This window comes from Canis lupus, chromosome 19 (assembly GCF_048164855.1).
Source record: "Canis lupus baileyi chromosome 19, mCanLup2.hap1, whole genome shotgun sequence".
In the NCBI taxonomy this organism is placed as follows: domain Eukaryota; kingdom Metazoa; phylum Chordata; class Mammalia; order Carnivora; family Canidae; genus Canis; species Canis lupus.
Window position 1 is genome coordinate 53,301,302 of NC_132856.1, and position 254,211 is coordinate 53,555,512.

The 254,211-nt window shown below is 43.8% G+C and overlaps 7 protein-coding genes across 10 annotated transcripts in view; 4 read left to right on the plus strand and 3 right to left on the minus strand.

Annotated features, from left to right (window-relative positions):
- Positions 1-475, minus strand: part of LOC140611471 (olfactory receptor 7G2-like) — a 957-nt gene extending 482 nt beyond the window's left edge. Inside the window, exon 1 of the mRNA XM_072788219.1 lies at positions 1-475. This exon is cut by the window's left edge and continues 482 nt beyond it. Coding sequence (XP_072644320.1) covers positions 1-475 — 475 coding nt within the window.
- A 22,309-nt stretch (positions 476-22,784) lies between these two features.
- Positions 22,785-23,723, minus strand: LOC140611377 (olfactory receptor 7G2-like). Its single transcript, XM_072788157.1, has one exon. The coding sequence runs from the start codon at positions 23,721-23,723 to the stop codon at positions 22,785-22,787; it is 939 nt and encodes a 312-aa protein (XP_072644258.1).
- A 25,124-nt stretch (positions 23,724-48,847) lies between these two features.
- LOC140611378 (olfactory receptor 1M1-like) lies at positions 48,848-49,789 on the plus strand. Its single transcript, XM_072788158.1, has one exon. It carries the CDS (start codon positions 48,848-48,850, stop codon positions 49,787-49,789), a length of 942 nt encoding a protein of 313 aa, XP_072644259.1.
- Positions 49,790-73,181: 23,392 nt separating this feature from the next.
- LOC140611379 (olfactory receptor 1M1) lies at positions 73,182-74,123 on the plus strand. Its single transcript, XM_072788159.1, has one exon. The coding sequence runs from the start codon at positions 73,182-73,184 to the stop codon at positions 74,121-74,123; it is 942 nt and encodes a 313-aa protein (XP_072644260.1).
- Positions 74,124-127,365: 53,242 nt separating this feature from the next.
- Positions 127,366-239,102, plus strand: MUC16 (mucin 16, cell surface associated). Its single transcript, XM_072787396.1, has 67 exons — positions 127,366-127,498; positions 138,303-138,407; positions 139,644-139,754; positions 141,195-158,606; positions 159,541-160,092; positions 161,756-161,869; positions 165,903-168,818; positions 169,919-170,043; positions 170,138-170,205; positions 172,548-172,720; positions 175,223-175,258; positions 175,481-175,546; positions 176,252-176,376; positions 176,472-176,539; positions 177,531-177,703; positions 179,635-179,670; positions 179,914-179,979; positions 184,428-184,552; positions 184,647-184,714; positions 186,909-187,081; positions 187,680-187,715; positions 187,917-187,982; positions 190,970-191,094; positions 191,283-191,350; positions 195,149-195,321; positions 195,648-195,683; positions 195,918-195,989; positions 198,098-198,157; positions 199,349-199,470; positions 199,676-199,743; positions 200,339-200,511; positions 200,623-200,658; positions 200,885-200,941; positions 204,278-204,399; positions 204,752-204,819; positions 206,396-206,568; positions 206,902-206,937; positions 207,175-207,234; positions 208,226-208,350; positions 208,595-208,662; positions 210,753-210,925; positions 211,048-211,083; positions 211,553-211,677; positions 211,871-211,938; positions 212,525-212,697; positions 212,808-212,843; positions 213,874-213,998; positions 214,095-214,162; positions 214,613-214,785; positions 215,052-215,087; positions 218,337-218,461; positions 218,554-218,621; positions 220,522-220,694; positions 221,589-221,624; positions 222,969-223,034; positions 223,938-224,059; positions 224,160-224,227; positions 224,386-224,558; positions 225,491-225,621; positions 225,956-226,023; positions 226,793-226,941; positions 228,021-228,184; positions 228,719-228,786; positions 233,962-234,128; positions 235,566-235,607; positions 235,810-235,889; positions 236,823-239,102. The coding sequence occupies exons 1-67, from the start codon at positions 127,411-127,413 to the stop codon at positions 236,919-236,921; spliced, it is 27,156 nt and encodes a 9,051-aa protein (XP_072643497.1). The 5' UTR covers positions 127,366-127,410; the 3' UTR covers positions 236,922-239,102.
- On the minus strand, positions 238,799-243,036 carry MBD3L1 (methyl-CpG binding domain protein 3 like 1). Of its 3 annotated transcripts, none has more exons than XM_072787399.1 (2): positions 242,904-243,036; positions 238,799-239,724 (listed from the first exon to the last, which is right to left on the minus strand). In XM_072787399.1, the coding sequence occupies exon 2, from the start codon at positions 239,704-239,706 to the stop codon at positions 239,071-239,073; it is 636 nt and encodes a 211-aa protein (XP_072643500.1). In that variant the 5' UTR covers positions 239,707-239,724; positions 242,904-243,036; the 3' UTR covers positions 238,799-239,070. The 3 variants fall into 3 exon arrangements, with proteins under 3 accessions (XP_072643500.1, XP_072643498.1, XP_072643499.1); XM_072787397.1 differs by lacking the exon at positions 242,904-243,036 and adding an exon at positions 240,246-240,378; XM_072787398.1 differs by lacking the exon at positions 242,904-243,036 and adding an exon at positions 240,300-240,351.
- Positions 243,037-251,552: 8,516 nt separating this feature from the next.
- Positions 251,553-254,211, plus strand: part of LOC140610888 (uncharacterized) — a 20,660-nt gene continuing 18,001 nt past the window's right edge. For both annotated transcript variants that reach the window (XM_072787423.1, XM_072787422.1), the window contains exons 1-2: positions 251,553-251,836; positions 253,090-253,196. The gene's annotated coding sequence lies outside the window, so the exon portion shown is untranslated. The remainder of the gene's footprint in view (positions 251,837-253,089; positions 253,197-254,211) is intronic.

Sequence of the window (254,211 nt, forward strand, 5' to 3'; positions counted from 1 at the left end):
GGAGTAGGGCATCTGCAATGCTGATGATCAGGGTGAGTAGAATCAGCAGGCCACAGAGGTGGGGGTTCATGATGACTGTGTACCTCAGTGGATGGCAGATGGCCACATAGCGGTCATAGGCCATTGCTGCAAGGAGAAAGTTTTCTAAGCCTGCAAAAAACAGGACAAAGCAGACCTGGGTGAGGCAGCCTGTGTAACTGATGGATTTGCTCTGTCTTTGGATGTTCACCAGCATCTTGGGGATGGTGGTGGTGCTGAAACAGATGTCAGTGAACGCCAGGTGGGAGAGGAAGAAGTACATGGGTGTTTGAAGGTGGGAGTCAGAGCTGATAGCCAGGATGATGAGCAGGTTTCCTAGCACAGTGACCAGGTATATGGTCAGGAACAGTCCAAAGAGAAGGGGCTGCCATTCTGGATCTTCTGAGAGACCCAGAAGGAAGAATTCTGCTACACCTGTTTGGTTTTCTGGTTCCATGTTCTTGATGAGACTGATGGAAAAAAGCACAGAGGAGAGTACATGTAACAGAGGTACAAGTATCCCTTGTCTTTAGAAAATCCTGATATGAATTGAATATTATTTCTTTTCTTATTAAAAAGAAAATAATATTCAGGTGTAGTTTTTATTTGAATGCCTGGGTGACTCAGTGGTTGAGCATCTGCCTTGGGCTCAGGGCCTGATCCCTGGGTCTTGGGATCGAGTCCCACATCGGGCTCTCTGCAGGAAGCCTGCTTCTTCCTCTGCCTATGTCTCTGCCTCTCTGTGTCTCTCATGAATAAATAAAAAAATCTTTAAAAATAGTTTTTATTTAAATCCCAGTTAGCATAGAGTGTAATATTAGTTTCAGGTATACATTATAGTGATCAAGACTTCCATAGAAGACCCAGTGCTCATCACAGAAATTAATATTATTCATCTTTTCTTTTGCCTTTTACCTGTCTTGGTCTCTCTCCTTTTCTCAACCTCTTTTGTTTTTGTCCTCCTCTTTTTTACATTCCTCAATTACTCCAAGTTTATGTGTTATTTTCTCACACCATGCCACATAATAGGAATAAGATAGGAAAAATATATGTTTTTATTCCTTCAAAATTCTCCAGCTTCCAATTAGCAAGCAGGAAACTCAAGACCAAGCAATATTAAATCAGGGTTTTAGTAATAGCTGAGTAATATTACATTGTATACATATACCACATCTTCTTTGTCCATTCACCTTTCGATGGACACTGAGGCTCCTTCCACAGTTTGGCTATTGTGGACATTGCTGCTAGAAACATCGGGGTGCAGGTGTCCCGGCATTTCACTGCATATGTATATTACTCATCCATTAGAAATGACAAATACCCACCATTTGCTTTGACGTGGATGGAACTGGAGAGTATTATGCTGAGTGAAATAAGTCAATCAGAAAAAGACAAACATTATATGGTCTCATTCATTTGGGGAATATAAAAATTGTGAAAGGGAATAAAGGGAAAGGAAAGAAAATGAGTGAAAACATCAGTGAGGGTGACAAAACAAGAGAGACACCTAACTCTGGGAAATGAACAAGGGGTAGTGGAAGGGGAGGTGGGCGGGGAGTTGGGGTGACTGGGTGATGGGCACTGAGCGGGGCACTTGGCGGGATGAGCACTGGGTGTTATGCTATATGTTGGCAAATTGAAGTCCAATAAAAAATATTTTTAAAAAATCAGGGTTTTAAAGCGGGGTTTCTCAAACTATGCCTTGCATCAGAATTCACTCAAGGCTTTGTTAAAACTCACATTACTGGCTCCCCTACTCTGAATATGAGATTCAGGCTTGGGCATCAGGCTGACAATTTGCCTTTCTAACAAATTCCCAATGTTGCTGCTCACAGTCTGAGTTTTACTTTGAGGACCCCAATTCTAGAGCATAGCAGATTGTGGGCATGGCAAATCTACTTGACTATAGGTTGGAGCAGACCCAGCATAACTATGGGGGAAATGCTGGCCTGCCCATCAACTCTGCAGAGTGAGCTGGCTGGGAGTTCAAACACATGACTCAGTTAAGCCTCTTTATATTCTTTTTTTTCATATTCCTTCTCTCCCTCCCCCTACTCCTTCCTTCCTTCCTTCCTTCCTTCCTTCCTTCCTTCCTTCCTTCCTTCTTGGAAATAATGCTCTGCTTTTATTAACTCATTCTTAGTTACAGAGTAGACTCTATCATCACTCTGTAGCAGTAATTATTGAGAACTCTAGATTTAAACCTCTTCATTTTCAATGGATCATCAAAATCTGCCTATTGAATATCCCATTTCCATTTCAGTGTCTGGTCATTGGATTCTATAACAAAACCCTTGCTATGAGGCACTTGGTTGACCAGTGGTTGAGCATCTGCCTCCTGCTCGGGTTGTGATCCCGGGGTTCCGGAATCAATTCCCACATTGACCTCTCCTTGAAGAGCCTGATTCTCACTCTGCCCGAGTCTCTGCCTCTGTGTGTCTCTCATGAATAAATAAATAAAAATCTTTAAAAAACCCTCTTCCTATAATTGTTGTAATTAATGGTAATAGCGGATATTATAAAATAAATATGATAATTATTTTAAACTGCACACACTACCTCTAACACAACATCTGTTGCCAAGCATGTCCTCAGTTCTTTTCTCATGCTGATTTTATTCGGTCTATGGCAGGATAAGTCAGGTGTTTCTACCATCCTCCTGTTTACCTCTGACTTCACGAAGAGAGAAAGGTCAAGAGGCACCTGGATGGCTCAGTTGGTTAAGTGTCTGCCTTGGGCTCAGGTCATGATCCCGGGATCCTGGGATTGAGCCTGTAATAGATTCCCAGCTCAGTGGGGAGTCTGCTTCTCCCTCTCCCCGTGCTTGTGCTCTCTCCTACTCTCTCTCTCTGTGTATCTCAAATAAATAAATAAGATCTTTTAAAAATTAAAAAAAGAGAGAAAAGTGAAGTTATGGTTACAAAACCTTGACACTCCAGTGAGATGTGGTGCAGAGAATTAAATTCAAGCTTCCAGACTTTGGAGCTGAACTCAGAACATCATGTGATGTGGTCTCTGACGAGTGAAGATTTAGGTGTCCTATAGGGTTGATCAGACTTCAGCACCAACTTTTTGAAGTTTGCCCCTGCATAAGACTGCGAGTGGAAGTCAAGAGCTTCCCTGCCTGAAGTTCTTCTAATTTCCAACCATGTAGGTAGTACGTAAGCAAGTGATAGCTTCAAAACAGGATCCACACTCAGAACTAGAGATCAAGATTATCATATAGTATTTTAGGCTGTTATGGTTATTATTTCAATGAGATTCACTTTTCTTTTAACATTAGGATATTAAAACATTCTCATAAGGTTTACATAACACATCTATATTTTCCACCCCATACTGAAGAATTTGAGGAAGGAGGAATTGCATGAGGTCTTGAAGGAAAGAAAAAAGTTAAAAAGCAAAAATTTGTTAATGTGTTAAAAATCAGAATCCTGGGATAAGAGAGATAAAATCTACGGACACTAATGTCCAGACTGTTTGACAAGAGTGTTGCTACTGTCGTAAGAAGAAGAGGAAGATTGTCAAGTTAGCTTTAAGAAAGAAAAAGGAAATTGAGAAAGGTATATCTGGATACCTTAAATGCCTTGCTAGTTGGGCTTAAATAATTTAATTCATATAAATGGGAGCTTAGTGCCTGTGGAATGTGAAGCACTTGTTATTTAGGATGATGGGGACAATTGGATGAGAAAATGAGACCTTATTTTTAGGAATTACTTACTTATCCCTGATCCCGGGGACCTACACCCTCCACAGCAGTAAATGAAATAAATACATGCACACTCTTTTTTGTTTGACCACTCCTTTTGTTTGACCACCAGTCACATTTTTCATACATTTTTTAAACACTTAATTTTTTTATATATTAGAGAGAGAGAGCGCACTGAGTGAGTAGAGGGAGAGGGGCAAGCAGCCTCCATGCTGAGTGCAGAGCCCAAAGTGGGGCTTGATCTCACCACCCTGAGATCATGACCTGAGCTGAAATCAAGAGTTGGACTTCTAACAAGTGAGATATCCAGGCATCCCTGCCAATCACATTTTTACATGCAAAGGAATAGAAAAAGACTACAAACAAATTCAAATTTTAAACTAACAAGTGTGATAATTATCTTTATTAATAGGCAATAACTTCCAAGAAAATTTTGAACCTTTTTCCTTTCCAAGATAGCTTAATGAGATCAGCCCCTTTCATTTTCCTCTTTTTTATGGTAGATTAAGGAAATAATCCCTTCCTACTCAGCAGTTTAACTGATTTTCTCTTGCTCTTTTTTTTTTTTTTTTTTAATACCGATTCTGTCCCTGTGGTATAATGGACAATTTTAAGGAAAGAAATGTTGAACACCATTCATAGAAATTCAGATCCTCTATGTGTTTCATCAAAGTCTAGGTTAGGCAGCCTTGGCCACTCGTTTCCAAAGGAATCCTTAGTTTATGTGTCAGGAAGAACTCAAGGATACTTCTGTTTTCTTTGTTAGAGTGAGTTCCTGAGAATACTGTTATTGTATCATCCAAATAGGCAAGACATGGCTACGTCCCAGGTGCATCAATGGATCTGCCAAATATTCTCATGAATCAATGTTTTAGAAAAAAGTCTGTAAACGTCTCTTCTGTGAACAGCTCATTAAGATACTAATACTGAGGAGCTGAACGGCCCTAGGTAATATCTGTTTCACCAATGAGAAAATATGAGCCCTTAGCATGGAGTCATGAAAACAAGCAACCAGTAATATCAATTAATATTTAAATTCAGGCACCTATGAGTTTGATTCTGTCTCCAGCACTTTCTTTGTAAAGAAGGACAATTTCTTTTCAATTGTGCAAGAAGCCTCAGTCTCATTTGGATAATGGAAAAAATTATAAAACCTTATGGGAATGTTGCAAGAATGAGTGATGTGTAGATGAAATCACTAAGTGCAATGTTTGATATATGAAACACTCTTAATATTTCCTATTGTGATTTGTTTCTGCCATGGACACAAGTGTACCATCTGGCATGGTTCATTTAAAAAGGGAAGTGTTAGGAGGGGAAAGTGTAGGAAGAGAGGAGAAACAACCATAAACATGGCAACCATAGCATGACAATCATAAATTTCAAGGAAAAACGGATGTGTTGAATCTCTTAGTGGGATAATTGCTTACATAGGGAAACCAAAGTGAACAATCTGAATGAACATAATAGTTAATTCTCATTTCTCATGGACATATGATAAAATGTATAGCATCTAAAACGAATAAATTAGGCTCAGACATATCAACAGATATTAAAAACTCCAAAGAGTGGATCCCTGGGTGGCGCAGCGGTTTAGCGCCTGCCTTTGGCCCAGGGCGCGATCCTGGAGACCTGGGATCGAATCCCACGTCAGGCTCCCAGTGCATGGAGCCTGCTTCTCTCTCTGCCTGTGTCTCTGCCTCTCTCTCTCTCTCACTGTGTGCCTATCATAAATAAAAAAAAAAAAAAACTCCAAAGAGAAAGTAATTTTCCTAACAAGACCAATATTATGATACAGTTTAAATGTTTTAAAATAGCACTGATCTTAAAACTTTAATTTCTTACTATATAGCATTTCACATATACAAAAAGCACAGAGAAAACAAAGTCCTGGGTATCTGCCACTAAGGACCATTAAATTAAAATACATTGACATATTGGCAGTAAATATTTTAAGAATCAAAGTAATACGTATTTATTTTTTCATATCCTTAATAACTTTTTCTTGCCCAAGAGAACTACCGTACTGAACTTGGCATTTATGATTTCCTTATGGTTTTAATCGTTGAATACAAATGCATAACTTTTTGTTTTACATTTTAAACTTGACATATTGTACATTTTACATTTAGTTTTAACAATAATACACTTGATGTCTTGGTACATTTTTCTCTGGTTCATTAACTTTAAATACCTTACTTTATTCCAGTGTCATATTACATCACAATTTATTTGTCCTTTCTTTAACTAAGAGGCATTTTACTGTTGCCTTTTTTTTTTTTACTGTTGCCTTTTATACACACAAACAAACACACACAATGTGCAAACAATTTAAATAACATGCAGAGAATAACCAAACTCAAGACTCTGGTTGCCTCTGGGAATGAAAAGAACATAAAGGGATGCTCTATTAATTCATGTTATTTTGTTACTTTAAAAAACATTTTAATTTTAATTACAGGATAGTTAACATACCCTGTTATATTAGTTTCAAGATGTCCAATATAGTGATTCAATGATTCTGTACATTACTCAGTGCTCATCATGATAAGTGTACTCTTAATCCCCTTCACCTATTTCACCCATGCCCAACCCAACTCCCCTCTGATAGCTATCAGTTTGTTCCATGTTATTTTGTTATTTAAGAAAAGAGTTCTATGTGGAAAACAGTATGGAGGTTCCTCAAAAAGTTAAAAATAGAACTACCACTACCCTACAATCCAGTAATTGCACTACTGGATATTTACCCAAGGAATACAAAAACACAAATTCAAAGGGATACACGCACCCCTATGTTTATAGCAGCATAATCTATTATAGCCAAGATATAGAAGCAGTCCATTGATTGAGGAATGGATAAAGAAGTGGTATATATATATATTATATTATATAATATATAATATTTATATATAAAATATATAATATAAATAATATAAAATAATATAATATATAAAATATTTTATATGTATATAAAATGAAATATTATTCAGGCATCAAAAAGGATGAAATCTTGCCGTTTGCAATGACATGGATGGAGCTAGAGAGAATAATGCTAAGTGAAATAAGTCAGAGAAAGACAGACACCATATGATTTCACTTACATGTGGAATTTAAGAAACAAAACATAAAAGCAAAGGGAAAAAATGAGAGAGAGAGAGAGAGAAATTTAAAAACAGATTCTTAATTACAAAGAACAAACTAATGGTTACCAGAGGAGAGGTGGGTAGGGGATGGGTTAAATAAGTGATGGGCATTAAGGAGTGCACTGATGATGAGCTCCAGGTTTTGAATGGAAGTGTTGAATCACTATTGTACACTTGAAACTAATATAACACTGTATATTAACTGACTGGAATTAAAATAAAAACTTAAAATGAAAAAAAGGAACTCTGATGGCAAAATATCAAGTTTTAGTAATTCTGGAAGCATAGGTACCTGTTTATTTGTTCTATTATTCTATGCTCTTTTGCCTTAAATATTTCATAGATTACTAAAAAGAAACAGATAGCCTCATTCTCCACCTCCTCTGTCTCAGAACACTCATAACCAGGAAACAGTGTCAAAAGCAAAGGTCTCTTCTACAAAGGAGTATCATGAGCCAGGAGTGGAAAGGAAAGGAGAGGCTGGCCACACACCTCTGCCCTTTGCCAAAGAAATTAAAGAAAATGTGAGAGAATTCTTGAATATTCTTCAAAATTGAGCAAAAGTAGATTGCTCTTGAGAGTGGAAAGAGTCCCAGGACTTTAGGATCAGAATAGGAGATTAGCAGAATGAGAGATAGTCAAGCATTTGTGCAAAGGTGCAAGCAAACAGGTGGAGGAGAAGATTGATGAATTCTTACGCAGGCACCTCAAAGGTCACCTAACTCTGTTCATCTGCATGTCCTCACCTCACAGTTACCAGGTGGACCACTAAACAAAGAACTTTATTGCAAAACATAAAGTAGGGGACTTCAGATTACCTGGATGTCAACAGTAAGGAATGACATTCAGTTCTTCCCTAGATGTGAAGAATTCTCTTCCCTAGAATGAGAGCTCTGTTCTCAGTGAGCACAGAAAGGTAGTGGAGCCCTGGGCTCTTAGTGCAGAGATGCTGGACCTTGGGACGAGGCCCAGGTGGGCTGCAAATGACCTGGGTATGGCTGTTGAGTGGAGTGATCACAGGAAGACTATCTGCAGTCTCTTTCTCTTTTGGGGGTTCAATATCCAAAGCTCCTCATTAGCAAACTCTTTTTTTACTCTCATGTGACCACAGGGCAGTGCAAATCCTGGAAGAGCGAGGCTCAGAGATGAGGAACTTTGCTTTGTCTGATTCTCTCACCCTGAGTGATCAAACATATGTGATCTTCTCCCTCCATAGGTCTTGGCTTATATCCATTTCAAGTAACCTACAAACCCAACCACATCTTCCTTCTGTTATTAGATTCCAGACTTTGTTAAACGTATATTTACATTCAAGTCTGTTTTAATTACAATCTCAAGAAGGCTGATAATACATTTGAGCTAAAAAAATATATAGTTTCCTTATATGGATAGATAAATATTACCTGGATTAATACATGTGATAATGTAGGAAACATACACTAAAAACGCAACACTAAAAAAACAAACAAACAAAACAAAACAACAACAACAACAAAAAACCCGCAACACTACGGGGAGATGTTATGTGTGACTCATTGAATGTTGATTCTGTCTATGCATATTATATTTAGCAGTTTCTAATGTTTTCTGTACCAGACATTTGTTCTTTTGATAAAATGTCACTTCCAACTTTTCCCAAACAATAGTAATGGCCTAAATATATTTTTAATCACATTAAGGGCCATGGGTTAAAACTATTGGTCTTGGTTATCAATACTGTTGTAGTAAATTACAAATTATCAGAGTAATAGTCAATCTGTGATACCATATGATTCTGAGGATGTAATCATAAGATTTAAGGCCTGTTTGTTATAATAATTAAAAAAATTTTAATCTTATTTTTGTTTCAAGTTTTCATTTAAATTCTAGTTAGTTAACATACAGTGTAATATGGGTTTTGGGTATAGAATTTAGTGATTGATCACTTACATAGAACACCCAGTGCTTGGGATCCCTGGGTTGCTCAGTGGTTTAGCGCCTGCCTTTGGCCCAGGGCGTGATCCTGGAGTCCTGGGATGGAGTCCCACATCGGGCTCCCTGCATTGAGCCTGCTTCTCCCTCTGCCTGTGTCTCTGCCTCTGTTTCTCTCTCTCTCTCTATCTCTCTGTGTGTGTCTCTCATGAATAAATAAATAAAATAAAAAAAAAAGAACACCCAGTGCTTATCACAACACATGCCCTCCTTAATACTTATCACCCATTTAGCCCATCCCCTGCCCACCTCCCCTCCAGCAACCCTCAGTTTTGTTCTCTATACTTTATAGTCTTTGTGGTTTGCCTTCCTCTCTGTTTTTATCTTATTTTTCCTTCCCTTCCCCTGTGTTCATCTGTTTTGTTTCTTAAATTCCACATATGAGTGAAATGATATGTTATTTGTCTTTCTCTGACTGGCTTATTTCACTTAGCATAATACACTGTAGCTCCATCCATATCATTGCAAATAGCAAAATTTCATTCTTTTTATGGTTGAGTAATATTCTATTGTACATATACACACCTTCTTTATCCATTCATCTGTCGATGGACATTTGGGCTGTTTCCATAATTTGGCTATTGTTGATAATGTTGCTGTAAACATTGGAGTGTACGTGTACCTTCAAATCAGCATTTTTATGCCCTTTAGGTAAGTACCTGGTGGCACAATTGTTGGGCCATAGGGTAGTTTTATTTTTAACTTTCTGAGGAACCTCCATATTGTTTTCCAGAGGGGCTGCAACAGTTTGTATTCCCACAAACAGTGTAAGAGGGTTCCCTTTTCTCTGCATCTTTGCCAACATCTGTTTTTTTCCTGTGTGGTTAATTTTAGCCATTCTGACAGGTGTGAGGTGGTATGTCATCATGGCGGTTTTTTTTTTTTAAGATTTATTTATTTGTGAGACATGCACACACACACACACACACACACACACACAGAGGCAGAGACATAGGCAGAGGAAGAAGTAGGGTCCCCGCAGGGAGCTGGATGCAGGACTCCATCTAGGATCCTGGGATCGTGACCTGAGCTGAAGGCAGCAGCTCAACTGCTGAGCCACTCAGGCGTCTCTCATCATGGTTTTAATTTGTATTTCCCTGATGATGAGATTTCAAGTGTCTGTTAGCCATCTGGATGTCTTTGGAAAAATGCCTATTCATGTCTTGTGCCCATTTCTTAACTGGATTATTTGTGTTTTGGGTGTTTAGATTGATAAGTTCTTTATAGATTTTGGGTATTAGCCCCTTATCTGATATGTCATTTGTGAATATCTTCTCCCATTCTGTAGGCTGCCTTTCAGTTTTGTTGATTGCTTTCTCCACTGTGCAGAAGCTTTTTATCTTGATGAAGTCCCAATAGTTCATGTTCGGTTTTGTTTCCCGTGCCTCTGGAGACATCTCTAGTAAGAAGTTGCTATGGCAAAAGTCAAAGAGGTTGCTGCCTGTGTTTTCCTCTAGAATTTTGATGGATTCCTGTCTCACGTTTAGGTCTTTCATCCATTTTGACTTTATTTTTGTGTATGGTGTAAGAGAGTGGCCCAGTTTCATTCTTCTACATGTTGCTGTCCAGTTTTCCCAGCAGCATTGTTGAAGAGACTTTTTCCCATTGGGTATTCTTTTCTTTTTTAATTTTTTAAATTTTTATTTATTTATGATAGAGAGAAAGAGAGAGAGAGAGGCAGAGACACAGGCAGAGGGAGAAGCAGGCTCCATGCACCGGGAGCCCGATGTGGGATTCGATCCCGGGTCTCCAGGATCGCACCCTGGGCCAAAGGCAGGCGCCAAACCACTGCGCCACCCAGGGATCCCCCATTGGGTATTCTTTCCTGCTTTGTCAAAGATTAGTTGACCATAGAGTTTTGGGTCCATTTCTGGGTTTTTTTATTCTGCTCCATTGATCTATATATCTCTTTTTGTACCAGTATCATATTGTCTTGATGATTACAGCTTTGTACTATAACTTGAAGTTTGAAATTGTGATGCCTTCAGCTTTGCTTTTCTTTTTCAAGATTGTTTGGCTATTCAGGGTTCTGTGGTTCCATACAAATTTTAGGATTGCTTGTTCTAGCTCTGTTAAAAATGCTGTTGGTATTTTATTGGGGATTTCATTAAATGTGTAGATTGCTTTGGGTAGAATAGACATTTTAACAAGATTTTTTCTTCCAATCCATGAACATGAAGTGTTTTTTCATTTCTTTGTGTCCTCTTCAAATTTCTTTCATAAGTGTTGTATAGTTTTCAGAATATAGATCTTTTACCGTTTTAGTTAGGTTTATTCCTAGGTATCTTATTGTTTTTGGTGCAATGGCAAATGGGATCGACTCTTTGATTTCTTTTTCTGCTGCTTTGGTATTAGTGTATGTAAATGCAACAGATTTCTGCATGTGATTTTATATCCTGTGACTTTGCTGAATTCATGTATTAGTTCTAGCAATTTTTTTTGTGGACTCTTTCTGGTTTTTTACCTAGAATGTCATGTCATCTGCAAATAGTGAAAGTTTGACTTCTTCTTTGCTGATTTTGAGCCTTTTATTTCTTTTTGTTGTCTGATTGCTGAGGCTAAGATTTCCAGGACTATGTTAAATAGCAATGGTGACAGTGGATATCCTTGTCTTATTTCTGACCATATGGGAAAGGCTCTTAGTTTTTCCCCATTGAGGTTGGTATTAGCTACACAGCTAATATCCTTCTCCCCTATTTTGTTGAGGGTTTTTATTAAGTAGGTGCTATATTTTATCAAATTCTTTTTCTTTATCCCTTGAGAGGACCATGAGGTTCTTATCTTTTCTTTTATTAATGTGGTGTATCATATTGATTGTTTTATGAATATTGAAGCAAACTTGTAGACCAGGAATAATATCCACTTGATCATATTCAATAATCCTTTTAATGTACTGTTAAATTTGATTTGCTAGTATTTTATAAAAATTTTTGTATCCATGTTTATCACAGATAATGGCCTGTAATTCTCCTTTTTAGTGGGATCTTTGTCCAATTCTCCTTTTAAGTGGGGTGTTAAAGTCCCCCACTATTATTGTATTGTTATCAGTGAGTTTCTTTGCACTTATTATTCATTGATTTATATATATGCTTTCAAGTTTGGGGCATACATATTTTCAATTATTAGATCTTCTTGATGGATAGACTCCTTAATTATGATATAATGCCTTTCTTCATCTCTTGTTACAGTATTTGACTTAAAATCTAGTTTCTTAAAAAAGATTTTATTTATTTATTCATGAGAGACACAGAAAGAGAGGCAGACACAGGCAGGGGGAGGAGAAGCAGGCTCCATGCAAGGAGCCTGATGCAGGACTAGATCCCAGGAATTAGGGATCAGGCCTTGAGCCATAGGCATATGCTCAACCACCAAGCCACCCAGGTGTCCCAAAATCTAGTATGTTTGATATGAGTATGGTACCCCAGCTTTCTTTTGATGTCCATTAACATGATAGATGGTTCTCCATCTCCTCACTTTCAATCTGCAGGTGTCTTTAGGTCTAAAATGAGTCTCTTCAGAACATGAGAGAATCCTAACTCTGGGAAACGAACAAGGGGTGGTGGAAAGAGAGGTAGGCGGGAAGTGGGGGTGACTGGGTGACAGGCACTGAGGGGCGCACTTGATGGGATGAGCACCGGATGTTATGCTAGGTGTTGGCAAATTGAACTCCAACCAAAAAAAAGTCTCAAAAAAAATGAAAAAAATGAGTCTCTTGTAGGCAGTATGTTGATAGATCCTGTTAGATTTTTTGTTTTTTAAAAGATTTTATTTATTTGTGAGAGACAGAGAGAGAGAGGCAGAGACATAGGCAGAGGGAGAATCAGGCTCCATGCAGGAAGCCCAATGTTGGACTTGATCCTAGGACTCTGGGATCACACCCTGAGCCAAAGGTAGAGGCTCAACTGCTGAGCCACCCAGGCATTCCTTGTTGGTTTTTTTTTTTTTAATCCATTCTGATACCCTATGTCTTTTGATTAGAGTATTTAGTCCATTTACATTTAGAGAGATTATTCAAAGATATGAATTTAGTGCTATTGCCTTACCTGTAGAATTGGTGTTTCTGATGATGTTCCCTGGTCCTTTCTAGTCTTTTTTGCTTTTGGTCTTTTTTCCTCCCACTTAAAGAGTCCCCCTTACTATTTCTTGAAGGGCTGGTGTAGTGTTTATGAACTCCTTTAAGTTTTGTTGTGTGGGAAACTCTATCTCTCCTATTCTGAATGACAACCTTGGTAGATAGAGTATTCCTGACTGCATATTTTCCCCATTCAGCATATTGAATATATCCTGTCACTGTCTTTGGCCTCTGAAGTTTCTGTGGCTGTATCTGCTGCAAACCTGATCTGTCTTTCCTTGTTGGTTAAGGACTTTTTTTTCCCTTGCTGCTTTCAGGATCTTTCCTTGTTATGTATTTTGTGAATTTGATTATGATATGCCTTGGTGATGATTGGCTTTTGTTGATTTTAACAAGAGTTCTCTGTGCTTCTTGGATTCTGATATCTGTGTCCTTCCTCAGATAAGGGAAGTTTTTTAGCTATAATTTGTTTGCTTAAGCCTTCTGCCCCTTTTCTTTCTCTTATTTTCTAGGACTCCTATGATACAACGTTATTACATTTTAATATGTTACTGAGTTCCCAAAGTCTACCTTCATGATCCATTACCTTTCTTTCCTTCTTCTTTTCAACTTCATTATTTTCCATAATTTTATCTTCTATATCACTGATTCATTCCTCTGCTTTTTCCATCCTCCTTTTTATGGTCTTCATTTGTCTTTGCATCTCAGTTATAGCATTTTAAATTTTGGCTGGACTAGATTTTAATTCTTTCATCTCTGCAGTAAGGGATTCTCTGGTGTCTTCTTTGCTTTTTTCAAGGCCAACTAGTATCTTTATAATTGTTGTAAATTCTAGTCCAGACATCTTATTTATATCTGTATTGATTAAATCCTTGATCATGAGTTCTTTTTCCTGTTCTTTCTTTTGGGGTGAATGTATCCATCTTGTCCTTTTTTCCAGAAAATAATAATAATAATAATACCCTAGATCTTGGTTGTGTTTTGGTCTACTTCTTAAAAGAAAATTTAATTTTAATAATTTATATAATTTATATATAAATTATATAATTATAATAATGATAATTTTAATAATTTAATAATTTCTTCTTAAAAGAAAATTTAATTGTAATAATTTATATAATTTATATATATTATATAATTATAATAATAATAATTTTAATAATTTAATAATAATAATAATACCCTAGATCTTGGATGTGTTTTGGTCTACTTCTTAAATTCAAAAATTTTTAAAAAGTAATAAAACAAAATAAACAAAAAACAAAAATATATAAATGAAAAATTAAAACAATAATAAAAATAAAGGAATTTAAAAATAAGGGAAAAATGATAGAATAGTAATAAAAATTAAAAATAAAAGTAAAAAGGAAGGCAGATCCTATTTCCTTTTTTTTTTTTTAAAGATTTTATTTATTTATTCATGAAAGACACACACAGAGAGAAAGGCACAGAGACAGGCAGAGGGAGAAACAGGATCCATGCAGGGAGCCTGACGTGGGACTTGATCCCGGGTCTCCAGGATCACACCCTGGGCTGCAGGAAGCACCAATCCGCTGAGCCACCCCGGGCTGCCCAGATCCTATTTCCCATAGAGCTGGAACTTTCCAGCATCTATGGTCAGTAGACTTGGTGCAGTAGACTTGGTACATGTTTGTGCTGGTCTTCTGGGGAGAGGCATGCTGCTCTGATTCTCAGGTGGATAAGCCCTAGTGGAGAAGCACTTCCAGGGCTCAGGGAGGTGGAGTTTAGTGTAAGTGGCTCTGGGCTCCACTAGGGGGAACAGTGTTGCTTCCTGAAGTCTTTCAGCACTGTTGGGCTGGATAAAAATGGCTGTCCCCACTCTCTAGCCCCAGAGCTGAGAGTTCACATCCCCCACTCTTCAGGAAGCCCTCACAGAAAAGCAGTCAATCATCCTTCTTGTATCCCTGGTTCTGTCAGATGCCTGTCTTCACTCTGTCTGTATCCCAGCTGTTTTATCTCAGATGCATGGCTGAGTTTTAAAACTCCAAATTTTAGGGACTCCCATGACGCAGACCCACGATGATCCTCTAAGAGAAGGTCTTGCCACACACTTTTGCTGTTTGCCAGACCATGCCAGGAAAGCAGTTGCATGACTGTACAGCGGTTGAGTTTGTGACAAGGCAGAGCAGAGAGTTGGCACCCAGGCTCGCTCCCCTTGGCTGGAGTTCCTGCTCTTATGCTTGAGAACAGTGAAGCATGTGGGTGCTACCCATTCTTCTTGTGACCCAGGGGTCACATGCTGTCCATGCCTGGGCCTTCTCCACTTGAGTCCCAGGCATAATCCTGGTGGTGGTGGACTTCTAAAATTTCAGATTTTGCACTCCACTGCTTGTAATTCTTTCTGTAAGCAGTGGTCCCTCCCAATGGCAGTACACACGGTTATATCTCCCCCAGATAAACTCTCCCACCTTCCAAAAGATGGTTGCTTTTCTACTTGTAGACATATGATTTTGTCCTCTCAGATTGATTTCTTAGGTGTTCAGAATGAGTTGATAACTATCTAGCTATATTGAAAGAGGAGGTAAGCTTAGGGTTCCCCTGTTCCTTTGCCATCTTAATTCATCCTCCTATGCTCTTTTAACATTCATGTCATATTTCTCAGGCTTAAGAGTATATAAGAAACTTACAAAGTACTTATTTATAAACTCACATTTTGGATGTCTCCCCAGTGAATCAAAGTCAGTAGTTCTCAAAGTCAGCATTTCAAAAATCTGCAGTGTGAACAAGGGCTTCAGGTGATTCATCTCTGCAGGTGTTCTGTGGATGTTGGCACTAGAACACACCAGGGCAGCAAGGAGCTGTTCCCCAGTTGTGGTGATGATGTAATACTTCCTCTCCTCACAACGAATGCTACTCCTTTAGTTTCCTGGGAGACCTCTGTCATTCTCCCCTAATACACGCATCCAGAAAAAAAAAATACTTCTAGGGGCAGCCTGGGTGGCTCTGATTGATTAAGCATCTGACTTTGGCTCAGGTCATGAGCCAAATGATCATGATCCCTGGGTCCTGGGATCAAGCCCTCCATTGGGCTCCTTGTTCAGCAGGGAGTCTGCTTCTCCCTCTCCCTCCACCTCTCCCCCTGCTTGTGCTCTCTTTCTCTCAAATAAATAAAATCTTTAAAAAACTTATGAATATAGGCAACATATGAAAAACTATATTAGTTAAATGTTGTTGAGTCCCACAATATTTGTCAGGCATTGTATTAAGTGTTTGTTTTGGTTATGACAGTTGACTGCCCGACAAGAATTAACTCTAGATGGTCAGTCTAAAAGCTTCCATATTATTTCTCCCGTACAAGTAATTAGATTAAGAAGGAGCATATGATCTTTTTAGTGATGACCATATGATCTTCTTCTTGGTGATGAGATTTTAAGGGGATATCTTCCGGATGATGCCATGGAAAGGTCAATTTTCAAATGGCCCAGGGAAAGAAAGTCAGTTTTCTGTCCCTGGGTATCACAACCAAGTATGACACCTGTGTCTGCTGCTACCACCGGTCCTAGAATGAAGCCACCTTATGGAGAACTAAATGAATCTCTATTCTCTCTTTCATTGAGAATATTAGAGAATATTCATTGAGAATATTAGAGAATATATTAGAGAAAGTATTAGAGAAAACTTTTCCTTTTCTTCTTCTTCTTCTTCTTCTTCTTCTTCTTCTTCTTCTTCTTCTTCTTTCTTCTTCTTCTTCTTCTTCTTCTTCTTCTTCTTCTTCTTCTTCCTCTTCCTCTTCCTCTTCCTCTTCTTCCCCCATTTCCTTCCCCTTCTTCCCCTTCTCTGCCATGAACAATAGCATCTGGCTTGTTTCACTCCTAAGGTTGAACTGGTGAGTTGGGTCAAGTTGAGGAAAGAGGAAAGTAAGAGAATATCCTTACTGTGATTATTGCAAATTTCAGGGATGAGTTTTTGTGCTGAAACTCCCTCTAGGAATCTTGGTCTTGTACAGGGGAAAGGAAGGGAATATTAATATACCAATATTTATTTGACATGGCCATAAAGCAATTAAAATAAATATTTAAACAATTAGATCTTATGAATCAATATAAGCAATGAAAACGAGAGATAAAATTGTTCATATGAAATAACATAAGTATTTACACATAAATTATCACATATACACACAGAGTATGAAAGCATGCTTGAGGAATACCATTACATTAGTGCTGCCTTTGTTAGGGGAACTAAGGGAATCATAAAGAGAGTGCCTTCTGTATTTGTATTATTTTCTTAATTAAAAATTTAGGCATGAGATGATACAATAGAATACCATCATTTGTTAACTCTGGGAATGGGTAAATGGTAGCATATTAAATTTATTATTATAATATCTATGCTGTTCTTATAATTTAAAATATATGATAGTTTTATGAAGATGAAGAAAATAACCTTCTGTCTGTCTGGGTCTATACTTCCTTCTTCTAAGTCTTCATAGCCAGGCTATAAAGATAATACCAAAGTTCTTCTATACAGTGTATGGGGGGTTAAAATGAAGCTGACTAGTATCTCTCCCTTCCATCACCAAAGGATGCAAGTAAATGTCAGAGAATTTTATAATAGTCATCATGTTTGTGAAGAGGAAGATTTTAAGATCAAGAGCAAAGTGGTTCCTGCTATTAGACAGAACAGAAAACTAGCACAATCAGAGCTGCATCAGCATTGTGGAGGTACAAAGTAACGTCAAGATGATGACATTAAGGCAAGAGTCCCATTGAGGTCTTAGTACTGATTGTCTTAGGCATAGGTCCATCTCATGACTATGCAGGGAAGCAGCTCCAGTAAACATCTTCCCTCTGTCCAAAGCATTGTCTAAGGGACTTTCTGTTACCTGGCTGGCATCATTGCAGGATTATACTGACATCATCCCTGGATATTGAATGATTGAGACAGAAGGTCTGTCTCTGAGAAGGGCAGAGGGACTGAGTGAAGCCCCACGTTTCTAGGCAAGTAGGATCATCACTGGGAGGTGGCCCACACTGGGCAGAGCTGTTAAGTTAGGTGGTCATAGACAGATTATTTGCAATTTCTACACCCTTGAGGGTTCAATATCCAAAGCTCCTCATTAGACAAACATTTTATTATTATTTGGATCCCAGGACAGTGTAAATCCCTAAAGACCAAAGCTATAGAAGAGAGGAATTCAGGATGGTTGATCCCTGACCCTCAGAGGCCACACACATGCCACATAGTTCTCCCCACCTGCTCATGCTCACCTCCATTTCACATACCTAACACATGTGGACACACCATCTTTCTCTTTGGATTCCACTCTTCAGGTTTTAGATATAAGCAACAGCATCTCTATCTTAAGCAACAGCATCTCTATCTAATTAGTGATATCAGGAAACCAGATTCTAACTTTAAGTGTGAAAACACAGTTTATATATGTGAGTTTAAAAATATATATTTATAAATACAGCTAAGCTATGTAAAAATGCAAACAACTAGTGAAGTTTTTTCTGAGTCATTTAAGTGTTTCCTGAACATCAATTTTCATTCTGTAGAGTTAATACTGCAGATTTTAATCTGTAATCTCTAAACAGTTCTGACTCTGATCAATATAGACAAGACTTTAGAATTTCATAAACACCATTTCCAATTTTATCACAATGGGTTCAGTGTACATATTTCTTCACATTAATGGGTCATGCATTGAAATTATGACACTTTAAAAAAATAGATTAATGAGAAATTACAATGTCATGGACAAGGCAACAGTGTGCTGGTTCATCCATACTCTCAGTAGAATGAGTGAGATTTCAGCCATAATTTAGCAGGTAAAGATGGTGCTCTGTGTTAATACTTAATCACAAATTTTCATTATTTAATGAATTTATTATATTTACACACTTATCAATTTATTTTTGCCACATGTTAACTCTTTATGTATAACTTTATTTTAAAAGATTTTATTTATTTATTTGAGACAGAGAGTGCACAAGTGGGAGGAGGAGGAGCAGAGGAAGAGGAGAAGCAGACTCCTCACTCAGGGGGAGCCTGATGTGAGGCTCAATCACAGGACCCTGGGATCATGACCTGAGCCAAAGGTAGACGCTTGACTAATGAGCCACCCAGGTGCCCCTATGACTTCATCTTTTAATTAGTGGAATTTTATGGTAGTATTTGAAACCGACATGAGACAAGATGGCATTTGAATGTCATCCTTTCATTTCAACACATTAAATAATAAGTACATATATAAATTCATAGGTGATCTCATAAAACAAGACAAATTTTGCCATGTGCTATAAAAATAACTCACACATAATGGGTGAGGGCACTAAAGCCTAGAGGCTCTATGGAATCACCTCCATAAGGAAGAAGTTAACTCTCTCCAGGTAATGAGCATCCTGGAAGTTAAATGTCCTAGAAGAGATTAGTGCTTGAAGTCAAAGACAAAAATGGAGCTTTAGTTTTTGAGCAATGTGGGTGAACACAAAAGTTATGGACACTGCCTGGCCCCAACCATAAATATGGATTTGGAACAACTGAAGGTTTCAGAAAATGCCCACTATCTCAATCCGAGTTACCTATTCACTTGGAGACTGGGTTTGTGATACTCACAATATAGAAAAAAACAATCCTCAAATTTGTATGGAGTCTCAAAAAACCCCAAAGAGCCAAAGCAGTCCTGAATAAAAGAACAAACTTGGGGGATTCCTGGGTGGCGCAGCGGTTTGGCGCCTGCCTTTGGCCCAGGGCGCGATCCTGGAGACCTGGGATCGAATCCCACATCCGGCTCCCGGTGCGTGGAGCCTGCTTCTCCCTCTGCCTGTGTCTCTGCCTCTCTCTCTCTATCTGTGACTATCATAAATAAATAAAAAAAATTTTTTTAAAATTAAGAACAAAGTTGGAGGTATCACACTTCCTTGCTTTAGACTATGATGCAAAGCTAGAGTAATCAAAATAGTATGATACTGTCATAAAAATAGACACTGGGACCAATGAAACATAATCAAGATGCCAGAAATAAACTTCAGTGTATATGGCCAACTAGTATTTGACAAAGAAACTCCATACTCAATGGGTAAGGACAATCTCTTCAATAATGGTGTCAAGAAAAATGGATAAACACATGCAGTGAAATGCAAGTAGACCTCTACCTTATACTACTTACAAAAATTAACTCAAAATACACTAAAGGGGATCCCTGGGTGGCGCAGCGGTTTGGCGCCTGCCTTTGGCCCAGGGCGCGATCCTGGAGACCCGGGATCGAATCCCACGTCGGGCTCCCGGTGCATGGAGCCTGCTTCTCCCTCTGCCTGTGTCTCTGCCTCTCTCTCTCTCTGTGACTATCATAAATAAATAAAAATAAAAAAAATACACTAAAGGCTTAAACAAAAGACATGAAATCATAAAACTCTTGGATGAAAATTTAGGGAAAAACACTTTGACATTGGTCTTGGCAACAGTTTTTTGGATAGACACCAGAACAAAGACTAAAATCAACAAATGAGACTACATCAAATTAAAGGCTTTGCACTACATCTGAGACTAATTATGTGCCATATGTTGGCTAATTGAATTTAAATAAAAAAAAAGCTTCCACAACGAGTAAAGCATCAACAAATTGAAAATACAACCTACTGAATGTGAGAAAATATTTGCAAATTGTACATGTGATAAGGGGTTAATATCCCAAACATATAAAGAACTCATACAATTCCTTAGCCAAAAACTAAACAACCCAATTAAAGAGTGAACAGAGGAACTGAATGGACATTTTTCCAGAGAAGATATATGGGTAGTTAACAGACACATGAAACAGTGCTTGGCATCACTTATCATCAGGAAAATGCAAATCAAAACCAGAATGTCACCTCGCACTTGTTAGAATGGGTCACATCAAAAAGAGAAAAGATAATGTGTAAGCAAGGGTGTGGAATAAAAGGAACCCTCGCGCACTGTTAGTGGGGATGTAAATTGCTACAACTCCTGTGGAAAACAGTATAGAGGTTCCTTAAAAAATTAAAAATAGAGCTACCATATGATCTAGCAATTCCACTTCTTGATACATAGCTAAAGGAATTAAAATTGTGATCTTATGGAGATATCTGCATTCCCATGTTCATTGCAGCGCTATTCACAATAGCCAAGTTAGGAAAACAACCTAAGTGTCAACAGATGAATGGATAAAGATGTGGTACATATACAACACAGTATTATTCAGCCTTAAAAAAGTGGTAAATCCTGCCTTTTGTGACAACTTGGATGGATCTTGAAGGCATTATACTAAGTAAAATAAGTCAGAGAAAGACAAATACTGTATAATATCACTTATGTGTGGAAAATCTGAAAAAGTTAAATTCACAGAAACAGAGACTAGAATGGTGGCTACCAGGGGCTGGGCAGTGGGGAAAATGGAGAGATTTTGGTCAAAGGGTATAAACTTGCTGTTATAAGATTAAAAAATTTTGAGGATCTAATATAGATCATGATAACTATAGCTAATAGTACTATATTATATACTTAAGTATTGATAAGAGAGTAGAGTCTTAAATATTCTCACCACAAAAGAAATGAAAATTAAGTAATGGGATGGAAGTTTTATCCATGTAATGGTGATAATCATTTCGCAATACATAAATGCATCAAATCAGCACATTGTACGCCTGAATCTTACAGAATGTTATATACAACTATATCTCAATAAATCTGGAAAAAAATGACCAAATACTGAAAATTAAATACTGGCTGCATAAATCCAATTTATGTCACCGTGGTTACATTATCTCTACATTTTTGGGGTCATTTCCACTTCTGTCTCTTATAAGGATACATATGATTATATTTAGAAGCTACCCAGATAATAGGGTGGATAAGCTCACCTTCTACAAAGACTCCAAGTAAGTACAATTCATCCTTCTATCATAAAATATTCTTAAGTTATGGGACTAGAATGTGGACAAATTCTTTTGAGGACCACCATACAACCATTTATAGCTGGGGTTCCAGTTGACTCTTGTAACTTACTCTGTGGAAAATTCTATAATCATCTGACTCAAGGAAGGACAGTCAGAGTTCTGTTTCTGGGAATCATGTTCAAGTATGACATCTCCATCTGGTGCCACTACCTGATGGCCCTGAGGAAAGCCAGCCATAGGCCCATACAATCCATGAAGGACTGAATGAATCTACCTGTTTGTATACATTCCCTGCCTCTAAGTGCTTGTAATGAAAGATAACTCTTTATTGTTAGCAATATTAGAGTTAGGGATTTTTTTCTTATTGTAACTGGAAGTTTCCTCACTGGGAAAGTTCAAATATTGCACAATCATCTCAAACCACTGAGATAACTTAATTATATAAATTTCGTAGGTAATAGAATGAAATAAGTAGATACTAAAATCCTCAGCAGGATAGAGTTTACAGTGAACAAAATTACTAAATAAGTATATAAAAGGTAAACTCCTCTTCTCCATTACAGGTCTAACTCCAGAGTGTTACTGGCATGGCCCTACCCTGAAATCAAGTGGAAGCTAGTCTCTAGCTATTACCACAGTCTTGTTTCAATAATTCCCCTATCCTACATACTTTCTGCAATATTCCTTCTGAGAGTGATCCCCTCCAAAAAAATCACTATAAAAAGAACACTTTCCTCAAGCTCTGCTTCTGTATAGAACCTGAGCAAAGAAACTGAATTTAGAGGATTGAAATCATGTGTCAAACATCATAAGACCAGACAAAAAAAATAAAAGTATGTTTCAACCCCAAGTTAAAATTAACTTGGGCATTCTGTTGCCTGGCTGGTTTAGAGGTATTCAGTGATGGAAAAATTAAGCATTATGGCACAACCAGGATTCCTATCACTTTGCCTCTTTCTAGAAACCCAAGTCCAAAGTAGATGGCATAATCACAGCAAAGAAGGCATCCCACTGATGAGCTTTCTCAAGGCTCCTTTCATGTCCCTATTCCGTAGGCTATAGATAAAGGGGTTCATCATTTGAGGAACCACAACATACATCACTGAAGCCACTGCAGTCTTCTTGGAAGAGTCACTAACTACAGAACTAATGTACACTCCAACAACTGTCCCATAGAACAAGGACACAACTGACAGGTGAGACCCACAGGTGGAAAAAGCTTTGAGCTTTCCCCCTGCTGATGGCATTCTCAAAACAGAGGAAACGATTTGAGTATAAGAGAAAATGATCCCAGAGAGAGGAATACCACCAAATAGGCTAGCCACAAAATAAATCAGTATGTTATTGACGAGGGTGTCAGAACAGGCGAGCTTGATGACCTGAGCAAGTTCACAGAAGAAATGAGGAATTTCCAAGTTCTTGCAGAAGGAGAGTCGTAGCACCATTAGACTGTGGAGCAGGGCAACCACAAAGCTAAAGAACAGTGAGAGCAGAATCAGCAGAACACAGAGTTGGGGGTTCATGATAACAGTGTATCTCAAGGGGTGACAAATGGCCACATAGCGGTCATAAGCCATTGCTGCAAGGAGAAAATTTTCAAAACCACCAAAAGCCAGGACAAATCCAACCTGGGTAAGGCAGCCTGTGTAAGTGATGCTCTGATCCTGTGCTTGGATGTTCACCAGCATCTTTGGGATGGTGGTTGTGCTTAAACAGATGTCAGTAAAAGACAGATTGGAGAGGAAGAAGTACATGGGGGTGTGGAGGTGAGAGTCAGAATTGATGACCAAAATGATGAGCAGATTTCCCAGGATAGTGACCAGGTACATGGACAGAAACAGGCAGAATAGGAAACGCTGCAGTTCTGGATCATCTGTCAATCCCAGAAGAAGAAATTCTGAAACATCTGTGTGATTTCTGGGTTCCATGTTGTTGATGAATCTGAGGGGGAAAAACGAGGTAAAAATAAAATAAAATGAATGGTCCTTGGAGGAGCAACAGCAGCATCACCTGGAAACTATTTAGAAATGCAAATTCTTGGTGCTGCTCCAGATACACTGCTGATAAACTCTGACGTAATGACCAGTAATCTTAAATTTTAACAAACCCTCCAGATAAATCTGATACATGCTGAAGTTTGAGAGCCAGAGCTTAAGTAAAAAGAAATAAAAATTTATGTATATGGTGAAGCAAAGAGAGTATTCAAATCTTTCCCTCTGCTAATTTCTTCCTCCATCATCATCATATCTTACTTTTCTTTTCTCCACTCAAATTTGTGGCTCAGATTTTTATTGATCACCAGTTCTTTTTCACACATTGTGCCAAGTACTGAGACGAGACAAAGAATAAACCATGGCATTTCCTTCAGAAATATTGCTTGTCTCAAACAGAAAGATGAGAATGAAATTATCCAATTTCTGTTGTAGAGCATGGTGCCCAACCCTTGGTGTGCCTCAGAATCAGCTGATGTACTTGTCAAATTACAGATGAGTTGGATCATACTGTTACTCCATTTATCTATTGGGAAATTGAGGTGGGGTGGAGAACATAGTGCCTGGAAAGGACAAGGTGTGAACTCAAGTGGTTTGACTGCTGAGTTGACTTTCTAGACCAATCATTGCTATACAGAATTAGCATTCCTAAACCAACACTCAGATTTCATAACAGTTCCTTTATTTTTTAAAAAAAGATTTTATTTATTTATTCATGAGAGACACGGAGAGAGAGGCAGAGACACAGACAGAGGAAGAAGCAGGCTCCATGCAGGGAGCCTGATGTGGGACTCAAACTCCAGACCCGGGATCATGACCTGAGCTAAAGGCAGACGCTCAACCACTGAGCCACCCAAGCATCCCTATAACAGTTCTTTTAAAATCTTAATGTATTCACCTTGAACAATGCTCCAAATCTTTTCCCTTGTCTACAGTATTTGTCCACCCCTACCCATGAAGTTCTGTGTAGCAGATGCTTGACATCTCCAAGCATATACTCTGTACCTGAGCAAAGATTAGAAAATGTTGTGTATAAACTTGAAGCTCATAAGAATCCCCCAGAGAAACAGTACTCATCAGCATTAGCAATTAATTTTAAGAGAATCTGGGCAAATGTCAATGACATTCTCTATCTTATCCTAAGGAGACATCTTCCTTAGGGGATAGGTAGCAGGAATATCATTAAAAAAAAAAAACCCAGGTAAATAAGAGGAAAAAAAAACATAGTCTTTTAAAAAATAGGTGAAAATAGCAACAATATTTGGTCCTTGGAAGATGGAGAATTATAAGATGGACTTATATGATACTTATAAGATAATCAGGCATCCTTAACAGAAGTACTTCTGTAAAGCAGTGGTCCTCTCCTGCCTAAATGAGACAGAAGTGGCCATGACAGCCTTAATCATTTGGCATATTACTTAGGCTTAAATACTGAATTTAATCCAGACCAGTACTTGATTTGTGAGGGGGGAGGGGTGGAATTACTCACTTATATGAAAAGCCTGGTGTCCTCATTTGTATAATGGGGACTATCATAAAACCTCATGTTTTTTTGCAGTGATGGGAAACGAATAGAGGAAAAGCATCTGGTACAGTACTTAGTACATAGGACCCTCATACTGACATTTCCATGAGTGAGTGTGTGTGTGTGTGTGTGTGTGTGTGTGTGTGTTCCTGCTGTGAAGAACAACACTTTATACATTTCACTCCTCACAAGGAAGCAGTGGGGTGGGGTAAGTTGAGGAAAGTCAGTAGAAAGACAGAATATCCCCAGCAGGATAGCTGCAAATTCCTGGGAAAAAAATTATGAACTGGGAACTTTTATCATGTAGAAAAAGAGTGAAGGATTCATCAATGATATCAATATTCATTTGAGGGGCACCTGAGTAGCTCAGTGGTTGAGCGTATGCGTTGGGCTCAGGCCCTGATCCTGGAGTCCCCGGATTGAGTCCCGTGTCGGGTTCCCTGCATGGAGCTTGCTTCTCCCTCTGCCTGTGTCTCTGTCTCTTTCTCTCTCTCTCTCTCTGTGTGTCTCTCATGAATGTATAAATAAAATCTTTAAAAAATTCATTTGAAATTGACACAGTGGGAGGATGGGGTAAGTAGGTGATGGGCCTTAAGGGGAGCATGTGACATAGTGAACACTGGGTTTTATATGCAACTGATGAATCACTGAACTCTACCTCTAAAAGGAATAACATACTATATGTTAATTAATTGAATTTCAATAAAATAAAGTTTAAAGTTAAAAAAAGAAAAAATGAAATGGACATATGATGGGGGTGCTTGGGTGGCTCAGTGGTTAAATATCTGACTTCTGCTCAGGTCATGATCTCAGAGTCCTAGGATCAAGCTCTGCAACTGGGGCTCCCTGCTCAGTGGGGAGTCTGCTTCTTCCTCTGCCTTTGCCCCCATCCCTCTTATGCTCTTTCTCACACGTGTGCTCTCTCTCTTTCAAACACATAAATAAAAATTAAAAAGAAAATAAATGGGTATATAATGAAAAATATAACAATTAGGATCACCTGGGTGGCTCAGTTGGTGAAGCATCTCCCTTCAGCTCAGGTCATGATCCTAGGGTCCTGGGATGGAGCCCAGTGTCAGGCTCCCTGCTCCTCAGGGAACCTGCTTCTCCCTCTCCCTTTGGTCCTATCCCTGTTTGAGCACAAGTGTGTGCTCTCTCTCTCTCTCTCATGAATAAAATCTTTTTTAAAATATAGCAATTAAAATAAATTACATAATAAAATGTATTTGATAAAAAATTAGTATAAATAATGAAGCCTATACAGGAAATATTTTTGAATTCCATAAAGTATACATTATTAGAAAATTTTAATTATATTTTGAGTCATTAACAAGGCATAATCCATAATAAAATTTACAGGTTTTTATTTTTATTCTGGATTATTCAAACAAAAACAAAAACCCATAGAGATAAATGAAGGGTGATACCCACCAATCAATAGCATAAAATTCACACACATCACCATCTTCATTCTAAATGGTTTTTTAAAAATATTTTTTTAAGTTTTATTTAAGTACCCTCTACACCCCAGGTGAGGCCTGAACTCATGACTCTGAGATCAAGTCTCATGTTCTACTGAGCCAGCTAGGTGTCTCTCATTCTAGTGTTTTTATTGCAATAAATGATCCAAGTATACACATTATGTATTTGAACAATCTTGATTCTTTTCTTTCCCTGGGGGAATCACTACATGAACTTCATACACATTATTCCCTAGAAATTTTTACTAAAATTAGTATTATTGTTAATATAATAACATAAACAACTACATTATTTTCAACTTTGAAAACCTTATATAAACAACTATATAGGGATCCCTGGGTGGCGCAGCGGTTTGGCGTGGGCCTTTGGCCCAGGGCGCGATCCTGGAGACCCGGGATCGAATCCCACGTCGGGCTCCCGGTGCATGGAGCCTGCTTCTCCCTCTGCCTATGTCTCTGCCTCTCTCTCTCTCTCTGTGACTATCATAAATAAAAAATAAATAAACAACTATATAGGATATTTATATTTGAAATTCTTATATGATTTATCTTTTCTTTATTATGATATATTTAGTCCCATTTTATTTATTTATTTATTTTTATTTATTTATTTATTTATTTATTTATTTATTTATTTAAAAATATTTATTCTAGAGAGAAAGAGAGAGAGAAAGGCAGCAACACAGGCAGAGGGAGAAGCAGGTTCCATGCAGGGAGCCTAATATGGGACTTGATCCCGGGACTCCAGGATCACAGCCTGAGCCGAAGGTAGGCACTCAACCACTGAGCCAACCAGGCATCCCTAGTCCCATTTTATTAATTTCAATTACCAGAAAGTAATCCACTGTATTGTTATGTCATGATTTATTCCTCCATTCCCTAACTGATAGGTATTATAGTTAATGCCTTTTATCCTATGTATGTTTATGAAGACATGTGCATTATAAAGCCATGTATAGGGGATACCATCACATTTGAGAGGAAGTTGTCTTAGGAAGGGAAGAACGAAAGCAGAGGATACAAAAATGGTGACTTCTGTATGCATTTTTTTAAGTAGGCCCCACGCTCAGAGTGGAGCCTCACATAGGGCTTGAACTCAGAACCATGAGATCAAGACCTGAGCTGAGATCAAGAGTCAGATGCTCAACCAACTGAGCCACCCAGGCGTCCCTATTTTGTTAATTTATAAAAAAGACCTGAACTTTGTGTTTTTTTAAAAAATATTTAAATTCAATTTGCCAACATACAGTATAACACCCTGTGCTCATCCTATCAAGGGAAGACCTAAACTTTGTATAGTAGAAGTCAACACTTGTTGATTCTGGAGTGAGTTGAAGGATGTCTTTTAATTTATTATTATTATATAAAATCATTTTTAAAAAGATTTTATTTATTTGAGAGAGAGCGAGAGAGCATGGGGAGGAGGGGTAGAGGGACAGGGACAAGCAGACTCCCTATGAGCATGGAACCCGATGCAGCACTTGATCTCAGGGCCTTGGGATCATGACCTGAGCTGAAGGCAGACACTTAACCGTCTGAGCCACCCAGGTACCCCAAAATCATTGTTAATCTTACAGAGAAACAGGTATGCTAAGAAGGCAGTCTTCTAGATCTCTCTGTGCTTCCACTTTCTCCCCAGCATCCTTAAGCAAGCTACAGGGATAATATACTCTTTTGCTCAGTGGCGTATTGAGAACCAGGAATGCAAATAATAGAAAAGCTCACCCAAACCCCTCCCCATGACCACCACAAAAATTCAAGTAAATTCCAGAACATTTTATAACAGTGATCTTGTTTGAGAAGGGGCAGATTTCTGCTCAAGAGAATAACTGGGTTCTGCCATTTTTTAAGAGATATTAGGAGACCAGCTGATTGAAACCAGGGTCAGTATCAGTACAAACCTACTTGGGAACTTGTCAACAGGAGGACAAGCTGGACTGCACGGGACACTCAGTTCTCATCATTTTATGCCTGCACACTCCTCACTGCTTTCCCTGGGTGAATCTGCAGCAAAATACCTGCCTCTCTTACAGAAGCATTAACTACGGGACTTTAAATTACCTGGCTGGCATCAGTGTAGAAAGATATCCCCTGGATATTGAAGACAGAAGGTTTGTCTCAGAAAGGGCAGGGAACACCAAGTGAGACATTGGGCTTGTGGTCAAGAAAGGTCATTCCTGGATGGAGCCCTAGGTGTGCTTCTTCTTGATTGTAAGGGCTGTTTGTTGAATGGGGTTGTCATAGGCTGACTCTACAGTCTCTCTCTCTCTATCCCTGGGGAATCAATATCCAAAGCTCCTCATTAGACACATGTGTTTAGTATCATTCTTATCCCAGACTGTGCAAGTCCTCAAAGACCAACATAATAGAAGAGAGGAATTCATGAGGTCTAATCCCTCACCATGTGTGGCCAGGTGTACACCAGGCAGTCCTCTCCACCTGCTCGTCCTCACTCCCCCTTTCACATACCTTACACATGTAGACACACATCCTTCTGGAATTGGACTCGAGTCTTCAGTTTTTAGATATGGGCAAAGGCATCTCAATCTAATTAGTGATATCAGGAAACCAGATTTTATTTTTATTAAAGATTTATTTATTTATTTATGAGAGAGAGAGAGAGAGAGAGAGAGAGAGAGAGAGGCAGAGACACAGGAGGAGGGAGAAGCAGGCTCCATGCCGGGAGCCTGACGTGGGACTCGATCCTGGGACTCCAGGATCGCGCCCTGGGCCAAAGGCAGGCGCCAAACCGCTGAGCCACCCAGGGATCCCCAGGAAACCAGATTTTAACTTAAGTTGAAAACACAGTTTATGTATGTTGGTGTGAAATATATGTTTATAAATACAGCTAAGCTGTGTAAAGATGCAAACAATCAGTGATGATTTTTTTTTCTGAGAGGCATTGAAGTGCTTCCTGAACATTCTGTAGAGTTCATACTGCAGATTTTAATCTATAATCTGTAATAAATCTGTGATCAATATAGATAAGACTTTAGAATTTCATAAACACCATTTCCAATTTCATCACGATGGGTTCAGTGTACATTTTTCTTTACATTAGTGGGTCATGGGTTGAAATTAATGACACTTCTTTTTTATTTTTTATTTTTTATTTTTTTGACACTTCTTTTTTTTAAAAAAAAAAAAGCATTCTGCTGCTCTTTTTTAAAAGCTTTAATTTAAATTCCAGTTAGTTAACGTACAGTATAATGTTAGTTTCAGATGTACAATATAGTGATTCAACACTTTCATACAAAACCCAGGGCTCATCACAAATGCTCTCCTTAATCACTAGTTTATTTTAATCATTAGTTTATTTTCTATGGTTAAGAGTCTATTTCTTGGTTTGCCTCTCTCTCTTTTTTTCCCCTTTGCTCATTTGTTTTTGTTAAATTCTGTGTATGAGTGCAATCATATGGTATTTGTCTTTCTCTGACTGACTTATTTCAGTTAGCGTGATACTCTCTAGCTCCATCTCTGTCGTTGCAAGATTTCATGCTTTTTTCTTATTTAATAGAGTTATAATAAATTTCAGTGTCACTGGCAAAGCAATAGTATGCTGGTTCATCCATATTCTCAGTAAAATGAATGAAATTTCAGCCCTAATTTAATAGATGAAGATGGTGCTCAATGTTAATAATTATAAACTTCATCAGTAGTGAATGCAACATATCTAAAAGAAAGTGAAGGAAGTATAGAATTCTATAGCCTTTATGCAAAATTAATATTTCAAACATTGAAACATTGCCTGATCAAATTTTGTTGAATTAATGCTATTTGACAGGAAGGATTTGACAAATTCACTGATGTATCTTCTCTTTTACCAATGTACTTCTGCCATTCAAATCCTTCCCCAAATCTGTACAGAATCTGTTGTGAATGTTGCTAATATCACAACCTACAGAGCTTCATGGCCTTCAGGCAATCACCTCTTATCTCAGTAACATTGGTCAGAAATGATGAGAGTTCTTCCCAGAGCATCATGTAGATCCCCAGAGCAGATGTTTAAATTATGAGTCATGCCATTTCAAGTGTCAGAAGTGCTATGGCTAATGTATTGTTTTTCTAAAACTGAGATGAGGGAGGGCCTGGGTGGCTTAGTCAGTTAAGCATCTGACTTTTGCTCAGGTCATGATCTCAGGGTCTGGGATTGAGCTCCACGTTAGATTCGCACTCAGTGGGGAGGCTGCTTATCCCACTCCCTCTGCATCTCTCCCTCTCCCCACTTGTGCTCTCTTGCCCTCTCAAATAAATAAAATCTTAAAAAAATAAAAACTAAATTGAGCTAGAATTTACCTAATGTAAAATTAAATATTAACTATTTTTTTAAATTAAAGTATAGTTGACATACAATGTTACCTTGGTTTTGGGTGTACAGCATAGGGATTTGACAAATCTGTACATTGTACTGTGCTCACCTCAAGTGTAACTATCATCTGTCACCATGCAATGCTAATTTAGTATCATTCTCAAGGCTGTGCCTTTCATCCCCATAACTTATTCATCCCATTACTGGAAACTATACCACCCACTCCCCTTCACCCATTTTGTCTATCTCCTCATTCTCTCCCTTCTGACAACCATCAGTTCTCTGTATTTATGGGTCTGTTTCTGCTTTTTGGTTTATTTATTCATTTGTTTTTTTAGATTCCACATGTAAGTGAAATCACAAAACATTAACCATTTTTAAGTGTTCAATTCAGTGGAATTTATTACATTCATGGTGTTTTGCAACTATGACTATGACTTGTTTTCAAATGTTTTCCATCATCCCAAATAGAAACTCTGTAACCATCAAGTGAGGACTCCTTCTAGCTCCTGGTAATCTCTAACCTACTTTCTGTCTCTGTGAATCATACAATGTATGTCTTTTAGTGTCTGGCTTCTTTCTCTCTCTCTCTCTCTCTCTCTTTGCATTGGATTTATTTAATTAAGGAGACTAGAATTGATCTTTTAATAATCTCGATTCTTTCAATCCATGAACATGGTATAATCTTTACCTTTATTTAGGTCTTATTTAATTTTTCCTAGAACATGTAGTTTTTTCTTTTTAATTTCAGTATAGTTAACATACAGTGTTATTTTAGATTTAGGTGTACAACATAGTGATTCAACATTTTTTAAAGACTTATTTACTTTAGAGAGAGAGAGAGAGAGCGCACAAGCACAAGGGAGATATGAAGCAGACTCCATGCTGAGCTTGGAACATGATGTGGGGCTGTCTTACAACCTTGAGATCGCAACTTGAGCCAAAACCAAGAGGCAGACATTTATCTGGCTGTGCCACCCAGGCACCTGGTGATTCAACAATTTTATGCATTATTCAGTGCTCATCATGGTAAGTGTACTTTTAATCCTTATCACCTATTTCATTCATTGCCACCCCCTCTGGTGTGCTTCAGTTTGTTCTCAACAGTTAAGAGTCTATTTCTTGGTTTATCACTCTCTCTCCTTTATTTATTTATTTTTATTATTATTTTTTAAAAATTTTTAAATTTTTATTTATTTATGATAGTCACAGAGAGAGAGAGGTGCAGAGACACAGGCAGAGGGAGAAGCAGGCTCCATGCACCGGGAGCCCGACGTGGGATTCGATCCCGGGTCTCCAGGATCGCGCCCTGGGCCAAAGGCAGGCGCCAAACCGCAGCACCACCCAGGGATACCCTGCGCCACCCAGGGATCCCACTCTCTCTCCTTTAAAAAAAAAACTTTGTTTCTTAAATTTCACATATGAGTGAAACCATAGGATATTTATATTTCTCTGACTTATTTTGCTTAGCATTATACCCTCTAGCTCTATCCATGTTGTTGCAAATGGCAAGATTTTGTTCTTTTTTATGATTGAATAATATTCCATTATGTATATATATATATATACACGCATATATTATATATATAATATATATACCAACATTGTGTATATATATATATACCACTTCTTCCTTGTCCATTCATCTATCCATGGACACTTGGGCTACTTCAATAATTTGGCTATTGTAAACAATGCTACTATAAATATAAACATAGAGGTGCATGTATCCCTTTGAATTAGTGGTTTTGTATTTTTGGGGTACATATCCAGTAGTGTAATTACTAGGTAGTTCTATTTTTAACTTTCTTTTTATTGGAGTTCAATTTGCCAACATATAGCATAACATCCAGTGCTCATCCCATCAAGTGCCCCTCTCAGTGCCCGTCACCCAGTCACTCCCACTCCCCGCCCACCTCCCTTTCCACCACCCCTTGTTCATTTCCCAGAGTTAGGAGTCTTTCATGTTCTGTCACCCTTTCTGATATTTCCCACTTATTTTTTCTCCTTTCCCCTTTATTCCCTTTCACTAATTTTTATATTCCCCAAATGAATGAGACCATATGTTTGTCCTTTTCCGATTGACTTATTTCACTCAGCATAATACCCTCCAATTCCATCCATGTTGAAGCAAATGGGTATTTGTCGTTTCTAATGGCTGAGGAATATTCCATTGCATACATAGACCACATCTTCTTTATCCATTCATCTTTTGATGGACACCGAGGCTCCTTCCACAGTTTGGCTATTGTGGACTTTGCTGCTATAAACATTGGGGTGCAGGTGTCCTGGCATTTCACTGCATCTGTATCATTGAGGTAAATCCCCAGCAGTGCAATTGCTGGGTCATAGGGCAGATCTATTTTTAACTCTTTGAGGAACCTCCACACATGGCTTATTTCACTTAGCATAATGTTTTCAAGGTCCATCCATGTTATAGCAGATATCAGAACTCAATTCCTTTTATGACTAGTATTTCATTATAGGTATATACACCACTGGACTGTCTTGTGGATTAAAGGGTGCCTAGTAGCATCCTGCCTTCTACTTGGCAGATGCCAGGAGCACTCCCCTCAAATGTGACAACTAAAACTGCTCCAAAACACTGCCAAATATCTTCTGGGGGACAAAATTATCCTGGTTGAAAACCACTATCTTAGCCTCTTTCTGCCTCAATCAACTAGGGAAATATACATTCAGGAATGACATTCAGGGATGCCTGGGTGGCTCAATGGTTGAGTGTCTGCCTTTGGCTCAGGTCGTGATCCCAGGGTCCTTGGATCGAATCCCACATCAGGCTCCCCACAGAGAATCTGCTTCTTCCTTTTTTTTTTTAATTTTTATTTATTTATGATAGTCACAGAGAGAGAGACAGAGAGAGAGAGAGAGAGAGAGAGAGAGAGGCAGAGACACAGGCAGAGGGAGAAGCAGGCTCCATGCACCGGGAGCCCGACATGGGTTTCGATCCCGGGTCTCCAGGATCGCGCCCTGGGCCAAAGGCAGGCGCCAAACCGCTGCGCCACCCAGGGATCCCTGCTTCTTCCTTTGCCTATGTCTCTGCCTCTCTCTCTCTGTCTCTGTCTCTCATGAATAAATAAATAAAATCTTTAAAAAAGGAATGACATTTATATTTAAACAATGGAAAAACCATTATTAAGGCCTAGCTGACAATTTCAAGATGGTACTCCACTGAGGTCATGATGTCTACCCAAGGCTGATACTCAGGTAAACTCCTATTCCAGGTATAGAATTCTTACCAAATGGGGCTTTCAGGGACAGAGGTTCTTCCTTCTTGTAAATGGACAATAGTCACTCACTTACTGATCATATCCTAGAGTTCAATGTCAGAAGGTATCCACCCTTACTTATCTCATTCCACATGCCTTAGATGTACCTGTAGTCACATACTGCAGCGGAGCAGGTTTTGTCCCAGCAGAGAGCAGATAAACTCCTTCTGTGTGTGTGTACACAATTCTCCACAGTATAGTCTGATTAAATTGTGTGTCTAATGGAATATCATTTTCTTTTAAGGAAAAGAAAAAAAAATATGTAGTCATTTAATAAAAAAATACATTTATTATATAAATTTATATATTTTTATATAATATATAGTCAGTTAATAAAGTATATATTTATTATATAAATTTATAATATTATATATTATATTATGTATACTATATAAAATATAATATATTATATAAAATATATAAATTTATATAATAAATATATTTTTTCTTAACTGACTACATGTGTGTGTGTGTGTATATATATATATATATATATATAATGAGGTCAGATTAGACAGATTGAGGCCTTAGGCAAGAAGTATCAAATCGACTTTCCCTTTCTGAATGCCAATAAGAAACACTAAGGCGGTCAACCACAGCAAATTTCCACAAAACAAAAACTTTGTTTTTTTGAATCTCATAAGAGGCAGGGTTCCCATCCTGCTCATGCTTTTTTCACTTTTTATTTTGAAATATTTTTAGACTCACATAAATGTTGCAAAAATAGCACCAAGATCTTGGTGTACACTTCCTAGAGCTCCCTTTGATGGTGGTGTAATCTTTCATAATTTTAGTTAATTTCCCAAACTAGGAAACAGACCCGAGAGCAATACTATTAACTAAAACTATATGCCTTACTGGGATTTAACCAGAGTTCCTTTTTGGGAACACAGAAAAGACAGACTTCATGCATTCACACTGAAATCAGATGGAAGCCTTTGTCTGATCAAAGTCTCAGTTCAGTAAAAGAGGACATAGCCATTCTTGAAATTATGAATAATTTATCTATTTCCAGTCTCAACGTGTGCCAGCTTGTATTCATTAAAGAAAAACACTCCAGGACACCCCTTTGTACATTAATCCACATGCATGCATGCATGTCTTTTCTTTCTCAGTTCCCAAATACTGCAGCTCTCAGACTTGCTGTGCTTTTGAACCTCTTGTGGTGCTTTTGAAATTCCAATGTAAAAAAAAAAAAAAAAAAAAAAAAGAAATTCCAATGTATAAGACTCATACTAGACCAATTAAATGAAAATCTCTGGAGGCCAGGTTTTCAAAATTCTTCAATGATCCCAAACTGCAGCCAAAGTTAAGAATCACGGCTTTCAGAGATTCTGCAATAAAAAAAAGACTCAAATTGACAGGATCCCAAGCTAACAATACGCTGCAGTGGGAGACAGACTCCCCACTGAATTTCACATCAAGGCTAATTTTAATTTGTGCTGTTCAGGCTGAAGCGGCCTCTTCTCTCCTGCCCTCCAGGCTGTCTTGAACAGCTGTCAAATAAAGAGGTAAAGGATCTATACCCTAAAAACTACAGAACACTTCTGAAAGAAATTGAGGAAGACACAAAGAGATGGAAAAATATTCCATGCTCATGGATTCGAAGAATTAATATTGTGAAAATGTCAATGTTACCCAGGGCAATTTATAAACTTAATGCAGTCCCTATCAAAATACCATGGACAAAAAAATTAAAAAAACAAAAACAAAAACAAAATACCATGGACTTTCTTCAGAGAGTTGGAACAAATCATCTTAAAATTTGTGTGGAATGAGAAAAGACCCCGAATAGCCAGGGGAATAATAAAAAAAGAAAACCAGAGCTGGGGGCATCACAATGCCAGATTTCAGGTTGTACTGCAAAGCTGCGGTCATCAAGACAGTGTGGTACTGGCACAAAAACAGACATAGATCAATGGAACAGAATAGATAACCCAGAAGTGGACCCTCAACTTTATGGTCAACTAATATTCAACAAAGCAGGAAAGACTATCCACAGGAAAAAATACAGTCTCTTCAATAAATGGTGCTGGGAAAATTGGACAGCCACTTGGAGAAGAATGAAACTAGACCACCTCTCTTACACCATACACAAAGATAAACTCAAAATGGATGAAAGATCTAAATGTGAAACAAGATTCCATCAAAATCCTAGAGGAGAACACAGGCAACACTCTTTTTGAGCTTGGCCACAGCAACTTCTTGCAAGATACATCCATAAAGGCAAGAGAAACAAAAGCAAAAATGAATTATTGGGACTTCATCAAGATAAGAAGCTTCTGCACAGCAAAAGAAACAGTCCACAAAACCAAAAAACAAACTACAGAATGGGAGAAGATATTTGCAAATGACCTATCAGATAAAGGGCTAGTTTCCAAGATCTATAAAGAACTTCTTAAACTCAACAGCAAAGAAACAAACAATCCAATCATGAAATGGGCAAAAGACATGAACAGAAATTATCACAGAGGAAGACATAGACATGGCCAACAAGCACATGAGAAAATGCTCCACATCACTTGCCATCAGGGAAATACAAATCAAAACCACAATGAGATCCCACCTCACACCAGTGAGAATGGGGAAAATTAACAAGGCAGGAAACAACAAATGTTGGAGAGGATGTGGAGAAAGGGGAAGCCTCTTGTACTGTTGGTGGGAATGTGAACCGGTGCAGCCACTCTGGAAAACAGTGTGGAGGTTCCTCTAAGAGTTAAAAATAGATCTGCCCTACGACCTAGCAATTGCACTGCTGGAGATTTACCCCAAAGATACAGATACAGTGAAACGCCTGGACACCTGCACCCCGATGTTTCTAGCAGCAATGTCCACAATAGCCAAACTGTGGAAGGAGCCTCGGTGTCCATCGAAAGATGAATGGATAAAGAAGATGTGGTTTATGTACAAAATGGAATATTACTCAGCCAATAGAAACGACAAATACCCACTATTTGCTTCAACGTGGAGGGACCTGGAGGGTATTATGCTGAGTGAAATAAGTCAATTCGAAAAGGACAAACATTATATGGTCTCATTCATTTGGGGAATATAAAAATTAGTGAAAGGGAATAAAGGGAAAGGCAAGAAAATGAGTGGGAAATATCAGTGAAGGTGACAAAACATGAGAGATACCTAACTCTGGGAAATGAACAAGGGGTAATGGAAGGGGAAGTGGGCGGGGGGTTGGGGTGACCGGGTGTTGGGCACTGAGGGGGGCACTTGATGGGATGAGCACTGGGTGTTATGCTATATGTTGGCAAATTGAACTCCAATAAAAAAAATTAAAAAAAAAAAAAAAAGAGGCTAGAGAAAGATGACAACCAGGGGGCACTTGTGAGCTAATGTCAGGAAAAAAATTCCATGTTCACCTCATTTTAAAGAAAACAAATGGCACACACACAAAAAAATTCTCTAAATGGAAACACACACCAGTTTCTACATGGAAAGACTCAATATCATAAAGTTTCAGTTCTTTCCAAATAATTCTAGAAGTTGATGTAATTGTGAAATTATACCAACTCAGGTTAGAAGATAACTAAAAAGCCTAAAATTTACTTGCAAGAGTAAAAAGATAGGAATTCCAAGAATATTTTAGGGAAGCTGAATAATAGATATGCTTAAGCAACTGTCAAAATAAAGTAAAAAGAATTTTTAAAAAATGATGTGGTACTGATCTCAGGAATATGTAGACCAAATGAGTTAAATAGAAAACCTAGAATATACTTCAAAATTGTACCTGAAAGAATCAAGTGATTTTCTATAGGCTTAGATTGTACACTTGAAAATGAAATCAAAGCCCTTGTTCGAAATGAAGGGCTGCTATGTTGAGTTTTGTTTCCTTTGTGCATTTATTTTCTCTAGAGAAATAGACATATGAATAAATTATCATCATCACCATCATAAGTGTTATTGTTATCCCAGCTAACCTGTATTTAGTGCTTCATAGTTGTGTCAGAAATACTTATAAGCACATTGTATGTATTGTATCATTTAATGGACATAATAACTTTATGAGGTGATACAATTATTTGCCGCAATTTACAGATAAAGATACCGGGATTTAAAAAGTAGCGGTAAATCCCCATAGAAAGTGATGGTGAGGCCAGGATGCTAACACAGGTAATCTGGTATCAGAGCACAGGTTCTTAATAATTGAACACCTGGGTTGCTCAGTGGTGAGCATCTGCCTTTGGCTCAGGTTGGGATCCCAGGGTCCTGGGACTGATCCCTGCATCAGGCTCCCTACAGGGAGCCTGCTTCTCCCTCTGCCTATGTCTCTGCCTCTCTCTCTCTCTCTCTCTCTGTATCACTCATGAATAAAAAAATAAAATCTTAAAAAAAAAAAAGAATTGAACCATAACTTCACATGTACACATATGCTTATATTTTTAACTATTCTTAAGCAGTAGGCCAAAGTCATGACATAGATGCCCTAAAACAGCAATGCCAATTTTCTTTTGGAAGTGATCATTTGATTTTCCTTATACCTAAATGTTTTAAAAAATTATGTAGTAAACATTACTTTTATAGCCACATAAAAGTACTTTTTTTAAAAAAGGATTTTATTTATTTATTCATGAGAGACACACACAGAGAGAGAGAGGCAGGATCCCAACCCATTTCAGCACTGTACTGGCCCCTCTGACCTGAATCTCCAGGTGGGCTCCCACAGACTCAGCTTCCAAGCTTGCCCCAGCACCAGGCTAGCCCCAAGCTCCCAACTGACCCCAGCATCTGGCTGAACCTTGTGGCCTTAGGCTCCAAGTGAGTTCCCATGAATTCAAACTGGTCTTTCCCACTACCAGGCTGGCCCCAGGGCCCCCAGCCTCCAGGTCAGCTACCACAGACCCAAGCACCAAACCCACTTCAGTGGTCTCTGGTGCCTGTTTGACCCCCATGAACCCAGGATCCAGGCCCAGTCATATAGACACAAGCCCTAGGCCCAACCCAGTGAAGCCAGGTTGGTCCCTGTGTATACAAGCACCAGATCTGCCCACCTGGCAACCCAGGTACCAGACTGCCTGCTCAAGAACTCCAGCAATAAGCATGTAAAAAAAGCCAGTTTTATTGGCCAAAAATGGTGGAATGTTGGCAATTTCATATGACTCAGTCTAGTACTATGTTCTCTACTTTTGTCTATGGTTGGGTGATTTCCATAATTAAAGGGTTTTAAAAACTGGCACTTAATGTAGCAGTTGGTTCCATGGATGTTTATTGAGTGGACCCATGACCTGATAATCTGGCAGTGACCTCATAAAACTGAATTCCTAAAAATGCAAAAGTAGAGCCTCCCACTAATGCCACCCTAGGACCGATACTCGGAGCAAGGATCTGGCTGCAGACCCATTCAGCCCGCCTCTCTGTGTGTATGCCCATCAGGTGAGATTCTATTTGCTCCATTAGCAGAAGTGGAAGGAAGCTATGGTGTCTTTCCAGAGAGTTGCCCTCTTGAGGGTAAGTGGGGCTGGAAGCAGCCTTTGTTTCTCGGTGTGACCTCACTGGGTGAATGTAGGGAGATGTTTCTTGGTTCTTGAGCTGATGAGGAACACTAGCTTCAAAGAAGAGTGAGGACTACCTCAAGGAGAAGCCCTTGACCTTGGGGAGACAGAGTTAGGAGGCTAGGAGAGTTTGTTCTCTAAGGAGAGGGCACAGAGCACATTGGGAAACCTACAATTTGCACCAAGTTGCCTCCTAAAGACCTCAAATAGTCAATAGAGGCTTCCTACTGCTATGTCTCAGCCCCCGTAGGAAACAACTATTCAGGGAATAGAAGTGAAATTGGACAATTTGTCTAACAAGGAGCCTTGGGAATTGACTTCTTATTGGCCCAGAAATTGTAAATATTCCCTCTGTTCTTACAATTCATCCCCAGCCTAGCTTTTCTTCTTTGGGCAAGGTGGATACCTACCTGTGCCTCTATGAGGGATCCTTGGTCTCAAAGACATAGCTTCATCATTCTTGTCATGTCCTAGAAGCAGAGCCAGCATCTTTATTGGCCATCACCAGGGAGGAAACTGAGCCAAGTTTGCTTCAGTGATGTCAAGAAGAGGAAAGGTAGCCCAGTAAATGGGCTTGAGGGACAAGGAGAGCGAGCAAGAGAGAACCTCGATGAATGTTGGTAAAGTGAGTAGGTGGCAGCCTTTGTATTGCCAAAAACACTGGGAGATTTTGCTTGGCTGAGCTCAGCACCATTTCCCAGCTCAGAATCGAAGGACCACACCTATCCACCTAGCTCAAACTAGTGCAGCTAGAATGCCACCAATCACTTTCTAAAGCCAATGATTTAGGACGCAGTTCTTAGTATCTGGACCTGCTTTTTCAAGCCCCCTTGAGCACCTCAAAACACAAAGGCATTCCCTCCAAGACACATGTATTATTCCAACCATTGAATCCCCGAAGCCCTTGGATTTCATGATCTTTTCAGGCTGAGAGGCCCTACAAACAAGTCCAGGGATTCATCTAGGATAGGATTTGGGTTTACTTGAGTAGAGCCTAACCAAGAAGAAGGGAAAACATGAGTCTCCCAGTTTGTAAGACTTAAAGCGTTTCCAAGAGCTTTGAAGGACATAGGATGACAGAGTAAGTGAGGGATAGCTTAGGTGTGCAGAAGAATATGAGATGAGGACATTGATTCAGTTAGTAATTTAACTTAAAAGGTATTTGCTAGTTCCTTTTGGTGTTAAAAATATCAGTCTTTTAGCCAAATTATGATACCACTCATGGTAGGATGTTGGCAGTGCTATAGAGGGGCGTAATCTCTGATCTGATGTCAAAACAGAGTAAGGGATGTTTGGGTGACTCAGTCCATTGGGCATCTGCCTTTGGCTCAGTTCGTGATCCTGAGGTCCTGGGATCGACTCCTGCATCAGGCTCCCTGCTCGGTGTGGAGTCTGTTTCTCCCTCTGCCTGCAACCCCCTGCTTGTGCTCTCTCTCTGACAACAAAACAAAACAAAACAAAACCACAGAGTAAGGAAACACCTTTGACAGGGGGCTCTGTAGGGGTAAAATTTGGTGGATGATAGCAAGTGGGCCAGGGAACTCCAGGAAAAGAGAATGCAGAAGGACAGCATGGCTCAGTGGAAAGGCTGTGAGCTTTGGACTCAGGAAGAACAAAGTTCACCTCTAAGAGCTGTGGGAGCTACACATCCTTTCTCCTCTTTGGGTTTCAATGATCACGTCTGTAAAAAGGGATCATGACCCGTTCCTCATGGTTTGTTGCTGTGACAATATATCATGCATATAAAGTATCTATTGTGGTGCTTGGTACATATTAGGAATTTATTAAATAACTTGAAATGTGAAGGAGCATGGAGACAGAAATAGGAAGGAAGGATGATATTTTAGAGATTGGCATGTCGTCCCACAAAGCTGGTGAAAAAACATCATTTTAGGAGGGCAGTAGTAAAGTGAGAAGTATGGATTTGCATGGGTGTCTGCAGAAGAAGTAGACACTTCTTCCAACTTTATGGACTGACTTCTGTAAGAGAACAATTTCATTTGTGTGTTGGGGCAGGCTGGAGCATGCTGTGACCCTGGGTCTAGTGGTGTGGGGTGCAAGTGCAGGGGCTTGTGGTGGTTTGGACAGGGAGGGGTGATGACTGCTGGGACCCACAGCACTGACAACTATGTGGTGGTCCTTGGTGAGGTGTCTGCAGTGGCTGCAAGGATTCTTGGGGTCCTTGGCACTGCCTCCAGATCCTTCGGTTAAGGACCACAGCAGACAGGAGTGGTGGCTGGAGCCAGTGATGTGCACACATTTGGCTGTGGGGACAAGTGCAGTAGGTACCTATGTAATGGTAGGGACTGGTTGCAGACACACATGTAGTGGTGGGGGCCAGAGAAGGCAGCAAGAGCTGGGGCCAGCTATGGATTCATTGGCGGCTATGGGGGCCCTGGCTGTTGGTGTGTTTTCCCATGGCTGCATAATTTCCCTACTGGTATTTGCACTGCATAGAGGCTTATGATGAGTGTCAGGCTTACAGGTACACAGCTGGGGGTGGCTAGTCCCAAGGATGCACATGGTTGTGAGAGCGGGGTGGGGGTGGGGGTCTAGTCTGGTGTCTTGCACTGGTGCAGCTGCAGAGGCCTGAGTTGACTGCAGGTGGGGTTCCTGGGCTCTTGCCAGGGCAGGGAGGGACTCAGGCAGCTGGCTTCCATGAATGGGAATCACTGTGGGCCAAAAGCTGATGAGATCTGCAGGTGGTCCTGACAGCTGTGCTCACCACTGATTCCTTCTTCAGTGGTAAAATCTGGGGAGTTTATCTGTAAAGCAGATCACTGGGAACTGTAGTCACTTATGCTGTGTGGCTGCTTTTCTTCCTTGTTTTTGCTGTGTCGATATATGTCAGCTTTGTAGGGTTTGGGTGGGGTAAATCTGAAGCAAGTCCTTTGCGTAGTGCCCCAGAAGACTGGAGAAGCTGGCTGCTTACCTGACTTTCATTCCTGGTAAGGGGATCGATCTTTCTTGCTTTCTTCCTTTCTTTCCTTCCTTCCTTCCTTTCCTTCCTTCCTTCCTTCCTTCCTTCCTTCCTTCCTTCCTTCCTTTCTTTCTTTCTTTCTTTCTTTCTTTCTTTCTTTCTTTCTTTCTTTCTTTCTTTCTCTTTCTTTCTTCCTTTCTTTCTTCTTTTCTTTCTTCCTTCCTTCCTTCCTTCCTTCCTTCCTTCCTTCCTTCCTTCCTTTCTTTCTTTCTTTCTTTCTTTCTTTCTTTCTTTCTTTCTTTCTTTCTTTCTTTCTTTCTTTCTTTCTTTCTTTCTTTCTTTCTTTCTTTCTTTCTTTCTTTCTTTCTTTCTTTCTTTCTTTCTTCCCTTCCCTTCCCTTCCCTTCCCTTCCCTTCCCTTCCCTTCCCTTCCCTTCCCTTCCCTTCCCTTCCCTTCCCTTTCCTTCCCTTCCCTTTCCTTTCTCTTCTTAAGATTTTATTTATTTGAGAGAGAGAGAGAGAACTTAAGAGAAAGAGAGCATGAGTGGGGAGAGGGAAGGAGGGAGAGGGAGAAGCAGTCTCCTTGATGAGCAGGGAGCCCAATGTGGGGCTCCATCCCAGTACTCCAGGATCATGACCTGAATGAAGGCAGATGCTTAACTGACTGTGCAACACAGGTCCTCCAGGCGGGATGTGTGTATGTGTGTGTGTCTTTCTAGCTGGGAGGGTCCTTATTTTTTTTTATATTTTTTAATTGGAGTTCTATTTGCCAACATGTAGTGTAACACCCAGTGCTCATCCCATCAAGTGCCCCCCTCAGTGCCCGTCACCCAGTCACCCCAACCCCCCACCCACTTCCCTTTCCATTACCCTCTGTTTGTTTCCCAGAGTTAGGTGTCTCTCATGTGCTGTCACCTTCACTGATATTTCCCACCAACTTTCTCTCCTTTCCCCTATAATCCCTTTCACTATTTTTTATATTCCCCAAATGAATGAGACCATATAATGTTTGTCCTTTTCCGATTGACTTATATCACTCAGCATAATACCCTCCAGTTCCATCCATGTCGAAGCAAATGGTGGGTATTCATTGTTTCTAATGAGTAATTCCATTGTATCCATAGACCACATCTTCTTTATCCATTCATCTTCCGATGAACACCGAGGCTCCTTCCACAGTTTGGCTATTGTGGACATTGCTGCTATAAACATCGGGTGCAGGTGTCCCAGCGTTTCACTGCATCTGTATCTTTGGGGTAAATCCCCAGCAGTGCAATTGCTGGGTCATAGGGCAGATCTATTTTTAACTCTTTGAGGAACCTCCACAGTTTTCCAGAGTGGTTTCACCAGCTCACATTCCCACCAACAGTACAAGAGGCTTCCCCTTTCTCCACATCCTCTCCAACATTTGTTGTTTCCTGTATTGTTCATTTTCCCCATTCTCACTGGTGTGAGGTGGCATCTCATTGTGGTTTTGATTTGTATTTCCCTGATGGCAAGTGATGCGGAGCATTTTCTCATGTGCTTGTTGGTCATGTGTAAGTCTTCTTTGGTGAAATTTCTGTTCATGTCTTTTGCCCATTTCATGATTAGATTGTTTGTTTCTTTGCTGTTGAGTTTAAGAAGTTCTTTATAGATCTTGGATACTAGCCCTTTATCTGACAGGTCATTTGCAAATATCTTCTCCCATTCTGTAGGTTGTCTTTTAGTTTTGTTGACTGTTTCTTTTGCTGTTCAGAAGCTTTTTATCTTGATGAAGTCCCAATAATTCATTTTTGCTTTTGTATCCTTTGCCTTCGTAGAAATTCCTGTGGCCAATTTCAAAAAGGGTGTTGCCTGTGTTCTCCTCTTGGATTTTGATGGATTCCTGTCTCGCATTTAGATCTTTCATCCATTTTGAGTCTATCTTTGTGTACGGTGCTTCTTGATGGTGACTTGGGGAATAGGATAGTATGAGCAAAAAGAAGCTTTCTTCTTTTCTGGTGTGATTAATCTCTGGTTTTGTATTCTACTGTGTTGCTAAAACTCTTTGAGTGTATTCTAGAGCTCTCCCAGAGCTTGTTTTTGTTCACAGATAGCTGTATAATTTTTGATCTTTGCAGGGGGGTGATAAGGCTGGGTCTTCTGTGTTGCCATTTGGGGCTCTTGCACTTCCTGGCTGATTTAATCAACCTTGGGCAATGTAAAAATACCTTTTAGCTGTAATGGCCATAATCATGACTATAAAAGCTTTCACTGAGATCTATGAGTCTTTCTAGCAAATTAATGAATCTCAGGGGGCTTGGGGACTCCTTGAAACTTGCAATTGATGTCAGACATAGGAATGACCTTATGGACTGTGTTCTCTTTAATTTCATAGTGTCCCAACTCCTTGCAGGTCCTGTCAGAGCAGTATTCACTAGGATGATGCTAATTCACTGAAAAACACTCATCCTTCCACTTTGACTCTTGAATGGCCACAGGGTCTGTGTATGGAACTGCAGTTGTGCTATGCTCAGTTATTACAGGTAAAAGTTATCAATAGGGTTTTTTTAAAGATTTTATTTATTTATTCATGAAAAACACAGAGGCAGAGACAAAGACAGAGGGAGAAGCAGGCTCCCCAGAGGGAGCCTGATGTGGGACTCCATCTGGACCAGGATCACGCCCTGAGCCAAAGGCAGATGCTCAGCTGCTGAGCCACCCAGGCATCCCTATCAATAGAATTTTTAAATGATGGGATCTAAAAATCCTGAGGATTGGCTCACTGAATGCATTAGGAAATGGAAGCCAACAGGAAATAAGCTTAGCTTCCATGCAATCACTTAGTTACTGTTATCTGTAATAGCTAAAGTGTAGTTGAAGGACAATATTGGGAAAGATCCTGACTCTGGTCCAAGTTTGGATATGGGACAGAGGGAAATCCATAAACACAGCTGACAAATCAGATGGATTTGCTGACCAAAGCTCCAAATGGGTCTTGATAGAACACTTACTCTGCACTAGGCTTTTCACACTCAATGGCAGATAAAAATGCTCAAGACACTATGGAAGAACTGAATCAGGAGATACTATATCGCGATGGACCAAGGAACACACTTTCATCCTCAGAGTAATAGTTTGGTAGAGAATTGGAGTGAACATTTGAAACAGTGTTGTCTAAAACAGGCAGAGATATAGCAGCATGATGTGTTGGCTTATACACCATCACAAGCATGCTATCACGCTCAACATGAGGAGGCCCAGGAATAGATAGATTCTTCTATTTATCTGGGGGATCTGGGTAGGTAAGTTTTGGGGAGGATAGTGTTATGACTGCAATTCTTCCTTACATCATCTCAAGTTTATTTTTTCTCCCTGATACAATAATCCCAGGACTGGTGCTACTCTGTGGATGCTGGGTGCAAAGATAATCCCTAATCAAGGAATGGCAACTATACCTTTAAATCTTTATGTCTTTATCTAAATCCCTAAATCTCCATCTTTATTGGAGACTGACAATTTAGATTTTGCCTTCACCCCATCTAGCAAAATTGGGGCTAGAAGTGAATGCAGCTCTATCACCTAGTAGACCAGATAGCCGCCAGTTCTATACCTATATAACTTTATTCCATGTAGGTGGGAACAGACTGAAGGGGAAGCACTTGGTTAAATATTTCTGACCACCATCTGGGCCTGCAGAGGAACACAACAAAGATGTGCAAGGTTGGGTGAAAAAAAATGATAAATGGGGAAAAGGGAGAATAGTAACTGAGGGTAAAGGCCTACATAGATTAGGCAGTTAGGGAAATCCAACATTATACTGTTGCCTTGACACAGGCTCTGAGCAAAAGATGATATTGTTTCTTAGCTCAATTATACCGGATGCTGAGGTCACCTCTGCTTTTGGAACTTGACCAAGTCAGATGGAAGGCTGTAACTCTGAGTGGCATTGCTTTAGATGACATTTTGATCATATGATAGGATAATGGACTGGATTCACTGTTAATGACTGACTGGAACCCTGGTAATATTCCCTGTGTCTCTGACTTGTATATTTCAGTTTGCATCTATTACCATACTGAAATATAGTATAACACTGGCATTGTTGGTAAGATTCTAAAATTGATACTGACAGTTTAATGTATTGGGAAATTGAGTTAAAGCCTCCTTGTTATGTAATAGTAATGGAAAATGACTGGTCTGAGGAAGCTGATTTTAGCTAATTGTCAATGATTTTCTGTGCTAAATGATTCACAAGTCTATCATAATGTATAAATACAGGTAGATCAAGTGACAAAAATATGAAAAGGGTTGTAATGACTTTATAGGGTAAATCGGTTGTTTCTTTAAATTTATCCCTATCTACACTGACAGTGACAAGTGTTAGGCATATAATCATGTTGCTATAAGAGAGCCTTAGCCAAGGATGGTGGATGTTTGCCTGTGTGATAAAGAATTTATCCCTGCTCAAAACACTTCTGGGAGGTAATTTCTAAGCTCCTGGAATTTCATACCTGATAAGAGTGTCTTGGTTTGTCTGGAGGTCTTAAGTCACACTAGATGTAATTTGGGGTGGTGATTGACTGTACCAGATAGTCTTAGGGAGGAAATGGCCACAAAAGGTAGTAATAATGTGGTTTCCAGAGGGGATTTGGGTCCTCCTCCAGGAGGACTAGAGCTTGGAGACTGATATGAGCGATGTGGACAGTCATTTGTACTTACATGATTGAGTCTCAGTGAAAATTCTGAACACCGAGGTTAAGGAGAGCTTCCTTAATTGGCAGTATTTTGTGTATAATGAAAGTGATGCTGTCTCGACTCTGAGGATAGCGGACAATAGAGGTTCTATATTTGGGATTTTACTGGGTTCCGCCCTATGTGCTTCTTCTATTGGTTGATTTTAATCTGTACCCTTTAGCTGTAACAAACCATTTTTAATTGAAATATAGTTGACATACAACGTTATGTTAGTTTCAGATGCAACGTATAGTGATTCAACAATTCTATACATTATGCAGTGCTTACCACAATAAGTGTAGCTACTATCTGTCACCATACAAAGTTATTAGAATATGATTGATCACTGTAATAAACTTTAACCATGAGCATAATAGCTCTAACCATAGGTATAGCAGTTGTATGTCTTTTTAGTGAATTCTGAAATTATGAATTTTAGGGGAACCCTTAACCATGGAATTAGTGTCAAAGTGGGGATGGTCTTGTGGACTGTGTTCCTTCTGACTTTGTAGTGGGCAAACTGTCACACTCTGATTCATAGCATTTGGTGATTTCCATAGTGTGAGTATGATCATAATGATCAATTTTAAGCTACCAACATTTTAACAGAATTTATTAAAGTTTAAGTTTCTACTCTTGTGAAACAATATGAGTCAACTTCAAAACACCTTTCCTGTTCCAGGTAGTATAATGAAAATCTCTTTATTCCTGGTGTGCCCATTGTACCAAATTAGAAGCTACATACTCTATGTTCATTATTTGAGTGATTTCACAAAGTCTTTTATCATATGTGTTTGACATAGAAGGTACAAAATACTCAATATTCCTATTCTCCTGAAAATCAATGCAAGAATCTTATAATAATTTCATTCTAATTACCTTAATATATTCTGTTATTGTTGCCTATTATTTTAACTCACCTTCATTACACACTTTTTAGAATTATTTCTTCACAGACTCAGTGTTTTATTTAAATGTTTCCTACATATATACCAATTTCTTAGTAAACCATTGCTTCTCAGACATCACTTCCTCTGTCTTGATTCAATTTATTTTAACCTGGAGCATATTCTTCTGTAATTCTTTCAGCAAAGATCCATGCATGATGTACTCTCCCAATCTTTATCTGAAATGGGAATATTCAGGTCAAGTTTCTTTGAATTGAGTCTTCAAACCTGTGTTGCTGCAATGTACCAATTGTTCAAGGTCCAAAAATATGGAAGCTAGTGTTGTAAATAGCACAGATAAGAAATTGGTTATAAGCTCATCTAAACTTACAGAATCATCTTCATAGTGTTCAGCTAACTTTCCCCTTTCAATACTTCCGGAGGAATCATACCCATGGAATCAAGGAATCAATCCAGCGCATCCGAATTTATCCTCCTAGGACTTTCAGAAAATCCAGAGCAGGAGACTCTTCTTTTTGCTTTGTTCCTCTGCATGTATGTGGTCATGGCTATGGGAAACCTTTCAATCATCCTGGCCATCAGCTCAGACTCCCACCTTCATACTCCCATGTACTTCTTCCTGGCCAATCTCTCCTTGGTTGATTTTGGTCTGGCTACCAACACAGTCCCCAAGATGCTGGTGAACATCCAAATGAAAAGCAAGTCAATCTCCTATCCCTGCTGCCTGACCCAGATGTACTTTTTCCATTTCTTTGGCATTGTTGATAGTGTCTTAATTGCTGTGATGGCTTATGACCGGTTTGTGGCTATATGTCACCCCTTACACTACACCACCATCATGAGCCCACACCTCTGTGGCCTGCTGGCCGGTAGCCCATGGGTGTTTTCCTATTTTATTTCCCTCACTCATATCCTCTTGATGGTGCGCTTGGTTTTCTGTGGGAACAACAAGATTCCTCACTACTTCTGTGACCTCACTCCTCTTCTCAGGCTTTCTTGCACTGATACATCTGTGAACAAGATCTTTGTGCTCATTGTGGCTGGGATGGTGATAGCCACACCATTCATCTGCATCCTGGCCTCCTATGCTCGCATCATTGTGGCCATCATGAAGGTCCCTTCTGCAGGGGGCAGGAAGAAAGCCTTTTCCACCTGCAGCTCCCATCTGTCTGTGGTTGCTCTCCTTTATGGGACCACCATTGGGGTCTATTTGTGTCCTTCCTCTGTGCGCACAGCTGTGAAGGAGAAAGCCTCTGCTGTGATGTACACTGCGGTCACCCCCATGCTGAACCCCTTTATCTATAGCCTGAGGAACAGAGATCTTAAGGGGGCCCTGAGGAAGCTTTTTAGTAAAAAGATAATTTCATCTTCCTGACCACAAGGATATCTGGAAACTTCCAGGAAGTAGGATCTCAACATCTAGGGTCTCGGACAAAAGAAAGGAATTGGACGGTTTGGGAGAGTAGCCACTTGGAATTTTAAATTGTAGAAGTTTAAAAGGAAATCTCAAGATGGTCCTGTTACTATTTTCTCAATTACTGAGACCAGTAGGAGTCCTTTTGGGTATGTCTATTGCTATCTTCCCAGAAGGATCAGTCTAGCCCTACCAGATTGGATCTCTCCTGGTTCAAAATCCATTTAGCTCTCAACAAATACTTATGGAGTTCATATTCTGGGCTTGCTATAAGTGCTGGCCATGGAGTGGTGAGCAGGAGACACAAGGTCCCTATTGTGTGGATTTTGTAGTTGAATATAGGAGAAGATACTGAACACTAATTATAATGGGATGAAATATGCACATGAGGGCAAGGATAGATAGAACAAGAACACCAGACAGAATCTGGAAGGGGGAATCAGGGAAGGTTTCCTAGGAGAGATGATCCTAAACTTCAAAGGATAAGATGATATTTTTCAGGCAAAAATGAGGAGATATAGTATCAGAAAAATAAAAAACAACAATATGTGAAAAGTTCAGAGAGCAAGAGAAAGAGAGAGAAGGATGCGTTTGTGAAGTAAAAAATCCAGCTATGGTGAATGACTTGGGGAATGCCAGGTCAAGGACTTTGAGACCAATTCAAGAGTTTGGCTTTTTAAATGAGAACCAGGTAGTTCATTGACTTCCAAGAACAAAGTCAGGGAGCACGAGGTAAGTCATGACCACCCCCCTCATCTTCACTCCTATTCTATCTTCTGGGGGAGAGGGCGGCATGTGCTAGATAAAAATTGTATAAACACAAGGGAAAAAAATTCAGATTGTGTATTAAGGAAATGAAGAACCACCTGATGGTATAAGTCTTGATAGCCAAAGGGGAAAATACCAATCAATTGAATCATGAATGTCAAAGGCAGAAGGAAGCTGAGGCATATCTCAATCACCATATATGCCTGTGGAATGCGTATGAGTAGTAATACTGTTTACAACAGAAATGAGAGCTCTTCATTATGAGCTTATTTTGTGCCACACACCATTCTTTGTTAGTTATTCTAAAGCCCCTATGATAGCAATGAATTTCATTTATTTAATTGCATAGTAGTTCTAATACTCATATGGAGATTTACAACTGAAGTAAAATGAGTGGTGACTTAGCAGGGCCAGAAATTTTCAAATGGTGCTAAGGAGCTGACATCATCTTAAGCAGGATGACTTTGAATAATGACACATCTAATTTGCCTTTGGTAATTCCTTCCGTGATAATTAAAATAGAATTTCTCAGTTGAACAAACAGATATCCAGGCCTGGTCCTAGTATAACAACTATTAGTGAAACTACAGGTAGAAAAATATGAAAAAATCCAGTTCGTGGGGGAATATCCTAATAGATAAAATATAAAATTTAATAATTTTGGACTCTGCCCTCTGCAGGTGGCAGGAAGAAAGCCTTTTCCACTTGCAGCTCCCAGCTGTCTGTGGTTGTTCTCCTTAAAGGGACCACTACTGGGTTCTATTTGTGTCCTTTTCTGTCCAGCAGCTGTGAAAGAGAAAGCCTTGCCGTGGAGTACCCATGCATCTGGTCATGACCTTTTTCACATAACCAAAAAGACAGGTGAAGATTGATTCACAGCCCCCTCCCTTCCTAAGTTCCCTCCATTCTCTTGACACGTGCATGGAAGTAGTTACAGTGTTGGCTGGAAGGGAGCTGGAATTTGCAGACTCAGAGGATCATTACAACCTGGCACTCAGAATATTTATGACTACTTCTCTCTCTGATATAGAAAGATATGGCTTGAGCTAAAGCACTGATCTGACCACCTCCTCCTCTGTGGAATGAGAGATTCCAGTGGCCAATAAAAATTGCTCACAATTTTTGTCAGCTAAACTATCTTCATCTTGTTTTAAGAAATGAAAACCACAACCCCAGGAGAGACTTGTTCTGTTAGTCCTTGTAATATCAAATTCCATCACTTGTTGGCTTTGGCATATCCATTTATTCCATCTCCATACCTTATCTATTCATTCAACAAATATTTACCAAGTGCCTACTCCATGATAATTATTTTGCTCAGCACTGGGGATAGAGCATTTAACAAGCAGGCATAAAACCTTCCCTGTGTCCACAAAGAGGCAGTGAGAGGAAATTTTGGGGATGTCCTGTTTCTAATCATAGCACAATTATTTTTAGGGATCATAAATTCTCAAATGGTGCTATTTCCTTTAATAACCACGAATCTAAGGCAGCCCTGGTGGCCCAGCGGTTTAGTGCCACCTTCAGCCTGGGGGTGATCCTGGAGACCTGGGATCGAGTCCCAATGTCAGGCTCCCTGCATGGATCCTGCTTCTCTCTCTGCCTGTGTTTCTGCCTCTGTCTCTCTCTCTATGTCTCTCATGAATAAATAAATAAAATCTTAAAAAAAAATAACCATGAATCTATACATGGGATAAAATTCTAAGCACTATGCATCAAAACCAAAACAAACACATTATTGATTGATATTAATTTTAAAAATAAAATTGAATAATACAAAACAAAACAACCATTACTAGTCCAGTATGGAAAATAACAATTTAAAAAAGTTACTTGGGCAGCTGGGTGGCTCAGCAGTTTAGCGCCGCCTTCAGCTCAGGGCTTGATTCTGGAGACCTGGGACCAAGTCCCACGAGTCTCGTGTCGGGCTCCCTGCATGGAGCCTGCTTCTCCCTCTCCCTGTGTCTCTGCCTCTCTCTGTGTGTGTCTCTCATGAATAATTAAATAAAAATCTTTAAAAAAAAAAATTAAAAAGTTACTTAATTAGTTAATTAATCAAATACTAATGGTAAGAACACCAAAGGTATAATGCCAGATGCATAATTAAGAACAAGTTTGCATTTGAATAAATTTTAAGGAGTTGTCCATGTCTTTTTCATAAAGATTATTTCCCTTCTCAATCTTGGAATAAATTATGCAAGCTTTATGAACCCAACATATAGTTCAACTTAAAACAATGCTTAAAAGATTTATCTCACAGTTTCTGTGGATCAAGTGTTTGAGTATGACTTAGCTGAGTGCCTCTGCATTAAAGTTCTCTCATAGACTGCAATCAGAACGTCATGAGCAGAATAGCATTCTTATAAAAGAGACCCCAGAGAGCTCCCTTGTCCCTTCTGTTATGTGAGGACTCAGTGAAAAGTTTGCCATCCATACAGAGAAATGGGAACACTCTTGCACTCTTGGTGGGAATGCAAACTGGTGCAGCTACTCTGGAGAACAGTATGCAGGTTCCTTAAAAAGCTAAAAATAGAACTACCCTATGATCCAGCAATTGCACTACTTGGTATTTACCCAAAGGATACAAAAATACAGATTTAAAGGGTTACATCCACCCTAATGTTTATAGCAGCACTCTCAACAATAGCCAAACTATAGAGAGACTCCAAATGTCCATCGACTGATGAATGGAGAAAGAAGATGTAGTGTATATATACACAATGGAATATTACCCAGCCATCAAAATGAATGAAATCTCTCCATTTGCAGTGACATGGATGGAACTAACGTGTATTATGCTAAGTGACATAAGTCAATCGAAGATAGACAAATACAATATGATTTCACTCATATGTGGAATTTAAGAAACAAAACAGATGAACATATGGGAATGGGAAAAAAAAGGAGAGAGGGGAAACAAATCTTATCTAGGAGACTCTTGACAGTGGAGAACAAACTGAGTGTTGATGGAGGGAGTTGGGTGGGGGATGAGCTAGAGGGTTGATGGATATTAAAGAGGGCACTTGTGATGAGCACTGGGTTTTGTATGTAAGTGATGAATCACTGAGCTCTACCTCAAAAACCAAAATTACACTGTATATTAACTAGGTAAAATTTAAGTAAAAAAGAAAAATGTAATAAAAACATAAAAATAAAAGTTTGCCATCTATAAATGAGGAAATAGACCCTCACCCTACACCAAATCTTCTGACACCTTGATTTTGGATATTCTAGTCATCTGATCTGTAAAAATAAGTTTATGTCATTTATAAGTCACCCAGTCTTTGTTATAGCAGCCTGAACAGACTAAGACAATTGCTAAAGAGGGAAATTTATAGCTATAAATACTTACAATAAAAAAGATCTGAAATCTAACTAACAATCTAACTTTACAATTTAAGTAATTAGACAAAGAGGGTCAAAATAAACCCAAAACTAGTGGAAGGAAGGAAAATAAGAATATTAGAGGAGAGATAAATAAAATAAAGAATAGAAAATCAATAGAATTAATAAAACCAAAAGTTGGGTCTTTGAAAACATCGACAAAATGAACAAATCATTAGCTAGACTAAGAAAAAAGAGAGAAAACTCAACTAGAATCATAATGTTAATAATCATAAATGTAAAAGGGAACATTAGTTTTATTTTACAGAAATAAAAAGGATTGTACATTTTACAGAAATAAAAAGGATTGTACAGAGTGCTATGAGGAATTACATGTCAGCAAATAAAAGTAACCTAGGCAAAACGGGCAATTTCCTAGAAAAACACAACCTACAAAGGCTAATCATGAACAGAAAAATCTGAATAGATTTATAACTAGTAAGGAGATTGAATTAGTAATGCATAATCATCCAAGAACGAAAAGCTTGGGACCAGATGGCTTCAGCGGTCCAAACCTTTAAAGAAGAATTAGTGCCAATCCTACTTAAACTCTTCCAGAAAGAAGAGAGAGCACTTCCAGCATTGCCCTGGTATTGAAATCAGACAAAGACACTATAAGAAAAGAAAATTACAGGGATCCCTGGGTGGCGCAGCGGTTTGGCGCCTGCCTTTGGCCCGGGGCACGATCCTGGAGACCCGGGATCGAATCCCACGTCGGGCTCCCGGTGCATGGAGCCTGCTTCTCCCTCTGCCTGTGTCTCTGCCTCTCTCTCTCTCTCTGTGACTATCATAAATAAATAAAAATTAAAAAAAAATTAAAAAAAAAAGAAAAGAAAATTACAGACCAATATCCCTTATGAATATTAATGTAAAAATCCTCAACAAAATACTAGCACACCCCAACATAGTAATAGGATTGTACAACATGACCAAATGAGATTTATTCTTGGAATGCAAGGATGTTCCAACACAGGAAAAATTAATGTATATAGCACATCAACATAATGAAGGGGGAAAACACATAATTATTTCAACTGTTGAAGAGAAATCATGTGAAAAAATTTAATACCATTTTATGATTAAAAAATCCAAGAAACTAAGAATGGAAGGAAACTACCTCAACACAATAAAGGCCACAAAGAAGAAGTCAAACTCTCCCTCTTCACCGATGACATGATACTCTACATAGAAAACCCAAAAGCCTCCACCCCAAGATTGCTAGAACTCATACAGCAATTTGGCAGTGTGGCAGGATACAAAATCAATGCCCAGAAGTCAGTGGCATTTCTATACACTAACAATGAGACTGAAGAAAGAGAAATTAAGGAGTCAATCCCATTTACAATTGCACCCAAAAGCATAAGATACCTAGGAATAAACCTAACCAAAGAGGTAAAGGATCTATACCCTAAAAACTATAGAACACTTCTGAAAGAAATTGAGGAAGACACAAAGAGATGGAAAAATATTCCATGTTCATGGATTGGCAGAATTAATATTGTGAAAATGTCGATGTTACCCAGGGCAATTTACACGTTTAATGCAATCCCTATCAAAATACCATGGACTTTCTTCAGAGAGTTAGAACAAATTATTTTAAGATTTGTGTGGAATCAGAAAAGACCCCGAATAGCCAGGGGAATTTTAAAAAAGAAAACCATATCTGGGGGCATCACAATGCCAGATTTCAGGTTGTACTACAAAGCTGTGGTCATCAAGACATTGTGGTACTGGCACAAAAACAGACACATAGATCAATGTAACAGAATAGAGAACCCAGAAGTGGACCCTGAACTTTATGGTCAACTAATATTCGATAAAGGAGGAAAGACTATCCACTGGAAGAAAGACAGCCTCTTCAATAAATGGTGCTGGGAAAATTGGACATCCACATGCAGAAGAATGAAACTAGACCACTCTCTTTCACCATGCACAAAGATAAACTCAAAATGGGTGAAAGATCTAAATGTGAGACAAGATTCCATCAAAATCCTAGAGGAGAACACAGGCAACACCCTTTTTGAATTCGGCCACAGTAACTTCTTGCAAGATACATCCATGAAGGCAAAAGAAACAAAAGCAAAAATGAACTACTGGGACTTCACCAAGATAAGAAGCTTTTGCACAGCAAAAGAAACAGTCAACAAAACTAAAAGACAACCTACAGAATGGGAGAAGATATTTGCAAACGACCTATCAGATAAAGGGCTAGTTTCCAAGATCTATAAAGAACTTCTTAAACTCAAGAGCAAAGAAACAAACAATCCAATCATGAAATGGACAAAAGACATGAGAAATCTCACAGAGGAAGACATACACATGGCAAACACGCACATGAGAAAATGCTCCGCATCACTTGCCATTAGGGAAATACAAATCAAAACCACAATGAGATACCACCTCACACCAGTGAGAATGGGGAAAATTAACAAGGCAGGAAACCACAAATGTTGGAGAGGATGCGGAGAAAAGGGAACCTTCCTACACTGTTGGTGGGAATGTGACCTGGTGCAGCCACTCTGGAAAACTGTTTGGAGGTTCCTGTAAGAGTTAAAAATAGACCTGCCCTGACCCAGCAACTGCACTGTTGGGCATTTACCCCAAAGATACAGATGCAATGAAACGCCGGGACACCTGCACCCCGATGTTTCTAGCAGCAATGTCCGCAATAGCCAAACTGTGGAAGTAGCCTCGGTGTCCATCGAAAGATGAATGGATAAAGAAGATGTGGTTTATGTATACAATGGAATATTCCTCAACCATTAGAAACGACAAATACCCACCATTTGCTTCAACGTGGATGAAACTGGAGGGTATTATGCTGAGTGAAGTAAGTCAATCGGAGAAGGACAAACAGTGTATGTTCTCATTCATTTGGGGAATATCAATAATAGTGAAAGGGAATATAAGGGAAGGGAGAAGAAATGTATGGGAAATATCAGAAAGGGAGACAGAATATAAAGACTCCTAACTTGGGAAACGAACTAGGGGTGGTGGAAGGGGAGGAGGGTGGGGGGTGGGAGTGACTGGGTGACGGGCACTGAGGGGGACACTTGATGGGATGAGCACTGGGTGTTATTCTGTATGTTGGCAAATTGAACACCAATAAAAAATAAATTTATTATAAAAAATAAAAAATCATAACAAAACAAAACAAAAAACACAATAAAGGCCATACACGAAAAACACATAGGTAACACCACACTCGATGGTGAAAGACTAAAACTTTTCCTCTAAGATCGGGAATAAAACAAGAATGTCTGATCTTACTACTTCTTTTCAACATGATACTGGAAGTCCTAGCCAGGGCAATTAGGCAGGAAAAAATAAATAAAAGACATCCAAAACGGAAAGCAAAAAAGTAAAATGATCTCTGTTCACAGACGGCATGATCTTATATGTAGAAAGCCCCAAAGTTGCACAAAAAATTTAGAACTAATAAATTTAGCAAAGCTATACAAAGTTGTCCAAAGAATATAAAATCAGCACACATGGGGATCTCTGGGTGGTTCAGCGGTTTAGTGCCACCTTCAGCCCAGGACCTGATCCTGGAGACCCAGGATCGAGTCCAGCGTCGGGCTCCCTGCATGGAGCCTGCTTCTCCCTCTGCTTGTGTCTCTGCTCCTCTCTCTCTCTCTCTCTCTCTCTCTGTGCGTGTGTCTCTCATGAATGAAATAAAATCTTTTAAAAAATAAAATCAGTACACAAAAATCAGTTGTGTTTCTATACACTAACAATGAGCCATCTGCAAAGGAAATCAAGAAAATAATTCCATTTACAATAGCATCAAAAAAGGATTTAAAAAAGATAAAATATAATTCTTAGGGATAAACTGAAGGAAAAAAAAGGTTTGTATACTGAAAACTACAAAATATTGCTGAAAGAAGTTAAAGAAGACACAGATTAACAAGAAAGGCTTCTGTGTTCATGGTTTGGGAGACTTAATATTGTTAAGATGTCAGTACTACCTAAAGCAAGTGGCAAATTCATTATGCCATGAAATCCCCATGCAAATTTCAACAACATTTTATGCAGAAATATAAAAATCTACCATAAAGTTCATATGGATTTCAAAGACTCTAAATAGTCAAATTACTCTTAAAAATAGGAACAGACTTAGAGGTCTCACTCTTCTTTCTTTTTTTTTTTTTAATTTTTTTCTTTATTTATTTATGATAGTCACAGAGAGAGAGAGAGAGAGAGAGAGGCAGAGACACAGGCAGAGGGAGAAGCAGGCTCCATGCACCGGGAGCCTGACGTGGGACTCGATCCCGGGTCTCCAGGATCCTGCCCTGGGCCAAAGGCAGGCGCCAAACCGCTGCGCCACCCAGGAATCCCAGAGGTCTCACTCTTCTTGATCCCAAAACTTACTACGAAGCTACAGTAATTAAAATAGTATGGTGCTAGCATAAATACAGACATAGAAACTAATGTTATAATAGTGGGCCCAGAAAAAAAACCGTGGCATATATGGTCAAATGATTTTTGACAAGGGTGGTAGACAATTCAGTGGGGGGAAAGACTGTCTTTTTAACAAATGCTGTCGGGAAACTGGATATTCACATGCAAAAGAATGGTCCCAAATGTTGAGCACCTACCTTCTATCATATACAAAAATTAAGTTAAAATGGATCAAAGACTTAAACCTATAACTATAGAATAGTTTGGAAGAAAACAAAGAGAGGAAACTTTATGACATTGGATTTTGTAATGATTTCTTAAAATGACACCAAAAGCACAGGCAACAAGAGAAAATGTAGATAAAACATACTTCACCAAAATTAAAAGCTTTTGCACATAACAGGACACAATCAGCAGAAAAGGCAACTCATGGAATGGGAAAGAAATATTTGCAAACCATATATCTAATAAGGGATTAATATCTAGAATATATAAAGAACTCCTACATGCCAACAACAACAGGACTAAAACAACCCGATTAAAAATGGGGAAAGGATTTAAATAGACATTTCTCTAAAGAGGACATACAAATGGCTAATAAGCACATAAAAAGGATTCAACATCACTAATTATTAGGGAAATGCAAATCAACCTCAATGAGATATCACTTCACACTTACTAGGATGACTACTATAAAAACAAACAAAACAAGCAAATAGAAAAAACAAGCTTTGACAAGCATATGGATAAATTGGAACCTTTGCTGGTAGAAATATAAAATGGTGTAGATGCTATGGAAATAGTATGGCAGTTCCTCAAAAACTTAAACATAGAATTATCATCTGATCCAGCATTCCACTTTTGGGTATATGCCCCCCCAAATTGAAAGCAAGGACCCAGACAGATGCTTGTATATCCATGTTCATAGCTGCGTTATTCGCCATAGCTACATGTGGGGAAGAACTCCAAGTGCCCATTGCTGCTACAACATAGATAAACCTTGAAGACATTATGCTAAGTGAAATAAGTCATACACAAAAATACAAATACTGTGTGATTCCACGTATATGAAGTGCAAAGATGAGTCAGATTCATAGAGACATAAAGTGGGTAGTTACCAATGGCTGGAGGGGGAGAGGATAGGGAATTAGCATTTAATAGAGACAGGATTTCAGTTTGGGAAGATGAAAGTATCATGGGGATGGTTGCACAAGTGTGAATGTACTTAATGCCACTGAGTTGTACAGTTAAAAATGGTGAAAATGGTGGGGGGAAGGGGAAGGAGAGAAAATCTTTCCTTTTGAGCAGTGAGAATACAAGTGGTACAAAAAAAATTATTTAAAAAAAAAACTAAAAAAACCCGAACAGGTGGTTTTACTTTCTCTTTTAGGTTTTCTGTATTTTCCAGTTTTCCTTCAATTAATATTTATTGCTTTGGTAAAAAGAAGAAGCATGAATCCTTTTAAAAATTACATTTTAAAAGATGTTAAAGGAAAATCACAAAGGCTATTTTGAAAATTGACTTTTAGTAGCCATGTCTAACAGGAATAGCATCAGACAAAAAAGAACAGGTGAGGCTAAACCATATTTTAGAGGCAGTTTCTTTTAAAAATATGTATTTTTACATTTATTTTAGAGAGCAAGCAAGAGTGAGTTGGGGTGGGGGGGAGATAGAGGGAGAAAGAATCTCAAGATGCCTCCTCTCTGACCAGGGAGTCCAGCTGGGAGCTCTATCTCATGACCCTGAGATCATGACGTAAGCTGAAACCAAGAGTCAGGTTTCATGAATCTTGATTAGATTTCATGCCATGAAATCCCCATGCAAATTTCAACAACATTTTATGCATAAATAGAAAAATCTACCATAAAGTTCATATGGATTTCAAAGACTCTAAATAGCCAAATTACTCTTGAAAAATAGGAACATTAAGATGCTTAATCGACTGAGCCACCCAGGTGCCCCTAGAAGCAATTTCTAAATGAACTTTAATGGGTTGAATACTGTCCTCCCTTCCAACTCATGTCTGTCCAGAACCTCAGACTGTGACCCTCTGAAGATTTAGAGTTTTTGCAGGTGAAATGAAGGTAAGGATTTTAAAATGAAATGATCTTAAGGTGGGCACTAAATCCAATGACTGGCATCCTTATATAAGGAGAAAGAGATGGTTTTGAGGTACACAGATGCAGAGAAGAAGGTCGTGTGAACATGAGAGCAGATTTTGAATTTCTACAGTCCCATGCCAAAAAATGCCAAAGGTCTTCTGCTGCCAAGAAAAGCTAGGAGAGAAGCAGAAAATCAATTATTTCTCAGTCTCCAGAGGGTACTAAGCCTGCCCAAACCTTGATTTTGGAATTCTGGCCTCTAAAAGTATAAGAGAATAAATTTTTGTTGTTTAAAAAAATTTTTTTTAAATACAGGGATTCGAATAATGATTGAAAAAAAAAAACACATTCATTGTCACCTATGGGAAATGTTAGGGAGACAAGAAATTATTTTGAAAACCAATAAATAAATGGAAATAATATAAAGATTCAAACATTTTTGCTGACTTTCTTCTAGAAATAGTACCTCAAACTTACCAGAGACTTAAAGAGGGGAAGTTTATTTTTGTAGGAGTATTCTACCTCCTAAAAGACAGTCTGAAAGAATACTTTCATTTGCAATCTTTCGTGAAATGATGTATCCAGGCAATGAATCTAAATGACTGCAGATTTCACAAAAAGAGAAACAATGAAAAAATATGTGCTTTCTCCAATATTACACTGTTTGTGGGAAATGTAAACTCGTACAGCCATTATGAAAAACAGCACAAAGCTTCAAGAAATACAAAATAAACCTACTGTGTAATCCAGCAATTTCATTTCTTTTGGGTATATATCCAAAGGAAATGAGATCAACTTTGAGGAAATATGTGTGCTCCCATGTTCATGGCAGCATTATTCACAATAGCCAAGGTATGGAAACCATATCATATGACTCCGTCTAGTACTATGTTCTCTACTTTTGTCTATGGTTGGGTGATTTCCATAATTAAAGGGTTTTAAAAACTGGCACTTAATGTAGCAGTTGGTTCCATGGATGTTTATTGAGTGGACCCTGACCCGATAATCTGGCAGTGACCTCATAAAACTGAATTCCTAAAAAATACAAAAGTAGAGCCTCCCTCTAATGCTACCCTAGGACCAATACCCGGAGCAAGGATCTGGCTGCAGACCCATTCAGCCCACCTCTCTGTGTGTGTGTGCCCATCAGGTGAGATCCTATTTGCTCTATTAGCAGAAGTGGAAGGAAGCTATGGTGTCTTTCCAGAGAGTTGCCCTCTTGAGGGTAAGTGGGGCTGGAAGCAGCCTTTGTTTCTTGGTGTGACCTCACTGGGTGAATGTAGGGAGATGTTTCTTGGTTCTTGAGCTGATGAGGAGCACTAGCTTCAAAGAAGAGTGAGCACTTCCTCTTGGAGAAGCCCTTGACCTTGGGGGAGGCAGAGTTAGGAGGCTAGGAGAGTTTGTTTTTTTCTGAGGAGAGGGCGCAGAGCCTGTTGGGAAACCAACAACTTACACCAAGTTTATAGATTCATTAAAAAAAGATTATGCTATAAATCATGGGCTTTAGAAAGGGCTTGCTAGAATCACAGCTGGATAACATTGAGTGGTTGCATGTTATCCAGAGGCAGTTATGCTAAGAGGATCTGCCTTTGGTTCAGGTCATGATCTTGGGGTCCTGGGATTGAGCCTCATGTGGGGCTCCCTGCTCAGTGGGGAGTCTACTTCTCCCTCTCTCTCTGCCCCCCGCACTTGTGCTCTGACTCTCTCTCTCTTTAGGCTTTCCTTATGTTCTTTCCTGGTTTTATGAATTCATATCTTACATTTAAGTCTTTAATGCATTTTGTTATTTTTTGTGAGTGGTATAAGAAGTCCATTTTCATCTTTTTCAATGAAAAATATTCAGATCCCCCCACAGTGGTTGAATGTTCCTCACCACACACCAAGTTGCCTTCTAAAGACCTCAAATAGTCAATAGAGTCTTCCTACTGCTATGTCTCAGCCCCTGTAGGAAACAACTATTCGGGGAATAGAAGTGAAATTGGACAATTTGTCTAACAAGGAGCCTTGGGAATTGACTTCTTATTGGCTCAGAAATTGTAAATATTCCCTCTGTTCTTACAATTTATCCCTACCCTAGCTTTTCTTCTTTGGGCCAGGTGGATACCTACCTGTGCCTCTATGAGGCAGCCTCAATCTCCAAGATGTAACTTCATCATCTTGTCCTGTCCTAGAAGCAGAGCCAGCATCTTTATTGGCCATCACCAGGGAGGAAACTGAGCCAAGTTTGACTCATGCCTCAGTGATGTCAAGAAGAGGAAAGATAGTCCAGTAACTGGACTCAGAGAATAAGAGAAGAGAGTGAGAGCGAGCAGGAGAGCAAGAGTGAGTGGGAGCAAGAATGAGAATTTGAGAGCAATTGGAGAGAATGCAGGCAAGAGAAAAAGAGGATAGATCCTGTGTTCTCAGAGAACTGGGTGATTCTGCTGGGCTCAAGTTAGCATCTAGGTCTCACGCCTGAATCCTGTGGCCACTCATGCAACCACTCAATGTTATTCAGCTGTGATTCTAGCAAGCCCTTTCTAAAGCCCATGATTTGTAGCATAATTTTTTTAATGAATCTATAAATTTTGTTTAAAAAATAACTCAGAAACATATATATACTCCAGTGATATATGAGTACTATATTAAATTTTACGTTTTGATCACCAGAGAAATTATCTTCATGAATAGATACACTTTATAAAGCTGAGGTTTTTGTAATTCTAAAGGTAAGTGTAATTTCCTCATTAAGCATCTAATTATTTCAAATATTAAAGGCCTTTAAAGCTAAGATCTGCTAGAAATTTTATGATTAAAAATAAGTCACCAGTGAAGAGAGATAGCTTCTAACAAATATTTGGTGTTTGTTGTTAAACTAATACTTAATTTTGATTTGTTTACAGATTTAAGTTTATTAGTTTGAGGTCAATTTTATTGAAAATTATTTATCATTTTGAAGTCTTAAAAATATCAGTTTGTCAATTTAAATTTCTGGCTTTCTGGTTAAGTATACTTCATATATAAAAGGTATCAAATTACCCAAAAAATACTTTGGAGCTGTTGTTACATGGACAAATAATGTGTCCTTTTAAAGGATTGTTTGTCTTCATTTTGACTTACATTATCTGATCAAATATTAATTTTTGAAAATTATCAAATTAGGTATTGGATTAAGAAAAGATTCCATCCCAAAATGTGAATCATGAGTCTTCACAGACAGTGATTCAAAATAATCATTTCACTTATTTTAATATCCAGGTTTAATTATAAAAATGTTTTCTAAATGTGATTAATGTTCTTCCTGTTATTGGAGATTATGGTATGTGTATTAACATATTACATTTTTTTTCAAAATTTAGGTTAAACCAGTAATTCAAGAAAGGTATTAAACTGCTATTAAAAACTAAATCAAAACTTAACTTTTGTATGAACATTTTTCATGTTGTTTGGGCTAATTAAAAAAAATTAGTCATTGAAACTCTTGAAGTTTTATTCATAGCTAGATGATAACTATGTTTCTTTAGACAAACAATACTTTGAACTGGAGACATTAAATATAAAGAGTCTTCTTTTTGCAAGAAGCATGTAACACAATCTTTGTATTTGGACCTGCTTTTCCAAGCACACTTGAGTATCTTAAAGAAGAAAGTGTTTCCGCCAGACTTTATTAGCGTAAGTCTGAGTTATTTCCATCACTGAGTCTCTGACGTCATTGGAAATTCCTGATCTTTCCTTGCTAAGAAACCGTGGACACCAAGCTCTAGGGTTCCATGTGAGATAGGGATTGTGCTTCTTTGAGTAGAGCCTCATCAAGATGATTGGAAGTATGTGAGTCTCCCAGTTCCAGAGACATAAACTTCTCCCAAGAGTTGTGGAAAAACAGGAAGTGACAGAGGAAGTGAGTAGGAATTTAGTGGAGAATGATCAGGGGGCCAAGGAACTCCAGGAAGAGAGAATGCAGAAGGGTGGTATGGCTCAGTGGAAGGGCTGTGAGTTTTGGATTCAGGCAGACATACGGTGGAAGCTCACCATGTAATAACTATGGGAACTACACGTCCTTTCTCCATTTTGGGCCTTGCTCATCTCATTTGTAAAAGGGGGATCATAATCCCTTCCTTGCAGTTTGTTGTTAGGATGACATGCCATATATGTAATAAGTCTATTATAGTGCTTGGCACATACCAGGAATTCATTAATATGAAATGTGAGGGAGCATGGAGGCAGGAAATGACAGGGAAGGATGGGTAGTGAGGGGGATTGGCATATTGCACCCCACCAAATCAGATGTAAGACATAATTTTAGTAGGGCAATGGGAAAAAAAAGTAAGGCATATGGATTTGCAATAGAATCAGAAGATTTTTTTCATGTGAAGGTAAACATTTGGATTTTATTCAGTGGACAATAGTGATTCATGGTCTCTGGCATAGATGGCAGACTTTCTAAGAATCACTGCCTGATTCAGCTGTTCTTTCTGAGAACTCTTATAATTCTCAGGATAATTTTCTATTACGTCCATTTCCCCATAATTTGATAAATGCCTCTTGAGTCTGTTTCCTTTATTAAACTGTGAATTTATCAGTTCGCTCCAGATTCTTGAAATTATAGAGTTAAGAGTATAGGCTCTAGATTCAGATGACTTGATTTAGTTCTGCCACCTGCTGTCTGTGAAGCACCATTTGATTTTATTAATCTCCTTGTGTCTCCATTTCCTTGTATGTGAAACAGAACCAAGCTCAGTGGGTTGTTGTGGGTAGCAAATTGGCAAAGAACTTAGAGCAGTATCTTGTGTTATAGGAGGCACTCAATATAAAAGAGAATCGTTATTTATTCATGCACATATTTAAAGATTGTGTTTATGCCTTCTATACCTGAATAAGGTGCTGGCCATAAAAATGAGCAAAGATATAGAATCCCTGCTCTCAAGTGTCTGGAGGACAGGGTCTGTGTCACTTCATGTCTATGTCCCCACCACTCGGCTCAAATCCTGGTATATGGCAACCGTCGTTAATTGTTTATGGAATAAATGGGTGGATGATTGGGAAAGTGAATGAAAGTGACACAGTTACAGGTATGCTTCATAAGGATTAATCTGGCAGTGATTTCAGGATGGTTTGGAGGAAGGAGAATGGATGCATAAAAACTAAATATTTCATATTCATTTTTTATAAATAAAAATCGATATACTTACTCCAGATTCACCTGAAAAAAAAAAAAGACTAATAAGAACTAGGATGTGGCAAGCCAGAAGTAATGGGAGCCTTGATTTTCTCTCAAGTAATGGCAGGAGGAGGTAGATGGAAAAGGAGTAGAAGAATAGAATGTTCAACTTCTGGAAGATGTAGCAACTCACTAATGGATTGGCTTTGGCAGTGGAAGAAATGTTTCAGTTGTAGTTATCTAGAGGGATAGTGATTTCATTCACAGAAATAGAGGCTCTAGAAGAAATTAGACTTTATTTTGTATACAATGAAGTTGCCATGCAAGACAAAAAAAAGAGAAGGATATCACTGCTTATTATAACCATTTTATTACATGTCAGACACTGTAGATAATTATATATATGTATCATTTGATCCTCAAGAAAACCCTATCCATTGTATACTATTATCATCATTCCCTTTTGAAGAAAGTGAGGTTTTAGTGGTTAGGCAATCTACTCAAGGTAACTTAGCTAGTATGTGGTGAGCTTATGAATCATATCCAAATGTTTCTTTTTTCAAAGTCCTTCTCTAACATCTGAGGTGATGCTGCCTCATGTTGGCTGAGGCCATGCTGTGATGCTGAGCACTATATAGGTCACTTTCCACATGCTGCCTTGCTTCAGCTTCTAAGAAAACTCAATGGTGGGTATTATTTCTCCCAGTATAAAAATGCAGAAAATGAAGTTTAGAGGGGTCAATAGTCATTAGATTAGTAAGCTCGGGTTTTAATTCTGGTCTATCTGGATCCAATTATCATTCCACATTGTATTCATAAAAATTTTCCAGGTGGAAATATTGGGTTTGCAGGCAGTAATTCAGGTCTAGGTGTTGGAAGTCTGGAATTTTAAGTCTGAGAATCCCCTCTGAAAACTAGCAGACCTCTACAGAGAAAGCTTTTAAAGGTGGATTTTAATATGGAGTTTAGGATATTTCATGAACACCTTGAAATGGTGTGCAAAGTAATGTCAAGGCGTATATTTTCTGGGGGTTGGGGTGAAGAGGGCAGGCCTATAGTTTAGCAGAATTTCCAAAAGATCGTAGGACCAAAATTGTTAAGTAAAAGAGAGCCAAAGTGAGAATATTTAAGATCTATTCTCTCAGCACTTTTCAAGTATACAATAGAGTATTAGTAACTCTTTGCTCATTAGATCCCCAAATCTTACCCATCTTAGAACTGCAAGCTATACCCTTTCACCAGCATCTCATTTCCTTAAGCCCCCGGAACCACCATTCTACTGTATATTTCTGAGTTTGACTTTTTAAAAAATTCCATATATAAGTGAGGTCAAATAATATTTGTCTTCCTCTGCCTGGAATATTTCACTTAGCATAACTTCCTCTGGGTTCATCCATGTTGTCACAAATGACAAGATTTCCTTCTGTCTCATGACTGAATTTTACATATATCCCACAGCTTCTCTATCCATTTCCCCATTGATGAACACTTAGCTTGTTTCCATACCTTGGCTATTGTGAATAATGCTGTAATGAACGTGGGAGAGCAGATATCCATTTGAGATGCTGACTTGGTTTCCTTCAAATACATACCCAGAAGAGGGATTGCTGGATCATATGGTAGTTCTAGTCTTACATTTTGAGGAACCCCCACACTTTCCACAGTGGCTGTACCAGTTTATACTTCTACAAAGACTGCACAAAGATTCCCTTTTCTCCATATCATCACCAACAGTTGTTATATATTGTCTTTATGGTAAAAGACATCTAAAAGTTGTGAGATGATATCTTATTGTGATTTTTATTTGTGTTTCCTTGATGATGAACACCTTTTCATGTACCTTGTGGCCTTTCATATCTCTTCTTTAGAGAAATGTCTATTCAGGTACTTTGCCCATTTTTAATCAAATTATTTGCATTTTTGTTATTGGGTGGTATAAGTTCCTTATATATTTTGGATATAACCCCCATCAGATATCCCCCATCATCAATGGCTTGCAAATATTTTCTCCCATTCTGTAGGTTGCCTTTTGTCTTTGTCAATTGTTTCTTTTGCTGTGCAGAAATCTTTCAGTTTCCTGTAGTCCCAGTGGAGTTTCTTTTTGTTTTTCTTCCCTCTGCTTTTGGTGTCATATAAAAATAAAAAATCATTGCCAAAACTGATGTCAAGAGGCTTTCCCTATGTTCTTTCCTCGTTTTATGAATTCATATCTTTAATTCAAGTCTTTAATGCATTTTGAGCTATTTTTTGTGAGTGGTATAAGAAGTCCACTTTCATCCTTTTCAATGTAAATATTCAGTTCCCCCAACACATTTATTAAAGAGACTAGCCTTTCTCCATTGTGTGTTCTAGGCACCCTTGTAAAAGATTAGTTTACTGTTTATGCATGGTTTTATTTCTTGGCTTTCTATTCTGTTCCACGGATCTATGTGTTTTTATGCTGGTACCACACTGTTTGATTTCTAGAGCTCTGTAACATAGTTAAAATCAGGAAATGTGATGCCTTCAGCTTTGTTCTTTCTCAAGATTGCTTTGGCTTTTGGGGATCTTTTATGGTTCCATGCAAATTTTAAGATTGTGCCCTCTATTTCTGCAAAAAATGTCATTGGAATTTTGACAGTGATTGCATTGATCTGTAGATCACTTTGAATAGAACACACATTTTTCATCATATTAATTATTCTAATTGGTATAACACAGGATATCTTTCCACTTATTTGTGTCTTCTTCAATTTCCTTCATCAATGTTTTAGTTTTTTGTATATAGACACTTTACCTTTTTGGTTTAATTTATTCCTAAGTGTTTTATTGTTTTGGATGCTATTATACATGGAATTGTTTTGTTTGTTTCTTCTTCAGATAGTTCATTGTTAGTGTATAGAAACGCAACTGATTTTTGTGTATTGATTTCATATTCTGTAATTTTACTGAGTCATTTATTTGTTTCAACAGGTGTGTGTGTGTGTGTAGTTTTTAGGAATTGCTATATATAAGATTAAGTGTGTATATTTTTTTTCTGATTTCATTGCATCATCTTTCTGTGATTTGTTTGTTTATTTGTATTTAAGTAGGCTCCACACCCAGTGTGGAGCCCAATGTGGGGCTTGAATTCATGACCCTAAGATCAAGATCTGAGCTGAGATATAGAGTCAGACACTTAACCAACTAAGCCACTCAGGTGTCCTCTTTCTGTATTTTCTTATAGCTTGTTGAGCTTCCTTAAAACATCTATCTTAAATTCTTTATCAGACATATCATAGACCTATATTTCTTACGGGTCAGTTACTAGAAAATTATTGTGTTACTAGAATAACACATTATTGTGTTATTGTTACTAGAAAATTATTATTATTGTCGTCTGGTTGTGTCATATTTTGTTGATTTTTTAAAAAAAATATTGTATTTATCTATTTGAGAAAGAGAGAGCACAAGTGGGGGGCAGAGAGAGAGGGAGAAGCAGACCCCACTGAGCAGGGAGCCCCACATGAGGCTCAATCCCAGGACCCCAAGATCATGACCTGAGCCAAAGGCAGATGCTTAACTGACTGAGCCACCCAGGCACCCTGTTCTGTGGATTTTTAATGTTCCCTGAAATTGTGCATTGATGTTTTCACATTGAAGAAGCAGTTACTCCTCTAGTCTTTACTGACTTGCTTTGGGAGAAAAATCTCTGTTAGCCCTTCTGGGGATTCTTAGGCTTTTCAATGGATTCTTAGACCACTTCAATGAATACACTTATTCTACACTTCTTGTTCCTTATGGGGAAGGGGCGTTTGTAGGATTATATACTTTCTCTTGATCCTGCAAAACCAGGCTAGAGACTGACAGCCTCCAGTCTGCTTTCCCTAGTGTGGTGCTCTGAAATGCTCAAGTTTATGTGTTTTTTCTCAATTCCTCAGTGTTAGACTGGTTTTCTACATTTGCTCACCAGCACTCTGCAAATGCCCACACTTGCCACCTTTCGGGGCATGCACAGGGAACCAGCTAGCCATGGCTTGGTGGTGTTCGTGGGTGAGGCACACAGAGCTCTGGGAGTGCCTACAGGAGAGCTAGGGGGGTCTACTGGTGAAAAGTAGTGCCAGCAGAGTGTAAGCAGGCTTACACAGATTCTGATGGAATCTGTGAAATAGCAGGATCTGCATCCCGTTGTTGCATTGTGAGCCTTGCCTGCCATTCGCCCACAGTCACCTAGCTCACCTCAGTGTTCTGCATGGGGTGAGAAAGAAGTGGGTCTCTTTGGCAGCATCTTGCACAGCTGGGGCAGTCAAACACTCACACACTCAGTTTGCCCTGTGGAGAAAATCAAGGACTGAGGGTGTCTCCTTGGCACTGCACTCTGCTGTCTTGGGCAGGCATGACCATGGCTACAGTGAAGCTCTTCCTCTTATCCTCTTCAAAGTGTCAAATCTCAGATTGTTCTTGCTCTAGCTCTGTGCTGGATCTTCTCTGTTGGACCCCGGGCTCCGACACACATACTCTGGTCAATGGGTAATTGGCAAACTAGATGTTCTTTGCAGGGAAGATGGAAAAGTGCTCTGGTATCTCCTTGACATTGCCCAGTAAGTGATCATTAAAGGGAAACAGGATTGTGAGCTGAGCAAGTGTGATCATGTAATCTAATTGTGTAAGTCTTCTCCTAGGACCTTCTACAGTTTTAAAATTTTACACTTTCTTTTTCTAAATTATGCATTTAAGAATATGAATTTACTTCTATGTGCTGGTTTACCCTCATCTCCTTTGGATTAGATATATTTTTTGTTTTGGGGGTACTTTTTTTTTTTTTAGTATAGTTGACACAATGTCACATTGGTTTCAGGTGTACAATACAGGGATTCAACTTCTTTAGACATTATGTTATGTTCACCACAAGCGTGGCCACCATGCATTGCTATTACATCATTGACAATGTTCTCTAGGATTTGCCTTTTATTCCCATGGCTCGTTCATTCCTTAATTGGAAGCCTGTATCTCCCACTCCCCTTCACCCATTTTGCCCATTTCCCCTACCCACTCCCTCTGGCAACTATCAGTTTGTCTTCTGTATTTATAAGTCTGATTCTGCTTTTTGTTTGTTCCTTTGGTTTTTTTTTTTTTTTTAGATTCCACACATGAGTGAAATTGTATGGCCTTTGTCTTTCCCTGTCTAATTTCACTTAGCATTTTACCCTCTAGGTCCACCGATGTTGTTGCAAATGGCAAGATCTCATCCTTTTAAAAGGCTGTGTAATATTACATTGTGTATATCTATATCTATACATGGAGATATACACACACACACACACACACATACACACACTGATAGGTTTTTTAAAAAAACTATAAATATTCCTGATTTCGATGATCATGTCTGCTTTGATGCATACATCATTTTTATTTATTTTATTTTTATTCATTTGTGTTTTTTTGGGGGGGGTCATTTGTTTTTAAAAGATTTTATTTATTTACCTATTTGACAGAGAAAGAGAGAGAGAGAAAAAGAGAGAGAGAGAGAGTACAAGCAAGGGGGATCAGCAGACAGAGGAAGAGGGAGAAGTAGGCTTCCTGCAGAGTGGGGAGGTGCATGGGGCTTGATCCCAGGGTCCTGGGCCAAAGGCAGATGCTTAACTGACTGAACCACCAGATGCCCCCATGCATTATTTTTAAAAGTGCTTTTAATAGTTCCAAACATGTAGGAAGAGGCTGATTATCTTTTATTATTGATTTCTAATTCGATTACATTATGATCAGAAAATATGCTCTGTTTGATATGTATTCCTTAGTATTAACATTTGTTTTATGGCCTAATTTTTGCAGATATGTGTTCTTGAAAAGAAACGTGGATTCTCTGATAATTTCACATAATGCTCAAATCAAGCTGGTTCATTGTGTTACTTAGATTTTCTATACCCTTGCTGAAATTTTGCCCTGTTTGCTCCTGGTCTCTCAGCTACTGAAAAAAGATATGATAAAATCTCCTAATATGATGTGGTTTATGATTTTTTTCTTACAATTCTGTTAGCTTTTTTCTTTATACATTTTTATAAGCCTGTGCCATTAAATGCATATTAGTACCTGTTTTTTGTTTTTTTTTTTCTTTTTCTGGTGAGTTTTCCTTTAATTATGATAATGACTTTTCTTATGCCTTTTAATGCCTCAACAAGCTCTCTGGCTTCCTGCTTGCTTCAGCAGGCACATATACTAAATACTTTAGCACATATACTAAAATAAGCTGTTCATCTTCATTTTGGTTAGTATTTCTTTTTTTTTTTTTCGTGGTTAGTATTTTTTTTTAAGATTTTATTTATTTGTTCATGAGACACAGAGAGAGAGAGAGAGAGAGAGAGAAAGAAAGAGAAAGAGAGGTCTAGACACAGGCAGAGGGAGAAGCAGGCTCCATGCAGGGAGCCCGAAGTGGGACTCAATCCTGGGTCTCCAGGATCATGCCCTGGGCTGAAGGCGGCGCTAAACCGCTGAGCCACCTGGGCTGCCCTTGTGGTTAGTATTTCTTGATATACCTTTATTATTTCCTTATGGTGAAACTTCTCTATATCATTACCATTTAGGTGTATCTCTTGCACACATGAGATAATAGAATTTTGTTCCTTTGCCAATCTGAGAATATCTGTTTTTAAAGATTAAAGTCATTTAAACATTTGGTGTAATTAGCCATATATTTTGTGATTTTATTTCGTTTCTTTATATTTCTTTTCTTGACTTAAAGTGGTGTGACCAAAATCTCTTTAGTTTTGTTACATCTCTACTATAATTTACAAGCTATAAATTCTATATTCATTATTTTAGTGGCTATACCTAAACTTAAGTCATGTCCAAAATACTCAATATTTCTATTCTCCTGCAACTCAATCCAAGGACCTTTCAACCCTTATTCTAATTCCTCTTCTTATAGTATGATAACTGTTCCCTAGTATCTTTTTTTTTTTAAAGATTTTATTTATTTATTCATGATAGTCACAGAGAGAGAGAGAGAGGCTCAGAGACACAGGCAGAGGGAGAAGCAGGCTCCGTGCACCGGGAGCCCGACGTGGGATTCGATCCCCGGTCCCCAGGATCGCGCCCTGGGCCAAAGGCAGGCGCCAAACCGCTGCGCCACCCAGGGATCCCTGTTCCCTAGTATCTTAATCCATCTTGTTTATATGCACCTTCTTCTCCTTCTCCTGCTCCTTCTTCCTTCTATTATTATTATTTTAAATCTCAACATTTTATTTTTTTCTACATAGAAACAAGTTACTTGACAGTTCATTGCTTCCTGGATATTACTTATTTTTAACTCGATTTGTTTTATCCTGAAGTAAATCCCTTAGTTTTTTCAGTAAGTTTTCATACATGGTAAACTCAATATTTTTCTGAAATGGGAATATTCATGGAGAGTCCTACTACCAAACCTTGACATATGAGTTGCTGTAAACACGTCATGAATAGTTCAAGATGTAATCCATATATAAACAGGTGTTACACTTAGTCTGGTTGGGAAATTGGTTGTAATCTCATCTGATCTTCCAGAATCATCTTGCAACATTCATGTAATGTCACCCTTTCAATACTTCCAGAGGAATATTACCCATGGAACCAAGGAACCAAACTAGTGCATCCGAATTCATCCTCCTGGGGCTTTCAGAAAATCCAGAGCAGGAGACCCTCCTCTTTGCTCTGTTTCTCTGCATGTATGTGGTCACAGTAGTGGGGAATCTGCTCATCATCCTGGCCATCAGCTCAGACTCCTACCTCCACACTCCCATGTACTTCTTCCTGGCCAATCTCTCCTTGGTTGATTTCTGTCTGGCCACCGATACAGTCCCCAAGATGCTAGTGAACATCCAAATCAGGAGCAAGTCAATCTCCTACGCCTGTTGCCTGACCCAGATGTACTTTTTCCATTTCTTTGGCATTATGGACAGTGTCTTAATTGCTGTGATGGCTTATGACCGGTTTGTGGCTATATGTCATCCCTTACACTATACTACCATCATGAGCCCACGCCTCTGTGGCCTGCTGGCTGGTGGTCCATGGGTATTTTCCTGCTTCATTTCCCTCACTCATATCCTCTTGATGGCCCGTCTGGTTTTCTGTGGGAGCAATGAGTTGCCCCACTACTTCTGTGACCTCACTCCTCTTCTCAGGCTTTCTTGCACTGATACATCTGTGAACAAGATCTTTGTGCTCATTGTGGCTGGGATGGTGATAGCCACACCATTCATCTGCATCCTGGCCTCCTATGCTCACATCATTGTGGCCATCATGAAGGTCCCTTCTGCAGGCGGCAGGAAGAAAGCCTTTTCCACCTGCAGCTCCCATCTGTCTGTGGTTGCTCTCTTCTATGGGACCACCATTGGGGTCTATTTGTGTCCTTCCTCTGTGCGCACAGCTGTGAAGGAGAAAGCCTCTGCTGTGATGTACACTGCGGTCACCCCCATGCTGAACCCCTTTATCTATAGCCTGAGGAACAGAGATCTTAAGGGGGCCCTGAGGAAGCTTGTCAACAGAAAAATCACTTCATCTTCCTGACCATAAGGACATCTGGAAACCTCCAGGAAGTAGGATCTCGACATCCAGGGTCTTGGGCAAAAGAAAGGAATTGGACGGTTTGGGAGAGTAGCCACTTGGAATTTTAAATTGTAGAAGTTTAAAAGGAAATCTCAAGATGGTCCTGTTACTATTTTCTCAATTACTGAGACCAGTAGGAGTTCTTTTGGGTATGTTTAATGCTATCTTCCTAGAAGGATCAGTCTAGCCCTACCAGATTGGATCTTTCCTGGTTCAAAATCCATTTAGCTCTCAACAAATACTTATGGAGTTCATATTCTGGGCTTGCTGTAAGTGCTGGCCATGGAGTGGTGAGTAGGAGACACAAGGTCCCTATTGTGTGGATTTTGTAGTTGAATATAGGAGAAGATACTGAACACTAATTATAATGGGATGAAATATGCACACGAGGGCAAGTATAGATAGAACAGGAACACCAGACAGAATCTGGAAGGGGGAATCAGGGAAGGTTTCCTATGAGAGATGATCCTAAACCTCAAAGGAAAGATGATGTTTTTCAGGCAAAAATAAGAAGAAAGAGTATCAGAAAAAGAAAAAACAAACAATAATATGTGAAAAGCTCAGAGGGCAAGAGAAAGAGAGAGAAGGATGCATTTGTGAAGTGAATGACCTGGGGAATGCCAGGTCAAGAAGGACTTTGGGACCAACTCAAGAGTTTAGCTTTTTCTTGAGAACCAGGCAGTTCATTGACTTCCAGGGACCGAAGTCAGGGAGCACATAGGTGAGTCATGGGCCTCCCCACTCCTATTCTGTCTTCTTGGGAAGCAGGATGGCCATGTGCTAGATGAAAATTGTACAAAACAAGTGGAAGAAAGAGACTGAGACCATGCACTGAGGAAATGAGGAGCCATTTGGTGGTATAAGTCTTCATAGCCAAAGAGAAAAATACCAATCAACTGAATCATGAATGTCAAAGGCAGAAGGAAGCTGAGGCATGTCTCAATCACCATATATGCCTGTGAAATGCATGAGTAGCAGTACTGCTTATAACAAAAATGAGACCTATTAGTTGCAGGGTTTACTTGTATCTCCTTGCCATGTTCTTTTGCAGTGTCTCATTTCCTCATTCTATAGCCCCTATGAAAGGAACGCATCTCATTTATGTTTGTTGTGAAATAATTCTAATCTTTATATGGAGATTCACAACCCAGATAGACTAGCAGTGAGTTTGGACTCTACTTCCGGGCTGAATGGCAGTGAGTGGGGCCCGAATTTTTCAAATGGTGCTAAGGAGCTGACATCATCTTAAGCAAAATGGCTTTTAATAATTGTGCATCTATTTTGCTTATGTTACTTTCCTTCCAAGAGAATTAAGTTAGACTTTCTTAGTTGAACAAACAGACCTGGCCCCATGGTAGGCTGGAAAGATGATGCTTTCTGAAGATATTCAGGCGAATAAAACCCAGACTGAAGAATATTGGAGTTTGCTGTAGGGAACCCACCATCCCACTCAGGGCTTTTTTTGAATAATCAAAAACCAGCTGATCGTTAAAACACAGCTCTCTCTCCTAGTAGGTCCCCTCTGTCTCCTGCCATATGCATGCGAGTAGTCACAGTGATGGTTGGGAGAAGGGATGCAATGGGGGACACCTGGTGCCAATAAAAATCTCTTAAGATTCTGTCAGCCAAACTGTTTCTGTCTTGTTTTGTGTTAAAAAGTTAAGGCCTGGGGATCCCAGGGTGGCTCAGCAGTTTAGCCCCTGCCTTTGGCCCAGGGCATGATCCTGGAGACCCGGGATTGAGTCCCGCGTCGAGCTCCCTGCATGGAGCCTGCTTCTCCCTCTGCCTGTGTCTCTGCCTATTTCTCTGTGTCTCTCACGGATAAATAAATAATAATAAAAATCTTTAAAAGAAAGTTAAGGCCTCACCTCTAGAAGATATTTGTCCCAGTAGCCCTTACAATATCAACTTCCAACATTTGCTGGCATCACTATATGTTTAATTAATTCACTCAACAAATATTTACCAAGAGTCCTTTATGACAGCTATTATTTTTAAGCACTGAAATAGAACAGTAAGCAAGAGAGAAAGAGAGAGAGAAAGCCCTTTCCTATGACAACAAGGTTTAGTACCAAGGAGTTTTTTGGGGGAGTGCAACTGTTCTGTGTCCTGATATCAGAGCAAGACTTTGAAGGTACTAAAAATTTTTAATGGTGCTCTACCTCCCCAGATCCCACAAATCTATACATGGGATAAAAATCCAAGGACTGTATGCCAGAAAAAAGAGTTAATTTTACTGATAATATTTTTTTCAGAAATAAAATTGAACACTAGATAAGACAGCAACCCTTCCCATTTCAGCAGGGAAAACAATAAACGTAGAAGCAATATGTCAGATAATTACCAATGGCAAGAAGGACTTCTAAGATATAATGGAGAATATATAACAGAGACAGATGGGGCGTATTTTAATCCCCACATTTCTGAGGAGCAACTGGTCTCTGTTAAGATGACTTCTGAGTTGAGACCTGAATCAGGCAGAAAGTATTCCAGTGAAGGAGGTAGGAACAGAGCGTCAGAAGCAGGGAACTGGACTTGCAAACTCAGGAGTAAGAAGTCGATATTTAAGTGCTAAGGAGCTGTCCCTGTTTTAAAATATATTTATTTGTATTTCCCTGATGGCCAGTGATGCGGAGCATTTTCTCATGTGCCTGTTGGCCATGTCTATGTCTTCCTCTGTGAGATTTCTTTTCATGTCTTTTGCCCATTTCATGATTGGATTGTTTGTTTCTTTGCTGTTGAGTTTAATGAGCTCTTTATAGATCTTGGATACTAGCCCTTTATCTGATACGTCATTTGCAAATATCTTCTCCCATTCTGTAGGTTGTCTTTTAGTTTTGTTGACTGTTTCTTTTGCTGTGCAGAAGCTTCTTATCTTGATGAAGTCCCAATAATTCATTTTTGCTTTTGTTTCTCTTGCCTTCATAGATGTATCTTGCAAGAAGTTGCTGTGGCCAGTTCATAAAGGACAAATATTAAATGGTCTCATTCATTTGGGGAATATAAAAATTAGTGAAAGGGAATAAAGGGAAAGGAGAGAAAATGAGTGAAAATATCAGTGAGGGTGACAAACCATAAGAGACCCCTAACTCTGGGAGATGAACAAGGGGTAGTGGAAGGGGAGGTGGGCGGGGGGTTGGGGTGACAGGGTGATGGGCACTGAGGGGGCTGCTTGGCGGGGTGAGCACTGGGTGTTATGCTATATGTTGGCAAATTGAACTCCAATAAAAAATAAAAATAAAATAAAATAAAAAAATATATATATATTTAGATTCATATAAATAAATTAGATTTGCAGGAACAAAATCCTGCAAGCATTATAAACCCAGCACATAACTTGGCTTAAAACAACCGATGGTTATTATTGCATGGTTTCTGTGGGTCAGGGAACTGGGAGTGGCTTAGCTCCGTGACTTGGCTCAGAGTGTCTGACAGGGCGGCAGTCACAGTGTCAGCGGGGACTGTGGTCAGGGCCTGTCTTGACTGGGGCAGGGGATCTGGTTCCGCCCTCACTCTCAGCAGATCTCATCTCTTCACTGATCAAAGACAGCAGTTCTTGGACATAGGGGTCTCTCCATAGTGGGGCAGAAGAGAGAGAGGGACAGAGACAGAGACAGAGACAGAGACAGAGACCGAGAGAGAAGGGGGGGGTGCTGGCTGTTGCCTTGGGCTGGACACTCTGAACTCATGCAGTTCCAGCTTATGACACACGGGAGCAGCAGAGTCACCTAGCCCGGTTGCCTCGTCTTTTCACCTGCTCCAGGAATAGCACTTCACAGTGAGCCTCTGTGTACCAGGCACAGACCTGCTTATCCTGGTTCCTGACTCCACTCCCACCTCAGCCCCATCACCACAGGGGAGCTCCAAACCTGTAGCTTCCTGAGGGCATCCCCAGTCGGGGCAGTGGTCCTAAGTGTTCCAAATTCCCCATCCATCCCACCCCTGGAACTCCCTGAATCTGTGCTTTCTCTTCCCACCCCAGGACTGGGGTTGTCTGGGGTCCAAATGGGGAAGGTCCACAAGGCCCTTATTCTTTCTGAGGTGGGGAGAGAGAGACAGTGGCAGGGTTGGGGGAGGGAGAGAGTAGGGAAGGTAGTGCCTTCACGATTAAAAATAAAACAGCAGCATCTGTGTATGGAGTGTCAAGTCCAGAGGTGGCGTTGGGACAGGTGGGATGTAGTGTCCACTTCGTGTGAGGGGCGAGACATAGGCAGGATTTGGAGAATCCAAGGGGAAGGTGGAGAGACAATATTGACAGTAACTGGATGGTTAGGACACTCAGCATTCCCTTCGCAGATATTCATTGGGTTCCTGTGATGTTCCTGACAAGTCTCGGGCCTGGGGAGATAATGGATTCATTGACGGACTGTCAATTTCTGCCCTTTAGGAGCTAACATTCAAGAGTCAGAGTCCATGAATATAATTAATGAGTACATCAAGGAAGATGTGATGTCACTTTTTTTTTTTTTTGAAGAACAGTATATGGATAAGGGTAGAGGGCTATGTTATAATTTTCTTTTTCAAAGCTTTATTGAGACATACTTCATACAGCATACATTCACCCATTTAAACTATACAGTTTTATTTATTTTTTTAAATAATAAATTTATTTTTTATTGGTGTTCAATTTGCCAACATACAGAATAACACCCAGTTCTCATCCCGTCAAGTGCCCCCCTCAGTGCCCGCCATCCAGTTTTAAAAATATATACAACTTAGTGGCTTTTGGTATGTTCACAGAGCTGTGCAACAATCACCATGATCACGTTTAAAACATTTTCATTACCCCAAAAAGAAAATCCATACTTGATGGCAGTCCTCATACCCATTTCACTCCTACTCTGTAGTCCCCAGCCCTAAATAACTGCTATTTTCTTTTTCTTTCTTTCTTTCTTTCTTTCTTTCTTTCTTTCTTTCTTTCTTTCTTTCTTTCTTTCTTTCTTTCTCTTTCTTTCTTTCTTCTTTCTTTCTTTCTTTCTTTTTCTTTCTTTCTTTCTTTCTTTCTCTTTCTTTCTTTCTTTCTTTCTTCTTTCTTTCTTTCTTTTTCTTTCTTTCTTTCTTTCTTTCTTTCTTTCTTTCTTTCTTTCTCTTTCTTCTTTCTTTCTCTTTCTTTCTTTCTTTCTTTCTTTCTTTCTTTCTTTCTTTCTTTCTTCTTTCTTTCTTTCTTTCTTTCTTTCTTTCTTTCTTTCTTTCTTTCTTTCTTTCTCTTTCTTTCTTTCTTTCTTTCTTTCTTTCTTTCTTTCTTTCTTTCAAGATTTTACTTATTTATTCATGAGAGACACAGGCAGAGGGAGAAGCAGGATCCCTGAGGGGAGCCCAATGGGATCCCATGACCCCAGGATCAGGACCTGAGCCAAACCCAGCTCAACCACTGAGCTACCCAGGTGGCCAGGATTGTAGGATTTTAATTATTATTTTTTTTATTTAGGGATAATTGACTTACAGCATTCTGTTAGTTTCAGGTGCAGTACATGAAATATTTGCATATATTGCAAAATGATCACCACAATAAATCTAGTTAACATCTGTCTCTATGATGAGGGGACAAAGGACTAGCTGAGGACAAAGCACAAGTCCAGGACAGCCCATTGACAAGTCCTTGAAACAGGCAGAGGGACATTCCTCTAGGGACTCAACTGCCTCAATGTTAGTACTTGCTAAGGGCAAAAGCCAATCTTAGCCTGACCCCCGGGATCCTGTAAGTCTACTTTAACGTATAAAGATTCCTTTAGAAGTGTCCTTTATCTCCAAACCACCTGAGATACATGTTAGCAATCATCCCCCAAGCACATGGCCCACTGATCTGAAGGGTCTCATGACTCAGGTTTTATTAGACGATAATAAGTGACCTTTTCCCAACAATAGCTGGCCCCCTCAAGGTCCTGGAAACCTTGCTTCCAAAATTCCTCAGAGAGTAACCCTCTTCCCGAACCCCTCCCAACTGCCGGGTATGTAATCAGCCACCCCTCACAGGCCCGGGGCAGCAGCTCTTCCTGCCCATGGGTCTTGTCCCCATGCTTTAATAAAACCACCATTTCGCACCAAAGATGTCTCAAGACATCTTTCTTGGTCGTCAGCTCTGGATCTCATCCCACCAAACCTCACCTGTATTCCAAAACTTCATCAACCATGCATAGTTGATGCACTTTTTTCTTGTCATAAGAACTTTTAAGATATGCTCTCTTAGCAACTCTTAGCAATACACAATTGTGTCATCAAGAGTCACCACCCTGCACACAGGATTGTAGTTTTAAACTAAGTAGTTAGGGAAGGCCTCACTGAGAAGGCAACATTTGATCAGTCATTGAACAAGGGGTGGTAGAAAGGGAGGTGGGCGGGGGGTGGGGGTGACTGGGTGACAGGCACTGAGGGGGGCACTTGATGGGATGAGCACTGGCTGTTATGCTATATGTTGGCAAATTGAACTCCAATAAAAAATAAATTAATTAATTAAAAAAAAAAAGAAAAGGCGAAGGAGGGAACCATTTGGACGGCGCAGGGACAGCCAGCTCATGGGCCCTGCAGTGAAAGCAGACTGGTGTGTTCAAGGAATTACTGCAAATAGAGATTGGACCAATTTAAATGATGAACAGCTTTCTTATCGTCAGGCTGTTGGAGCTGTTCCCAGAGATGACAAAGAGCTTGCAGGAAGCGTGTAGAGCTTGGTGGTGTGGGGGGTGGCGGGGGAGGCCTGCAGAACAATGAGAGCAGAGGAGATGAGTCATGGCAATGGGAGTGTGAGTGGAGGTGTTACCTGGGTCAGCGAGGTGTTGGTTACCCTGGGGTCAGAGCCAGCTAGGTGGGGGCGGTTTCACCAGTGAAAGCAGGCGGACCCGGGTTTTAGAAAGTGAATCTGGTATTGCGGTGGCCTGGAGCTCCCTGCGGGGAGTGGAATAAGCCCCTGCTCCTCACCCTCCCCAAAGCCTGAGCTGTAAAGGCCTGCTTCCCTCTGGATGCCAAGCCCCCACTCCAGCAGAATGTGGAATGCCGTCTCAGGTGTCATTAGCACCTGATTTGTTGAAGGAGTTGAAGGAGATCCAATTTGCCCCAGGGACTGGGGCGGGGGGGGGGGGGGGGCGGCTGATGTCTTTGAGGGAGGGGTCCCACAGCCTGTCCTGCTTATTTCTGTTCCCAGTGCCCCACAAACCTAAGAAACAATCACTTCACTGTGGACAGGCTTTCTCTCTTTGCTTTGGGGTCAGGGAAGGGGCTGAGGCTTCTTCAAAGTCTGAGTGTGAATAGGTTGGAGCTTTCAAGAGAGAGTCAGGTTTCAGCAAACCTAAGGAATGTCCTCCAGCAAGTACTCAAAAGGTGGAGAAAAGGGAAGAAGCTTTTCCTTTAGAACAGAATGGGGTTCCCTAGGACACAATGTGCGGGGCGGGGGATGGGTGCCTGCTGAGCCGACTAGCCATAAGATGTGCAGCCCCCTCCCCGGGCTTTGAGGGGGAAGGGGAGTGGGAGGTCCTCCTGAGAAGGAAGAAGTCTTAAAGCAGTGGCCCATACCCTGGGGGGTGGGGGGGTCTCCATTGAGAATCAGACTGTGGCGGGGAGCCTCCTCACTGGAGAAATGCACATCCGTAGACACTCATGACATTTCAGTGGCTCAGAGCCGACTCCAGGGTTCACTGCCTAGACTAAAGTCCCAGAACTGCTGGGTGACCTTGGGCAAAGTCATTATCTCTCTATGCTCGTTTTCTCTCTGTAAAATGGGAGAAGTAGTGGTGATAAGCCTTCCTGCCTCATTGGCGTATTGGGTGATTAGATACAATAAGGCATGTGGAGGGTTCAAGGTAGCAAGGGTAAGTGCTCAGCTTTCATTAGTATTACTAATGAACCCCATCTATTGGTTTTCTAGAGGTATGTGGAGCTGCTTATGTCCTTATGGACAAGAGGAAAATGCACAAGTTTGGGGAAGGCAATTCAGAAAACCTGTGTTTTGTATTCCCCCCCCAGCGCCCCCCCCCCCCCCCCCCCCGCCCGCCTTATTCGGCCTCAAGGCTGATTTCCACAGAGATCAATGGCAAATCCAACAGGTGCTGCTTTCACTGCTTGGAAGCAGGAAGTTAGGGACCCCAGGTGGCTGAGCCTTAAAGGCAGCAAGGAGGGTGTGATCTGTGGGCTTTGGGGATGAGAGTGGGGGGTAATGAGAGAAGGGGGAGTTGTTTTGGGACCCCCTTCGTTGACAGCCTTGGGAGGCCCAAAGCCTCCAGCAAACACCATGTGGTTAATGAATTTTCCCCTCCTGTAGGAATAAAATCAGCAAGATTAATTGGTGATGTCTGTCTGGGCCTGAGCAAATGAAGAGTGTGGAGTGGAGGCGGGCATCTGCCTTCCCCATTGTGGGCCTCATTCATTCCTTTATGGAATACCCATGAGGCCCCAGAGAACGTGCCAGAGATGAAGGAGGCCCTGGTTGGAGCCGGGCCCATGCAGGGGACCCTTGTGCGGTAGGGGCTCTCAGCCCAGCCTGAATGTGGGGGGTGGAGGACACAGAGAAGGCTTTCTGGAAGATTGTCCCCTGACCTGAGTTACCCAGGTGAAAATGGGGAGGGGTGGGTGTGCAGAAAGAGCATTCCAGGCAAAGGTGCATGCGGGGTGGCCAGAAATGGCAACTGCGTGTCTCGGAAGTTGGTAAAAATGACAACAGGGTCGACAAGGCAGGTGACTTAGACATTTCTAAATACATTGATTTGCTTAAAGCATGTGAGGAACATGGCTGTTTGTTGGTTTTCCTCTCTCCAAAGCGTGAACTTCACGAGGACAGGGATGTGGTCTGTCTTGTTTCCTACTAAACATCAACATGTTGGGCTAGACCTAGGCTGGGCGTGCTGGTAAGTTTAGCAACTCGTTTTTGGGGGGTTGGGGTCGGAGTCAGGGATCCTGATTAGTAGTGTTTGCCAGTTTGGGTGGTTTAAACATTTCCATCCCTGGCTGATTTCCAGTGACCACTGTGATAGCCCTGAACATGGGCTTGGGAACATGCAGCATCACAGATTCCTCACCGTAAAGGAACAGTAGACAACGTCAGGGTCATATATTGGCAAAGAGTAGGAAGTGATGAGTTTTGAGTATTACTTTTGTTTTTAATATATTTAATCATAAGCTTATATAGTTTATTTTTTAATGATGCTCGTGTTTAAAAAGTCACTCCCGAAACTGCCCACAACTTGCGGATCACTCTTGTGAGCTGGGACAAGCTGTCTCCAGAACACCAGTGACCTAGCTTATACAAGGTGTTTGGTAAATATTTGTTGAGTGCGCGAATTGATTTACCAAAGCAGCACATGCTTGCTGCAGGGCATCCAGACAATAGTGAGGGGTGTTTGGGAAGAAGTGAAAGCCTTCCCTTTATACTTTGTACTGGGGTGACCATGCCACCCGGTTGTGGGTCTTTCTGGACATTTGCTATACATACACATACAGGTCAGGGGAAGATGTTTACTTTTTTTTTTTTTTAAGATTTTATTTATTCATGCCAGACATAGAGAGGCAGAGGGAAAGGCAAGCTCCATGTAGGATGCCTGATGTGGGACTCGATCCTGGGACTCCGGGACCATGCCCTGAGCCAAAGGCAGAGGCTCAACCACTGAGCCACCCAGGCATCCCTGCTTTGTTTTGTTTCAATCGGTCTTTTCAAACATGTGCTTCTCTTCTCCCTCCTTTGTTTTTTTTTTTTAAAGATTTTATTTATTTATTTGAGGAAATAAATAGGAAAGGAAAAGAGAGAATCTGAAGCAGACTCTGTGCTGAGTGCAGAGCCTAATGCAGGGCTTGATCCCATGACCGTGAGATCATGACCTGAGCTGAAACCAAGAGTCCTATATTTAACTGACTGAGCCACCCAGGTGCCCCTCCTCTCCCTCTTCTAAATTCTACTTTTATTATTTTTATGTTTAAATTTTTATTTTTTTATTCAACTGTGCATGCTGGGAATTATTCCTGTTGGCCCACTACGATCTACCTCTCTTCAAATTGGCTGCTTCCAGAGACTTCCACTGGATGGATCAGAGCTCTGTTGTCTAGCTGCCTATGGCCACTAGGCTGCAGAATGGAATTTATAATTATGTTCAGTTTTAACTTAAATTTGAGAACTGAGACTCAATTCAATGATTGGAAAACCTCTAAATACGTTTGGAAACAACTTGGGTATAAGAATCTACTTTTTTAAACTGTGAACTTCATGAAGTATTACTCTACAGATTGAGTAATTCTGATGAACATTTGGCATATGAATTGAGATGTACATGTAAAACACACACTGAATTTTGAAGAAGTTAGCATGAAAAAAGAATGTAAAATAGCTCAGTAATTTGATGATTATATGCTGAAACAATATTTTTCACCATGTTGAGTTCAATAAAATACACTACTAAACTTAATTTTAGGGATCCTTGGGTGGCGCAGCGGTTTGGCGCCTGCCTTTGGCCCAGGGCGCGATCCTGGAGACCCGGGATCGAGTCCCACGTCGGGCTCCCGGTGCATGGAGCCTGCTTCTCCCTCTGCCTGTGTCTCTGCCTCTCTCTGTCTCTCTCTCTCTGTGTGACTATCATAAATAAAAAAACAAAACAAAACAAAAAAAACTTAATTTTATCTGTTTCTTTTTACTTTTCAAGATGTGGCCACTATACCCATGAGATGCCAGTTACACTGCTCCTCCAAGTGTGACAACCAGAAATGTCTCCAGACACTGCCAGATGTTTCCATGCATTACTAAAAATTGTACACGCATACACACACCTCGGCTAAGGAGGGCACCTCATCTCATTGAGCTCTTGACTTCTGTGGTAGGAATGATCTTTACCTTGCAGATAGGAAACTGAGGCTCAGAGAGGTCAAGTGACTTGCCCAAGGTCACACAGCAGGTTTGAAATCCAGGCCTTCCTGCCCTAGTCCACAGCCCTTGGCGCTGCATCCCACTATGCTTTCACTAGAGCAGTTCTCCCGAGTAAGTGTCAGACACCAAGTTCTCTGGTGAACTGGCCCAAGGCAGGGGGCCACATGCCTAGGATCCCTGAGCATCAGTTTCCTTATGTGAAAAATGAGCTTGCAGTAAGCCCGGCCTTTCCTTGGTGTGATGAGAATCAAATTGTATTCTTAGGAATAAGGGCAGGAAGGGCAGGGTTTAGGATTTCTCATTTACTCCTGCTTGTATTTATTAAAACACACGCACAGAATAGGCCTGCTATGTCCCAGGAAGTCCTAACTGTCTTCTGTGGCTTCCCTATGAGGCAGTATCTTTATTATCCTTATAGGCCGGTGATGAGACAGAGGCTCAGAGAGGTTGAATGACTCACCCAAGGTCATACAGGTAGCAAGGAGCCAAGTCAAGATTTGAACTCGGGCACCAGGTCTAGAACCTATACTCTTAACCACTGGGCTTACTTGGGGGGGCCTACGTGTGTGGCAAATATATCAGAATCTGGGGACACAGACCCAAACCTGGGGAATCCATTCTCTTTTCGCCTGACGCTGGGGTACTGGTTCTGTTGGACTCAGACGCAGACCCTTTACATCATGAGATGCCTGCTGAGTAGTGTCAGGCCCTCTCCCCCTCCTCCAGGGCATTTCCCTGGTCACATGGGAGGAGACAATGGAGCCAAAGCTTAAAGACAATGGGGCAGCTCAGTTACTAATGCCACTTCTGGGCAGGGTTCCTGCATTCTGCAGGGTGAAAGAGAGCTACAGCTTCCTGGTGGACTCGAGGGAGCTGGAGGATCCAGCAGCCAAAACTCCTGCTCAGATCTTCTAGGCTCTGGGTCTGGTCTGGTTTGGCTAAAAAACTTACCCATGTTAAGGGACACTGTCCGCCCCTGCCCCTGGGGGCTACATTTGAAAAGAGGAATCTGGTAGGCAATTTGTAACTCAAAGGAATCATGTGCCACCTCTAAGTGGCCCTCCTTGATTGCCCTACTCAACTCCATTTTTACTGAATATTTTCATCCATCCATCCATCCATCCATCCATCCATCCATCCACCCATGTATTCACTAAGCAAGCATATTCTATATTGCTAGGTGCTGAGATGAGCAATATGATGAGCTCCATCTCTTAGATTTTGCTCCCACACCACCATTTCTACGTGTATCTCACTCTTACTCTATGTTTTGCAGCCACACTGGCCTCAGGCACATTCCCACCACAGGGCCTTTGCACTTGCACTTGCAATGCTTTCCCCCAGGCATGGCATGCGTTTTGCATCTTTGTCATCTGTATGTATCACATCCTCAGCTGCCATCCCTGACCACCCTGTCTTAAGTGTCCCCTCTGTAGCCTGAGTACTTTGTTTAATCACTGTCTCTTCCCCATGTTACTCTCTTCTTTATTGTCATTGATATCTCAAATGATCTTTCTGATATTTATTTGCTTTCTTGGGATCTGCCTCTCTATGAAGGAGGGATGTCTGTCTGTCATGTTGATTGACTGCTGTGTCCTTTGTATCTAGAACAATACCTACCACATAGTTGGCACTCAATAAATGTAACTCAATAAATGTGTTGCCTGGATGGATGGATGGATGGATGGATGGATGGGTGGATGGGTGGATAGAGCTCACAGGTTTGAAACAAAGCAGCTGTGAGAACACATGAGTGCAGAAGGTGAGCTCAGCTGGCCAGAGAGGGAAGTGACAGCCGGGTACTGACACAAGGGACAGGATGAGAAGCTTCCTGAGTAGGTCAAGAGGTTATCAAAGGATCTTATAGGACAAGCTGCTGTTGGCTAAATAGGTGGAGGGAACAGCATGCCAGACATAAGGAATAGAAAGATCAGCAGATTGGGCTTAGGGGGGAGGCAAGAGGTTCAGACGTGCAGGAACATAATGTACATGGGGAGGGACAGAGAGACCTGGGGGACGACCCAATCAGGTGGAGGCCAGAGGTATGGGCCGTGAAAGAATTCACCTAAGGCAGAACAACGGAGATAGTTTATTGAACACACCCCTTTGCCCCCCTCGTCCAGCTCCTTCCAAGACCCCTCTGCCTCACTCACTTAGCTTCTGCCCCCACCACTGTGACTCAACTCTCCTGACTTAGCAGACCCTCACTGGCCACTTTACCACCAATATTTCTTTTCTTTTTTTTTTTTTTGGAAGATTGTATTTTATTTATTCATGAGAGACACAGAGACAGAGAGAGGCAGAGACACAGGCAGAAGGAGAAGGAGGCTCCCTGCAGGGAGCCTGATGCGGGACTCGAACCCAGGACCCTGGGATCATGACCTGAGCCGAAGGCAGATGCTCAACCACTGAGCCACCCAGGTGTCCCATCGCCAAAATTCCTTTTGCAAACCTTCCTTAATAAGACCACGAGGGGCTTTTTCTAGAATCCCAACTGTACCTTGTTACTGCTCTGTTTAAAGCTCCTCGGCACCTGGCCAGAGACTTTGGAACAAAGTATAAGTCTTCTGCGTGACGTACTGGCTCTTCCCTATCAGACTCCAGGTGGGGATTCTGCAGAGCCCAGCTGTCAAGGGCCCTTGATGGGCCCTGCCCATCACTGGCTGCGCGAGCCGGGGCAAGCTCCCTGGGCCTCAGGTTGCCTCCTCCGAAAAATGGGGATAACTGGCTAATCCAGTGGGGTCCTGGGACCAGCAAGATCAACATCACCCAGGAGCCTGTCAGAAATGCAGATTCTGAAACCCAAGGAATCAAGATCCCCAGGTGACCCATGTCCATAACATTTGAGATGTGCAAACAACACGTTCTGGTGAGGAAGGCTTTGCTTTGAGCCTGGCGCGCAGCCGACACTCAATAAATAATGATTAGCCAATGATGGGGGACCCATCCCATTTGTGAGCACGTATTTCCGAACAATTAAGCTCAGCGTTCAGGAGATCCTCCCTGCTGCTGATTCTAGTGGTTATGAATTACTCCACAGGTGTTAGAGCTTCACAGCAGCCCTAGGAGGTGGCTTCTGCTATTATCCCCTTTTATTGGTGAGGGGGCTGAGATAACAGTGGGGCCCCACACCCTTCTGCTCTGTCCCCGCAGCAAAAGATGGCAAAGGACCATGATGAAGTGCGAGTCCTCTGATGCCAACCAGCCTGCTCTCAAATCAGCTGTGTGACTGGCAAGTTCACTCAACCTCTCTGTTCTTAAAACAGGTCTTGGGTTACGCAGGTTTGGGAAATGCTGGGTTTTAATGGGTTAGTTCACTCATTCTTTAGGCCTGGAAGGCACAGCACGTGGGACCCCAGGATACCTTCAGTGGCTCACAAAACTGGTTGCATCTTTTAAGATCAGAAGGGGGAAAGAAAGACTTCACTGTGGATTATATTTACCCTTATACCAAAGCAGTTGAAAGATATGGTTTTAAAAATTGTTCCTGGACGGTGGTGGGAAGGTGGGCTCAAGTGCTGGGTGTGGGAGATACGCCAGGGAACGCTGCCTGCTGACACCCACAGCTAAGCCTGTCAGCTCCCCTGGCCCATGGGTCCCTGTTTTCCTGCGGACCAGACAGGCTGAACCACAGGAGCCAATCGGGGCCTGGGAACAGAAGAAGGGGCCCTTCCCGGCCCCACCCAGCCTCAGAGGGATTAGGCTGCTGGGGCACATTTGATACTCAGCAGATCGCAGCCACCTGCCCGCTGGGCCCCGGGGAGGGGCTCCTGGTCATGTCCGTGGGCTCGGCTCGGGGGCTGCAGCAAGGGTAAGAAGCGGCCCCCACACTTTCCTGATGCCTTGAATGGCTGGCCCATGGCGGGGCCCCCCCGGAGGCCAGCATTGGCTCCTGGTGCTGCTGGCGCTCAGATACCTGCTGCCCACAGGTAAGGGCCTCTCCTGGTCCTAGTCCTCTGGGAAGGAGGGGACATGGGGCACGAGTGCCCTGCCCTGGGCTCATTCTCAGATGGCCTTCAGTGTCAATGGCACTGGTCTCCCTTTCCTGCCTGGTCTCCACCCAACCACTGCATCTTTGATGTTTCCAAACACCTCACCAGACGACCACCCGCCCTCCCTTTCTCCCCCTTACTCTCCTACTCTGCACCTCTCATTACATTCCACCATTATTTATTTACTTGTTTGTCTATCTCCTTCTCCAGCCTGTGAGCCCCATGAGGGCAGTGATGCTGTTTTGTTCACTGATGTGTCTCTAGTGCCTGGGATGGTGCCTGGTGCATCGTAGGCCCTCCATAAATATTTATCTTGTAAACTGAGGGCAGTCTGGCTGGAGATGGGAAGCACGGTGGCCCAAGGCTCAAGTTTGGGAGCTGAACCCACCTTCCCCATTCACTGGCTGGGATTCTGGAAGCCGCTTGGCTTAGCCTTTCTGGGTTTCAGTTTTCCCATCTGTAAAATGATGTGCCAGTGATAACAGCAGTTTATAGGGCATGTGGGGAGGCCTCAGTGGGGTCATGGAGATAATGCCCAGCATGGTGAAAGGCCAGTGAGCAGTGGCATTACAGTCACGAAGGGGGAAGGGCATATGTGGGTGGGGTGGGGGCATGAACGGGTCCCTCTCTGTGTGGGACCCAGATAAGACTGCATTTTCCACGAGGGCTTGAGGGGAAATGACATGTAGGATTTGGGACCACACAGGGGGCTTAGAGATAACTGCTTCTCTGATGACCCCATTTCCCTGAGGAGAAAACTGAGGTTTAGAAGGATCAGAATTTGCTCAGGACCACACAGCAGGAGGGGTGGGGCCAGGTCACTCAGTCGCTCAGTAGGCATTTGCCTGCTGAGCCCCTGCCATGCACCTCTGCAGGCTCTGAGGACACGGCAGGCCCGTGATGCTCGCAGGGAGGGCAGGTGCAAAAGCAGAAGCATGGTGGGAGAGACAAGAGGTTTAGAAGTTGTAGGAGTTTCCTGGAGGTGCCGTAGCAAAGTCTGATGGCTCGAATAATAGAAATTTATTGTCTCACGGTCCTGGTGGCCAGAAGTCTGAGATCACAGTGTTGACGGGCTGGTTCCTTCTTAGGGGCTCAGAGAAAGAACCTGTTCGAGGGCCCTCTCCTTGCTTCTGGTGGTTTGCTGGCAATCCTCAGCATTCCCTGCCTTCTGGAAGTCCCACCTCTGCCTTCTGCTTTAACACACAGTGTTCTGTGTGTACCTGTATCCAGATTTCTCCTTTTTCATAAGGACGCAGTCATATTGGATTAGAGGCCCACCCTGCTCCATGGTGATGTCATCATAATTTAATTAGTTGCATCTCCATCTGAACATAGCAACCCTATTCTCAAATAAGATCACATTCAGGGCAGGTGGGTGGCTCAGCTGGTTGAGCATCTGACTCGTGATTTTGGCTCAGGTCATGATCCCAGGGTCAGGCCCTTCATCAGGCTCCATGCTGGGTGTAGAGTTTCCTTAAGATTCTCTCTCTCCTTCTGCCCCTACCCCACACCCCCCAAAAAAGAAAAATTTCAAATAAGGTCATATTCTGAAAGGAACTAGGAGTTAGGACTTCAACATATGAATTTGGAGGGGAGACAATTCAAGTCATGACCAAGAGTTTGGGTGAGTAAAGGCCACTGAAGTATGCTAGGGTATGGGTGGGTGGGAATCTTCCCCAAGAAGGTGGGGTTTCTGGTGAGTTCTAGAAGAAGGCTTGGCTGACAGAGAGGCTCTTTCACTGTCTTGGCCTGAGGCAGAGGCTGAAACCAGCCCCAGAGGGTGAGGTTTCAGTCAAAGGATATCTGAGCAAGAGTGGACTCTGTCCAGACCCCCACCTCCAGGACCCACATTTGCAGAGAGAGAGAAGTGAGAGAGAGAAAGACCCTTCACTCCCACGGTTCTCACAGTTGAAGGTATAGAAGCCCCTACTGTGCTTATGAAAACAGTTTCTGGGATAGTAGGTCTGAGTGAGATGACATGGCTCACAAAGAATTAGTCCTCTAATCATATCCATTCAGATGACTACTATAAAAATAAATACATAAATTAAAAAAACAAACCCAGATGACAAGTGTTCATGAGGAGAAACTGTGCACTGCTGGTGAGAACGTAAAATAACGTGGCCATGATGGAAAGATGAGATGAATGGAGGTATATAAGATGTACACGTATAGAATGGAATATTATTCAGCCTTTAAACGGTGGGGAATAAAAAAAAATAAAATAAAAAAATAAAAGGTGGGGAATATTTTGCAATACATCCTGAAATTTGGGGATTGTGATACCTCTAGCTTTGTTCTTTATCAAGATTGCTTGGCTATTCGGGGTCTTTTGTGGTTCTATACAAATTTTAAAATTGTCCTAGTGCACAAATGCTGTTGATATTTTTATAGGGATTGCATTAAGTCTACATTGTGTTGGGTAGTATGGAAATTTTAGCAATATTTTTTCTCCCAATCCCAATCTTTCCATCTGTGTCATCTTCAGTTTCTTTCATCAATGTTTTTATAGTTTTTGGAGTACAGGTATTTCACCTTCTTGGTTGAGTTTATTCCAAGGTATTTTATTCTTTTGAGACAAAAATAAATGAAATTATTTTCTTAATTGCTCTGCTGTTACTTCATTATTAGTGTATAGAAATGCAACAGATTTCTGTATGTTGGTTTTGCATCCTGCAACTTTGTTGAAATCATTTACCAGTTCTAGTGTTTTTTTTTTTGGTGGAATCTTTAGAGATTTCTATGTATAGTGTCACATCATCTGCAAATAGTGAGAGTTTTACTTCTTCCTTACCGATTTGGATGCCTTTTATTTCTTTTTCTTATCTGATTGCTGTGGCTAGGACTTCCAGTAGTATGTTGACTAAAAGCGGTGAAAATGGACATTCTTGTCTTGCTCCTGATCTTAGAGGAAAAGCTCTCAGACTTTCACCATTGAATATGAAGTTAGCAGTGGGCTTTTCATTTATGGCCTCCATGACATTGAGGTATGTTTCCTCTACACCTACTTTGTTGAAGATTTTTATCATGAATGGATATTGTACTTTGTCAAATGCTTTTTCTGCATCTATTAAGATGATCGTGTGGTTTTTTTTTAATCTTTTCTCTTGTTACTGTGATGTATCATATTGATTGATTTGCACATCTCAAACCACCCTTGCATCCCTGGAATAAATCTCATTTGATCATGGTGAATAATTTTTTTCATGTTGGATTCAATTTGCTATTTTGTTGAGTATTTTTGCATCTATGTTGATCAGAGACGTTGGTCTATAGTTGTCTTTTTTTGTAGTGTCTTTATCTGGTTTTGGTGTCAGGGTAATGCTGGTCTTGTAAAAGAAATTTGGAAGCTTCCTTTCCTCCTCTATTTTTTGGGAATAGTTTGAAAAAATAAATATTAACTCTTCTTTAAATGTTTAGTATAATTCACCTGTGAAGCATTGGGCCCTGGACTTTTGGGAGTTTTTTGATTACTGATTCAATTTCTTTTTTTTTTTTTCTAAGATTTTATTTGCTTATACATGAGAGACACAGAGAAAGAAAGGGGCAGAGACACAGACAGTGGGAGAAGTAGGCTTCCTGCTAGGAGCCTGATGTGGGACTCAATCCCAGATCCCAGGATCACACCCTGAGTGAAAGGCAGACTCTCAACCCCTGAGCCACCCAGGCATCCCTTTTTTTCCTTTTTTTAAAATTTTACTTATTTATTCATGAGAGAGACACAGAGAGAGGCAGAGAAATAGGCAGAGGGAGAAGCAAGTTCCCTGTGGGGAGCCCAATGTGGGATTGTGCCCTGAGCTGAAGGCAGATGCTCAACCACTGAGCCACCCAGACATCCGATTACTGATTCAATTTCATTGCAAGTAATTGGTCTGTTCACATTTTCTATTTCTTCTTGATTCAGTTTTGGAGGGTTATATGTTTCTAGGAATTTATCCATTTCCTCCAGGTGGTCCAATTTACTGGCATATAATTTTTTCATAGTATTCTCTTACAACCGTTTGTATTTCTGTGGTGTCACTTGTTATTTCTCCCTGTTCATTTCTGATTTTATTTATTTGAGTCCTCTCTCTGTGTGTTTTTTTTTTAACTTAAAAAATTTTTGCACTGGGTGTTATGCTAAATGTTGGCAAATTTAACTCCAATAAAAAAAAAATATTGCCAGTGGCATACAAAAAAATTTTTTTTATGAGTCTGGCTAAAGATTTATCAATTTTGTTGATCTTTTCAAAGAACCAGCTCCTGGTTTCATGGATCTATTCTATTGGGTTTTTTTTTTAGGGTTCCATTTCATTTATTTCTGCTCTAATATTTATTATTCCCTTCCTTTTACTGGCTTTGGGTTCTGTTTGTTCTTTTTCCAGCTCCTGAAGGAGCTGGATACTACAATGCTACAAAACTATAATACTACAAAGTTGTAGTAATCAAAACAGTCTGGTCCTGGCACAAAAATAGATCAATGGAACAGAACAGAGAATCCAGAAATAAACCTATACTATTATGGTTAACTAATCTATGACAAAGGAGGCAAGAATGTGCAATGGGAAAAATCTCTTTAACAAATAGTGCTGGGAAAACTGGACAGCTACATACAAAAAATGAAACCTTGCTGTTTGCAACAACATGGATGGATCTAGAGAGTATTACGCTAAGTGAAATAAGTCAGAGAAAGACAAATACCATATGATTTCACTCGTGTGTGGAATTTAAGAAACAAACGAACAAAGAGAAAAACAAAAAAGCAGACTCTTAACTACAAAGAACAAAGTGGTGGTTACCAGAGGGAAGGTGGGTGGGGGGATGGGTGGAATAGGTGAAGAGATTAAGAGTACACATAGTGATGATCTCTGAGGAATGAACACAATTGTTGAATCACTATATTGTTCAATGAAACTAATGTAATGCTGTATGTTTTTTATTTATTTAATTTATTTATTTTTAAAGATTTTATTTATTTATTTATGAGAGGCACAGAGAGAGAGGCAGAGACACAGACAGAGAAGTAGGCTCCTCGCAGGGATCCCAATGGTGGGTATCACGCCCTGAGCTGAAGGCAGATGCTCAACCAAAGCCACCCAGGCATCCCTATAATGCTGTACATTAATTACACTTGAATTTTTAAAAAAAGGAAGGAAATACATGTGCTGCAACATGGATTGACCTCAAGGACACTGTGCTCAGTGAGAAAAGACAGACACAACAGGACAGATACTGCAGGAATGCAATTCTATGAGGACCCTACAGGGGTGACATTCATAGAGATAGGAAATAGATGGTAGGAGCCAGGGGCTGGGGCAAGGGTATGGGGAGTCAGTGTTTAATGGAGACAGAGTCTCAGTTTGGGTTGACCAAAAAATTCTAGAGATGGGGATGTTGTTATGGTTCACAACAATATGAATGTGTTTAATGCCATTATACTGGACGCTTAAAAATGGTTAGAGAAGCAAATTTTATGTTATGTGTATTTTACTGGAATTTAAAAAAACAAACAGGAATTAGTCCAGTGTCTGCCATATTGATCAGAACTAAATGTTAGCTTTTGTTGAGAATGTGGACATCATTCCACTGTTATTAATATCAGGGTTTAAAATAGTGCTGATCCAGTAAGATGAGCAATCCTAAAACAATGGTGGTGTTATTATTAACTAAAATTATTTGCTTTGTGGTGGGATTTGCACTAAGCTCTTGGCCATTAGTCTTGCCAAACACTCTCTGAAATAGGCACTGTCACACATAACCCTAATTTACCAAAGGGGAAACACAGACACGGAGAAATTGAATGCCTTGTCCAGGGCCACACAGCATTTGAATGCAGAATTGTTGACAGAGCCTACTGTGCTGCTATGAAAGTATAATAACAAACTGGGCCATCCCTTGTAGATTAGAAAAAAAGAGGAAGTGACATGAAGATGTTGGGGAACTATAATAAAAAAAAACATTAAATCATAAGCATTAAACCAGAATGTGATGGGTGTGGAACCCAATGTGGGGTTTGAATTTATCACCCTGAGATCAAGACCTGAGCCGAGATCAATAGTCAAAAACCAACTGAGCCACCCAGTCGCCATAGGAATGCCATCTTTTTACATAGGCAATGGGATGTAACCCATTAAACACCTGTTTTCAAGATAAACAATGATTAATCCTCAAGATAGAGGACTTGACAGCACCATTTGTCACACATAGGTCACCTGAGATTCACCCTGCTCACTGGGGTGACCATCCATATTAGCTAATTGGCTCTATCCACAGGAAAACCAGACGTCTCCCATCTTTATGATAGGAGGTGGTTGTGCAATTTGGAGCAAGGTACCCACTGACATTAGTCTCCTACCCTCCCACAGAAACTGAGAGGGAGATTAAAACCTCTTAGTTTTAATTTTTATTTCTCCTTACACAGATAAGTCCAGGAAATAAAGTCAAAAGAACATAAATAAGGAAACAGAGAGATGAGGGTTAGGGGTGCTTTGCCTTGCTGTTGTCATTCAGGGGACTCCAAAGATTTCACAGGAATTAGGTCTTAGAGGAGCAAGAGTGATAAGGGCCAAGGATGAAGGCAATTGGAGCATGAAAGGGGACCCAGGATGACTATAAAATGACCTCCTACTCTCATGTGAAGCTCCCAGGTTCCTGTTCTCTGGATAAAATGCTAACCCCTCATGTGCCCTACAGCTGGCACATTCTGCTCTCCTACCTCTCAGCTCCTTCCTCCAACTACATTGGCCTCTGCTGTTTCTGGAGAGATTTGGGCCACAGGGCCTTTGCACTTGCTATTCATTTGGCCTGAGTGTTCTCTCTATAGCTCTCCCCAAGGCTGGTGTGAACTCTCAGAAAAAAATAATACAGGAAATATCCTATTTTAGAATCTTCAGAGAATTCAAATGTCTGAAATTACCTTGTTAATGATTCTGCGTCCTGCCTTAGACTGTATGTTCCACAAAGGCGGTGAGATGCAGGGTAGTGAAGAGCACTGGTCTGGGGCCAGGTAGCCCAAGTTCAAATCCCAGCTCAGCTGTGTGACTTAAGGACTCTCTGAGGCTGCATAAAATGGGGGGAAAACAAAGAGTTTCAATAAGGAATTGATAAACAACTCCTAGAAACTATAGGTGACACAGAATAGGGACTCTACGAGTGTTTACAATTTTTGTTGTTATGACAGTAATAATAACTTACAGGAATTTCCCCTTATCCATGCTCTGCATCCCCAGGTCGCAGCTCCCTGTGTGCAATGGCATGGGGGGGGGGGGGGAGTAGATCCCTCTTCTGACCCCACGGTGGCCAGAAAGTCAGTGGTAGCCTACCTCACTCCCCACACTGAGCCTCAGCACCTAGGTGTTTCATCATCTCGCATCAGCACAGGAAGGCTGAGTATAGCAGATATTTTGAGAAAGAGCACATTCACATAACTTTTATTTTTTTAAATTTGTTTTGAAAGATCTTAAAAATTTATTTGTCAGAGAGAGAGCAAACACAAGCACGGGGAGTGGCAGAGGGAGAGGTAGGCTCCCCATTGAGCAAAGAGCCCAATGTGAGGGGCTCCATTCCTGGACCTCAGGATCATGACTGGAGCTGAAGGCAGACGCTTAACTGACTGAGCCACTCAGGTGTCCCTATGTAACTTTTATTACAGTATATTATAATTTCTCTGCCTTATTAATGTTGGTGTTAATCCCTTACTGTGCCTAATTTAGAGATTAAACTTTATCATAGGTAGGCAGGTACAGGAAAACACACAGCACATAAAGGGTTCAGTACCACCTGTGGTTTGGGTGTCAGGCATCCACTAGGGGTTTTATTTTATTTTTTATTTTTTATTTTTTTATTTTTATTTTTTTCACTAGGGGTTTTAGAACCCGATGGATCCCCTCCCCCAACTAGCAGATAACAAAGGACCACTGTCATCTTTAGCTTCTCGCATAGATTTTAGCATATGTTAAATGCTCAGTACATTTTTATTGGATGGGTGGACAGATGGGTGGCAGGTTTCTGAGCTGAGAAGGGCAGCACCAAGCCCTTTCTGTGCCCTGGTTGCTCTGCACCATGGCTTCTATCAGAGAGCCCGGCTGGGAGAGGGGACAGGGGGACTGTTGTGGTCAGGGCTTCTCAGGACCCCCTACCCCCCCAGCCTCTGATCATTCCACTTCAGAGCTCACAGGTCAGATCAAACAAAAATGGACAGATACATGGTCATACGGAGCGAGGTCTGGTCTCTCTTTGAAGAGTTGGAATCTTGAAAACCAAGTTTCAGTTAGAAGGAGCCTCTTCTGACTCAGTGCTCAGCTCCAGGGGAGAGCACAGCCCTTGGCTCCAAACCAGAATATAACCCTCCAAAGCTTCTGTTTGCTCCAGCCCTTTTAATTCTCTTTAATCTTAGAAGGAAGAAAAGGCTCCCTGCAGTGCAAATGGTTGGGGGGGGGGGTGATGGATGGGGGGTGATGGATGGGAGCCTTCATTCCTGTCAACATACTTTTATTGTTTTTCTCCCACAGCCGCTTTTGCGGTCTTGCAGGAAATTATGTGGAGGTTTCCTCCGGCTTATAAACCCTGTAAACCTCGTGACCAATCCTGTTTGGTTAGGATTAGGACTGCTCAGTTTGAGCCTTTGCAGGATCTGCCAAGTCATTTATATACTTCAGGCCTCCGGGCGCTTCAGGGCTGAAAAGTCAGTGAAAATGAAGAGACAAAGGATGGCCATCCAGAGGGGCTTGTAGTCTTCCCCTTTAGGGTGACAGATGTGAGACGTGAGGAATGTAAAAGGGGAGAAAGAGAGACAGAGGCACAAGGGGATAGAGAGAGAGAGAAAGAGAGAGAGAGAAAGGGAAGGGGGTGGAGAGAGAAATATTTTAATGTGCAGCCAGGATTGAAAACCATTGATGCAAATCAGGTTTTTGAATAATGACCTAGGGCTTGACTTTGTGGAAATCAAGATTATTCTTCTGCATTTGTAATACAAAAAGCACTTTGCTGGGGCACCTTGGGTGGCTCAGTTGGTGAAGTGTCTGCCTTTGGTTCAGGTCATCTCAGGGTCTGGGGATGGAGTTCAATATGAGGCTCCCTGTTCGAGGGGGGCCTGCCTCTCCCTCTCCTCTCTGCTTGTGCTCTCTCTCTCTCTCTCTCTCTCTCTCTCTCAAATAAATAAATAAAATCTTAAAAAAACATGCTTTGCTTATGGCTAGGTCAGCTCAATCATGGACATTATATACCCAGAGGGTGGAGAGTGGGGTTTAAAGGAAGGGCCCTAGAGCCCTGCTTCCCAATAGAACAGCCTCTAGTCACATGTGGCTATTTAAATTTAAATGAATAAAAATTAGATAAAAATTAAAGTTAAGGGACGCCTGGGTGGCTCAGTGGTTGAGCATCTGCCTTTAGCTCAGGTCGTGATCCCAGGGTCCTGGGATTGAGTCCCACATCGGGCACTCTGTGGGGAGCCTGCTTCTCCCTCTGCCTGTGTCTCCCCCTCTCTCTGTGTGTCTCTCATGAATAAATAAATAATTTTTTTTAAGAATTAAATTAAATTTTAAAAAGTTAAGTCCCTCAGCCACAGTAGACATGTTTCTAGCCCCGGGTAGTGGTGCAGGATGGCTGGCTACCATGTTGGATGGTACAAAACTTGTCCATTGCTACAGAAACATGCAGGGGTCCATCAGGCAGCAATGCTTTAGGGGGAGACCACCAGGCTTCAAAACCTAGGTCTGACGCTTCCAGATTGCGTGACCTTGGCAAGTCACTCTGCCTCTCCTCACCTCGGTTTGCTCATCTGTAAAATGGGTTTATTTAACAACGACACTGACATGCAAGGGTTGGTGTGAGAATTCTGTGACTTAATATCTTAGAAATTTTGGAAGAGTGCTGGGTACATGGTAAATGCTTATAAACATGGTAACAGCATTTCATATTTATATTATCAATATTAGCATATGTTTATATAACAAAATTTATTGTATGTTTAAAAATTAGATTATATAGTCATAATAAATATATAGGAAATGTAATATATTAGTTAATATATAAGTATTATGTATAACTGTAATATGTAATATAAAGTAATAACATTGACATCTACTATTAATGTTAATGTTATTTTATAGTTATATAATTATTATATATCATTTAAAATATATATTGGAGCACGGCTGAGCATTTGCCATTGGCTCAGGTTGTAATACTGGGGTCCTGGGTTTGAGTCCCGTATTGGGCTCCCCGTGGGGAGCCTGCTTCTCCGTCTGCTTGTGTCTCTGCCTCTTTCTCTGTGTCTCTCATGAATAAATATATAAAATCTTTTATATATATATATTACATATAATAACCTATAATATAGTATAATATAAATGAACATCTATTGTTAACATTATTAATCTTTTACTGTAATAATTATATTACATGTTATTATCTATAATACTATTTCTTATAAGTATATAATTATATGTGTAATAATCTATTATATAATTATATATAATATATAATATAATAACATTAATTAACAGCTACTATTAACATTAATATTGTTATTTATTTTACTCTATTAATAATACTTATTAGTATACCTCCCTGATCCAGATGAGCCTCTCATCCCCTCTTAATCCTCAGTCATTATTTAAAAGGTACACATTTTCCACTCTGCTATATATGGAGAAACTGAAACTCAGAGGGGTTTTGCCATTTGCTAAAGATCAGTAGCATTCAGGAGGTGAAACTGGGATCCAGTTTAAAGTTATTAGATTCTGATGCTCATGCCTGTCCACTCTATCATAAGCTCGCTTCAGGTGGAAGCACAAAGGTCCTGGGGTAGATATCACCAGGTGTATGATGTGTAGGCCAATTTTGATGGGACACAGAGTATATGGAAGGGAGAGGTGCAGAGGGGAATAAAGTTAGAAGGGTGGGTGGGGTCTTTAGGGAACAAGGGAGCACACTAAAAAGTATCTGATCTGAGATATCCTGCCCTTTAGCTTATGGCAGTGAGGACAGCAGCCCACATCTACTGAGCACAGACTATATGGGGGGACCATTGCCCATGGTCCTTCTCTTGGACTCCTTACAGGAACCTTTGGAGGAAGGTTTTGTTACTGTCATTCCCACTTTAGAGATGAGGAAACAGGCTCAGAGAAGCCCACACGACTGGCCAGTGGTGGAAGCAGATTGCAGCTCAATGCCTTCTTCCTGGCCTCACTGTGGCAAGGCTGTGCCAGGGAGCTGCTCAATCTGTCAGCTCAGGAAGACAGGCGTGGGGCAGAACTTACAGTGGGTGGCAAATTCTGGTGCCGGCGGTACAGTTTCCTCTAGAAGCATTTGCACAACACGGATGTTGAGGTGCCTTTGGCCTCTAAGAGCTTCCAGAGGTATGTGGCATCCCCAGAGTCAGACCTTGGCCCTATGTGCACTGGTCCCTCCCCCAGAGGGAGGGCCCCTCCTGTTCCTCCCCTGCCTCCCTCCTCCTCCTCTTCCTCATTCTCTTCCTGGACATTACCAGGAGAAGCCCTCAGGGGGTTCTTTGAGGATCAAAGGTGTTACTATATCTGGCAGAGGTTAACAAGACCTACCCTCATTTTGGTTCTTTAGGTAATGAAGAGGCTGTGACATAAAACTTTTTTTTTTCTTAAGGATTTTATTTATTTGACACACAAAGAGAGAGAAGAAGAGAGAGAGCATGAGCAGGGAGAGTGGCAGGCAGAGGGAGAGGGAGAAGCAGACTCCCTGTTGAGCCAAGGAGCCAAGGTGGGACTCGATCCCAGGATCCTGGGATTGAGCCCCACATCAGGCTCCTTGTTCAGTGGGGAGTCTGCCTCTCCCTCTCCCTCTGCCCACCCCCTCACCCCCCTACACTTGCTCTCTCTCTCTCAAATAAATAAATGAAATATTTTTTTAAAAAAGGATAATGTCCATATTTACTTTTTAAATTCTGGTTCAGGATCCAGTTAAGAATCACGCACTACATTCAGTTGTCAATGTATTCAATGTCAATGTATTTTCTATAATGTCAATGTCAGTGTATTTTCCTATAATCTGGAATAGCACTCAGCCTTTGTCTTTCATGACATTGACATTTTTGAGAGATCATGACACTGGATTTGTAGAACCCACCTCAATGTGGGTTTGTCTGATGTTTCCTCATCATGAGATTCAGTGTATGTAAATTGGTGGGCACCGTGGAAGTGACGCTGGGTCTTCCTCAGTGCATCCTAACAGGAAGCACGTGCTGTTGGTTTATTCCTTTCCTGGTGATGATGACTTGGATTGCCTCGTTAGGGTGACATCAGTCAAGTTTCTCCACTGGCAATGTACTATTTTCCTCTTTGTAATTAAGACATGACTTATGGGAAGACTCTCTGAGACTATGTCCTCTATCTCATTAAAACTTTACCTGCTGGTTTTAGCACCTGTGTTAATCAAAGTTCTCCAGAAAAACAGAATCCACATTATCTATCTATCTATCTATCTATCTATCTATCTATCTATCATCTATCTAATCTATTGAAAGGGAGAGAAATTAGTTTTAAGTAATTTGCTTATGTGATTATTGAAGCTGACAAACCCCAAGATCTGTAGGGTAAACTGGCAAGCTGGAGACCTAGAAGAATCTGTGGTGTGGGTTCCAATGTGAGTCTGAAGGCATGGGAACCAGGAGAGCCAACGGTGAAATTCCAGTATGAAAGCCAGCAGGCTTGAGATCCAGGAAGAACCCGTGTTTTGTTTGAGGCTGAAGGCTGGAATGTCCCAGTCCAAAGGTAGTCAGGCTGGAGGAATAGTCTCTTAGTTGGGGGAGGGTCAGCATTTTTGTTCTACTCAGGCCTTCAACTGATTGGATGAGGCCCACCCATATTAGGGAGAGTAATCCGCTTTACTCAGTCCACCATTTCAAGTGTTCATCTCAGCCAAAACACCCTCACAGGAAAGCACATGGGATAATGTTTGACCAAACGCCTGTGCTCCCTGCTGCCCAATCGAATTGACATATCCACCCAACCATCCAGTGATGATTTCTGCTGAATTCATTATTCCCATGATGGTCACAAAATGTTGATTTCCTAGCTCTGTTGTTCTTTCCACATTTATTCATTGGCATTCTGCTGTAAGGGAAGCTTATATATTTACTTATATACTCATTACCAGCAGAGTATGGTTGGTTCATGGACATAGTTTATCTTGATGCCCAAATTCTCCCTGCCTTGGCCAGTAGGGGAATCTCTTTCAGTCTGGCTCCTTTGTCCTATCATCATATCCTCGTTCATCTCTGAGTATCTTCCTTACTTTCTGGTATAAGATATTCTAGGTTCTTTTTATATTTTCCAAGACGGGAATCTTTGTTTTCTCCAGTGATGTTTAAAAAGGGACCCAGCACACAGTAGCCATTTAATTTGTATTTGTTGAATCAAATAGGGCTTAAGAGGTATCACTCCTTTCTTGTCTGTCTACACCCTTGGTTTTATGTATATTTGTTTCCTTGCTAGGATCTAAATGTATCCATGGGTAACTAAGGGTGTGTATGGGTGTATCTGTAAATTGGCATGTGTTAATATCTACACTTCTGTATGTTTTTGTCGTTAAATCTGCAGACAGGTCAGTTGGTAGGTGGTGCTACTATCTACCTGTGGGACTTTCTTTTTTTTTTTTTTTTTTTTGGGACTTTCAATATATGGGCATCTCTTCCTGGTGCTGCATATTTGGGGATATATGTTCAGGGAGCTGTATATAGGATCTGTTGGAAAAGTGTTTTGATTAAGGGCACTGAACATCTGCACATACATTGGAGAGTAAGAAAGTGTTTACTTTTTTATTTTATTTTATTTTTATTTTTTTATAATAAATTTATTTTTTATTGGTGTTCAATTTGCCAACATACAGAATAACACCCAGTGCTCATCCCGTCAAGTGCCCCCCTCAGTGCCCGTCACCCATTCATCCCCACCCCCCGCCCTCCTTCCCTTCCACCACCCCTAGTTCGTTTCCCAGAGTTAGGAGTCTTTATGTTCTTTTTTATTTTTAAAATGGAGATCTTTCTTCCGATCCATGAGTCTGGAATGTATTGCCTTTCCTTTGTGTTGTCTTTAATTTCTTTCATCATTGTTTAATAGTTTTCTGAGTACAGGTCTTTCATCTCATTGGTTAAGTTTTTCCTAGGTATCTGATTATTCGGAGTGCAATTATAAATTGGATTGTTTTCTTAATTTTTCTTTCTGTTGCTTCATTATTAGTGTTTAGAAATGCAACAGGTTTCTTCACATTGATTTTGTATCCTATGGCTTTACAGTTTGGTTTCTTTGAATATAAGAACACAAGGTCCATACATTTGGTGGTTGTTTCTCTTGGGTCTTTTATTGTGTAACAGATGTGGGGTGACTTGTGGTCTGTGGGGTAGGTTAAATAATTGCAGAAGAGTCCTGCAGGTCTGTTCCTGGTTGTGTATTTTCTTGGAAATGATGCATTGTAGAGACAGGTAACAGTGGCAGTATGCTTCTAAGTGGGTGGGCAGGGCAGTTAGTTGCTGGTTTGTGTGAAGGTCCTGTTGAGATATGATCTGAGTCCCCAGGTCCCTGATGGAGCATTCCGGCGAGGGGTGAGGACTGGAGAGTGGCTGCACCTGGGTGTGTTGTGCAGGTTTGGAGTGGATAAATCTGGGTGTGGATATCTCTAACCACAGGTCAGTTTGGTTTTAGTGACAGGCGATTGTAGCTCTAAATAAAGGTCTCTAGAGGCAAAGAGAGTTGACATTCCTCTTTCATCTTTTTTTGCTGAGAGACTGACCTCTGTAGTAGCGGGAAAGGTCTCAAGTTCTGGTAATTCTGACCAGCTGAGGACCTTTCTGCTGGGAACAGGTGTCCCAGGAAGCTGGGTGCTGGCCTCAACTCTGTCCCTAGGGCCACCCACACTCAAAGAGAGAGAGAGAAAGTTTCGTTTAAACCTAATCATCCAGAAACACAATTATGTTTTGTTCCACACCTCACTATTTCTTCCACCTGATGCTCACAAATATTTCCTTCTTGGTGTGTTATGAGGCTCCATATGAAGATGATCAAGATCCGCCCTGGATGAGAATCTATAGGGGAGAGACAGACAAGTCCAAACATGTTGTTCAACCTTAGGCTTTCTCTGTCCAGTGCAGATAGTCTTTGGTATCTTGGTGCAAGGGCTCCCTCCTTGAGGTGGAAGCTACGTGGGGGCTGGACTCTCATCCTTGGATATTTCCCTTCCCACAGACTTGGCAAATGATGTATCTGGGATGTTGGGGCCAGGACAGTGGCTAAGTGCCCTAGCTTTGAAGCAATATGTTCTGGATTCAAATCCAACTCAGCTACTCACTAGCTGTGTTACACTGGGCATGTTACATAACCTCACTGTGTCTTAATTTGCTTTTCTGTAAAATGAGAATAATTATAGTATAATACTGCCCAATAGAAATATATTGTGAGTCACACACATAATTTTAATTTTCTTTTCTAATAATGATATATATATATTTTGATATATTTTTTAAAGTAGAAATAAACAGATGCTATGATCTGAATATCTGTGTCTCCACTACCCCAGCTACTAAATTTGTGTGTTGAAATCTAATGTCCCATATGATAGTATTAGAAAGTGGTAGGGCCTTTGGGAGGTGCTTAGGTCATGCTGACCAAGGCTTCATGAATATTAATCCCCTATAAGAGTGATTTCAGGGATCCCTGGGTGGCGCAGCGGTTTGGCGCCTGCCTTTGGCCCAGGGCGCGATCCTGGAGACCCGGGATCGAATCCCACATCGGGCTCCCGGTGCATGGAGCCTGCTTCTCCCTCTGCCTGTGTCTCTGCCTCTCTCTCTCTCTCTATGTGACTATCATAAATAAATAAAATTTAAAAAAAAAAAAAAAAAAAAGAGTGATTTCAGAGAGGGGATCCCCGGGTGGCTCGGCGGTTTGGCACCTGCCTTTGGCTCAGGGCGAGGTCCTGGAGTCCTGGAGTCCTGGCATCGAGTCCTGCCTTGGACTCCCAGCATGGAGCCTGCTTCTTCCTCCTCCTGTGTCTCTGCCTCTTTCTCTCTCTCCCTCTCTGTGTCTATCATAAATAAAAATGAATGAATAAATCTTTAAAAAAAAAAAAGAGTGATTTCAGAGAGATCCTGCCACATGAGGATATGAGAAATCTGTGAGCTGGAAGAGGACTTTAATCTGACCATGCCAGCACCCTGATCTCAGACTTCCAGCTACCAGAACTGGAAGAAAATAAGTTCTCCTATGGTACTCTGTGATAGCAGCCCAAACAAACTAAGATAGAAGTGAACTTTACCAATAAGTTTTATTTAACCAAATTTATCCAAAATATTATAATTTCAAACTCATACTCAAAATAAAAAACAACTATTAATGAGGCACTTTGTATTCTTTTTTCTTTGCCAAGTCTTCAAAGCCAGGTGCATATTTTACACTCACAGCACATCTTGATTTGGACTAGGCCACTTTTGTTGGGAATACTTGATCTTACAGTTGAAGGTGTAGATTCATATACCCAAGTTGTCCCAAACAAACTTAACAGTTTTCTTTTTTTTTTTTTAAGATTTTATTTATTTATTTATTAGAGAGAGAAAGAGAACACAAGCAGGGGGAACAGCAGAGGGAGAGGGAGAAGCAGACTCCCTACTAAGCCTAGAGCCTGACATGGGGCTAGATCCCAAGACCCTGAGATCATGACCTGAACTGAAGGCAGATGCTTAACCAACTGAGCCACCCAGGTGTCCCCGAACTTGATAGTTTTTTTTTTAATTTTTTTATTTATTTATGATAGTCACAGAGAGAGAGAGAGAGGCAGAGACACAGGCAGAGGGAGAAGCAGGCTCCATGCACCGGGGAGCCTGACGTGGGATTCGATCCCGGGTCTCCAGGATCGCGCCCTGGGCCAAAGGCAGGCGCTAAACTGCTGCGCCACCCAGGGATCCCTTGATAGTTTTTTAATAACTGGACTGAGAATCAATTTTAAAATTTAAATGAATTAAAACCAAATAAAATAAGAAATTCAGTTTTTGTGTTGCACTGGGCACATTTCCAGTGGCCACACAGGGCAGCTGGCTGCCATATTGGATAGCATCTGGTACCTAATATATGGAATTGCTTTTAATATTAAACAAGTTAGTACCTTTAAAGCATTTAACTGTAATGCTGGTGAGTGCTACATTAAGTGTCTGTTGCAGAGCAGAGATATGCAACTAATATTTATTGAGTACCTACTTTGTCCCCAAATATAGTATGAGATGTTGGGCTCAGATAGGGAGTGAGACCCAACCTGATTCTCATGCAGCTGACATAGATTCTGGTGGTTACAATCAGAACATTACAAAGTCTGTGCATGGTTAGGCATTGCCACGAGACCCACAGAGAAGAAATCAGTACTAAGGAGGTATTTCTAATAGGTGGATCAGGAAGGGCATACCAAAGCCTCCTCATCCACGGGCTGAATCTGAATGATACACAGGCAAGAAGAATGTTCCAGACAGAGGGAGCAGCCTGAGCAGAGCCCTGTGGTGGGAGGCAGGACACTGCATGACTCCCTGAGAAATGGCCAGTGTATCTGAACCAGAGAATGCCAGAGGAGAGGGGCATGATGTGGAACTGGTCAACCTTTGCAGGGCCTTGGAAGCTGGAGGATAGCCTTTGGTCTAGGTTTGCAGAGTCACAGGTTTGAAACCTAGTTACAGCTCTGTGACCTTGGGCAAGTTATTGAACCCCTGTGAGCCTCAGAAGGAAGGACCTGGCATGTCAGAGGTGCTCAAGAGTGCTGGTTTTGAGCACCTAGTCAGGATGGCCCATCTTCCTTAGGTGTTTTTGTGGGGCCTCTTGGGGGTCTTTTGATGAGCTTCAAGACCGTCTCTTCTCAATGTGTTCCTCTCTTGCTCCCCATGACTTCTCCAACTTTGAAGGCAAGGCTCAGACAGGTAGACTTGACCAAGCCCCATAGCTCTTGGGCTGCAGACTTCCTGTGTGAGAGAACTCAGGTCAATGGGTTCCAACGGGGCATCTTTCATCTCTTTGCAGTGTGAACTCCTGTATCCTCAATTCCATTCACCTGTGTGACTACAGCCTGTCACAGCACCTAGATGGAAATCCTACCCCCACCCCACCCCAGGTTCTCATGCTCTACCTGTCCAGGCTCTGCCAATTGCTACCAGCAGACCTCACTTTTCCTGCTTCTCCAGGGTTATTACAGGGGTGAAAGGGGTTGCTTAAATGGATGGTGGATGTGGAGGTCAGGACAGTAAGCACTTGATACCAACCTTTATGTCTGAGGAGTCACTGACTGCTAACCTCTCTTTTCTGCCTTATTGTCTCCTAGTACACAGTGCCTGAAAAACAGCAGGTGCTCACTAAAGGCTTACAGATGGATTAAAGACATAGATGAACAGATTCAAGCCTGGTACATTGGTAGGCTCTGGAGATACAAAGTTTACATAGAGCTAAAGGTATGAGGGGGAACACAGGGCTCTGACAAGCAATCGTAATAAACAGCAGTGGTTGTTATGATAGGGATGGGCAATGTTTGCAGATGAGGCTAGTGGAGAAGATGGGGTGGCCTCCGGGTCTTTGGGACTAATCAGTGGGTGTTGGAATCATTAAGAGGAAGGAAGAACACTACTGGGATACTGGGTAACAACCAAGCTAGATTACAAAGTGGTAACCTAGCTCAGTTGCAGCCATGTAGTTAGGACTTGAGATCAGTGAGATACCCCATAAGGGGCATCTGGGTCCAGAACGATCTGGACCTCAGGAAAAAGAAAGTGGTGGGCGGGCTTTAGAGGTTTGGTTACGCAGAGTGTATGACAGATAATTTAAGCCATGCCATGACCAGGGAGAGTGTTTGGTGTAACATGATCAGAAGGACAAGATTAAACTTTTTGCATTTTTTGCACTGGCTCGCAAGAGACAGTTGTGAAATTTTTAGGATCTTTGTGTGTAAGTTGATAAACAGCTGTTATTAAAGATGATATCACTTTGTAGTTAAGTTACATTAAAAACGAAAGTCATAAATACTCAACACGTTCTAAGTATTTTAAGACATTTTAACTCCTCTGCAATTGCAGGAGTCAGGAGGCTCACAACCCACCAATGAGGGGCTTTTCCACTTCCTGTGAATGGTCAGCATTATAGTTCAGAGGAGGAAGAAAAAGTTTTCTGTCTCAAACACACAGGCTCATTTGGACTATTTTTTTCTCATCGGTAGAATAGAGATCTCCTTAAAATGTATAACACTAAAAGTATCTCCCTCATTCATTCAGCAAATCAGTACCGAGTACCAAAACTACACCATCCAAAAGCCATTGACTGCTGCTACCTTTTGATATTGAGGCCAGGGTTACAGCCCAAATTTGACTGATTTTAAGCCCAGACCTGATTCTCTGCACAGCCTTTCTGGCAACAGCTGTCAGGAGGGAAAAGGCAAGGGGATCCCTGGGTGGCTCAGCTGTTTGCCACCTGTCTTTGGCCCAGGGTGTGATCCTGGAGTCCCAGGATCGAGTCCCATGTCGGGCTCCTTGCATGGGGCCTGCCTTCTGCCTCTCCCCCCGCCTCTCTCTGTGTCTCTCATGAGTAAATGAATAAAATCTTAAAAAAAAAAAGAAAGGAGGGAAAAGGCAGATGTACTTTTCTTCCACACAAGGGACAGCTCTGAAGAACTCAGGAACTGGAGGGCGTTCGTGTGACGTGTGCTGCAGCCTGGGGCTCACTAGCCAGAGGAGTAGGGCCTGAGCAGGTGCCAGGTTGTTCAGGACTCGGAGTTTCCTGGTCTCAGCTTGCTCTGCAGACAGTACCCACCCGGGAGCCTCCCCTTGACCCCGGGACACTTGAGACCTTCTGCTCTTCCTTTCTTCAGCTTGACTGAGATAGAATTGCCATAGGACATCGTGTAATTTTAAGGTATACAACGTGCTGATTTGGGACTCGTAGATATTGCAAAACGACGACCACCTCCATCACCACACATGATTGCCATTTCTCTTTTGTGGTGAGAACACTTAAGATCTACTCTAAAAAAAAAAAAAAAAAAAGATCCAATTTTAAAAGGGGCAAAGACACTGAATAGACATTTTTCCAAAAAAGACAACTGGCTAAGGCACACAAAAAGTTGCTGGACCTCACTAATCATCAGGGAAGTGCAAATCATGACCACAATGCGAGATCCCTTCACACCCTAGAGGTGAGTGTTGGGAGGATGCGTGCCAGCCTTAGGGGACGTTGTCTGAACCATTCCTTTCACTGTCTCGAGAACCTGGAGTGGGGACATTGTCTCGTTCCAGGAACTGTACTTTCAAAGTTTAATTTTTAAAAAGCCTCCCACTCCACATCAGGTTTCACAGCTTCTCAGTGTCCACTGAATCCATTAACGTCCCAGGTGTGTGCGTGTGTGTGAGTCACTCATGGTGGGGATGGGGGTGGGACAAGCCCTGGGGACACTTTGTCCTGGAACAAGTCCTTTCTTTCTGGGCTTTCACACCTGTACTTCCCCCTAGGTTGACGCCAGCACTTAGCAAGGTGTGTGGCTAACGTGTCCAGGAAATACCTCTCCTCTGGTTGCAGGGAAGTGAGTCTCGCTGCCTCTGAGAGGTGGGCACCACATCCATTGCTCACATATCCATGTGTCACCTGCCTGGAGTGTGTCCTGTTTCCCAGGGTATGCCAGGCTGACCTGCAGCTCTGAGGCTTTCCCGGGAATGCGAACACACAACAAACACCCCCCCACGCTAGCTCCCTGTGTGACCCTGGATCACGTCCCTGAGCTTAAGTTTTCTTCTCTGTAAGGCGTCTCTGGGTCACACCCACCTACCTCACTGGGGGTTTGTGATAATTATTATAATTAAATAAGAATTACCTCTACCCAGCTTCTGCTATGCAGCAGGTGCCATGCCAGAAGGCTTCTTAAAGCTATGTTGGCATTTTGTAACTGATATTTTAGGATTCCTATTTTATGCTGCTGCTTCCTCTTTTTCTTCCTCTTTTTCTTCTTCTTCTTCTTCTTCTTCTTCTTCTCCTTCTTCTTCTTCTTCTTCTCCTTCTTCTTCTTCTTCTTCTCCTTCTTCCTCCTTCTTCCTTCTTCTTCCTTCTCCTTCTTCTTCTCCTTCTTCTCCTTCTCTTCCTCCTCCTCCTCCTCCTTTCTTCTTCTTCTTCTTCTTCTTCTACTTCTACTTCTACTTCTTTTAACTAAGCTGAAATAGCTTCAACAAATTCTCAATCTTTGGGTCCTTAGTGAGCCTAAGTGTGTATTCTGAAGAAATTATTGAAGGACAGGAGAGAGAGAAAGAGAAAAGCAGGAAAATATTGGCTCCATCTTGGAGTAGCCCTTAGGACAATGGAACATATAAGCTGATTACATTTCTCCCTTTACATTGGCTCGGAGACAAACATACGCTCAACCTGGACTTAATATAAAGCACTTCATAGCATGGAAAATGGCCACCACCTATTTATGGACACTGCTTCATTTTCCCCCTTCCCTCTGATGTCCTCACTTAAGTTTTAGCCTGTTGTATGTAGCTTTATTTCCTTTTTATTTTGCATGAGGAGGTGTATGTATGTTAATGAAAAAAAAAAAAAAGCCTGGAAGATACACTGCAGTTCATCCACATTTACAGGTTAGGGTCTTTTAGGCTAAAGGATTTAAGATGGTCAGTAATGTTCCTAAAAATTTAGGAAGTGGGTTTGGATGGATGTCTTGGCATCCCCTCCCCATACCCAGAGAATTAATAGATCTCATCAGATTAGCAAATGAATCCATGACCCCCCCACCCCCCGCAAATATTATGTACCTCTGTTCTGGATAATACAAATGTAACTCCTGGGTCAAGCCAGAGTGTCAGAAAGTAGCTTGCGTACTTCATTGGTGGGGCTCACTGTCAGCAAGCTTTATTTATTTATTTTTAAAAAGATTTTATTTATTCATGAGAGACACACAGAGAGAGGCAGAGACACAGGCAGAGGGAGAAGTGGGCTCCCTGTGGGGAGCCTGATGTGGGACTCGATCCCAGGACCCGGAGATCACGACCTGAGCCGAAGGCAGATGCTCAATCACTGAGCCACCCGGGTATCCCTGTTAGTAAGCCTTAAACCATGGGTCTGACCTGAAATGATCCTGACTCCCAGGGGACCGTTGAGACATTTCTGGTTGTGGCATCTGGAGAGAGGAGGGTACTGTGGCATCTAGGGGAAAGAGGCTCAGCATCCTACAGTGCACACAATGCCACCCTCCTATTCCAGGATCAGAGATGGTAAGTCCTCATCGTTTGAATCTTCCAAGGAGAGACATTTTGTTGGGCATAGGAGTGTTTTATTGTTTTCGGTTCTGTCCTTGTTGGTTTACCAGATGTGGAGTTTGTGTGCCTGATGCTGAGGGTCAAGGATCACTGCAGCCAAACCGGTCCAGGCTTTGCGCAGTTCAGAGACAAACAGTGAAGGGAGATATCAAACACATCACAGTGAAATTGTGATGATCCAGAGGAGAGGAGGAGGCCTTGGGGTTCAGGCAAGGGGGACCTAACCTGGTAAGGGGGTCTGGGTTTTTCCATTAGGAACTGAAATTGAGAGGAGTTCACCAGCAAGGGGGGTGTGGGAAAGTTGCTGGGGGAGGGAGGAGGGTGCACACTGGTGTTTTTTCTCCTTCCTCTAATTCTCCTCTCTTTCTCTCTCTCCTTTCTTCTGTTTTCTTCCACTCTTCCCATTTCTCTTTTCCCTCCCTCTCCACTTTCTCAACATATTTTCTTTCCCTCTTCTCCTTCCTTCTCCTCATCCTTCTTCAATTATTTTGAAATACATTACCGTTTGTTTCTTGAGTGCTTCAGGTCATGAGTAAAGGCCCCGTGGCCCTGTTTTTGTAAAGACCTCAAGCTAAGAATGGTTTCTACATATTTAGAGGTCTGGGGTAGGGGCACCTGGGTGGCTCAGTGGTTGAGTGCCTGCCTCTGGCTCTGGGCATGATCACGGGGTCCTGGGATCGAGTCCCACTTCTGGCTCCCTGCATGGAACCTGCTTCTCCCTCTGCCTGTGTCTCTGCCTCTCACTCTGTGTCCCTCATGAATAAATAAATAAAATCTTAAAAAAATAATAAATGGCTGAGGGTAAAACTTATGAACCTCAAACCACAAAAACCAAAAACCCACCCAAAACAAAGTGGGAATATGCAGCAGAGACAACAGTCCTTGAAACCTAAAATACTCAGATTCTTTACAGAAAAGGTTTCATATGATTTTCACCTGTTTCTTTTTACTTTTGTTGGGTGTGGCTGCCGGAAAATTTTTTTGATTGCGTTGTATTTTAAATTGCATTGTGTTCCTCCTGGAAGAAGTACAGTCTCTGAGGGGAATTCCAGCATCCTGTTCCAGGAAGGGCACATGTCCTGCCTTGGCTCTTGCTCATCTTTGCCCCTCAAGGCTGTCCTGTGGGCACAGTTCAGGGTGGGGAAGGTAAGAGATTGTAGTTATTCTTGTTGGCTTCTGGCATTGAATTCGAGTTTAAATCCCAGTCCTTTTGCATCCTGGTTGTGGACACACTGCTTATCCCACTGACCCTCAGCAGCGTCATCTATGAAAGGTGACTAGAAGAGCATTGGCGCCCCTCTGGATTTCTGTGAACGTTTAGTGAGCTAACCTGTGGCAAGCCCTTAGCACAGTGCCTGGCTCATAGAAATTATCAGGAGGAGAATGGTTCCTGAAAGCCATTGACTGGGGACCCTACCAGTCATTTCTTCCCTAGGACCGAATGTGTTCTTGATTCTTTTCAAGAGAGCCAGCGCCCCTTGGCTGGGGCTCTCCTGGTCTGGCTCCATCCGAACCCTTCCTGGCAGCCCTGCCCAGCTGCTTCTGTGGTCACTTGAGATTAGCAACCTGTCATGGTATTACCTGAGCTGGCCAACACCCACAGGTGTGGCCAGGAGACCTTGAAGACCAGTAGGGCATGTCGGTCACCAGACCAATTTTACAGCAGGAGGGAGTCCTCCTGGCAGGTGGGAAGTTCCCCCTCAGGCTCTACTAGGGGCAGAGGAAGTACAGGCTGACCTCTACCTGCCCAGCCGACAAGACCTGGGCAGGGCATGGTGCCGGACATTTGGGCATGTGGCGCCAGCTCCTGCTCTTGCTTTGTTTTCTAGCTGAAAGCATCAAGCAGACACATCTCCTTGGCACCAGCTTCATTCACCCACTCACTCACTTGGCAAATATTTACTGAGCACTTGCTTTGTGGCTCCGCTTGTGCTAGGCAGGAAGACTGCACAAGCAAGCAACACGGTTCAGGTCTCTGCTCTCGCAAAGGCCAAAAATCTAGGTTATAAAAAAGCGAACATAGAGGCAGGTGAGCGAGGGGCTGGAGGCCACTACAGATAAGGTGGTCAGTGATGGTCTCTCTGAATCCGTGACATTGGAGCCAAGACTGAAAGGGATCCTGCAGGAGGAAAGGCATTTCAGGCAGATGCAACAGCCTATGTGAAATCTCTTAGGAGACAACATGCGTGGCATGTCCAGGGAGCTTTACAAAGGTCGAACGGCAGTGATGTGTGAACAGGGAGTCAAAAGGGGTCAACGAGGGGGGCGGGGGTAGCTTGGGGTGGGGAGCATTTGTATCTGTTGTGGCAGAAGAGATTAATGTCCTCTCCATCCCCACAAACTTGCTGGCTTTTGGCAGGAGACCACCCTCGATTCCCACACCCGTGGTCCTCTCCCGCGTGGCCATTTGCTTCACCAGAGCATGCAAGCCAGAAAGCCAACAAAGTGAGTCCAACAAGTTAGAAGCTGTAGTCTTGGAACCTAATCACAAAAGGGGCATGCTGTCGCTCTTGCTGTATTCTGTCCATTAGCACAGATTCATTAAGTCCAGCCCATATCTGAGGGGAGGGGATTCCACGAGGGTGTGATCGTCAGGAGGTGGGCATCATTGAGGGCCAGCTTTGACAATGGCCTACCACAACTTCCCCAGCCAGTGTGTGGTGTTTGGATCTCAATCTGAGTGCAGTGAACTGAAGAGGCACATACATTATTTTGCAATCTGTTTCTGGCTGAAGAAAAAGCCAAGAGATTGTCCATTGGAAGGGGGAAGAAGACTTTGGAGCTCTAGCAGTCAGAAATAAGTTATCAACAGAGGGAAGTTATTGTGGTTAATCATGAGAGTTGGGATTACTCATGAGAGTTGAGCAAGATAGTGAGCTCCCTATCACCAGAGACATCCAAGTAGAGGCTGAAAGACTCCACAGGGGGAATGTTGTAGTGGGGCCTTATAGATTAGGAAAACCCAAGCATTTTCACAGAATTAAAATCTGTCCCCATGGCCTCTCATAAAGACCACTCTTGGGAAGTCCCTTCTTGAAAGAAAACAGTATAGTACTGAATCCCATGAGAGGCCTCAACCTGGGGGCTTGTGCCCCTTGCCCCCATCCTGGCATACTGGGGTTCAGGGTCTCCTCAAAGATTCCTCCCAGAAATGTTCACTGCTGCCACCTCCTTGGAGGAGGGTCTTTGGAGAAGGACATCTCAGCTGCAGGATCATGGATGCTTTCGTTGGTCTGTTCATCTATTTTAACAAACACACAGTGAAGTACAGTGCTGAGAACACATAGGTGCAGGCTCTGGACTTGGACCTGCCTGGGTTCAAATCCTGCATCTGCCTCTGCTTCACTCAAAGAGCAAGTTGGACGATTGCTCTGAGCTGTGGGGAGATAGCATCACTCCTTTGAGCACCCCCATAAAGTCCCTCTCAACTTGCTCTGGGGTGTACAAGTTTCCTATGGCCAAGTCACCACAAACTGTACCAAGTCACCACAAACTGAGTGATGGGGAGAACCTGTTCATTGCCTCTTCCAGCTTCTAGAAAGTTGTCCATATTCTTTGGCTCATGGGCCCACCCTCTGTCTTCAAACTAGTGGAGCATCTTCAGATCTCTCTCTCACTCTACTTTCCTTATCTCATCTCCTTCTGGAACTCTGACCTCCCACCTCCCTCTTAGAAACACCTGGGTGATGGCACTGGGCCACCAGGGTCATCCAGGAGTATCTCTCCATCTCAACATCCTTAACTACATCTGCAAAGTCCCTTTTGCCATGTAAGGTCACATTTGCAGGGCTGGGAATTAGGATGGAGACATCTTTGGGAGGCCATTATTCTGTCAACCATGCCTGGGCGCATGGCCTTCTGGGCCTCACCACCTGTCTCTCCAGATTCTCTCTGGGCCTTTCTCAAAGGAAACTTCTGCTCCAGCTCACTCTAGCCTCTGGTTTTGGCATCTGGTGAACTGCTCCTCTGGGCTCCCTTTGTCTGATATTACTCACTCTGCAGGTCTCCTCACTCCCAGGGTTCAGCAAGCCTGAGGCTAGATTAAATCCCCACCCTGTAGGTCATCTGACATCACAGATACATGTATGCTATTCCTTATCACCTGCCTCCTTCCTCACTCCAAAGCCCCCTAGGGCAGGGGCTGTGGCTCTTGTTCACCGTGACATCCTTATACCAGACACAGTACCTGGCATGTGGCAGCCCCTGGCAAAAACCTATCAAGATTTTTTTTTCATTATTTTATCTTAATTTATTTTAATTCCAGTAGAGTTAACATACGGCATTATATTAGTTTCGGGTGTGCAATATAGTGACTCAGCACTTGCACACATCACCCAGGGCTCATCATGACAAGTGCACTCCTTCATTCCCATCACCTGTTGCCCCCACCTTCCTCCCCTGCCTTCTGGTAACTATCAGATTGTTTTCTATAGTTCAGAGTCTGTTTCTTGGTTTCCCTCTCTCTTTTTTCCCCTTTGCTCATTTGTCTTATTTCTTAAATTCCACTAAATAGTTCTGACCTACAGTGAAATCATATGGTATTTGTCTTTTCTCTGACTTATTTCATCTAGCATTGTACTCTCTACCTCCATCCGTGTCATTGCATCGATGGATGAATGGATAAAGAAGATATGGTCTATGTATACAATGGAATATTATTCAGCCATGAAGAAAACCTGTTGGTGTGAATAAAACCATTGACCCCTGCCCTCCTGCCCCACTCCTGGCTTCCTTGTTGCTATTTACAGGTGTATTCATTTCCTAGGGCTGCTGTAACAAAGTGCTACAAACTGAGCGGCTTCAACAAGGAAATAATTATGTCACACTTCTGGAGGCTAGAGGTCCATGGTTAATGTCAATGTGTTGACAGGGTTGGTTCCTTCTGAGAGGGAGAACCCATGCCTTTCCTCTCTCTTGGCTTTTCTGAAGTTGATCAACATCTCCCCTAGGGTGACTGCAGAAGCTATCTTACACATGCTCCCCAATAAGCATGCTTAATGTCACCTCTAGTTGTCACTAGCTCTGCTGTATATGGATACGAGGCATCACATGTCAGCCTCATTAGCAATGTTGCAAGGTAGGCGCTGTCATTGCCTGTTTGACATGCACAGGAGAGGTCATTGTCCAAGGCTGAGAAGTGGTGGAGCCGGGATTCGAACCTGTGTGTCTGACACTAGAAGCTTGTACCTGGTACCTTGCCTCGATAAATCACCACCCCAAGTTGATGGGAGAGAAGGCAGTTTCCAAGGGAGAAAAGGCGCAGCTAGGTCAGTGGTGAGTCTAACCACAAAACCATAGAAGTTCTTATTTTTTCCTTTTTAAAGGAATTAGAAACGACATACATTAATAACACAAATTTTTTTTAATAGCACAAATTTAAGTGTACATCCCAAGGCACTGTTTTCCAACCTCTCATTATGAACAATTTCAAACATACAGCAAAGTTGAAAGAATGTTGGTGTGAATTCTTTAATACCCACTACCTAGATTCTATATTCACATTTTGCCATATTTGCTTTATCATCTATCATCTATCCATCCATACATCATCCACCACTTCATCCATTATCCATCTACCCAGACACCATCCATCTGTCCATCCATCCAATATCTGTCCATCTACCCATCCCTCTACCACCTTATCTAGCCATGTTCTTTTTTACGCATTCTAAGGAAGTTGTATTATCAATACTCTTACCCTCTAAATAGTTTACCATGCAGAGAGCTAACCAAAGTTCAGTATTTGTGTATAGATTTTTATCTTTTGAGATTAAATTTACAGTCAGTGAAATGCACAGATTTCAGGTATATTTTAAGTTTTAATTTTAATCCCAGTATAATTGACCTACGGTGTTATGTTGGTTTCAGGTGTATGATATAGTGATTCAGCATTTCCAAGCATCGCCTGGTCCTCATCACAAGTGTACTCCTTAGTCTCCTTCACCTATTTTGCCCATCCCACCATGCACCTTCCCTTCTCTATAATTAAGAGTTTGTTTCTTGATTTCTTTTTTTTCCCTTTGCTCATTTGTTATGTTTCTTAAATTCCACATATGAGTGAAATCATATAGTATTTGTCTTTCTCTATTTCACTTAGCATTATACTCTCTAGCTTCATCCACATAATTGCAAATGGAAAGATTTTGTTCTTTTTATGGCTGAATAATACTGCATGGTATATACCGTATCTTCTTTATTCATCAGTGGATGGACATTTGGGCTCACTCCATAGTTTGGCTATTCTTGATAATGCTGCTATAAACATACAATTAGTGTTTTTGTGTTGAGTAAATACTCAGTAGTGTGATTGCTGGATCATAGGGTAGTTCTATTTGAGGAAACTCCACACTGTTTTCCACAGTGGTTGCACCAGTTTGCATTCTGACCAACAGTGCAAGAAGGTTCCTTTTCTTTTTAAATCTTTTTTTAAATTAAAAAAATATATATATATTCATGATAGACACACACACAGAGAGAGAAAGAGAGAGAGAGAGAGAGAGAGAGAGAGAGAGAGAGGCAGAGACACAGGCAGAGGGAGAAGCAGGCTCCATGCAGGGAGCCTGACGTGGGACTCGATCCCGGGACTCCAGGATCATGCCCTGGGCAGAAGGCAGGCGCTTAAACCGCTGAGCCACCCAGGCTGCCCCGAAGGTTCCTTTTCTTCCACATTCTTGCCAACACCTGTTGTTTCTTGTTTTTTTTTATTTTAGCCATCCTGACAGGTGAGGTGGTATCTCATTGTAGTTTTGATTTGTATTTCCCTGATGATGCATGATGTTGAGCATCTTTTCATGTATCTGGAGGCTTTCTTTGGAGAAATCTCTGTTTATGTCTTTGGCCATTTTTAAAATTCAGTTATCTGTTTTTTGGGTGCTGAGTCATATATATTCCTTTTTAAAAAAATATTTTATTTATTTATTTATTTATTTGAGAGAGATAGAGAGAGAGAGAGAGAGAGAGAGAATGAGCCGGTGGAGGGGCAGGCAGAGAGGGAAAAGCAGACTCCCCACTGAGCAAGGAGCTTGACATGGGACTCAAACCCAGGACCCTGAGATCATGACCTGAGCCAAAGTCAGACACTTAATCGATTGAGCCACCCAGACACTTAATTGATTGAGCCCTGTATATGATCTTTGTATATTTTGGATACTAACCTTTTATTGGATATGTCATTTACAAATATCTTCTCCCATTCTGTAGGTTGCCTGTTAGTTTTGTTGATTGTTTCCTTTGTTGTGTAGAAGCTTTTTATTTTGATGTAGTCCCAATAATTTATTTTTGCTTTTGTTTCCCTTACTTCAGGAGACCTGTCTAGAATCAGGTATAATTTGCTAAGTTGGGGCAAATGTATATATCAGTGCAACCTAAACTCCTATCAAGCTGTATATAGAACATCAACATCACCTTAGAAACATGTAGAATATTACCTCCTCTTTTTCTCTTTTATATGGGAGTATAATTTATACCTGATAAAGCTCACAGATCTTAAGTGTATAATTCCTTCAATATTTGTGAGAACTTAAGTTTTTAACCACTGGGCGATACTTGGAGTCACTTCTCTTCTTGATGACTCCCATTTTATCTTTGGGCCAGATGCTTTGGGATTGATCTAAATCTGTGGTTCTCAATCTGGAGTGATTTTGCCCCTCAAGGAAAGTTGGCAATATCTGGAGATATTTGGGGGTGAGGAGGGGAGAGGGTTGCTATGGCACCTGTGGGTGGAGGTTCAAGAATGCGGCTGAGCACCATAGAGTGCACAGGACAACCCCCCACAGTGAAGGATTATCCATCTCCAAATGTCAGTAATGCCAAAGGACAGATACCCTGATAACAATGGACCTCAAATCCATCCTCCAGAATCTCCCAGATGTGTTCAGATTTGAGACTGAATCAGTTTAGGCTCCCTCAGGGGGTCCTGCTCACCAGACACAAAGAAACACCCACTAAAATTGGAAGAAGGATGAAGCACCAAAGGGTATAGAAAGCAAAAGGGAGAGGGGCACATGGGTGGCTCAGTGGTTGAGTGTCTGCCTTTGGCTCAGGTCGTGATCCTGGGGTCCTGAGATTGAGTCCCACATCAGGCTCCCTGTGGGGAGCTTGCTTCTGCCTCTGCCTATGTCTCTTCTTCTCTCTGTGTATCTTTCATCAATAATTAAATAAAATCTTAAAAAGAAAAGAAAACACAAGGGAAGTGCAGTGGGTAGGAAGAAATTTATTTGCTTTTTCAGCCATGTCTGTCTCATTCACCTCTCTATCCCCTTGGTGCCTGGTGAGTAGTCAAAAAATGAATGAATCAGTCGGCAAACTTTTATTTATTTATTTTGCATACCTCCTGTATGTGTCAGGTGCCCTATGTGGTACTCATGAATCTAGGGAGCCGTAAGAGATGAAAACACAGATATGAGATGGTGTGGTTGGGCCCTCTCACAGAGGAAGTTACAGGGTGTTCTGGAAACTGGGAGGGCAGGCAAGCATTCCGTCTGTGGGAGGCAGTGGGGAGCTTCATGGATCACCAGGCATGTCAGCAAAGCCTCTGAAGCAATGAGTCAGGTCCAGAGCAGGAAGGCCACCCTGGCCGAGGAAAACAGCCCTAGAACGACTCGCCAGGTAGAAGCTGTGTCCAATGTGGTGGTGAAGGATGGGTTTTTGGGAAGGCTGAAGCGTGCTGGTGTATGGGGAGATTGTAATTAGGCAGGTGTGGGGGGGTAGGTCCTAGAGCAAGGTGGGCCAGAGAACCAGGCTGGAGAGCTTGGACTTGATCCTGAGGGTGATGAGACGGTCCCGAAGAATTTCGACCAGAGGTGGGGCATGGCCAGTTTGCATTTTTGAAAGGTCAGTGTGTGGCTGGGTGGAGGGGAACTCAGAGGGGAGCTGGAGCAGGGGATGAGTAAAGAGACGATTTCGAAAAGTCGGAGAAGATGAGGGCTTGAACTGAGGTGAGGTGGCTGGAAGGGAGTCAAGAGTTACGTCAAAGATTCCATGAGAGGCGGGGTCCCGGGCAGCATTTCGCAAAGTGAGCGCCCAGAAGGCTGGTTCCAAGGCTGCCGTGCCCTCATCCAGCTAAACTAAATACAGCAGGATTCCCTTCTCAGCTGGTGGGAGGAAATCTTCACACTTTGGTTACTTTTTCTATTCAACCAATGTTTGAGGGCCTATTGTGTGCCATTCACGGAGATGCAGCCATGACTGAGCTAGAGCCAGCCCCTGCCCCCCAGGGAAGGGGAGAGGCAAGTGCACACATGGATGACAAAGTAGACTCAGAAAATTGGCAGGTGCTAGGGAGTAAAGGAAGGGGATAGTAAGGTGGCGAGGGAGGGAGAAGGCAGGACAGTTTGGCGGTAGGGAGGGCAGACTTCTCGGAGGAAGTAACATCTGAATGGAGGCTGGAGGAATGGGAAGGAGCCAGTTGTATAGAGAGCCAGGCAGAGGGAAGAGCATGTGCAAAGGGCCTGTGGCGGGTCAGTTCCAGGGCAGAGGCCAGTGTGGTGGAGAAGACCCAGAGGTGGCTGGAGGCAGACCTGAGGGCTATGAGGGTCACCGTGGGGGAATTCAGATTCTACTCCAACTGTAGTGGGAGGGCATGGGGGGCTTCGAACAGGTGAGTTGTACAGAAAGATTTGGAGAGAGTGAGAAGGCAAGCAGGGAGCAGGCGCTGTCTCTGGCCAGGGGAAAAAAAATATTATTTCACACAGGCCTCAATTCAGCATCACACTCTGCCAATTGTAGTTTTGAAAATTTTAAGTTAATTTTTAAGCACTTTCTGTTGAGGTCTGACATCCACCCAGTAAAGTGCACGAAATGCCCTCCTCCTAAGTGTATGGCTCAATGGATTCTTACATATGTGCAACCCTGTACAGCTCGAGGTATAGAACATTCCTTTCCTCTAGAACATGATGTCTCGGCCTCCGAGGTATTGACATTGGGTGAGGCAGATTTTGGTTGCAAGGGGCTGTCTTGTGAATCTAGGATGTTGACCTTGACCCCGGCCATTGTCCTCTAGATGCCAGTAGCACCCACACCTCTCTGCTGTTTTTTTTTTTTTTTAATGGAAGTTTTTACCTTTTGACCATCTTCACCCATTTCCCCCACCCCTACCTTTGACTCCGACAGCCACCAATCTGTTGTCTGTATTAGTGAGTATGGTTTCTTTAGATTCCACATGTAAGCGGGATGGCACAGTATTTGTCTTTCTCTGTCTGACTTATTTCACGTAGGACAATGCTGTCACGTTTCATCCAAGTTGTTGCAAAAGGCAGGATTTCCTTCTTTTTCCACAGCTGAATGCCACTCCATTGTTTACCTTTACCACATTTTCTTTTCCCGTTCATCCACCCAACGGCACCCAGGTTCTTTCCAGGCCTTGGGGATTGTAAATAATGCTGCAGTGAACATGGGGGCGCAGATATCTTCTTGAGATCCTCTTTGCATTTCCTTTGAATATATACCCAGAAGTGGGATTGATCGCTGGATCACATGATAGCTCTATTTTAAATTTTTTGTGAGGAATTGCCATACTGGCTTTTAAAATTTTTATTTTCATTCCAGTAGTTCACAGTGTTATATTAGTTTCAGGTGTATAGTATATAGCGATTCAACACTTTCATACATCACCCGGTGCTCATCATGACCCGTGCACTTCTCAATTCCCATCACCCGTTTCCCCAATTCCCCACCCACATCCCCTCTGGTAACTAGCAGCCTGTTCTCTGTAATTAAGAGTCTATTTCTTTATCAGAAAGGGAGACAGAACATGGAACACTCCTAACTCTGGGAAACGAACTAGGGGTGATGGAAGGGGAGGTTGGCGGGGGTGACTGGGTGGCGGGCACTGAGGTGGGCACTTGACGGGATGAGCACTGGGTGTTATTCTGTGTGTTGGCAAATTGAACACCAATAAAAAATAAATTTATTTTTAAAAAAAGAGTCTATTTCTTGGTTTGTCTCTTTCTTATTTTTCCCCCCTTTGCTTGTTTGGTTTCTTAAATTCCACACAGGAGCGAAATCATATAGTATTGGTCTTTCTCTGACTGACTTATTTCATTTTGTATTATACCCTCTAGCTCCATCCTCGTTGTTGCAAATGGCAAGATTTCATTCTTTTTGATGGCTGAGTAATATTCGATTCTGTTCCATCACATCTTTATTCATCCGTCTATTGATGGACTTGGCTTGCTTCTATACCTTGGCTATTGTAAATAATGCTGCATTAAACATAGGGGTGCATATTATCCCTTTGAATTAGTGTTTTGGCTGCTATATGGTTTTCCGTAGTGGCTGCACAAAGTAGATTCCTGCCAACAGAGCACAAGGGTTCCCTTTTACCTATATCCTCACCAACAGTTGTTATCTCCTGTCTTTTTTTATAACAGCCAACCCAGCAGGTATGAGGTGATATCTCCTTGTGGTTTTGATTTGTATTCCCCTGGCGATGAGTGACACCTTTTCGTGGACCCGTTGGATGGCCTCTGTGAGACTACCTCTGTTTTGGGAGCCAGATGTCTCCAGACATTGCCAAATGTCCCTGGGGTGGGAGGCATAACTGTCCCCAGTTGAGCACTCCTACTCCTCATGTCTCTTTTCCAGGCACTATTCCCATCCCCAGAACATTATTCTAGTTTCCATCCCCATCCCCATCCATTAGTCTTGCCTATTCTCGAACCTGTTGTGAATGGAAACATATAGTGCCTCACTGCAAGGCCTCTGTACTTCAGTTCCTTCCTCCGTGGAATGGATTGATGGCCACACCACCTCATAGAGACACCACGAGAACCCAATGAACTGTTACAGTCCATGAAGGGTGGGGCTCAGAGAAAACATTGCATAAATGCTGGGTGTTAAGGCTGTGGTTTAATGTTAGCACTCTCAGCCCCTGGCACCCTTCTTCCTGGTTCCCTAATACCTGGCATACAATAGGTGGTCAGTAAACATTATTATTGCTGTTGTCATTGCCTTTTTTTTGTGTGTGTGTGTGTATTTTTTTTTTTTTATTGGAGTTCTACTTGTCATTGCCTTCTAAGCGGACAATCTGTCATCCTTCTGCATGGAAACTCCTTTCTCAAGTATCACCCAACAGTTTCTCTGGAGCTTCTCCTTCCTCCTTGATTATGACATTTGTATGGAGGATTTTCTCTTGTCCTAGAAACCCACTCCTCCTGCTGGTTCCGTGATGACACTGTGGGTTTCTCCTCCCTCTTTCTGCCCTGTTGGTCTGGGGACGGCAGGAGCCAGAGGCTGTTTCACTTCCTCTCTGATACCACCGTTCTCTCCACACACCCACAGAAGGACAGGCAGGCCTCTGAGAAAGGAGAACACCCAGACATCTGCCCTGTCACCCCTAATTCCCAAGTGTTCCTGCTGACACATCTGAACACCCTCAGAGGTAGACAGGGGACCATGGATGCCACCTCATGGTGGAGGAACCACCAAGACGAGGGAGACAGAGCAAAGAGAGGTGAAGGTATTTATTTGTTAAGGTGTTTAAGATTCAGCAATTAAACAATAATGGTATTATTATCTTAAACAATTATTTATAGTGGGGAGCATTATCCCAGACCAGCATTATCCAATAGGATCCCAGACCAGCATTATCCAATAGGAAGGGGCCCCAAGTCACATATGTAATTGTAGATTTCCCAGTAGCCAGGTTAAGAGAGTAAAAAGTCATCAGGTGCAATCAATTTTCACCAGATATTTTATTTAACCCAATATATCCAAATATTTATCATTTTAGTAAGTAAGCAGTGTGAACATGACCAAGGAGATGGTTTACGTTTCTTTTTTTCCCCACACCGTGTCTTCTAAATCCAGCATGCATTTCCAACTACAGCTCATTTCATTTCAGATGCTAGATTTTTTCATATGAAACGATTTGACCTGCCTTTATGTTTCATAAAATTCCCATCGAAAAGGTACGTTACATGGTCTCATTCATTTGGGGAATATAAAAAATAGTGAAACGGAATAAAGGGGAAAGGAGAAAAAATGAGTGGGAAATATCAGAAAGGGAGACAGAACATGAGAGACTCCTAACCCTGGGAAACAATCTAGGGGTGGTGGAAGGGGAGGTGGGCGGGGGGTGGGGGTGACTGGTGATGGGCACTGAGTGGGGCACTTGATGGGATGAGCACTGGGTGTTCTGTATGTTGGCAAATTGAACACCAATAAAAATAAATTATATAAAAAAAAATAGAAAAGAAAACGTACGTGCACATGCCCAAGGTGTTGCAAGCCTAAGCACACATTTTCCACTGACCAAACGGAGAGTTGGCTTTTTAAATTAAGATGAAGCGAAATTAGAAATTCAGATCGTTAACTGTACCAGCCACCTTTCAAATGCTGGAGAACCACATGTGGCTCACTGTGGGGGGCCCCATCCGGTGGCACAGACGTGGAATCTGAACATTATCACAGAAGGTTCTGCTGGACGACAGCCCAGCTTTGAACCAGGGTTTCGTATCGGTGACACTATTGACACCCAGGACTGGATAGTTCAGCGTTGGGGGGCTGTCCTGGGCACTGTAGGATTTCCACCAGCATCTCTGTCGTCTACCCACTTGATACCAGTAGCAGCCCCCTTTCCTGTCACGACAACCAAAAAATGACTCCAGACATTGTCAACAGCCCTCTAGGGCGAAGAAATCACCCCTGGATAAGAAGCACTGTTCTAGATCAAAACTGAGTTTAAATCCTAGCTTTGTTAGATGCTAGTTGAGTGACTTTGGGCAAATCCCTAGGCCTTGGGGTTCTCATTGCGCCATGGAGCAGCGCACAGCCGTTGGCTTACAGAACTGAGGTGAGGGTGAGACCCAGCTTCAGTGTCCTGGTGATGACTGGATGCCGTGTCCGCACATAGCTGGGTGTTCAGTAAACAGTAGCTGTGATCACCCAGTGTGAACTTGAACCCATTAACCCCTGTGTGCACCGTGGAGAGCAGGGCAGCTCCCAGATACTGATGGGGCTCAGGGGGGCTTGTTGTCACCTACTAGAGAAAGAAAAATTGAATTGCTTAAATGAGGACAGTTTGGGGGATCCAGAGGTCTGGGGTGTGGTCCCAGCTCTGTCATTAATCTGATGCTCTTGGGTGCCCTGTTGTCCCCTCTGTGAGGTGGGGGGAGTGTATACGGTGATCCCCTTCTAACAGGACCCACCACCTTGGCCTCTGTTTCTTTTTTTTTTTTTTAATATAAATTTATTTTTTATTGGTGTTCAATTTGCCAACATATAGAATAACACCCAGTGCTCATCCCGTCAAGTGCCCCCCTCAGTGCCCATCACCCAGTCACCCCCACCCCCCGCCCTCCTCCCCTTCCACCACCCCTAGATTGTTTCCCAGAGTTAGGAGTCTCTCTCATGTTCTGTCTCCCTTTCTGATATTTCCCACTCATTTTTTCTCCTTTCCCCTTTGGCCTCTGTTTCTCTGTGATTGTTTTACTTAAAGAAGGGAAGGGGTGCCTCAGGGTAGAGAACTCTCAATGGGGGTCTAGACAGAGGCCCCCTTCCCGCCGCCTTCAGTCTTTGCTAACACTGTGTCTTTCCTCTGGACCCCTCTCTCTATCTTGCCTCGCCCAGCCGACCCAGCTTATCCTTCAAGCTCAGTGTACGTGGCACTTACTTCAGGAAGACTTCCCTGATTCCCTCTCCCCTCCCAGTCTGAAACGGGTGTCTCCTCTCAGCCTCTATGCCGCTGCCACTCCAGCTTGATCACCTGTAAACTCATTGGTTGTACATCTCGGCCAGGCTGCATGCCCAGAGCAGAGTCGGGGCTTGGGTTGCCTCTGTCCTAGGAGTGTGTGAATGGGGAGCAGGGCAAGAAGACAGGGACACCTGGGTGGCTCAGCGGTTGAGCATCTGCCTTTGACCCAGAGTGTGATCCTGGAGTCCTTGGACCAAGTCCCACGTTGGGCTCCCTGTGGGGGGACCCTGCTTCTCCCCCCGCCTATGTCTCTGCCTCTCTCTCTGTGTCTCTCATGAATAAATAAATAAAACCTTTTAAAAAAAAAAAAAGAAGACAAGAGAGTAGGTTAGCAGGAAGTTTCGTTGAACGTGGAAGGACCTGGGGGTTTCTGATAAGCTTGCCTTGATTACCACGGGCTCATGGAGTTTGGCTCTGGATATAAGACGCAGTAGGGTGTCCCCTGCCCACCGCCTTCACACTGGGCACCTGCCTGTGTTTTCCCCTGGTTCAGAAGATCAACCCACCTGTCAGGCTGTTAGAGGCTTCAGGGGGGTTGGGGAATGAGTGGGGGATGGGGGGCTCCTAAGTGCAAAACAAAAGGGGAGTGGATGGGGGCCACTGAGGAGTACGGGGTACCTACAGAGGATTGTTCTGGCCATCTGCACTGGGCAGGTGGCAGGAGAGACGCAGTTTTGGGTGTCCAGCCCAAAGCCTGGGGTGGTAAGAAGCCTGTGGAGCCTAAGGCGTTTCCAAGGAGGAGTCAGTATCCCAAATCCCCTCCCTGCAGCCCTTGCCAGCCTCCCATGCTCCTCTCTGCCCCGGGCAGGGACAGCAGAAGCATTTGGCTTGCGAGTGAGGGACTGCGGACACCCAGGACGGCCACGTGTGCCTCGCGGGGTTCGGGGGTGGTCCGGGGCGCACAGGTGCAACAGGCCCAGCCCTTGGCTCCCCTGGCAGCCGGGCAGTTCCCATGTGGGAGTGCAGTCTCCTCTCCACTCCCGCACATTCCAAAGCGCTCAGAGCCAGATGTGCCTCCCCCAGGGAGGGTCCACCCAGCTCCAGTCTGGTGGTACCAGCCCCTGAGCAGGAAGGTGTGCGTGGAAGTCAGGGGCTTCAAAGAAGGGGACAGGTCCCTGCCCTGGGTCCCTGTCTGGCCTTAAGCCCAGATGGACCCTGGTGGGTCTCTCTCTGTCTGACAGCAGGCTCGGGGTCCGGGGGGCTGGCGGGTGGGGGTCCCCTCCAGCCTCTCCCCATGGAGGGTGTCTCTCTGTGGCTGTTAGCTACTACGTGGGCACCGAGAAATGCCAGCTGACCTTTGCCGGCAACGAACCACTGCTTCCCCCAGGGCGGGCCCTGCCTCTCTGGGAAGCTCAGCAAGGCGTGTCCTCACCACCCTCCCAGGAGCCAGGGCTGGGCTGGGCCAGGTTCAGTCACTGGGACTTGTTCAGGGCTGAGGAGCACGGCCGGGGCGGCCAGGCAGGAGCATGGGCTGGGGGGGCCCTGCACACCCGGGGCGCCGGCGCGGGCACCTGCTGGCTCTGGCTGCGAGCCTCCTCCTCGTCTGTGCGCCAGGTGAGTGGGCCGGGCTGGGGCCAGGAGAGGAGGGGCAGATGGGACAGGTGGCTCAGGCGTCCCCAACACCCCCGCCACCCCGGGGGCAGCCAGGAGGCCTTTTGCTTTCTGGCAAAGTCCTGCATCACCGCTGGCCAGATGAGGCTGCATTTGCCCCCACTGACAGGCCAATTCACAAAACCACTGCGTCACGCATTAAACATCTGCCAGGATGGGTGCAGAGATGGCCAGGCACTCCTTCCTTCGTGCACTGCCCCCCTGGCCTCGGCACCTGTGCCTGGCTCTGAGGTAGGAAACGGGGCCGCCACAGAGCCCAGCTTCCAGGAGCTTCTGGTCACGCGGGGCACAAGGATGAGCAGAGGAGCACTGGCGGCTGGGGAGTTCCTGCGCTGCAGGGTGGCTTTGGGGTTGGCAGGGATTTCTATGGGTACGATTAGTGGAAGGGAGGGAAGGGCAGCCCTGCAGGGAGATCTGTGCACTCAGAGGCCAGGAGGCAGGGAACTGCCAAGTGTGTTTGGGTTAGTTCAGTGTGATGTGAGCGGATCTGGGCTGCACGGTAGGGAAGGCACAGGGAGGGGTGGAAGCAGAAAGGCAGCCTGTGAGGTTTAGGGAGGTGTGTTCTTAGATCCCAAAGGGGACTTTGCAAGCCGGCTGGTCATTTGGGGGGATTAGCTGGGGGCTTGTTGCCTATAGGAGGAAGCCCACTGGCTTCTGGGAAAGGCAGGGGGCCGGCTTGGTGTGCTTGCATGCTGTGGGGAGAGACCAGGCTCTCTCGTCTACAGAGGGAAGACCCAAGATTTCCCTCTTGTGACCCCTGGGCTGTCTGGCCCCCCAGACTGTTACACCCCAGCTGCTTCCTTGGGCAGGAAGTCTGGGCTTTCTAGCCAAACCTCTTGGGTGTGCGAGACATCCGGGGGCTTGTAGAGGGAACATCGATCCTCTGCCAGGTGCCTAAGTACCTGTTCCTTTCCTCGTCCTAGAAGAAAGGACTGTCCTCAATGTTTAGCTGGGAAACAGAGGCCACCAGGGCATGAGGGGCAGTCAAGAGGGGCTTCCCCATCCTGGACAGGCATGAGACCCTGGACAGTGGCAGCCTGGGAGCCCCCCTGCCCTTCCCTCACCCAGGCCAGGCTGCAGCTCCCAGAGCAGGTGGGGAAGGCTCCCCAGCCCCCCAGCCCTGAGTCACGGAGGCCCGGCTCTGGTCCCGGGAAGAGCTTTGTGGTTAGATGTCATTGTGAGGCATCCATCCACACAATGACCTGAATGGTGGGCGGGTTTATATGGGACAATCCCACCACCTCCGATGGGGTGTGTCCCCCCTGAGCTGTCCCCAAAGCACGTAGCCACAAACAGAGGCTGTTTAACAGCTTTTGTCCCCAAGGCTCACTCCCAAGTCTGATGCTAGGGTGCTGTTTGAGCTGGGTAAACTCCTGTTCCTGTCCCAGGGAGTGCTGGTCGCCTGGACTATGGCTTGACCCCCCTCCCCACTGCCCCATCATTTCCATAGTGCCTGGGACACCACTCAGGGCAGGGATTCCCCTGGAATCAATCCAGACACCCTCCAGGACTTTTGACTTAAATGCTGGAAAAGACTCCCTTAATCCCTGGTCAGAGATGAAAAGAAGTCTAAATCTCGCACTGACTGACAGGCTGAGTGTTCTTGGGCCAGACACTTAACCTCTCTGAGTTTCCTTCTCCCCAAAGAGTAATTTTTAAAATTTTATTTAAAATTGATTTTAAATAAAAATAAATTTTTATTTTTTAGTTCATTTATTTATTCATGAGAAACACACACAGAGAGAGAGAGAGAGAGAGGCAGAGACACAGGCAGAGGGAGAAGCAGGCTCCCTGCAGGGAGCCCAATGCGGGACTCGATCCTAGGACCTTGGGATCACGACCTGAGCCGAAGGCAAATGCTCAAACAGTGAGCCACCCAGGTGCCCCCAAAGAGTAATTTTTTAAAAATTCCAGAGCTGGAGGGAATCTATTCCTTACCTCTCCTTCCACCTTGGGCCCCATCCATCTTCTCCCACATCTGTATCCTGTGCTCTTTCTCTCCTTTCCCCTGGAGAGATCCCAAAGGACCTTAGTAACCGTCATCTTACATTGTGCACATCCTGTGTGCCAGGGTTTTACCTGCATTATCTCAATTGAGCCTTGAGTGGCTGAAAATGGGACCTCTACTGTCTCCCATTTTGTGGAAGAGGAGACAGGCTCAGAGAGAGGTGAATTCTTTTGTTCAAAGTCACACAGCAAGGATCCAAATCTCAGTGTCTGGATGATTCCTAAGCCTTGACTTCACCCTCTGCCTGGCAAGAGGGTTGACCAAGATTACTGGTGTCCTGGGAGTTTCCTGGTCCCCAGGTGCCTCCTCCAGGAGAAATGAGGGGCTGTCCTCCACTGCCCCTCCCAGCAGGGCTCCCCAAGGGCGAAGACTGCATAGAACATATAAAGATCTCACTGCGCTCTGCTGAGTGCCTTCCTGGGTCCCTGGACAATGGCCAGAGAATATTTGGAACTAAGAGGTGGGCCCCTGAGTCCAACCCGCTCTGGCCAGGATTTCAGCTCATCTTTTACCACTTGGGACTCATCTCCCAAAGAAGAGGAAAGATTTGTTCATGTTTTCCTTGGGCCTCAAGGAAGAGTCACCTTTCTTCCCAGTTATTGGGTGGCCTCCCCCAAAAGGAGAGTGATGGGTCCAGACAGGTGGGGCAGCCCTGGGCTTCTTTGCATCTAATTTGTCACTTGATGTCCCCAGGGCTGCCCCCAGGTGGGCAGTGTGAGCAGGTGAATGAGCCTTTCCCACCTTCTGGGAGAGTCCAGGCCCGACCCAGTGGCTTTTACAGGGACCCACCCACTCTTGACAGTAGATTCCATGGTCCAGATTACCCCACCCATTGCACAGATGAAGGGCACAGAAGCTCAGTGGAAGGTCCCCCATGTGGCCGGGGGAGAGCTGTGCTTGGAACCCAGGCTGCGACTCCAAACACCATGCTCTGTATCGCCCTGCCACTATTCGGATCTGGCTTCTGGATGTGGGTACCAGCCTGCTCCCTTGTCTTCTGGCTCCCTACTCAGATCTCAGAGCTGTCCCCAGAAGCTTCAGTGCATCACAGATCCAGGGTTGTGGGGGCACGAATGCCAGGTCAGGAGGACACATCCCAGGAGGGCCACCACCCAGCCATCCTGGTTTGCCGGAGACTGAGGGTGCTCCCGGAATGTGAATCTTTAAGTGCTAAAATTGAGAAAGTCCAAGGGCAAACCACAACAAGTTGGTTGCAGTCCATCCTGGTCCCTCTCCTGTACTTATTCCATTCCTGGCACTTCTTCTGCGGCCTGGCACACCTCCTCTGCCTTAGTCATGAATATTGGCTTCCCTAAGAGCAGCCAGGAGAGAGACAACCTGGCTCTTATCCCTCTGCCTCTACCCTCCTGGGTGCCAATCCACCTTCTCTATCCACATCTGTCTCCTATCCTGGATGCAAATAGTGAGGACGGGTCTCAGCCTGGACCTGGCCATCAGCTCTGGTACATGCACAGTCCAGCTTCCTGTTGCTGGGATACAGCTGCCCACATGTCCTCTCGGGGGGAACTGGTGCAGACAAGAAGAGGGAGTTTGAGGCCCGAGTCCCATCTGGCTTCTTCACGCTCTGCTCCTTGCCCCTGAGTGATGGCTCTTCCTCATCATGGAGTCTAAATTGTCCCCTGTATCTGGATGACAAAGATGCAACCCAGCAGAGCAGTTAACAGTACCTGTGCTGGTGCCAGACAACCTGGGTTCTAATCCCGCCTCTGCCACTTTCCGGACAAGTGAGGTAACCTCTTTAAGCCTCCAGATTCTTATCTATAATGTGAGAAAAAAATGTGTGATTGAGTAGTTGTGAAATCTATATTAAATGAGAAGATGCCTCCAAAATAGTGGTTCTGAACTGGGTGCAATTTTTGCCCTCTGGGGACATTGGCTGTGTCTGGAGAGCAGGGGCTACTGACATCTGGTGGGTAGACACCGGGGATGCTGCTAAACATCCTGTCCTTGCTTCTTCCAATCCATCCTTTTTGCAAGAAGACTGCTCAGTGCCCACTGTCCTCTGTCCTGGGGTTTTCACACTGGGGGCTGTGTCTTCTTGGGAATACTGGTCTTATCTCTGTCAGGGCCTCTGGGAGCATTTAAAAACTTACACCAGTCTCTGGTTTGTGAGATACACCACAGACCTCTCTGTGCTCCATTCCCCAAAACTGCATCCATCTCTTTAATCGCTTGTAAGATGACAACCTGAGCTACTGGGTCCTAAAGATTCCTTGCCTTCTAGATCTAGCAGGCTTTCACAATCCTGACCTTTACTCTGTTTTGAGATTTCACCTCTTACCAGTTGGAGAACAGAAAGCCAGTGTGTAACCTCAGCTTTGGACTCTATACCAGAACATTCTCAGAAAGAATTCTCCGTTCAGAGAGTGAACTTTTATACGTACCATTGCTCCTTGTATCTTCCATTGCCTAACTACAGAGACCATCATGCCAAGCTCAATTGAAACAGGGTGTGGTGGGATAGCTGGTGACACTCCAGGTACTGGAGAGAGCTGTCTAGATCTTGGGTATGAAAACAAAAATGATCTTGTCTATACTACCTCTGCATTAGGTTGTCCTGAGAAGGTAGAGTGACTTGATGTTGGGGTGCCTTACTATGTGTCAAACACTGTACATATTTTTTCTTTTTTTTTATAAATTTATTTTTTCATTGGTGTTCAATTTGTCAACATACAGAATAACACCCAGTGCTCATCCCGTCAAGTGCCCCCCTCAGTGCCCACCACCCAGTCACCCCCAACCCCCCACCCTCCTCCCCTTCCACCCCCCCCCCCCCAGTTCGTTTCCCAGTTAGGAGTCTCTCATGTTCTGTCTCCCTTTCTGATATTTCCCACTTATTTTTTCTCCTTTCCCCTTTATTCCCTTTCACTATTTTTTATATTCCTCAAATGAATGAGACCATTTAATGTTTGTCCTTCTCCGACTGACTTATTTCACTCAGCATAATACCCTCTGGTTCCATCCACGTTGAAGCAAATGGTGGGTATTTGTCGTTTCTAATGGCTGAGGAATATTCCATTGTATACATAGACCACAGCTTCTTTATCCACTCATCTTTCAGTGGACACCGAGGCTCCTTCCACACAAACACTGTACATATTAATTCATTCAATAGTAAGAACTTTCACAGGGTTATGAAGAGTCATTGGGGCAACCTATGTAAAGAGAGGACCTGGTACAGAGATCTTTGAATAATTTTTTTTTTTATTTTACCCTTATCAGCTCTGTCTCCATCATCCTCTACCCCTCTGGATGGAGGTGGCAGCTTTCTGCAGGACAGATTATCTACAGGTGTCTAAGGAAGCTGATGTCATTTTTAGCTTAGCACAGTATTTCTGTGAACAGTAGAGACTTAATATATGAATGGACCAGTGAATTTTACTTTCATCCCATTCCCATGATAGGTATGCACAGGCTGTGCTCTCCTGAGATGAAGTCATTCATGCACTGATTCATTCATGCAACAAATGGATACCCAGTTACCCCATCCTCCCTCCCGCCTCCCTCCGGCAACCCTTTGTTTGTTTCCCAGAGTCAGGAGTCTCTCATGGTTTGTCTTCCTCTCCGGTTTTTCCCCATTCAATTCCCCCCCCCTTCCCTTACGGTCCCTTTCACTAGTTCTTATATTCCACATATGAATGAAACCATATGATAATTGTCTTTCTCTGATTGACTCATTTCACTCAGCATAATACCCTCCAGTTCCACCCACATCGAAGCAAATGTTGGGTATTCGTCCTTTCTAATGGCTGAGGAATATTCCAAAAGGCAGTTGGCTTCCTAGGTCACTCTGCCTGTTTCAAGGACTTGTCAACGAGCTGTAAGTCATAGGGAAATTTACCTACGTATTTAATGTTTACAACCTCTGTTTTACAAAGTGAATGATAAAGATAACCAAACTTAGATCACAATTTAAAAATAAAGTAATATGAGTGGGAAATATCAGAGAGGGAGACAGAACATGAGAGATTCCTAACTCTGGAAAAGGAACAAGGGGTGGTGGAAAGGGAGGTGGGCAGGGGGTGGGGGTGACTGGGTGATGGGCACTGAGAGGGGCACTTGATGGGATGAGCACTGGGTGTTATGCTATATGTTGGCAAATTGAACTCCAATAAAAAAAAAAAAAACCTAAAAAATAAATAAATAAAGTAATATACTAGGGCTCCCTACAGGAGCCTGCTTCTCCCTCTGCCTGTGTCTCTGCCTCTATCTCTCACAAATAAATAAATACACATCTTAAAAAAAAAATAAAGTAATATACTAATCAACAACAAAAAATGCAGAGTAACAAAAACATTCACTAAGACACTAAAATGATTTTTAAATGAACTAAGAAGGAAGAAATGTTGAATTACTGTCATGTGTCTTTCACGATACAGTTATAAATTGGCAACTCCAGGAGTTTGCCCCAAAAGAGAACCATAATCCTAGTTTGAGCAGGAGTAGCAATACTGATATACAGCACCTCTAAGACAAAATTGTATTGAATAATGATCTTTTTAAAATTATCACAGTAACTTTTAAATTTTGTTTTCCTTTTTTCTATTTATTTTATTTTTATTTAAAAATTTTTTTAAATTCAAATTCAATTTAATTAACATATAGTATACTATTAGTTTCAGGGGTAAAATTCAGTGATTCATCAGTTGCATTCAATACCTAGTGCTCTTTACATCAAGTGCCCTCCTTAATGCCCATCTCCCCGTCACCCCATCCCCTCACCCACCTCCCCTCCAGCAACCCTCAGTTTGTTTCCTAGAGCTCAGAGTCTTTTATGGTTTGCTTCCCCCTCTGCTTTTATCTTATTTGATTTTTCCTTCCTTTCCCCCATATGAGTGAGATCGTATGGTACTTGCCTTTCTCTGACTGACTTATAAGTTGTAAGGAAATTTAACATTTTTTTTCCTTTTGCCTCAATATTTATTTTCCTTCTCAGACTTTCCTGAAAATTCCAGTGGAAGTCATGTGTGCCCATTGTAGAACACTGAGAAAATTCAGTGAGGACACAAGAATGAATACACTAGCTTGAACTGGATCTTGAATGATGAATAGGTCTTAATTTGTGAAAGAGGAGAGTGTGAACCATGGACAGAAAGGAAAGAGGCTGAAGAATTATGATTTGTTTGGCTGGGGAACCTCAACAATGTCACTATGACTTACAGAAGGCGATGGGAAGGATGTTTTGGGAGGTAAAGCTGGGGCAAGGTTTCTGGACCTCAGCCTTCTTGACCATTGGGGGTCCAGTACTCTTTGCAGGGGGTTGGTACTGTGGCCCAAGCCTCTGTGGTTGGTAGCAGCATCCCTGGCCTCTGCCCAGTAGGTAGCAGCAAAGGGTTTTTTTGGGGCTAAAAACCCAAAAGGCATCACCTTTACCCAATATTCCTTGGGGGGGAATGTCAGACCGAGTTGAGAACCAGTGTGAGAAGAAGAGGCAAGATGGATCTTTAAGGACTAAGATTTGAAGGGGAGAACTGATGCAGTCTGGTTTTTCATCTTAGGGAAATTCTGTGGTTGCCCTGTCCTTTCTCCTGTACAAATTTGTCTCTTCTCAGTCAGAAAGATTGCCCAGTTTCCCCCCAGCTTCCCACATCCACAGCAGGTCTTCCGGACGGATGTAGGTTTGTTCAGGAGAAGTGCAGAAATTCTAGTTACATTGCCCATCAGGAAAAGTTGCAGGGAGCCCGTGGCAGCCAGCAGCTGGCTCTCAGAGGACAAGTCTTAGACCTTCCCCCAAAAGGCAAATGCTGACCCATCCCTGCTTGACCCCGTGGGCCTCCCCAGATCCAGTGCTCCTACCCCATCCTGTAACACATGGGGCCGCAGCACCGAATCCACATGGGCACACAGGCACCAGTTTGCGATGTGAGGTTTCCACAGGTGTGACTACAGTGAACAAAAGTGCCCTGTCTTTTACTTCCCCAGCTGAGACCATGACCAGAACCTCTGCTCCTGGAAGAGAGAACAATCTGACTGTCACTTCAGGCTCCAGCCCAGGTTTAACCAGCCCTGACAGCAGGGCGACAGGTGATGCTCAGGTGTCCTCACCTGACCCAATGAGGGAGCTCAGAAGCATACGGGGCACCCCCGCAGGGCACAGCACAAGCACGGCTATGCCTGGGAGCTCTGAGCGTGCCAGGGCACCCCTTTCTGGCACAGCAGCGTCACAGAACCCAGGGACAAGCTCAACCATGTCACAGTCCGGCTCATCTTCTGGAAGGAAAATAAATTCCTCTACTTACACATCCCCCACCATTAGCAACAGTCTTGATTCTTTTGATCTGTCCACCACAGCAGTGACTGGGGCCTCTCCCTTAGATCCCAAGGCCTCAACCTGGGTCTCTTCATCAGCATTTGCCAACCTCCTGGCACAGACTAGCCACGCTTCTCCTGAGACTAGAAACCCAGGGCTGGAGCACACCAGCCCAGGAGTGGAGACAGGCCTGGCCAGAACCTCACCAGGAGCACTAACCTTTTCTGAAGCCAAGAGAGAACCCCTCCGGACATCCACCTCTGCACTGTCAGAGGCCTCATCCCACAGAGGTGAGACTTCTGGGTTAGGAAGCACCTGTTCCTGATTGTGATAGTTTGCCTCCATTCATGAGTAAGGACCTGCTGCCTCTGCCTTCTTGGAAATGGGTTTGTTTTCCTTGGTTGGTCATTGAGGATGGTAAGAAAGCCCCTTCCTTTTTTTTATGGGGTATTTTACTTGTATTGCTTCAGGATTCTGGGTGCAGGGAAATGACCAGTTGGCCATGGTTGCCACTATGGCTCCCTATATCTGGTTTTCTAGGACTGTAGAGAAGAAGTTCACTGTAGAAGTTGCCTGCATATACCCAGAGTATGGGATTGCTCATCCATATTGTGCTTTGTAGCTATTCCTGATGAATATCACATTTTTATTTTACTTTAAGATTTTATTTATTTGTTTGTTTGAGGGAGAGAGAGAAAAAAAAAGACAAATGGAGGGGAGAGGCAGAGGCAGAGGGAGAAGCAGACTCCACACTGAGCAGGGAGCCCGATTCAGGGCTGGATGCCAGGACTTTGAGATCATGACCTGAGCTGAAAGAAGACGCTTAACCGACTGAGCCACCCAGGCACCCCTGAATATCACATTTTTAAAAAAGATTTATTTATTTGAGAAAGAGAGAGCATGAGCAGGGAGGAAGGGCAGAGGGCGAGGAAGAAAGACAAGCAGACTCTGTATTCAGTGTGGAACCTGGCACAGGGCTTGATCTCACAACTCTGAGATCACGACCCTGAGATCATGACCTGAGCTGAAACAAAGAGTCAGATGCTTAAGTGACTGAAACACCCAGGTGCTCAATGCATATCACATTTGTTAAACATTTTTTTTTATTGAGGTAAAATATATAGTTCAGTGGCATTAAGTACATTCACATTGTTCTGCAACCATCCCCACTACCCAACCCCAGAACTTTTTTATCTTTCCAAACTGAAACTCTCTTCCCATTAATCCCTAACTCCTCATTTCCCCCTCCTCCCAGCATCTGAAATCACCATTCTACTTCCATCTCTACGAATCTGACTACTCTAGGTACCTCATATATGTGGAATCATGTAATATTTGCCTTTTTGTGTCTGGCTTATTTCACTTGGTGTAATGTTTTCAAGGTTCATTCTTATGGTAGTAGGTGTCAGAGTTTTCTTCCTTTTTAAGGCTGAATAATATCCCATTGTGGATATAAACCACCTTTTGTTTATTCACCCATAGGTGGACATCTGGGTTGTCTCCACCTTCTGTCTATTAAGAATCATGCTGCTGTGAACATTAGTGTACAAATACCTGTTTGAGTCTTTTTCATGTTTTAGGGGCAAATACCTAGTAGTGGGATTCCTACACAATGTAATGGAATACTATATTTTTATGTTTACGTTTTGAAACTTCTTGGGGTCACCTGTTCTCACCCAGATGAGAATCAGCCCATCATAACTAAGCTTTCTCAGGTATCCCTGATTGATGAGATCCTTCTCAGTAAGACTGGTGGCTTCTGTGTCTGACTCATGTCCCTGAGATGACTGATCACATCACCTTAGTTGTCATTATCTTTAAAAACAAACAGCTTCCCATCAGGAATCTTTCTTTTTTTAAAATATTTATTTATTCATGAGAGACGCAGAGAGAGGGGCAGAGACATAGGCAGAGGGAGAAGCAGGCTTCTCAAAGGGAGCCTGATGCGGGACTCGATCCCAGATCCCAGGATCACGACTTGAGCCAAGGCAGGTGCCCGACCGCTGAGCCACCCAGGCGTCCCTCCCATCAGGAATCTTGATAGTCTTTCCTGACACTCTCTAGTCTATGCCCTCCACTATGTCCTATTAGAATATCTGACTTGAAGTCACCTGGGCAGCCGTCTGCCTCACTCATATACCTCTTTGACCAGCACATTCTTTATGGAATAGACCAGCACTTTGATGCCCATGACCTTCCAGACTTAATGTGGATTCTGATGATGCTGGAATTAAGGAGAGAAGAGAATAAGTTACTGCCCATTAATACCTTATTCCATTGTGCTTGTTCATGGCACAATTCTTGTGCAGAGTTGGTATTCAAATCACCCCAAGCCTGTGTTCTCCTGTCTCTAACCTTTGACTAACACTTCCTTGTAAATAATCTTTGTTTCCCAAAGTGTGATTTTTCTCAGGTGCCTTCCTTCTAAACTGACCAATATCCATCCAACCCACCTGTCTCTCCTACAGGCACTGATGGGACTGTGGTGTCCATCACTAACTTTTCCACATATGAAAATTCCTCATGGCTGAACAGTGACCCTTCAACACCTGTGACAGTGGTGGACTCTGCAGGTATGATAGCCGCTGCTTAGCTTTGTCTCTCTAGGAACCATGCTTTCTGATCCCTGGTAAATTGTGCTTTTGCTAGAACCAGTCTGAGAAATTGGCACTACCTGGATTTCTCCTAAGAATGTAGGTCTCTTTGCCGTTTCTTCAATATGGAACATAAGTATCTCCAAGAACACAAGAGATCATTCTGTGTTCAGGACATATTCATTAATATATGGCTCTTACTGAAAGAAGTTCCAAACTATCATGATAAGAATTGATCACGGACGGTTGATGGTTCCTGGAATGATCCTTATGTGAGAAAAAGCCACCATCTTGGAAGATGTGATGCCATGAGAAAGTCAACTCTGTGTCCTAGAGGTTTTTCTGAAAAGGAAATGGTTCTCTCTTGTCAGGAAGAAGTGATAGGAGTTTGGAGACTGACCTATCATTTTATAATCTAATATTCCCTGCACTTAGTTTCTCTTTAAGGGCCAAACAGGAGTTTCCAAAATGGGAAATAATAATAACAACAACAATAATAATAAAATAGATATTAAATTATGCCATAATTCCTTGGAAATAATATTCAGTGGTCAAGAGTTTCAGATGAAAAAAAAAAAAAAAAGAGTTTCAGATGGGTTAGCAGGGACCATAGGCACTTGGTGAATAAGGCCGGATATGGGAAAGGAACAATACATGTAGAAAAGGAGAAACAGATTCTACCTCAGGTGGTCGGAAATGGGATTGTTAAATGTTCTCTCAGGATAAACTCAAAAGAGATCAATCTGACATTCATAGAAACTTCACCACAATAACTAATACCTCCTAACATTATGAGTACACTTTTTAGCAATAGAGGGTTGGGGGGAGCCAACTATACTGTCCAAGTCACAACTTCTCCTGATGGCCAGCAGATGACCGCTGCATTTGCTGAGGCTTCTGGAGTAGGTCAGACATGGGAGGTCAATCAATGATGAATTCACATATCATAGGTATCGAAGACAGAGTATCACCAAATGCTTTTGCTTGAGACCAATCAATACAACAATCCCACCATCAACACGAAGCTCTTCTATTATTATGATGCAGGCCATCTTGTGGGTTTGACTTCATGCCAACAAGAGAATTCTTCCTTGCAATGTGCCTTCTCAGAGATAAATGAGGACATGGCCGAGCCAGCGTCTAGTGAGAGCATTTCTTGTCTATGCACATCTTGAGGGAATGCTAGGCTGACACCTCAATCCTCTTATCCTTCAGGGACTCAGGAATCCGTGACAACCACCAGCAGGGAGCTCAGTGAGGGAGCACATGGAGACACCACATGGTCAACAAGTGACTCTGCATCTCTGATGACTACCATCAGCCTGGGTACGTATGATTATCTGTGTACACTATGTTTAACACTGGTCTCTGGGGTAAAATAATTGATTGCTTGGGTCCCATGTGCTGGTACATAATCAAAATTTTCTGCTGTTGTATCCAGAGGCTATTGATAATATATATTTATTTTTTATCTTTTAACTTATCTTATTTAAATTCAATTAGTTAACATATAGTGTATGTTCAGTTTTAGATATAAAGTTCAACTGCTCTTCTGTTGTATATAACACTCAGTGTTCATCACATCACATGCCCTCTTAATGCCCATCACCTATTTACCTCATCCCCTCACCCACCTCCCCTCCAGCAGCCAATATTTTTTATGGAGAATTTATTTATTTATTTATTTATTTATTTATTTATTTATTTATTTATTTAGGTTTATTTATTTATTTTAGATACAGAGAGAGTAGGGAGGGGCAGAGGGAGAGGGAAGGAGAGAGTCCTCAAGCAGACTCCTCACTGAGCACAGAGCTCAATGTGAGGCTCGATCCCAGGATCCTGAGATCGTGACCTGAGCAGAAATCAAGAATTGGATGCTTAACTGACTGGGCCACACAGGCACTCCTGTTTCTAATATTAATTGCTTCTTAGTAATTTATATGTTCAAGAACCAATCACTTCAACCTTCGGAACAGCTATAGTATCTCTACAAATCAGCTGACCAATTGTGAAGAGCCTTTCTGACTCAGACACTAGGTCACTAAGGTCAGGGATTCCCATGAACGGAGAAAGGAACACTTGTCATAAGTTTATTCTATGGGTCACTTCATAATTATAAGATGATTGTAACACTGTCCCTTGTTACAATGTTCAGTACATGGCCTGCAGGTGAGAGGTGTCAACGTATGGTGCTTAAGCAGATGGATACAGTTGTCCTGAGTCCTGAAAGCAATCATTTGACATGTCTTTTGTGCTAGACATTAAAATGTTCCACCTTTTCCTGATGAGAGGTGAAAGAACATGAAAATATATAGGAAGTAAGGTGCCTTGGTTGGCCTCTTTCTTTAACCTGTTAAAACCAAGCCATAGAACTTTTAATTAGAATCACAATTTTGAAGTCTGGGGGATAAAGGCAGATATCAGACTAAAATTGATTGAAGGTTGGACCAAGGAGGAAAAACAGAGCAAAAGGTGGGAGAGTTTTCCCCTGTTCCCAGGTAGAATCTTTACCCTCCATTAAGACATGAGATGTTGTACATAGGTCCACATGGAGGCCACACTGATATAGAAAGCTGGGATGCCAGGGGGAGCCCTGCAGGCAGTAGACCAAGCTCATATACCCAACATCAGACACAAGGATGGATGATAGGATTCTTACCATCCAAAGGAGCAGAATATGTACAGATTTATAAGGAGAATCAAAACCAAAAGAACCCCCTTTTTTTAAATCTCCTTGCAAACTTCCTAACTGAAGAGCTGTTTTAGTCACAGGCTTGTCCACCAGAAGCCCAGGAACATCTGAAGATATCATAAATCCAACCTCCAAGGGGTCCAGCAGTAGCTACAAGACCAGGACCACTGTGGAAACTTCCTTTAGAGAGACTTCAACAGAGACTGCTATGACCACAGGGAATGACAGCACCAGACTCCTTCACTTGCCCACAGGAACCACGGTGCCAGCAGAATCATCTACAGAAATGGCAGTAGTTACAAATAACACCTCCCACTCCCCATATCCAGTTACAGCTCTGGCCACTGCATACGCTGAAACGCCAGAAAGGACAAGCCAGTCAAGAGGAACAATGTCCTTCCTCCACCCAGAGGCAACTTCCACAGGGAATGTCCAGCAAGTCAGCTCAGTCCTGACTTCCAAAACAACTGAAGTGGACTTGTCCACACGGCTTGGCTCCACTGAGGGAATTGCAATGGACACACATTTCCCCTCCAGCACATCTTCCACTGGCCTTCAGGACTTTGAAACAAGTTTAGTTATAACCCCCAAGATAGCCACAAGCTCAGTGACAGAGAAATCTGGACTTGAAACCAGGACATGGGTCAGCACTATGGTCACTCCTTTCACTGCCTTCAGTAAAAAGGCAATGACAGCTGAATGGCCTTCAGGTGGATCTGTGGATGGGACTTATTCGTCTGCTAGCCCATGGTCAAAGCAGACAGCTAGGAATGGCCCAACACTGAGTGCCTCCCCTGTGGATCCAGACACAGCTTTTACCACCCTCCCTTCTGATGGGTCAGAAGGCTCAACCACTATCAGCCTCATCAGGATGACAAGAGAGAAAACTGGCTCCTCTATATCTGCTACCTCCCCTTCAGTGGGGCCTAAGTCTGAGTCCATCACAGGACTGGAGACCACTGAAACTGCATCTCCACCTGAGGCCCTTTCTGTGACATCATCTCCTACAGAACTAACAAGCAAGGGTGGGACCCCCACTGTGAGGGTCATCACCTCTAGCCCCAAGGGAGCAGGGTCAGTTTCAACTGTAATGCCTAGCCCACAGAGGAAGTCCAGAACCACAGACAGCACCCAAGCACCAGAGACCTCTCCATGGACTGTCACAGACACAGCTGCCCACTTCCATGCCACTGGCTTGCCCAAAGACACTTCTACAGGCAGGACACTTGCTTCCTCAGCTGTGGCTGTTGCAACAGCTGAACAACAGTCAAGTATATCTGTGGGTGAGGCTTATTCATCTGCTGTCACACGGTCAGAGAAGACAACTGAAAGTGATCTGCATGATGCGTCTCCAGAGACCACAGACACATTGCATCTAACCTCCATAGAACAAACCACATCACCATCTCTGACCTTTAAAAGTCAAGCCATTACCAGCCCCCCCAGTGCCTCAGGAGGAAAAATGAGCTCTTTACCATCTATCATACTTCCTTCAATGGGATCTAAGACTCTGGTGGCCATCACAAATGTAGTGACAAGTGATGCTCCCTCTAGGACTGGACTACTGTCACAGACCTCATCTCCTGCAGAAATGAGCACCGTGGGTGTAACCACACCTCCCACTCCAGATGTTACCACCACCATCACCACCATGGGAACCAACCCAGTCCTGACTACCATGTCTGACTCAGAGAGGACAGTGAGCACTCTGGCCACAGAGACCAGCACATCTGCCCTAGAGCATCCTTCCACATGGTCACCTACAACTGCTTCTGCCCCAACATCAGGCCTTTGGAGTTTTAAAAAAATAACTTCAGTTTTGCAAGTCACAGGTTCCCCTGAAACAAATTCTGCAATGGGCACTACTTCATCCTTAGCATCAAGCACTGAATCAGGCTCTACATCTACTCCCCATGACATTGCGACTATCACTGGAACCAGCTTACCCATTCCATCTTCTCATGCTTCAGCTGAAGAGATGAAGTCCACAGGTATGAGAACATTCAGTCATTCAGACACGACGGCATCTATGCCCATCTCAACTACTTCTGGTACCGAAAGGATGAGACCCTCATCTCCTCATATTTTAAGCACAAGTTGGACTACTAGTAGAAGAGAAACATTTCTACCTGTTTCAGTGGTTTCTACTGACCATTCAAATGCAAAGTCTGATTCTCTGCCCACTCTTGACTGGGCTACTGGGATATTTGTGTCATCAGCCACAACCACTACCTCAGTTCCTCAAGGGGACACAACTCAAACATTCCCTGTGGAGAACATAATCAGCTCGACTACCTCACAACAGCCACTATTTACAACAGAAATGACAAGTGGGGTCACACCTGCATATGTGGAAAGTAGTTCTAGAGTCACGTTCTCATGGAAGCTAGACAATGTCAGCAAAGAAGCAGAGCAGAATTCTACCCAGGTTTCTGCCACAATATCTGAAAGCACATCCCAGAAAACTGGCATTACCATGAGGAAAAACACTGTAACGTCTGAAGTGCCCACTGAGACTACTAAGGAGGACTCCTCTGAAAGGATGTTAACCAATGGCCCTGCATTGACCACAATATCATCAAACATCCCAAAAGAAATGAACACCAGGCTCTCTACCTCCCCCAGCATGGCAGCTATAACCATGGCTGGCAAAACTATCATACCTGGGCCCTCATCAGAGAGCACACAAACCACAGATGCATCATTCATAGTCTCCAGGACAGAGAGTCACATGGCTGAGACTGAGGGTTCAGGACAGACAGACATGACCATTAGCATGCACACAGGATCTGAGAGGGTGCCACAGACAAGCCCTTCCTATGAACATCACACCAGATCCCCATCTTCCCTGGTGCCTTCACATGCCATGAGCTTGACTTATCTAACATCTCACACATCACAGACCGGTGGCCTTTCTGCACCTGTTCCTGCCACCTTACCTGGACACTATGACCCACTGATGACCACTGGCAGTTGGACAACAAGCATGGCACCTGTGACAAGTACACCTTCAGATCCGATCAGCACCTCAGAAGGGATACAGGCCACTTGGGAAACCTCTACTGCCACAGCGGACGTCCAAGATTCCATTAACACAAAGGTAACCAGTGTGGGGACCATCACTTCCACACAGGAGTCCCACTCCTCTGCACCCCCTAGCTCAGAGAACCATAAAGAAACTACTCCAATCATCACCTCTTACCTAAATGAGGACTCCATGGACTCCACACCATCGCCTGACATTTCTGACACCACCAAGCTTGAGACACAGTCAAAGTCACCCCTGTCTCTGGAGCCAACAGGCACCAGCACTGTGCAGCACACCAGCATGGCCAGGGAAAACACAATTGTACCTTTGGGGCTGTCCCCTGCTAGTCCTACTATGGCCTCCTTGACAGATGTCATCTCCTCTAGTGGGATGTCTGACTCTGGCCCTACTCAGTCCACAATGTCACCAGACATTCCCAAGAGTATTAACACCAGGCTCTCGACCCTCCTTGTCACGACAGTGTCTGCAGATATAGCCATGGCCACAAAAACAGTCCTCTCTGGGGTCTCATCTCAGGGCACAGGAACCACAGATGTATCAGCTACAGCCTCCTGGGCAACGAGTCACATGGTTGGGACTGAGGGCTCAACACAGTCACACATGACCATTAGCATGGACACAGAGTCTCAGGGGGTGTCACAGACAAGCCCTTCCTCTGAAGTCGACATCAGATCCCCATCGTCCCTGGAGCCCTCGCATGCCATGAGCTTGACTTCGCTAGCATCCCCCACATCACAGACCAGTGACCGTTCTTCACCTGTACCTGCCAGCACACTTGGAGTCTCTGACCTGCTGAAGCCCACCAGCGAGTGGACCACAAGCACGGCACCTGTGACAAGTTCACCTTCAGATTTGATCAGCACCTCAGAAGGGATACAGGCCACTTGGGAAGCCTCTACTGCCACAGTGGACATCCAGCATTCTGACCACACAGCAGTGACCACTGTGGGGAACATCACTTCCACACAGGAGTCCCAATCCTCTGCCCTCCCTGGCTCAGAGACCCCCAAAAGCACCACTCCAATTGTCACCTCTTCCTTCAGTCAAGACTTAATGATATCCACAACATTGCCTGGCCTTTCTGAAACCAGAGAGTTTGAGACACCGTCAAAGTCATCCCTGTCTCCAGAGCCAAGGGTCACCAGCACCGTGGGCCACACCAGAATGGCCACCGGGAACACAACTGTCCCTCATGAGCAGTCCACTGCTAGTCCTACTGTGGCCTCCATGACACATGTCATCTCCTCGAGCCAGGTGTCTGACTCTGGCCCTACTCAGTCTACAATATCACAAGACGTTTCCATGAGTGTCAACACCATGGTGTCTACCTCCCCTGTCCTGACAGTGTCTGCAGATAATGCCAAAACAGTCTTTCCTGGGGCTTCATCACAGGTTGCAAGAACCACATCTGCTTCAGCCCTGGCCTCCCAGGCAGAGAGTCAAACGACTAGGACTGAGGGCTCAACACAGTCACACATGACCATTAGCATGGACACAGCGTCTGAGGGGGTGCCACAGACAAGCCCTTCCTCTGAAGTCGACATCAGATCCCCATCGTCCCTGGAGCCCTCGCATGCCATGAGCTTGACTTCGCTAGCATCCCCCACATCACAGACCAGTGACCGTTCTTCATCTGTCCCTGCCACCTCACTTGGAGTCTCTGACCGGCTGAAGACCACCAGCGAATGGACAACAAGCATGGCACCTGTGACAAGTTCACCTTCAGATTTGATCAGCACTTCAGAAGGGATACAGGCCACTTGGGAAGCCTCTACTGCCACAGCAGACATCCAAGATTCCAGTAACACAGAGGTAACCAGTGTGGAGACTGACACTTCCTCACAGGGGTCACAATCCTCTGCTCCACCTGGCTCAGAGACCACCAAAGGCACCACTCCAATTGTGATCTCTTCCCTCAGTCAGTCCTCCACAGTCTCCACACCATTGCCTGGCCTTTCTGAAGCCACAGAGCTGGAGACACAGTCAAAGTCATCTCTGTCTCTGGAGCCAACGGACACCAGCACCATGCCTCACAACAGCATGGCCAGGGAAAACATCACTGTCCCTTCTGGGCCGCCCACTGCTAGTCCTACTATGGCCTCCATGACAGATGTCATCTCCTCTAGAAGGACGTCAGTCCCTGGCCCTGCTCAGTCCACAATGTCACCAGACATTCCCAAGAGTATTAACACCAGGCTCTCGACCTTCCCTGTCACGACAGTGTCTGCAGATATAGCCATGGCCACAAAAACAGTCCTCTCTGGGGTCTCATCTCAGGGCACAGGAACCACAGATGTATCAGCTACAGCCTCCTGGGCAACGAGTCACATGGTTGGGACTGAGGGCTCAACACAGTCACACATGACCATTAGCATGGACACAGAGTCTCAGGGGGTGTCACAGACAAGCCCTTCCTCTGAAGTCGACATCAGATCCCCATCGTCCCTGGAGCCCTCGCATGCCATGAGCTTGACTTCGCTAGCATCCCCCACATCACAGACCAGTGACCGTTCTTCACCTGTACCTGCCAGCACACTTGGAGTCTCTGACCTGCTGAAGCCCACCAGCGAGTGGACCACAAGCACGGCACCTGTGACAAGTTCACCTTCAGATTTGATCAGCACCTCAGAAGGGATACAGGCCACTTGGGAAGCCTCTACTGCCACAGTGGACATCCAGCATTCTGACCACACAGCAGTGACCACTGTGGGGAACATCACTTCCACACAGGAGTCCCAATCCTCTGCCCTCCCTGGCTCAGAGACCCCCAAAAGCACCACTCCAATTGTCACCTCTTCCTTCAGTCAAGACTTAATGATATCCACAACATTGCCTGGCCTTTCTGAAACCAGAGAGTTTGAGACACCGTCAAAGTCATCCCTGTCTCCAGAGCCAAGGGTCACCAGCACCGTGGGCCACACCAGAATGGCCACCGGGAACACAACTGTCCCTCATGAGCAGTCCACTGCTAGTCCTACTGTGGCCTCCATGACACATGTCATCTCCTCGAGCCAGGTGTCTGACTCTGGCCCTACTCAGTCTACAATATCACAAGACGTTTCCATGAGTGTCAACACCATGGTGTCTACCTCCCCTGTCCTGACAGTGTCTGCAGATAATGCCAAAACAGTCTTTCCTGGGGCTTCATCACAGGTTGCAAGAACCACATCTGCTTCAGCCCTGGCCTCCCAGGCAGAGAGTCAAACGACTAGGACTGAGGGCTCAACACAGTCACACATGACCATTAGCATGGACACAGCGTCTGAGGGGGTGCCACAGACAAGCCCTTCCTCTGAAGTCGACATCAGATCCCCATCGTCCCTGGAGCCCTCGCATGCCATGAGCTTGACTTCGCTAGCATCCCCCACATCACAGACCAGTGACCGTTCTTCATCTGTCCCTGCCACCTCACTTGGAGTCTCTGACCGGCTGAAGACCACCAGCGAATGGACAACAAGCATGGCACCTGTGACAAGTTCACCTTCAGATTTGATCAGCACTTCAGAAGGGATACAGGCCACTTGGGAAGCCTCTACTGCCACAGCAGACATCCAAGATTCCAGTAACACAGAGGTAACCAGTGTGGAGACTGACACTTCCTCACAGGGGTCACAATCCTCTGCTCCACCTGGCTCAGAGACCACCAAAGGCACCACTCCAATTGTGATCTCTTCCCTCAGTCAGTCCTCCACAGTCTCCACACCATTGCCTGGCCTTTCTGAAGCCACAGAGCTGGAGACACAGTCAAAGTCATCTCTGTCTCTGGAGCCAACGGACACCAACACCCTGTGGTACACCAGCATGGCCATGAAAAACACCACTTTCCCTTCCGAGCTGTCTACTGCTAGTCCTCCTGTGGCCTCCACGACAGATGTATTCTCCATGAACAGGATGTCTCTCCCTGGCCCTGCTCAGTCTACAATGTCACCAGTCATTTCCAAGAGTGTCAACACCATGGTCTCTACCTTCCCTGACCTGACTGTGTCTGCAGATAATGCAATGGTCACCAACACAGTCCTCCCTGGGACCTCATCACAGGGCACCCATTCCTTGGCTGTATCAGCCACGGCCTCCTGGGCAGAGAGTCACAAGGTTGGAACTCAGGACTCATCACAGTCACATATGACCATAAACATGGACACAGGGTCTGAGGGGGCACCACAGACAAGCCCTTCTGAACTCAACAGATCACCATCTTCCCTAGTACCTTCACATTCCATGAGCTTGACTTCTCCAGCAACCCACACATCGCAGACCAGTGGCTTTTCTACACCTGTCCCTGACACCTCACCTGGAGCCCCTGATTTGCTGACGACCACCGGCGGATGGACCACAAGCTTGGCAACTGTGACAAGTTCACCTTCAGATTTGATAAGCACCTCAAATAGGATACAGTCCACATGGGAATCCTCTACTGCCACAGCAGAAACCCAGGGTTCTGACAACACAGTGGTAACCAGTGTGGGGACCATCATTTCCACACAGGAGTCCCACTCCTCCACCCCAATTGGCTCAGAGACCCCCAATGTCACCACCCCAATCATCACCTCTTTCCCCAGTGAGGACTCCACAGTCTCCACACCTTTGGCTGGCCTTTCTGAAACCACGGAGTTGGCAACACAGTTAACATCATCCCTGTCTCTGGAGCCAGGGGACACTAGCACCAGGCAGCACACCAGCGTGGTCAGAGAAAACATCACAGTCCACACTGAGATCTCCACTGCTAGTCCTACTGTTGCCTCTATGACAGATGTCATCTCCTCTAGCAAGATTTCCGTCCCTGGTCCTACTCAGTCCACCATGTCACCAGACATTCCCACAAGTATACACACCAGGCTCTCCAGCTTACCTGTCATGACAGTGTCTGCAGGGATAACCATGGCCACCAAAACAGTCCTCCCAGGAGCCTCATCACAGGGCACACGAAGCACAGATGCATCAGCCACGTCCTCCTCGGCAATGAGTCATACAGTTGGGACCAAGGACTCAACACAGACACACATGACCATTAGCAAGGACGCAGAGTCTGAGGGGGTGCCCCAGACAAGCCCTTCCTCTGAACATGATGTCAGATCCCCATCTTCCCTGGAGCCCTCACATGTCAAGAGCTTGACTTCGCTACCATCCTTCATATCACACACCAATGGCCGTTCTTCACCTGTCTCTGCCACCTCACTTGGAGTCTCTGACCTGCTGCAGACCACCAGCAGAAGGACCATAGACTTGCCACCTGTGACAAGTTCACCTTCATATTTGATCAGCACCTCAGAAGGGATACAGGCCACATGGAAAACCTCCACTGCTACAGTGGAAATCCAGCCTTCCCCCAACACAGCACTGAGCAGCATGGGGATCATCACTTCTTCCCAGGAATCCTCTTCCTCTGCCCCACCTAGCTCAGAGACCCCCAAAGGCACCACTCCAATCATTACCTCTTTCCTCAGTCAGGACTTGATGATCTCCACATCATTACCTGGCATTTCTGAAACCACAGAGCTTGAGAAACAGTCAAAGTCATCCCTGTCTTTGGAGCTAGGGGACACCAGCACCCAGCGCCACACCAGCATGGCCACAGAATACATGACTGTCTCTCATGAGCTGTCCACTGCTAGTCCTACTATGGCCTCCATGACAGATGTCATCTCCTCGAGCAAGATGTTTGTCCCTGGCCCTGCTCAGTCTACAATGTCACCAGATATTTCCACAAGTATCAGCACCATGGACTCTACCTTCCCTGTCCTGACAGTGTCTGCAGATAATGCAATGACCACCAAAACAGTCCTCCCAGAGGCCTCATCACAGAGCACACAAAGCACAGATGCATCAGCGACGATCTCCTTGGCAGAGAGTCACACGGCTGGGACTCAGAATTCAGCACAGTCACACATGACAATTAGCATGGACACGGGGTCTGAGGGGGTACCACAGACAAGCCCTTCCTCTGAACACCACACCAGATCCCCATCTTCCCTGCTCCCTTCACATGCCATGAGTTTGACTCCTCTACCATCCCCCACATCACAGTCCCTTGGCCTTTCTGCACCTGTCCCTGCTACCTCTCCTGGAGCCCGTGGCCCACTGACCACCACTGGGGGATGGACCACAAGCTTGGCACCTTTGGCAAGTTCACCTTCAATTGGGAGCAGCACCTCAGAAGGGATACAGGCCACTTGGGAAGCCTCTACTGCCACAGCAGACATCCAGCCTTCTGACAACACAATGGTGACCAGCGTGGGGACCATCACTTCCGTACAGGAGTCCCACTCCTCTGCCCCAGTTGGCTCAGAGACTCCCAAAGGCACCACTCCAATCATCACCTCTTCCCCCAGTGAAGACTCCATGGTTTCCACACCATTGCCTAGCCTTTCTGAACCCACAGAGTTGGAGACCCAAACAGTGTCATCCCTGTCTCCAGAGCCAGGGGACACCAGCACCATGCAGTACAGCAGCATGGCCACGGACAACATGACTGTCCCTTCTGAGGTGTCCACTGCTAGTCCTACAGTGGCCTCCACATCTGAGGTTAACTCGTCTAGTAGGATGTCTGTTCTTGGCTCTGCTCATTCTACAATGTCACCAGATGTTTCCACGAGTATTGACACCTTGGTCTCTACCTTCCCAGTCCTGACAGTGTCTACAGATATAGCCATGGCCACCAAAAGTATCCTACCTGGGGCCTCATCACAGGGAACACGACCCACGGATGCATCAGCCATGGTCTCCCTGTCAGAGAGTCACACAGCTGGGACTCAGGGTTCAGCACAGTCAGACATGACCATTAGTATGGACACTGTGTCTGAGAGGGTACCACCGACAAGCCCTTCCTCTGAACACCACACCAGATCCCCATCTTCCCTGGTCCCCTCACATGGCATGAGCTTGACTTCTTTAGCTTCTCCCACATCTCAGACCAGTGGCTTTTCTACACCTGTCCTTGACACCTCATCTGGAGCCCCTGACCCGCTGAAGACCACCGATGGAAGGACCACAACCTGGGCAGCTGTGAGAAGTTCACCTTCATATTTGATCAGCACCTCAGAAGGCATACAGCCCACTTGGGAAGCCTCTACTGCCATAGAGGACATCCAGCATTCTGACAACACAGTAGCGACCAAGGTGGGGACAATCACTTCCCCACAGGAATCCCACTTTTCTGCCTCACCTGACTCAGAAGCCCCCAAAGCCACCCCTCCAATTGTCACATCTTTCCTCATTCAGGACTCGACAATCTCCACACCATTGCCTGGCCTTTCTGAAACCACAGAGCTTGAGACACAGTCAAAGTTATCCTTTTCTTCAGAGCCAGGTGACACCAGCACCTTGCACCACACCAGCATGGCCACAGAAAACACGACTGTTCCTTCTGAGCTGCCCACTGCTAGTCCTACTGTGGCCTCCACAACAGATGTCATCTCCTCGAGCAAGATGTTTGTCCCTGGCCCTGCTCAGTCTACAATGTCAGCAGACGTTCTCACAAGTATCGACACCAGGCTCTCTACCTCCCCCAACATGGCCCTCATAACCATGGCCACCAAGGCAATCTACCATGTGGCCTCATCACAGGGCTCACAAACCACGGATGCATCAGCAATGGTCTCTGAGACAGAGATTCAAACAGCTGGGACTCAGAGTTCAGCACAGTCACACATGACAATTAGCATGGACACAGGGTCTGAGGGGGTACCACAGACAAGCCCTTCCTCTGAACACCACACCAGATCCCCATCTTCCCTGCTCCCTTCACATGCCATGAGTTTGACTCCTCTAGCATCCCCCACATCACAGTCCCTTGGCCTTTCTGCACCTGTCCCTGCTACGTCTCCTGGAGCCCGTGGCCCGCTGACCACCACTGGGGGATGGACCACAAGCTTGGCACCTTTGGCAAGTTCACCTTCAATTGGGAGCAGCACCTCAGAAGGGATACAGGCCACTTGGGAAGCCTCTACTGCCACAGCAGACATCCAGCCTTCTGACAACACAATGGTGACCAGCGTGGGGACCATCACTTCCGTACAGGAGTCCCACTCCTCTGCCCCAGTTGGCTCAGAGACTCCCAAAGGCACCACTCCAATCATCACCTCTTCCCCCAGTGAAGACTCCATGGTTTCCACACCATTGCCTAGCCTTTCTGAACCCACAGAGTTGGAGACCCAAACAGTGTCATCCCTGTCTCCAGAGCCAGGGGACACCAGCACCATGCAGTACAGCAGCATGGCCACGGACAACATGACTGTCCCTTCTGAGGTGTCCACTGCTAGTCCTACAGTGGCCTCCACATCTGAGGTTAACTCGTCTAGTAGGATGTCTGTTCTTGGCTCTGCTCATTCTACAATGTCACCAGATGTTTCCACGAGTATTGACACCTTGGTCTCTACCTTCCCAGTCCTGACAGTGTCTACAGATATAGCCATGGCCACCAAAAGTATCCTACCTGGGGCCTCATCACAGGGAACACGACCCACGGATGCATCAGCCATGGTCTCCCTGTCAGAGAGTCACACAGCTGGGACTCAGGGTTCAGCACAGTCAGACATGACCATTAGTATGGACACTGTGTCTGAGAGGGTACCACCGACAAGCCCTTCCTCTGAACACCACACCAGATCCCCATCTTCCCTGGTCCCCTCACATGGCATGAGCTTGACTTCTCTAGCTTCTCCCACATCTCAGACCAGTGGCTTTTCTACACCTGTCCTTGACACCTCATCTGGAGCCCCTGACCCGCTGAAGACCACCGATGGAAGGACCACAACCTGGGCAGCTGTGAGAAGTTCACCTTCATATTTGATCAGCACCTCAGAAGGCATACAGCCCACTTGGGAAGCCTCTACTGCCATAGAGGACATCCAGCATTCTGACAACACAGTAGCGACCAAGGTGGGGACAATCACTTCCCCACAGGAATCCCACTTTTCTGCCTCACCTGACTCAGAAGCCCCCAAAGCCACCCCTCCAATTGTCACATCTTTCCTCATTCAGGACTCGACAATCTCCACACCATTGCCTGGCCTTTCTGAAACCACAGAGCTTGAGACACAGTCAAAGTTATCCTTTTCTTCAGAGCCAGGTGACACCAGCACCTTGCACCACACCAGCATGGCCACAGAAAACACGACTGTTCCTTCTGAGCTGCCCACTGCTAGTCCTACTGTGGCCTCCACAACAGATGTCATCTCCTCGAGCAAGATGTTTGTCCCTGGCCCTGCTCAGTCTACAATGTCAGCAGACGTTCTCACAAGTATCGACACCAGGCTCTCTACCTCCCCCAACATGGCCCTCATAACCATGGCCACCAAGGCAATCTACCATGTGGCCTCATCACAGGGCTCACAAACCACGGATGCATCAGCAATGGTCTCTGAGACAGAGATTCAAACAGCTGGGACTCAGAGTTCAGCACAGTCACACATGACAATTAGCATGGACACGGGGTCTGAGGGGGTACCACAGACAAGCCCTTCCTCTGAACACCACACCAGATCCCCATCTTCCCTGCTCCCTTCACATGCCATGAGTTTGACTCCTCTAGCATCCCCCACATCACAGTCCCTTGGCCTTTCTGCACCTGTCCCTGCTACCTCTCCTGGAGCCCGTGGCCCACTGACCACCACTGGGGGATGGACCACAAGCTTGGCACCTTTGGCAAGTTCACCTTCAATTGGGAGCAGCACCTCAGAAGGGATACAGGCCACTTGGGAAGCCTCTACTGCCACAGCAGACATCCAGCCTTCTGACAACACAATGGTGACCAGCGTGGGGACCATCACTTCCGTACAGGAGTCCCACTCCTCTGCCCCAGTTGGCTCAGAGACTCCCAAAGGCACCACTCCAATCATCACCTCTTCCCCCAGTGAAGACTCCATGGTTTCCACACCATTGCCTAGCCTTTCTGAACCCACAGAGTTGGAGACCCAAACAGTGTCATCCCTGTCTCCAGAGCCAGGGGACACCAGCACCATGCAGTACAGCAGCATGGCCACAGACAACATGACTGTCCCTTCTGAGGTGTCCACTGCTAGTCCTACAGTGGCCTCCACATCTGAGGTTAACTCGTCTAGTAGGATGTCTGTTCTTGGCTCTGCTCATTCTACAATGTCACCAGATGTTTCCACGAGTATTGACACCTTGGTCTCTACCTTCCCAGTCCTGACAGTGTCTACAGATATAGCCATGGCCACCAAAAGTATCCTACCTGGGGCCTCATCACAGGGAACACGACCCACGGATGCATCAGCCATGGTCTCCCTGTCAGAGAGTCACACAGCTGGGACTCAGGGTTCAGCACAGTCAGACATGACCATTAGTATGGACACTGTGTCTGAGAGGGTACCACCGACAAGCCCTTCCTCTGAACACCACACCAGATCCCCATCTTCCCTGGTCCCCTCACATGGCATGAGCTTGACTTCTCTAGCTTCTCCCACATCTCAGACCAGTGGCTTTTCTACACCTGTCCTTGACACCTCATCTGGAGCCCCTGACCCGCTGAAGACCACCGATGGAAGGACCACAACCTGGGCAGCTGTGAGAAGTTCACCTTCATATTTGATCAGCACCTCAGAAGGCATACAGCCCACTTGGGAAGCCTCTACTGCCATAGAGGACATCCAGCATTCTGACAACACAGTAGCGACCAAGGTGGGGACAATCACTTCCCCACAGGAATCCCACTTTTCTGCCTCACCTGACTCAGAAGCCCCCAAAGCCACCCCTCCAATTGTCACATCTTTCCTCATTCAGGACTCGACAATCTCCACACCATTGCCTGGCCTTTCTGAAACCACAGAGCTTGAGACACAGTCAAAGTTATCCTTTTCTTCAGAGCCAGGTGACACCAGCACCTTGCACCACACCAGCATGGCCACAGAAAACACGACTGTTCCTTCTGAGCTGCCCACTGCTAGTCCTACTGTGGCCTCCACAACAGATGTCATCTCCTCGAGCAAGATGTTTGTCCCTGGCCCTGCTCAGTCTACAATGTCAGCAGACGTTCTCACAAGTATCGACACCAGGCTCTCTACCTCCCCCAACATGGCCCTCATAACCATGGCCACCAAGGCAATCTACCATGTGGCCTCATCACAGGGCTCACAAACCACGGATGCATCAGCAATGGTCTCTGAGACAGAGATTCAAACAGCTGGGACTCAGAGTTCAGCACAGTCACACATGACAATTAGCATGGACACAGGGTCTGAGGGGGTACCACAGACAAGCCCTTCCTCTGAACACCACACCAGATCCCCATCTTCCCTGCTCCCTTCACATGCCATGAGTTTGACTCCTCTACCATCCCCCACATCACAGTCCCTTGGCCTTTCTGCACCTGTCCCTGCTACGTCTCCTGGAGCCCGTGGCCCGCTGACCACCACTGGGGGATGGACCACAAGCTTGGCACCTTTGGCAAGTTCACCTTCAATTGGGAGCAGCACCTCAGAAGGGATACAGGCCACTTGGGAAGCCTCTACTGCCACAGCAGACATCCAGCCTTCTGACAACACAATGGTGACCAGCGTGGGGACCATCACTTCCGTACAGGAGTCCCACTCCTCTGCCCCAGTTGGCTCAGAGACTCCCAAAGGCACCACTCCAATCATCACCTCTTCCCCCAGTGAAGACTCCATGGTTTCCACACCATTGCCTAGCCTTTCTGAACCCACAGAGTTGGAGACCCAAACAGTGTCATCCCTGTCTCCAGAGCCAGGGGACACCAGCACCATGCAGTACAGCAGCATGGCCACGGACAACATGACTGTCCCTTCTGAGGTGTCCACTGCTAGTCCTACAGTGGCCTCCACATCTGAGGTTAACTCGTCTAGTAGGATGTCTGTTCTTGGCTCTGCTCATTCTACAATGTCACCAGATGTTTCCACGAGTATTGACACCTTGGTCTCTACCTTCCCAGTCCTGACAGTGTCTACAGATATAGCCATGGCCACCAAAAGTATCCTACCTGGGGCCTCATCACAGGGAACACGACCCACGGATGCATCAGCCATGGTCTCCCTGTCAGAGAGTCACACAGCTGGGACTCAGGGTTCAGCACAGTCAGACATGACCATTAGTATGGACACTGTGTCTGAGAGGGTACCACCGACAAGCCCTTCCTCTGAACACCACACCAGATCCCCATCTTCCCTGGTCCCCTCACATGGCATGAGCTTGACTTCTCTAGCTTCTCCCACATCTCAGACCAGTGGCTTTTCTACACCTGTCCTTGACACCTCATCTGGAGCCCCTGACCCGCTGAAGACCACCGATGGAAGGACCACAACCTGGGCAGCTGTGAGAAGTTCACCTTCATATTTGATCAGCACCTCAGAAGGCATACAGCCCACTTGGGAAGCCTCTACTGCCATAGAGGACATCCAGCATTCTGACAACACAGTAGCGACCAAGGTGGGGACAATCACTTCCCCACAGGAATCCCACTTTTCTGCCTCACCTGACTCAGAAGCCCCCAAAGCCACCCCTCCAATTGTCACATCTTTCCTCATTCAGGACTCGACAATCTCCACACCATTGCCTGGCCTTTCTGAACCCACAGAGTTGGAGACCCAAACAGTGTCATCCCTGTCTCCAGAGCCAGGGGACACCAGCACCCTGCGGTACACCAGCATGGGAATGGAAAAGGTCACTATACCTTCTGAGGTGTCCATTAGTATTCCTACTGAGGCCAGCAGGACAGATGTTACCTCCTCGAGCAGGCTGTCTGTCCCTGGCCCTGCTCAGTCTACAATGTCACCAGACATTCCCACGAGTATCGACACCAGGCTCTCCACCTCCCCCAACATGGCCCTTATAACCCTGGCCACCAAAGCACTCTACCATGTGGCCTCATCACAGGGCACACGAAGCACAGATACATCAGCAACAGTCTCCTTGACAGAGAGTCACACAGCTGAGACTCAGAGCTCAGCACAGTCAGACACGACCATTAGCATGTACACAGGTTCTCAGGGGGTGCCCCAGACAAGCCCTTCCTCTGAACACCACACCAGATCTCCATCTTCCCTGGTCCCTTCACATGCCATGAGCTCGACTTCTCTAGCATCCCCCACATCTCATACCAGTGGCTTTTCTGCACCTGTCCCTGCCACCTCACCTGGAGCCCCTAGCCTGCTTACAACTACAGGAGGAAGGACCACAACCTTGGCACCTGTGACAAGTTTATCTTCAGATTTGATCAGCACCTCAGAAGGGATAAAGGCTACTTGGGAATCCTCTACTGCCACAGCAGACAACCAAAGTTCCATCAACACAGTGGTGAGCAGTGTGGGGACCATCACTTCTATCCAGGGGTCACACTCCTCTGCCACACCTGGCTCAGAGATCCCCAAAGGCACCACTCCAATTGTCACTTCTTCCCTTAGTCAAGACTCCACAGTTTCCACACCATTGACTGGCCTTTCTGACACCAACGAGTATGAGACACAGTCAAAATCATCCCTGTCTCCAGAGCCAAGGGTCACCAGCACCGTGTGGCACACCAGCATGGCCACAGAAAACACGACTGTCCCTTCTGAGCTGTCCACTGCTAGTCCTACTGTGGCCTCCATAACAGAGGTCATCTCGTCTAGCAGGATGTCTGTCCCTGGCTCTGCTCAGTCTACAATGTCACCAGACGTTTCCTCGAGTATTGACACCAGGCTCTCTACCTTCCCAGTCCCGACAGTGTCTGCAGATACAGCCATGGCCACCAAAACAGTTCCCCCCGGGGCCTCATCACAGGGCACACAAACCATGGGTGCATCAGCCACGGTCTTCCTGTCAGAGAGTCACACAGCTGGGACTCAGGGCTCAGTACAGTCAGACATGACCATTAGCATGGACACAGCATCTGAGGGCCTGCCCCAGACAAGCCCTTCCTCTGAACAGGACATGAAATCCCCATCTTCCCTGGTGCCTTCACATGCCATGAGCTTGACTTCTCTAGCATCCCCCATATCACAGACCAGTGGCTTTTCTGCACCTGTCCTTGCCACCTCACCTGGAGTCCCTGAACCGCTGATGACCACTGGAGGATGGACCACAAGCTTGGCACCTGTGACAAGTTCACCTTCAGATTGGAGCAGAACCCCAGAAGGGATACAGGCCACTACTGAACCCTCTACTGCCACAGTGGAAATCCTGCGTTCTGACAACACAGCAGTGGCCAGTGTTGGGACGAACCCTTCCGCACAGGAGTCCCACTCCTCTGCCCCACCTGGGTCAGAGACCCCCAAAGGCACCACTCCAGTTGTCACTTCTTCCCTCAGTGAGAAATTCATGGGCTCCACACAGTTGCCTGGCCTTTCTGAAGCCACAGAGTCTAAATCACCCCTTAGTATGGAACCATGGGAAACCAGCACCTCTAGGCCCACCTACCAGGCCATAGAGAAAACTACTCTCCCTTCTGATGTGTTCACCAGTAATGCTGTCGAATCCTCCAAAACAGGTATCTTGTCCTCTAGTAGGAACACTGTCCCTGGCCCTGCTCCATCCATGTTACCTGATATTCCTGCAAGAATCAACACCAGGCTTTCTACTTCTTCCCTTTTTTGATCATAGGAAAATCACCCTTTTAACTGATACATCCTTTGGGGATGCATCAAAGATCACTCTTGGATGCATCAACCACAATCCTGGGTAGAGTGGTTGGTTTTAGCACAGGCTACATGACCACTAGTATTGTGAATGTTTGTAAGGGGTTATGTGAAATTTTTTTTCTTTTTTCAAACTTTGTGCTTCGTTTTTCTGGCAGTGATCCCTTCCACGATATTACTTTTAAATTTTTTTCACAGTATCTTTAGTAAATGTCATTTCCTATTCCTGTGACCTCACTTCTCATTTTTGTCCCTGTAAAGCTTAGTTTCTTCTTATAGTCTTGGAAACTAAAATCATTTTACCTCTAGTTTTTAAGAACACCTTCCTTGAAACATTGGCCACCTTTGATGTTACCACAGATTTTAAAAGTATGAATATTTTTTATAAATATAACTTTAATGTGCTGACTAGCCTTGGTAGATATCATACACCTTCCTCTGTCCCCTTCTCTGTGACCTTGCAGAGCCTCTTTCCAGTTGATAGTATCTGTTCTATGGAGGAGACCACTATGTCTACTTCAGTACTTGTCTTTTTTTGACCCCAGAACATTGAGACAGGTCCACTTTCCCTTGTCTTTTCTGGACTGCAGGAGATACTCATATCCCTGGACTCTAGTTCCACTACTCCCACATATACACCTTTATCTCCTCGTCCACCATGTTTTGAAGTGTTTCAAGTCTGATATTACCTTTTTGGTTTTGGTTTCAGACCAGCCTTCAGCTGGCCAGTGTGCTAAAATTTCAGTGGAAATCTCTCTCTCACTCTTATGCTTCTCTCTTGTGCAGGGTCTGCTGGTATAACCTCCTCTCCAGAACCCAAGCTTTCCATGTCTGTGTCAGAAATTACTTATCACCTGAGCACCGTAAAGCTGTCTTCAGGTGAGGCCATTTCAACTGACACATCGGTGCCTTCTCTGTCTGCAGCTACAGTCACATCTGGAGTTTCAGGTGCCAGCCCAGCTGCCTTCTCATCCAGTTCATTTTTGAGAACAGAACCAGGCCCTGAAGATGCCATGTCCACCATTGCAGAGAGTCTACTTTCATCAGCTTCAATACCATTTCCCTCTTCGACCTTCACTACTGCTTATTCTTCAATCAGCCCAGCCCCTCAGGGAATTACTTCCTCACTGGTTACCCAGCGTACAGTGGGCACCAACATCGGGACAGAGAAGAGCACTGCTGAACAACCCTTGGCTGTGGTCAGTACTTTGGAAACATGGACTGAACCAGTCAGGACATCTTTGTCATCCAATGTGGATACCAGAATAACAGAACAAATTCACTTGGAAGCAGTGACAAGTCCTTCTCAACTTCCTGTAAATTCAACACAGTTGACAAGTAAGGTCCCACAGCTCCTATACGTCTATTTTTAGTGGCTTATATGAAATGACCCTTTTCCTGAAAGGCATAAGGGAGTTAATGAGTTTATAACTGCACGGAAATTCTTTTGGGAAACATTTGTTGATCTATCCTCAGTCCTAGGCTAGAAACTAGGAAACAAAGTAAGCAAGTAGATGATTCTAGTACCATGATAGATGTTTTAACATTACTATGATTATGATGATAATGCTAACAACAGCAGGTTTTTTTATAGGGCACTTATTCTGTGTCAGGCACTGTTGTATTAAGTTATTTAATCCTTACTGGAACACAATTTGAAGAAAGGATGATTATAAACCCATTTTTACAGATTAGTAAAATGAGGCACAGACGGTTATGTAATCCACTCAAAATCAATCACAAAGCTAGTAAGTGGTAAGAATTCAGACTGTGTGGCTCTAGGAGTCTATGTTCTTAGTTATTAGGCTAAGTAGGAGTGGTCAGAAAGGGAGGAGAAAAAGCAGGAGACTCTGACATTGCAGAAGTTGTAGGATGGGAGATTTTTAGGAAGGAAAATGGTCAGTTCTGTCAAATGCTACTAATAGTCAAATTGAAATGAGGGGAGTCTTTCTATAACATTTGGGCACTCAGGGACTTTAATGAAGGGAGTATGAATAAGTTGCAAAGAACTAGAACTAGAACTACACATAGATGCCGGGGAGATATCCCCCATTTTAATTACATTTTCTACTTTAAATTCAATTTGCCAACATATAGTATAGCACCCAGGGCTCATCCCATCAAGTGCCCTCCTCAGTACTCGTCACTCGGTTACCCCATCATCCCCCCACTGTCCTCCCCTTCCACAACCCTTTGTTTGTTTCCCAGAGTTAGGATATCCCCCTTTGAATTGAGTGTGTTTCTATATTAAGAACAGAGTCAAAAGTAAGGGAAAAGTGAAAGGAAAAGGTGAGCAAAGGAAATGATGGAACAAAGTAATGATGCAATGGGGGAAGGATTCGGGGTCAAGGAGGTACACCATCTCCAAGAGATCCTTAGATGAAGAAGGGAACCTCTTGGGGATTGAATTCCTCTGAAAAGTTGAATTTGCCCCCAACTTTTGTTTGGGAGACAAGTGTAACGAAGTCCTCTAACTACTTTAGCACCTGCGTTGCTAGACAATATCTATAGGAAGATGAATTGGCTACCTCTCAATTCACAGTAAAATTAGACACATTGAATAGTGTTGATGCATGTCTTAAAAGGTGGCTCAGTAGTTGAGTCATGGATATTCAGTAAGCAAGTGATGAGTGTGATGATAAGAATATAGAAGAGTGGTTGGATGGATATAAGGGTAAAAGGAAGAATGGAAAGACATATAAATGAAAGAAGAGAGATCTGATATATAGAAAGGAGGATTGATGTAGAGAAGGGAGATAAGAAGGAAGGATGGATGGGTAGATATAGGGATAGGTGGGAGGAAAGATGGACAAATCTACAGGTGGATGAATGGGTCAATGGACAGGGGTGGCCACTCGTAACACATAGCCTGGCTCAAGTCCATACAGATGGACTTGAGAAGAATTGAATTGTATAGTCATCTAAGTGGATCCAGTTAGACAGTGCTCTCCTTCTGGATAAGATGAATTAACTCAGGTTTCTTCTCCAACCTCACTTGCAGGGACTGATGGCATCGTGGAACGCATCACAAAGATACCCAATGAAGCAGTCCATGGAGGTGCCACAGGACCAATCCATGTCCATGTGTCACCCACATCATCTGCTAGTCCTAGAGGTAGGTTCAACTTTGCTTACTTCCCAGTAATCCCACATGTGGCCTTATTTCCTTTTCCAGAGAGATGGCATGTTTGTTTCTTTAGAGGAAGAACAATGGTGGGGTGGCCATGGGCTTCCCTGTCTTAGCTGGATTTTTGTCTAATAGCTACCGGGTGGATGTTGCCACTTTTTTTTACTCATAACATGCATAGTGAGTTGAGTTCAAGATTGGATATGTCAGTTCCACAAATATGACCCAGTTTAACTTAATTCTGAAAATGCTTATTAATCACTTTCATTGTATTAGAGGCTGTGCTGAAATGGAGGATGCACAGATGAAAATACTGTATCCAGGGATCCCTGGGTGGCGCAGCGGTTTGGCGCCTGCCTTTGGCCCAGGGCGCGGTCCTGGAGACCTGGGATCGAGTCCCACGTCGGGCTCCCGGTGCATGGAGCCTGCTTCTCCCTCTGCCTGTGTCTCTGCCTCTCTCTCTCTCTCTGTGACTATCATAAATAAATTTTTAAAAATTAAAAAAAAAAAGAAAATACTGTATCCATGGAGCTCTCAGACCAGCAGGGAAGCAACAAAGGAACAGAATTACTATGATGCAACTTTAAACATATGCAATGAAGATATATTTGAACTATAGAAGGAAAGCTTAATGAGGAAGATAATATTTGAATTGGGTTTGAAAGAATGACTAGGGATTTAACAGAAAGATGAAGGGGGTTGATGAAGACATTCTGGATAGAGGGAACAGGCACGTGCAAAGGCATAGAGAGGGATAAGACTGGAAATATTTGGGAGGTACAAAAAAATTGCTAAAATGTGAGATAGAAGGATGGAGTGGTGGAAAATGATACTGGAGACAGAGGCAGAAAACAACATTCAGAAAACCTTCTAAGGCTTGGTAATGCTTGGTTGGATATTCTTTAACAAAAGGACAAAGAATTTTGAGGCAAAAAAAGGTTTGACAAACATGTTGTTCCTTCCTAAAGAACCATAACGTATAAACATTTTAAAGGCTCTGAGAAATCCTACTGTAAAGAAAGTGTTTAGCTTTATTCAACATAAGAGTTTTACAGTTACTTGACTACATAATCTTTCTCTCTAAAAGGCACCTGCTAACATTTCTCAGTGATTATTCTGCCTGAGAGTTTAAGAAGTGCAGGTGTATAGGAAGGGGTTCTCCTCACTGTGTGGTTAAAAGCTAAAGTTCCCCATACCCATTGATTTATTCCCAAGATTTTTGGAGCCCAGACTATTTTACATTTTGGAAGCTTTCTGCAAGATACAGGCTTTAGACAGAGTTACCCCACAATCAGATGATTAGTCTCATCCTGTGACCCAGGTGTCTTTGGTTGGATTTCCTCAAAAGCAGAGTTGAGTTAAGGATATGGGGCAAGTGGCTTGTCTCAGGTGGGGGATAGTCCCAGGAAGCACTGGAGAACACAAGGAAAGGAAGTGAATGCAAGTTGCATTCATGAGCAGGCCACAGCTGTGAACAACAGTGTCAGTCCCACTAGGAAGCTCTGGGAGACAGCAGAGAGTACCTCAGTGTTGTTCTATCTGAGGAACGAAGTGGATGGGGCATTTGTTGTCCGACTCTCTTCTATCATTGGCTCTAGAATGTTTGATCCTTGGGTAATAACTCTCAATACTTCCAGCCTACCCCCTGCCCCCGCCACAGGCTAAGTGAGAGCCCTTAGGAGTGGAGTCACAGGGGCTGCATCAGGACCCCCTTGGGGTCACTATATGGAATATAGTTGGGCATTGACAGGATTGGTTACATCAGTTCACCAGGAAATGAATCACTGGGTTTCAGGTGGTGACCAGTATTTAGATAGCAAAGCATATGAGGAATAGCTAACAGTTTTCATTGACTCCTTTCAATATAGAGCAGGGTTTCTCAACCTCAGCCCTATTAGGCAAATAATTACTTGTGAGCTGTCCTGTGCACTGTAGGATGTTTAGCAGCATCCTTGGCTTCTACTCATTAGACGCCAGTAGCATCCTACACATACACACAGTTGTGCCAACCAAGACTGTCTCCCAACATTGCCAAGTATCCCCTGGGAACAAAATCACCCCGGATTGAGAACCTGAACCAAAAAACTTCTGTTTAACATTCTCTCCAGATGTGTATTTCCTCCTTACGTTCTTCTCTTTTCATCAGAACCCCCACAAAATCCTGAAATTCAGTTAGAGAATGATACACTACAGTGCCAGAGAGCATTGGTTTAACATGAGGCAGAATAATGTTTGAATTTCCACATTAGCAGTCAGTAGCTGTGTGACCTTGGCAGATGATGATCTCTGAGTTTCTGTCTTTCTCTTCTATGAAACCACAAGAATAATATGATGTATATTCAGTGCTCTGGTGAGGATCAAAGAGATAAAACATGCTAGGTGCTTGCAAATGTCCCTCTTCCTCCTTTCCCCCTCCTCCTCTTCTTTCCCCTCCTCTTCCTCCTCATCACCAAATACATATTAAGCACTTCAGTATGTCCACTCTCAGAAATTTAGGGGTTTGGGATAGTCTTAGCAAAAGAGGGACATCACTTTTCCATCAGAGTCTAAATCCCCTTTATTTTGTCCCTGGATCAAGTGCCGATAGTCTTGTGGTCCTTATAGAGAAGTCTGCTGGTTGTTCTCCTGCCTTCCTGGGGACCATTTTTTGAAGCTCCAGTCAGCAGCTGCTGTCTCAGCCAATGTGACTTTATGCATCTTCAGGGTCTGAATTCCAGTCACCCTGGCCAGCTTCAGTACTGGTCTAGCATGATTCCTGGCAAATCTGACTCCGCAAATAGTTATTTTGTAGTGGAAATACAAAAAGTAGCAGTTGTAGAAACAGTAGTAATAACCAGTAATAGTTGGTAAGAGTAGCAGTAACAACAATAATAGTAACAATGGTAATAGAGGTAACAGCAATGATGGTAGATATTAGCCGTGGTAGTAGTCACAGCATTAGTAATAGTGGCAATAAGAGCAGTCATGGTAGGTAGTAGCAGTGACAGTAGTAATGGCAGTAACAGCAGGTAGTTGTAGAAGTAGCAGTGGTAGTATTGTGAGCCAGGAGGCACCAGGCTTGGTGCACTTTTAAAAAAGATTTATTTATTTATTTGAGCGAGAGAGCATGCGTAAGAGTGAGAGAGCAAGAGCAGGGGAGAGGGAGAGAGAAATCTGAACAGACTTTAGGCTGAGCACAGAGCCCAACATGGGGCTCGATCCTACAACCGTGAGATCACCACCTGAGCCGAAACCAAGAGTTGGCTGCCCAACCGATTGAGCCAGCCAAGCGCCCCAGCTTGGTACATTTTTATCAGCATTCTGAGATGGCCACTCTACTTATACCTACTTTTCAAATGAGAAGATGAAAGTCGAGCAAGGTTTGATAATACATCCAATTAGTGGAGAAGCCAGAATGTAAGTGCAGGACTGCCTTCTTCCAGAACCCAAGTTCTTAAGTACAATGACACATAATCTCTCTCAAGCCAAAGGAGACCTGTCTCTGCATACATCCATCTACATATCCGTTCATTCACTCATTCATTCATTTATTCAACAAATTTTTGTGGACGCCTCCTATATGCCAAGCAGTCTTCTAGCTATTAATAGCTATTATCAAGCAGACTGTGAGGAGTGCCAGGGTGCAGACTCAGGCAGTAGAATAGTGAAATATTGAGAAGGGAGAAATTAATTCTGACATGGATTGACATGTAAAGGTCAATTTGAGAGTCTGGAAGCTGATGAAAGATGGGCAAGGCAGACAGAGAAAACAGCTTGAACAAAGGGTTAGGGACTGAAGAGTACAGACAACATTTGGGAACAGGGAGTGGTTAAGAATTCACGGAGTTACAGCACAAGGTGAGAAGGGGAAGGTGCAGGAATGTCAATGACAATTCCTTTTCCCATTCCAGAAGCACTGCAGGCATATCCCAGGCAGACACATTTCTCTTCCTTTCCTCATGTGGAGAAAAAATAAGCTATTGCCAGAACAGTAAGCAACAATCATTTTGTCCAAACTGTGTGTCCATCCCCCAATTCACAGGACTACCAACAGAGTGGACAGAAAGAGCAGAGATCACAGCTCTGAAGCCCACCTCTACAGCAACTTTGACCACTACAGTCTCTACTCCCACTTCCGGAATGCTGACTCTCCTCGGGACATCAGGTAAAACGGCCAGCACAAGCACAAGAAGAACAATTATTACAGCCCCAGATGTTTCCCCTGATGTTCTAGAAATGACAGCTTCATTGGCCACCAGACCTGAAGCAGAGACCAGCACAGAGGTTCCCAGGACAACCTCATCTGTCTTCAATAGAGGGTCAGAAACCACACCGTTACTGGTCCTGAGTTCCGAAGCAAAGAACAGTTCACCTGTTCCAACTCTGACTGTTTTCTTTGGTGAGCCAGAGGCCACAACCTCATGGGTCACTCATCCTGCAGAAACCAGCTCAACTGTTTCCAGGGAAACCCTGAATGCTTCCCACAGTGAATCATATAGCATACCCCCAACCAGTTCTGGGGAAGACGTCAGTTCAGCTGTTCCAACTCTGACTGTCTTCCCTGGTGTACCAGAAATTGTGACCTCACTGGTGACCAGTCCTGGAGCAGAGACTAGTATGGCTATTTCAACTCTGGCTGATTCCCAAGATGAATCAGAGACCACTGCCTCATGGGTCACTCATCCGGGGGTACAGAGCAGTTCAGCCATTCCAACTTCACATGTCTTCCCTGGTGAGCCAGGGCTGGTGACCTCACTGGATACTAGTTCTGGAGTGGAGATCAGCCCAGCTGATCACACCCTGACTATTTCTCCTGGTGAGCCAGATACAATAGTCTCATTGGTTACCCATTCTGGGGCACAGACTGGTTCAGCCATTCCAACTCCAGCTGTCTCTCCTGGGACAGAAACTATTTCCACTATTACAACTTTGACTGTTTCCCCTGGTGAACCAAATACAACAGCCTCATGGCCTCATTCCAAAGAGAACAGCACATCTGTTTCCAGGATAACTCCAAATTTTTCCCAAAGTGAATTAGACACTGTACTTTCTATGGCCACCACTTCTGGAGCAGAAGCCAGCTCAACCACTCCAGCAATTACTGTCTCACCTGGTATACCAGCTATGGTGACCTCACAGGCCACTAGTTCCAGGACAGATGCCAGTACAACCTCTTTGACTCTGACTGAATCCCTGCATGAATCAGATACAACAGTTTCCTTGGTCACCCATCCTGCAATGTCCAGCCCAATGGTTCCTAGGACAATCCCCAATGTTTCCCATAGTGAATCAGAAAGTGCACCCTCAACAGCCACCAGCCTTGAGACAGAAGCCAGTTCAGCTGTTCCAACTACATCTGTCTCCCCTGGTGTACCAGATATAGTGACTTCACAGGCCACCAGTTCTGGGACAGATGCCAGTATGGTTATTTCACCTCGAACTCTTTCTTCTGGTGAACCAACAAACACAGTCCCATGGGTTAATCATTCTGGATCACAGACCAGTTCTGTTCCAACTCTGACTGTCTCCCCTGGTGTATCAGGGGTGGCAACCTCACTGGTCACCAGTTCTGGGGCAGAGACCAGTACAACTTTTCTAACTCTTACTGATTCCTCACATGATTCAGATACAACAGCCTTACATGTCACCCATTCCACAAAGACCAGCACACTTGTTTCCACAATAACTCCAAATTTCTCCTACAGTGAATCAGATACCTCACTCTCAACAGCCACAACTCCAGGGGTAGAAGTCAATTCACTTCCAGCTAAAACTATCTCATCCAGTGTGCCAGGGTTAGTGACCTTACTGGTTACCAGTTCTGAAGCAGAAACCAATACAACTTTTTCAAGTCTAACTAATTCTCTGCATGAACTAGAGACCACAGCCTCATGGGTCACCCATCCTGAGAAAGAAGCCAGTTCAGCTGTTCCAGCTCTGCCTTCTTCCCCTGGGGAGTCAGATACAGCAGTCTCATTGGTCAACCATCCTACAGAGACCAGCCCAGCAGTTCCCAGGACAACCCCCAATATTTCCCATAGTGAACCATATACCACACACTTGATGGCCACCAGCCATGGGACAGAAGCCAGTTCAATTGCTCCAGCTCCAACAGTCTCTCCTGGTATAACAGATATGGTTACCTCCTGGTTCCCTAGTTCTAAGACAGATGCCAATATGACTATTCCAAGTGTGACACTTTCTCCTGGTGAACCAGCAACTACAACCTTATCAGTCACCCAGTCCAGTGCAAAGACAAGCACAACTGCTTTTCCTCATTTACCAGAGACCATAGCCTCATTATCTATCCAACCCGAGTTGGAGATCAGTGCAGCTCTTCCAACTCAGACTGTTTCCTTCAGTTCAGCAGAAACAACATCCTTCGCCACATCTGTGACCAAGACCAGCAGAGTTCATCTAGGCCCAACTGTCTCACCTGGTGTTTCTGCAGAAACAGCCTCACTCTCCACAGGTCCTGGCACAGACATCAGCACTAGTTCAACTTCAACTCTTTCCCCTACTTTTTTGGCAACCACAGGCTTACTGGCCACCAGCCCTGCATCAGATGCCGGCACAGGTATCTCAACGTTGACTGCTGGTGTTCTTGGGCTTGTCAGTACCCCTGAAACCACCGGCGAGCCTTATACCTTAACTTCCTGGGGCACAGAACCATCATCACCTGTGACATCAGTTGGACCCCCTGAATTGTCCAAGACTGTGACCTTGAGAGCATCAGAGACCCCAATACCACCTAAAACAAGCCACAGGGAAGGATTGAGTGCAACTACTGTCCTGAAAACCACAATTCTTGAAACCACTAATTTAGCCGCTACAGGTTCAGGCCCCACCATGGCAGAGACCACAACTACCTTCAGTACAATGGCAGGAAGTTCCTTTGTCGCTGAGACCTCACCTGAGATGTCCACCTTGGCCTCTCTGAGTGTTACTTCAGAAACAAGTAAGAATGACTTTTTTTTTTTTTGCTGCAGTAAGAATATATATATGCTATAAAACTAGCCATTTAAACCACTTTAAATGTATAATTCAGTGGCATTAATTCTATTCACAGTGTTTTACAAATATCATCCTTTGTCCAAAACGTTTTATTACCCCAAACAGAATCTGTGTACCCATTAGACGTTAGCTTTCCTTTGGACTCCTTTCAGCCCCTCTAATCCACTTCTGTCTTCTTGAATTTGCCTATTTTAGAGATCTCATGTATGTGGAAACAGTATATTTGTTTTTTTGTGTGTGTCTGGCTTATTTCACTGAGTGCAATGTCATGGTGGTTCATCACGTCATAGCGTGTATCAGAATTTCATTCCTGTTTATGGATGAATGACATTCCATTGTATGGATGGGCCACATTTTATCTGTCTGTTCATCTGTTGATGGACACTCAGGCTGTTTCCACCTTTTGGCTACTGTGAACAATGCTGTGATGAATGTGGGTATGCATGGATCTGTTTGAGTCTCTGTTTCCAATTCTTTGGGATAATATCTCGAGAAAGAATTGCTGAGTCATGTGGTGTACTAGTTTGTTAGGGCAGCGGTGAATACCAAACACTGGGTGCTTTGAACAATAGAAATATATCAGTTCTAGAGGCTGAAGGGGATCCTGGGAGAATGTACAGAACATGAATTTTGGAGTCATCCTCTCTGCAGGGGCAGTTAGGGAGCTGAGGTATTTATCCATCAGCTCCCATCAATCATTGCTCCCTGGGCCTGTTTATTCCCCTGAGACAAGGAGATGCAAGCATTGCTGTGTGCTGAAATGGTAAGAGACAAGGGGAAGTGAGAGGACAGTGACCAACTCACCCTGGTTTTCCCAAGACTGTCTCACTTTTCCAACCGGACGTCTGATCCCAGGAACTCACATAGTCCTGGGAACACTGGGATGGTTGGTCACCCTGTATGGGAGGGTCTTGAACAGCAGGCCATTCTAGGCCAAACCCCAAATCAGTGCTGGAGTTAAGGTATGTCCTCAGAGCCTTCCCTCCCATCCCTAGCCCAGGACTGACTCAGGACTGGGTCATTTTACTCTCCCCACCACCACAGCTGCAGTTCCTTTCTTGACACCTTTTACCATCAACTTCACCATCACCAACCTGTACTACACAGAGGACATGGAAAACTCGGCCTCTGAGATATTCAATGCCACTGAGAAAGACCTGCAGCGCCTGGTGAGAGCCCCCCACCAAAGCTCACCTTCTTCCAAGCCTGCCAAACCCTGAAGTCTTGGCCTCTCCAGCTCATCACCCTCTCATTTGTTCCCAGCTCAGGATTTTGTTCGAAAACAGCAGTGTTGGCTCCCTCTACGCTGGCTGCAGGCTGACCTTGCACAGGTGAGGCTTCTTCCAAAGGACTTACAGAACCCCAGTTCTCTCCTTTCTTGGTCCCCCACATCCCAGTCAACCACAGCCTCTGGCCTTTGCCGAGAGGCAGCATATCATATTGGATCCAAAGTGCCTGGGTTTGAACCTTTGCCCTCCCATTTGCTAGCTGTGTGACCTTGGGAAAGTTGTATAACCTCTCTGTTCTTCAATCACATTATCTACAAAGTGGTGATAATACTAGTACCTTACTCTTGGGGTTCTTAATCACTCATCACAATGCCTAGCCCATTGTGAACACTCAATGAGATCTAATAATATTAGCCAGTGTAGTATCTTTGCCAACCATGTCCCCAGAATCCCCGACACTCTGCCTGCCCCAGCTCTTATCTACCCTATTGGGGACAAACTCTGGACACTGCAATTCTGCAGTATATTCCTTGAAAAGAGATAGGGACTTTCCCAAAGGATGTTATATAGAACCAAAGGGGGCAAAAAACCCAAATGTTGAATACTGGCAGGATATATTGCAATTTAAAAATTCCCAAATGGACCTGAACTCTGCAGAAATAATCCATCTTCTCCTCTCTGCCTATGCCCATTTGGTGTCTTCTGAGGTCAGTGGGGGCTCAGAATTCTTTCCGTACATTTCACGACCTTATGACTTCTCCTTGGGGTCTTGCATCCAGCCAATGCAAGTCATCCGCCAGAGAGGGGTGTCTTCTACTCAAATGGCTTCGTGAGAAGAGGTTCCTGGAGTGTTGTAGACCCAAACCATCCTAATGAGTTCTACTCACCACACCTGCCCCCATCACCCCATGAGATGGGGGAATCAATAAGATAATATTGCCCATATGATATGCCACCTAAAAATCTAAGCAATATACATGTTTTCATTCATTTCATCTTTACAACAACATGATTATTATCCTACATTGCAGAAGAGAACACTGAGGCTCAGAGTAGTCAACTTACTTGAGAGGAGCCAGGATTTGAACCCAAAAGTTCTAGATCTTGAATTCCTCCTTTTAACCACAATACAGCAGTGCTCAAGGTCACAGGGATTAACAACTTACATCCTTAAAAGCACTCAGAACTCCAAAGAGCCTGTGGATTTGGAGGTTATTTCTGCTAGTATTTACTGGATTAGAAATTAAAACAAATGTTATAAATATTTATTCATTAATTTATTAAAAGTAATAACTATATGACATGTTAACATAAATAACATAATTTAATGAATAATAGCCATATTTCCCCTGCCTCCCCCAAAAGCATAACAAGAAGAGAGCCATTACTTACCTTTATGCAGATCTTTTTAATGTCTGGCTTAGGAGAAGACACTGGGATATCTGCTTCTGCATTCAGTCTTTTACAATATTTCACTTTGTGGCCTCTGGAAAAAAATTCACAGTGACACTCCTGAGAGAATAAAAGTGAAAATAATGTCTTGGTATGAATATGAAAATATTTTTACTTGATGGACTCCCTGTAAGAGTTTGGGAATACCAGGAGTCCCTGGGCCACACTTTGACAACTATGCTTTGAGTATCATGGATAATAGAAAGAATTCCCAGGCAAGGGAAGAAGGGGATCTTTCTCATTGTAAAGCCCCCAGTGTGGGCCAAGCATAGTAGGTTCAGCTTAAATTCAGGACAAAAGTCCTCTTATCACCTCTTAATTCATTTTCTCTGTTTTTCTCCAAACTTGGTTGCCTGCTCCTAAGGTGTTCCCAATGGGTTGGGATTCCCAATGGGTTAGTCTGGCTTGGGATTCACCAACTTAAAACAAAGTCTTCCTTTCAGGCTCCATGACGGCTGTTACACAGTGTCACAGTCAGCCACAGGGGTGACTCACTCACCTCCTCCAAGGTCTTCAGTCCTTTGCTATTCCTTTCCATACGTGGCCTGGGCTCAGGATTCTTGTTTCCTCCCCGGAAACTCCACACCCCCTATTCCATGACCCAAGCAGGATTCAGCTGTTACTGGAGGGGACACCATCTATACTTACCTTCTTGAGTGGACAAGGACTGTACTAGGTGCTGGTAGTTGACACAATGAACATAAACCAATTAATAAAATGATTGAGGAGCAAAAGAGGGAAATTAGGTATGGAGTAGCCCTGGAGAATACTGCATTTAAGGTGGGGTGGTCTGGATCCCCATATGAGACATAAAAAGATGTGTTTGAGAAAGCAGATGAAACCCAGAGAAGAGTGCTAATACACACCAAGGGGTTCAACGAAGGAAGGCTTTGTCAAAAGTGGCCAACTCTCAGGTGTCTCTGCATGTCCCTATTCCTTTTTTTTTTTTTTTTTTTTTGCATGTCCCTATCCCTGTGTCTTTCTTTCCCCAGGGCTGAAGAGGATGGAACAAGCACCAGAATGGACGCAGTCTGCACCTACCGCCCAGATCCCACAGGCTTTAGGCTGGATAGAAAGCGGCTGTACTGGGAGCTAAGCCAGCAGACCCATGGTGTCACTCGGTTGGGCTCTTACACCCTGGACAGGGACAGTCTCTGTGTCAATGGTGAGCACCTCCATTGCTGTTGGGGTCTCCTCTTGACTCCCAGATGGGCGCTCCTTGGTACAGTTTCTCAGTATCCACGTTCATAGTTTTGGGCCAACTTAGAATTTCCAAGGGGAAATTCTCTTCCATCAGAACACCTAGAAAGCAACTTTCCTTCCTTCCCTCCTTCCTCTCTCCTTCCTCTCTTCTCCTTCTCTTTCTTCTTTCTTTCTTTCTTTCTTTCTTTCTTTCTTTCTTTCTTTCTTTCTTTCTTTCTCTCTCTCTCTCTCTCTCTCTCTCTTCCTTTCTTTCTTGTAAATCTAATATTTATTTTGTACATTGTCATTTTAAATATTAGAAACTTTGAGAATGAAAGGGGTATTTTAGGAAAATATCCTTTTCCTATTTTAGGAAAATTCTTAGGAACCTTCTTATCACCTGATTTACAATACAGGGCCTGCCTTTTTCTCTGCCAAGGTGAATTGTTATATTACTTTCTAATTTTTGATCAGATTCCAGCATTTTACCCTGTGTGCTTTCCAGTATGGTAAACTACTCTGAAAATTTCATTAATGTGAAGTTTTGTTTGCTGATGTCACTTCCTTGGGCTATCACTTTTTTGTTACATCTCTTTTCATGAATACTGATATTTGTCTTCACTACATTCCTCTAGTTGCACAAATATAGTCTCTCAAATATCAGCAGTGTGGACATTCCATGGTCAGTTAGTCTCTAAGTCCTACTATTTTTTTTGTTAACATTTTAATTTTAATTCCACTTGGTTAACATATAGTGTTACATTAGTTTCAGATGTACAGTAGAGTGATTTGGCACTTCGTGCATTACCTGGTACTCCCAGAACAACTTCCAAGGTATGGAAATAGGATTCCCTCCAAAGTCTTCTTTATTGCAGTAACCTTTCACAGAAACCCAAATCTGGAGCATGTCAGGGACGGAAGAAGGTAAAGCAAGCCCACAGTGGCTGTAGGCATTAACTCCTCCCCAACAGGCAACAAGTTCCCAAGGTGGTGACTGATCTGCCTCTTTCTCTTTGTCATGACAGCCTGTGGCCCTTACGCATTTTCTAGGGGCCAGCCAGATTACACCTCACCTGAGTATAAAACAACAAGGCTGTTAGCAATGTTTTTAGCAATAAATCCCGCTGCACCAATGCTCTTAGCAACAAAACCCACAGTAACGCCTATACTAAAGGCTAATATTTATTGAGGGATGCCTATGATCTGGAACGTTCTGTGTATCACCTTTTACTAATCCTGTCCAATACCCTGTGACATATTATGTATGTTTTACAGAGGAGCAACCAAGGCTCAAGGAGGGAAATCTACTTTCCCAAGTTCAGACAGCTAATATAAGTGGTAGCAATAGGACTCAAACCCTAAATTGGCTCCAAGGCCTCCCAAGAGGCCCCCTAACTACTAGGCTACCTACAGACTAACTAGAACAAGCCTCAAATCTCAGGATAGGAAGGCATATCAAGATACCTCTAATATGACAATTTAAACTAATGGTTGATTAATTAATTACATTCCCACTGAATTGCCTTTGACATTGGCTTTCTATCTGGATTAAAACCTGTATTGTATTTCAGTAGTCCTCAAGAATTCCTTAAAGCTGTAGTTGAGTGTGGGTTTGGGTGATTTACAAGTCTTTCCTTAAGCCCTCATCCTGGTTTTTTGCTCATTCTGTGACCCTGGACAAACCATGCAACCTCTCTAGGCCTCAGTGTCTATTTTTAGAATGGAATTTTTAAAAACATCATCTAAGATTATTATAAAGGTCAAATGAGATAAAACCTGAATAATCTAAGTACACTACAGGGCTCCCTCCACAAGATCCAGTCTCAAAGAAGAATTCCATTTCAAGGAGCCCAGTCAGACCATCAAATATAAATCTAAATTTTACTTGTATTACTTACAGATCATCAGAGAGGATCCAAACTATGATCCAGAACCATACTTATTCAAACTCTCTTTTACCTTTTCCCTCTTACTCTCCAACTTTATACTCTCTATTTGACTCCCCCCTTTGTCTGCATGTCTCATTCTCTTACCCTCATGATCTCGGTTCCACATTATAAAAGTCTAGGAACCATGTCAAAGATCACACTGTCCCTGAAGAGTGAGGTAGTGGGAAAATTTCAGATCAAGGACAAAGGTATATTTAATTGGCAGAGAAAACACAAATAAGGCTGAAAATACTCTCATAAAGTTGTTGTTCCTAATACTCATTTAATGAGGTTAATACTGTCCCAGGCACCTAGTAAACTCCTACATGATGAGGGAGATTTTGATCATTATTGTCTTTGTGGTTGGTGACCATGAGGATGACATGGTCATGAGCACTGGAGTATGAGGCAGTTAACTTATAACTTAACTTATAAAGTTGATGAGTCTCAGAGAAACCACTCAAGGATATTTGTGTTGTGTGTTTCAAGTCCTACCCCTTACTCTTTTCTTAACCTCCTCCCATCAGCTTACTCTTCCTCTCTGGCTCTCTCTGCAGGTTATAACCATCAGTACAGGATCCCCACCACCAGCAGTAAGTCACGAGGGCCCAGATGTCCTTGCACCCCTGGGATGCTTCCTCCTTACACCTGCTCCCTGAGGGGGGGAAGTATCCACCGACCCCCAGTTCTCAGCCCCAGAGCAGCTCCAGACCACCCATTAGAGACGCGAGCTCCTGTCAACAGCCCTGTCCTCTCATTGCTTCATGATAGAGCCCAACAATTTGCATTCATGTTGTATTCTTTCATTCCTTCAGCTCTGCTGACTTCCACATTCTCTCCAGGACTCCCTACATCTCTGCCTCCCACTCCCAGCTCTACAGGTAGGAGTTTAATCTCTGAGTCCCATGAAACTTCAACTCCTGTTCTGATTGGTGAATCCCTGCATGATCTGGACCCTGCTATCCACCCAACCCCAGGTTGTCCCACTGTCTCCCTTGCTCCCTCATCTCTGGCTATACCAGCCCCATTTCTGTTCCGCCAAAGACCAAACACCTTTCCATCCTCAGGGCCTTTGCTCTCACTGTAATGGGAACTCAGTTCTGTTCCTGGTTTCTCTTTGTCCTCCAGATTCAGGTCAGCTGGCTCTTGCTCAGATCTCCTCCTAGAAAGTAGCTTTTCCCCATATCTCACACATAGATGTGTTCTAATCTCTATTCCATCTCTATGATCATTTCCTTCATGGAAATTACTATTGTTTGGATTTCTTGACTGTCCAAGCATTTGTGACACCAAAGGTCTTGGCCCCTCCTCTTCCCACCAAGATGTTGTGACAGGTCAGCCTTTGAACACTCTGGGATGAGAAGATTGAAGTTTCCTTTTGAGCTGCTATGACACATCTACCATGGAGGTCCCCTCTCCTCCCTTGGCTGGCTAAGGAGGGAGGGTACCCCGGAAGGGATATCTCAGGCTTCACCTACTGGGCACTGAACAGAGAGATGGCACTAGTGTCTTCCCTCTAACGTACAGGGGGAGGTCTCAGGCCTAAGACTGTGATAGGTCTCCTCTCTCTCTCCCTCCTGCTGCAGGTGTGGGTCCAGCCCTGGTGCCATTTACCCTCAACTTCACCATCACCAACCTGCTCTGCACCCCAGACATGAAGCACCCAGGCTCTATGAAGTTCAACTCCACTGAAAGGGCCCTGAATCGCCTGGTAAGAGCCCAACAATGCTTTCCCTGGCCTGCCTTGTCCTTCCCTCACCCAGTCACCTCAGCCTCTCCTGCTCAATTCTTTCTCCTTCCTCCCAGCTTGGCCCCTTGTTCAGGAATACCAGTGTTGGCCCACTGTACTCTGGCTGCAGACTGACCTTGCTCAGGTGAGACTTCCTTCTCTTATAACATGAAGGCTTGCACTGTTACAGGCAAGTTCACCTGGTAGTGCGGACCTGAACATAGCAACCAGAAGAATCATAAATGGCTGAGGTCTTCCAGGAATTCAGATGAAAGGCATCCCCTCTGACTGGGTATTTCAGAGAGGGCTTCCTGAAAGAGGTGGCTGTCAAATAAAGGTCTTAAATTACTTGCATAAGCAGAGCCACGGAGCATTCATGCTCACTGGTCAGAAAGGGCAGCACTGACTCTTTAGGCAGACATAAAGTGACACACTTCAGGCCATGGCCTGTGACAGGTGCTAAGGGCACTGAGAGAGTCAGTCATGGGCCCTTCCCTCAAGGTACCCACAGTATTGAGAGGACAGCAACCATATGGACTTAAAACCATAATAGGAACAGTATTACTACAATGATAAAGCACTCACTACAAGGAGGCCATAGAGGCCTGGAGGATGGACTTTTAGCTCATTGTGAGGAAGTGGAGTGGAGACAGTCTGGAGAAGGTGATGCCTGAGCTGAATAGGTATGAATAGGTATTAGCTAGAAGAAATTTTGGCAAAGATATTTCAAGGGGTGGCATATCTCAGATCCATGAGGAACCATGGAGTTGTATGCAGAATTTTGATGTGATATCATTTATTTTAAGTAGTGCACTGGTAGATGTGAGGAAGGGACAGGAGGTGGGGAAGCCAGTGAGATGTTGGGCTAGACCTGGATGTTGCTTGGATGGGGGGTACCAAGGACAGGGGAAGGTCCAGAATGTTTCCACATGTTTGGCTCCATATATTTGGCTCATCTTAGTTGAGAAGGCCCCAGAAAAGAATGTGCATGAGAAACCAGACAAGACCCAGGAACGTGAAACGTCATAAAACAAGGCTGGGGGCAAGGGGCAGCAAGCTGAAGGCTAGAGTTGAACAAAGTATATAATTCTCCTACATCTCAGGATACCCCTATTCCCACGTCCCTACTATCCTAGGACTGAAAAAGATGGAGCAGCAACTGGAGTGGATGCCATCTGCACCTATCATCCGGACCCCATGGGCCCTGGGCTGAATAGAGAAGAATTGTACCAGCAACTCAGTCAGCTGACCCATGGTGTCACCTTGCTGGGAACCTACACCCTGGACAAAGACAGTCTCTATGTCAATGGTGAGTGTTTGTGCTGCAGTTAGGGTCTCCAGTCCCATACTACTTTATACTAGTAGTTCTAAACCAGGATGATTCTGCTCCCCAGGGGACATTGGCAATGTCTGGAGATATTTCATGTCGTAACCGGAGTGGTACTAGTGACATCTAGTGGGTGCCAGGGGTGCTGCTAAACATCCCACAATATACAATGTAGCCCTCCACCATGAAGAATTATCTAGACCAAATTGTCGATAATGCTGAGTTTGAGAAATTGCTATGTACAGATTTCTAGTTCTGATGCAAACCTAGCATTTCCTTGGGGACTTATTTTTGACTGCTTAACACATCATGGGAGGCTGATTTCCTTTCCCTTTTCACCTCTTAGATGACATTTTTCTTCCTCCTTATTTCCACTGCTCCCCACAAGAGCCCAACTGGAGCATGCAGACTCTAGGGGGATAAGTGGGTGATGCAGAACTCTGTGGCTAAGGTTTCCAAATGGGCAGTGGGTAACCATGTCAACCCTCACCCCATGTCACTCTCTCCATCACGACAACCAATGTTTAAGTTCCCACAGGCCAGTCAGAGCTACACAGACTTCATGAAATAACATCATACTTAGCACATGCTCCATAAGTAATGACTCTGTGCACAAAACCATTGGCAACAATGCCCCTAAGACCAATGCAAACACTGAGAATAGTAACTATAATCATGGTTGATTCTTATCATATGGTTCTTATGTGCCAGGAATTGTGATAACGTCTTTATTTGTATTATCTCATCTCAAAACCCTGTGAGTTGTTGCAGTTATTTTTACAGAGAGAGCCATTGTATATTCAAACAAGAAGTCATTTGCCTGAGATAATCCAGCCATCATGCATGACAGAACAAGACTCAAACCCAGAACTGAATCTAAACCCCAAGTTCCTAACCACAAGGCAACACCACAGACCATCCAGATAGAGAAAGCCTCAAATTTCAGGACAGAAAGGGGCATGAGTGACATCTAGCCTAACAATCTAATCTATATCTTGATTAGTTATTTCCCCTCTATATCAACATGGAGATTTCCTTAAAGCAGTGGTTAACTTTGAGGATTTTGAGGATTGGTGAATGACAGATCTCTGTTTTATGTGATGCTGAACAAGCTGTGCAACCTCTCTAGGCTTTAATATCCCATTTGCAGAATGGAATAAGCATACATGTCATGTAGGATTGTCCTGATTGTCAAATGAAAGAGGTCCAGTCTTGACGCCCACCCCTCACAGAGCACCCAAGGAGATGACCATGACTCAGAGAAACACTCATAAAAAATTCTCAATTCCCAATTCCTTTCAGACTCCAATTTTTATGCCATCCATCTGACTTCCAGTTCTCTTCTTATCTTCATTATCCTAGCCCATTTCCAAAGTTACTCTGATATTCCAAACCACATGTACATTCCCTCTCCATCTTGTTCACTTCCACAGACCCCTCTCTCAACCTGCCACAATTCTATCATTTTTACATCACTCCCAAAAAATCAGAAACTAAGCTATAAAGATAAAATCATATTGTCCTAAAATTTGTGAATGGAGAGAAGCTGAGAGAGCAAGGATAAGTTATCTTTCTGGATTGAGAAGACATGGATAAGGCTTGGAACACACTTGTTTGTAAATTTATCCCCAGTTCCTTGTCATGTGGTGTTTAGCATTATTTCTGGTGCTTAGTGTATGTCCCAATAAATAGGGACAGCTCTTACTATTGTATTTTTCTTTTGGCAATAATAACAGTGAAGATGTTCACCATTATTTGCAAAGGACAAGGCACATAAGGGCACTGAATAAAATGTGGCTGTTATTCATTTATGAATCTCACCAAGCATGTTAATGAATTTCATCTCTATGTCTACCATCTTACCCTTTCCTTAACTCTTGTCCATTATAACCGTCCTTTATTCCTTTCTGCAGGTTATAACCATCGGTACCAGACCCCTACCACCAGCAGTGAGTATTCACGACTGTGAAATTTCAATGCCCACTCGACCCTATTCCCCAAGCACATTCTTCTGGAGAGAAGCTGACAATGTTTCCTCCCTAAGTGTCCAGCCACAGACTCAGAGGAACCCCCAACTCACCCAGGGTCTTGCTCAGAGTCAAGACAGAAGACCAAATTCTAATGAACAGCTTTGGTCCCACATTCCTTCAGGATGGGACTTAATAATTTTTTCCATGTTCTTTTTTTCTCAGCTCCAGTGACTTCTACCTTCACTCCAGAATCTTCCACAACTCTGTCCTCCATCCTCAACTCTACAGGTAGGAGTCTGCTCTCTGGGACCTGTGAAACTTCAACTCTTCGCGGTCTGGTTGCTATTGACCACCTATCCTTAGCCTATCCTACTCACTGTCTCCCTCGCTCTCTAAACTTTAGCCACATCAGACACTTGTCTGTTCCTCTAGTGTCCTAACCTCTGTCTGGCCTTTATACTAGCTCTTTCTAGAGATCAGCTGCACCTGGGGCCTTATTGCCTTTCAAATCTCAGCTCAACCATCGCCTTTGAAAAACCCTCCTATGAGGATCCCTGGGTGGCTCAGCATTTTAGCACCTGCCTTTGGTCCAGGGCGTGATCCTGGAGTCCTGGGATCAAGTCCTACATCAGACTTCCTGCATGGAGCCTGCTTCTCCCTCTGCCTGTGTCTCTGCCTCTCTCTCTCTCTCTCTCTCTCTCTCTCTCTCCCTGTGTGTGTGTGTGTGTATGTGTCTCTCATGAATAAATAAATAAAATCTTAAAAAAAAAAACGTTCCTAGACTACCTTATAGGAAGTAGCACATCTGAATACACACTTGGGCCACAGGTTTTCTCTATCCACCACCATGAGTATTTTCTCATGGAATTTGCTACTGTTGGCTCTATTTAGTCTATTCATTTATTTGTTACCTTGGAGCTGAGGGCCTAGTCTGCACTTGCTTTATATTTATTGACTGGATGAATGGATGAATGTAGCAATCTTGTATATGTCCACATTTGTGGATTCTATTTGAACATCCAGAAAATCATTCAGGATCTGAACTTGCTTCTTGCTCTGTCTCCTCATCTTGTCCAGATGTGGATCTGAGGGCTCTTGAGTTTCCAGGAACCTGACACAAGGGCTTGGTTTATGTCAGGAAACCATCTTACTCCAACCCTTAAGATTTATTTTAAAAATTGAGTCTATGGGTATTTTTCATGCTTACTTCATGACCCAGGCTGGGTGTCCCTGACCTTTAATCCTGCCATGGGAGTCTGGAGTTGTGGGATCCAAGCTGGTGTCCTATAATTTGATTTCTGTCTTCTGGCATTCTTTGTTTCATGGGTCAAAGCATTGCAAACTTTTTATAAGCTTTAGACAGAATGCACACTTTCCATGTCCTTACTCTACCCGGATCAATTCAACCATTTCTATAATAGGCCTAACTGCTACAAGCTTGTAAATTTGTGACATACACCATAGACCAAGTCATTCCATGTTTGGTGGCATCATTTCTGTAGATGCATTCAAGATTTCTTCTTCATCTTTGGGTATGATGGGTATGATGTATCTCAGCATGATTTTCTTTCGGTAAATACTGTTTGGGATTTTTGAAGCTTCCTGAATTGAAAATGTGTGTTTTCAAGAAATTTGGGGGAAGTTTTAGCCACTCTTTCTTTTTTTTTCTAGTTATACCATTACCATTTATTTAGAAAATTTCTTTTGCCCTTAAATTGTACAGGTTCCCTTGTTGAAAATCAATTCATCACAAATATGAGGATTTGCTTCTAGACTTGTGTCTATTCTCATCCAGTACCTTGCTATCTTGATAACTATAGCTTTGTCTGCTGTAGTTTTCTTTTTCTGTGTGTTTTTATTTAAATTCCAGCTACTTACCATAAGTCTTGTATTAGTTTCAGGTGTATGATATAGTGATTCAACACTTCCATACATCACTTCATACAAGTGCACTCCTTAAATCCCTATCACCTATTTCACTCATCTCCCCACCCATCCCTCCTCTGGTGACCATCAGTTCTCTATAATTGAGAGTCCTGTTTCTTTTTTTTTTTAAGATTTTATTTATTTATTCATGAGAGACACAGAGAGAGAGAGAGGCAGAGACACAGGCAGAGGGAGAAGCAGGCTCTATGTAGGAAGCCCGATGTGGGACTTGAGCCCAGGTCTCCAGGATCAGGCCCTGGGCCAAAGGCAGCTCTAAACTGCTGAGCCACCTGGGCTGCCCGAGAGTCTGTTTCTTGATTTGGCTCTCTCTCTCTCTCTCTCTTTTTTCCCTATGCTTGTTTGTTTTGTTTTTTAGATTCCATATATGAGTGAAATCATATGGTATTTGTCTTTCTCTGATTGACTTATTTCACAAGTGCAACTCTCTAGCTCCATCCATATTGTTGGAAATGGCAAGATTTCTTTTTTTTATACATATATGTATACATTACATCTTCTTTATCCATTCGTCCGTCAATGGACATTTGAGTTGTTCTTATAGCTTGGCTATTGTAGATAATGCTGCTATAAACATTGGGGTGCATCCCTTTGAATTAATATTTTTGTATTTTCTGAGTAAATACCCAGTAGTACGATTACTGGATCATAGGGTAGTTCTACTTTTAACTTTTTGAGGAACCTCCATACCTTTTTTCAGTGTCACTGCACCAGTTTGCATTCACTCCAACAGTGCAGGAGGGTTCCCCTTTCTCCACATCTTCACTAACACCTATGGTTTCTTATTTTTTAATTATTTTAGCCATTCTGACAGGTGTGAGGTGATTTCTCATTGTAGTTTTGATTTATAACACACCTTATTTATCCACTCATTTGTCAATGGACATTTGGGTTACTTCCACCCTTTGACTATTGTGAATAATGTTGCTATAAACATGGTTGTACAAACAGAAAAATATCTATTTTTGAATTTAAAAAAAACATTGTAGCTGTGCTGTTTATTTGCATGTGGGCCTTGGGTAAAATTTACTTTCTGAGTCTCAGTTTCCCCAACTGTAAAATGGAACTGGTAATACTTCACTCTCAGGATTGAGATGAGGGTAAGTTGAGGTGCTATAGATGAAGTGCCCAGTACAAAGGCTAGCACAAAATTGGTGTTCCTCATATGAAATTTTTAAAATTTTTTTTAATTTTTATTTTTTTAAATAATAAATTTATTTTTATTGGTGTTCAATTTGCCAACATACAGAATAACACCCAGTGCTCATCCCATCAAGTGTCCCCCTCAGTGCCCGTCACCCAGTCACCCCCACCCCCCATCCTCCTCCCCTTCCACCACCCCTAGTTCGTTTCCCAGAGTTAGGAGTCTCTCATGTTCTGTCTCCCTTTCTGATATTTCCTACCCATTTCTTCTCCCTTCCCCTCTATTCCCTTTCACTATTTATATTCCCCAAATGAATGAGACCATATAATGTTTGTCCTTCTCTGATTGACTTATTTCACTCAGTATAATACCCTCCAGTTCCATCCACATCGAAGCAAATGGTGGGTATTTGTCATTTCTAATGGCTGAGGAATATTCCATTGTATACATAAGCCACAGCTTCTTTATCCATTCATCTTTCGATGGACACCGAGGCTCCTTCCACAGTTTGGCTATTGTGGACATTGCTGCTAGAAACATCGGGGGGCAGGTGTCCCTGCATTTCATTGCATCTGTATCTTTGGGGTAAATCCCCAGCAGTGCGATTGCTGGGTCGTAGGGCAGATCTATTTTTAACCCTTTGAGGAACCTCCACACAGTTTTCGAGAGTGGCTGCACCAGTTCACATTCCCACCAACAGTGCAAGAGGGTTCCCTTTTCTCCATATCCTCTCCAACATTTGTGGTTTCCTGCCTTGTTAATTTTCCCCATTCTCACTGGTGTGAGGTGGTATCTCATTGTGGTTTTAATTGCACATGGATTGGCAGAATTAATATTGTGAAAATGTCAATATTACCCAGGGCAATTTACACGTTTAATGCAATCCCTATCAAAATACCATGGACTTTCTTCAGAGAGTTAGAACAAATTATTTTAAGATTTGTGTGGAATCAGAAAAGACCCCAAATAGCCAGGGGAATTTTAAAAAAGAAAACCATAGCTGGGGGCATCACAATGCCAGATTTCAGGTTGTACTCAGATGAAATTTGTAAAGGGTATAGTCACCCAGTTCAGACCTCTGGCCTTTTGATTCTTCATACCCTAACCCCAGGATGACCATACAGTTGGTTTTGTTTGTTTGTTTGTTTGTTTGTTTGTTTTTATGGGGCACTTTTGACAAAGAAAGGGACGGTCGAAATTAACATTTACATGAGAGCCACATGACTGTCCAGGGAAAACCAGGAGATGTGGTCAGTTCATGCATAATTCACTTTTCAAAGATGGCTTAATGAAGCTGAGGCAGGAGTCACTGTACAGGGAACAGACTTGACCACTCAGCGGTTGCACATTCTCCCATGGCAAAGTCAGAAGACTATGCGAGATCTCTATCCCAGGGGCCAGCGGAGTGACTGCTTCTTTTCCTCCCACCAAAATATCTACCAATCGTTTGCCTGTAGACACACTGAGCTGAAGGGTTGGAGGTTCTTTTTGCAGCTGAAATCATCCATCCAGTATAGAGGCCCCTCCCCATCTGTAAGTCTGGCTGGATGCAAGGGTAACACTGAGGGAGTGGCAACCCTTGGATCTGCCTCTTACAGCATCCTAGCCAGAGATCATAATGAAACCCCCTTCCCCTTTCTGGCTGCAGGTGTAAGCCTATCTCTGGTGCCATTCACCCTCAACTTCACCATCACCAGCCTGCGCTACACAGAGGACATGGGGCTCCCAGGATCTGAGCTATTCAGCACCACAGAGAGGACCTTGAATCGTCTGGTAAGACCCCCTCTAATGCCTACCCTCCAGTGCCTACTTTTGTCCTGCCCAGCCCCTTGGCCCATCTACTTACATCCATGTCTTTCATCCCCAGCTCAAACCCTTATTCCAGAACAGCAGTATTGGGCCCCTCTATAATGGCTGCAGACTGACCTTGCTCAGGTGAGAACTCCAGGGTGCACATGCAGGCAATAGGCAGGGGGTGAGGGGACCACTGTTCCAGGGACTGCTGACCAATCTGTCACATTGTGTTCCTAACCAGAAAAATGCAGAATCCTCTCAGACTCTCCTTCTCAGGTAACAACTGCCCAGGTTGAACTCTTCAGGAAGATCATTCTTCTGGAACCCATTGAAAAAACAACTAGTAAATCATGCTAGCTTTATCATAATAGAGCCCTAGTTTTCAACCAGGAGCGATTTCCCTCCCAGAGGATATTTGGCAATGTCTGAAGACATTATTTGTTGTCACAGCTCAAAAGTGGGAATTGCTAATGGCATCTAGCAAGTGAGGTCAGGGATGCAGCGAAATATCCTACAATATGGAGGACTGTCTCCCAGGACCAAGAGTTCCTGACTTGAAATATGCATAGTGCCAAGGTTGAGAAACCTTGCTCTAGGGATGCATAATTCTCTCTCCTGCTTGTGTCACATTTTGGCTCATGGTTGGCCTGCCTGGACCACCTAGCCAGCCCTCCCTTCTTCTGTCCTCCATCAATGACCTCCTGCTTTCTAACCTCTCAGAGGTGGACTTGGAATCGCTGAGTAGTAAACTACAGGGGTTATAAAGAGTCCAACAGGCCTAGCTCCCCTACTTCAAGGCTGCATGACCCTAGCAAGTTACTTAACATCTCTGTGCTTCAGCCTCCTCACCTGTCAGTTGGAGTGTCACCAATTTGCTTTCTTGCACAACAAATTTAGCCTATGATTCTGTTGGATGGTGATTTGGTCTAGATTCTGCTGGTAGATTCTCCTGCCTGACCTGGCTCACCTGATCTTAAATGAGGGTCATTCATATGTCTGCAGTCAGCTCCTGGCTGGGATACTTTGGTTCTCCTCCATAGTTTCTCATCATCCAGCAGGCTAGCTTGGGCTCATTCACATGCTCAGAGTTCCAAGAGCAGCAGAAATGGCAAGCCCTATTGCACACATGCTTTCCAATCCTCTGCTTACATCACATTTGTGAAGATCCATTGGCCAATGCTAGTCTTGTGGCCAAATTCCAATTCAAGAGACAGAGAAACAGATTCCACTAGTGATTGAAGGGAAGAATTTGTGGCCATTTGTGTGAGCATAATAAGGATTAAGATGAAAGGTGCTTAGGACAGGAACTAGCATATTGAGAACATGCAGTAAATTATTCATGACCTTTCCTAAACCCAGGTGCTAAGAATTAACTCCAGCACGTGGGAGCCCCCATCTGTACACTTGGGTCACCTTACCCCTTGTGTGAGATCTCCCAATCACTGACCTTTCATCTGAGGATGGAATGCCCTCAACTTCAAAGATACATTGTCCTCCATCCATGATGCTACGTCTTCCCTTTCCACTGGCCTTGAGATTTCTCTAGCTGTGGGATACCACATAGCCTCATGCCCATCTCCATCCTAGGATGGCTACTTGGCCTCACTCTTTCTTTCAAAAGGCTTAGGCTCTCTCACTGCAAGGTCCATTCCACACCAAGAACTTTGGGCCTATTAATGCCTAATAAAAATAGTTGTAGGGATCCCTGGGTGGCGCAGCGGTTTGGCGCTTGCCTTTGGCCCAGGGCGCGATCCTGGAGATCCGGGATCGAATCCCACGTCAGGCTCCCGGTGCATGGAGCCTGCTTCTCTCTCTGCCTGTGTCTCTGCCTCTCTCTCTCTCACTGTGTGCCTATCATAAATAAATAAAAATTTAAAAAAATAAAAATAGTTGTATTTTCTTGAGCACTTACTAGGGCTATGAAGTCTGTCCTGTTCATTTGATGGATGAAATAAAAATAAGCCACAGAGAGGTTGAGAGACTTACTCAGAGTCTTGCAGAAATGGAGCAGCAGAACTGGGATTTAAGCCATTTGACACTGCCTTTTTTCCCACCTTGTCCAAGTCCCCTCCATCATGCTTCTGTTGTTAGCATGTATGTTGCCTTATGATTATCATTTTAAAGCTCAGCACAAATGTTAGCATTTGAAGATGCTGCATCCTCTATGCTCAGGGACCATGGTCATCCCATCCATTTCCAATCCTCCACCAGCACCAAGACCATTCCAGGTTGCCTACCATTCCTCCTGCTTTCTCTGTCCCCTCCCTCAGTGAACCTTTTCAGGGGCCCTGCCTGGAGTCCCCACCTCCCCATTCCTGTGTCCTTCCCTGCCCAGGCCGGAGAAAAAGGGAACAGCCACTGGAGTTGATGCTGTCTGTACTTACCACCCTGACCCTGTGGGCCCTAAGCTAGACAGAGAGAAGCTATACTGGGAACTGAGCCATCAGACCCATGGTGTCACTCAGCTGGGCTCCTTCACCCTGGACAAGAACAGCCTCTATGTCAATGGTGAGCAACCTTTTTGTAACCACAAGTTGAAGCTGAGAATCTGCCCCCAGGAAGGGATATAGACTATCCACTTTGCCACAGGACTCACTGTATGTATTATTTTCCACCTAAGCAATGTCCCATGATGAGTCAAAGGCCCTTATAGGCCCTTTGGTTTGCAAACCCTTTTCTTCCCTTTGCATCTCTGCATTTCAGGACTGTGATTTATATACTTGTCTGAGCCACAAAGTCTTTATCCAGACTGATTAAAGGGGATATCCCTCTGGCTGAAGTCAATGATTCAAGCATCTGGCTATCTTTCTCCCTGTTGATATTTCAAAAATCCCCTTTGGACCCTGAAAAGCACAGTTTGCAAGCCCATTTCTAGAAATGTTGGTGTATTTATCTTCCCAAATAAATTACAAGCTCATGAAGACAGGAAACTGGGTCTTTGATTTCTCAGCCATTTAGGAACAAGAAATAGTTACCCCTGAATCACAATTGTTGAACTGTGTAGACTTGCAGTCTTTGTTGGGGGTAGAGGCAGGTGGCTTTGGGCTACACCTTGGACCTCCCTCCCATGCTTGCATTCTAGTTCTGTCTCCTTTTCTCATTTCAGGTTACACCCACCAGATCTCAGCTCCCACATCCAGTGGTGAGTACCCACAGTCTTGATAACCATATGCTCTGGGCCCCGGTGGACAGCAACTGACCCCCTATTCCAGGGCCTGGGGAGAGAGGAAGCCAAGAGACCTGATACTCTTACCCAGTTCCTCCTACATTCAGTGGCTATAGCCGGATAGGAAAGACACCCCACTCAGAATCCCCATTCTTACTCCAGACTGTTTATCCTCAGCTACTGTGACCTCCGTGCTCTTTCCAAGGACCTCAGCGGTGCCAACCCACTTCTCTAGCTACACAGGTAGGCGACTTCTCTCTCCAGCTCCTTGTAAGGAGGCTCAAAGATACATCTGGAAGTTGTAGAGAAAAGCTGCAGTGAGGGATCATGGAGCTGCCATGGGCTCCCCTGCTCTGTTCTGAACTCCACAAGAGCAGAGACTGTGTCCTCCTTATCTTTCCAGCTGTGTTGACCTTGGACAATTGACTGACCCTCTTCTCAGTGTCTTCACCTGCCAAGTAGTTGTTAAAATCCACAGACTTCAGATTTCAGATGTTACTAGTTTTACACGGACTCGCATGTGCACATGCACACGTGTGTGTATGTGTGTGTGTGTACACTCCCATGTACATGTGTGATTCTATACCATTTTATCACGTAGGCAGATTTTTTTTAAGCATCACTGCAGTCAAAGTACAGAACAGTTCTATCACTGCAAGGATCTTTTACAGTTATACCCACCCAGACTCACCCTGGCAACCACTCATGTGTTTACCATCTCTGTAATGTTGCTATTTTGGGAACGTTGTACCAATGGCATCATTATAGCATGTCGCCTTTGGGGACTGACTTTTTTCACTCAGCATAAAGCCCTTAAAATATGCTAACTAACTCTTTTAGCAAACAGTCACTTAGCCTTTATAATTCCTCTACAAAGTAGTATTTTTTAGTGAAGAAATGAAGGTAGAGTAGTCCTCTGTTATCTATGGGGGATTTTTTCCAAAACCCCCAATGGATGCCCAAAACCACAGATAGTACTGACCCCTATATATATGTGTTCTGAGCACTAGGTGTTATTCTGTATGTTGGCAAATTGAACACTAATAAAAAATAAATTTATTATTAAAAAATATACATATGTACCTAGGATAAAGTTTAATTTATCAGTTGGGCACAGGAAGGGATTAATAACAATAACTAATAATAAAATAGAAAAATTATAACAGTAAAAGTTATGTGAATGTGCTCTCTCTCAAAATGTCTAATTGTACCATACTCACGCTTTTGTGATGATGTGAGATGATAAAATTCCTACACAATGAGATGAGGTGAGGTGAGTGACGTAGTGTTAGGCTGCTATTGACCTCCTGATGATACCTCAGAAAGAGGACCACGTGCGTTGAGACTGCAGCTGACCTCCGGTAAGTGACACCACAGAAAACAAAGCTGCAGATAAAGGGAACAACTGTAGAGACAAGTTTAGTGATGTCCATGGTCACACAGCTGGGGAGAGGACAGAGGGCACTTGAAACCAAGTCTGACTTATTAGTGTGGTGGTGATCATAGTAACCACAGCTCTGCACATGGTCTCTTTATTAAAGGTCAAGTCCTGAGAGTTATGGGGCAGGTAGGGTGGGATGAGTTGAGTAGGTGACAGGAAGGTTCCTTTAAAATTTGATATTTGGCTTATATTTAAAAAAGAATGTTTCTTCTGTGTTGGATGGGATTGAATTGATTTTTTTTTCTTTCTTTTCCCCTTAATCCATGAGATTGCTCCAATCCTATTACTTTTAACCTCTCAAGTAAAGACTATCAGGCCAATCTGGAGTCTCACCAGAGCCCAAAACCTCAACACCTGACACCTACCCTGGCCCATATACAGACTCAAGAGCCCCATAACCTATATTTTGATCCAACTGCTGCATTAAACAATTTTTATGGAACACATAGAATTTACCATTTTAACCAACTGTTAAGTGTGCAATTTAGTGGCATTAAATACATTCCCAGTGTCATGCCACTATCACCACTATCTATTCTCAGGACTTCTTTATCATTCCAAATGGAAACTATGTTCCCATATGAACACTAACTCCCTATAATCCCAATCCCAGCCCCTAGTTACCTCTATTCTACATTCTGTTTCCACGAATTTGCCTATTTTAGGTACCCCATGTGATTGGAACCTATAATATTTGTCCTTTCGTGTTTGTTTCATTTCACTTAGCATAATATTTTCACAGTTCATCTGTGTTGTAGCAGGTGTCAGAGCTCCCCTCATGTTTATGGCCGAATATTATTCCACATTTTGTTTATCCATTCATCTGCTGATGGACTCAGGCTGTTTCCACCTTTTGGCTATTGTGAATGATGCTGCTATGAATATTTTGTATTCAAGGATCCGAGTCCCTGTTTTCAGTTTTTTTAGGTCTATACCTAGCATTTGGCAAAATTGCTGAATCATATGGTAATCCTATATTTAACTTTTTGAGGAATCACTAAACTGTTTTCCATTGCAGCTCCACCAGCATTCCCACAAACAATGCACGAGGATTCCAATTTCTGCACATCTTTGACAAAACTAATTATTTTTCTTCCCTTTCTTTATTTCTCTTTTTTTAATGATGTAGAAATAGATTTATTGATAAAAATATTCTTTTTTTATAAATCTATTTTTTATTGGTGTTCAATTTGCCAACATATAGCATAACACCCAGTGCTCATCCCATCAAGTGCCCACCTCAGTGCCTGTCACCCAGTCACCCCCACCCCCCGCCCACCTCCCCTTCCACCACCCCTAATTCGTTTCCCAGAGTTAGGAGTCTCTCATGTTATGTCTCCCTTTCTGATATTTCCCCCTCATTTTTTCTCCTTTCTCCTTTATTTCCTTTCACTATTTTTTATATTCCTCAACTGAATGAGACCATATAATGTTTGTACTTCTCTGATTGACTTCTTTCTTTCTTTCTTTCTTTCTTTCTTTCTTTCTTTCTTTCTTTCTTTCTTTCTTTCTTTCTTTCTTTCTTTCTTTCTTTCTTTCTTTCTTTCTTTCTTTCTATAATAGCCTAATAGCCATCCGAAAGGATGTGCATGTTACTCTACTTAATAGCATCTAGCTTTGCTCTTTATCTGGCCTCTGTCTTTGGTCCTAAGGTAGCTAGCCTAGGTGGCCTACTCGGAACCCCTGCTACCTCAGATCTGGACCCTCCATCTCCATCCCCAGAAGTTGCCTTAGGATCCAGACCAGGTGTGACTCATGCATGGCCTCCTTTTTCCTCCCCCTGCTTCAGCAGCAGTCCCTTACCTGGTGCCATTCACCCTCAACTTCACCATAACCAACCTGCGCTACGAAGAAGACATGCAGCATCCAGGCTCTTGGAAATTCAACTCCACGGAGAGGATCCTGCAGGGTCTGGTGAGAGCCTCACCCACCGGTACCAGCCCAACCCTACAACACCTCCTGCCCCGCCCATCAGTGTCAGCCCTGTCCACCTGACTTCTGCCCTACCCATATCGCCTCTGCCCCATTCACATCACCAATACCCCTGCTCCCCCTGGCCTCCCTCAAAGGTTCCTTCTCACCTTCAATCTCTTTTCTCATAGCTCAAACCCCTGTTCAAGAATAGCAGTCTGAGTTTCCTCTATTCAGGCTGCAGACTGGCCTCACTCAGGTAAGACTCTCCCCAAGAACACAGCCCAACAGGTGTATGGGACCCTCACCTACAGGCTCCCTGACTTTGTCCATACTTGGGACGACTACCACCATGGATACTACACATCATCATTGACAATGACAATCCAGCAGTTAGTAATTCCTAAGATCCGAGGCACTGTGCTAGTACTTCATATTTCAACCCATCAGCCCTCACGACAGCCTCATGAAGCAGGAACCAGAGGTGCAACAGGCTCAGAGGAATTGAGTAGATTGTGCAGGTCACACAGAGCAACCCCACATTGTGGGTTCTAGAGCCAAACTCCTAGCTCTTAAGCAGCACTGCTTCCTCTACCTCATTATGGTAATCTCCCCATATGCAGCATGGGGAGATTACCGACCTGGCAACCTCTAAAAGGAAAGAATCTAAGAGGGAAGGAAAGCAAGCACACTGTTACAGAGAGAGCGTGTGCTCCTGAATGGGTCAGACTCACGGAAGGAGGACTGCCCTGCCCTAGGATGGCTCAAGGTTGGGGACGACACCATCCCATGGGTGCAGCTGGGGAGGCAGTTGGTTGACCTACTTCACACCTGGCATTCTTGCCTCCTACATCTCTCTCAGAATCTCTAGGTCTGGTTCTCCTCACATTCCTGTTTTATCACAGGCATTTACCTCCAGCTCCCCTGCCTTCCTGGGGCAAGACCAGGCATAGGAGCCTAGTGGCTAAGAGCCTCGGTGAAGCCAGAGCAGAGTTCAAATGTGAGCTCTGCCATTTAATGAGATCCCAAAACCTTGCTGTGCCTCGTTACTCCGCATGTTATATATGACATATTAGGCCTGTACATAATACGTGTATACTAACATATATATGTATACAGAGAGAGAGTTGACCCTTGGACACTGAGTTTGAACTGCAGGGTCCACTTATACATGGATTTTGTTTTTGATAAATACAGTACAGTGCTATAAATGTATTTTCTGTTATGATTTTCTTAACGTTTTTTTCTCTAGCTTACTTTATTGTAAGAATAGAGTATATAATACCAATACCATAAAAATATCTGTTAATTGACTGTGTTATCAGTAAGGCTTCTGGTCAACAGCACTCTTTTAGTGGTTAAGTTTTAGGAGAATCAAAAGGTCTATGAAAATTTACAACTGGGTTAGGTGTCCGTACCCCTAACCTTCATGTTGTTCAAAAGTCAGTTGTATAGGGACACCCAGGGTCCTGGGATCAAGTCCCACATTGGGCTCTCCCGGGGAGCCTGCTTCCCCCTCTGCCTATATTTCTGCTTCTCCCTCTGTGTCTCTCATGAATAGATAAATGAAATCTTAAAAAAAAAAAAAGTCAGCTGTATACATACATATATGTATGCACATATATAGAGAGAGAAAGGGAGAGAAAGAATAGGTATAATTTTATAGTATATCTGTTATATCTATACCTAATATATATGTTATACCTATATGTACCTATATATTATATATATTATTATACATAATATATAACTATAACTATAATATAGCTATATGTTATACCTACATATAATATATAACTATAATTATTATAATATAACTATAATATACATAATCTATATATAATACAGAACTATAATATATAATAACTATAATAAAGTTATATATAATATATATCATATATAAGTATAATATATAATCATACCTATACTTTATACATGGGTATATATTACATATATGTCATATATACACATAATAGGTATAATATGTCATATATAGATATAATATCTAACATAGATGATATATAAGTATATTCCTAATATATTTGTATATTATATAATACACATATTACCTAAGTGTAGACAATATGAGAATAATATATAATTATACCCGAACCTTATTTTTTTAATAAATTTATTTTTTATGGGTGTTCAATTTGCCAACATATAGAATAACACCCAGTGCTCATCCCGTCAAGTGCCCCCCTCAGTGCCCGTCACCCAGTCACCCCCACCCCCCGCCCACCTCCCCTTCCACCACCCCTAGTTCGTTTCCCAGAGTTAGGAGGCTTCCATGTTCTGTCTCCCTTTCTGATATTTCCCACTCATTTTTTCTCCTTTCCCCTTTATTCCCTTTCACTATTTTTTATATTCCCCAAATGAATGAGACCATATAATGTTTGTCCTGCTCCGATTGACTTATTTCACTCAGCATAATACCCTCTGGTTCCATCCACGTCGAAGTAAATGGTGGGTATTTGTCATTTCTAATGGCTGAGGAATATTCCATTGTATACATAGACCACATCTTCTTTATCCATTCATCTTTCGATGGACACCGAGGCTCCTTCCACAGTTTGGCTATTGTGGACATTGCTTCTAGAAACATCGATACCCAAACCTTATATATATATACATATGTAGGCTTATGTATACTGTATATAGGTAAAATATTATGTATATTATGTATGGGTATAATATCTTTTATATATAACAATATAGACATAATCTCTAATATATATTATATATTATATGTTAGGTATAACAGTTATATAATGTAATAATAAAAATTAAAATGTAACAAACATATACCATTTACTTATGTGTTAAATCATTATATTATATATTCTATTTACCTTATGTATAATTACGTTGCATACAATATGTCGTGTGATGGATAGAATAACAACTGTGGGAGTTCAGCAATACAGCCCACAGGGACGCTCTGAGGGTTAAGCGATGTGTTCCTGAGTACAAAGTGCTGGGCCTGCTGCATGCTAAGAATTCAACAAGGGGTGGTTGTTGTTGTTGTTGTTTTTTAATAATAAATTTATTTTTTATTGGTGTTCAATTTGCCAACATACAGAATAACACTCAGTGCTCATCCCGTCAAGTGCCCCCCTCAGTGCCTGCCACCCAGTCACCCCCACCCCCCGCCCTCCTCCCCTTCCACCACCCCTAGTTCGTTTCCCAGAGTTAGGAGTCTTCATGTTCTGTCTCCCTTTCTGATATTTCCTACCCATTTCTTCTCCCTTCCCTTCTATTCCCTTTCACTATTATTTATATTCCCCAAATGAACGAGACCATATAATGTTTGTCCTTCTCTGATTGACTTATTTCATCAGCATAATACCCTCCAGTTCCATCCACGTTGTCAAGGGGTGGTTGTTTTTACAAGAGACATTGCATCCATGGTTCTGGGGTGTGGGAGCGCCTTTCTCTCCACATCACTCAGTAGTGTATGGCTGCGTGGGCAGGCGGGTAGGTAGTGTCCTGTGGCCAGAGGTGATGCTGAGACATGGACAGGTCATGCTTTCAGACTCACCCAAAGGGCATGTGTGTCTCTGACCGTTTAGTCTCTTGAGTTTTTAGAAATGCCCCAGTCCTGCTTCCAGACTGAGTGACTTTAGCTTTTTGGTCTCTCTCTTTGGAAACCTCAACTCTCTGCAGGAAAATGTCACCAAACCAAGCTGAAGTCACTTTTCCTGGGGCCACTGCCCCTCCCCCCCATTGCAGCATGATCTTAGACATCTTTTTTTGTGCTCGTCAAGACCTGTAACAGGATGTGGCTGTTGGAGCTTCATCTGGCATCTTCCAGCTCACTCCATCAACAGCATCCTCGTGTATCTGCCACTCCCAGGGGTTTTGGAGTCTTCTCTCCTAGGCATGCAGGAGGCTTCAGACCTGTGGTGTGCTAATTGTTTATGGAGGGCATCTCCCTGATGGCCACAGCTTTTGTTAACTAGGGTTTCCCAAGTTTCTGCCTTAGGGGCTAGAAGGAGAGAGAGAAAAGGATCAATAGATAGATGGTTAGACCAACTATGTGGTGATTTTTACCCAGGCCTGAGAAGGATGGGGCTGCCACCAGAGTGGATGCCATCTGCATGTATCGCCCTGACCCTGAAGGCCCTGCACTGGACAGAGAGCAGCTGTACTGGGAGCTGAGCCGGCTGACCCATGGAATTGCCCTGCTGGGCCACTATACCCTGGACAGGAACAGTCTCTGTGTCAATGGTGAGCAACCGTGATGTGGTCAGAGTCTCTTCCCCCTCAGAGGGCAACCTCTGCCCTCTGGTTGAGAATGCATTCCCTGTCTGGCTCTTAGGGCCTTAGCCCTAGGCACTAAATGTGCTGATTCTGGTCTGCACTTCATGGTTTCCTCTTCATCTTGGACTAACTTCACCCTTGGAGCCTTCTTTCCTGATGGGTATTGATGGAGAATCCCCAACAGCACCCCCTGCTAGAGACCCCTCCACTGCACCAGGATAGCCCTGCCTCCTGTTTGGTCCTCTGCCTCTCCCTTAACCCATACCCATAATCTTCCCTCCCTCTCCCTACAGGTTTCACCCATCAAAGCTCTGCACCCATCGCCAACAGTGAGTATTCATCTATGACTCAGGGCCCCCTCACCCAGGGCAGGCAAAGCACTGATGCCTCCTCATGCCAGGAGGAAGAAAGATCCTGGGAGGCCACAAGTTATTTACTCTCCTCTCTGCCCCAGATCCAGAGGGAATCTCAGCCCCACATGCAGCCTAATAAATAGTCTCTCTTGTTGGCATTTCTGCTATGTGATTGCTTTTCTGCTTTCGCTGATGAGGGCTTTTTCTCAGCTCCAGGGACCTCCACAGTGGACCTAGGAACCTCTGGGACTCCATCTTCCGTCCCCAGCTCCAGCCCCACGGGTAAGTACCAGTCAGTGGCACATCTACTGGGGGCACCTGATGAGTAAAAACATACTTAATATTGCTTACTCAAGTAATTATAGAAATTCATAGTAAATCTAGTGATAATGAGTCAGTCAACAGCCTTATTGAGCACCTACTCTGTGTCAGGACCTGGGGAAGACAGCAGGGAACACAAACAGACAAAAATCATTGCCTTCATAAAGCTCATATTCTTATGATAATGATAATTATGATGATATTGATAATGGTGGTGGTGATGGAGCTGGTGATGATGGGGATGGTGATAGTGATGATGGTGGTGGATGGTGGTGGTGGTGGGGATGGTGATGATGGTGATACTGATGATGATGGTGATGGTGGTGATGATGATGGTGATGGTGGTGATGGTGATGATGGTGGTGGTGGTGGTGATGATGATGATGATGGTGGTGATGGTGATGGTGGTGGTGATGGTGGTGATGGTGATGATGATGGTGGTGGTGGTGATGATGATGATGATGGTGGTGATGGTGATGATGGTGGTGGTGGTGATGATGATGATGATGGTGGTGGTGGTGATGATGGTGATGGTGGGGATGGTGGTGATGGTGATGATGATGGTGGTGGTGGTGATGATGATGATGATGGTGGTGATGGTGATGATGATGATGGTGGTGATGGTGATGATGATGATGGTGATCTTAGGTCATTTGTGTATTGTAAGTCCACAGGAAGTATGTAGATTTTTCTCAGGATAAGAAGGAATGAAATACACTTTTTTGTAATATGTAGAAATACTTCCTTCTTGTCCTTGTTCAAATCTTTAATGACTGTCAGATTCTGTCCAGGACAAATACATGCCATCTGTGCCATCATTCCCTATTCCCTCATCCATGGCAGACATCACTAAGTGGTAACAGCCTCCCTGCTTTCTGAATTCAAAACAGCTCCAGAATCCTTACCAACAAAATAGGCAGTCACTACCAGTTCAGTTGAAGTTGCCACAGGATTGTGGGATAGAATTCAAGGAAATTAAGTTCCTTGATGTGTGGAAGGCTCTTTGGTTTTCCTGGAAGGCATTTGTGAGTTGAAAACTGCTCAGCCTGGGGCAGCCCGGGTGGCTCAGCGGTTTAGCACTGCCTTCAGCCCAGGTCATGATCCTGGAATCCCAGGATCGAGTCCCACGTCGGGCTCCCCGCATGGAGCCTGCTTCTCCCTCTGCCTATGTCTCTGCCTCTCTCTGTGTGTCTCTCATGAATAAATAGATAAAAATCTTAAAAAAAAAGAAAGAAAGATAGAAAAGAAAGAAAGAAAGAAAGAAGAAAGAAAGAAAGAAAGAAAGAAAGAAAGAAAGAAAGAAAGAAAGAAAGAAAGAGAAAAGAAAGAAAGAAAAGAAAGAAAGTAAGAAAACTGCTCAACCTCAGCTGGGTCATGGCTGGGAACAACAGTTTGATCCAAGCCTGTTCACACCTCCTCCTGACCAGTATCCAGGAAAAGTTAGTAGCAACTTTGGCTTGCACCTTTGTTTTTTCTTGTATGAGGCAATAAACATTCACAGCTTTTCTGGAGATTCATGGAGGGATCAGACACATGGAGAGAATTGGGGCACAGATGGCAGAAGGATAGTCTGTAGGTGACCTGATAGAGAAATGCCTCCTTGGGTTTCAGTTGCATTCTCTGGAGTTTGTCTACTGGGTCTGCACTTTGAGGGGGCTCTCTAAATGCTACTTACATAAATAGATTCATAGACACCCAAAGAACCCCAGATTTCTGACACTTCCTTTCTTCTCCCATCCTTACAACTCTTCATACTTTCTCTTCCTATCTTTCTACATGTTACACCCATCAGGTCCTGACCTCCAATTCCAACAGTGTGTAGTAATTCAGGCCCTCGCATTTCTCTGCATTGGGACACATCTCTCCTCCTCACTATCCTTACCCCACCTCCTCAGGGACAGAAGGGTCCTGGAAAGCTCTAGTCTTTCCCCAACTTCACTACCCAGATCAGAAAAGACAAGCCTGACACAGGCTTGAGGAGCATTTCATGGACCCCTGATGGGCCTTGTTTAGCTGGGGAGGCCCTCCCTTCTCCCATATTTGCCTCACTGTGTTTTTTTTTTTTTCAGTTGGAATTGCCTCTACCATCTCCTCAACAACTTCAGCAACCCCCACTTCCATATCCACAGGTACGAGCTTCCTCTCTGCCATTCCTCCCCTACAGAGGTCTCATGCACTTGGCCAGTGGGTGGTATCATATGGAGCACCATGCCCATTCATTCATTCATTCATTCACTCAAGAAGCATTCATTTAGCCCTTACTGGACAAAAGCAGCAGTGAACAGAATAGAAAGGGCCTTAGTCTTTGATGGACTTCCAGCAAGAAAGAGAATAGAATAAGGACTTGAGTGTACAAATAAGTATTGAATTACAATCAGCATGGTTGTGGGGTGAGATCTGCAAATGTGTATGTGGGCTTCTCTCTTGAATACTTGGTCTTCATTTCCAACAAAGAAGGGAACAACAGCGTGAGCTACGTATGTACCTGAAAATGCCCTCCTACAGGTCCTGGTTAGGGATTTGGGCAGACTCTGGTTGGGCCAACAGCTAACTTCCCATTCTTGGCTTCTCACTGGCCCAAGGTAGATTTTGATACCACCCACTGACACTGCTGAGGGTCCTGGATGACTCATCATTACTAACACTGTCTTACTTGAGTCTCTACTTACTCATCAGCTAGGGCCTCCTGAGGGTGTTCTGACCACTGACCATTCAGGCCAGAGTGAGGTTATTACATGGACCTGCCCTTGGTACTAGAGTAGATGGGTTAGAAGCACAGGCTCTGCAACCACAATGCTCAGGTTTGAACTGTGCTCTGCCATTTATAGATTGTGTGACTGGGGGCAAATTATTTAATCACCCTTGGGCTCAGTTCTTACATCTGTAAAATGAGATAAGAATACTATCTCCCTCTGAATGATTTGCCTCAAGGCTTAAATGGATTAAAATTTAAGTGAAGCATTTAAAACAGGGCCTGACCTATACAAATGAAATGTATTTCTTCAAATAAATCTTTAAAAATCAGTAAATAGTTGGGTCCCAGAGAAATAATTTGAGTTAAAAAAAAAAAAACCCTCAGAAAAAGAGGATGTCTGTCTGGAATTTTAGCCAACTGGAGGGTCAGAATGTTTGTTGCATTTACCTCCATAGTGTTTTTCCACACTTATCCCCAGAGCCCCTCACTTAATGCTAATGTCTGGGATCTCCTTCTTGTGGAGACTGCCCATCATGGAGGAAGCCCCTCTCCAGTATTTAAAGAGATAAATGTGGGATGACCCATGTTTAGGCTCCCTGACATCTCCTTCTTGCCTCCATTGCAGCCACTGGTCCGACCCTGGTGCTGTTCACTCTCAACTTCACCATCACCAACCTGTCCCATGAAGAGGATATGGTTCCTGGTTCCTGGAGGTTCAACGCCACCCAGAGAAAGCTGCAGGGCCTGGTGAGAGCTCCGCCAGCAGAATTCCTGCCCCACCCACTGATGCAAGCACCGCCTACCTGATCTCTGTCACGCCCACGGAGACCCACCTACCTTACCTGTGCAGCCCCCCATGCAGGCCTGGCTCACTGGTGCTGGCCCGACTCCTCTCATTTCTGCCCTGCTCTCCACCCCTGAGACTTTCTACTCACTTGCCTCTCCTCTACAGCTCGGACCTTTGTTCAAGAACACCAGTCTGGGCCCCCTGTACTCCGGCTGCAGACTGACCTTGCTCAGGTGAGACCTTGCAATCCCCGGCCAGGGCTGCGTCAAGGGGTCCCTGAGGACCCCAAGAGTTCCCTCTGCTTCCTACCTGCCCTCTCTGTCCATGTCCTCAGCAGAGGTGGAATTCAGGAGGCACTGGCTCCAGAACCAAGGCCTCTTCTGGTTGTAACCACCCCCGCCTCCCCCCTCACACACACACTGTCCCCAGCTTCTGCAGAGCCCCTAGTCTGGGTCATCCTTCCCAATTCCCTCCTACCTCCCTTTGACCAAAGAGGGCATTTCCTTTGGGTTTTCAGTTCTTTCCCCAGGATTCCTCTCAAGGCAAGCTTGCCTTTTCTACTTGCTTTAATCCAAATTCCAGCTTTTCACCTGTCTCAAGTAGGAGCTCTCCTGTCCCCATGCTCTGAGGTTGCAGGTTTCAGATTTGCAATTTAAGAAATCCTGCCACCACCACCCCCCCCCCCATGACTGTGTGCACATTCCTGGGCTGGCCAGAAGTGGGTGCCAGCCTTCTCATTTGCCCTGGCCCCCTCCTGGCCTGCCCCCAAGGTCCCAGGAGCCCTGCCCTGGGACTCCATCTAGTGATACCCTTACCCACCCTCCCCAGGCCCGAGAAGGATGGGGCAGCCACTGGAGTGGATGCCATCTGTACCTACCGCCCTGACCCCATGGGCTCTGGGCTGGACAGAGAGCGGCTGTACCAGGAGCTGAGCCAGCTGACCAGAGGCATCACTAGGCTGGGTATCTACACCCTGGACCCAGACAGTCTCTACATCAATGGTAAGGGATTGCTATCTTGGTCCACATTTCAACAGGCCCACATCCTCCTCTCCATTCCTCCCTTTCTGTGATTACTCACCCTCGTCACCCTTCCTCCGTCTCCCTGTGCAGGTTACACCCGCAAGACCCAGGCCACCACCCCCAGCAGTGAGTATTCAGAGGCTTCAGGAGTCTCTGCAACCCTGTGAGTCCCTGCCCTTAAAATGGAAGTGTCCAGGAGCCCATGGCCTGCCCTGTGCACCTCTGTTCCACCCCCAGCTCCGTGTGAACTGGGACCTACACCTAAGAAATTCCCAGGCATGGCTACCCCCTCGCTGGTAATCCCTGAAGTGAGGGATCCTCACCCTCAAATTCTTGGTTTTTTTCTCTCCAGCTTCTATGGTGGCCACAGTTTCTGCAGGGATGCCAGCCTCCTTCTCCAGTCCCACAGGTAGGCATTCTCTCCTCTGAAGAGGCTCCCAGCTACTCTTGGTGGGTACTAATCACAGGACATGGGAGGAGGAGTAGAGTGGGTGGTATCTCCCAGGGGAGCCCAAGGGTGACTTCTGAGGATCTGCTAGGCCCTACCCAGGTCCTAGGGACTTCTTGAACACCAATCCCACTCCCAGCACTGGGAGTCTTCAGCCATTCTCTTTAGCCTGTGTCTGAAACCTATAGGTGACCCCTGATGTCCAAATCACCCTGCATCCCTTGGAAAGTAGAGAGCAGATCTATTCACTGATAATAGATTTGTCCAGTGGCCAGCTTGCCAAAGCCTAGTCAGTGAAGAATCAATTCTTCAGTTTCCCCAGCTAACCAATTTACCAACAGCTTATTTTAAGGAATATTCTCTGTGAACATATTCAATAGATATGACTTTATTCTTCTTCTTATCATGTCTTTATGAATATGTTCCTTGTGAATATATATAGTCTCTCCCTGACCATAGTCAATGCATATAATCATTTCATTTAAGGAATGTTGGATCTGTCAAAGTCTAGGGACCATGGGGTCATTTCCACTTTTCATGAATATCTTAATCCTTTTATCCTTTTTATTATGAAAATTGCCAAAAGTAGTGGCAATTGAAAGAATAGCGCAAGGAAATCCAGTTGTCCACCACAGTTGTTGACCTTTTGTCTTTGTACATGATTCTGTTATATGACATAGGTGTCCCTAAACTATGCTATGCAAAATCACACGACAGAAGGTGCAGGGCTGAGGATGGGGTCAACACTCGAAAACCTTGTCAGTGACAAAATAAAAAAATAGGCATCTAATAAGACAGCACAGTTTTACAAATGTTAAATGGCTAAGAAATATAAATTAGTGCAATAAATGCAGCACTTTACTCTGAAAGAGGCCTGACGTTGTTGGCTTGTGGAAGTTAGCAAATGGATTAAAGAAGGAGGATTACCTGAAATCCTACAGAAAGCAGAAACCCAGGATGAGTAGGGTCATCCCTCCTAATACCTCAGGGGTGTGATTGAGCCAGTAGATGCTTGAGTTGTGTCCATGCATTTTGTGTACGCCTACAGAGGGGGGTAGCTGCGTTCAGGGTTCAGGTTTGTGTGTCTTGCAGACAAAATTGCACACACACACACAAACATGAAATCTACATTGTGTTCACAGTTACCTAATGTATCAATGACCCTGAAAAAATTGTGTTTTCAAAACAAGCATTATGGTAGAACTGACTAGACAAAGACGTAGATGTAATTTTTTTCCCTGATCCACTTGAAACTTGCAAATACCATGAGGCCTCACCATTAAAGATTTCAGCAAGAATCCCCACAAAATCAGGATATTGCCTTATGTAACCGTAATAGCATTACTGTGCTTCAAAAAATAAGAACATTATGGTGTCATCTAGCATTGCAGTTTGTACTCACATTTTCCCCAAATATCTCCCTTTGGTAGGTGGCTTTTTTCTTTTTTAAAAGATTTTCTATTTATTTATTCATAAGAGATACAGAGAGAGAGGCAGAGACATTGGCCGAGGGAGAGGTAGGCTCCCTACGGGGAGCCCAATGTGGGACTTGATCCCAGGACTGATCCATCCCAGGATCCCGGGATCCCGACCTGAGCCAAAGGCAGACACTCAACCGCTGAGCCATCCAGATGCCCCTAGGACTTTGATTTTTAAAGACAACAGAACAGAAGCTGTCTTTGCCTGCTTTTTTAAAATATACTTTTGAATAAGAATATTCTTGAGAGGAATTATTCACACAATACATCTTATTAAGTGAGTAAGTTGGGGAAAGAAATTGTTAGTTGGCAAATTGCTCCTGAGGTCAATTTTCAAAAGCAGCATTGAAAGCTGAACCTGTCTGGGTGGGTCTTCAAAGGTGCCCTGGAAGGAGGAAGAAACTGGCTCAAGCCAAGACAGTCTCATGGTCTTCAGCTATGGGTTTCTCACCTATTTTCTTCTCTTTCTTTCTTTCTTTCTTTCTTTCTTTCTTTCTTTCTTTCTTTCTTTCTTTCTTTCTTTCTTTCTTTTTACCTATTTTCTTTTTCTTTTTTTTATAAATTTATTTTTTATTGGTGTTCAATTTGTCAACATACAGAATAACACTCAGTGCTCATCCTGTCAAGTGCCCACCTCAGTGCCCGTCACCCAGTCACCCCCACCCCCCGCCCACCTCCCCTTCCACCCCCCCTAGTTCGTTTCCCAGACTTAGGAGTCTCTCATGTTCTGTCTCCCTTTCTGATATTTCCCACTCATTTTTTCTCCTTTCCCCTTTATTCCCTTTCACTATTTTTTATATTCCCCAAATGAATGAGACCATATAATGTTTGTCCTGCTCCGATTGACTTACTTCACTCAGCATAATACCTTCCAGTTCCATCCACGTCGAAGCAAATGGTGGGTATTTGTCGTTTCTAATGGCTGAGGGATATTCCATTGTATACACAGACCACATCTTCTTTATCCATTCATCTTTCGATGGACACTGAGGCTCTTTCCACAGTTTGGCTATTGGGATTTTGAGGTATTTCTAGGTTGAGCAAAGAAAAAACATGACCACTAGATGACAGTAGCAAGCACAAATGTTTGTGAGTAGTGCAGGTTTGCCTTCCCAGCAGGTGTCAGTCTGTGACATCTTCAGGAGGTTCTGGGTGAGCATCCCTTCTCAAAAGGGGGAAGGGCAAGAGGACTCCCAGGGGAGAGGAGTGGTCAGAGAAGACATTCTCCTGTCTAGGTGATGTCACCCGGCAGCCTGGCAAGGAGTCTCTGGGTTGCACAGCTCTCTGCCCAGCAGCAGTGGCTCAGGCTCTCCAAAGCCACGGGGTCCGTCTATTTTATAGCTCCCAGCTATTGGGTGCAGTTTCGGGGGTATGCAAAGCAGGCAGGCTCAAAGTGACAGAAATCGGCTGAAATCTGCCTGTTTGGGCTATATTTAAAAGAACTGGATATAAAATTTTGAGTTTGGTCCTGGCAGGCTTTTGAGCTCATGGATCCCAGCCTGCTGTGAAGAATTAAGTACCCTATGAGCTCATATGCAGGCACCATCTCTGGCTCATTATGTAACACCCCGACACCAGCATCTTCCATTTCCGTATGTGGCCAAAGCTGCCTCCTCTCCCCACCCCCACCCCATCTCCAGCCTCAGATGAACAGAGAATGATACTCAGGAGAGTCCCAGGGGAAGGCAGCCTCTCCCAAGTACCTCCAAGATGATGGGTCCTCTGAACAGGCTGGAGCTGTGTCCCAGTGGCCCTTTGCCCCACATCTGATCCAGGCCTGACTCAGAGCATGGCCTCCTCTCCTCCTGTCCCTCTGCAGCTGCTGGCCATGCCCCAGTGCCCTTTACCCTCAACTTCACCATCATCAACTTGCACTACACGAAGGACATGCGGCCGGGCTCTGCGAAGTTCAACTCCACCCAGTCAGTTCTACAAGGCCTGGTGAGAGCCCCCTGCTGCCCATCCCTTTTTTCCATCCTCCCCATCCTCTTTGAGTCTCCCTACTGTGCTTTTGGAGAATATGGAGGGCCCCAGAGCGGACAGTTTCTGGGTTCAAAACTCGGAACTGCCACAGGCAGGTGATGTGCCTTCGGAGTAGTGATCTTGCCTTTTGGTACCATTGGCTCATCTGTAAAAGTAAGATAATAAAAGCCTTTATCCCAGAGGGTTCTTTTGAGAATTCAGTGTTGTATTGAGACGATTGGGGAGTTGCTGTTTCCTTGTAAAATATTGTGTTTTGAAATGATGGTTGGTTTTACATTTCTTTTTCATTCACTCACTTCATTCTTCTCAGCTCAAGCCGTTGTTTGCCAACAGCAGCATTGGTTCACTCTACACTGGCTGCAGAGTGACGGCACTCAGGTAAGACCTCCTTTTTGGCCTTAGGAAGTGTAATAAGGTGTGGGCTGGTTGGGCTAGCCAGGGTCCGGACTAGGGAGGCCACCAAGATACCTTGAGCACAGTATAAAAGGAGGTGCTCACGCTCAGGGATTAACTCGATGTTTGCACAGCCCTGAGTGTAAGCACTCCGTTAGATGTTGTGTCCAGGCCCCTTGCTTGTCTCACACAGTTCCCAGCTCTGGTGCCAGACCCATGCACTGCCCTCTCTGTGTCATCTTAAGCCCAATCAGATAATCAGACTTGCAAGACCTGAACAAGCCATACACAGACAGGAAAGGGCATGCCAGCGAGGCAGCACTGGGCATTTCTTTTCTTGTAAGAACCTTCTTGGCAGTCCAAGGACTATTATTTTGGCATCCAGGTGACAATTAATAAATATGACTTCAGTGGAGGTCGCTGGAGGGAAGGTGGATGGGGGGACGGGGTAACAGGGTGATGGGCATTAAAGAGAGCACTTGATATAACGATCACTGGGAGTTATATGGAACTGATGAATCACTAAATTCTACCCCTGAAATGAATACTACACTATATGTTAGGTGACTTTGATTTAAATTAAAGAATTAAATTAAATTTTAAAAAGAAGAAATATAACCTCAGTAGATAGGTGATCGAGCTCCCCCCAGCTTACATGTCCCATGTCCCAAAAGGTAACTAATATCTCTTGTAACAGTCCTGACGAGTTAAGAGGTTTACCATACCAAAGGAAGCCCAAAGCTCTAGCTTCCCACCAGGTATTATTGTCTGTTTTCTGCCCTCCCAGAGAAGATGCAGGTCACCAACAAGGGGTCATTTTCACCATAAGCAACATCACCAGGTAACACAACTGACATTGCACCTGTAGCAAGTTCTTAGGAGACCACAGCTAGAAGCAACTTAGCTCAAGGTCACTTTCATCCTGTTGAGGCGCAAGGGATACTCTGTTTCTCCCCAGGAATACTCTCTGGCAGTGCAACCTGCTAGTTCCCCCAGGTTGTCCCATCAGGGTTAATTTTTTCTGCTTCCTTCCCCAGATAGCTGAGAATATGGGAAGCAGGTGGCCAGTGGGTGGGGGTCTTTGCTATGCAGCATCTCATGCTCAGATGCTCAGGTCCAAACATTGGGTTGTTCAGAGCTGCTATCCAGTGCTAGGGACTGTAAATATTCAGCTCTGTGGATATTTGTTTAATTAAACAATTAATTGATGAGCATTTGGCACCAGAGCTAGGTGTGATAGATCAGTCATTTCTGAACCCCATGGCATTCCAACAAAAGGGTTAGAGCTTTATCCACACTGCAAACATGGGAGAACCGAGTCAGACACACGTGGATTATTCAACAAGTGACAGAGCTAAGGTTTGAACCAATGGTCACCTGACTCTAGAACACCCACTCTGGTCCTTTATTGTGCAAGGATGTCCCTTCTCTTATGAGCAGCTTATGTCTGGACCAAGAGGGCAGATAAACAGGTATTCACATACATGTGGGCTATTGAAAGGATGTCCTGGCAGGGATGCCCCTCCGTCCTGTTCCCATACCCATGTCCTTCTCCCCTCAGGCCTGAAAAGGGTGGATCAGCCACTGGAGTTGACGCTGTTTGCACTTACCAACCTGACCCTTCGGGTCTCCAGCTGGACAGGGAGCAGCTCTACTGGGAGCTGAGCCACCAGACCCGTGGTGTCACTCAGCTCGGTTCCTACTTCCTGGACAGGGATAGTCTCTATGTCAACGGTGAGCATCTGGTGGTGACAGGGGTCTCCTCCTGCACCCCAGATGGACTATTCTGTGGATGCTCTGATCTCTGGCCAGAGGATACACCTGCATCTGCCTCTAGACTTTTCTCTCCTCCTTCTTCCTTTCCTTATGAGATCCCCCTTCCCCACCAAGGGCTATATCACACAGAGGGAGGTAGAAAGTCAGAGAAAGGTTCTGGGAGGCACCATCCACAGTGTGGAAGGGACAGGACCTCCTCATGGCAACTGTTCTTCCACCAGCAGTCCAGCCCCATCATCCCTCACTTAAGCCTTTCAAACATCCCACCTCACTCTTATCCACTTCCTGCAGGTTATACCAGACCACCACTGACCTCCAGCCCCAGTGGTAAGTGCTCAAATCCTAGATGGCTTCATGTCCCCACAGCTCATGGGAACAGCTGCTCCCCCTCCCTGCCCAGGGCCTCATGGAGGAATGGAACCATAGGGGCCTGGTCCCCCTCCTTTCCCCACCTCTGCCTTCTGTGACTCGGGCTGGGCATCAGGGGCATCAAGGGCTCCTGTCTCTGGCATCTCCAAGGTGATGGGGGCTTTGTCTTTCTTATTTCTGCTGCTTCCTCCTCAGTCCCTGTGACTTCCACGCCCTCAGAAACCTCGGCGGCTCCAATCTCCTCCAGCCCTACAGGTGAGAGCCTTCTCTCCATGTCTCCTTCCCTCTCACCATACACCTGTGCTTTGCAACGAGAAGAGCAAGAGAGTATGCACACACAGCTCAAAGCAAGGGGACAGCCTGGGGAGGTGAAGAATTTGTGGTCACTTTTACCGTCCACCCCATGGCATGCCAGGTCCAACTTGTGACCATGCTGGCCTGAGGAGACCCAGGGGGTGAGTAGTGAGATTAGATGCAGTGGTACATTCTAGAACAATTCTTAAAGCTTTACCTCCTCTAGAATGGAACGGAAATAGTCAAAGTCAAATCCAGAACTAATTCCCAGAGCGCAGAGACTAAAGCAGAGGAATCAGGCATAAGTAGCAACGAGAAAAATGACTACAAAGCCATGGCAGCAGCATTCACTGATTGTTTGTCACATGATGGGGACTCTGCTTCACATGTACCATCTTCAGTCCCAGCAGATGGACACTGATCTTTCTCTGTTGAAGAAAAACAGGCTGGTTCTTGGGGATCTGGGTGTTTTTCTGAGGTCGCGCAGCCAGTGGATGGGCAGGACTCATGTTCAAGTCGTTCAAACTCTAGAATCTGAGCTTCTGCCCTAAAACAGCTGTGTGGCTTTGACGAAGTGACTTAATTTCTCTGAAATTTATTTTCATCCCCTGTCAGTTGGGAGGATAAATAAAAGGATTCACTTCCAGGGTTTGCTTGAGGATGACATGAGATACTGGATGAAAAGTTCTTAGCACAGAGTGAGCTCTTACCAAGCATCAGGTCTTATCATTATTATTGCTATTTAGGGCCATTGTTTATATCATTACTATATTAGTAGAATAACAAAATAAGATTCCCCATTTGGGGAGGAGATATTCTGAACTCTCGCACCAGATGTGAATATACTGGGCACCAGGGATGTGGATCCAGACACTACCCCCACCATCCCTCCATCCTTAAATCCAGCTAAGGCAGTGACTCAGGGGATATTTCTCGCCCAACCTCACTGCAGTCTCTGGACCCGACCTGGTTCCATTCACCCTTAACTTCACCATCACCAACCTGCACTACACGGAGGACATGCAGCTAATAGGCTCAGCCAAGTTCAACAAAATAGAGAAGATCTTGCAGAACCTGGTGAGAGTCCCATCCACCTCATCCCACCACCCACTGATCCCCACCTACCCTCTGAGGCCAGCTCCACCCACCTCCCCCATACCCTGCCCAGCTCCTCCCACCCCCCTTCCGCCCACTCATCCCCCCCCCCGCCCCGCCTCCAAGCAGATGCCAGCCCCACCTACCTCCCTCATGCCCCACCCAGGTCCCCCCCTGTCCTGCCCCTGTCCAGCTCAGTCTTACTCACCTCCTTCTCCTTCAACAGTTCAGACCATTATTCAAGAACACCACTGTTGGCTCCTTCTACTCTGGCTGCAGACTGACCTCGCTCAGGTGGGACCCCCTAGGAGATGGCCCAGTGAAGCACAGCGGAGATTCTTACCATGGCTAGGGCTAGGTCTTCCCTTTGGCCTCAGCCCTTTCCAACTCCCAACCTGGAGTAGCCTGTCCTTTGGGCTGCTGGCCCCCCAGGTCCTGCTCTGGCTGGACCTTCCCATCCTCCTGAGCCTCAAATCTCCCATGGGGTATTTGATAGGAACAAAATGACGAAACATAGCAACTGCAAAGTATACACCAAAATCCTTCATAAAGGATGCACCTCTGATCCTTCACAAAGGATGCAATCCCTGGTCTACTGTGCCTCCGGCCCCACACTGCATTAAATATTTCTGGCTAACACTCAGCCAGACTTAGTATGTGTCAGACATTGGGGTTCTCAATGTTTGGTCACTATTGACCAGCTAGTTATTGTCGTGGGTGGTTATCCTCTGCACGATAGGATATTTAGCAGCATCTTGGCCACTAGATAGATGCTGTAAGTACCCCAACCCCTGAAGTTGGGGACAACCAAATCTGTCACCAGACATTTCCAGATGTCTCCTGAGATGCAGAGCAGCCCAGGTTAGAGTCACTGGGTGAAATGCTTCCTGTCCATCATCTCCCTAGACTCTCTTAATGTCACTACTGTTATTTCTATTTTACAGATGAGAAATCGGGCACAAACAGGTTAAGGAACTTTCCCAGAGCCAATGGCTGCCAAATGGCGGAGCCAGGATTCAAACCTAGCCTCTTCAGAGTCCATACCTTTTCCCACTAAGCTTGTTTTGCTTCTTTTCTTTGGGAAGAACCATCAGTTCACTCCCCCTCCCTGTAATCGCAGCCTTCACTTCCCTGCTCCCTTCCAGGATAGAGAGGTGCAACTTGGCCTCACTTCACTGAGTGATGGGGCTTCTGAGCATTAGAGGGCTTCTCCACTCCAAGATCCCCTGGAGGCTTTAGCCTCAGTGGACAGCTCTCCAAGATATCTCCCTGCCTCCAAAAATAGAATCTAAGAAAGCATTCCCTCACTAAGGTGCTAGGATAGAGACAGGTGGAATAAAGCCCTTTGTCTCAGGGCCTAGCCCACGATGCTGATGCACCCACAGCAGAAGTGACCTCTCCACTCTCCTGGCCTGGAATTCCACAAATTTTCTTTCCATCCATAAACATTGCTTGAACACCTACTATGTCCAAGCTCTTTGCTGAGCTCTGAAATCTCCATGGAGGCCAAAGCACAGACTCTGCTATCAAGAAGCGTGTATTATATTAATTATAATGTAAACAAACACATTTATACAAATTAGTTACGTGTGATTATTATATGTGAATTGTGTAATTATATATATAGACATATAATTAATAGCAAAAATAATACTAAATAAAATAGTGACAGACACTTCCCTGGCACTTAGGGATGCAGCAGATCCTATTAGAAGCATTATGCTTATATCAACAGACTTAATCTTCACAGGATACACCTGGGTACCATGATTCTACCCATCTTACAGATATGAAACTGAGGCCCAGAGATCCTATTGAAGTGTTGGGATATGGGAAGTATAGTGGGTCTAGGAGGAGCTGAAGTGGCAGCTCAGTTCCTAGCGAGGAGGTCGTTGTGGCCAGGAGACACAGCTCCGGGCCAGGAGGAATGATTCAGGGAGAAGGAACCACAGGTGGAGAGCCTAAGGTAGCGAGCATGCAGAGCAGAAATGCTCAGCAGCAGGGGTGGGGAGGCAGGGAGATGCACAGGGCAGGTGGTGGATGACCTGTTGTACTTGATGGGGCAGGCGCAGTGGGGCTTCATTCACAGGCAGTAGGGGGCCAGAGGATTTCAGCAAATTCCTAACAAGGGAAGATTCCCATCTTAAGTGGGACTTGGTGCCGTGAAGAGCGTGGATCACGCAGCACTGGGAGGCCTGGACTCAGAAGGTGGCCACATTTCAGAGCAGATTCTCTCAGCAGTGGATGATGGGCCTCCTGGGGCCTGTCACCAGAAGCCCCACTACTTCCTAGCTGTCCCCATGGTACCCCCATAATGGTACCCCTCAAGGACTCTCCACAAACAGATCTTAATCATCTGCACTGTTGTGTCCTGCCCTCCCCAGGCCCGAGAAGGCCGGAGCAGCCACCCACGTGAATGCCATCTGCTTCCGCCGCCTGGAGCCTGCAGGCCCCGGGCTGGATAGAGAGCAGCTGTACTGGGAGCTGAGCCGGCTGACCCATGGCGTCACCTGGCTGGGCCACTACACCCTGGAGCAGGACAGTCTCTGTGTCAATGGTGAGCAGTGGCCACCCACACTCCGCTGAGCTGTGAAGCTCATGGTCCACCCCCACCCCCCAAGGCTTCTTTATTCCTTCTCCATCTCAGCACCTCCTCTCTCTTATGTCCTCTCTCTGCAGGCTACACCCACCAGACACCAGTGACCGCCCCCAGTGGTGAGTACTCAAGGGTCTTCAGGAGCTCTGCCCCCCACTCCTCAATAGGGAAGGAAGCAGCATGCCCCTGCCCACACCTCCAGCTGTCAGGGAGGGAAGGGGTCGAGCATGCAGGCTGAGAAGTCATCGCAGTAAGCTTCAGCTGTGCATCACCTCTGTGCTGTTGACTGGACACAGAGAAAGGGCCACCATGTGGTCCAGGTCAGGTGCACGGAAGAAGGTACCTGTACGTGGGCTTGAATAAATAAGAACGTTAGGTGGTAGATTGTCCCCTGCAAATCCTGCCCACCTTCACCTGCTGCTTGGATTGGTCTCCTGTTGTCCACACTGGTTCTGGCATTAGGTCCTCAAGGCCCCCCAGCATTTGCTGTGCAGTCTCCAGTGAGGTAGCTGTGGGTCCCAGGCCCTGCCCATATATCCATCCCTGGCCTGACTCAAGGTAGCCTCCCGTCTCCCTCCCCTGCTGCAGCCACCGGACAACCCCTGGTGCCATTCACCCTCAACTTCACTGTCACCAACCTTCCCTACACGGAGGACATGCAGCCTCCAGGCTCCTTGAAATTCAACAGCACAGAGAAGTCCCTGCAGCGCCAGGTGAGAGCCCCGCACACCTCCCCCTGCCAGTCCCGCCCAACCAGCCTTCATGCCTCATCCTGACGCCAGGCCACCCATGCCTGCCCCGACCTTGGGACTAGCCCCTCCCACCTCATTCTTGCCCCACCCACCCATGCCCATCCTGCCCCTGCATCTCAGATGATCTATTTACTTCCCTTGCTCTCACCCACAGCTCAGACCGTTGTTCAAGAACACCAGTCTGGGCCCCCTGTACTCCGGCTGCAGACTGACCTTGCTCAGGTGAGACCTTGCAATCCCCGGCCAGGGCTGCGTCAAGGGCTCCCTGAGGACCCCAAGAGTTCCCTCTGCTTCCTACCTGCCCTCTCTGTCCATGTCCTCAGCAGAGGTGGAATTCAGGAGGCACTGGCTCCAGAACCAAGGCCTCTTCTGGTTGTAACCACCCCTGCCCCCCCCCACACACACACACTGTCCCCAGCTTCTGCAGAGCCCCTAGTCTGGGTCATCCTTCCCAATTCCTCCTACCTCCCTTTGACCAAAGAGGGCATTTCCTTTGGGTTTTCAGTTCCTTCCCCAGGATTCCTCTCAAGGCAAGCTTGCCTTTTCTACTTGCTTTAATCCAAATTCCAGCTTTTCACCTGTCTCAAGTAGGAGCTCTCCTGTCCCCATGCTCTGAGGTTGCAGGTTTCAAATTTGCAATTTAAGAAATCCTGCCCCCGCCCCCCATGACTATTTGCACAGTCCTGGGCTGGCCAGAAGTGGGTGCCAGCCTTCTCACTTGCCCTGGCCCCCTCCTGGCCTGCCCCCAAGGTCCCAGGAGCCCTGCCCTGGGACTCCATCTAGTGATACCCCTACCCACCCTCCCCAGGCCCGAGAAGGATGGGGCAGCCACTGGAGTAGATGCCATCTGCACCCACCGCCCTGACCCCATGGGCTCTGGGCTGGACAGAGAGCGGCTGTACCAGGAGCTGAGCCAGCTGACCAGAGGCATCACTAGGCTGGGTATCTACACCCTGGACCCAGACAGTCTCTACATCAATGGTGAGGGATTGCCATCTTGGTCCACATTTCAACAGGCCCACATCCTCCTCTCCATTCCTCCCTTTCTGTGATTACTCACCCTCGTCACCTTCCTCTGTCTCCCTGTGCAGGTTACACCCGCAAGACCCAGGCCACCACCCCCAGCAGTGAGTATTCAGAGGCTTCAGGAGTCTCTGCAACCCTGTGAGTCCCCACCCTTAAAATGGAAGTGTCCAGGAGTCCATGGCCTGCCCTGTGCACCCCTGCTCCACCCCAGCCTCGGGTGAATGGGGACCCATACTCCTACCCACAGATGCCAACCTTGACCCACCCTCTCACTCACCTCCCACATCCATCTACCACCAAATCATCTCTTCTCCCTTCATAATATCTTGCAAGTCCTTTCTCTACATCTGTGTCATTCAGCCTTTATTCAGGCCACAGACATTTTTTTGCTAGGACTAATGCAGTAGCCTCTACTCTGGTTTCCTCTGCACAGCAACTGCAATGGCCCTCCCAATGTACCTGTGTCCATGTAGTTCCTGTCTTGTTCACAATCTTTGGATGACTCCATCTTATCTACAAGTCATGTCCAAATCCCTGAGACGCACAGTCGCTGACCCCCCTTTCTGGGCTCAGAGGGCTCCTCCAGTCTCATGTGTATACTTTTACATGCCCATAATGAAAACATCAAGTCCCTTGGGTGCAACTGCTCTGTCCTCCTGTCGGGCTCAAGCCCAGACTGATTCTTCTGCTTAAGTACTCTTCTACTTGCTCAGCTCATGTTCACCTAACTCTTATTTATGCCTTTGGTAACACCTGAAATGATGCTTCCTCCTGGAAGCAATCCTCAATTGTTGGTTGGGTGTCTCCCTGGAATTGTACACCCTTCTGGCTCTCCTGTAGCATAATGGTCTAGCCACTCTCCTGGCCACAGTATTAAGAGACTATGCCCTATCCACCCTTGGACCCACGGACCCCAGCACAGAGCTGCATATACATTAAATACACACTTGCTGAATGAGTGAGCAAAGGTTCTTGATGTCTTAAAAATCTCATAATATTCTCTCCTTCAGCTTCTGCAGTCCATGGCTGTACTTAGGTCCATTGCTGGTTCTCCGCTTTAGAGCTCCAGGCAACCTTGGTGTCCTTACTATCGTGCAAACTGGACAATTTTCTATTCCTCCCCCACTGCAGCCACTGGCCCCACTCTGGTGTCCTTCACCCTGAACTTCACCATCACCAATCTGCACTACACTGAAGACATGGGGCACTCAACTTCTTTAAAGTTCAACTCTACTGAGAGGATCCTCCAGCACCGAGTAAGAGCCCCTCAATGTCTACCATCAGCCCCACCACACGCCTGCCCACATAGTCCTTTAGCCCTTTTGCTCACCCCCCTTCTCTTTCCTCACCAGCTCAGGCTTTTGTTCAGTAAGACCAGTATTGGCCCCCTCTATGCTGGCTGCAGACTGGCCTCGCTCAGGTGAGACCCCCAAATGGAGGGATGTGTTGGGTCTGGTGGACTCTCATGTGCTAGCTAGTGGGGCTCAGTTCCTGGGCATGCCTTCGGCACTGCTGGCGTCCAGCACCCACCATTAACACCTTCATGTGTTCTTTATACCCAGATGCTGGGAATGCTCAAGGCTTAGAGATGAGGCATTCTGTTTATCCTTATGGAATCCAGATGATTATTTGTTTTAGATGAAAGCATTCCTCTTAGAAGAACCACTGTACCATGTCTGCAAATTCCAATTAAAGTATTTTCTGTCCTTAGTTGTGAAGGAGTTGTCCCAGATGAGAGACACTAAGGAGAGCCCCTTCAGAGCCAGACCTTTCTGTACTCTCTCAGCCTCCTGTCTTCTATTCTCTTGCTTTCCACAACCAGAAGGACCCCTCCTCAGGATTCTACATCCCCATGTCCTTTCTTCCCCAGGCTTGAGAAGGGTGGAGCAGCCACTGGAGTGGACATGATCTGCACTGTCCACTCTGATCCCAAAGGCCCCAAGCTGGACAGAGAGCAGCTGTACTGGGAGCTGAGCCGTGAGACACATGGCATCACCCGGCTGGGGTCCTTCACCCTGGACAGGGACAGCCTCTATGTCAATGGTGAGGGGCTATGCTCCAGCCAGGGTCTCTCTCCTGGCCAGAGCTCTGTGTTTCTCTAAAAGGAGCTGCTGTGGTGCATCTCCTCTGGTCTGGGCTCAGTCTTCATTCTGATGATATAATCATGGGCTCCAGCCACCTACAATCTCCTTCCCTCCACTGTCTCTTCCCCTTTGCTCTTCCCACAAAGGCCCCTAAATCCTACCTTTCCCTTAATCCTTTATGCTCACCCTGACTCTTATTCATCTTCTCTGGCCTTCTCTCCGCAGGTTACACCTATGGAGCTATAGCCCCGACTACCACTAGTGAGTATTCCTAGGCCCTGTCCCTTCTCCTTTGCCTCCTGTCCTCGGTGAGGAATATACCTGGAAGGGCCCCTCACTCATCCCTTCTCTCCCCTGGTTCTGGTGGAGAGTTCTAGCCCAGGGCAAGTGTGTCTCTCACATACAGGTCTGTCCTCCCACTATCCTGACTCTCATGTTATCACTCAGATTCTCCTAAAAACCCTGCCCTGATACTTTGCTCTTATTCTTTTACTCACCTCTATGCTTGTTGCTCTGGATGTGTCTCAGCATCGGTGTTGCACCATTCTTTGGGTTTTCAGTAAACACATATGGAAGTTGACCACCTTCTGGGCACCATGCTAAGTTACATACCGTCTTAGTCAGCTCTGGTTGCCAAAGCAAAATACCACAGGCTGGGTGGCTCAGATGACAGAAATATATTTTCTCATAGTGCTGGAGGCTAGAAGTCCAGATCAAGGTGCCAGCAGAGTTGGTTTCTCTACAGCCTCTCCTTGATGTGCAGATGACACATTCTTGCCACCTTTTGGCACGGTCAGTCCTTTGTACACACATTCCCAGTGTCCCTCTGTGTCCTAAACTCCCTTTCTTACACCAACAGCAGCCAGAATGGATTGGGTCCCACGCCAACAGCCTCATTTTAACTTAATTACCTCTCTAAAGGCCCTGTCTCCAAATACAATCACCTACTGAGGTACTAGGGATTATAGCTTCTTCAATTTTGGTGTGTGGTGGGGAGTGGAGACACAGTTCATCCAAAAACACATACATCTTATCCTTTAGTTCTCGCTACAATCATGTGAATTAATTCCATTTTAGAGAGGAGTAAACTCAGGCTCCGAGAGGCTGCCAAGCCACACAGCAAATAAATAATAGAACCAAGAGTTCCTGTGTCTCCAAAAACTCATAATCTCACTCATCCATCAGTTCATTACTTTAGAAAGACATGCTAATTTTTGGTGTATACCTGTTGTGTTCAAGTTCGTGGACCAAACTCTCTTTGCATCCCCAGCAAATCCTGAAATAAGGATCTTGTAGCTTTTTCAAGAATTAATTGCCCTTGCATTAGAAGTGTTTCTGCAACCCTCTCAAACTCTCTTCTTGGGTCCATCTCTGGTCTTTTACACCACAGCATCCTCCCTTGCTCCTTTGAACATCAGTAGGGTTCTAGGATCCTCAGGTCCAATGACAACCATCTTTTCCCAAATGATAGGAGTAAAAATAAGCTAAAGTTAGTTCCATTGACTGTGTTTTGTTTATCAGTATCCAGTCCTTGGAATAGTTCAGAAGCATTGTAGGATCAATTCAATGTACATGGAGGGAAGGCAAGATGGATGGATGAATGGGTGGATAGATGGAAGGAAGGAAATAATGATAAATGGAAATAGAGATGGTAGATGGAAGAAAAGATGAATGGAGGGGGAAAGGATGGAGGAAAGATGTCTGGATTGATAGAATGAACAGATATGGAAGAAAGGAAAGATGGATGGATAGATGGAAGAAAAGAAAGAGTGGAGGAAGAAAGCAAGGGAAGCTGGGTAAATGGAAGACAGTGGGGTTAGAAGGAAGGACAGAGAGAAGGATGCATAGAAAGGGGTATGAATCAGAAGAAGGAAGGAAAGGAGGAATGAGGAAGGAAGGAATGATGTATGCAAGGATGGTGCATGGATGGATGTCATGGGTACATGGATGGATGCATGGATGGGTAGATAGATGGGAGGGTGGGTGGATGGATGGAAACATGGAGGATGGATGGATGGAAAGATGGATGGGCAGATAGATGATAGAAGAAAGGAAAGAAAGAATGGAGGGAGATAAAAGAAAAGATGGATAGATGGAAAGAAAGGTTGAAGGAACAAAGGATAAGAGTATGGATGATTAGAAAGAAAAACAGAAGGAAAGAAGGAAGGATGGAGGAAAGGATAAAAGGGAACTTGGAAGGAGTAATAAAAATAGGAGAGGGAAAAATAAAAATAAAAAAATAGGAGAGGGAGGAAAGAGGGGAGATAAGTCTTTCTTCCAGAGGTCTATCCCGAATAGTTAACCCTGCGCTGCTCATTGCTTCTCTATTCTAGAGTCAGGCCACTGGGCCTCTGATCTCACTTCTATCATATGTTCATTTATTATACTTCTTCTGGGGTCTACACAGGTCACCCCAACTATTGAACCCTGACCAGTGGCATGTGTCTAAACAAGAGCGTGTGTCTTCACAGGGGAGGTCATTAGAAAGGACTCTGGGGGCAGCCCGGGTGGCTCAGTGGTTTATCGCCGCCTTTGGCCCAGGGCCTGATCCTGGAGACCCAGGAATGAGTCCCACGTCAGGCTCCCTGCATGGAGCCTGCTTCTCCCTCTGCCTGTGTCTCTGACTCTCTCTCTCTCTCTCTCTCTCCCTCTCCCTCTCTCTGTGTGTGTCTCATGAATAAATAAATAAAATATGAAAAAAAAAAAAGAAAGGACTCTGGGATTGGAGAGTCTGGGTCCAAACCCGGACACTCCCTGTCCAGTCATGTAACCCTGGACAGATAACCATTTCTGTACTGTGGTTCCTCTTTTGTTCAGTGTGGATGATTCTAGTGCCCAGTTCGTATTTATCCAGGGAAAGAGCTCCATATGTAGTGAGTGATCAGAAAGTATTTTCTTATATGTTTTATGTGATGAACACTTATATGTTGCTTACTCTGTACCCAGCACTGTGCTCAAGCACTGTACAGAATTTGACTTGTTCAAACCTCATTACAACTTTTGAAATAGGAATCATTATCTTGTAGATGAGTAAATCAAGATACAGAGAGGCTGGTTACAGCTGCTGGTTGGCCTTTTGTGTGTGTGCAATGCATAGAAGATTGGCATACCTGGGAGAGAGAGAGAGAGAGAGACAGAGAGAGAGAGAGAGAGAGAGAGGAAAAGGGTGACAGAGACAGAGAGATAAAGACAGCAGAGAGAATGGAGGACAATGTCTGAGGTTATCCCCAGTCCCAAATTAGTGTGGTAAGTTGGAGCCTTTCCTTCCTGGAAAGAACAAAGCCACCAGTGTTTTCACAGAGCCCTCCACTCCTGCACCTGGGTAGGAAAACCATATCCAGCCCCCAAATCATTAAGCCTGTCCTTACCTGTCGCTGGAGTAGTCTCTGTTAACAAGTGACCCTCGGGTTCATTGGGAGGAAGGCAGGAGGCCCTTGGAAGCCCCACCGTGGGTTGATGTTGGGCGCCTCGACCCCCCCACATCCTTGGCTCTCTCTGCACCAACCGCAGCTGGGGAGGTCAGTGAGGAGCCATTCACACTCAACTTCACCATCGACAACCTGCGCTACTCAGCGGATATGGGCCTTCCCGGCTCCCTGAAGTTCAACATCACGGACACCCTCATGCAGCACCTGGTGAGAGGCCAGCTTCCCCGTCCCCACCTCCACGACCCCTCCTCGGGGCTGTCGCCAGCTCTGACCACGCTGGCCCTCTCCTTCCTCTCTAGCTTGGCCCATTATTCCAGAGGAGCAGCCTCGGCGCCCGATATGCAGGCTGCAAGGTCACCTCACTAAGGTGAGAACCCTTCTACCCACCATGGCCCACCACCAAAGGACAGGACTTCTGACTGTGGGAGGGGGTCACTCCCAGTCGTGGCAAGCTGTCTTGGAGGGTCCTTTTTGGAATACACTTCTTCATGTTACTTTATTGTTATGATTGTGACAAAATACGTATTGGACATACAATTAGCCATTTTCACCATTTTTAAGTATACATTTCAGTGGCATCTGTTACACGCACAATACTGTGTACCCATCACCACTACCTAGTTCTGAAACTCTTCATCACTGTGTGCCCATCAGGCAATTACTTGCACTTTTCCAGGTCAAGGTGTATCCTGTTGGTGTTTACAAAGCACTTCTCCATCTTTGTTTTCTTTATTTTTTATTTTTTTTATTTTTTTAATAATAAATTTATTTTTTATTGGTGTTCAATTTGCCAACATACAGAATAACGCCCAGTGCTCATCCCATCAAGTGTCCCCCTCAGTGCCCGTCACCCATTCACCCCCACCCCCCACCCTTCTCCCCTTCCACCACCCCTAGTTCATTTCCCAGAGTTAGGAGACTTCCCATCTTTGTTTTCATTTCACTTTCATTGGTGATGCAGCTCTTCTGAGGCAGGTGGTAGGCACCACAGTGACAGGACAGGCACTGCCCCTGCACTCATCTGGTGGAGAAAGCAGAAACTAAGTGGGAGAATAAATATCTAAAATGGCCTCAAATATGGTAAGGTGATGGGAAGCAGAAATGCATAGAGACGGAAAAGCAGCTTTACCCAGGGCACAGGATAGCCTGTCTGTGGAGGTGATTTCTGAGCTGTGTCCCAGTTAGAAAAGAAGGACATGGCCATGAAAACTGTTCCAGGCAGAGGAAACAGCATGGGCAAAGGTCCTGAGGTAGGAATGAGCTTGGCTTATGCAGTGAACAGCAAGGAGGCCGGGGTGGCTGGAGCAGAGAGAACAAGGGACAGAGAGAAAGTAGGTGTGTTTCCAGACATCAGCAGGGTCTACACAGTATAGAGTCTTGGCGGGAATTGACATTTTTTAATCGTAGTAAAATATTCATAAAAGAAAAATTTTAAGTGTCTGGTTCAGTAGTGTTAAGTATATTCACATTGTAGTGTAACCAAGCTCCAGAACTTGCGACTGAAACTGTACACCCATTAAATAACAGCTCCCTGCTTCCTTCTACCCCCAGATGTTAGCAATCGCCATTCTGCTTTCCATCTCCATAATTTGACTACTTTGGGTGCCTCATACAAGTGAAATTATATGGTGTTTTTTTGTGACTGCCTTATTTCACTGATCATAAAGTCCCCAAGTTTCATCTACGCTATGGCAGGCGTCAGGATTTCCTGCACTTTTAATGCTGAATGATATTCCATTGCATGAATATATCATGTTAAACTATGAAAGTCACATTTTGTTTATCTATTCCTCAGGACTTTGGTTTTTACATGTAATAGGCAATATGAGAGGTACCGGGGGTTCAGCATAACAGTGAGCTACACTGTCCTGTTACTTGCCCTCATAGAGGTCACCATCTGGAGGGAACAGAAAAAAATAATATATGTTCACACTGAGAGCAATCAGGGCTTTGATGGGAGAAGCCTGAGGAATGTGGCAGCCAGAACCCTCTCTTGACAGCGTGGGAGAGTTCTTGGAGAAGGAGGAGGTGTCTAAGTTGAGATCTAAAGAATGACCAGGAAATTACCCAAGTAAGGACAGAAGGGGAGAGATCTCCAGAAAGAAGTCATTGCATGTGCAAAGATCCTGGGGTGAGAGAGCATGGGCAGGTAGAGAAACTGAATGGTTCAACAAGGCTAGGACACAGGATATGAGGTGTGGAGTGACCACAGGTGAAGAGGTGCCACATGAGCTGCACTCCCTAAACATCAATCTCTCCTTTCTCAGGTCTGTAAAGAATGGCGCCAAAACAAGGGTGGATATCCTCTGTACCTACCGGCAGCACCCCAGCAGCCCGGGTCTACCTGCCAAGCAGGTGTTCCATGAGCTGAGCCAGCAGACCCGTGGCATCACCCGGCTGGGCCCCTATTCTCTGGACAAGGACAGCCTCTACCTCAATGGTGAGTGGTTCTCAGCCCACCTCACTGCTTCCACCCCTCATTCCCAGAAAGGTCTCCACTCATCACAGGTCAGGTCTCTAGGGGAAACCTTGAGAGAAACTCGGGTGTGAATCTCAACTCCACACTGACCCCCCCACCCTCCAACAGTTACTCTGTAAGGCTGTCTCTGATCACACCTGATGAATAAATAGAGGTTCTGAAAGGTTAAGTAATTTTCTCAAGTGGACACCCAGGTTAAAATGGGGTGGAGCCAGGCATGAGCCCCAGTGGTCAGCATCCAATGCTGCACCCCCACCCTATGCCTGAATTCACATCTGCTCCCTTCACCTTGGCCACTGCAGAGGCCATTTTAGGATATTTCCCCCTGTAAAATGTGCTTCATTTTGTTCACTCAGTCAGCAATCACCAGCATCTGTTATAAGCCAGGCTTGGCACCAGGGACACAGACAGGTCACATGTGCAACCTGTCCTAATGTAAGCTCCAAAGGGGCAGAGACATTTTGTAGAGTGCTGTATTCCCCAAATGTAATGGAATTTAGCACACAGTAGGTTCTCATTAAATATTTGTTGGATGGAGGGATAGATTGGAGGGAAGGTGGAAGGCAGATGGTGGGATGGTTGCCTATGTGGGGAAATAAATGTGTGAACATAAATGTGATGAGAGTTTCTTGGGGACATGCTGGAGAGGTGAATAGGGAAGGGTTATTTCTAACTGGAAGATCAGGAGAACCTTAATGGTATAGATGACATTTGAATCTGATCTTAGAAGATGCATAGATGCTTACCTGGTTCACAGATGGAAAGGCATCCAGCAGGAGCCCCATATGGACAAAGGCATGGAATATCTGGGATTTTTCTGCCATCTCCCCTTATGTGTGACATTTTTGTTTCCAGGTTATAATGAACGCGGTCCAGATGAGCCTCCTACAAGTATGTATCTTTGCATCCAGTACCCATATCAGCCTGTATGGGTCTTGAGCCAAGCTTTTCTCCTCGCTAATAAAGGGAGCTTACCCCAAACTCAGGCTGCTCTCCTGAGTAGGGCCAGATGTCAGTGGGAAGAAGAATGCTGAGTCCCTGGGTCCTTTCTGGGCCTGTGGGCATAGTACTGGCTTTCTAAACTTTCCATACCTTTCTGGGATGGAGGAAGAATTTTGAACAAGCATTTCCTACAGGGATGGGGATTGAGGTCAGATGAGGAATCCATGCCTCCTGAAAGCAAGATCTCCTACAAGGGCCACAGAAGAGGCCTTAATGTCAAGCTGCAAACTGTGGTGGCCATTCAGTGATTTGGCCAAATTTGCCCATTCACTTGTCCAGTGGTTCCTTCATCTATCTTTTAACCCATCCATTCTTCCATTCTCCGAGTTATCCCTTCTCTCAGACTTCGCCATTCTTCCTTCCTTCCTTCCTTCCTTCCTTCCTTCCTTCCTTCCTTCCTTCCCTCCTACCTTCCTTCCTTTCTTCTTTCTTTCCCTTTGCCCATCCATGTATTCATCCATTCTTCCTCCATTCGTCCATCCATCCTTCCTTTGCTCCTTCCCTCTATTCTTTCATCCACCCATCCATCCATTCATTCATCCATTCTTTCATGTCTCCATCCTTTCTTCCTTCTTTCCATTTGTCCATCCATGTATTCATCCATTCTTCCTTCCATTCATCCACCCATCCTTTTCTCCTCCCCTCTGTTCTTTCATCTACCTATCCATCCATTCATCCATCCTTCCATCTCTCCTTCATCCCTCCATCCATCTTTCATTCCTCTCTCCTTTGTTCATTCTTCCATCTACCCATCTTTCATTTTTTCCTTCCATCCATTCATCCCTCCCTCCATCCTTTCTTCCTTTTCCCTTCCTCCTTCCCTTTCCCCCCTCCATCCATCCATCCTGTTTACCTGTTTGTCCTTTCCTCTTTTTGTCCTTACATCCATCTGTCCAACTTTCTTCCTTGTGTTTATTCTTGCTTTCTCTTTGACCTTTCATTTGCTCATTCTTCCTCTGTCCATCCAGGTTACCCATCTGTCTGTCCACTTTTATGCCCATTGATTACTCTCTCTCTTGTTCACCTACATGTACTCTGTTGGGTTTACTTTACTCATGGGCTCACTCAACCCTCTGCTCCCACAACTTTTCCTTCCCTTACTCTCACTAATGGCATACCTGTGAATGCTTGTCCTGGGAAAACCACTGTTGGAGCCCAGGCAAGGTTTGGGGAGTTTCTCCTGCTCTGGGGTGGGGGGGCTCTGCTCTTTTCTGATGACTGCCCTTTCCACAGCTCCTGAGGTAGCCACCACATCCCTGCCTCGTTCATCATCACCTGCACAACCAGAAGCCACCACAGGTATCTGGGAGATCCCTTTTCCTTCCCAAGAGAAGTTCTCCAGCCCAACACCTCTAACCAGCCAGTTGTACACAAGAGCTGGGAAGCCAGGGTGTAAAATTCTGTTTTAGGACACTCATGCCAATTGGAAGAGTATACTGACAAATTAATCTAATGCATACACTCATGGAGCTCCCAGTCTTATGGGATCAACAGACCATGATAACACAATGTGAGATATTCTGGGGAGAGGCACCTAGCATAATTTGGAGGGGAAGGGCTTTCTGGAGGAAGTTTCACCCAAACTGAGTCTTTAAGAATGAGTAGGAGTCATCCAGGAAAATAGAGGATAAAGAGTTTTCCTGTTCTAGGGGATTTGATGAGCAAAGGCTCAGCATACTGTATGGAGACAACTGAGAGGGATTTGGTTTGCATAAAGAATAAACTTAACCTGGAGTGAAGCTGAAAGGTTGGCAAGAACTGTTTTGGGAAGGACCTTGAATGCCAGGTCAAGAAGCTTTAACCTGACACTGAAGGCCAAAGGAAGCCATGGATAGCAGTGACTATACTGAGATTTTTTTCACTTAAGAAAACTTCTTCTAGTGTTCAGTGTAGAGAACATTCTTTAAATGTGACATCCAATAAGTCTGCTGAGGTATTTGTCTAGGTGAGAGAATATAAGACTTGAACTGGGACAGGATAGAGAGATAGGATGCATGTGAGGGCCATCCTAAAAGTGGAATTGGTGTTACTTGGTGGGGAAGCAAGAGGACCTGAGCCACATGCTAGTTTTGACTCAGGCGACCAAATGGTGGGTGGTGGTGCCAATGGAAGAGAAGACGACAGAGTACAATGAATTCGGGACCCTGATTTGGTCTCAGGCCAACTGTCCATAGTAGCCCTCTCTCCTCTCTCTTCTTGTAGCTACGGGACACAGTCTGAAGACCCTCACACTCAACTTCACCGTCTCCAACCTCCCATATTCAATGGACATGAGCAATGGCTCAGCCATGTTCAACTCCACCAAGAGGACCCTGCAGCGCCTGGTAAGACCCTGCTCCCAGCAGTTCCTAGTGGGTTAAATTCCACCCAGCCCTTCCTTTATCCTTGTCCCTCCTGTTAATCCTCCTCATTCTTCCTTCCCAGCTTGGATCCTTGATCCAGAGGAGCAGTCTGGGACCCTTCTACTCAGGTTTCAGATTAATCTCCCTCAGGTAAGACTTTTTCCTGAGTATTTGCCAGTAGTGACCATTTTGGGGACTGACCCTTCTGGTCTTCCCACTGACCTCCCATTTTGTCCCTCCCTCTTTGTGGCCCCCATAGTAAGGTTTCAGGACCTCTCTTTAGAGTTCCCACATCCCTCTCTCCCCAGACCTGATAAGGATGGGGCAGCCACCCGTGTTGATGCCATCTGCAACTACCGCCATGACTCCATGGGTCATGGGCTGGACAGAGAGCGACTTTACTGGGAGCTGAACCAGCTGACCCATGGTGTCACCCAGATGGGCCCCTACACCCTGGTCAAGGACAGCCTCTTCGTCAATGGTGAGTGATTTACAGCAATCATTTTTTGTCCCCGTTCTATTTTATTTCCTCTTTAACAAGTCAGCCCAAGTTCTGATTAGGGGAAACCTTTCCCAAAATCTCCATGCAGAGAGTCTTTCCTGTTATTTCAAGTAAATAGAATGAAATTCTTTAACAAATTAATATAATGAATTTTAATTTGAACCCCAGATATCTGACTCAAGGGATCTTTGGGTACAGGAATTCTCTATGTGAAACTCCTCTATGTCAGTGGTTTTCACCAGGGGTCAATTCTGCCCCTCAGGAGACACTTGGCAATGATGAGACATTCTGGTTGCCACAACTGGGGAAGAGTGAGATGCCAGGGATGTTGTTAATGTCCTCCAATGAACAGGAGATCCTCAACAAACACATATACATTCTATCCCAAGCCATGTGCTGGGTACAGAGATAGAACACAGTTTCTCTCCCTGAAAAACTCATAATCAAGATAACTAAACATTACTTGGGGACACACAAAAAAGGCAGAAACACTGTTATTAACAGGGCGCCATGAAAGCACAGATAAGTCAAGGAGGACTTCCTGGAAGAGGATATTATGTATGCAGCACTATATTAAGCACTGAGACATGACAAGAACAAGACAAATGGGTCCCTACTCTCCTTGAATTCCAGAACTGGAGTTCTGAAACATGAGTAGGAGTTTTCCAGGAAAAGCAGAAGATTGAAGAACATTCCAGGAAGTGGGACCTGCATAAGCACAAGCAGAAAAGCTCACCTCAGGAGAATCCCTGTAAAGTTTCCATTTTCCCTCTCTGTGCGGTGACTTTCAATTTGGAAGCCTCTAACATGTGGGCCCAAGTTTGGCTGATTCTGATGATAGGCACCACACCTCTTTCTGTGCTAAAGGCTAAGAGTTTCCAACTGTCTTCTCTTCATCCCGTTGGCTGCAGGCTATGCACCCCAGAATTTATCTACCCAGAGTGAGTATCAGCTAAATTTCCGCATCATCAACTGGAACCTCAGCAACCCAGACCCCACATCCTTGGAATACACATCCCTGCAGAGGGACATCCAGGACAAGGTGGAGTCTCTCTCACCCATCCCATCTCTCCTTGACCTGGGTGCCCCCCTCATTCCTCTGTCTGATTCACATCTATTAAGTGATGACTTCAACTCTTTACCTATGTGCTCTGAGTTCTCTCAGTTTCCAAAGATGGTGCCCTGCCTGCCTTCTCCATTTCCCAGATGTGAAAACTGAGGCTCAGAAAGGGGAGTGGTGTACCTAAGATCACACAGTCAGGATTTAAACTCAGACCTCCTTTGCTCCAAGGCCTGTGCCCTTTCACTGGCCCCAGTAGCTCCCTCCAGCCCCAGAAGGTCTCCATCTCACCCATTATCCCCACCCTTTATTCTAGGTCACCAAACTCTACAGAGACAGCCAGCTACAAGACATGTTCCGCTCCTGCCTGGTCACCAACTTGACGTAAGTTGAGGAAGTTGGAAGCACTGGCTGAGCTGGCAGTTTGTGACTCTGAGCTCCCATCCTGGCACAGTCCTTGAGCTGGAAGTCACTGACATGGTGCCCATGCTCCCCCACATCCCTTTCAGCTCCTTCCATAGGTCTAGGGGGTGGGCAGGAAAAAGATTAACCACACTGGGCAACCTATACCAGCATCCTCCACCTTCTCCTCTTCTGGATACTTTCAACAAATAAGACAGTTTCATGCATGGTCATCTTATGGGATTCTCACACAGCCCCTGTGAGATGGATATTATCTGTGATCATCCCCGTTGTTCAGATGGGGAAGCTGAGGCTCTGAGAGGCAAAGTGAACAGCCCAAGAATTGCCCAAATTGGGTTGGAAGAATGGGTGGAGGAACCAAAACATCTACACTGGGGAACAGGAGGATCATGGGACACAGTGCCAACTTTGAGTGTTTCCAAACTTCAGTTCCTTTGTCTTTAAGATGGGGATAATTATAATAATAGCTTCCACCACAGTGATGTTGAGGGAACATGTATGTCACTTCCTAGAGGTGCTCAATAGATGTTCATTATTTTTATAGTTATTTGTTCTATTCCCAACTCCTGGAAACCTTGTATTTTTAGTCAGTCTCTTCTCTAGCTTGGGGGAAGAGGAAGCCAGATAACCTCTCACATCTTGCCTCTAAGTCTTTGGGTCTATAAAACAGGAACTCAGGAGGCATTGCTGGTGTTGAATGCTGGCTGAGTTCCATGGTCTCTGTCCCTAGGTTGGGCTCCATGTTGGTCACCATCAAGACACTGTTCTCTTCTAATGTGGACCCCAGTGTGGTGGAGCAAGTCTTTCTGAACAAGACCCTGAATGTCTCATCCCATTGGCTAGGCACCACCTATCAGCTGGCAGACCTGCATGTGACAGGTGCAAGACTAGGGGCTGGCTTCATGGTTTGAAGAGATGGGGCTATGAGGAAGAATGGGACTTCTCAGTAGCAGTGGAATGGGTAGAGGCTCTGGAGGGGAAAGGGGGACTTTCTGGATGCCCATGTTGATGACCCATGGCAGTGGGTCATCCAACGGGAGGTAGGAAAAAATCATGGAGCAGTTGCACCCAAGGGAATGGTTATTTTTACATGTAAGTATTTCCCACCCCAAATGTAGAGTATCCTAAGTTGCCTTCTTAGGCCTTCTGATTATAAGTCATGCATTGATTGATGGAAGGACTCATTCATTCATTCAACAAATATGTTATGAAAGTAAATAGGCACTGATGACGCACTGTGATAACTGTTATAATCAGGGAATTTCAAGAGCCTGTGGGAACCTCTAGGAGGGACACGCAGCCCATCCTGGGAAGTTTTCTGGAGGAAGTGAGGAACAAACTGAGATGTGATGGTGAACATGACCCAGCCAGTGGGAAGAGATAGGGAGTTGAGCTACATGTGTTTATAACCTAGACGATAGAATACTTAGGGAGGTTATAAGGAGTTTGGTGTGGCTGGAGCAAACACTTTGACATGGAAGAAGTGGCAGGTAAGGCTATAGGTGCAGGGAGGGACTTTCTTGGGCACTGGAATAGTTTGCAGGGGAACACAACACAGAGTTCTGCCTTAGAAAGCTCATCCTCTGGTGCTGTATAGTGAGTGGGTTGGGAGGGGGAGAAGACTAAAGATGGCAAGACACATTAGTAACTTAGGTCAGCAAAGGTGTATGAGGGATGTCCCCTAAGGTGGTAAGCACCTGCACTTGCCTTCTGTGCCCCCAGAGGGACCCAGTCTCCTCTATCCCACATACTTGTGAATTCTCATAATGCTTAGAGGAGAGTCAGATGGATGGACAGATCAGTAGGTTCAAAGTGACCCAGTAAATAGAAGGTCTTATGTAGCTCACTTTAAAAATCCAGCTCAGGTCACATTTCCAGGAATAAGTAGCCAAGCTAAAATGACTTCTTGGCTAAAATCTTCACCTAATTAGAACTTCTATACCTTCTTTTTATTATAGAAGTGGAGCCATCAGCTCACCTACTGACAGACAAACCAACAAGCAGTCCCAGCACCGAGCACTTCCAGCTGAATTTCACTGTCACCAACCTACTCTATTCCGAGGACATAGCCCAGCCAGGCACCACCACACATCAGCGAAACAAGCGAAGTATTGAGAATGCGGTGAGAATGGGGCTGTATGTCCACTCTGTCCCTATGTAGAGACAGACCTATGGATACTGGGTAGTCAGAGGGTGATTTTTCATAACAATTCATGAAGACAGGTTCTTTTTTTAAAAAAAGATTTATTTATTTATTCATGAGAGACACACACACAGAGAGAGGCAGAGACATAGGCAGAGGGAACAGAAGCAGGCTTCACGCAGGGAGCCCGATGTGGGACTCAATCCCAGATCCTGGGATCACACCTGAGCTGAAGGCAGATGCTCAACCACTGAGCCACCCAGGCATCCCGTGAAGACAGGTTCTAATACCCATTTACAAATTAAGAAACAGGCTCAGAGAGTTTTAGTAGCTAGTCTGGGGTCATATAGCTAAGTCATACCCTGGAATGGGATGTCCTTTGGTATACATATCCAGGCTAGTGTTTGTTGAGAAAAGAAAAAAATAGGTGGGAAAATTTGCTCAGTGGCTAAAAATTCTCTAATGCCATTGGGCCTGGGATGGTGATCAATGGAATATCGCCCTGTCTTTCAGCTCAACCAGGTCTTCCGAAACAGCAGCATCAAGAGCTATTTCTCTAGCTGTCAAGTTTTAGCATTCAGGTGAGTTCCAATTCAAGACCTAATCACTCTGGAGACTCCCACTATTCTTTAAGTAAAAATGTCCCTGTGTCATGGTCCCAGTTTCTAGCTCTTATGGAACATAGCCCTGGGAGCATAGAACTGTTACCTAAAAACCAACTTCTTCCTAAACCAGTGAGCCCAACTGGTTTAGAAACTCAAGAGAGGCAGTATAGACCTCAGCAGACATGGAGGTGCCTTGTGTTGGGGCCATAGAATATGGAGTGTAGCATCCACGCCTTAAACTAATTGCCGTTGAAGTCAAGACCCATAGAAGATAGTCTAAAAGACTAGAACCAGATGACTTAGAATCCAGCAGTCTAACTGTACTGCTCAGTAGTGTAGCCACTAATCACACGAGGCAATCAAAACTGTTTACACATCTATTGAGATATGATTCACATATAAAATGTACCCCATTGGGGTTTCTTAAAAAGATTTTTAAAAATTTATTTACTCATGAGAGATACAGTGAGAGAGGTAGGCAGAGGGAGAAGCAGGCTTCCTGTAGGGAGCCCGATGTGGGACTCGATCCTGGCACCCTGGGATCACGCCCTGAGCCAGAGGCGGACAATCAACCTCTGAGCCACCCAGCCGTCCCTAAAATGTACCCCTTTGAAGTGTACAATTTAGTAGTATATTTATAGAGTGGTATAACCATCCCACTAATGGTGGATTTTCTTAAAATCCTGTCCCCATTAGCAATTGCTTCCTTTTCTTCCCTTATCCCCATCCCCTAGCAAACAAATAATCTCCTTTCTGTCTTCTAGATTTGCCTATTCTGAACATTCAATATAAAAGGATTTTATACTCTGTGGTCTTTTGTGACTGACTCTTCCCCTGAGTGTAATGTTTCCCTGAGGTTCATCCATGTTGTAGCAATATAGTACTTTATTCCTTTTTTAATTACTAAATAATATTCTATAATATAGCTAGGCCACTTAAAAGGCTTTTCCTTTAAATCCAATTTAATTAACATATACTGTATTCTTAATTTCCAAAGTAGAATTTAGTGATTCATCAGTTGCATATAACACCCAGTGCTCATTATGCCAAGTGCCCTCCTTAATGCCCAGTACCCAATTACCGCATCCCCTCTCCCATCTCCCCTCCAGCAACCCTCAATTTGTTTCCCATAGTTACGAGTCTCTTATGGAGGCAAACCATAAGGGTGGCTATACCACTTTGTGTTTATCCATCCATTCATTGATGGACCTTGGGTTGTGGCCACTTTTTGTCTATTATGAATAATAGATCTATGATCATTCTTGTGTGAATTTTTGCATCAATTTGTGTTTTCAGTTCTCTTGGGCATATACTTAGGGCTGGTATTGTATGGTCATATGGTATTCTGTGGTAACTTTTGAGGAACTACTGAACTGTTTGCCATAGTGGCCCTACCATGCCCCATTCCCACAAGCAATATATGAGGGTTTCAAACTATCTAGATCCTCACCAACAATTGTTATTGTCCTCTTTTTACAATCATCCATATCATCCTAGTGGATGTGAAGTGGTACCTCACTGTGGTTTCATTTTGCCTTTTCCTAACAATTAGTGATGTTAAACATATTTGCATGGACTTATTGGCCATTTCTCTATCTTCTTTGGAGAAGAGCCTATTCTCTTTTCCCAGTTTTACATTGATTTTTTTTTTATTGTTGGAGTTATAATCATTCTCTGTATGTTCTGATACTAGACCCTTATCAAATAAGTGATTTGCAAATATGTCCTTCCATTTGTTATGCTGCCTTTTTAACCTTTTTACCTGCTTGGTACTGCCTTTTGAAGCACATTTTTAATTTTGACGACTCTCAATTTATCAATTTTTTTCTTTGGTTATTTGTAATTTTAGTTCTATATCTAAGAAACCATTGCCTAATCCAAATTCACAAATTTACACCAGGTTTTCTTCTGAGGTTTTTATAATCTTATCTCTCACATTTAGTCATTTGATTTATTTTGAGTTAATTTTTGTATATGTCGTGAGGTACAAATCCAACTTCATTCTTTTTTTAAATAAATTTATTTTTTATTGGTGTTCAATTTTCCAACATATAGAATAACACCCAGTGCTCATCCCATCAAGTGCCCCCCTCAGTCACCCCCACCCCCGCCCACCTCCCCTTCCACCACCCCTAGTTCGTTTCCCAGAGTTAAGAGTCTCTCATGTTCTGTGTGCATATCTAATTGTCTCAGTACGATTTGTTAAATAGACTATTCTTTCCCTTTTATCTTGGCACTCTTGTTGAAAATCAGTTGTCCATGATTGCATGAGTCTGTTTATGGATTCTAAGTTCTGTATATTTTTTAATTTTTTATTTAAACTCAATTTAGTTAACATATAGTGTATTATACGTTTTAGGGGTAGTATTTAGTGATTCTTCAGTTGCATATAACACCCAATGTTCATTACATCCCATGCCCTTCTTAATGCCCATCACCCAGTTACCCCATCGCCAACTCACCACCCCTCCAGCAACCCTCAGTCTGTTCCCTATAGTTAAGAGTCTCTTATGGCTTACTTCCCTCTCTGTTTTTATCTTATTTTATTTAATTTTTCCTTCCCTTTCCCTATGTTCAATTCCACTGACTATATGTCTATTCTTATACTAGTGGCCACTATTTTTATTACTATAGCTTTGTAGTAAGTTTTAAAATTGGGAAATGGAGTTCTCTAATTCTGTACTTTCTCCATATTGGTTTACCTATTTGAGGTCTCTTACAGCTCCATATGGATTTTAGAATCAGCTTGTTAATTTCTGTAAAAGAGCTGGGATTTTAATAGGGATTACATTTAATCTGCAGACCAATTTGTGGAATATTTTAAAAATAATAAGTCCCTAGTCCATGAAGATGGGATGCTCTTCCATGTATTTAGGCATTTCAAAATTTAGCAACATATTTTGTAGTTTTCAGTATACATATCTCACAATACTTTTAAGTTTATTTATTCTTAAGTGTTTTGTATTTTGTTCTTTGATGCTATTATGAATGGAATCGTTTTATGAATTTCACTTTAAGAACTAATTACTAGTGTATATAAATACAATTGATTTTTGAAGATTTTTAAAATTTTACTCATGGGAGACACAGAGAAAGAGAGAGAGAGACAGAGACACAGGCAGAGGGAGAAGCAGGCCCCATGCAGGGAGCCCAATGTGGGACTTGATCCCAGGATCCAGGACCACGCCCTGGGCCAAAGGCAGGCACTAAACCGCTGAGCCCCCAAGGGATCCCCACAATTGATTTTTGTATATTGGCCTTCTATCCTACATTCATACTGAACTAGCAGTTTTTAGTTTTGTGTGTGTATATTAGGATTTTCTATATTCAATAGTATGTCGTCTGTGAATAGAGATAATTTTACATCTTTCCTTCAAAACTGAATGCCTGTTCTTTGTTTTTCTTGCCTGTTTTATTAGAATTTCATTTATTAAAATGTAAATAAGATATGAAATGAGGGAAGACAACACTGTCTTGTCCCTAGTCATAGGAAAAAATTTTTAGTCTTTCATCATTGAGTATGGTTTTATCTGTGGGTTTTTCATGAATGCTATTTTTCAGGTTGAGCCACTTTCCTAGTTTGTTTAACTTTTTTTGTTTGTTTAATCATGAAGAATGTTGTATTTTTTCAAATTCTTTTTTTTTTTTTGGATATGTCTGACATTGTATGGTGTTTGTCCTTTATTCTATTAATATGCTCTATTACACTGATAATTTTTTTCAGATATTAAGCCAACCTTTTAGCTAGAGTTGAGAGATTAAGACCTTTTCAAGTATTCACATGGGGGAATCCCTGGGTGGCTCAGTGGTTTGGCGCCGGCCTTTGGCCTGGGCATGGTCCTGGAGTCCCTGGGTAGGTCCCGCATCGGGCTCCCTGCATGGAGCCTGCTTCTCCCTCTGCCTGTGTCTCTGCCTCTCTCTGTGTGTGCCTTTCATGAATGAATGAATGAATAAATAAATAAATAAATAAATAAATAAATAAATAAAATCTTTTTAAAAAAAAGAAGTATTCACACAGCCCCACACACTTGTGACCTTCTAGATCCCCACAGACACATTGGAGTTTTCCAAACCCCTCAGAGACATCTCTTTCCCCACTTAAAAATATTTTTTTTTGGCTCACCTCTTGCCTACCCTAACTGGTATGGCTCCCTCAGTCAGCTGCCATGTTAAACAACTACCACTGATTGTTTTTGGCAAGTGCCCTGGGGATAGGCTGTCCTCACTGACAAAGCTGTGAGTCAAATAAAGACAATCCCTAGAAATGGGGCTTTTTAAAGGAATCTCCAGACAAGTCAACTATTGAAAATTCCCTACCCTCATGGGGTTTATGTTGCAGTTGCAATAACAAGAATGGGCAATTGAAAATGGGAATGGATCTTTTGGGGATCTCCAAAAGATTATGGCTGCTAAGCTGCTGGTTTTCTAAGCTACCATGGTTCTCAGACTGCTGGCTTTCAAAGTTTCTGGGGATATTATGAGAGCAGGATGTGAATAATGGAAGTTCTAATGCCATAAAGCTTGTTCCCTTTACTGAGATTCAGCCATTTTTTTCTTTTTTTTTAATTTTTTTTTATTTATTTATGATAGTCACAGAGAGAGAGAGAGAGAGAGAGAGGCAGAGACACAGGCAGAGGGAGAAGCAGGCTCCATGCACCGGGAGCCTGATGTGGGATTCGATCCCGGGTCTCCAGGATTGCGCCCTGGTCCAAAGGCAGGCGCCAAACCGCTACGCCACCCAGGGATCCCCAGCCATTTTTTTCTTAACTAAATGATCCTCAGATTGTTGCAAGCCTTTGGTTAATTTCTAGACTTCTGAAAAAGTTGATTTTGGTCATTCTTGCCAATGTTCTCAATGATTTTATGAATTTCTGGAAGGCCTTACTCCAAATATTTCAAAAATTTTCTCCCCATGGCTATTTATTTATAAGCTAATTAAATTAAATTAAATGACATGTTAAGCTTCTCATTCACACTAGCGTATTTTAAGTGCTCAACAACAATATGGGGCTGTTAATGACTGTATTTTGATATTGTAGACACAAATGTTTGTATCATTGCAGAAAGTTCTTTTGGATAGGACCTAGAAGCAGGGAACCTGGAAGCAGGGTAGAATTCAAGATATCCTTGTTCATCCCTTTTGCCTTCCAGGTCTCTCCCCCACAGCAACCACACTGGGGTGGACTCTGTGTGTAACTTTTCACCATTGGCTCGGAGACTAGACAGAGTTGCTATCTACTTGGAGTTCCTGAGGCTGACCAAAAATGGTACCCAACTGCAGAACTTTACTCTGGACAGAAACAGTGTCCTTGTGGATGGTAAGGCTTCCTAGTCATTGGGCCAGGACAGGGGACTAGGTACCAACCTCCACATGTGGGGCCTTTCCTGAGAATCTGTAGACCTGGGATTGAGTCAGCATTAAACTTTTTTAGGCTGGCAGGAGGTGGCATAGCTCCTCAGGCTTTACCCACCACTGAGGGAGAGGCCCTTTTCTCCCCAATAAAATATTGGAGATACTTGCCTTCTTAGAGATAGCTCTGTATCCTCCGGCTGGTCACTTTCCCTCTCTGTAATTCTGTTTCTCATCCCTGTACTGAAAGTCACTTGGCCAGTGGTCAGTGAGGGACTCTAGCTCCGAGCTATACGTGAACCAGCCTTGACAGGCATAGGGGATGGACCTGTTTTCTCCAAGATAGACTATATAAAAACAGGCAATGGACCTGATTTGGTCCATAGTCTATAGTTTGCCAAGTTCTGTTCTAGATCAGCACCATGCAGCAGAACTTTCTGCAACGATGAAATGTTCTGTATCTGTGCCATCCAGAGCAGTAGCCACATGCAACTATTGTGTACTTAAAGTCTGGCTATTATGACTGGCTTTTGCAGTTACTGATTTTTAATGTTACTAAGGTACCATATTTTTAAAATTTTGTTTAATTCAGATTATTTTTAATTTAAGAAGCCACTTGGAGCTGCTCCATATTGGACAGCACATCTATAAAAAGTTGACTGGGGAGAAGTTGTACAGTAGGGGGACCTGAAACTCTCCCCCATGCCTGGTGAATGCTATGTGTCCCTACCCTCAATGGGGTTTATGTTGCAGTTGCAATAACAAGAATGGGCAATTGAAAATTATAAATTATTTGGTGTGAAATAATTCATACTTGGGAGTGGGGATCAGAAAAGCCTTCTTGGAAGAAATTACATTGTACCTGAATCCTGGAAAATGAGTATAAAACAATTTGGTGAAGGAGAAGGGGTGAGTATTTTTCTAGGCAGAGAAGAGAGCATTTGAGTGGGAATTTACAAAGTTAGAGAGATCACTTGGGCTTGCCAACTATGATGACCCATTCTCTCAATCATCATAAGATGGCCTAGCCCAATTTCAGTCCTCCATCCTCATGGGATGAGGTATGAATTTGATTGATTTATTATACTCCTGTAGTGTGATACTTGAATTATGTAGCAAAGTGTCCTCATTTTTCAGAGAAAAATGGATGAACATTATGATTTTTACTTTAGGATTCCAGTGAAAATAGGAATGAAGCAAGGATGACAAGTGCTGATAATTGATACATTGGATGAAATATTGTTTTAATATTTAATTTTAAACAATATTGTTTTAAATCATATGTTTATGATAGTGTTCTGTTTTTCTGTATATTTGAAGAGTTTTATTTAAAAAGCATAAAGCAAAACAAAACAAAAAAGCATAAAACACACTCACATGCATTCTCCATTTCATTCACTTGCAGGATATTCTCCCAACAAAAACGATGTCTTGGCTGAGAATTCTGGTAAGCCTCCAAGAAGCCCCAGCCCAGGATGGGGAAAGAATGTCTTAAGCTGTCCCTAGTCAAAGAAAACCATGTACCCAGAGTCTTGATAATGATGAAAACTGGACACCCCATGTCAGGGACTATTAGGCACAGTGCAGGGACAATAGGAACCCTGGGGGGAATGACAAGAGGTGGCTCACATCAGCACTTGTCTCCCCAGATCTCCCCTTCTGGGCCATCATCCTTATCTGCTTGGCGGGACTGCTGGTACTCATCACATGCCTGATCTGCTGCTTCCTGGTAAGTAAAGAAGGGTTGCTTGTCTTTTAACAATTGGGTTATAAGAGTTCTGTCATCTAGCCCCACAATGGCATACTAATTCAGCAATAAAAATGAGTGAATTATAAATATTGCACTGTCATGCATAAATCTCAAAATAATAATGTAGAGTAAAGGAAGCTCAGACAACAATAAGTATGTAGTATATGATCCTGTTTATAAACAAATTGTAGAATGCGAGCTAATCTACAGGGATATTGGTCAGATCAGTGGTTGGAGCAGGGAAGGAGGAATTACAAAGGAGCATAGGACACTTTTGGAGAGGACGAGCATTCCTTGTCTTGATTGTGGTGATGGTTTGAGGAGTTATAATCAAAACTTATCAAATGGTTTGCTTTACTACATGTAAACAGTTCATTGTATGCCAGTTATACCTCCATTAAGCTACAGTGTGTGTGTGTGTGAGTGTGTGTCTGTGTGTGTCTGTGTGTGTGTGTGTGTGTCTGTGTAGGGAGGGGAGGGAAGGAGGGAGGGAGAGGATATGAATGGGATATCAGAGAAAAGGGTAGAAAAATAGAGTTAGGGTCACCCAGGTAGCTCAGTGGTTGAGTGTCTGCCGTTGGCTCAGGTCGGGATCCTGGGGTCCTGGGATTGAGTCCCGCATTGGGTTCCCTACAGGGAGTCTGCTTCTCCCTCTGTCTATATCTCTGCCTTTGTGTGTGTGTGCGTGTGTGTGTGTCTCATGAATAAATAAATAAAAACCTTTAAATGTATATATTAAGAATAGGGTTAAAGGGAAGAAAGAAGAGAAAGAGATAAAAGAGGGACAAGACATGAGAGAAAATGAAGTGGAAAGGGTTGACAGACATACAGAGAGCAGCAGGCCTCTGTGGCTTTGGCCACCCCCATCCTGTGGTCCCAGGCCATTCTCATGCCCTCTCCTTGCCCTCGCAGGTCACTGTCTGCCGGCGGAAGAAGGAGGGAGAATACGAGGTGCAGCAGGACAGCCTAGGCTATTACCTGCCACACCTAGACCTGAGGAAGCTACAGTGAGAGCTCTGCCTGAGGCTCCAACGGAGCTTGGCTGAAACAACAATAAACCACATTGGTCAGACACAGTCTCTGGGCCCTTCTTGACTTGGCCCCTTACGAGTTCACAGGAGACCAAGACAAAAGGTGAAGGTCCCCTTTCACTAGGTCTTGAAGGACAATTGCAATTCTGTCTTTTGGTTTCATGCCATTTCACTTCTCAAGGGCAACAGAACTGGCAAGAGGCCTAGATGTGGTCATTGTGTAAAATCAACATTCCACCTCCATGAGAGACTTCTCTTCCTAGAAACCTTGGAGCACACCTCCCCTTGGCTCTGTGTCAGCCATTGCACCCATCTCCATTCCTCCAATATTTCCCCACTCCCAAAGTTAACCCAACACTGTCTCATTCTCTGAAGCTCAGGTTCACCGGGACTTCTAGACCAGTCTGCTTCAGTGGCTCCTCTTCCCTCCTGGGTACTCCAAGATGGGAAATAGTCCAAGAAAGAACAAGCAGTGGGTCAGAAATGACTCTGCAATCGATGTTAGGACTTGGAGCTGAAATCACTAGGATCTGGGAAGCCTCAGTCCCAGAGAAATACCAAGGCTTGAGAGACATAGTGTCTGCTTTGGATATAGAGACAAAGAACACCCAATGTGGAAAAAATTCTGAGGAAAAAGCTAGACAGTTTTTCTTCATCTTTCTCTGCACTGACTCCAACTAGACAGAGCAGGGGCTTCCCAGCAAGGAGTGCTCAATGAGCCGGGCACGAGGCAAGCTGTGCTGTCCTGCTTTGGGTTTGTGAGAATAGTTGGCATGATCTCTACACGTTTTGCAGACCACAGCTGAAGACACCCAAGGGCAGAGAAGTCACAGCAATGCCACCCATTCAAACTTACTTGGTATGAGCTTCACATCCTCAGTCTTAAGCAGCCATTCTCTGAGAATGCCTTCTCTGGAGATTATAATAAAGATAACAAGAGCTATCATTATTGACTACTTAATATCTACTATGCAACATGAGTAGCAAGTTCTGTGTGCATTTTCTTATACTCACTGTCCTTGAGAGCTGCATTCCCATTTTATAGCTAATGATATGGAGGCTCAGAAATACTAAATAACAAGGAAGGAAAAGAATTCCTAAGAACCTAAATTAAACACCTCACCCACACTGTCTGTCAAAGAAAAAGATAAAAACACTCTCTAAAATATGGACAGACTCAATGTTGACCTCCACAGGCCTTCAGTCAAAGAACCAGTAAAAGGATGTACATCAGGAAGCAGAGATGTGAACCCAGAAAAACATAACAGGACTCATGAGGAAAAGAAGAAATTCAGTGTATCGAAATCAAATTAGTTTTAAAACAAGATGATAAAACACATTCTAAAATTCCAGATGCATATCATATGGAAGAATAGAGAAGATTCCGTTTTATAATAATTCCTTTTTAGGGAAGATAGAAATACCTCAAATATTATTTTTTAATAACTCATTCTGAGAAACTGATGAATCCATGACACCAAAGTACTAATGATGAAAAGGATTTGAATATTACCACAGGTTGCTCAAGCGCATTGACCATTAAATTCCAATGGGCAATGGCTCAGTGATAGATTAATGAAGCTGAAAACAGTCTCTCTTGACATCATGATCCCCAAAATGGCACATCAGTTTTCATGAATCGAATTTCCAACACACAGATAGTTTTTTAAAAGTGAAAAGTCTGGTATTTCCTTGTATTGAACTCTGAATTAACATGTGACGAAGAACAGAAAATAGAGACCTACAGATATCTTCTTTGAGAGCATAGATAGAACAGCTTTAAAGAAATATTTTGTTGGGATCTGCTGGAATATAACACAAAAAGAACAGTCCGCTTCGACAAGGCCTATTTTACCGACTGTGAGGGCAAACACTAAATAATCCCAAGGCTTTGATTACTCTCTGTTGACTTTACAACACAAACAATATACAAAGTAAGGGAAGATAAGAGTACAACATGGAAAAGAAAGATCTCCTTTCTCGCATGAAGCCCAATCTTGCAGCTCAAAAAGATCCCTGTCTCGATTGTCTATGTCACACAAAATAATTTAATACAAGAAAATTACCGGTGCATATTAATAAGTCAAGGGCTTGGAACACGAAGACAACATGGACACTGCAAAGAGGCATTAATAAAGTGCTGTGCTGCATTTCATCTGCACCAGCTTCTCTTTCTTTTCGTGGTGTTTTTTGGAATGTCTTTCTTGGTCCCCCATATTCTCTGTCTCTTTAGCGAACCTGTCTACAGCCAGTGCCATGGCCAACCTTTGTCTTGCTGTCTTCACTTTCCTGTCCTGTTTCCTGATATCTTCCTCAGTCACCAGAAATTGTTTGCACAGGAGCTGTGGGATAGTCAGGCCAGCTCCTGGAATCAACTTTGCCAAATCTGAAGACCCGGCAGGGGTGGGTATGGGGCTAGAGTTCAGACCCCCTGCAAGAACACCTGGCAGATAGTCACCTGTGCATGTAGGTGCAAGTTTTTGTAAGATTTTCGCAAGATCCAAAGTGCTTAATGGCTCCCCTGTGCTGCTGCAGGCCTGGAGACCTTGCAGCCTCTTCTGCCAGTACACCTGTTGGGGCTTGTCCAGAGTTTCCTCCCAGTGATGGCATCTGACCTCATTGCCACGATGAGATGTGATTCTGGTAACTGGCCTCTTGAATATGTAACTGGACATCCTCAAAGGGATTGAGACACTTAAGCGAGACTTTAGTTTGGATTGGTTTCCACAATCACGTTTCTTTCTCTGTGGAGGCTTGACCATCATACTTCTTTTCCTTTTACCCTATAAAAATAAATCATGAGATTGGGCTAAAATGATAAATGAAGGCTGACTTCTTAGGAGCATCGTATGGGTTATCTTGTACTTCTTCCTTCCTTCTCTACCTCTGGGGATAGATCTGATCTGTGTCCTGGGATGTCATCGGAGATGAACCTCGAAAGTTCAAGGTCAAAATTTAGGACCTGCTCCAGATCATTTCTCCTTCACCATCATGTAAGGCCCTCTCTTTTATGATTTATTCTTATTTGTCCTTGTCACTTTCAACCACACAATTCCTGGTACTCCTTCCCTGGATAACGGTGTCCAGTCTTTTTCTAAATCTCTAGCCCCATCATCCTTCTGTGTTGTGTGACTATTCATTTGGTTGACCCATTGACTACTTGGTTTTCATAGCTCCTTCAGAGCTTACACCAATATTGAAATTATCATCTGCCCAACACTTAGCAACTCACTCCCATATCCCAGACTTTACATCAACCCACATGGTCGTGGTCAAAAATAAATAATTCAGAAAACATACTTACCCATCAAAAATTCCTAATTTTTTGTTTTCATTGAAATGCTCATACAATAGTTACCTGTCCTGCAAGATCGTAAGTGATGCCAGATCACCATAACCTCACCTTACTTTGTCTCCTATTCCTATCAATCCTGGATTCCATGGTCTATGATCTCAATAATTCCCTTGGAATAATCCAGAATTCCTTAACACTCATCATATCTGCCTTGTAAAATTTCAAATCTGGAAGACCCTGGCTATGTGCCATGTCATAGCTACTGTTAGTCTTGTGGTAACTGCTGAGAAGAGCACACATACTTTGGTACCACTATAAATCCAAAATCTTCTGCATCCACTGCAAAGCATCCATAATGCCTGGAAACTTTATTTTTATGTGTTGGCATATTTATTCCTTGGTTTTTCACAAAGCTTATTTCAAGCTTTTTACTTTTCTTTTTTACTTCATCCATATCCAAGATCCCTTAACTTGCCTGATATTTCACAGAGAAAGGGCTCCTTCTACTCCCTCTGTTTCATTGTGAATCACTGAGAAAAGGTCATCTCCATCGTGTGCCTCTGGGGCCTCATCTTCACCTCCTCAGACCACCTCACTCTTCCATCTGCCCTCACCATTCTGTGGGCCTTTCTGGATAAGGCCACAATGATTCCTTTGACCCAGGAGGAGCTTTTTAGTATTCATATGGCAACACCTTTAAGTGGAAAACCTACGTTTGCAACAACTTAGATATGTGAATCCTATTTTACAGTTGTGAATAGTATACAATCTAAATACAAAGAAAGTACATCTGACAAAATTCAACTCTCAAATTGAGACTGCGCTGTACATGGAAAGAGCTGGATTTCTGATACTCAGTACACAGGCAAAAATGTGAGCTATCCCTATTAATTTTTACATTGATTGCATGCACAGGTGAAAACATCTTGTTACAGTGTTTTAAAATCCATTATTAAAATTCATTTCACATGTTTGTTTTTATCTTTTTTTTTTGTTTTGTTTTTGTTTTTATCTTTGTAAAGGTGGCTACTAAATAAAAATTTAAATTCCATAATATAGAGTGCTTAGTGGTCCTACTGACAGCACGGCTCAAGGCATGTGTAAAAATAAAGCCCAGAGCAAAATGTCTGGGAAAACTTTTCCCAAGGAGAGGAGTGTATCTCGACCCCATAGCAAGATGCAGTGTGCCTCAGCACACACACCCTGAAGTAGACATTGTCTCAGAGTACTACCACTACTTCTCAAATGCCATGAGGTTGCACCCTCACACAGCCCAAACTGGACTTGATCTCAAGAGAGACATCCAAAGTCCATATAATTTACCAATTAAGAAGAGCCAAACCAGAAACCATGAGTCAAAATTTTTTGTGACTTGCCCACCATTGGCCTCTATTGTAAATACAATTTGTTTGGGGAACTTCTTCAGGGAGGGTCATTTTAAAAATACACAATAAATCTAAATGAGAATCATTCTAACCAATAAATGAAAATAAGAGGATAGAACACAAATATCATTATTATCAAATCACTATTGGATTTGTGAGTCAGGGAACAGACGAGACTGGATTAATGTGGACTCTTAGGCTGATTCTGATTACATGGCTGTGAGATTGATCGTGTTGCACTAGGACTTGTGGAACATGCAAGCCCTATTTAACTACCACAGCTGGCCAACCAGACCAGTTGGTGCTGGCCAATCCCCTGGCTCCACCCCTCTGACAATACCTGGAGGATTTTCCCAACATCCCACTCTACCACTGCATTCTTCTACCCGCTACCAGCCAAGGAAACATTTTCTCCAAGGTTCATGTTCTGTGTGTTTGCCCAGCTCTGGAGGTGACACTTCTCTCCCAGGTGAAGGAAAGAATCAAGGTGCAGGCCATGGGAGCTGCAGAGATTGGACAAGGACTAAGATTCGCTGACACAGAGAAAAGAATCTATAGTGTGCAGGGGTGTCAGGGTCTAAGAAGAAGCTCCAGTGATTCCTGGATAGAATCAGAGAAGAGGGTGCCAGACAGAGCAGGTATGTTTGGGTGTGATTTTGCTAGGGAATATCAGTAGGAAGACATGTGCAACATAGGCACTGCATTCACAAATGTGGTTCATTTGTTTATCTGTCGTTTGTAATGGAGTGTTTTCTACATACATCAAGGCACTAGTTCCTGCCCTCGGGAGCCTACAGTCAGTGCCAGAAGAATTTATAAATTTTATTTATAATATACAGATATAACACTTGAAATATGTTAGGTGCTCCAAGCATCTTTCAAATACTAACGCCTTTAATGATTCTCCATGACCTTATAGTTACACTTGTTATTATGCCAATGGCAGATGAAGAAACTGAGGCACAGACAAGGTAAGTCACTCATCCAAGGTGAAATGCCTAATAAATGGTAGAGTTGGACCCCAGGCCCATTTTGAGGAGTATTCTGTGCTATGTCTCTTTATTATAATTCTCATCTCTGAGTTTATCATCAGATACATGTGTCACCAACCCACAGATGTTGCAGATATAATCTCATGTACACCTGGTGATGTCAAAAGGAAGTAGTTACTAGCATGAACCCCATTATGCATTTTGGGAGACTGGAGAGGTCCCCAGTGGCACAAAGGCTTTTCCAGAATAAGAAACTGACAGAAAAAAAGAGAACTGAACTCAGCTCTGACCTCCAAGCTGGGACCCCGGTTACATTTTCAAGGAGCTGTGGGGGTGGGCTGTGTTGGATATTTGTGTACAGTTATGGAGATAACACAACCAAGGAGGGTGAGCAGTCAATAGCCCAGTGGGGGTCTTGAGTGGGTTTCAGTGAAGGAAGGGGCCCAGGAAATGGAATCTTGGAAGTAATCTCAATTCCTTGGTGACAGAACCCAACAGAATTCTGGTCACAAGGCACCCACATTCTAGAGACAGTCCCTCATCCAACTCACTTGACCAGAGATGCTCAACAGAGCAACATGTGGTCCTGTTGTATCCCTAACTTTCCAAGGCTCTGGCCTCAGAAGAGCCAAGAGTGAGAGCCTTACTCGTCTCTATAGACATTGGCTCCTTATTTCTAACACCTCTGGCCATTTGGTACAGAGTACTCTAAGGTAATACAGGACAGCTCAGGACAGGTCAGTCCAGGCCCAGCCACAACTGTGATCCAACCAGGCAGCCCATGCCCTTTACACCTTCCTATGTATGTTGGGGGATTAGGGGGAGTAAGGCAGGAAATGAGGAGGGGAGGCCTTCCTGGGCAGGAGTAGGTTGTTATTCGTAGGAAACCTGGCAGTCTGTCATGTTCATACCCCAGCTCATGGCTGGCGGGATGGAAAGGTGAGTTCTGGGTACCAAGGACCTCTACCCATGTTAATCCCAACCCTCAAGGTGTCATCTTGGTTTCTCCCTGGCTAGAGGTCTATGAAGATGCTCTTCGGTGTGCTGGATCCTGGGAGCAGAACCAGAGTCCTCATTTTCTCCTCTGGTGTTCTCCAAAAGGACCCCTGAAGCCTCCTCCCCAGTTACACTTAGAGCTTTAAGAATTAAAATGAGTCCAAGAGGAAATAGGGATTCAGGTTTTATCTCGTAAATTTTAATAAAAATAAATTTTTATTAAAATAAAAATAATAAATTAAAAATAAATTTTATTTAAATTCAATTAATTAACATAATGTATTATTGGTTTTGGAGGTAGAGGTCAGTTATTTATCAGTCTTATAAAATACCTAGTGCTCATTACAGGTGCCCTCCTTAATGTTCATCACCCAGTTACCCCGTCCCCCCACTCTTCTCCCCTCCAACAACCCTCAGTTTGTTTCCTATGATTAAGAGTCTCATGATTTGTATCCATCTCTGATTTTGTCTTGTTTTATTTTTGCTTCCTTTCGCCTATAATCCTGTGTTGTTTCTTAAATTCCACATATGAGTGAGATCATATAATTGTCTTCCTCTGATTGACTTAACTTTGTTTGCATAATATCCTCCAGTTCCATCCATGTTGTTGCAAATGTCAAGATTCCACTTTTTGATGGCTGAGTAGTATTCCAGTGTGTGTGTGTGTGTGTGTGTGTGTGTGTGTGTGTATTTTGGCTCAGGTCATGATCTCAGGGCCCTGGGATAGAGCCCCATGTCAAGCCTTGTGTGGGGCTCTGAGCTCAGTGGGGAGTCTACTTGAAGATTCTCTCCCTCTCCCCCTCCTCAACCCATGTGTGTACACACTTGTGCTCTCTCTCTTTCTCTCTCTAAAATAAACATTTAAGGAAAAAGAAAAAAAAATTTCACTTTCTTGAGTTTGAGAATCAACATCTTCATCTAAAAAAAGTATATTATGGATTCTATTCCAACTTTATTACACTGAATCAAATATTTGGGGTGAAAATAAGTTCTTTACAATATTGTAACCATTGATAAATACAAGTTTGTTTTTACTTAATCATGGATTTTATTTCCTTTTTAATGTTTTATCATTTTTTCATATTATCTATTTCATTTGCTTTAGAATTTATTGACATTATTATTGTCATTATTACCTTCTGATTGCTCTGAGTTTATGTTCCTCTTCTTTTTAAAAAATTCTTGAGATGGGAGCTTAGATTAATGATTTCAGACATTCCCTCTTAACTAATGTAAGCATTTAGAGCTGTAAATTTCCCTCTATGCACTGCTTTATCTGCATGCCACAGATTTTGATATGTTGTATTATTTTCATCTTTTTAAAAATTCATTTGAGAGTGCCTGTTGAACCATAGATTATTTATAAATGGATTAATTTCCAGTTATTTGGAGACTTTCTTGTTATTTTTATGTTCTTGATTTAAGGATGATTCCATTGTGGTCAGGGAATATACCCTGTATGATTTCAATTTGTTAACATTTGTTTTATCACCTGTTCTATCTTGGTGGATGTTCCATGGGAATTTGATAAGAATGTGTGTTCTGTAGTGGTTTGTTGCAATGTCCTATAAATGTCAACTGACTGTTCTATAAATGTTGATTGGATACTGATATTAATGACATCATTCAATTGTTCAATTCTATATCTTTGTTGACTTTTTGTCTTGTAGTACCATAAATTTATTAGGGAGATGTTCAAGTCCACAGTTAGAATTTTGGATCCCTCTATTTTTCCTTCTGGTTATATTAGTACTTTTTTTAGATTTTGATTTTATTATGAACACTTTCAAGAATACAGAAATTAAAAGAATTTTACAGTGAATGATTGCATACTCATCACATAGATATTACCATTAACGCCTTGTTATACTTGTTTTAGCATATAGCTATCACCTATCATTAATAAAACCACCTTATGTTTTGATACATTTCTCTCTTTCTCTTTTTCAGCTTTATGGAGATAGGATTGACAAACAAAAAATGTATATATTTAGGTTGTACAATGTGTCTTTTTTATGGTGTACAATGTGATATATCGGTTTTTGATTCACATATTTTGATTCTCTATTGTAATCAAGGTCTTCTTGGTGGAAAGATTCTTTTATCCTCAAGTAATGCCCTTGTCCCTAGCAATTTTCTTTGAAGTCTACTTTTGGCATGCTCTTTCTCCAGCTCCTACTTCTTCAAGATTCTCCCTCTGTCTTTAATTCAGAGAATAAGGGATGCCACGTGCCCACCACTGGAAGGGAGTGGAAGTTTAGACTCCCACTCCATCTCTACTGACAAGATGCCAGCTGGAAAAGGGAATGCAACCCTGGTTTGCCTGCTGATTTCCCATGGGTGTGTGAATGACCAGATTTCCTACTCATTCTCCCCTCACATTGATCCAGAAGGCTATCTTCTACCACACCAGCAGGAGACAAAGAAACACTGTGTCCACTGATGCTGCCAGTGAAATAGGAAAGCACCCAGCTGGGATGTCTGCTGTTGCTCAGTAGGTAGCAAGAGTCCAGGTGTCTGGCTTGCTCTTTGTTGTTGTTGCTGGCAGGACAGTAAAGTGTGTTCCTGGGGCACTTGCTGCTGCTGAATCAGGGAGTCAGTAGACCATCAGCAGGTAAGAAAGTACCTGCCTCTGCTGCCTGATGCTGATGGTAGGAAATAGGTGTCTATACTCCCACTCCATTTCACTGACAGCACAGAGTTTAGGTGGGGTAGAGTGGGTAAAAAATGTTTCTGTCCTGCTGAGTTCCATGACCTGACCCTTTAGCCAGAGAGAACATGTTTTTCTAAGAGCTTTTAATTTCCCTGTGTCTGTTGGTGATGCCAAGTTACAGACATCTCAGTGATGAAAATAATGGGGAAAATGGAAAATTCTAATAAAATTTAAGGAAATAACTGTGTGTCATTCCTCAGGTGCTGAGGTCCTTAGCCAATCTACCTTCTTATTTCCATCTTCTAGTCTTTATACAATTATTTGTTGAATTTTTCCCAAGGCTTTTGATTGTATTTATCAGGGAGAAGCAGGGAAAAGTGAGTCTATACCATTTTGTTCAAAACCAGGAGCCAGATTTTTTTTTTTTACTATTTGTGTATTTCTTTTCTTTTTTACTAATTGGGTATTTCTTAAGGTTTTGCTTCATATTTTTCATGTTTTGTTGACCTAATAAAGGAGTTCTTTTCTCTATTACAGTTTCAACTTGTTATCCTCAGGTATAAAAAGCTTCTTATATATTGGTCTTGTATGCAGTCACCATGATGAGCTTACTGATTATAAATCAAATTGTGATGGGGTGCCTGGTGGCTCAGTTCGCTAAGTGTCTGACTCTTGATTTTGGCCCAGTTCATCATCTCAAGGTCATAAAATCCAGCCCTGTGTAGGGTTCAGTGCTTAGCTGGGAGTCTGCTTGAGATTCTCTCTCTCTCTCTCTCTCTCCGCTCCCCTCCCATCCCACCTGTGCACTCTTTCTAAAAAAAATAAAATAGGGGACGCCTGGGTGGCTCAGCGGTTGAGCGTCTGCCTTCAGCCCGGGGCGTGATCCTGGAGTCCCGGGATCGAGTCCCGCGTCGGGCTCCCTGCGTGGAGCCTGCTTCTCCCTCTGCCTGTGTCTCTGCCTCTCTCTCTTTCTCTGTGTCTCTCATGAATAGATAAATAAAATATTTTAAAAAAATAAAAAATAAATAAAATAGAAATCAAATTGTGAGTAGAACTTCTAGGATTTCCTGGGCAGATGATTTTGTCATTAGGAACATTAATGATGCTGTAGATATCCTTGTCCTGGTCTCATATAGACTGAGAGTTATTCCAGTTCTTAACCATTAGTGATTTCTATGGGCTGAAATGTGCACCACCCCCTCCCTTCACAATTCCTATGTTGAAGCCCTAACTCCCAGTATCTCAGAATGTGGCTGTATTTGAAGATAGGTCTTTATAGAGCTAATTAAGGTAAAATTGGGTCTTCGGGGCAGTCCAAGTGACTGGTATCTTTATAAGAAGAGGAAATTTGGACAGAGATATGGACAGAAGCAAGACCATGTGAAGACACAGGGGGAAAACAACCATCTACAAGCCAAGGAGAGAGGCCTGAAAGAGATTCTTCCCTCATGATCTTCAAAAGGAACCAACTCTGCTGACACACTGACCTCAGAATTCTAGCCTCCAAACTGCAAGAAAATCAATTTCTGTTGTTTAAACCACCAAATCTGTGATACTTTGTTATGGCAGCCCCAGGAAACTCCTACAAGTTTTGTTTTTTTTTTAAGATTTCATTTATTTATTTATGAGACACACAGAGAGAAGGCAGAGAGAGAAGCAGGCTCCTCACAGGGAGCCCAATGTGGAACTCAATCCTGGAACTCCAGGATCATGCCCTGAACCAAAGGCAGACGCTCAACCACTGAGCCACTCAGGCGTCCCTCTCCTACAGGCTTTAATGCCCTTTTAAGATTTCCCAAATTAAGGAATGCCTTTCCATTCTGTGCATTCTATATTAGAAATGGATACTATGTTTCTCAAAAATATTTTTACTATGGAAAAAAGGCACATAACATAAAACTCATCCTGACATTTGTCAAGTGTACATTATAATAATATCAACCACATGCGCATTATTGTGCAACAGATGCAGAACCACCCGCTCTCATCCTACATGACTGAAGCTCTACTCCCCATCACTCCCTACTCCCAGCCCCTGGCACCCATCATTTTACTTTGTTCCTATGAGTTTGACTATTTTAGATACCTCATATAATCATGCAGTATTTGTCATTTTGTGACTGATTCATTTCACCTAGTATGATGTCCTCAAGGTTCATGCATGTTGTAGCATATGACAGGATTTCCTTCTCTTTTAAGACTGAATAATATTCCATTATATGAACACACCACATTTTCATTATTCTTTCATCCAACAATATACAATTAGATTGTTTCCATCTTTTGGCTATTGTAAATACTGCTGCAGTGCATTTTTCTCTAATGTTTTCCTGTCACTCAGTGAGACTGAAAAAGAAAATTCTTATATACATTAGCTAATGTAACAAATTACCTTTGTAAATTTCTAAAGTTTAAATATTTGCCACTCTACAGATAAATTTTGCCTAATTGTGATTTGTGTTGATTTCTGTTCATTAATAATTTAAGATTTTTTCATCAAATATTTTTTCATAATGGCTTTTTGTGTGTTCAGGAAGTTTGCATATGATTTGAGAATTTCCTAATTCTTTTTTTTTTTTTTTTTTTTATGATAGTCACAGAGAGAGAGAGAGAGGCAGAGACACAGGCAGAGGGAGAAGCAGGCTCCATGCACCGGGAGCCTGACATGGGATTCGATCCCAGGTCTCCAGGATCGTGCCCTGGGCCAAAGGCAGGCGCCAAACCGCTGCACCACCCAGAGATCCCGAGAATTTCCTAATTCTTGAATATTTAGTAGTGTTTTCTAGGATAGGAAGTATCTTCCTAGATGTGAGGCAGAGAGCAGAAAAATAAAGTGATTGCTATAGTTAACTATATTCCAAAGAAAACTGTAGTTTTATTAAATCATTTTTTACATAGTCTTTGCTTACTTGTTAGAATGGCACATGTTATTTTATTAATGAAAAGAGAATTCAGGGGTGCCTGGGTGGCTCAGTTGGTTAAGCTTCTGCCTTCAGCTCAGGTCATGATCCCAGGGCTCCCTGTTCAGCAGAGTCTGCCTCTCTCTCCATCTGCCTCGCCCCCTGCTCATGCTTGCTCTCTCCCTCTCTCAAATAATTTTTAAAAAGAGAGAATTCAATAAACAATGTTAAAATAAGACAATACCTACTGAGAATTTCTATGAAATATGAAAATTTCAGCAATATGATGCCGTCAATTCCCTCATCTGTAAAATGGAGATAGATAATAGCATCTTCCTTATAGATTTGCTGTGAAAATACTTGGGAGTGACATGCATAAAGTGCTTACCATCATGCACATTGGAAAATAATGCTGTATGCATTTTCCACAAGGATGACTATGGTTTTTTTTATAATTGAAAACTGAAGTTTTCAAAATCTATTCTATTGTTACAAAGTGAATCACTTTCAAAATTCTTCTTACAGTCCAATGATCCCTTTGGAATACAAATTCAGGCTTCTGTGTGTATGTGTGCCTGTGTATACAACTATGTATATATTTTAAAGATTTTATTTATTTATTCATGAGAGACACATCTAGGAAGATACTCCCACAGGGGTGGGAGAGGGAGAAAGAATCCCAGACAGACTCCCCACTGAACACAGAGCCCAACTCGTGTCTTTTTTTTTTTTAAGATTTTATTTATTTACTCATAAGAGAGACACAGAGAGAGACAGAGACACAGGCAGAGGGAGAAGCAGGCTCCCTGCAGGGAGCCCTATGCGGGACTCAATCCTGAGACCTCGGGATCATGCCCTGAGCTAAAGGCAGATGCTCAACCACTGAGCCACCCAGGCGTCCCTATATATACAATTATATTTTAAATAAAACTTAATGCTTTATAATGAAAAAGGATCCTCTTTTCTGACTCTCAGAAACAACTTCTTCATTGTAAGTTGTAACTCTGTATTTCTAAATTAGCTCCTTGTAGAGCGTTTTCATTTTTCAGCTTTTGACTTTTTCTAATAACTTCTCTGGAAAAAAAAAATGGCATGCAGTTCTCTTACATATCTTAAAACATAATTCCCCTTGGGCAATGTAATTATTTAACGAATTAGGATAAACCAAAATTCTATGTCTATTTTATTACATAAATGTTTAGCACTTTGTGACATGTGAATCTTATCCGTTGATATGCCATGTAGAATATTATGAACAAAATTTCTTTCTCGTTTTTTTTTGACTCTTTAAATGGTAAAATTCTTTTTTTGCCCCCTATCAATCCATTGCTGTTTTTTTCCCTCTCCACCAGAAATGTAAAGGTCTTTTCAGTAGATCCAGAAGCATGGGACAGTCTATCAGTTTCAGTTGTTGCCTGGGGACATCCCTCCTGGGCTTGAGCAAATACGGATGCATACATATACACCTATACCTAAAAGGATAGAGGAGGAAAGGATGTTTATCCCTGGGCAAAGGACTGGGAGACACTGCTGGGAGTGAGGATATTTTGCTGACTTTGTATCGCTTTCTAAAGTTTTCCTATATATGTATCTATAACCTAGTAGCCTCCCCGTCCCCGCGAAATTCTTAAAATAGCGTTAGATCTCTAAGACAAGTTGTAGAGGAATGTGCATATATAATCCCGTTTTTAAAGAAATTAAGACAGCAAACATGCACACACACACAAAAAAAAAAGCCCTAAATAGGGGCACGTCGTTCAATAGGGTTGCGCGGTGCTGCGGGAACGTGGAGAAAGGACTGCAGGAAAGTCGTTCCTGGCGCACGCGGCGGCTGAGTGCAGCCACGGAAAGCCCCGCCCCCGGCCCCGCCCCCGGAGCCGGTTTCTTCCCTCCGTCCCGCCCGCCGAGCCTGTTCCGGCCACTCCCCTACCGCGGGAATTAGTCTCCGCCCACCCCCCCGCCCCCTGGCCACGACCCCGCCCGCCGCCCCGCCCCCGAGCTCGTTCCTGCCTACCGCCCCGCCCCCTGGCCATGACCCCGCCCACCGCCCCGCCCCCTGGCCACGACCCCGCCCACCGCCCCGCCCCCGAGCTCGTTCCTGCCTACCGCCCCGCCCCCTGGCCATGACCCCGCCCACCGCCCCGCCCCCTGAGCTCGTTTCCGCCCGCCGCCTCGCTGTTCCCGCCCACCGCCCCGCCCCCTGGCCACGACCCCGCCCACAGCCCCGCCCCCGAGCTCGTTCCCGCCCGCCGCCCCGCCCCTTACCACGACCCCGCCCACCGCCCCGCCCCCTGAGCTCGTTTCCGCCCGCCGCCTCGCTGTTCCCGCCCACCGCCCCGCCCCCTGGCCACGACCCCGCCCACAGCCCCGCCACCGGAGCTGGTCTCCGTCCCTGGTGCTGACGCAGCCCGGAGCCCCGGGACCCTCAATAATTGAGCCGGGAAATCCCCCGCCGAAGGCTGGGGTGCGCGGCGGTCGCCCCTGCCCGCACCCCCCCCACCCCGGGGCCCCTAAACGTCCTTCTCCGCGGCAGCTCCACAGAGACCGGAACTGGGGCGCGAGGCGGCCCGCCCGAGACCGGAAGCGGAAGCGTGGGGCGGTGCCGCGGAGGGAGCCTCGGGTGGTTTGCTGCGTGGGGTGTGCGGTCTCCTTCGCGCGTGACCGGCTTCACGTGGTATGTTTGGTCTCCCGGGGGAAGGGCCGAACTCGGTGCGCGGCGGGCAGTCCGGGGCTTCCGGCGGGCGCCCAGGGAGGGGCCCGGGCCGCGGGCGTTCGCGGTCGCGGGCTGTGGCGTCCCCGCGCCCCTGCGTCCCTAGCCGGAGCCCCGCAGACCCCCCCTGGGCTGTTTCCGCAGGTCGGTCCCAAGCGGCTGATCCTCCCAGCTCCGGACGCCACTGGCCGCGCTCTGAGGGCTGATTTCGCGCACACACACGCACCCCGGGGACTTTGAGCAACGTCAGGAGGCATTGTTTTGGGTGTACAAATAGGGGTGTGGGGAGGCGCAACCAGCATCTCGGGGGTGGAGGCCACGGGATGCTGCTCAGCACCCCACCCCCGCCCCACCCCCCACGGCGATGCATTATCAGTAATGCAGGGGTCCAGCAATCCTGCTGTCGGGCTGCAAAATCTCTGAAGTCCTGAGTCAGCCGTGGAAATCTAAAGTCAGCCGAGTCACTTACGGGCCCCCTAAGTGACAAGCCGCTGTTTATTTAAATAAAGTGTCTGGAGTCGGCAGGGCGCCTGCGTGGCTCAGTTGGTTAAGCTTCCGACTCTTGGTTTCCCCCCAGGTCACCCTCTGGGGGGGTCCTGGGATCCGTCCGCCTTCAGGCTCCTTGCTCAGAACGGAGTCTGCTTGAGGTTCTTTCCCTCTCCCTCCCCTTCAGTTCTTCCCTCCATCCCCACCCTCCGCGCGCGCTCTCTCTCTCTCTCTCTCTAAAGTAAATAAATCTTTAAAAAATAAAATTTGGGGACAGCCCCGGGTGGCTCAGCGGTTTAGCGCCGCCTTCGGCCCAGGGTGTGTGATCCTGGAGACCCGGGATCGAGTCCCGCATCCGGCTCCCTGCATGGCGCCTCCTTCCCCCTCTGCCTGTGTCTCTGCCTCTCTCTCTCTCTGTCTCCCATGAATAAATAAATGAAATATTAAAAATAAATAGATAAAAATTTGAAAAAAGTGTATGTAGTCACCATAAAAATCTTTATCCAGCCAGATGAGTTGAGCAAGTCAAATGCACGCACAGTATGACACGGCTTTCTCCCACTTAGGGTGTAGATGGCTGGATGGGAATCAGGTAAATCCAATTTACGCTTTAAGTAAATGAAAAACAAACAAAAAAGGATGGGTGGATGGTCTTTCTGTCTGAGAACTATATTACTCCCTGTAAAAAGGCCTCAAAAGCAATCTTTGTGCCTTTTTTTTTTTTTTTCTAGACAGGAAAAGCATCTCTCGAGCTCCAGTTTGTGTTAAAACCCGCTTCAGGGCCCACCAGCCTCAAAGTCCACCATCCTCACTGATCCGTGGATTTCGGTGTGACCAGGTGAGTACTTGCAACAGGTTCCAGCAGCTTCCACTGTTCAAAGGAGCTGTTAATGGGCTTTCCTGTGCTCAGGTGGTAATCACAAGAAGCCCCTAAGAGCGAGGGTATCTTAAGAAAAATTATTTGTATGTTTGATAGATTATGTTCAAAGGAAGGGATACTAAGGCGGGTGTGGTTATATGTGTGGAAATAAGGCAGTAAATACAGTTATATGCAAATAAGTACACATTAAACAAATATGTAAATAACTAAATGTGTGTTATTTAGTTATTTAGTTATTTAGTTAGCTATGGAAAGACAGATTTTCTTGCATTCCATAATACTAAAAATTTCAGGATTTTATAAATAAGCATAAATATATGAAATTTTTACATATATGTAGTATTACAAGTCATCCCACTAAAGATTAGCAGGACTACTCAGCAACATTCCTCAGGCCCATTCGATTTGACTTCTAAGCCCTGTAAATCCTCCACAAAGATTCAAAATATATGGACATCTGTGGGGGAAAAAAAATGCTTTTAACTTCTTTCTATGAATAATAGAAATGTAAAATTGAATGGCCCAGCCACCAGATGCATGTTGAAGAAGTAGATTTTTTTTTCTTAATAAGATTTAAGATTATTTAGAGGAATATCCAGCAACAGCTTAGATTTTGAAGGTTAGGACAGTAGTTTCCACAAAGATTGTCCTTTCTACCTGGTCGTCTGGCAGGAATTAACTTTATTTCTTAAAACTTTTCTGAAATAACAGTCTTATGATTCACATTACAGAAAATCCTGTTAACTATTTAATTGTCGGGTTTTACTAATTACATGTATGTGCCCCTTTTTCATTCTCGCTTTCCTGTAATGTTTTGGAGGGGAATGTTTATCTGTCATGCAATAGATATTTTTTGAGTGCACAGTTTATGGAGATCAACCCTCCTTGTTTATTTGAGACTGAAAGGTTTTCCAGGACACAGAACATTTAGTGTTCAAACCAGGACAGTTCTAAGCAACCAGGATGGCTCATC

Excerpts from the sequence above, each read along its gene's own strand:
- LOC140611378 (XM_072788158.1), top strand. The coding sequence starts at position 48,848 with ATGGAATCAAGGAATCAATCCAGCGCATCCGAATTTATCCTCCTAGGA.
- MBD3L1 (XM_072787399.1), bottom strand. The coding sequence starts at position 239,706 with ATGATGGTCAAGCCTCCACAGAGAAAGAAACGTGATTGTGGAAACCAA.
- LOC140611379 (XM_072788159.1), top strand. The coding sequence starts at position 73,182 with ATGGAACCAAGGAACCAAACTAGTGCATCCGAATTCATCCTCCTGGGG.
- LOC140611377 (XM_072788157.1), bottom strand. The coding sequence starts at position 23,723 with ATGGAACCCAGAAATCACACAGATGTTTCAGAATTTCTTCTTCTGGGA.
- MUC16 (XM_072787396.1), top strand. The coding sequence starts at position 127,411 with ATGGGCTGGGGGGGCCCTGCACACCCGGGGCGCCGGCGCGGGCACCTG. Across the intron at positions 170,044-170,137 it reads AGAAAGACCTGCAGCGCCTG|CTCAGGATTTTGTTCGAAAA; the intron begins GTGAGAGCCCCC and ends ATTTGTTCCCAG. Across the intron at positions 214,163-214,612 it reads TGCAGACTGGCCTCGCTCAG|GCTTGAGAAGGGTGGAGCAG; the intron begins GTGAGACCCCCA and ends TTTCTTCCCCAG.